Here is a 250,000-nt window from a genome sequence, read left to right as displayed (position 1 = left end):
ATGACCAACAAATCCTAAATCTGCCAGGGTATGTAAACTTATGAGCACAACTGTGTATATATATATATATATATATATATATATATATATATATATATATATATATATATATATATATACACTATATATATATATATATATATATATATATATATATATATATATATATATATATATATATATATATTGTGACAGGAAGTCAGGTAAATCTGTGGGTGTTGTCACAGACAGGAGATACATTTCCACCTGGTTTAGAAAATTCACCAATTACTATAGGGTGTCGGCTGCAGAGGTAGCCAGAAAGGTGTAAGGACTAGTGTTGAGCGAACACGGACTGTATTATTCGTGTTCGTACCGAATAATTGGATTTTTTGTACCCGAACACGGACACGGACACTTTACTGTATGTTCGGGTAAAAATCCGTGTTCGGTCGTTTTATTTCCGGGTTTTGCATGCTTTGGCGCTCTTTTCATGGCGGGCTTTCAACAGCCAATCAACAATCGTTTAACTGGTGTGCCTTAAGCCATCCCAGCCATGCCTGCAAATGTCTCAGTAGCTGTGATTGGCCGTCTGAAGCATGTGACCAAGTCTTTATAAGTTCGAGGCAGCCGCAGCGGCGTCATTATGCTGCTTAGATTCAGGGACAGAGCACACATCAACGTGCTGGCTGCTGATTAGGGAAAGATAGGCAGGAAAAAACCATTTGTGTCCGGATAGAATTGAGGGACAGGTCGGAGTGTTTAGGCAGGGCGAGTTGTAGGCATTTTAGGGATAGAGTCTGCTGAATTATAGGGTCAGTGTCTTCTACAAACTACAATCGATATTGCTGTGTGGGGGGTGGGGTCTGCACTCAATCCTGATCTACGATCTCTTCTCAATCCTGTTAGGGACAGAGTCTGCTGAATTTTAGGGAAACTGTGTTCTACAAACTACAATCGATATTGCTGTGTGGTGTGGGATTGGAGATAGGCAGGTGTCAGTGATCCACATCCATTTTTCTGTGTGTGAGCTGCAGTGAACACAATCTTTTTGGGCTGCAGTGAACACAATCTTTTTGGGCTGCAGTGAACACAATCTTTTTGGGCTGCAGTGAACACAATCTTTTTGGGCTGCAGTGAACACAATCTTTTTGGGCTGCAGTGAACACAATCTTTTTGGGGTGCAGTGAACAAAATCTTTTTGGGGTGCAGTGAACACAATCCTTTTTGGTGTGCAGTGAACACAATCTTTGTGGGGTGCAGTGAACAAAATCCTTTGTGGGGTGCAGTGAACACAATCTTTTTGGGGTGCAGTGAACAAAATCCTTTTTGGGGTGCAGTGAACAACATCCTTTTTGGGGTGCAGTGAACACAATCTTTTTGGGGTGCAGTGAACAAAATCCTTTGTGGGGTGCAGTGAACACAATCTTTTTGGGGTGCAGTGAACACAATCTTTTTGGGGTGGAGTGAACAACATCCTTTTTGGGGTGCAGTGAACAAAATCCTTTTTGGGGTGCAGTGAACAAAATCATTTTTGGGGTGCAGTGAACACAATCTTTTTGGGGTGCAGTGAACACAATCTTTGTGGGGTGCAGTGAACACAATCTTTTTGGGGTGGAGTGAACAACATCCTTTTTGGGGTGCAGTGAACAACATCCTTTTTGGGGTGCAGTGAACACAATCTTTTTGGGGTGCAGTGAACACAATCTTTGTGGGGTACAGTGAACAGAATCTTTGTGGGGTGCAGTGAACACAATCTTTGGGGGGTACAGTGAACACAATCTTTGTGAGGTGCAGTGAACACAATCTTTGTGGGGTGCAGTGAACACAATCATTGTGGGGTGCAGTGAACTCAATCTTTGTGGGGTACAGTGAACACAATCTCATACTTCTGAAGGTTTGAGGGTGCTGCCTGTTCCATACTCCCCCTACTCCTCATCTAGCCTTTTAGGGGTACAAACAATAGTAATTGGGGCCTAGTGTGGTTGTGTACGTGTGATATACATACACTTTTTTGGGATCATATTTTCTATTCCGCTATTTAATCAAAAACCTTTGGGGATCAGTTAAATTGGGGGATAGTCTGTGTTGGTACGTGTGAGAGAGATCCACCTTTCCAAGTTGTTGGGGTTCATCTCATACTTCTGAAGGTTTGAGGGTGCTGCCTGTTCCATACTCCCCCTACTCCTAGCCTTTTAGGGGTACAAACAATAGTAATTGGGGCCTAGTGTGGTTGTGTACGTGTGATATACATACACTTTTTTGGGATCATATTTTCTATTCCGCTATTTAATCAAAAACCTTTGGGGATCAGTTAAATTGGGGGATAGTCTGTGTTGGTACGTGTGAGAGAGATCCACCTTTCCAAGTTGTTGGGGTTCATCTCATACTTCTGAAGGTTTGAGGGTGCTGCCTGTTCCATACTCCCCCTACTCCTAGCCTTTTAGGGGTACAAACAATAGTAATTGGGGCCTAGTGTGGTTGTGTACGTGTGATATACATACACTTTTTTGGGATCATATTTTCTATTCCGCTATTTAATCAAAAACCTTTGGGGATCAGTTAAATTGGGGGATAGTCTGTGTTGGTACGTGTGAGAGAGATCCACCTTTCCAAGTTGTTGGGGTTCATCTCATACTTCTGAAGGTTTGAGGGTGCTGCCTGTTCCATACTCCCCCTACTCCTAGCCTTTTAGGGGTACAAACAATAGTAATTGGGGCCTAGTGTGGTTGTGTACGTGTGATATACATACACTTTTTTGGGATCATATTTTCTATTCCGCTATTTAATCAAAAACCTTTGGGGATCAGTTAAATTGGGGGATAGTCTGTGTTGGTACGTGTGAGAGAGATCCACCTTTCCAAGTTGTTGGGGTTCATCTCATACTTCTGAAGGTTTGAGGGTGCTGCCTGTTCCATACTCCCCCTACTCCTAGCCTTTTAGGGGTACAAACAATAGTAATTGGGGCCTAGTGTGGTTGTGTACGTGTGATATACATACACTTTTTTGGGATCATATTTTCTATTCCGCTATTTAATCAAAAACCTTTGGGGATCAGTTAAATTGGGGGATAGTCTGTGTTGGTACGTGTGAGAGAGATCCACCTTTCCAAGTTGTTGGGGTTCATCTCATACTTCTGAAGGTTTGAGGGTGCTGCCTGTTCCATACTCCCCCTACTCCTAGCCTTTTAGGGGTACAAACAATAGTAATTGGGGCCTAGTGTGGTTGTGTACGTGTGATATACATACACTTTTTTGGGATCATATTTTCTATTCCGCTATTTAATCAAAAACCTCTGGGGATCAGTTAAATTGGGGGATAGTCTGTGTTGGTACGTGTGAGAGAGATCCACCTTTCCAAGTTGTTGGGGTTCATCTCATACTTCTGAAGGTTTGAGGGTGCTGCCTGTTCCATACTCCCCCTACTCCTAGCCTTTTAGGGGTACAAACAATAGTAATTGGGGCCTAGTGTGGTTGTGTACGTGTGATATACATACACTTTTTTGGGATCATATTTTCTATTCCGCTATTTAATCAAAAACCTTTGGGGATCAGTTAAATTGGGGGATAGTCTGTGTTGGTACGTGTGAGAGAGATCCACCTTTCCAAGTTGTTGGGGTTCATCTCATACTTCTGAAGGTTTGAGGGTGCTGCCTGTTCCATACTCCCCCTACTCCTCATCTAGCCTTTTAGGGGTACAAACAATAGTAATTGGGGCCTAGTGTGGTTGTGTACGTGCGAGATACATACACTTTTTTTGATCATATTTCCTATTCCGCTATTCAATAAAAACCTTTGAGGATCAATTGAATTGCGGGATAGTCTGTGTCGGTACGTGTGAGAGAGATCCACCTTTCCAAGTTGTTGGGGTTCATCTCATACTTCTGAAGGTTTGAGGGTGCTGCCTGTTCCATACCCCCCCTACTCCTCATCTAGCCTTTTAGGGGTACAAACAATAGTAATTGGGGCCTAGTGTGGTTGTGTACGTGCGAGATACATACACTTTTTTTGATCATATTTCCTATTCCGCTATTCAATAAAAACCTTTGAGGATCAATTGAATTGCGGGATAGTCTGTGTCGGTACGTGTGAGAGAGATCCACCTTTCCAAGTTGTTGGGGTTCATCTCATACTTCTGAAGGTTTGAGGGTGCTGCCTGTTCCATACTCCCCCTACTCCTCATCTAGCCTTTTAGGGGTACAAACAATAGTAATTGGGGCCTAGTGTGGTTGTGTACGTGTGATATACATACACTTTTTTTGGATCATATTTTCTATTCCGCTATTCAATAAAAACCTTTCTAGGGCAAGATCTTAAATTACAGAAATATGAGGAGACCGTCAAATAAGGGCCGTGGCCTGGGTCGTGGTGCTGCTGGTAGAGCTCCTGTTGCAAGGAGAGGACATGGTCGATCTGTGCCAGCTACACGCACAAGTGAAACACCTTCCTCAAGTGTGAGTAGGCGACAGAACCTGCATCAGTATTTGGTAGGGCATCAAACGCCCCTAGAAGTGATGAGGCCAGAACAAGTTGAGGCGATAGTAGATTGGTTTGCTGCTGACAGTGCCTCCAGTTCCTTCACATTGTCTCCCACCCAGTCTACTGCAGAAAGGTCAGAGTTGGCACCTGCAGCCAATGTCCAACCGTCTTTCACCTCACCCCCTTGCAAATCAGGCCAGCAGTCTGAGCCCCAAGCCATACAGCAGTCTCTTATTCTTTTTGAGGACTCTGTCAGCAGGGTTTCCCAGGGCCATCCACCTAGCCCTGCCCCAGAAGTGGAAGAGATTGAGTGCAGCGATGCCCAACCACTTATTTCTCAAGATGAGTACATGCAAGGATCATCGCAGCACGTCTCCGATGATGACGAAACGCAGGTGCCAACTGCTGCGGCGTTCAGCATTGTGGAGACCGACAAGGAGGGCAGGGGTGAAGACTGGGTGGAAGATGATGTGGAGGACGATGAGGTCCTCGACCCCACATGGAATGAACGTCATGCAGGTGACCTGAGTAGTTTGGAGGAAGAGGCGGTGGTCGCACAGAGCCACCAGCACAGCAGAAGAGGGAGCAGGGTGCAGAAGCGGAGCGGCCGTGCCCTAGACACTACGCCCGCTACTGCCCAACGCAGCAAGGGAACGAGCGCACCAAAGTCAGCTCAAAGGAGTTCTCTAGCGTGGAAGTTCTTTAGAAAATGTGCTGATGACAGGACACGAGTGGTTTGCACCCTGTGCAATCAGAGCTTGAAGCGAGGCATGAACCTTCTCAACCTGAGCACAACCTGCATGATCAGGCATCTAAGTGCAAAGCACGAGCTGCAGTGGAGTACACACCTTCAAAACCAAGAAACGTCTCTGGCTCATCCTGCTTCCTCTTCTGCTGCAGTCTCGGCCGCTCCAGCCACATCTGTAGTGATACCGGCACCTGCCACCCCGCAAACAGACGATCTGTCAGCAACACCACCACCTGGGTCACCAACAACCATCTCCACAATGTCCCGTGGAAGCGTTCAGCTTTCCATCTCCCAAACACTTGAGAGGAAGAGGAAGTACCCCCTACCCACCCGCGATCCCTGGCCCTGAATGCCAGCATTTCAAAATTATTGGCCTTTGAAATGCTGTCATTCCGTCTGGTGGAGACGCACAGTTTTAAAAACCTTATGTCGGTGGCTGTCCCACAGTACGTCGTGCCCAGCCGCCACTACTTTTCCAGGCAAGCCATCCCTTCCCTGCACAACCAAGTGGGGGAAAATATCAGGTGTGCACTGCGCAACGCCATCTGTGCCAAGGTCCACCTAACTACGGATACGTGGACCAGTAAGCACGGTCAGGGGCGTTATATCTCCCTAACGGCACACTGGGTAAATGCAGTGGCGGATGGGCCTGAGGCGGATAGCAATTTGGCGCATGTCCTTCCACCACCGAGGATTGCAGGGCGCTTCAGTTTGCCTCCTGTTCGTAACTCCTCCTACTCCGCTTCCTCATCCTCTACCGCCTCCTCATCCGGACAGCGTAACACCTTCACCACCAACTTCAGCACGGCCAGGGGTAAACGACAGCAGGCAGTTTTACAACTTGCCTGTTTGGGGGACAAACCACACACCGCGCAGGAGTTGTGGAGGAGCATGGAACAGCAGACAAATTAGTGGTTGCTGCCAGCGAGCCTCAAGCCCGGCCTGGTGGTGTGTGATAACGGGCGAAATCTCATAGCAGCTCTGGGCCTAGCCGGTTTGACGCACATCCCTTGCCTGGCGCATGTGCTGAATTTGGTGGTGCAGAGGTTCCTTAAAAACTACCCCGATATGTCAGAGCTGCTGCAGAAAGTGCGGGCCGTTTGTGCGCACTTTCGGCGTTCTCACCCTGCTGCTGCTCGCCTGGCAGCGCTGCAGCGTAACTTCGGCCTTCCCGCTCACCGCCTCATATGTGACGTGCCCACAAGGTGGAACTCCACCTTGCACATGCTGGAAAGACTGTGCGAGCAGCAGCAGGCCATAGTGGAGTTTCAGCTGCAGCACGCACGCGTGAGTCGCTCTGCGGAACAGCACCACTTCACCACCAATAACTGGGCCTCCATGCGAGACCTGTGTGCCTTGTTGCGCTGTTTTGAGTACTCCACCAACATGGCCAGTGGCAATGACGCCGTTCTCAGCTTAACTATCCCACTTCTATGCCTCCTTGAAAAAACAATTCGGGCGATGATGGAAGAGGATGTGGCACAGGATGAGGAGGAGGAGGAGGATGAAGAGGTAACATTTCCAAGGCTTTCAGGGCAGTCATTCGCAAGGGGCTCCGAGGGTGGGTTCCTGCACACGCAAACGCCAGGGACGCAATTGTCCAGCAGGGGCACAGTTCTGGAGGATGAGGAGGATGAGGAGGAGGAGGAGCTGGAGGAGGAGATGGAACCATGTTCACAGCAGGGTGGCACCCAGGCCAGCTCATGGCCATCACTGGTGCGTGGCTGGGGGGATACAGAGGACACGGACGATACACCTCCCACAGAGGACAGCCTTTCGTCGCCTCTGGGCAGCCTGGCACACATGAGCGATTACATGCTGCAGTGTCTCCACAACGACCGCCGAGTTGCCCACATTCTAACTTGTGCTGATTACTGGGTGGCCACGCTGCTGGATCCCCGTTACAAGGACAACGTACCGTCCTTAATTCACTCACTGGAGCGCGATCGCAAGATGCGCGAGTACAAGCGCACGCTGGTAGACGCCATGCTGCTGGCATTCCCATCTGACAGCGGGGCCACAGTGGAAGCACAAGGCAGAGGAGGAGGAGGAGGAGGTCGCCAACGCAACCAGGGCACCGCCAGCACCTCAGAAGGCAGGGTTAGCATGGCCGAAATGTGGAAAAGCTTTGTCAGCACGCCACAACAAACAGCAGCACCAGCAGCTCAGATGGAACGTCTTAGCAGGAGGCAGCATTTTACCAACATGGTGGAGCAGTATGTGTGCACACGCCTACATGTAGTGAATGACGGGTCTGCCCCCTTCAACTTCTGGGTCTCCAAATTGGGCACATGGCCTGAGCTTGCCCTTTACGCCTTGGAGGTGCTGGCGTGCCCTGCAGCCAGTGTATTATCTGAACGGGTATTTAGCACGGCTGGGGGCGTTATAACAGACAAGCGCAGCCGCCTGTCCAGAGACAATGTGGACAAGCTCACGTTCATTAAAATGAACCAGGCATGGATCCCACGGGACTTTTCCGTACCTTATGCAGAATAGCAATGGATACCGACCTTACCCACCCATTGTTCCATTTTTGCTCTTTCTCACTCTTTTGGGGTGTACCCTCATTTAAAATTTTTGAAAAGAAGCAGTGTTGGCTACCTCGTCCTCCTCCTCAGGGCCAGATTAATGTAGGGGCTATTGGAGCTGCAGCTCCAGGCCCCTACCTTTTATATAGGCCCCGGGTTGGCCATATTCACTGTTACCGCTCTTCTGTCACTTGTAAACACAGAAGTCTGGCTTCTATGCTCGCTTCCCCAGGCAGCACCCTCAGAACCTCCCCACACAGCGTGAAGGCCGGACAAGGAGGGACAGTTGGCGATGCATGGATGTGTTTATGGGCTTCAGAGACAGCATCCCATGTTGAATTAGGCATGCATGGCTGCACCCTTCCTCCTCTGGGTGCATGGCAAGGCACGGCCCTTAAGGCCCTTCAAAATCCTCAGCACCAAGCCCATGATGCTGTTAATCCGGCCCTGGTCCTCCTCCACCGCCGCTTCCACCTACACCGCCCATAGGTGTGCGCAGCCTATTGCATTAAGGTGTGCACCCCAAAGTTGAAATACACATGCATGTGTTTGCCAGCAGGGAGAGTAATGTATCGGGGCCATGTACCTGTAGGCAAGGAGAAATAGAGCAGAGCAGGTCCCAGGGAGATCTTTCCCATCTCCTCACTGGCAATGCTATGTGCCCTAGGTGATTAGGGTGTGCCCAGGCACACCCAGCACACCCTGTGCGCACGCCTATGTCACCGCCACATCCACCACCACCTCAACCTCCCTCCTACTCCATATGGGCCTCGTCCTTCAGAGATGAAGAAGAACATTGTTTTATTTTTCTGTTTTTTTTTTGTTGTTTTAAGTTATTTCCCTATCCACATTTGTTTGCAGAGCACTTGCCATGCTCTTAATTACGTTTTGCTGCCATTTGCAGCACTCTAGCCCTTTCCTTTGGTGTTTTAGAGCCATTTTAGTGCCTTAAAGTTCGGGTCCCCATTGACTTCAATGGGGTTCGGTGTCCGGGAAAAGTTCGGTAAAAGTCCGGGACACGGACCCGGACTTTTTTTTAAAGTTCGGCCGAACCCGTCGAACACGGACATCTAGGTGTTCGCTCAACCCTAGTAAGGACGTTGAAAAGGCTTCAGTTGTTCAGGATGAGGCAATTAAGGCCTCTATAAGGCCCCTTTCACACATACAGTCCGTTCAGTTCATCAGTTCAGTCACGTCAAATGTATCAGTTTTTCATCCGTTTTTCATCAGTTTTTCATCCGTTTTTCGTCAGTTGTCATCAGTTTTTCATCCGTTTTTCGTCAGTTGTTATCCGTTTTTTATCCGTTTTTCATCAGTTGTTATCCGTTTTTCATCCGTTTTTCATCCGTTGTCGTCCGTTTTTCATCCGTTGTCATCAGTTGACATCAGTTTTTCATCCATTGTCATCAGTTGTCATCCGTTTTTCATCCGTTGTCATCCGTTTTTCGTCCGATCCGTTTTTTTGACGGATGAAAAATAGGGCATTCATCCGTTCAAAAAAACGGACATTGACGGAAGTGGATGAAAACGGATGTTAACTGATGATCATCAGTTGTCATCCGTTTTTACATAGAGATGCATTGATGTCCGTTTTTCATCCGTCAACGGATGGATGAAAAACGGACAAACGGACAGCATGTGTGAAAGAGGCCTAAGTTATCCAGAGGATGATTACTGATTGCTGCCTCCTGAAGCGATGTGCGCTGAGGAGGGCAGTCAGCTGAAGACTTCTCAAGGTGAGGTCATGGACTTTTTCTGTGTGAAAGGAAAACAAATGGACTATTGATTGTCTGCTGTATGACCAGCAGTGTCTGCCCAGCAGTAGGTTGGGACAGACTCCATAAGTAGGTTCCTGTGTGTGAAGGTAGACGCCCACAGTGGCCAGGGTTTATTTTATTTTATGTTTTATTTGTTTTATTATGTTTTATTTATTTATGTTCTCAATCTATATCTCCTCCCTGGGTCAGCTAATAGCCTCCCATGGCTTCCACTACCATTTCTATGCTGATGACACCCAAATCTACCTCTCTACCCCTCAGCTCACCCCATCAGTCTCCTCCCGCATCACTGATCTACTAACAGACATATCAGCCTGGATGTCTCACCACTTCCTCAAACTGAATCTATCTAAAACCGAGCTCATAATATTTCCTCCTCCACATGCCCCTTCCCCGGAATTCTCTGTCAAGATCAATGGAACAACTATCAGTCCTTCCACACATGCCAGGGTGCTAGGGGTAACCCTGGACTCTGCACTGTCCTTTCAGACTCACATCCAATCCCTGTCCAAATCACATCCAATCCCTGCCTTAACCTCCGCAACATCGCTAGAATACGGCTCTTTTTAACCAATGACACCACCAAGCTTTTAATTCACGCCCTGGTTATCTCTCGCCTCGACTATTGCAACTCCCTCCTCATCGGATTACCCTTACATAGATTATCCCCCCTTCAATCCATAATGAATGCTGCTGCAAGACTTATACACCTTAGCAACCGTTCAGTGTCCTCCATCCCTCTCTGCCAATCCCTTCATTGGCTTCCACTCACCCAACGAATAAAATTCAAAGTGCTAACAATAGTTTACAAAGCCATCCACAACTCTGCCCCCAGCTACATCACTAACCTGATCCCAAAATATCAACCAAGCCGCTCTCTTCGGTCCTCCCAAGACCTCCTGCTCTCTAGCTCCCTTGTCACCTCTTCCCATGCTCGCCCCCAGGATTTCTCCAGAGCTTCTCCCATTCTTTGGAACTCTCTACCCCAATCTGTCCGACTGTCCCCTAATCTATCCATCTTTAGACGATCCCTGAAAACCCTTCTCTTTAAAGAAGCCTACCCGGCTACTAACTAATAACACTGTTTCACTTGCACCATCAGCTCATCCCCCACAGCTATTGCCTTTTGTATCAATTGACCCTCCCTTTTAGATTGTAAGCTCTAACGAGCAGGGCCTTCTGATTCCTTTTGTTCCAAATTGTAGTGTAACTGTAATGTCTGCCTTCATTTTCTAAAGCGCTGCGCAAACTGTTGGCGCTATATAAATCCTGTATAATAATAATAATAATAATAATGTTTGTTTTGAATTATGCTGTTTTTGATGCTTGCACTTGTGTGAAGAAAATTGCAAGAATAAACCATAGACTGTTGTTTTCAACTACTCCTCGGCTATCTCTCTGTGTAACGAACCCCCCCAAGGGGTCACCCTCTCTCGCTACCGAGCTAACCCCTCACAATATATATATATATATATATATATATATATATATATATATATATATATATATATTCATATATAACTACAACCTGTACACAAATACAAGTTGTGCAACACCTGAGTACACATTGATAACATTATTCGTTACTCAAGTCAAGAGCAGTAGCATCTACCTCTAGAAACACAAACAGGCAATCATTCCCCTTAGCCCTTCCACTGCCATGGACGAATGTATTGAGCCAGTGGCAGCAGAGTAGATTTACTCAATAGACCTAGAATTATTGCTCAACATGGTGATATGTAACGTATAGCCCGTATTAGATCCCTGATGTCCCCCCTGCACTCCACTATTAGATCCCTGATGTCCCCCCTGCACTCCACTATTAGTCCCCTGATGTCTCCCCGGCATGCCACTATTACACTCCTGATGTCTCCCCTGCACTCCAATATTAGACCTCTGATGTCTCCCATTTTTCCTGCACTCCACTATTAGACGTTTGATGTCCCCCCTGCGATCCACTATTAGCCTTCTGATGTCTCCCCTGCACTCGACTATTAGCCCTCTGATGTATCCCCTGCACTCCACTATGAGACCTCTAGTGTCTCCCCTGCACTCCACTATGATAGATGTGATGTCTCCCCTGCACTCCACTATTAGATTTCTGATGTTTCCCCTGCACTCCACTATGAGACCTCTAGTGTCTCCCCTGCACTCCACTATGATAGCTCTGATGTCTCCCCTGCACTCCAATAATGAACCTCTGATGTCTTTCCTGCACTAGAAGACCTATGATGTCTCCCTTGCACTCCCCTATTAGACCCCTAATGTCCCCCCTGCACTTCACTAATAGACATCCGACCTCCTCTATTAGACCCCTGATGTCTCTCCTGCATTTCACTAATAGATATCTGACCTCATCTATTAGACCCCTGATGTCTCCCCTTCACTTCACTAATAGATATCTGACCTCATCTATTAGACCCCTGATGTCTCCCCTGCACTCATAGCTGTTACAGCAGACAAGGCATCACCCCCCAATCCCACCTGCAAGCCCAGGACCCACATGGTGGGTGTCACCCAGTAGAAGGGAGGGAGACCAGTGAACATCCATTAACTGATCTCCCCTACCTAGTAAAATCCCAGAGATGAAGTGGCATTAGGTCACTTCCTGGTTTAGCTGTCATTTTCCCCGGCTGCTGTGGTCAGGGAAAAAGCGAATGGATCACAAGCTGTACTGAATTAGCTTCAGTGGAGTGCAAGGAAGACATCAGGGGTCAAATAGACCCATAATGTCTCATTAAAGAGAGCCTGTCACAGTAAGCATGCTAGCACAATGGGGGCTATTGGTCCCCTATGTGATACCAATAAAGTATGTTGAAAATAATTACAGATAATCTTTCAACTCTTTTCTATTTCCCTCCCCTTCTTTTCCCCGTCTCCCCCCCCCCTTTTCTTTCTCTTTTTCCTTTTTTTTTTTTGGGGGGGGTTGATTTGTGTTATTTAGAAATAGGGATGATAGGGTGAGAAGAACACATCCGAAGTTAACTGTGTAATGAACAGACTGATAAAGGATTATATTTGAATATATGTTCTGTTGGTTGGATTTCAGTTGTACTGTCTCACCCAGAAATATTAATAAAAATGATATTTGAAAAAAAGAAAATAATTACAAGTAAACCGAAGCACTTAAACCACCCCCAAAATAACCTACATACAAAAACATAATTTGGGCTACACATGATACGTATCAGAATGCCAAGTGATAATTCTGAGCCCATCCATCAACCACTTGCCGACTGCTCACAGTATTTTTACTGCGGCAGTCAGCCCCTCACAGGCAGAGCAACGTAGATCTACGTCGCTAGCCTGTGAGGGTCTCAGGAGCGAGCGCGCCGCCGGGGACGCGCTCCTGCGCTGTCACGGACCCCCCCCCCCGCGCGCTTGTGACCGGCGGACCCGATCGTCCGCCGGTCACTCACGATCGTCGGTGGAGAGGGAGAACAGCAGGCGGCTAGTGTAAACAAGCCGCCTGTCATTCTCCCCGGTGTATGAATGATGATCATACGGTTCTACTATGTAGAACCGTTGATCACTGTTCATACATCTCAAGCCACAGCCAATCACAGTTAGAATCATGCCCCTAGGGACACACATAGCCCCTCCCTCTCAAAAAAAAGTTAACCCCTTCACTGCCAGTGTAATTTTACAGTAACAGTGCATATATATAGCACTGATTACTGTAGAAATGTCACTGGTAACCCAAAAAGTGTCAAAAATGTGAGTCAAGGGTCCGATCTGTCCGCCGCAATGTCGCAGTCCCACAAAAAAAAACGCAGATCGCCGCCATTACGCGTTAAAAAAAAAACAACAAAAATGACAAAAATCTTTCCCTTTGTTAGTAAACGCGATAACTTTTGCGCAAACCAATCAAAATACGCTTTTTGTGATTTTTTTTACCAAACATATGTAGCATAAAACAAATTGGCTGAAAATGTTAAAAAATTTTGATTTTTTTGGGGGAATTTTATATAAAAAAATGTGAAAAATATTGTTATTTTTGCAAAATTGACGCTCTTTTTTTGTTAATAGCGCATGATTAAAAAATTGCACAGGTGATCAAATACCGCCAAAAGAAAGCTCTGTTTGTGGGAAAAAAAGGACGCCAAATTCGTTTAGGTACAGCGTCGCACGACCGCGCAATTGTCCGTTAAAGTCACGCAGTGCCGAATCGCAAAATAGGCCCTGGTCAGGAAGGGGGTAAAATCTTCCGGGGTGTAAGTGGTTAACTGATGACCTGTAAAAGCTTTTATGTTGTGCAAGGCATTTTGATATTTGTATAACTCTTTCTAAAAGCCAACCACCACTTGTATCAGGACTGAGGGCTTCTGAGAGGAATATTAAATCAGGGTGCTGTAATAATTTCAGGAAGTTACGTACGGCACCCTGCCAGCCCTACCCAACAGCCATGATCTGGCTGAATTCTATAGCGAAGCACAGAGATACATTGATGACACCACTGAGCCATAAAAGAAGGTATGGAATGGAAAAAGAGAATGATTTTATGTAAATATGTCATTAGCATGTTATTATGGGGGGGGGGGGGGGGGACCGGGCAAAATATAAACAGACTAAACTTCAGATTTTGATGATAAAATTTACATCTACTTTAACCGCTTACTGACCATATAACTTACTTATACGGCGGCAAGGCGGCTCAACTGCGCCAGATCATTTCCAGCTATAAATTGCTGATTCCCGCCTTTACTAGTATATAAAAAAAATTCCAGTATATATCCCATAGTTTGTAGACACTATAACTTTTGGCAAAGCAATCGATATACGCTTATTGGGATTTTTTTTTTTTTTTACCAAAAATATGTAGCAGAATACATGTTGGCCTAAATTAATCAAGAAATTTGTTTTTTTTTTTTTTAATGGGTGTGTTTTATAGCAAGTAAAAAAAAAAATTTTTTATTTTTGTTTATAGCGCAAAAGGACATACAAAAGGACATACATTTTGTTTTGGTACAGTGTTGTAGGACCACGCAATTGTCAGTTAAAGTAATGCAGTGCCTTATCACAAAAAATGGCCTGGTCATGATGGGGGGTCTGATCCTTCAGAACGCATGAGCCAGTGATGTCATTGGCTGCATGTAATGTAAAATGGTGCCCATTTAGGAGATATTTACACTACCTATAGGTTAACCACTTTACCGCTGCTCAATAGAGCTCTACTGCGGCAAAGTGGCTCTTGTAGGTCTAATGACATAGACCTACGTCGCCAGACACTCCCCCTATCTCGGCGGCGCGTGCGCGCCACCGGAGGCTCGCTCCCGCTGTATTCAGTCACAGCGGGAGTCGGGCCAGGGGAGGAGCAGCGGCGGGGAATCGAGTGTGGAGATCCGCCCGCTTGTGGATCTCCTAAGTGACAGGCAGGGTCAGATTGCAGGGTTCAGCATAGCTGAACCTGCGATCTGTCCCTGTGTCACTCAGTCACCTCCCCCCACACACGTCAGTAAGCACCAGGCATACATTAACCCCTCCCTCTCCAATAAAATTAACCCCTTCCCTGCCAGTGTCATTTTTGCAGTAACAGTGCATATTTATAGCACTGATTACTGTAGTAATGTCACTGGTACCCCCAAAAGTGTCAAAAATGTCAGTCCGATCTGTCCGCCGCAATGTTGCAGTCCCGCAAAAAAAAACGCAGATCGCCGCCATTACGCATTAAAAAAAAAAAACACCAAAAATGACAGAAATCTTTCCCTTAGTTAGTAAACGCAATAACTTTTGCGCAAACCAATCAAAATACGCTTATTGCGATTTTGTTTTACCAAAAATATGTAGCAGAAAACAAATTGGCCTAAAATGATAAAAAATTTTGATTTTTAAATTTTTTTGGGGGGGAATTTCATATAAAAAAATGTGAAAAATATTGTTATTTTTTCAAAATTGTCGCTCTTTTTCTGTTTATAGCGCAAAAAGTAAAAATCACACAGGGGATCAAATACCACCAAAAGAAAGCTCTGTTTGTGGGGAAAAAAGGATGTAAATTTCGTACGGCGTTGTATGACCGTGCAATTGTCAGTTAAAGTCGCACAGTGCCGAATCGCAAAAAGTGGCCCAGACGTAAGACAGAAAAATCCTCCGGTGGTAAAGTGGTTAAAGAGGAAGTAAACTTTCTTTACTGACTTTTACCTATAGGTAGTGTAAATATCTCCTAAACGGGCACCATTTTACATTACATGCAGCCAATGACATCACTGGCTCATGCGTTCTGAAGGATCAGCCTCCCAAGCCATTCCCTAAGAGCCCTGTGCCATGAATGTGGCTCCCGAGCGCATGCGCAGGAGTGACATCATCGTAGCTCCTGCCACTCAAAGAGCAGGAACTCCATCAAGCCAGAAACAAGATGAGTAAAGATGGGAGCATTTGCAGCACTGACATCACGGCGCTGGAACAGCTTCATTTTAGGAAGGGGGAGAGATAAAGATACAGTCAATAAATCATCAGCAAAATAATTCATTATCTGGAAGTCCATTTACCAAGTCCTTGACTCAGAGGCATAACTAGAACCTTCAGGGCCCTGATGCAAGAAACCATGAAGGGCCCCCCAGACCCCTGGCCGGGGCCCTTACCTTCAAGCCCAGGGCTCTTCCCACTAATCCTGGGGCTCTTTACACTGGTTGCATGGCCTTTTATTACGGTCCCACAGCAGGATCCTTTCACAGGTTCTGCAGTGGGCCCCCTTCCTGCAATCTTGTGGGCCCCCTTCCTGCAATCTTGGGGCCTCCCCACAGTGGTGGAATGCCAGGGTCCGGTCGCAAGTGTGACCTTTGCGATCCTGGAAGTTCACCCACTGGTTTTCTACCGGGCCCCCTGGAGCATGGGGCCCGGTAGCGATTGCAACCCCTGCAACCCCTGTAGTTACGCCCTTGCCTTGACTTATGAAATCCCAAAGAACACACTCCGTAGTTGTCTCCTTTCATTTTAACCACTTGCCAACCGCCCGCTGCAGTTTTACTGCGGCAGGCTGGCTCGGCTGTGCAAACTGACGTAATACTACATCGGTCACCAGCGTGCTCCCACCCCCACCAGGCAGTGGGGATGCCGATGTATGGGGCCGGCAGCCGTGATTGCCACCGGCCAGGCGGCCACCCGCAATCGCTCCTCACTGAGAGAGAACACCAGTCAGTTGTTGTAAACACAGCAGACCGTTCTTCTCTCTGAAATGATCACAGAGCGCCTGTGATCCTTCTATATAGGAACACATGTCTCTATGGTCATTTCACAAGCCCACCCCCCCTCCCCCACAGTTAGTAAACACTCCCCTAGGCTCACATTTAACCCTTTGATCACCCCTAGGTTAACCCCTTCCCTGCCAGTGTCATTATTACAGTAACAGTGCATATTTTTAGGACTGATTACTGTAGTAATGTCACTGGTCCCCCCAAAAGGGTCAAAAATGTCAGTTAGGGGTCCAATCTGTCCGCCGCAATGTCGCAGTCCCGCTAAAAATCGCAGATCGCCGCAATTACTAGTAAAAAAATTAATAAATAAAAATGACATAAATCTTTCCCCTAGTTTGTAGAGGCGATAACTTTTGTGCAAACCAATCAAAATACACTTATTGGGATTGTTTTTTTACCACAAATATATAGCAGAATACAAATTGGCCTAAATGGATGAAAAAAAATAGATTTTTAAATTTTTTTTTGGAATGTTATATAGCAGAAAGTGAAAAATATTGTTTTTTTTTTTTTTCTGAATTGTCGCTCCTTTTTTGTTTAGAACGCAAAAAATAAAAATCGCACAGGTGATCAAATACCACCAAAAGAAAGCTCTATTTGTGGGGGGGGGGGGGGGGAGATATCAATTTTATTTGGGTACATCGTCTCATGACTGCGCAGTTGTCAGCTAAACGAATGCAGTGCCGAATCGCAAAAAAATGGCCTGGTCATTAAGGGGGAAAACCTTCCGGTCCAGAAGTGGTTGATGCATAGAATGCATTCAAGTGAAAAACCATGAGACTTTACAACCCCTTTAACCACTTCAATACCAGGCCCTTTCACCCCCTTCCTGCCCAGGCCAATTTTCAGCTTTCAGCGCTATCACACTTTGAATGACAATTGCTACACTGTACCCATATGAAATTTTTATCTTTTTCACACAAATAGCGCTTTTTTTAGTGGTATTTAATCACAGCTGGGTTTTTTTTATCTCTTACTAAAAATAAATAAATAAATAAATTTAAAAAAAGACAGAAAATTAAAAAAAAAAAAAAGTTTTCTTATTTTCTGTCAGTAAATTTAGAAAATAAGTAATTTTTCTCCTTCACTGATGTTCGCTGATGAGGCGGCACTGATGGGCACTGATAGGCACTGATGAGGTGGCACTTATGGGAACTGATGAGGTGGCACTGATGAGGAGGTACTAATATGCCGCACTGATGGGCACTGATAGGTGGCACTGATAGGCGGCTCTAATGAGCACTGATAGGTGCCACTGATGAGCACTGATAGGCGGGACTGATGGGCACTAATAGGTGGCACTGACGGGCGGCACTGATGGACACTGATGGGCAGCACAGATGAGCAGGCACTGACTGGCAGCACTATGGGCGCTGATGGTGTGCACTGTGGGCATTGATGGTGGGCAATGTGGGCGCTGATGGTGGGCAATGTGGGCACTGTTTTTTTTTTTTTTACTTTTCTGTAATCAGTATCAATTATTACCTTTCCTAGACTCCACTTTGAGGAGGAACCGCTGATCGGCTCTCCTCGCCACACACTCTGACAGTGTAAGGTGTGGAGAGACGATAAACAGCACTTCCTTGTTTACATGTGACCGGCTGTGATTGGACACAGCTGATCACATAGGTAAAGAGCCACATCATTGGCTCTTTACCAAGATTGGGGTCGCGCCGTGTCCTAGCAATACGGCGCGGCCACGATTGCTGCACTGCGTTCCCCCGCGGGCGCGCGAGAGAGGCCGATCTGGGGCGCCGTCAGATGACGGCATGCCAGAACGAGAGCCGCACCGATCCGCCGTCATTTGACGGTGGGGGGGCGGCAAGTGGTTAAGGTAAGTTTCACATAATGTGCTAGTATGCAATGCATGCTAGCACATTATGACTTTACCATGCAGAGGCAAACATAAAAAAAAAAAAAAAACATCCAGCAGTTTACAACCACTTTAAGTTAACAACATTATTGATCAATAAACCTCGATAAAGTCATACAGAAAGATAATATGTGACGCTTTTATTTAGGTTTCAGAATTCCTCTTTTGGAAATATTGATAAATCACATTCCATGTTCATAAATAACATAAAGTGTATAAAAACATCTAGTAGCACAATCAGCACCTATCTGGACGTGTAATAAAACTGGCGAGGTAAATAGTGTTTGATAGATGCGCAGAAGAGTCGCACACATCGGTCGGCGCGGGTAACACGCTGGGCAATGGACAGGGCCATACACATTGGATTTATACTGATCAGGTGGAAGGAGATGATGGGATTTCCTTGTTCTCAGGTTCTATCAGGTGCTCTCTATGTCTTCATTAGTCAGACTCCTGTAATGAATATAATGCACAGCTGGGGGGGGGGGGGGCGATCAGCACCTCACTTTATCTTCCTCTCTTCTCTCTGTAGGAATAAAATGAAAAAATGAGTTTACTTTCATAAATATTGGTATCCTCATACCCTATGGGGCTTATGGCTGCTCTCTCTGTAGCAGCTGGCAATCAACTGTGACTGTGTAAGAGATCTATTTAAAAAAAATATGGAAAATGTAAAACAAAATCGCATAGCCATTCATCCAGCGATCCTGCATGTACATTCATTCTGTGCAAGTTTGGCAATAATCAAATGTTTCTGTTGCTAGACACCAATAATGGGACTTATTTTATTTTTGCTGACACCAACTATGGTGCTTATTATCTCACTGACACCAATAATGGGACATCTTTTAATTCTATGCATGCCAAACATGGGGCTTATTATCTCACTGACACCAATAATGGGACATCATTTAATTCTATGCATGCCAAACATGGGGCTTATTATCTCACTCACACCAATGATGGCACTTCTTTTAATTCCACTGACGCCAACCATGGGAGTTAATATCTCACTGACACCAAAGAGGGGACTTCTTTTATTTTCACTGACACCAACAAAGAGGTTTATTATCTCATGGACACCAATGATGGGTCTTGTCTTCTTCTAATTTTACTGACGCCAATCATGGGGCTTATTATCTCACTGACACCAATGATGGGAGTTCTTTTAATTCCACCGACACCAACAATGGGGCTTATTATCTCACTGACACCAATGATAGGGCGTCTTTTAATTCCACCGACACCAACCATGGGGGTTGTTATCTCACTGACACTAATGATGGTTCTTCTTTAATTCCACTGATGCCAGTCATGGGGCTTATTATCTCACTAACACCAATGATGGGACTTCTTTTTAATTTCACTGACGCTAATCATGGGACTTATTATCTCACTGTCACCAATGATGGGACTTCTTTGATTTCCACGAATGCCAACCATGGGGCTTATCATCTCACTGATACCAATGATGGGACTTCTTTCAATTCCACTGACGCCAACAATGGGGCTCATTATCTCACTGACACCAATCATGGGACTTCTTTTAATTCCAAGACTATAATCCTTCCACTTTATAAAACTCTGGTCCGACCGCATCTGGAGTATTCTGTCCAGTTCTGGTCGCCAGTCCTCAGGCGGGATGTGTTGGAGCTGGAGAGAGTCCAGAGAAGGGCAACTAAACTGATTAGGGGATTGGAGGACCTTAATTATGAAGAGCGTCTGCAATCGCTCGATTTATTCTCCCTGGAGAAGAGACGCCTGAGGGGGGACATGATAGCAATTTATAAATATCTCAATGGGGATCTCAGCTTAGAAAAAAAGCTTTTCAGTCTAAAGGATTGCATGAGGACTCGAGGGCATACAATGCGATTAGAGGAGAAGCGATTGTGGAATTCTCTACCACAAGAGGTGGTTTCTGCTGGAAGTATGGTGGCTTTCAAAAGACTCTTAAGCCCCGTACACACGTACCGATGGTCGGCTTACAAATGTTCCTCTTTTCTCCCCGGGATGTCGGTGTCTGCTGAAAAGTGCAAAGACAGCACAAGGACAGCACAAGAATTTTGTCCGCCGACTGCAGAAGTGATGTCATGTAATGGTTAACTTTCCCTGTGTTTTCTATTTTCTGAGCATGCCCAGTCTTGCAAATCTGCGGTCTGTCGGCCGAATTGTGTACTGACAGGCGAACAATCGTCCGTTCTGGTGTCGGCATACAAATATTTTCATGTTTGCACGAAAGACTTTTGTCCGCGGATTGTGCGCAGACATCTGTCGGAGGCACCATACTAACACGCGTACAATCGGCAGATCCTTCGTCCACCGACGTTTGTATGCCGACGATCGGTACGTGTGTACGGGCCTTAAAGCCCCGTACACACACGCAGATCGTCGTCATACAAATGTTCGTCTTTTCTCCCCGGGATGTCGGTGTCTGTTGAAAAGACAGCACAAGGACAGCACAAGAATTTTGTCCGCAGACTTCAGCTGACTGCAGAAGTGATGTCATGTAATGGTTAACTTTCCCTGTGTTTTTCATTTTCTGAGCATGCCCAGTCTTGCAAATCTGCGGTCTGTCGGCTGATTTCTGTACTGACAGGCGAACAATCGTCCGTTCTGGTGTCTGCAGACAAAAATTGTCATGTTTGCAAGAAAGACTCTTGTCCGCGGATTGTGTGCAGACATCTGTCGGAGGCACCATACTAACACGCGTACAATCGGCAGATCTTTCGTCCGCCGACGTTTGTATGACGACGATCTGCGTGTGTGTATGGGGCTTAAGACGTACATCTCAAGGATCAGAACATTCAGGGGTATGTGAGATGATTACAGCTACACACACTACACAGGTTGAACTGGATGGACTATTGTCTTTATTCAACCTCACCTACTATGTAACTATGTAACCAACAATGGGGCTCATAATCTCACTGACACCAACGATGGGGCGTCTTTTAATTCTGCGGACGCCAACCATGGGGGTTATTATCTCACTGACACCAATGATGAAACTTCTTTAATTCCAATGATGCCAACCATGGTGCTTTTTAGCTTACTGATACCAATGATGGGACTTATTTTAATTCCACTGACGCCAGCCATGGGGCTCATTATCTCACTGACACCAATGAGGGGGCTTCTTTTATTTTTGCTGACACCAACAATTGGGCCTATTATCTCACTGAGACCAATGATAGGATTTCTTTTAATTCCACTGACAAAACTCATGGGGCTTATTATCTCACTGACACCAATGAGAGGACTTCTTTTAATTCCACTGATGCCAGCCCTGGGGCTCATTATCTCACTGACACCAATGTTGGGACTTTTTTTTATTTTAACTGACACCAACAATGGGGCTTATGATCTCACTGACATCAGTGATAGGACTTCTTTTAATTTCACTGATGCCAATCATGGGACTTATTATCTCACTGACAACAATTGATGAGACTTCTTTTAAATCCAATGACACTAAACATGGGGGTTATCTCACTGATACCAATGATGAGGCTTCTTTAAATTCCACTGACACCAACCATAGGGCTATTTATCTCACTGACACCAATGATGAGACTTATTTTATTCTCCCTGACACCAACAAAGGGGCTTATTATCTCACTGACACCAATGAGGTGGCTTCTTATATTTTTGCTGACACCAACAATGGGGCTTATTATCTCACTGACACCAATGATGAAACTTCTTTTATTCTCGCTGACACCAACAATGGGGCGTATTATCTCACTGACACCAATGATAACACTTTTTTTTAACTCCACCAACGCCAACCATGGGGCTTATTTTCTCATTGACGTCAATGATAGGACTTCTTTTAATTCCACTGCTTATTATGACACAAAAACTGGTCAGTGGAAAAAAGTTTGAGAAAGGCTCAACTATTTTCTCTAAAAATAGCAAAGCATAGAATAAAAGATAAGTCTTATGTCATGAAGCAACACCCAGTATTATTTTGGATGTTCTCCTGTGGCCTCTTTGCAACCACTTCCTATCTACATGTATTCCAGCGATGTCTGAATTGGGTTTCCTGTATATTCATATAAAATGGCCCAGGTGAATGGGGTAGCAATGCAGGAGCACAATTGGGAGACAGGACCAGAGTGTTGTCACCCTATAACAGGAAGTAACTGAACAAGGATCCTTACGGCAGGATCACCAAGGATTATTTTAAATAAAGTAACAGATTTTCATAGTTTGGAATTACATGAACATGTTAAAACTTCTATGAGATTGTAGAGATTGGGTGTACATCTACTAAGGAATAGAACTCATGTAGACGATGAGATATTTTCTTATTTTCTCCTGCATGCAACAGGGGTCAACTTTGAACACAGATTGGCCATTTATTCAGCACAGGTGAGTCAGCCGGGCCGTTGTTGTCCTGTAATCTCTCCTCCAGAATAAATCTTCACCAGCCCTGCAATCCAAACACTGGCAATCTAATCCTCCTGCCAGTGAGCAAACTGTGCACAAGATTATCTCAGTGTGCAGGTGTTGTACCTGCGTGTGGTGAGCACATAGAGCGATAACCCGTTCCGACAACCCTCCCTTCACACATAAATATTTTCCTTGTCGTCACACCCTGCTCGGGCTCCCCTTTCACCGTCTGCATTCCTGGGCACAATGGCAGCCCATTCTATAAGACAGGTATGGGGACTTTATCCTGGCTATGTCCAGGACTTTTACACCCTACTACTTTGTTAAAGTGTATGTCTGGGGAAAGACAAATATATATATATATATATATATCTATATATATATAGATGTATATAAATATAGATATATATCAATATATATCTATATATATATATACAGGGCTTTTTTTCAGAGAATAGATACAGGTACTCCCCTCTTCAGAGTCCCCCCTTGCCTCCACCCCCTACCCACCTCCGAGCGCTGTCCTTTGGTTCCACCCTCTACCCACCTCCCAATAACCCCCCACCCTGTCAGAGAATGCAGAACCAAGTATCATGTTGTGGTTCTAGGCAATTTGTATAGAATTTGTTAATAACTAGAAAATCAGTAAAAAAAGATCCCCTGGAATCAGCAACAATAGACCCCCCAACAATAGATCCCCCCATCAACAATATATCTTCTCCTGCAACTATAGAAAAAAACAGTAAAATAGATCCCCTGCAATCAGCAAAAATAGACCCCCAACAACAATAGACCCCCAGCAACACTAAATCCTCCCCTGCAACAATTGTTCCCCCTCCAATAAATCCCCCCCTGCAACGATCGCCCCCCCCCAATAAATCCTCCCCTGCAACAAAAGACCCCCCCTTACAACAATAGCCCACAGCAACAATAGTTCCCCCAAGCAACAATAAATCCTCCACTGTAAAAATAGCCCCCCCCCCCACAACAAAATGCCCTCCAGCAACAATAGATTCACCCCAGCAACAATAGATCCCCCGGCAGCCAGCATTGATAGGCCATTCAGCTCACCCCACTGACCCCAGCACCCCCTTTGCCATTGCATACATTCAGACTGGAGGTGCCGGAACTGCGTTCCCCCGCGTTCCCGCTGAAAAAAAGCCCTGTATATATATATATATATATATATATATATATATACAGTATCATATATATATATATACAGTATCTGACAAAAGTGAGTACACCCCTCACATTTTTGTAAATGTTTTATTATATCTTTTCATGTGACAACACTGAAGAAATGACGCTTTGCTACAATGTAAAGTAGTGAGTGTACAGCTTGTATAACAGTGTAAATTTGCTGTCCCTAAAAATAACTCAACACACAGCCATTAATGTCTAAACTGCTGGCAACAAAAGTGAGTACACTCCTAAGTGAAAATGTCCAAATTGGGCCCAATTAGCTATTTTCCCTCCCTGGTGTCATGTGACTTGTTAGTGTTACAAGGTTTCAGGTGTGAACAGGGAGCAGGTGTGTTAAATGTGGTGTTATCGCTCTCACTCTCTCATACTGGTCACTGGAAGTTCAACATGGTACCTCATGGTAAATAACTCTGAGGATCTGAAAAAAAAAATAGAGTTGTTGCTATACATAAAGATGGCCCCTAGGCTATAGGAAGATTGCCAAGACCCTGAAAATGAGCTGCAGCATGGTGGCCAAGACGATACAGGACAGGTTCCATTCGGAACAGGCCTCGCCATGATCGACCAAAGAAGTTGAGTACACGTGCTCAGCGTCATATCCAGAGGTTGTCTTGGGAAATAGATGTATGAGTGCTGCCAGCATTGCTGCAGAGGTTGAAGGGGTGGGGGGTCAGCCTGTCAGTGCTCAGACCACACGCTGCACACTGCATCAAATTGGTCTGCATGGCTGTGGTCCCAGAAGGAAGCCTCTTCTAAAGATGAAGCACAAGAAAGCCCACAAACAGTTTGCTGAAGACAAGCAGACTAAGGACATAGATTACTGGAACCATGTACTGTGGTCTGATGAGACCAAGATACATTTTTTTGGCTCCGATGGTGTCAAGCATGTGTTGCAGCAACTTGGTGAGGAGTACAAAGACAAGTGTGTCTTGCCTACAGTCAAGCATGGTGGTTAGAGTGTCATGGTCCTGGGCTGCATGAGTGCTGCGGGCACTGGGGAGCTACAGTTCATTGAGGGAACCATGAATGCCAACATGTACTGTGACATACTGAAGCAGAGCATGATCCCCTCCCTTCAGAGACTGGGCCACAGGGCAGTATTCCAACATAACGACCCCAAACACACATCCGTATTACCCCTGCCTTGCTAAAGAAGCTGGGGTAAAGGTGATGGACTAGCCATCCTGATGGACTAGCTCCATTCCTAAACCCTGGCTATTGAGCATCTGTGGGGCATCCTCAAATGGAAGGTGGAGGGTTCACTAGGTCTCTAACATCCACCAGCTCCGCAATGTCCTCATGGAGGAGTGGAAGAGGACTCCAGTGGCAACCTGTGAAGCTCTGGTGAACTCCGTGCCCAAAAGGGTTAAGGCAGTGCTGGAAAATAATGGTGGCCACACAAAATATTGGCATTTTGGGCCCAATTTGGACATTTTCACTTAGGGGTGTACTCACTTTTGTTGCCAGCGGTTTAGACATTAATGGCTGTGTGTTGAGTTATTTTGAGGGGACAGCAAATTTACACTGTTATACAAGCTGTACACTGTACATTGCTGTACATTGTAGCAAAGTGTCATTTCTTCAGTGTTGTCACATGAAAAGATATAATAAAATATTTACAAAAATGTGAGGGGTAAAAAAAAAAAAACGGGGGGTGAGGGGGGTACTCACTTTTGTGAGATACTGTATGTGTATATATATACAGTAAAACCTTGGTTTGAGAGTAACTTGGTTTAAGAGCGCTTTGCAAGACAAGCAAAAATTTCAAATAAATTTTGACTTGATATACAAGCGATGTCTTGATATACAAGTAGCCTCAAGTCACAGCTGAGTATAAAAGAGAAGAGAGGCGCCTCTAAATGTAGCACTATGGTTAAATTTAATGAAGGTACAACATTTAGCAACTCATATGGCTGATGATTGGAACAGGCACATCTAAGTATGCAGGCATCAGGGGTAAAGCTGTCCACATAGAACCATCCTCCGCACCGTCATCTACGTCATCCCTTCCATGCTACCCCTCGCTTTCAGATCGCTTTACTGCAGGGTGGTCTTCCCGGTCAGTATTACAGACTGGCAGCCGGCGGTGCAGAAGATGGTCTATGTGGACAGCTTTACCCCGGATGCCTGCATACTTAGATGTGCCTGTTTTATTCATCAACCATGTGAGTTGCTAAATGTTGTACCTTCATTAAATGGAACCATATTGCTACACTTAGAAGCGCCTCTCTTCTCTTTGATACCCTGTAGCTCCTGCTGGATTTTGCTTCCAATCCCCTTGTGGAAGCGGCTATTTGTGGATGGACATTTTATGGTTACACCACCTATCGCAATGCTATAATCTTTTTATATGGACTATAAATTGAAGGATTTATGAATAAATAGTTGCGAAACGAATCATCTGAGTTTCCATTATTTCTTATGGGGAAATTCGCTTTGATATAAGAGTGCTTTGGATTACAAGCATGCTTCCGGAACAAATTATGCTCGCAATCCAAGGTTTTACTGTATATATATATATATATAAATATATAATTATACACACACACACTATATTGTCAAAAGCATTGGCCTTTACGTGCACTTAAACTTTAATGGCATCCCAGTCTTAAGGCCTGTACACACGATAAGAAAATCTGAAGGGAAATTTCGTCCGACGACCTATCTGCCGATTTTCGGATTGTTAGTATGGTGCTTTCAACAGCCGACTCCGACTTTTTGGCCGACAAAATCCTGATGTGCAGGCTATAAAATTTTTGTCGTCCATCAAAACAACGTCCGAATTTAGTCTCATTAGTACAGATTTCGACGGAAAAAAGTCTGTAGGGTTCAATATTGAGTTGGCCCACCCCTTTGCAACTTTAACAGCTTCAACTCTTTTGGGAAGGCTGTCCACAAGGTTTAGGAGTGTGTCTATGGGAATGTTTGACCATTCTTTGACCAGAAACACATTTGTGAGGTCAGGCACTGATGTTGGATGAGAAGCCTTGGCTCGTAGTCCGCTCTAATTTATCACAAAGGTGTTTTTTTGGGTTGAGTTCAGGACTCTGTGAAGGCTGGTCAAGTTCCTCCACCCCAAACTCGCTCATCCATGTCTTTATGGACCTTGCTGTGACACATGGGAGGTCAGTTAGTCATAGCTCAAGGAACCAATAGCCACGTCTGGAGGAACAGTAGGGATCCACTGAATCATGGTTGAAAATGGCTGCCATAGATTGATGACCCAGTAAATAAAAACACAAGAAAAAATCCTTTTCAATCATTTAACCAACAATAGGTGCCATGGTGTACTGTGGGAAGGGTAAGTACCCCCTTGCCATCAGAAGCTGGTATTGCCTCCTGTAGCAGAAAGGACTTCTTGCAGGCTTTTTGTATAACTGCCCACCAGTCTTTGAGATTGGCTTAGTGCGATTGTTGACTATTTCTCATTAAGTAGATCTTTGTGGGTTTCCTGCACAAACTGCCCATTTTAAAAACCTCCAAAAAAATTGAATTAGGATTCAAATTAGGGCTTTGACTGGGACTGTCTGTACCCCTCACTTATTTTTGAGCCATTCCTTGGTGGATTTGTTAGTATGCTTCAGATTATTATCATGTTGCAACTTTTGTACAGGTAACCTCATATTCCCATCAAGAATGCTTTGATATGATGCAGAATGTATAGTTGACTCGATGACTTTGAGCTGCTCAGCTATCTTGCAGATTTGGGACAGCAAAGCAACCCATGCCATAACATTTTCACCACCATGCTTCATAGTTGATATGAGGATCTTCTCATGAAATGCAGTCCTCGGTTTGCGCTAAACATGTCTACTGTTACTCTAGCCAAGCAGCTATTTCTTTGATTCATTAGTTCATCGCAAATCAATGCAACAAAAACTTAATGGAGAACTCTTGCCAGGGCTGTATTTTCCAATGGGCATGCCCGGCTGCTGCCCAGAGGCCCCACTTGCCAAGGGGCCCCACATGGATGGTGGCAATTACTGTCCCTGGTGGTCTAGGGCCCCCCCGTTGTCCGCCGACCCGGGCCCCCCCCCCCTTGTTGTCCGCCGGTGGTAGCCGTGGCTCGAGTCTGCACTGCACAGACACTGGTTGCTAAGGCCAGCCCGATTGGCATCTAGCAACCAGTGACGTTAGCAGAGCACAGCGGAGGAGGATCCTCCTCCTCGTCGGCTCGTCCTCCTCTCCTCTCCATCTCCGCGCCTAGAAGACTGGCTCCGCCTCCGCCTCCACCCACCTTCTCCCATGTGCAGCCGTTGTGAAAGGTAAGGCAGCCAGCCCAGCTGCCAGGCTGCTTGATATGATATTCTTTCTTTTTTTTAACTCTCTCCAATCTCCATGGCATGATCGACACAAGAGACAACTACCTGTCCTGGAGGATATACCTTACTATATATTTGTCCCTTTAATATGTATATAGTAAGGTATATCCTCCAGGTAGTTGTCTCTTGTAGTATATATTGGTCCCTGTAATATGTATATAGTAAGGTATATACTCCAGGCAGTAGTTTTACTCTCTTGTAGTATAGTGTTCCCTGTAATGTGTATATAGTCTATATACATATTACAGGGAACACTATATACTACAAGAGAGTACAACTACTGCCTGGAGTATATACCTTACTATATACATATTACAGGGACCAATATATACTACAAGAGACAACTACCTGGAGGATATACCTTACTATATACATATTACATGGAACACTATATACTACAAGAGACTTTTGTAGTATATAGTGTTCCCTGTAATATGTATATAGTAAGGTATATCCTCCAGGTAGTTGTACTCTCTTGTAGTATATATTGGTCCCTGTAATATGTATATAGTAAGGTATATCCTCCAGGTAGTAGTTGTACTCTCTTGTAGTATATAGTGTTCCCTGTAATGTGTATTCTCGTGGGTGATTGTGTAGGCAGGGGGCCCCAGTGCACTGCATTGACCAGGGGCCTATAAGGCTCTTAAGATGGCACTGACTCTTGCTCTAATGTTCTTTTCTGGCAGACGTCCCATGCAGGTAAATTGGTGCAGTCTCTGACTGTAGATGCATGCATGTTGATGCCAACTGTTGGAAAAGTTACCTGCAGATCTGGCAATGATATTTTGGGTTCTAGTTATTGGGACATTTATTTTTTTGCGTCAAAGGTCAGCTCTTGGGTTGAAATTGCTGGGCTGGCCATTCCTGGACAAATTAACAGTGATCTGAAATCTATGACACTTGTAGATCATTTTCCTTAGGATCAATCATTTCAGCGGGATGACAGATTTCAAATAATTTAATCTTTTTAAATCCCTTGCCAGACTCATAGGGATGCACAACCTTCTCCTGAAAGTCTTAAGGTCCGTACAGACGTTTAGAAAATCGTCTGAAAAATACTGCGTTCGAAGCAATCTTAAAATAATCTCATCAGTAGTACAGAGCTTTCGAGAGGCCGATCACGATAGTTTATCTGATATTCGATACCAGATTGTACTATTTTCATTTAATCAGTACAGTTGTCGTTCGAATTTACGTTACGTTATTTGTTAGAAATTTTTATTCTGTCGTACGAGAATTTTCGTAACTTTAGTAAACTCTTTATTTTCGATATAAGACTATCATGCAAAAAAAAAAAAAAAACCTGACGATTATTCCTCTGATAATCTTATCGTGAGTACCAGGTATTAAAGAGCTCTATTGATCTAGGCATAATTACACCACATATGTCAATAGCAAAGAGAACATCAGACCCAAGATGTTTTAGGTTTATTTGTTACAGGTACTTATATTGCGCTGTCAAGTTACGCAGCATTTTACACATAGATATTGAACATTCCCATCAGTCCCTGCCCTCAAGAAGCTTACGATCTAAGATCCCTAACTTACATTCATACTAACACATACAGTGCCTTGAAAAAGTATTAATACCCCTTGAAATTTTCCAAAATTTGTCATGTTACAACCAAAACCATAAAAGCATTTTATTGGGATTTTATGTGATAGACCAACAAAAGTGGAACATAATTGTGAAGTGGAAGGAAAATGATAAAAGGTTTTCCTAATTTTGTTACAAGTAAATATGTGAAACTCGTGGCGTGCATTTGTATTCATCCCCCCCGAGTCAATACTTTGTAGAACCCCCTTTCACTGCAATTAGAGCTGCAAGTCTTTTTGGGGATGTCTCTACCAGGTTTACACATCTAGAGAGTGAAATGTTTGCCCAATCTTCTTTGCAAAATAGCTCAAACTCTGTCAGATTGTGAACGCTGATTTTCAAGTCTTGCCACAGATTCTCAATTTGATTTACGTCTGGACTTTGACTGGGCCATTCTAATACATGAATATTATTTTATCTAAATCCTTCCATTGTATCTCTGGCTGTATGTTTAGGGTCATTGTCCTGCTGGAAGTTAAACCTCCGCCCCAGTCTCAAGTCTTTTGCAGACTCTAACAGGTTTTCTTCTAAGATTGCCCTGTATTTGGCTCCATCCATCTTCCCATCAACTCTGACCAGCTTCCCTGTCCCTGATGAAGAAAAGCATCCCCACAACATGATGCTGCCACCACCATGTTTCACCGTGGGCATGGTGTGTTTAGGGTAATGTGCAGTGTTCATTTTCTGCCACAAATAGCGTTTTACTTTTAGACCAGAAAGTTCATTTTTGGACTCATCTGACCAGAGCTCCTTCTTCCACATGTTTGCTGTGTCCCCCACATGGCTTCTCGCAAACTGCAAATGGGACTTTAATGGGACTTTCTTTCAACAATGGCTGTCTTCTTGCCACTCTACCATAAAGGGCAGATTTGTGGACGTACGACTAATAGTGGTCCTGTGGAAAGATTCTCCCACCTGAGCTGTGGATCTCTGCAGCTCCTTCAGAGTTAGCATGGGTCTCTTGCTTTCTTCTTTGATTAATGCTCTCCTTGTCTGGCCTTTCAGTTTAGGTGGACGGCCATGTCTTGGTAGGTTTGCAGCTGTGCCATACAAATGCACGCCACACTTTTCAGATATTTATTTGTAAAAAATTTTGAAAACCATTTATCATTTTCCTTCCTTTTCACAATTATGTGCCACTTTGTGTTGGTCAATCACATAAAATCCCAATAAAATACATTTAGGTTTTTGGTTGTAACATGACAAAATGTGGAAAATTTCAAGGGGTATGAATACTTTTTCAAGGCACTATACTAGGGCCAATTTAGACAGGAGCCAGTTACCTACCAGTCTTTGGAGTGTGGGAAGAAATCCACTCAGGCACAGGGAGAACATGCAAAATCCCATCAGCCATGGTTGGGATTCGAACCAATGACCCTAGTGCTGCTAGGAGGAAGCGCTAGCCACTGTGCTGCCCACATTTAAATAAAAGACAGGCTCCACCCACATACCTCCTAAGGAGGTTCTATTCATTGGCACCTAATCTGGAACACCGAATTCTAATTTCATGTATTTGGTTGGTGGTTGGTGGGAAAGGGGGATTTATTTTGTTTGTGATAAAACTGCATTTTCATTCATTCAGATTATGAGAATGAAAACACAATGGGGGTTTCACACAACATTCACCCAGTATTCACAGATTTCCTAATTTAATCCAACTAGAAAAATCTATGAATCCTGGGTGAAACTTGTGAGCACACATTTATAAAATGACCCTCATGGCAATTTTATTTGTCATTTCTTCAAATCTATCTCCTTTATCGGTAGGCACTGTTTGGTAGAAGATCTAATGACTGTTCAAATACGTTATATAAGTAACAATTTCCATGGGGTATACCTAATTTTTCAGATGACTGTACACAAATACAGCATATTGTATATATAGTTTAGCTATACCTATTAAAAAGTTTAAGCACAAACCTTTTCAACTTAGATTTTTCCCCTCAATATCTACACCCAGTTTGTCACTTTTGTTATATTACTTTGGGTTGTCCCACTGTTGTCTGTGTAAAGCAGGGGTCTCCAAACTTTCTAAACAAAGGCCCAGTTTACTGTCCTTCTGACTTTAGGGGGGCCAGACTGTGGCCAGTAGGAGTGAACAATGCCTTATTTCTGGTATCAGAGAAAAAGTGTCCCATCGTTGGTATCAGTGGGAGGAATAGTGCCCCATCATTGGTATCAGTGGGAGGAATAGTGCCCCCTCATTGGTATCAGTGGGAGTAATAGTGCCCCATCATTGGTATCAGTGGGAGGAACGGTGCCCCATCATTGGTATCAGTGGGAGGAATAGTGCCCCATTGTTGGTGTCAGTGGTAGGAATAGTGCCCCATCATTGGTATCAGTGGGAGGAATAATGCCCCATTGTTGGTGTCAGTGGTAGGAATAGTTCCCCATTATTGGTATCAGTGGGAGGAATAATGCCCCATTGTTGGCGTCAGTGGTAGGAATAGTTCCCCATCATTGGTATCAGTGGGAGGAATGGTGCCCTATCATTGGTATCAGTGGGAGGAATAGTGCCCCATTGTTGGTGTCAGTGGTAGGAATAGTTCCCCATTATTGGTATCAGTGGGAGGAATAATGCCCCATTGTTGGCGTCAGTGGTAGGAATAGTTCCCCATCATTGGTATCAGTGGGAGGAATGGTGCCCCATCATTGGTATCAGTGGGAGGAATAGTGCCCCATTGTTGGTGTCAGTGGTAGGAATAGTTCCCCATTATTGGTATCAGTGGGAGGAATAGTGCCCCATTGTTGGCGTCAGTGATAGGAATAGTTCCCCATCATTGGTATCAGTAGTAGGAATAGTGCCCCATTGTTGGTGTCAGTGGTAGGAATAGTGCCCCATTGTTGGCGCCAGTGGAATGGAATAGTACCTCATCGTTGGTGTCAGTGAGCCCAAGGTAGAATATACATTGCATATGAAGTCAACAATGCTAGAAAATATCCTAGGGTAGATACCTCCATCTGAGTGTGTATCCAGTCCAGGAAGGATGTGATTCGGGTATACACTCCAGGTTTATATCTCACAGCACAGCCAACACCCCAGCTTGTTGTCCCCATCAACTTCCACACTTTCCTGTCTTCACATGCCAACGGGCCACCACTGTCCCCCTAAAGCAAAAAAGTGATAAGATGAGAGTAAATAGGTATGTCTTTTAACCACTTCCATACAGAGCAGTTACACCCCCTTCCTGCCCAGACCAATTTTCAGCTTTCAGCACTCTCACACTTTGAATGATAATTACTCAGTCATACAACGCTGTACCCAATCAAATTTTTTATCATTTTTTTCACACAAATAGAGCTTTCTTTTGGTAGTATTTAATCACCACTGGGTTTTTTATTTTTTTTGCGATATAAGTGAAAAAAGAGCGAAAATTTTGAAAAAAAAACACATTTTCTTTTAGTTTCTATTATAAAATTTTGCAAATAGGGATTTTTTTTTCATACATTTGGGCCAAAATTTATACTTCTATATATCTTTGGTAAAAATAACCCAAATTTAGTCCGTGTGAAAGTTATAGAATCTACAAGCTATGGTGCCAATCATTGAAAATTGATCACACCTGATGTACCGATGGCCTATCTCATTGCTTGAGGCCCTGAAATGTCAGGACAGTACAAATACCCCCCAAATGAACCCTTTTTGTTAAGTAGACATTCCAGAGTATTTAGTAAGAGGCATGTGAGTTTTTTGAAGTTGTAATTTTTTCCCACAATTCTTGGGAAAATGAAGAAATATTTTTTTTTTTTTTACACAAAATTGTCATAATTACAAGTTATTTCTCACACACAGTATATGCATACTTGCAATTACACCCTAAAATACATTCTGCTACTCCTCCTGAGTATGGCAATACCACATGTGTGAGACTTTTACACAGCCTGGCCACATACAGAGGCCCAACATGCAGGGAGCACCGTCAGGTGTTCTAGGAGCATAAATTACACATATACTGTAATTTCCTAACGACCTATCACACTTTTGAAGGCCCTGGAGCACCAGGACAATGCAATTACCCACAAAATGACCCCATATTGGAAAGCAAACACCCCAATGTATATTCTATGAGGCATAATGAGTCTTTTGAACGTGTCATTTTTTTCCACAAGTTTTTGGAAAATGTGGAAAGAAAATGAAAACGCATTTTTTTTTACACAAAGTTGTCAATTTATAAGATATTTCTAACACATAGCATGAACATAGCAAAAATGACACCCCAAAATACATTCTACTACTCCTCCTGAGTATAGCGATACCACATATGTGGGACTTTGTCACAGCATAGCCAAATACAGAGGCCCAACATGCAAGGAACACCGTCAGGTGTTCTAGGAGCATAAATTACACATATCATTTCATTACAACCAATCACACTTTTGAAGGCCTGGAAGCACCAGGACAATGGAAACCCCCACAAAATGACCCCATTTTGGAAAGCAAACACCCCAACACATAATCCAGGAGGCATGGGCTGCAAATAGGTACTCAGGTACACTGATCGGCTTCAGAAAGGTACTCAGGTACTCTGATGAGCTTCAGAGAGGTACTTGGGTATTCTGATGGGCTAGAGACAGGTACTCGGGTAATCTGATGGGGTGCAGATAGGTACTCGGGCACTCTGAGCCCATCAGAGTATCCGAGTACCTGTCACCAGAGTACCTGATGGGCTGGTGACAGGTACTTGGGTACTCCGATGACAGGTACTTGGGTACTCCGATGAGAGGTACTCGGTTACTCTGATGACAGGTACCCGAGTACCCAAGTACCTGTCATCAGAGTACCCAAGTACCTGTCATCAAAGTACCCGAGTACCTGTCACCAGCCCATCAGAGTACCCGAGTACCTGTCGTCAGAGTACCTGATGGGCTGGTGACAGGTACTCGGGTACTCTGATGGGCTGGTGACAGGTACTTTGATGGGGTAGTGACAGGTTCTCTTTATTGGGGGGGCAATCAGTGTGTATTGGGGTGCACTGTAATCGGTAGCTAGCTGTTACCACAATCTCCTCCTCACACAGGATCAGTGTGTGAGGAGGAGAACACGGTGACAGCTAGTTACCGTGTTCTCTGTTGACATTCTGTGACCGGCTGTGATTGACAGCCGGTCACGTGGTAAAAAGCCAATTTCATTGGCTCTTTACCTAGATCGGGGATGGGCTCTGTCCTAGGGACGAGCCTTGTCCCCGATCGCCGCGCTGCGCACCCCTGGGGGGCCCGCATTGAGGAGAGAACGAGCTGCTCGCGCTGGAGCCGCTCATGTGATCGGCTGTGATTGACACAGCCGATCACGTGGTAAACAGCCATTTTCATTGGCTGTTTACCTTGATCGGGGATGGGCTCAGTCCGAGGGACGAGCCTCATCCCAGATCGGCGCGCAGTAGCGGCGAGACTGGGCCACCGTCATATGACGTCGGCCCGGATCGAGGAGGACTTCCTGCCGCTGACATTTTTCAATGGCGCGGTATGGAAGTGGTTATCAAGCTGGTCTCTCTCTAAATTTAAAGTTGAAAATTTCAATAAACTTGCAATAAAGTCTTTATGGAACTAAAGTGGAACATTATCCTCTCAATCAGCATTGGCTATTTCTAATCCTTATGCTGCTAACATTAGTAAATAGATAGCAAGGCATATTATAATTCTTTGTTTTAAACTTATTTATTTTCAGTTCCTCCCTGGTTTCCAGGCCTAGGCCAAAATGATGAGGAACGTTTTCTCAGCTAATCACACTCTCCTGCCTGAGCTAAGGGCAGATGGATGCCAGGAAGTAAACGCTACATTAATCATCTGCCCTTACTCAGTATGGCCACAGCCAGAAATGCTAGGGGGGTGATTTCTCAGCAAAATAAAGTATGGAGACATGGATGGATGGAGGAGTTGTTTTTATTATTAAAAATTAACTAGCGTTTTTTGGTTTGTGAGGCTCACATACAGCATAGTTTAGCTTTAAGAAAAAAAACACTCCGTTTAAGTGAAGATGATATCCTGAGCCAGCACTTGATATAGTGTTTTACAGGACTTCAAAACATATCTAAAAATTAGGTGCATCTCATCAACCAATACCTAAAACTAATATGTGGATCCCAAATAATACATCAAAAACAGGTAAAAATCCAATATACAAAGTTCCCAAAAATAAAATCAGGTATATGTGCTATACAATAAACCACATTTCAGTGTGAATCAATACATGTAAAGTGCATAAAAACGTGGACTCCACTTCCTATATAATGTGAATCAGTGCACCAATATAAAGAAAAAGGTAACAAAATAAATATTCAAATTTGACAGTCATAAACGTGCAATAGTCAAAGTCCACTAATGCAACAGAAGTGATCAAAATATCATCTATCAGTAGCCTTTGTGCATAATATGTTCAAAGTACACAGAAATCCTCCAAAAACATGCTCTTCCCTTTATACCTGGTGACATACAAACTGCTCACTTTACATATAGGAGGTCTAGAAGTGCTTGTTTGGGTATGTGCATAACATCCCTCTGTAGGTAGGGACAGCCAGACTGAAGCAAACAAACAAAGGGTTAAACCCTCAATGTAACAAGGGCTCAAAGAAGCAAGAAAAAACACAAACAGTGCTCACTGCTGCCTCGGATGTAACAAGAGCTCAAAGAAGAAAGAAAAAACACAAATAGTGCTCACTGCTTCCCTTTATTAAAATGCCATAGCGCCATTAAAACTACTCATATTAAAATCAGATACCACATCAGTGTTAAAGCCACAGTGTATTTATCAAAATGATGCCACAACTGAATAATGCTCTGTAAGGAACATCAGTGGTTGCTTAAACCGATCGTGATATCGTTGTTGAGTTGACAAAAAAAAAAAAAAAAAAATGTGTCTAATGTCAAAGTCTCTAATAACATGCATTGATCTCTAACACAACAGTCTCTTGCAACATAGATCTTTCCCTAACATGACAGTTTTTCTTAACATGCTTCTTCTCAACATGACAATCTTCTGCAACTTACATTAACCTCTAAGGCCGTAGGCACACTGGGCATTTAGCCCCAATGCATGAGATCCCTGAGTTTGGGTAAAAGCATGAGGTACAAACGTACCATCTAGTCCTGCTACTGGCAGCATGTAAAACTCTGAGAGGCTGAAGGCTGCTACGGCTGGATAGGTTTGGACGGAGCCATGAAAAGAAGAGTGCAATGCCCAAACAGATTCCCTACGGAGGTGGACTGACAGTGCTCCTGCTCAGAGTGTCTTCCCAACACTGATGGAATATGGAGGTATAAGGTGAAAAGCCGGAAACTTGTCCTTCCGAAAATGTTACTTTATTACATCAAGTGGAGTGTACAAAGTACAGTGACTTACACATTTCCACAATGAGCCTTAGGCTGGGTTTACACTATTGTGATGACAGACATCGCATGTGATTCACACCGCATTGCTGTGCACAGGGGCAGACTGGCAACTTTCGGCCCAGGGGGCAATTAGAAACCAAAGGCCCATCGTGCAGCGACTCGGCCCCCCCTCCCACTCTCCCTATTCCCGGCCTCCTCTTGACTCCCATTCCAGGCTGAAGCTCGGCTCCAGGTACTCTCTACTCACTGGCCGAATCCGGGTTCCAGACTTGGCCAGCAGGGGGGCAGTTGGGGGGAGCTGGGAAAGCTCGGTGTGGGCTGCCTAGGGGAAGAGAGTCTCTAGTGGGGCATGGAACTGGCCTTTGCTCAGACACAGTTTACACCATCCATGCTGGGGGGAGGTCTGCGCTCTGTCCTTGTCTTCATCCCACACTCAGTAGGTCAGCAGTGGGGACTTTTTACTTCTCTTCACCAGGAATCCTATAGGCATGTCTGTGGCAGAAGTGGTGCAGCTTTTTTACGGAGCATCAGAGTGGCCTGGGGGGGGGGGCAATTGCCCCCCTGCCCAGTCCTCCCCTGGCTGTGCACATCACATGCAATGTCTGTGCGATGCAAATTCAACCATACAGTTTTTCGGACAGCATTCGAACCAAAATGGTGCAGAACCCTTTTTTGGTCCACACTGGAATTGGATCGCATTGGGTGTTCAGACCCATGTGATCCGATTCCCGTCCGATTTCACAGTTTGCATTGTGTTCTGCAAACCGATTTGGGGATGTCATTAACTTTATATTAACACCAGTGTAAACTGCCTGCGAGCCAGATTCCATGCTAGACCCGGCACAGGAATCGCAGAGGTTCCTGCATCGCATTAGTGTGAACCCAGCACAGTGAACTGTGCCATAATTAGGTGGAGGTATAAGGTGAAGAGTCGGCAACTCGTCCTTCCGAAAAAGTCACTTTATTACATTGAGTGGAGTGTATGAAGTACAGTGGCTTACATGTTTCGGCAATAAGCCTTAATCATGATTAAGGCTTATTGCCGAAACATGTTAGGTTAATTGGCTTCTGTATAAATTGGCCCTAGTGTGTAGCTTCTCTGCCTTTTGGCTATGATCAAGTGTAGTATCTGTTCTTATCAATGTCCAGTAGCGGTACTCTGCCATCATTCTACCCTTTTTGGCTGGGATGGCTGGTTAAATAGTATCCCTGCTGGTATGTTGGGGATCCTGAGAGATCTTTCTCGTGGGAAAAATTCTGAATCGAGTGCCCGCTGGGTAAGGTAAGGGTTGGTAGTACTTCCCTAAAGTGGAGGGTTCTAAGAGGCTCAATCGCTCCTGATCTGAACTGTGCTACCTTACCTGGCTGAGGGATGGGAAGGCAGAGGACTCATGGTGTAAAGCACCCCCCTGGGAGTGGCATCCCAGGGGTGTCGGAGTAACACCGTAAAACTACCTAATTATGGCACAATTTTTTTTCTGCGCTTGTTCCATGGGCTAGGCCTTTTGGCCGAGACTGAGGCAATTTTTGTTGCCAGGTGGCAAGGCCTAGCTTTTGAAAACATGGGGGAAGAAATTGGGACTTTAATTGAGGCAAAATGGCGTTGGAAGTTTAAACATGGTTAAAAACCATATGATAGCACATAAAAAGAAAACATATATCGATGGCAAGATTCATATGCACCACCACATGTATAACACCCAGCAGTACAATAGACAATCAAGGTAAAATAGTACATGGTATAAACATAGGGATACATGATTGAAGCCCATTAGGTAATCATAGGGAAACATAATTGAAGCCCATTTGGTAATAGCAGAAACATGACATATTACAAAGTTGACGTCTAGTGCTGTTTGTTCATGCATATCGCAGAGCATAGCAGTGTGCCATCGTGGTAGCAACTAGTTTTATGTGCTATCATTTAATAAACATATGGTTTTTAACCATGTTTAAGCTTCCAATGCCCTTTTGCCTCAATTAAAGTCCCAATTTCTTCCCCCATGTTTTCATATTGATCCAGGAATGGAGACTTCCTTACTATATGTCTCATTTAAAGTCCCAAACTTTTTGTCTCTTTCAAGGCCTAGCTTTTGTCTTGCACTTTGGCACCTTTTATTTTCTTTGATGTTTTGTTAGTGCACTTATTGTTGTGTCATCCTTCACTCAAGGATTGTAGGGTGTGGGTCTCTGGCCCACCCTGAAGTCTAGGGGAATAACGTGTAGGCAGAAGGTTCTTTCCTCCCCTGCTTTGGGAGATCTCACTTCTGGAGAGCCCCCCCACTCATTGGTTGGCCTTGGCTTATCACAAGGAGAAGGGTCTGTCGCACCTATTGTTTAGGTGGACCTGAGTGTGCCTTGGGGGGTCAGGGAAGGGACCATTATGCCCCTTTTGTGTGTGTGTGTGTGTGTGTGTTCACATGCATTTTTTTGGTTCATTTTGGTGTTTAAAACAAAAAATATGTGTACATATGTATTTATGATAGGAATCGTATATTTAAAGTGGAGTTCCACCCATTTTTGGAACTTTAGATCTATGTAATCCCCTTTAAAATGGCTTTTACCAATGGAAACTTTTTTTTTTTTTTTTTGCTAGTAAATACCTTAATTTCGGCTTTATTCCTCCTCTCCTCACTTCCTGGTCCGATCGGCGATGACGTCATTCGGCGATCCGCAGTGTCTGCTGGGATGTATTCTATTCCAGAAATCTCGCAGTAGCTGTATCTGTACTGAGCCGTGCCTGCCCCGCCTCCGCCCCGCCTCCTCTCATTGAGTTGCATTGTATGAATGTATTAAGGCTGTTCTCTGCCCCGCCTCCGCCCCGCCTCCTCTCATTGAGTTGCATTGTATGAATGTATTAAGGCTGTTCTCTGCCCCACCTCCACCCTGCCTCCTCTCATTGAGTTGTATTGCAATACAACTCAATGAGAGGAGGCGGGGCGGAGGCGGGGCAGGCACGGCTCAGTACAGATACAGCTACTGCGAGATTTCTGGAATAGAACACATCCCAGCAGACACTGCGGATTGCCGAATGACGTCATCGCCGATCGGACCAGGAAGTGAGGAGAGGAGGAATAAAGCCGAAATTAAGGTATTTACTAGCAAAAAAAAAAAGTTTCCATTGGTAAAAGCCGTTTTAAAGGTCATTACATAGATCTATGTATTCCAAACTATTAAAAATGGGTGGAACTCCGCTTTAAAGCTCCTCAAGGGCAGAGATTAATATGAATTTAAAGTATGTAAAGTGCTATGTAAATTGTCAGTGCTATGTACTGTAAATACCGGTAATAAATCTCAGCTTTGCACTGGTCTTTATACAATGTATATGTAAGCTGATTGATGCTCAGTGCTTTCTCTTTCTCTCTTTGCTATATGGGCCTGCTGCTGAGTGAAAAGGCAGAGTGCTGACAAAACACTAAAAAGGTACACATACTAACTGCTTGTTTTGGAGAGCCCATTAGGGGACACCCTGTTTGTCTGGAACCAGCTTAAGTTTAGTTAATGACTCAGACAAGGAGATTTTTGTTTTTATGCTATGGACTTGCTGTATAAAGCCCTCCTGCAATCAGCTGTGTTTGTTTACTGCCTTGTGGGACAAACCTGCCTGGATTTTTCCTGGATGTCCTTGTCTCATTAATGGCTTTCTGTTGGAGATACCAGTTGAGCCTGTCCACCTTACAACATACAGTGGGTATAGAAAATAATCCCCCCCCCCCCTTAAAATATTTAGATTTTGTTGCTTTGAAGCCTGAAATGAAGACAGACACAGTTTTTGTTTTATACAGCTGTATTTACTGGCAACTTATACCATTCAAGTGAAAGATATAACACCAGCATGTCAGAAATAAATAAATAAAAAAACAGAATCACTGAGTTGGAAAAAAGATCTCCCCCTTGGGTCAGTATTTTGTTGAACCACCTTATGTTTTAATTACAGCCTTTAGTCTGTGGGGAGATGTCTCTAATAGCTTTGCACATCTAGACTTTGCAATATTTGTCCACTCTTCTTTGCAGAACTGCTCAAGTTCAGTTAAATTTGATGGTGATTGTTTGTGGATTGCAGTCTTGAAGTCATTCCACAGATTTTCAATGGAGTTTAAGTCTGGGCTCTGACTAAGCCATGCAAGGATATTCACCTTTTTCTCCTTTAACCACAGTGTGGTCTATTTTGCTGTGTGCTTTGGGTCATTGTCATTTTGGAAGGTAACCCTTCTTCCCATTGACAACTTTCTGGCAGAGGGCAGCAGATTTTCCTCAAGAATGTGAAGAAATGTTGCCTCATCCATTTTTCCTTCTATCCTGACAAGTGCTCCAGTCCCTAACAGGATATTACCACCCCCATAACAGGATATTACCACCTCCATGCTTTACTGTAGGAATGGTGTTATTTAGATGGTGAACTGTATTGGATTTATCGCTTGGTATTGAGGCCAAATCATTCAAGTTTAGTCTTATTTGACCTTAACACCTTTTTCCAAGTGGCCTCAGAATTTTCAAGGTGCGTTTTGGCAAAGCTCAATCGTGACTGCATGTGACCTTTCATGAGGAGTGGCTTTTTTCTTGCAACCCTCCCATACAAACCACATTTGTGGAGAATTTGTGATATTGTTGTCACATGCACACAATGACCACTCATTGTCATCAATTCCTGCAACTGCTTTAGAGTTGCTTTAGGCCTCTTGATTGCCTCTCTGACCAGTTTCCTCCTGGCTTTTTCATCCAGTTTGGAGCGATGTCCTGATCCAGGGAGGGTTTCTGTTGTAAAAGCTTTTGAAATGTGTTTGTGTCCATCTCCTGCTTTGTGCCTGTCCACAACGTTATCCCAGAGATCTTTTGACAGTGCCTTGCCACCCATTGTTGATTGTTTGCTTTAAGTGCACTACCGGGGACTGAAATGCTCCAGGAAAGCTCTTTTCATGCTGAGCTAATCAAAATGAACACAGCTGATCACAGTTGAAAGTCAAATTGCTTTGTTTGCCATTGGGAAAGTAATTAGCTATATATGACTGAGTTCACAAGACATATTTTTAGGAGGGGGGGGGGTGACCCTTTTTCCAACTCAGTGATTCTGTTTTTGATAGGTTGGTGTTGTATCTTTCACTTGGATGTTAAAAGTTGCATACTGGATAAAACAAAAACTGTATCTGTCTTCATTTGAGGCTGCAAAGCAACAAAATCTGATTAATATAAGGGGAGGTGATTCTTTTTTATACCCGCTGTATATAAATATGGTACATATATATTATACAAATTTTTGTTACCAAGGTACTTCTGCGGTCCAGTGAGTGCTATTCAAATAGTACTGTAAGCTCAGGCTGATATGATAAGTCCCCACCACCCTCCCAGGGGTGGGTTCATGACAACCTTGGCCTTATTAAGGGAGGTGGGTCTAATGCCCTTCGTTTTCATTTAACCCCGAAGACTGGAAACCTCTAGTGGCATAGAGGACTTTTTTAGCGAGTGTAGGTAGTACAAGGTTTGCTTTTTTTATGTTTACTTTTTTCCTGGGATTTTCCTATAAGCACAGCTGGTGAGGCTGACTGATTGCGATGTTGAGCAAACTACTGACATTTGATAAGCAGGGTGGGTACAGTTATAAGACTTATCATTCTGTGTATAAGTAGCAATCTTACATCTTGAAAATAAATGATATGTACCTGGCATGTGTCAACTCCACCTTCCAGGAAGCCGGCGCACAGCATAGATGGTTTTATAACTCCCCCGTACATGTATTTTGTATTACACATTCTGTTTGATATGAGCGGGACCCCAGCATAATCCATTGTCTGTGATGTGTCACCTAGTTGGACAAAAAATGCATAATTTAAAATAATGATGTGTCACAAGCAAAATGAAAAAAACTTACTTTAAGCCCCCGTTCACATTAGAGCGACTCATCATGCGATTTGACAGGTCAAATCGCATTACAAGTCACAGCCTATTGCTGGCAATTGCTCTGTATCGGTGCAACGCAGACTTTGCGGTGCAGCACCAAATAGAAAAAGTAGTTTCTGCACTATTTTTGGTGATTTCGGGTGCGACTTGCATAGACATCTGTGCATGAAGCAGCACAGATGTCTTCCAAGTCGCATCCAAAGTCGCACTGATATGCGGCTTTACAATTGTGCGATTTTAGATGAAGTCGTGCAATTTCAAAACCGCAGTCAGTGTGAACGGGGGCTTAGAGGCTTTGTCGTCAGACCATTCATTTCAATGACAATCTTCCCAAAAGGTTATGTGTGCAATTAATATTTTTTTTATGCATGTTAATTACCTGGTGTGGTTATAAGTAAGCGATCTACAGCATCGTGAAACGCGTCAACCCGGCACATCTGTTTGTACACTGTCTGTCTACTTTATTTATGAGGAATAAAGAAACTTATTGATTTCATCATAATACCGTCAGTGCGGTCTCAAACTTGGATTTTTTCTACTCTTGGATGACGGATCTGACCTGCACCAGGGTTTGGAACATACACCTGAGCGGCTTTCCCTCATTGTTTCAAAGCCCTTGTGTAGACTGGTGCTGGGAGCCACTATCTTGGATGTGATATCAGCTGACTCAGAGCTGTCATTTAAGTGACACTCTATAGAAGCCATTTTCAACCTTTTGTACCCCGGAGGAACCCCTAAAATAATTTTCAAGTCTCAGGGAACCCTTTCTAAAACCAATTTTTTTGGCAGTCAGTGGGAAAAATGGCACTTATAATGGTGGCTCGTGAGTGGTGGTCCAGTAGCTACACGTACAGACAGCTAAACAGATCACTGGGTTCATGCAGCTGACTTTGCCAAGTGACATTGACCAAGGAACTATGTAATAGGTACAATCAGACAGTGATGTATTTAGGTTTTGTGCTGCCCTAGGCCTGACTAAGTTTGTGCACCTCCTAATTTAAATATGACCTAAAACCTTCCTGTAAAGGCCACACCCCTTCCTGTTTATGACCCGCCCTGTCATCTGTACACCACAGACCACAACCACAGTCTATCTGTGCCCAGCATAGCCTTATCAGTTTTCCATAAGTTCAGCCTCATCAGTGCCCATCAGTGCTGCCTCATTACTGCCCATCAGTGCAGCCTCATCAGAGCAGCATATCAGTGTGGCCTCATAAGTGCAGCATATCAGTGTGGCCTCATAAGTGCAGCATATCAGTGTGGCCTCATCAGTGCAGTATATCAGTGTGGCCTCATCAGTGGCCCTTAGTACAGCCCCATTAGTGGCCACCAGTGTAGCCTATCAGTGCCCATTAGTGCAGCCTATCATATCGGCAGGAAGCAGTATGACTGCTTTATGGGGGTGCCAGACTGATTTGCCTCCTGGACCCTGCCCTCTGGCCCAATTCGCCCCATAATACAGCACTAAAATAAAAGTGTAGCAAAAGCCAGGGGGGACCCCCTGTTTTTTTTTTTTTCATGCGGCGTGCAGCTTTTTTTTGCTGCCCCCCTGCAAAGTGCTGCCCTAGGCCTGGGCCTTGTGGGCCTAGGCCAAGATACAGCAATGCCATCAGACGAAGGTTTCATCGGCCACAATCCAAGAAACCCCTTGCAACCTCTGGAGGAACCCTAGTTGAGAATGGCTGCTTTTCCCATTCCCTCCTCCTCCAGCTGCTACATCAAAGGTTATGTAGGGAGAAGAGGGGAGCGGCAGAGGAGTTGGGTCAACACAGACAGTAACTAGGCCCTCCCTGAAGAGGAAAGGGCTAACACGTGCAAGGAGGGAGGGGGCTGTATTAGAGAATTTACTCTTCCAGGAGTAGTCAAAGGTTCGATCAAGTTCAAAGGCACAATACAAGGCAAGAAAAATATTTTTATAAACTAGAAAAATTCTGCCAGTAAGCATTTAAAACACTTGATTTTATGCTTCTATTTGCAATTTCTTGGTTGGTGACAGGCTCTATTTAAAGGGTTAGTCAACCCAAAAGGAATTTTTAGGTTAAAGATAGAGCCTGGTGAGCTGAGCCAGCCCCTCTTCTGTTATATGTCTTAGATACTCCACCAGCAAGATTCCGCTAACATAATTCTGGACTGCACGTATCACATCTATGCAATGTAGAGATTCCTCTTTGGGGTGTTTAGGATCAGGGTACAGACTGGGTAGGATGATGTCCTGATTAAGGTGAAAGGAGGAAACCACCTTAGGAAGGAAGATGGCCCAGGGTTTAAATACCACCTTGCCGTCATGAACAGCCATGAGAAAAACATTTTCATGGCTCAGGTCAGCCAAGGAAATATCCCAAATGGGCTCAATGGTGACTCCTGTAGAGCTGACAGGACCGAACTGAGATTCCAAGGTGAGACAGGTGAAAGGCAGCGATCTGAGGGCAGCACAGTGGTTAGCACTGCCACCTGGCAGCACTAGGGTTGTCAGTTCCGCACTACCTGCCTGGAGTCTGCATGTTCTCCCTGTGCCTGCATGCATTTCCTCTGGATACTCCAGTTACCTCCCACACCTAAAATAATTGCCTTCTGTCTAGACTGGCCCTAGTATGTGAATGTATGAGTGTGAGATAGGGACCTTGGATTGTAAGCCTTGAGGGCAGGGACTGATATGATTGTAGAATATATATGTAAAAGCACTGCTTAAGTCTCCATTCACACTGGTACGACTTGTCAGGCGACTTGGTCAGCCTGACAAGTCACGCACCGTCACGTCCCATAGTGTAGTACAGGACCGGTTCTAATAGGAGCGACACAAGTCGCTCCGACTTAGAAAAAGGGTCCTGTACTACTTCGGGGCGACCTGGAGCGACTTGCATAGACATTCATTTTATGAAGTCCGTGCAAGTCGTGCCGAATTCGCGGTGCACACGACTTCACAGGTCGCCCCCTAAGTCGGATCGCCGTAGTGTGAACCGAGTCTTAATCGTCGGTGCTATATAAACACCTGCAATAAATAAATAATAAATATTGTTTGCCACCCCTTGAACAAAGGCCTTTGCTAAAGAATGGGTGGCCAGTGGCATAGATGTGTGCAGCCTATTGCATTAGGGTGTGCACCCCCAAAGCTCAAACACCTGTGTGTGTGTGTATATATATATATATATATTCTCTGGGGCCGTGCACATACCCAACACGCCCACTCAAACTTTTTTGCAGTACTAGAAAAAGCAAGGAGGAGGCAGGGTCCATCTTGGGGATGTTACTGCAGTCCTCCTGAGAGCTGAAGGTGCCTGAAACTGCTGGGGGAGGAGGTAGGGGGATAAAATAATGTGCATATAATTCAAGACAGTTGGTAACACCCTGTGCACACACCTATGGCCAGTGGGCTCTGAAAGAGAATGGCCAATGCCAAAACTTGACCCTTTAGGGTGCCCAGGGCCTCTTCAGCCCAGATTAGAGAAAGGGCAGGATACATCCCATGGTGTATCATCTAGGATGAAATTTCCGTGCATTACATCATATAAATGAGTCTTCCAAGTGCGTTGATCGACATTGCAAGACGTCAAATTCCTTGCCTTAAGCACCGTAAGGATGACAGAGGCCCTGATCTTTCTGGACTTGGGTTTCAACAACCAAGCTGTTAAAGCCAACAGCCCTGAAGCAGGACGGTAGACCAGTCCTGGAGACATCCGGACTGGTCAGTCTGGAAGTGCAATGTTGTACAGCATGTATAACAAAGGCAGTTGTACTATGCAGTATACATATGCAAAACCATAACAAAAATGAAAAATTCACATTAAAGCGGAACTACGATGAGCACCACATGCTTTATTTTGCTGAGAAATCACTTTAAAAAACACCCCTAGCAATTCTGGCAGTGGCCATCTTGATTAAGGGCAGATGATTCATGAAGCATTTACTTCCTGGAATCCATCTGCCCTTAGTTCAGGCATGCAGGCAGGTGGGTGTGCTATACCTTGTAAATGTGACACAGTAGTACTTCACCTCTTCTGTATGCTAGGTGTAATTCTCAGTATCTGTTATTCTATATGTATGGACTCTGCACAGTACCACTTCTCTTGTACTGTAGTCTGAGTGTAATTCTCAGCATCCATTGTTAGTCTGTACATATGGGCTCTGCCACAGGCGCAGCTTAAAGCTTGTAAGCCACGAAGCAATAGTTGACCTGCATACCCTCCCAACTTTTTGAGATGTGAACGAGGGACACCTATTGGTAAAGTATGAAGGCATAGGACACACCCCCTGCCACGCCCTCTTAAAGGAGACCTAAACAAAAAATGATTAGTTAAACCCACAAGTGCTATTTTTTTTACCACTACTATTCCTTTGTACTGACTTTTGAAATTTACAAATGTAGCAATTTAAAAATTGGATGAAAGGTTCAAAGCCGGTTCACACTGAGGCGATCCGACTTGCCGGGGCGACCTGTGAAGTCGCGGTGCACCGCGACCTCGGAGCGACATGCACGGACTTCATATCATTGAAGTCAATGCAGGCCGCTCCAGGTCGCCCCAAAGTAGTACAGGACCCTTTTTCTAAGTCGGAGCGACTTGTGTCGCTCCTATTAGAACGGGTCCTGTGCTAATCTATGGCAGGCGACCCACGGCGACTCGCCTGACAAGTCGCCCCAGTGTGAACCGGCTCTTAGTTTCCGGAAACACTTTTTGAAAGATAGAAAATACATTTTATATACAAAATATATAGATCAGACCAAAATGAGGGACAAATGGGGAGGAAAGAGGGACAGAGGGACTTTGTTCCAAATCAAGGACAGTCCCTCATAAGGGACAGTTGGGAGCTATGGACCTGGGGCCCCCTACTACCACCCGCCACTGCGGGCCAAGATACTCCCATTGTGGGTCGAGATACTCCAAGTGGCTATTGAGAGGGAAATTCAAAAGATTTTGAAGAAACTGTTCACATTTTGATATACCTCTCCAATTCTTTTGAATACCCTGCAGCAGGGGTAGGCAACCTTTAAGAAGTGGAGATCTACCTGAACAACATGAAAGAGATCAAAGATCACTGGGGTTTAGCACTCTTTTTTCTTTTAAAGAAATTAACCAGCAAGGCCTAACTAAATAGCAAGGAAAACATAGAAAAATATAATAAAACAAAAGTCACTGTAAAAACATAAACTTAGCCTACCTTTAAAGTGGACAGTGTCAGTCAGTAGGGCAGTTTACAGTGTCTGTAGGGCAGTGGACGGTGTCAGAGTAGAGGACGGTGTCAATAGGGCAGTAGTCGGTGTCAGTAAAGCAGTGGCCATGTCAGTAGGGCAGAGATTGGTTTCAGTAGGGCAGTGTACATTGTCAGTCAGTATAGCATTTGGCATTATTATTAAAATTTGTCATTTTAAGTACACTCATGTTTTTATGTTTAGCATGTATAATTTTTATTGTTATGTATCCTATTGTATTTAATATGGTTTTAATTGGAGTGAGCAGTGTGCTGCCATCTTGTGTCCAGTTGTTGGTATGGCCGTGGTCCCATGTGACCAATAGTAAGAATCATTGATTATAAACAAGCAAAAAATTGGGGGAGCATAATGGGGTACTTTGACGCAGTGGTGGGCTTGAGCACGATATGGCCATATGGTGGGACTAAACCCCCATTTTTATTTATGGATGGTCTCCATATTTGATAGTCATTTCTTTTGCATGGTTGCGCTATTCTTTTTTAATATACATGTTGCTTGGTCCATAGCTGCACCGGCTTTAGATATACATGTTCAGGGTTTGCTCCCCCAATTTTTTGCTTGTTTATTATGTATTCAGTCTGACCAGACTTCTGTGGTTGAGCATCCCACCCCCCATACACACCTGTACTCTATCAGAGTCCACCATCAAGTAGATACAGGAGGAGTCCTTTGTAGTGCATTAGCACATCCATCCCAGCAAGGAGTGTTGTCTCCAAGGGTTAGAAAGGCTGGATTCACCCCTTTTCTATGGATAGTGTAGGACCCACTGATAATGGGGTACTTTGACGCAGTGGTGGGCTTGAGCACGATATGGCCATATGGTGGGACTAAACCCCCATTTTGTTTTATGGATTGTCTCCATATTTAATAGTCATTTCTTTTGCATGGTTGCGCTATTCTTTTTTAATATATAAGAATCATTGATTGATTCATGTTTTTTGCACTAATTAGGCATAATTTATTATAAAGTTGAATATAATTTAAATAGCCTTGATTCAAATGGAATCTGCAAAAAAGGTTGTTTTAAAATCTTTATTGCTTAGGCCAGCTTCCTAATTCTAATCCTGTTATATCCATTAACTCCTTGATAACTATATGTCTCCATAGTAACGGCAGAAGCCAGAGGTTGGGCTTGGATGGATTAGGAAGCATTATACACTCCGTCCCGCCTGTCCACTTCCTGTTAGAGGAGACGATCGTCTCCATGGCGATGGTGAACGCCGAAGGTAGGACGGGGGCGGAGCTTTGTAAGCATAAAGAGCCAGATCATGGACCTATCATTATCCCCGCTGAAGAAGTCCACGCCCACCTCGGACGTAACGCGTACAGGGGATTGGTCACATGATCCACAGCCGCAACAACCAGGAAGGAACTCGGCACAGCACTGCATGCTGCACGCTCTGCAATTTCTATATGATCTTATGCTCCGGATACCATGTAAGTGTGATTCCTGTTCATGCTAATAAATCTGGCAATATATACAGAGAGCACAAGATCCCTTTCTTTATTTCATATCTCGGGGGATGTATCCAGAAGTGTTGCTTACAACAGTCACATATTCTGCGGTGAAGGACTGCTTTGCTAATATCTGACGTTTGGGTGCTTGGAGCTGTGTTCCTTGATTATTGGAGAGATTTATGCGTTTTGAACCTGCAGGGTCGCGTTATTAAGGTGAGAGGCAGATAATGCTTGGTGGTGGGAAGCTGCGAGCACAGAAGTCACACTAATTGATGTTATTCACCAGACCACAAGTGGACTTTGCCTTTCTTCTTCCTTTGTTTTACATCACTTCAAGCTATGGACTGTCTCCCTTATTTATCATAACAATATAGTTGACTCTGCAATTTGGGTTATTATTTTATTTATCGTAAGAGTGTTTTAAGACTGCGCTGCACTATGTTTTATGTAGCATTGGGCATTGTCAGTTTGGCAGTTGACTTTGTCAATAGGCCAAAGGATGATGTCAGTAGAGCAGTGGATGGTGTCAGCAGGGCAGTGGATGGTGTCAGTCAGAAGAGCAGTGGACATTGGGGTTTATTTACTAAAGGCAAATTTATTGTGCACTACAAGTGCACTTGGAAATGCAGTCACTCTAGATCTGAGGGGGACATGCAAGGAAAATAGAAAACAGCATTTTTGCTTGTACATGATTGGATAATAGAAATCAGCAGAGCTTCCCCTCATTTCAGATCTTTCCCTCAGATCTACAGCGACTGCACTTCCAAGTGCACAGTGGATTTGCCTTTTGTAAATCAACCCCTTTGTCAGTTTGTCAGTGGACTTTGTCAATAGGGCAGAAGATAGGGTCAGTAGAGCAGTGGTTGGTGCCAGTAAAGCAGTGGACATGTCAGTAGGGCAGAGGTTGGTGTCAGTGGGGAAGTGTACAATGTCAGTCGTTACAGCATTGAGGAGTGTCAGTATGGCAGTGGACTTTGTCAATAGGCCAGTGGATGGTGTCAGAAGAGCAGTGGACATTATTAGTTTAGCAGTGAACTTTGTCAGTAGACCAGTGGATGGAATCAGTACTGCAGTGGACGGTGTCAGTAGGGCGGTGGACGGTGTCAATCAGAGGAGCAGTGGACATTGCCAGTTTGGCAGTTGACTTTGTCAGTAGACCAGTGGATGGAATCAGTACTGCAGTGGACGGTGTCAGTAGGGCAGTGCACATTCTCAGTCAGAAGAGCGGTGGACATTGTCAGTTTGGCAGTGGACTTTGTCAGTAGGGCAGAGGACAGGGTCAGTAGAGCAGTGGGTGGTGTCAGTAGGGCAGTGGATAATGTCAGGATCTTTTTATTTATTTATTTATTTTACCATTTTTATTTTATTTATTTTTTTACAATGTTTTTTGCCCTGTTGGGAGGCTTTGATGAAACATCAGGGGTCTAAACTATTGAGACAGAGAAAGTAGATTGAGAACTCATCCCTCAATCTTTATCTCAATCTTTATCTCTGCAGTCTCAGAGAATAAATGCACAGTAATAGCTCTGTACAGAGCTTCCCATTAATTCACAAACTGAAGCATAGTTATGAATAGACACAGGAGCGATCAGTACTGATTACTCACTATATTCATTCAGGAAAGGAAAGGATCGGTAAATTACACATTTACCGTCCCTTCCTCACTCTCCATCCTGAAACATCCCCTGCAGCAGACGGTGGCAGAGGAGAGGGGGAGCCGTAAGCATTGTGGGGGAGGGGGGGGGCACATGGGGGTCCTTGGCAGCAGGAAATAAGGAACCGATCCCATCCATTTTCCACTTGCATCCACTGAATGCTGGTGGGAGGAAGGGGAGGAAAAGCAGGCTTATAGCAGCACCAGGAGGAAAATGGAGGGGATAAGTTCCTGTATACGCCGCCCCTGCAGGGGCGACAGGATCATCATTGCAACCCCTAGAGCTACAGTAGTGGGCTCCACACAGTAGCACTTCTCTTGCCCTGTATGCTGGGTTTAATTCTCAGTATTCTGTATGTATGTGTTAGCGGGTGATGGCCTGTCTATTTATGGTGACAGCGGCAGCCGAGTACCCCAAATATTCCAGAAACAAAAAGAGTTAAGCTAAACACCCTGCTCCTGCGCTCAGAACCAGATCCTCAGGCTGTTTCAATCTTGGAACCCACACTTGGCATCCCAGATGGCTAAGCCTTGCTGCCCACTGCGACCGGGGTGGTCGAACACACTGTAAAAACAAACACAAAAAAGGGGCGCACCAGCCTAGCGCATTATCCTCAGCGGGCTTTATTAATAATAAAGGTTAAAATCAGCTACTCACAAACATGCGTGGTAGGACAGCATATCAGTTCCTAAAATCAGCTTCAAGAAAAGTCCAATGACTCCTGTAGACGGCCCGCTGAGGATAATGCGCTAGGCTGGTGCGCCCCTTTTTTGTGTTTGTTTTTTTTTTTTTTTTTGTGTTTGTTTTTACAGAGCACCCCAAATATAAAAGGCTAACCTTCTTGGGCATACTAGCCTTTGCTCTGTATTCTCCACTGTCTCTCTCTCCCTCAATGCATGGGTGGGGGCTGGTGCCTGAGTCATCTTCCTGCCCTCCTGGCTGTGCGGTTGTACCCCCTCACTCCCAGGGGTACCAGGACACTGGTCCAATTCTCCCAGGGATCGACAGCCAGGTGGCATCACTGTAACTGTACTCTCTCACTTGATCTGCTGCATTCTCTGAAGAACTCACTCAAAGGCCGCATGCAGATAAACTTTTTCTTTACTGAAGATTTGCAATATATAATAGTCAACACAGGCCTGGGGCCAAAGTTCCAGACACATTTGCTGTTGTGTGTCTCTCTGAGGCAGTCAGGCCCAGGTAAGGGGAACTCCCTTCAAGGGGAACCCAGGATAAAATACAGTTCTTAGGTGACCATTGTACTCATTGCTACCCTTCCCATGGCGAGGGTTCTTTCTACTCTAGCTAACTCCTTCCACCCTATGTATGAGATCCTGCCAGGGAGGAAGTGAACTTCTTGGAAGGAACATTCTTCTGAGGGGGCCAACTAGTGGGTCCCACCACTTGCCTACGGCATTACATATATATATACTGTATGTTGTGATTTGCAAGTGGTTTACCGGGATTATGGCTGACGATATCAGCCATTTGCCCAGTACCGTTTTTTTTCTGCAGGCGGCCCGCTTTCTCATGAGCTGCTGGAACAGTACCTGAAGTGGCAGGAGGGGATGAGGGAAGGAGGTTCTCACCCAAGATTTGATGCGATGAAGTTGTCCTATCCCCTTAGCATAAAAACACCCCCAAAAGCATAATGTTTCCATCTCCATGTTTGACTGTGGGGATGGTTTTCTTGGGATCATAGGCAGTTGATCCCAAAGAGCTAGATTTTGGTCTTATCTGACCACAACACTTTCACCCAGTGCTCCTCTGAATCAGTCAGATGTTCATTAGAAAACTTCAGACAGGCCTGTACATGTGCTTTCTTGAGCAGGGGGACCTTGCGGGTGCTGGAGGATTTCAGTCCTTCACGTCGTAGTGTGTTACCAATTGTTTTCTTGGTGACTATGGTCCCCGTTGCTTTAAGATCATTGACAAGATTCTCCTTTGTAGTTCTGGACTGATTCCTCACCGTTCTCATGATCATTGAAACACAACGGGGTGAGATTTTGCATGGAGCCCCAGCCCGAGGGAGATTGACAGTTATTTTTGTTTCTTCCATTTGCGAATAATCGCACCTACTGTTGTCACCCTCTCACCAAGCTACTTGGTGATGGTCTTGTAGCCCATTCCAGCCTTGTATAGGTCTACAATCTTGTCCCTGACATCCTTGGACAGCTCTTTGGTCTTGACCATGGTGGAGAGATTAGAAATTGATTGATTGCTTCTGTGGACAGGTATCTTTTATACAGGTAACAAGCTGAGATTAGAAGCACTCACTTTAAGAGAGTGCTCCTAATCTCAGCTCGTTACCTGTATAGAAGACACCTGGGAGCCAGAAATATTGCTGATTGATAGGGGATGAAATACTTATGTTACTCTTAAAAATGCAAATCAATTTATAACTTTTTTGAAATCCATTTTTCTGGATATTTTTGTTGTTATTCTGTCTCTGACTGTTGAAATAAACCTACCATTACAATTATAGACTGATCATTTCTTTGTCAGTGGGCAAACGTACAAAATCAGCAGGGGATCAAACACTTTTTTCCATCACTGTAGGCGATCAAAGAGTAGATACTCTTTGATTGCCTCTATAGTCTTGGAGGACCAAAGCGACGTCATGACTTCTGGTGTAGACAGAAAGTTAATTATTTTTTAGGTTTTTTTTATGTTTATAGTCAATAAAACATTCTTACAGTGTGCAGTGAAATCGGAGTAAGTGATTTTAGACCAGGAGAGAAGCCAGTACAACTGTGTAAGACTGAAAGGAAGGCTTTCGAGGCCAAACCAGGGCACTATAGTAAAATTCTGAAGAAGATAAAGACAATAAAAATCTCCTAGCACCTATGGGACCAGCAGACAACCTCACACATACCACAGAATCCATCGACTCAGGACCCCTGCGGAATCAGAACCTAATAGGGATGGATGGAGATAGCACGTGAACTGAGACAATCAATATTGGCGGTTACCATTTACCTACCCACCTCCTTTCACTTACATCATATTTATTTTAGATAAAGCGTGGCGGCCCTTTTTTTTTTCCATCTATACCTTTGTTATGATTTCCGTTGAATTCAAATACCTCGCTGCGTCAAGAGATGGAGCAGAACACCAACACAAATTATACATTTCTCTTTTTTTTTTTTTTCTTTCCACATTTCATCTCGAGTACTGAAACCTTTTTTTTTTTTTTCGCCCGTCTCGCTAACTTTGCCACCTGCTGCGATTCCATAGCTGCGGTGAATCGGTAATAATACAGCCGTTGCCATGGCAACCGTGCGTGATGCAATGAATTCGGCAGCGGGCATTAAGCAGAAGAATAAGCTGTTTCTTAATCCCTCATTTAAATATCTTTCACAAAGAGCTTGCCTGAGCCGATCTGCCATTTCAATTATAAAAGGAGGAAAAAAAAAGGTGAAAATATATTTTTAAAAAAGACTCGGGGAAAACAAACCAGGAATGCGAGGTGACAACACAGAGTCCGAGGCTTTTAAACACTTGATAAAACTATTATTACGTCTATTTACAGAAAAAAAAATAAAAGGATTTCAAACACGGTAAATCACACAAGGTCTATTGTGATAAGAAAACAGGATGATCTATTTAGAGGTACGGTCTCCTCGTAGGGGTGGAACGCAAAGGTGGTGATATGCAGAAAATAAGGTTACTTTGAAAGAGTCGGTAAACAGACTGTGGCTCGGGGATTAGAGAGACGTGGCAACAATAAAAAAAAATCATATTTGATGTAACTTTTTTTTCTCTCGATACCTTATTTGCTTCCCGCTTTCATGGCCATTTCAATGAGCGACGCCATCAAAAAATGAATTATTCCATATCCAGGGCTTGTATTTTAAATAATAATGGCAGTGTCTGCCTTAAAGTTGGCCTTTTAGTACTGCTACAATGAATACATTCATATACAGAAACATTATTTTTTACTAAAACTCCACATTTATCCTCAAAAGGTTGAGGCTCTGTGCAAGGCACTTGAATTCCTCCACACCAAACCCATCAAGCCATTGAGCTGGCATCATTGTGCATGGGGGGGGGGGGGGGATACTGGCTAGAAAAGAAAAGGGTCTTACCCAAACTGTTGCCATTGTTCTATGCCATAGGTGCTCAACCTGTGGCCCTCCAGCTGTTGCAGAACTACAGTGGGGATCGAAAGTTTGGGCACCCCAGGTATAAATTTGTATTAATGTGCATAAAGAAGCCAAGGAAAGATGGGAAAATCTCCAAAAGGCATCAAATTACAGATTAGACATTCTTATAATATGTCAACAAAAGTTAGATTTTATTTCCATCGTTTAAACTTTTAAAATTACAGAAAACATAAAAATGCTGTCTGCAAAAGTTTGGGCACCCTGCAGAATTTATAGCATGCACTGCCCCCTTTGCAAGGCTGAGACCTGCCAGTGTCATGGATTGTTCTCAATCATCGTCTGGGAAGACCAGGTGATGTCAATCTCAAAGGTTTTAAATGCCCAGACTCATCTGACCTTGCCCCAACAATCAGCACCATGGGATCTTCTAAGCAGTTATCTAGAAAACTGAAACTGAAAATAGTTGACGCTCACAAAGCTGGAGAAACCTATAAGAAGATAGCAAAGCATTTTTAGATGTCAATATCCTCTGTTCGGAATGTAATTAAGAAATGGCAGTCATCAGGAACAGTGGAAGTTAAAGCAAGATCTGGAAGACCAAGAAAAATATCAGACAGAACAGCTCGCAGGATTGTGAGAAAAACAATTCAAAACCCACGTTTGACTGCACAATCCCTCCAGAAAGATCTGGCAGACACTGGAGTTGTGGTACACTATTCCCCTATAAAGAGATACTTGTACAAATATGGTCTTCATGGAAGAGTCATCAGAAGAAAACCTCTTCTACGTCCTCACCACAAAAATCAGCGTTTGAACTTTGCAAATGAACATATAGACAAGCCTGATGCATTTTGGAAACAAGTTCTGTGGACCGATGAGGTTTAAATCAAACTTTTTGGCCGGAATGAGCAAAGGTACGTTTGGAGAAGAAGGGGCACAGAATTTAATGAAAAGAACCTCTGTCCAACTGTTAAGCATGGGGGTGGATCAATCATGCTTTGGGGTTGTATTGCAGCCAGTGGCACAGGGAACATCTCATGAGTAGAAGGAAAAATGGATTCAATAAAATTTCAGCAAATTTTGGGGGTAACTTGATGCCATCTGTGAAAAAGCTGAAGTTAAAGAGAGGATGGCTTCTACAAATGGATAATGGTCCTAAACACCCCTCAAAATCCACGGGGGATTACATCAAGAGGCGTAAACTGAAGGTTTTGCCATGGCCTTCACAATCTCCTGACCTCAACATAATTTAAAATCTAAGGATAGACCTTAAAAGAGCAGTGTGTGACAGACAGCCCAGAAATCTCAAAGAACTGGAAGACTTTTGTAAGGAAGAATGGGCAAAGATACCTCAAACAAGAATTGAAAGACTCTTGGCTGGCTACAAAAAGCATTTACAAGCTGTGATACTTGCCAAAGGGGGCAGTACAAGATATTAATTCTGCAGGGTGCCCAAACTTTTGCAGACGCCATTTTTTAGTTTTCTGTTATTTTGAAAGTGTAAATGATGAAAATAAAATCTAACTTTTGTTGACATATTATAAGAATATCTAATCTGTAATTTGATGCCTTTTGGAGATTTTTCCATCTTTCCTTGGCTTCTTTATGCAAATTAATACAAATTTTTACCTGGGGTGCCCAAACTTTTATCCCCACTGTACAAGTCCAATGACGCATTGACAGGCACTGACATGACTCTCAAAAGCAGAGGCATGACTCTCAAAGGCAGAGGCATGATGGTACTTGTAGTTCCACAACAGCTGGGGGGGGGCCATAGATTGAGCACCAGTGTTCTATGCCTTCTTGTCCTAGTGACAACTACACAGCCATTTTTTTTGCCCTGGTGACAAAAGGACCGGAAGTGAGGGGAAATCTTTCAATTGGAGTTTCAGACAAAAATAAACCTTACAGAATTTAAAACTCCAGAATTAAAAAAAAAAAAATGTTGGCTGGCATTAGTCATGATATGCTTGCCAGCAAATAATTAAAGTAACTCTCTTGTCTACTGTACTCTCCCACTGTCCAAGCCAGCAAACACTACTATAATACTGCAAAATCCATTGCTAACGTTTTTTTCAAAACCGATTCTTCCAAGATTGTTGATCTCCTGGGTGCCCACAGCTCTCATTGGTTCTTCCTTCTGACTCCACTCATTACATGGCACAGAGGGTAGCATAAGGAACCAGTGACCCCAGAAGATTAACATTCCTGTAAGTGTTTGCTTGCTTCTTTGCAGGTATGCCATTGTTATAGTTACTTAGGGGTCCATTTTTAAAAAGGGGCTAAGGCTATCACAATATATCCCTGTATAATGCCTAATATGTTAATTCCCTGTATTGTGTCTAATATCTTAATTTGCTATGATCCTTAGCTCTATCTAGTGGCCATAATGCAGTATTTTCTTGAAATACCTCAATAAAAAAATACCACTTTATGACCACTAGATGGAGCTGACCATTAATCAATAACATATTGAACAGAGTACGGGATTATCCGTTACAGCTGTGCCAATGCTTGATGTTAGAAAATGACACCACTCAATGGCTTCTTATACCACTTGGAGGGAACTGCAGCTAGAGTGTTCCTGCCTTTGAGTTCCTGTGATGACCATTACATTTGTGTCACAGACTTAATATTAGCTGTCTGATTTATTTTGTATAAAAGAGAATGCAAAAGAAGTGTGGAAATATCCAATAGTGAGTCAGAACAGGGTTGGATCTAGCCTATCTATACTTGGGGTGCAGTAAAAGAAAAAGTCAGGGGGTATCATGTCCGCACTGTGTGTGTCACTTACAACCTGTCACACAGTGTCACAACCTGGGAAACACTAGTAAGTAGTAGGCTTTCATTAGATTAGGGTGATTAAACAGAACCTGTACCCCCTTACAGATGTCCTTATCGGAGTCCCTTTTTACATCAGGAGTACTTATCAGAGTCCCCCATTACATCAGTTTCCCATCAGAGTGCCCCCTTACATCTGGGTCTCCATCAGAGTGCCCCCTTACATCCGGTGTCCCCATCAGAGTGCCCTCTTACATCAGGTGTCCCCATCAGAGTACCCCCTTACATAAGGTGTCCCCATCAGAGTGCCCCCTTTCATAAGGTGTCCCCATCAGATTACCCCTTACATAAGGTGTCCCCATCAGAGTGCCCCTACATCAGGTGTCCCCATCAGAGTGCCCCCTTACATCAGGTGTCCCCATCAGAGTGCCCTCTTACATCAGGTGTCCCCATCAGAGTGCCCCCTTACATAAGGTGTCCCCATCAGAGTGCCTCCTTACATCAGGTGTCCCCATCAGAGTGCCCTCTTACATCAGGTGTCCCCATCAGAGTGCCCCCTTACATAAGGTGTCCCCATCAGATTACCCCTTACATAAGGTGTCCCCATCAGAGTGCCCCTACATCAGGTGTCCCCATCAGAGTGCCTCTTTACTTCAGATTTCCTCATCAGAGTGACCCCTTATATCAGGTGTCCCCATCAGAGTGCCTCTTTACATCAGATTTCCTCATCAGAATGACCCCTTATATCAGGTGTCCCCATCAGAGTGCCTCTTTACATCAGATTTCCTCATCAGAGTGACCCCTTATATCAGATGTCCCCATCAGAGTAACCCTTACATATGATCAGTTATTCTCCTTTTCAAGTGTCCCCATCAGAGTGCCCCCTTACAACAGGTGTCCCCATCAGAGTGCCCTCTTACATCGGGTGTCCCCATCAAAGTGCCCCTTACATCAGGTGTCTCCATCAGCGTGCCATCCTACATCAGATGTCCCCATCAAAGTGCCCCTTACATCAGGTGTTTGCATCAGAGTGCTCCCCTACAACAGGTGTCTCCATCAAAGTGCCCCCTTACATCAGGTGTCCCTATCAGAGTGCCCCCTACAACAGATGTCCACATCAAAGTGCTCCCTTACAACAGGTGTCCCCATCAGAGTGCCCCCTTACATTGATTGTCCCCATCAGTTTGCTCTCTTACATCAACTGACTGCATCGTACTGGTTCATTGATCAGTGGATGCACGCTCAGACCTGGAGGGGCACAACTAAAATCTAGTGGTGCGCAGCCCAGCAACCCCCGAAATCTGGCCCTGGGCAGGAATGAGGAAAAAACTCACAGGTGGAGTGGAACTAAGTAATGATCTATGGCAAGAATATTTTACTGGAATCCCCAAATTATATAGGAAGTGATTGGCTGATGCAGTCTGCTTTAAAATAAGCTCTTATTGACCTCTGTAGCTGCAGGCACCATAGAATAATTCATTCTCAAAGTTCATAAAAGAAACAGTGAAATCTCTGCCCCCTTTCTTTCTTTGAAGTCATAAAGGCTGCTAAGTCACTGCTGGGAGGGGGGAAGCTGGGCTATGGAGAGAAAGTAAAACTGAGAAGCTTCTACTGCAAAACTTGAGGATAACATTTTCCAGAGCCCCTGCAGCTATAGAGATCAGTCAGGGCTCATTGCACACTCCCTGCACACTGATCAAGCTGCCATAGACAGCTGCCAGTCTCTAGTAATGACTGGGAGCCAGTAGGCAAGCTAATCACAGGGGTTCTGTGATCGGGCAGTCCGGGGGGTGTAAAGACCTAGTGAAAGGAACGCTGGAGCTGGAGGGTTATTAACGGGAATAATCTGTATTCCTTTTATTCACATCTTCTACTGAGATCTAAATTGCATTGGGTTTGCAATAGGGGCACAATGGGACCTTCTAGGTCAAAAGCAATATTCCCAATGCACACGTTTCTCGAAATAGCTGAAGAGCAAGTGGGTGCTGAAATGTCCACTGGCTGGGGGTCGGAATGTATCAGAGCAAGGAATAGGTCACCAGCACACCAAGTAAGTCCATTAAAAAGGGACCAAAGCTTTAATAAATGATCGCATCACAGCAGAAGATTGTGACGTTTCGGAGCTAGGCAGGATGCCTTCATCAGACATATCTTCTGTTGGGATGTGATCATTCAATAAAGCATTGGACCCTTTTTAAAGGAGTTCCTAGGTATGCTGGTGACATATTCCTCCAATCTAGGTCTTGTTGCTCTCCTCCATAACTCCTGTCTGCTGCATCTTGAGCCGCTTGTTAACCCCCCTTTCCAGTCTACTACACATACAGTATAAAGTGAGCGATGCGGTGTGCAGCTTTGCAGTCATCCTAAATATTTTTCTAATGTCCTTCATCAGGAACATGCTTTATTAGTACTTAAACACTGAATATGGAGAGAGGAGGGACCAAGGCACCACATCCCTGAATTACAATATCCAAAACCAGTCCCTTTTTCCTCTAGGTTAGGGACATTAAAGGTGCCAAATATAAACATGGACCCTTAAGTTAAAGTCCAACTCTGTGCAAAAAAAAAGAAAAGTTTTCCCATACAGTTGGGCTGTGCCTGCACTGCACGGGTCAACTGCTATTTTTTGTCTTTTGGAGACAGTTTTTGAGGATTCGAGAAAGCTCATACTCACCCGATTCCCCACTCCACAAGGAAATGGAGCTCCCCCACAATGCAGCGGTGGACTGTTCCTAATGTCCTCATGTCCAGATCAGGTCTATGGGCATAATGACGTCAGGGACAGTCCACTGCACAAAACCGCTTGACAGTGTGTGTTTGGGGTTGGGGGGGGGGGGGCAGGAGCCACAGGGGCTGGTCTTGTGCTGGGAAGATAGGAGGTGTAACACCCTCCTAGGTAGGTGCTAGGAAAAGTATATATGTGGCCCTGTCTGCTTATCAGGGGGGCCTGATCATTCAGTTAGGCTGTCATGTGCTTCTAGGTGTGGTCTGTTGAGTCTGGGGGGTCTCCCCACTGCATCCAATGAGGGATCTTGTTGGACAGTGGAGGAAACCTGGCCAATAGCACACCTGGGCTTATAGCTGTTTCAATGGGCGGAGGTTGCCGCAATGCACCCTGGGAGCAGATATAAGTCTGAGGGGAGCATGTGACAGGGTGTCTTTGGTGGGAAGCAGAGTCCCAGGAGGAGGCTAATGGCTGTCTCTCCTCCTGTCAGAGTAAGTGAGGGTATCCTGGGCGGTCGGCCTAGAGGACCGGAGGCTGAGCTGGGCTACAGGAAGGATCCAGAGTGCTGTGGACCAAGTGGAGCTGCTGGGCAGAAGTCAAAACTCAAACTGCCCAGGGGTCTGCCTGAGAGAGGGGACCACTCCAGAAGGTCAAAGGGATCCAGGAGCCAGCTAGACAGTAGTGGTGGCTTAGAAAGGGGGTGCCAGTATCTAAGCCCTGAAGATTAGAGTGAGAAAGGGGGCGCCGGTGCGGACCCTGAAGTGTTCAGCAGTGCAGCAGTGTATTCAAGTAGCTACCTCAGCAGGAGTGCTTAGGGGAGCTTGAAGAGGACTTCTTTAGTCAGAAAGCAGTCCCAAGTCAATTCAGCGTTAACAGGCATCCGGCCAGCGTTAACCAGCATCAAGTCAGCGTTGACAGGCATTCAGCCAGCATCAAGTTAGCGCCAAACAGCGATATTCAAGTGTCTCCGCCAAATGTGCCTAGTTTAGTTCCAGGAGTATCCTACTCATCCCTTCTCCCATCCAAGTTACCAAATAAATACAAAAAAACCCAAAGATATTGGACTGGTCATTGTCTCAGTGCTTACACTTGGAGAACATGCTTAAATGTGCTGTTGTTGCTAGCGGTAACCCAGGGGGACCCATATCCAGCAAAACGGCTGGGAGTTGTGCTACAGAGGTTTACATAAGTATATCTCTGTTTTCCAATCCCCTAGACCAGTGGTCTCCAAACTGTGGCCTGGGGCCGTATGTGACCCTTTGCTTGCCTTTATTTGGCCCAATTCCACCAACCGACACCAATGATGGCGCACAATTGCCCCTACCAACACTACCCCCCACTAACACCATCCTTGGAGCACTATTCTTCTCATTGATATCCCCAATGGGGGGGCTATTCCTCCCATTGAAAGCAATGATGGGGCACTGATGGGCATTTTCTACTCCTACTGGCCACAGTCTGGCCCCTCTAAAGCCTGAAGGACAGTAAACTGGCCCTTTGCTCAGAAAATTTGGAGACCTCTGCCCTAGACAGAAATGAGCAGTTGAACAGTGAAGTGCGGTTACAGCCCCATTGTAAGGGAAAACTTGTTTTTTGCCCAGGGCTTTAATCCAATTGTACTTTAGTCAATTGTGACAGTGCTAGGCTGTGCCACTGTGTTAGGAGTGTGGAGAATAGGGCACTCTGGATGACAAGGAGACTTTGACAAACAGTACATGACTGCCTCTTGAATTGTGATTAATGCACCACAGCAGCACTTCAGAAGAGAGAAGCACACTCTATAGGTAAAACAAAGAAGGAGGCGCTTCTAAGTGCAGTAATTAAAACACTTTAAAGTGGAGTTCCGGCCTCAGAATCGTTTTTTAGATATAAATACCCCCGGGACAGTCAGGGCTAGTGCATTTCAGAATGGATAGCCTCTGATCTGTCCCGGGTCGCACTTACCTTTTAGAAGAAATACTTACCTTGAAAATGTCTTGTCCAGAGCTGCCATCTCAGGTGTGGAAAGCTGAAGCCAGAGCGTCCTCTTCGGTGTCCTCTTCTGTGTCCTCTTCGGTCTCAGAACGCCCTGCATCAGCCCTGCTCGTCACTTCCGGTGCAGGCGCGTCATCCCTGCACAGCTTCTGGGCATGCCCAGAAGCTGTTTAGCAGGGAATGACGCGCCGGCACCGGAAGTGACTAGCACGGCCAGTGCAGGCGCATTGATTCCTGGGAGCCATGAGGTTCAGCTCCCAGGAGTCAATGCTAGCAGGAAGTGACGGCGCGGCTGCGGCCGCAGAGGGAGGAAGTGGAAGGAAGTTAAGAATATTTTCTTCAAAAACAAGGTGAGTAAACCAAAAAAAATCGTCATTATCCATTTCTTTTTCAGGTGACCTAGAGGAAGCCAATGGGCCAAAGTCAATTTTGAGGCCGGAACTCCGCTTTAATGACAAGGAAGGGTTAAAAACACTTACAAGATGGAGGTGAAAAACAGGCATACCAATGAATCCATACCATCCAGCGGGATGCCTCCTGGGAGTAGAGACAGCTGCAAGTGGAAGTTTCAGCCGACCAGCGGTGGGAAACCCTGTTTCTCTGATCCAGGATGGAGAGCCGTGCTCTCAGGAGCAGCATTGAATTCCGCAAACCAGAAGTGGAGTCAGAGTGGGCAGGACATGTTTTGGAGCATGCCAGGTCGCTCCTTCTTCAAACCAATGGTTGGTTTGGCATATTGGTTTGAAGAAGGAGCGACTGGGCATGCTCCGAAACATATTCCGCCCATTCTGACGCCACTTCCATGCTGGTCAGACAGCATGGCTCTCCATGTTGGATCAGAGACGCAGGGTTTCCCACTGCTGGTCGGCTGGAACTTCCACCTGCAGCTGTCTTTACTCCCAGGAGGCATCCAGCTGGATGTTATGGATTCATTGAGACGCCTATTTTTCACTTCCCTCTTGTAATTGTTTTTAACCCTTCCTTGTCATTAAAGTGTTTTTTTTACTTCACTTAGAAGCGCCTTCTTCTCTGCTTTGTGCCACTGTCTTAGAAGAAGGAAATGGCACACAGGGTTGCCACGATGATTGACGGGCTCCAGAATATCTGTTTTGAGTGGAAAAAACTGCTTTTTCAGTTTTCCCTGGGTTTTGTAACGTCCGTATTGGAGTCTGGAGTCCAGAGGCTTCAAAGAGTTTTGGGAGGGAAGAAGCCTCTACTCCTGTGTCCCGGTTTTACCAGAGACCAGCAGGCTGTCTGTGTGAAGATGTGCACACCCTTTACAGTCATGGGCCTGGCAATAGTTTACAGTTCACCTGGGAGACAGAAGGTTCCTGCCTGCGGCAGGGTGTGGGCCAGTTCAGCAGGGAGCTGCAAAAATGCAGAGCTGTGAGAGCTGAGACAGGAGTACAGAGCTCTATGTGAGCACATTGCTGCTGTGTCGTGGTCTGAGGGACCTTCCCAAAGACCCGAACGTGACGCCTGAGCAGCAGCTCTGCAAAGAGGAAGACAGAAGACCTAAGGACATTCTCTCTTGTGTTCTGAAATGATGGTGGAAACCCCTGAAAGGGAAACCGAGTTTTTCCTTAACCACTTGCCGACCGCTCACTGAGCTGGTACTGCGGCAAAGTGGCTCGTTCCCATCCAGCGACGTAGATATATACGTCGCTGGACTCCTCCCCTTGTGGGTGGCGCACGCGCGCCACCGGAGGCTCGCTCCCACTGTATTCAGTCACAGCGGGAGTCGGGCCAGGGGAGGAGCGGCGGTGATCACCGCCGCTCTTCCCCGATCGTCGGGGAATCGAGTTTGGAGATCCTCCCGCTTGTGTAAACAAAGTGGGCGGATCTCCTAAGTGACACACAGAGGCAGATTGCAGGGTTCAGCGTAGCTGAACCTGCGATCTGTCCCTGTGTCACTCAGTCACCTCCCCCAACACACGTTAGTAAGCCCCAGGCATACATTAACCCCTCCCTCTCCAATAAAATTAACCCCTTCCCTGCCAGTGTCATTTTTACAGTAACAGTGCAAATTTATAGCACTGATTACTGTAGTAATGTCACTGGTACACCAAAAAGTGTCAAAAATGTCAGTCAAGGTTCCGATCTGTCCGCCGCAATGTCGCAGTCCCGCAAAAAAAAATCGCAGATCGCCGCCATTACTCGTTAAAAAAAAAAACCACCAAAAATGACAGAAATCTTTCCCTTAGTTAGTAAACGCAATAACTTTTGCGCAAACCGATCAAAATACGCTTATTGTGATTTTTTTTACCAAACATAGGTAGCAGAAAACAAATTGGCCAAAAATTTTTAAAAAATTTGATTTTTACATTTTTGGGGGGGGGGGGGGGAATTTCATATAAAAAAAATTTGAAAAATATTGTTATTTTTTCAAAATTTGCGCTCTTTTTTTGTTTATAGCGCAAAAAGTAAAAATCGCAGAGGTGATCAAATACCACCAAAAGAAAGCTCTGTTTGTGGGAAAAAAAGGACGTAAATTTTGTTTGGGTACGGCGTCGCATGACCGCACAATTGTCAGCTAAAGTCGCACAGTGCCGAATCGCAAAAAGTGGCCTGGACGTAAGACAGCAAAATCCTCCGGTGGTAAAGTGGTTAAAAATAAAAGTGGGCCAACAAGCCCAAAACAATATTGTCTGGCTGAACTGAACAATTTGGAAAGCAATACACCTTGAGCAAAATCCCACAGGAATTTCACACAATATACAAAGAATTAGAAGACTTCCTCTCTACACCAAGAGGGGTACCTTATGCCTCGTTTCCACTGAGCGGAACGGTTCGGGTCGGTACAGTTTGGAAGGGTTAGAATGGTCCGGTCTATTCAGGTGAGCGTTTCCACTGCAAGTCGGGCCACCAGGGACCATGCGGGGTTTACACCAAATGAGGTGTTTGTTTTGCTCTTTCATTTGACGTGAGCATTGAAGTTTTCCTGTCCGCCAATCAGTGGAATCTATCGTGTGACGCCAGTAGCTCCGCCCTAACCGTACCGTACCATTTCCTAGGGCCCTACATCTGAAGCAGGACCAGGAATGGTGCGGTTTGGTTCAGTTGTATGGGCCACTTTCATAATGGAAACACTCAAATTAGCGTACCGTACCGAACTGACCCGAACCGATCCGCTCAGTGGAAACGAGGCATTAGTATTCCTTCAATAGTCTTCTACCAAAGGGTCTCTCCCCGCACATGAACTCCAACTGGTCTAAATGAAGGTAGGCCTTTCAAGATACCAGCTGGAGGTTGTTTCTGGGGATTTACCCACAGTACCTTTGAATAATGTAACACCTTAGAAGCAAGTAGGATCAGTTTTGGACATGCTTTATTAGTAAACAGGAAGTGGACAGAGGACTCCTTTCCCTGGCCCTCTTGTGTCCTGTGTAGAGTTAGCCACTTAAAGTACAGAGTCATAAACATCCTCCGGCCTGAGCAGAAAAACTATCCATCCGTTCCAGAGAAGAGGAAAGAAGCTGTCATTGCTCTTATCAAATCTTTCCTGATGATGGGGCACGTAGGTGGTAACATGGGGCAGCTTGTTTTTGTCATATGTATAAACTGACCCCTTAAGTGCCGGTTCACACTGAAGCGGCACGACTTTCGGGGCGACCTGTGAAGTCGCGTGCACCGCGACTTCGGCACGACTTGCATGGACTTCATAAAATGAATGTCTATGCAAGTCGCTCCAGGTCGCCCCGAAGTAGTACAGGAACCTTTTTCTAAGTCGGAGCGACTTGTGTCGCTCCTATTAGAACCGTTCCTGTACTATACTATGGGACGCGACGGTGCGCGACTTGTCAGGCTGACCAAGTCGCCTGACAAGTCGTACTAGTGTGAATGGAGGACACTTAGTGGTTTGTAATCTTATATTTACGTTCCCTCTAAGGCAGTGATGGCGAACCTTGGCACCCCAGATGTTTTGGAGCTACATTTCCCATGATGCTCATGAATTCTGCAGTGTAGTTGAGCTTTATGGGTAATGTAGTTCCAAAACATCTGGAGTGCCAAGGTTCGCCATCACTGCTCTAAGGGCACCATCCACATGGAGTGTTTACATTCTCTCCATATACTTGTGAATTTGCTCCCAATGCTCCAGTTTCCACCTACAATTATAAAACATATTGGCAGGATGAAACATGTGCAAAAGATTGGTACGGCGCTACCTCATAGGTGATAAAGTGCTCAATGTGCAATATAAATAAATAAATATATATATTAAAAAGTGCACTGATGTGTGAAATTGATATTGTGACCAAATATCAACTACCAAGAAATGTGCATAAACATATAAAAGTGCTGGTGCAAAATAAATCCAATTAAGGGATAACCAAATGTAAATAGAGAATTTTATTTTAAATAACAAATATAAGTGGTGAATTTTATCTTTTCAGATAACAAAAATAAAAAGTAAAGAGATAAAGAGTCTGTGTTATAGTATCCTTGGTGTCGCAACACCAGTGGAAGATATAATAGGTTCTTGTCTAGTGCAGAAAACAAAAACTTCCACCAAAATGAGCGGATAAATCAGTCAGTGAAAAATATAAAAGAAATTTTTCTTAGGTTGCAACCATCCGTGTATCCACTAGATGTCGCACCTCTCATACAACCTGTAATTGATGTATCCCGTGGGACAAGAATGCTGGGGGTCTCTCCGGTAAATTCCTCCCTTAAGAATCTCAAAGATAAGAAGGGGGAGAAGGAGGACCTCTTGGTAAGGAGACCGGGAAGCTTCCGCGTTCCACGGCCCTGTCTCCGACAACCGGAAGTGACGCAATGACGTAGTAACTCCACCCTACGCGTTTCGTCAGAGGACGTCTGCTGGAGTGGCAGGATGACTGGCTTCCAACCAAACTGGCCCTGCAGGGTGTTAGTGTGTATGGAACATTACATTGCGCGCTCCTTATGGACAGTGGCTGATACTGTATGAATGCTTCTGTGTTCTCTGTATAAAAATTTCACACAATAAAAATAAGGAAGGTTTAGTTTACCTCCATCTTCAGTGGCTCCCCAACCGGATATCCAGCAGATTTTACCCTCTGGGAAATTTTCTCCATAGTGTGGAAGACATATTGGTTGTACAAGACCTGGTGGTAAAAGAAATGTTTTGTGTATATATATATATATATATATATATTTATTTATTTTTTCCCCTATAGTTCAATTAATGAGGCCCAGCTCTCTTTTTTTAGTGTTCCGCCAGCAGTCAGCCTTTTCACTGAGCAGCAAACTCCCACAAGAAAGAAAGAGAGGTGGGCCTCATTACCAATACTAAATGAGCCCATGCTCCTTATGCTCCTTACAATCTATAAATACATATATGAACCTCCCTTGTATGTATAAATACAGTGTCTATATATATATATATAATCACCGACTACTTTTAGGTACACCTTGCTAGTACCGGGTTGGACCCCATTTTGCCTTCAGAATTGCCCTAATTCTTCGTGGCATAGATTTGTGTTGGAAACATTCCTCAGGGATTTCCATCTATCCATCTATGCTCCATAGTGACATGATAGCATCACGCAGTTGCTGCAGATTTGTTGGTTGCACATCCATGACACCAAAGGTGCTCTATGGGATGAGATCTGGTGAGTGTGGAGGCCATTGGAGGACAGTGACCTTGTCATGGTGAAGAAACCAGTGGTGACATGATTGGAGCTTTGTGACATGGTGCATTATCCTGCTGGAAGGAGCCATCAGGAGATGGGGACACTGTAGTCATAAAGGGATGGGCATGGTCAGCAACAATACTCAGGTAGGCCGTGGCGTTTAAATGATGCTCAATTGGTACTAAGGGGCCCAAAGTGTGCCAAGAAAATATCCCCCACACCATTACACCACCACCACTACCAGCCTGTTGATACAAGGCAGGATGGATCCATGCTTTCATGTTGTTTACGCCAAATTCTGATCCCACCATCTGAATGTTGCAGCTGAAATCAAGATTCACCATACCAGGCAACATTTTTCCAATCTTCTATTGTCCAATTTTTGCGAGCCTGGGCGAATTGTAGCCTCAATTTCCTCTTCTTAGCTGACAGGAGAGACCTTCTGCTGCTGTAGCCCATCTTCTTCAAGGTTTTATGTGTTGTGCGTTCAGAGATGGTATTCTACACACCTTGGTTGTAACGAGTTGTTATTTGAGTTACTGTTGCCTTTCTATCATCTGGAACCAGTCTGCCCGTTCTCCTCTGACTTCTGATATCAACAAGGCATTTTCCTCTATACAACTACTGCTCAGTGGATATTTTCTCTTTTTCAAGACCATTCTCTGTAAACACGAGAAATGGTTTTGTGTGAAAATCCCAGTAGATCAGCAGTTTTTGAAATTCTCAGACCAGCCCATCTGGCACCAACAACCATGTCATGTTACTTAAATCCTATGTGTATATATATATATATACTGTATAATTATAGACTGTACTATTTATATATTAATACAGTATCTCACAAAAGTGAGTACACCCCTCACATTTTTGTAAATATTTTATTATATCTTTTCATGTGACAACACTGAAGAAATGACACTTTGCTACAATATAAAGTAGTGAGTGTACAGCTTGTATAACAGTGTAAATTTGTTGTCCCCTCAAAATGACTCAACACACAGCCATTAATGTCTAAACCGCTGGCAACAAAAGTGAGTACACCCCTAAGTGAAAATGTCCAAATTGGGCCCAAAGTGTCAATATTTTGTGTGGCCACCATTATTTTCCAGCACTGCCTTAACCCTCTTGGGCATGGAGTTCACCAGAGCTTCACAGGTTGCCACTGGAGTCCTCTATGATGACATCACAGAGCTGGTGGATGTTAGAGACCTTGCGCTCCTCCACCTTCCGTTTGAGGATGCCCCACAGATGTTCAATAGGGTTTAGATCTGGAGACATTCATGGCCAGTCCATCACCTTTACCCTCAGCTTCTTTAGCAAGGCAGTGGTCATCTTGGAGGTGTGTTTGGGGTCCTTATCATGTTGGAATACTGCCCTGCGGCCCAGTCTCTGAAGGGAGGAGATTATGCTCTGCTTCAGTATGTCACAGTACATGTTGGCATTCATGGTTCCCTCAATGAAATGTAGCTTCCCAGCACTCATGCAGCCCCAGACCATGACACTCCCAACACCATGCTTGACTGTAGGCAAGACACACTTGTCTTTGTATTCCTCACCTGGTTGCTATGACACACGCTTGACACCATTTGAAATACGTTTATCTTAGTCTAATCAAACCACAGGACATTAATCCATGTCCTTAGTCTGCTTGTCTTCAGCAAACTGTTTGCGGGCTTTCTTGTGCATCATCTTTAGAAAAGGCTTCCTTCTGGGATGACAGCCATGCAGACCAATTTGATGCAGTGTGCGGCGTATGGTCTGAGCACTGACAGGCTGACCCCTCACCCCTTCAACCTCTGCAGCAATGCTGGCAGCACTCATACGTCTATTTCCCAAAGACAACCTCTGGATATGACGCTGAGCACGTGCACTCAACTTCTTTGGTTGACCATGGTGAGGCCTGTTCTGAGTGGAACCTGTCCTGTTAAACCGCTGTATGGTCTTGGCCACCGTGCTGCAGCTCAGTTTCAGAGTCTTGGCAATCTTCTCATAGCCTAGGCCATCTTAATGTAGAGCAACAATTCTTTTTTTCAGATCCTCAGAGAGTTCTTTGCCATGAGGTGCCATGTTGATCTTCCAGTGACCAGTATGAGAGAGTGAGAGCGATAACACCAAATTTAACACACCCGTTCCCCATTCCCACCTGAGACCTTGTAACACTAACGAGTCACATGACACCGGGGGAGGGAAGATGGCTAATTGGGCCCAATTCTGAAATGTTGCACTTAGGGATGTACTTACTTTTGTTGCCAGCGGTTTAGACATTAATGGCTGTGTGTTGAGTTATTTTGAGAGGACAGCAAATTTACACTGTTATACAAGCTGTACACTCACTACTTTACATTGTAGCAAAGTGTCATTTCTTCAGTGTTGTCACAAGAGAAGATATAATAAAATATTTACAAAAATGTGAGGGGTGTACTCACTTTTGTGAGATACTGTATAAATATATATATATATTGTGAGGGATTAGCTCGGTGGTAGGCGTAGATGACCCCTTGGGGGGTGCGTTTTCCCAGAGAGATAGCCGACAAGTGCTTGCAAACAACAGTTTGGTTTATTAATGGTGTTTTCTTCACCAGACTGCATGCAGCAAAAACATCCAAAATAAAATAAAACAGAAAATAAATCCTTGCCTCTGTGGGCGGCTACCTTCTCACTCTGGAACCTACCTAAGAGTCTGTCTCCAACCTACTGTTGGGCAGACTTTCTTGTCCTACAGCGGACACTCAATAGTCCATTTATAATCTCTTCACACAGCACAAATGTCCATTGAACATGTCCTTAACTCATCACAATGAGAATGTCTCTTGGCTTGCCTCTTCACATGGCAAACATTCCTTTATTTCTTTCACATAGAAATAGTTTGTTTTCTCACCTTTGAGACTTCTTCACACTTGGTTACCCTCCTTAGCGCACATCACTTCAGGGGGTCTTCTCCCATGCTCACCAGCTTGTCGGGAGGCACACATCTGACTGTCCTCCTTCTCCCAGCCCACATGGCTTCAGGAGACAGCTTCCGGAGGCAGCAGTCCTTCTCCCATGCCCACACGGCGTCGGGAGGCACACGTCTGTCTGCCCTCCTCTCCCAGCCCACACAGCGACAGGAGACAGCAATCCATTAGACTTCCTTTGGACAAATTATAGAGGCCTTCATTTCCTCACTCTGAACAGCTGAAGGCCTTTCAACTTCTTTACACCTTCCTGCTGCCTTTGGCAGCCGACACCCTATAGTAATTAGTGAACTTTCCAAACCAGGTGGGAATCTGTCTCCTCTCTGTGACTACATTCCCAGATTTACCTGACTTCCTGTCACAATATATATATATATATATATATATATATATATATATATATCATACAAAGCCTATGAAGAAACAGACTGATGAGGTCATCTTTTTGCTTTCTTTTCCTAGCAGCATGTTTCCTATGCATGCAGCACTTCCAAGTGCAAGGTCAAATCGCAGCCTATTGCCAGCACTGGAACTTCCCAGTTGGTGTGATGCCGACTTTGCAGCGCTGCACCGCTTTCCAAAATAGTTCCTGCACTACTTTTGGCAACTTCAGGGCGGACTTCAATAGACCCACACAGATGTCTTTCAAGTCGCCCCTGAAGTCGGACTGAAATGCGGCCTTGAAATCGTGCGAGTTCAGATGAAGTCACACAATTTTAAAACCACGTTCAATGTGAACGAGAGCAAAGGTAAACACTTCCTAAGGGAAATATATGGGCAGCTATTGCTGAACTACTCCTGAGAATACCGCCTGTCCGCTCTCATCCGATCCCATCCGATCCCCTGGACGGATGGAAAATAGGGTTTCCATCCATCCGGATTTCATGGACAGGATCAGATGCGGATGGCAGCGGGTGTCAGCAGATATGTCACCGCTGACATCCGCTGCTCCATAGGGCTGAATGGGGCATCTGATCAGATCCGCCTAAAAAACTGACAGGAGGATCTGATCGGAACGCCCATGTGAAAGAGCCCTGAGGCCCCTTTCACACATACGGTCCGTTCAGTTCATCAGTTCAGTCACGTCAAAATGTATCAGTTTTCCATCCGTTTTCATCCATTTTTCATCCGTTTTTAATCCGTTTTTCGTCAGTTGTTATCCATTTTTCATCACTTTTTATCTGTTTTTCATCCGTTGTCATCCGTTTTCATCCGCTGTCATCCGTTGTTATCCGTTTTTCGTCCGATCCATTTTTTTGACGGATGAAAAATAAGGCATTCATCCGCTCAAAAAAACGGACATTGACGGAAGCGGATGAAAACGGATGTTAACTGATGATCATCCATTGTCATCCGTTTTTACATAGAGATACATTGATGTCTGTTTTTCATCCGTCAACGGATGGATGAAAAACGGACAAACGGACAGCATGTGTGAAAGGGGCTTAACACAGATTTAGACAGATTTGTGAACAATATTTGGGAGAAATCGGCCTTTTGTGTACATAGAAAAAGTCTTAAATCTTTGCGTTCAGCTCATTAAAAATGGGGGCAAAAACAAAAGTGTTGCGTTTATAATTTTGTTCAGTGTAGATACATTTTGTTTCTAGTAGAAAGTAGCCTTCTGATTGGAGAGCTCTAGTTCTGAATCATCAGGGGTGTGTGTCAGACCTGTGCTGAGAGGCCGCTGCTTCCACACAGAGAGAAAAAGTCAGTTTCTGCAGCATACAGACAGGGGACAGGCTTTTCTACTCAGGCTGTGGCTCCTTTCCAAAGAAACCCAATGATATGGGTTTAACTTTAAACACCTTTTTTATATATAATGGATGCACCTGGAAGGTTTGCATTTTAATTAAACTGAAAGTTAATTTGAGATTTATAAAGGTATCCTGATTCCATAAATCAGAGAAACCCATCCGATTCCTCCTGCAAAGAAACCCAGCTGAGAGATTTGCCAGCCCAGCAGAACAGCTCTAAGACCACCAGTGCTGGAAAACGGCTTGATTTTGGCTGACCTGGGAAATCTATTGCTTTTACTGAGATCAGGCAACACCTGCGTAACAGCTCACATTGGTTACCGGTGGGCTGGGTTACCTTAACTAACCAGTGGTAGCTCAGAACCACTCAGCACAAATCAATACATTTAAAACATCAGAGCACACATGAGTATGACTTAAAATAGGATTTCAGCACAAGAATACTAAGCAGGTTGCTGGAACTGGCTGATAAATTGCACTACATAAAGTGCTCACAAGATGGCGATGTTTGTCATCAGTACTAGGCATACCAAAACAGTACTTGCAGATAGTAACTTCATTGCCAGGTGAACATTGTTATCATTAACTTGTATTTCATGTTGATCAGGCTTTTGAAATAGAATGGCAAGTAAATGAAAAAAATTCCTAAATATATCATAATTTCTTTTCTCTTTAAATGTATTACTAATAGCATTAGGTTTATTTATATATATGTATATATATATATATATATATATACACACACACACACGTGTGTGTCTTTTCAAGAGGAACATGGGGGAATGCAGTTCCGGAACCTCACTGACTGTATGTAACAGCAAGGGGTGCTGTGGTGTGCTGAAGGGTCTATTGATCCTGACTGTTGGGGCATCTATTATTGCATGGGGTGATCTATTGTTGAGAGAAGGCTCTATTGTTGCTAGGGGTCAATTGTTGCTGTGAGGGATCTACTGTTGATGGAGGGGTCTATTGTTGCTTGCTGCTGGAGTGTCTATTTATTCTGGGAGATCTTTTGTTGCTGGTGGGGTTCTACTGTTCCTGGGGTGGATCTATAGTTGCTAGGGGGTATTTTGTTGCAGGGGGGGTCTATTATTGCTGGGGGATCTGTTGATGCTGGGGGGATCTATTGTTGCTTGGGGGGCTGTTTGACTGCTTTTTTTATTAATAGTAACAAATTCTATACAAATTACTTAGCACCACAAAGTGATACTTGGTATTGCTTCCTCTAAAAGGGACAGTACTGGGAGGTGAGTGGAACCAAGTGATGGCGCTCGGGGGTGGGTAGGGGTGGAGACAAAGGGTGACTTGGAAGAGGCGAGTAGCTGCACCTATTCTCTGAGGAAAGAAGCCATATAAATATGTATTTAACCACTTTAAGACCGGAGGATTTGGCTGCTCAAAGACCAGGCCCTATTTTGCGATTCGGCACTGCGTGATTTTAACGGACAATTGCGCGGTCGTGCAACGCTGTACCCAAACAAAATTGATGTCCTTTTTTCCCACAAATAGAGCTTTCTTTTGGTGGTATTTGATCACCTGTGTGATTTTTATTTTTTGCGCTATAAACAAGAAAAAGAGCGACAATTTTGAAAAAAGAACAATATTTTTCACATTCTTCTATTATAAATTCTCAAAAAAAATGTAAAAATCAAAATTTATTAACATTTTAGGCCAATTTGTTTTCTGCTACATATTCTTGGTAAAAAAAAAAATCGCAATAACCGTTTTGATTGGTTTGCGCAAAAGTTATTGCGTTTACTAACTGCGGGAAAGATTTGTCATATTTATTGCTTTTTTTTACTAGTAATGGTGGCGATCTGCGATTTTTTGAGGGACTGCAACATTGTGGCGGACAGATCGGACCCCTAACCCTAACTGACATTTTTGACACTTTTGGGGGTACCAGTGACATTACTACAGTAATCAGCGCTAAAAATATGCACTGTTACTGTAAAAATGACACAGGCAGGGAAGGGGTTAACAGTATAGGTGATCAAGGGGTTAAATGTGTCCCTAGGGGCGTGATTCTAACTGTGGGGGGCGTGGCTTGTGCAATAATCACAGAGACATGCGATCCTATATAGCAGGATCACATGACATCTGTGATCACTTCAGGGAGAAGTATGGATGGCTGTGTTTACATCAGCCGTCCGTCCTTCTCTGTTAGCGGCGGGAGATCGCTAGTGGCTGGCAGCCATCAGAGCCGCCTGCCGCACGCACTAGCTTCCCCGCTGACGAGCGGAGGGTGGGAGCGCACCTCCGGTGGCGTGCAATCGCCCCCTAGCTCCTCCCAGGCGAGCGCCGTACATGTACGGGACTTTGCTTGGGAGAGCCAGACTGCTGCCGTACATCTGCGGCATGCGGTCAGCAAGTGGTTAATTGATTGATTGAATGAACCGTTGCTAAGGTTATTTTTCCATGCTATATAGAAGATACAGTAGGGTGGATATACAGTGCCTTGCGAAAGTATTCGGCCCCCTTGAACTTTTCGACCTTTTGCCACATAACGATATAAAACTGTAATTTTTTGTGAAGAATCAACAAGTGGGACACGATCATGAAGTGGAACGAAATTTATTGGATATTTCAAACTTTTTTAACAAAAATTGGGCGTGCAAAATTATTCAGCCCCCTTAAGTTAATACTTTGTAGCGCCACCTTTTGCTGCCATTACAGCTGTAAGTCGCTTGGGGTATGTCTCTATCAGTTTTACACTTTAAACGGACCTCTGAGACTATCACAGTGCAGGTGCATTTATATGGAGACTTGATTACACACAGGTGGATTCTATTTATCATCATTAGTTATTTAGGTCAACATTGGATCATTCAGAGATCCTCACTGAACTTCTGGAGAGAGTTTGCTGCACTGAAAGTAAAGGGGCTTAATAACTTTGCACGCCCAATTTTTCAGTTTTTTATTTGTTAACAAAGTTTGAAATATCCAATAAATTTCCATTCCACTTCATGATTGTGTCCCACTTGTTGTTGATTCTTCACAAAAAATTACAGTTTTATATCTTTATGTTTGAAGCCTGAAATGTGGCAAAAGGTTGAAAAGTTCAAGGGGGCCGAATACTTTCGCAAGGCACTGTACACATTTAAGGGTGTAAGGAAAACTAATATCTCAACTACCATTGCAATGACGAGAACTGAAGATGTTAAATTTCTATCCTGCATTTTACCTATACCCAGACTTTTTTTTTAATGCCGTTTCTGATTATAACCTAGAGAAAACCAGAGATGTATAGTAACTAAGTAGAACTACTTCACTACTGTACTTAAGTACCGAAAGGCGGTATCTGTACTTTCCTAGAGTAGAATTTTTTTCTCCTACTTCCACTTTTACTTCACTACATTTTTTCGATGATTTCAATACTTCTACTCTGATATTTTTTTTTTGTGCTGCATAGTTACTCGTTACAATTATAAAAATTACCACTGCCAGAACAGGAGATGGCAGGTTTCAGAAAGCTCAAAAAAATGTGTATAATGTCATGTGTACTTTTGACTTCTTTTGACTTCTTTCTTTAATAACTACATAACACAGTACTTGTACTTTTACTATCAGTACTTGAGTAGCAAACTTTTTAAAAAAAACTACTTGCAATACTTAAGTACAAAAAATGTTGAATACTTTAGTACTTCTACTCAAGTCACTTTTTGATCGAGCACTTGTACTTTTACTCAAGTATGGGTTTCGAGTGCTTTATACAACTCTGGAGAAAACCTGTATGTATTTTCTGCAGTCTACACTTTTACATATAGGACACAAAGGCGAAGATTTACTAAAATAGGTTCACACAGAGGTAAAGCTCTGCGTAGTAACCAATCAGCTTCAATCTTTGGCTTGTTCAATTAGGCTTTGATATAAAAACCTGGAAGCTGATTGGTTACTATGCACAGCGGCACCAGATTCTGTGTGCTCCAGTCTTAGTAAATCCCCCCAAACATTCCAATTCTTACCATTAAATGTAAATGGCGTTGCCAGTTTAATCAGAGCGATATCATTGGACATTGTGCTGGACTTGTACTTGCTGTGATAGATGATCTTTTCCACCAAAACAGAGTTGTTTGGAGGTTCTAAAGGTTGATTGATCAATCCCACCTGTACACTCCATGATTTTGGGAAATACAAACTATAGAGAGAAAAAAGAAAACAGAAACCTTATTATTCATTTCATCTAAACCAGAAACAACCATAAAATCTAGCCTATCCATTTACTAGGTTGCACTGATATCACCAAGAAGGCAATCTATCCATTCATTAAAAGCCAGCTGTGCTTCGAACTTAACCAGTGTAGCTGACAATCTGGAATCCGCACAGGTTGATGCATCAATGTTACTTTATATTGTAGAAATTGATTGATCACAGAAATAAGTTTACGGAAATGGCACCACATATGTTGCGGGTTACACACGTCATCAAGCAGAAAGGTAATGTCTGTCCACAAGGCACCTTTTCAATAGCAATACCGTCGATCCCCGAAAATCGCCTGGGTTACGTTCCTAGTGCTCCCGCGAATTGTGAAAAACCATAACTTTTGGATGTGGTCCAAAAAAATGCCTATTTTTATACTTTAAATCCTAAATATGCCCCCAAATTTGCTCCTAAAATACTTAAATTATTTTAAAAGCCAAACTCCAATGCCGATAAACCAAGCGAGCCTGCACCACATCCCTATTGCATATACAGGTTAAAAGAGAAATGGGTGTCACCCAGGCTAAGGACTCTCTATTGGCCCCAGTGAGCCCATGCACATATTGGGGATGACCCAAGAAATGGGACTTTAAAGGTGAGGTTCACTTGGTGTATATTAGATAAACAATAGTACAAAGCAGTAAGTAGATAAAATACAAAAAAGTTTATTGACACAAATTCATAATGAAATCGAACATCAATGCATGAGTATACAGTAATGCAACAAAAGAACCATATCTTGTAGTGATGGGGTCACATATGTCTGACATGTTTCGCCGTCATTGTATAGGCTTCCTCAGGGACATTTAGAGATTGGTGACCTCAAAATAGGTTCTAAATATAAATAACATGTTATAGGTCTTGAGACATTTTAGAAATCTGTATACACGTAGAGAATAATTGTGTTTGCTCACCAATTACTGTATCCGGGGCATCATAAACAAATCTGTCCTCAGGGGCAAGTGCTGTGTATCATACTCCCCTGTTGGATACACAGCACTTTCCCCTGAGGACAGATTTGTTTATGATGCCCCGGATACAGTAATTGGTGAGCAAACACAATTATTCTCTACGTGTATACAGATTTCTAAAATGTCTCGAGACTTATAACATGTTATTTATATTTAGAACCTATTTTGAGGTCACCAATCTCTAAATGTCCCTGAGGAAGCCTATACAATGACGGCGAAACATGTCGGACATATGTGACCCCATCACTACAAGATATGGTTCTTTTGTTGCATTACTGTATACTCATGCATTGATGTTTGATTTCATTATGAATTTGTGTCAATAAACTTTTTTGTATTTTATCTACTTACTGCTTTGTACTATTGTTTATCTAATATACACCAAGTGCACCTCACCTTTAAAGTCCCATTTCTTGGGTCGTCCCCAATATGTGCATGGGCCCACTGGGGCCAATAGAGAGTCCTTAGCCTGGGTGACACCCATTTCTCTTTTAACTTGCTCCTAAAACACTTTAATTTCATTTCAAACTCAGCCTAAAGTGGATGTAAACCCTCACATATACCCAGTGAAGTGAACAGCCTCAGATGATACACAGAGATGAGACCAATCTCCCTACATACGTTTTATTTGCATATCTGCTGTATTCCGCTTTCCACACTGTTTAGAAAGTGAACATTGTGTTAGAATGTTTTCTTTCTGTTTCAGCTGTGGGAGTTTAGTCTTGGCATACACTGTATGACAGCTGATTGGAGGAAAGCCCCCCCCCCCTCCCCACCACAAAGGCAGAGGAAAGAAGAAGCATGTAGAGCTGTGCATGTGAACAGACCAGCTCTCTGCTAATCTATCTCTATGTGCCCACCCCGACACAAATTTCCAGCTGCTTTTATCTCCTGTGTCGGAGAACTTGTCAGAAGTTATCATGCTGATAACAGAGGAACCGAGCAGCAGAAAGACACAGGACATAGGGCTTTGGAGAGGCATAAGTAAACACTATACAGTGGTGATCGAAAGTTTGGGCACCCCAGGTAAAAATTTGTATTAATGTGCATAAAGAAACCAAGGAAAGATGGAAAAATCTCCAAAAGGCATCAAATTACAGATTAGACATTCTTATAATATGTCAACGAAAGTTAGATTTTATTTCCATCATTGACACTTTCAAAATTACAGAAAACAAAAAAATGGCGTCTGCAAAGGTTTGGGCACCATGCAGAATTTATAGCATGCACTGCCCCCTTTGCAAGGCTGAGACCTGCCAGTGTCATGGATTGTTGTCAATCATCGTCTGGGAAGACCAGGTGATGTCAATCTCAAAGGTTTTAAATGCCCAGACTCATCTGACCTTGCCCCAACAATCAGCACCATGGGATCTTCTAAGCAGTTGTCTAGAAAACTGAAACTGAAAATAGTTGACGCTCACAAAGCTGGAGAAGGCTATAAGAAGATAGCAAAGCGTTTTCAGATGTCAATATCCTCTGTTCGGAATGTAATTAAGAAATGGCAGTCATCAGGAACAGTGGAAGTTAAAGCAAGATCTGGAAGACCAAGAAAAATATCAGACAGAACAGCTCGCAGGATTGTGAGAAAAACAATTCAAAACCCACGTTTGACTGCACGATCCCTCCAGAAAGATCTGGCAGACACTGGAGTTGTTACACTATTCCACTATAAAGAGATACTTGTACAAATATGGTCTTCATGGAAGAGTCATCAGAAGAAAACCTCTTCTACGTCCTCACCAAAAAAATCAGCGTTTGAACTTTGCAAATGAACATATAGACAAGCCTGATGCATTTTGGAAACAAGTTCTGTGGACCGATTGGTTAAAATTGAACTTTTTGGCCGGAATGAGCAAAGGTACGTTTGGAGAAGAAGGGGCACAGAATTTAATGAAAAGAACCTCTGTCCAACTGTTAAGCATGGGGGGGGGGGGATCAATCATGCTTTGGGGTTGTATTGCAGCCAGTGGCACAGGGAACATCTCACGAGTAGAAGGAAAAATGGATTCAATAAAATTTCAGCAAATTTTGGATGGTAACTTGATGCCATCTGTGAAAAAGCTGAAGTTAAAGAGAGGATGGCTTCTACAAATGGATAATGATCCTAAACACACCTCGAAATCCACGGGGGATTTCTTCAAGAGGCGTAAACTGAAGGTTTTGCCATGGCCTTCCCACAATCTCCTGACCTCAACATAATTGAAAATCTATGGATAGACCTTAAAAGAGCAGTGCGTGACAGACAGCCCAGAAATCTCAAAGAACTGGAATACTTTTGTTAGGAAGAATGGGCAAAGATACCTCAAACAAGAATTGAAAGACTCTTGGCTGGCTACAAGAAGTATTTACAAGCTGTGATACTTGCCAAAGGGGCAGTACAAGATATTAACTCTGCAGGGTGCCCAAACTTTTGCAGACACCATTTTTTTGTTTTCTGTTATTTTGAAAGTGTAAATGATGGAAATAAAATCTAACTTTTGTTGACATATTAAGAATGTCTAATCTGTAATCTGATGCCTTTTGGAGATTTTTCCATCTTTCCTTGGCTTCTTTATGCACATTAATACAAATTTTTACCTGGGGTGCCCAAACTTTCGATCACCACTGTAGATATATGTGCCCAGGTCAAATTTCATGAATGGTGTTTACATCCACTTTAATACACTGCTCAAAAACTTTTTAATCAGAGTATAGCATCAAGCCCGTTAAACTTCAGGGATATTGATCTGGTCAGTTAAGTAGCAGAGGGGGTTGTTAATCAGTTTCAGCTGCTTTGCCGTTAATGAAATTAATAATAGTTGCACTAGATAGGCAACAATGAGACGACCTCCAAAATAAGAATGGTTTCACCGGTGGAGGCCATTGACATTTTTTTCCCCACTCATCTTTTCTGACTGTTTTTCATTAGTTTTGCATTTGGCTAGGGTCAGTGTCACTAGTGATAGCATGAAGTGCAACTGAAACCTATAGGCCAGGGTTTCTCAACCAGGGTTCCGTGCAACCCTAGGGTTCCTCCTGAGGTTGCTAGGGGTTCCTTAAGCAATAGGCAATTTCTGCCTTTTAGATAAGTTTCCAATGACACCTTTGTTCCTTTTAGTTATCTGTAAGGGGTAATTCTTCCCAATGATAAGAGTAGGAGCATTCTTCCCACTGACTGTCACACTAATGTGTCAAAAGTTGTAGATTTTTAATTTTTAGCAGGGGTTCCCCGAGACCAGAAATTTATTTCAAGGGTTCCTCTGTGTTGAAAAGGTTGAGAAAGGCTGCTATAGAGGTTGCACAGGCAGTCCAACTTCTCCAGGATGGCATATCAATGCGTGACATTGCTAAAAGGTTTGTTGTGTCTTCCAGCACAGTCTCCAGAGCATGGAAGAGATTCTAGGAGAGCTGGACAGGGCTGTAGAAGGTCCTTAATACATCAGCAGGACCGGTATCTGCTCCTTTGTGCATAGAGGAACATGATGAGCACTGCCAGAGTCCTACAAAATGACCTCCAGCAGGCCACTGGTGTGAATGTCTCTGATCAAACAATCGAAAACAGATTTAATGAGGGCCCAACATCCTCTTGTTGGCCCTGTGCTCACTGCCCGGCACCGTGAAGCTCGATTGTCATTTGCCATTAAACACCAGTATCAGCAGGTCTGCCCCTGGCACCCTGTTCCTTTCACAGATGAGAGGAGGTTCACCCTGAGCACGTGACAGATGTGAAGGGGTCTGGAAAAGCCATGGACAACATTATGCTGCCTGTAACATCGTTTAGCATGACTGGTTTGGTGGTGGGTCAGTGATGGTCTGGGGAGGGATATCCATGGAGGGATGCACAGACCTCTACAGGCTAGACAATGGCACCCTGACTGCCATTAGGTAACAGGATGAAAACCTTGGACCCATTGTCAGATCCTACGCTGGTGCAGTGGGTCCTGGGTTCCACCTGGTGCACGACAATGCCTGGTCTCATGTGGCAAGGGTATGCAGCCGGTTCCTGGAGGATAAAGGAATTGATACCATTGAATGGCCCCCATGCTTGTTTGACCTAAATTTAATAGAATTCCTCTGGGACATTATGTTTTAGTCCATCCGACGGCGCCAGGTTGCACCTTAGACTATTCAGGAGCTCAGTGATGCCCTGGTCCAGATCTGGCAGGAAATACCCCAGGGCACCATTCGTCATCTCATTAGGAGCATGGTCCGACATTGTCAGGCATGCATACAAGCACGTGGGGGCCGTGCAAACTACTGAGTACCATTTTGAGTTCCTGCAATGAAATTTCAGCAAAATGCAATAGCCTACTGCATCATTTTTTTTTACTTTGATTTTCGGGGTGTCTTTAACCACCTCCCACCCGGGCCATTGTACATATACGGCCGGGTGGGAGTCTCGTCCTTCTGATCGGACGTTCCGGAACGTCCTTCAGAAGGAGAAAGATCGCGCCGCCGCGGACACGCGCAGCGGCGTGATCTCGATGTGCCTGCGTCCCTAGGACACCGAGCAACAAGACTCGGCAGGAGGGCCCTGTGATTGGCCCTCCTGATCACATGACGGCTGTGTCCAATCACAGCCGTCATGTAATGTCAATACAGCCGTTGTAACGGCTTCGATCTCTTCTCCTCCTGACAGATCCTGTCAGTGAGGAGAAGAGGAGAGGATCGATTCTGCAGCCGGGGTGATCAGTGAGTATTTCTAATTACTCACTGATCACAGGGGGGGTCTGTGCTGGTAATCAGATGATTGATTACCAGTGCAGCCCTGGGGGGAGGGGGTGCCACTAGAGCCACCAGGGATGCCCACCCATGACCACCAGGGATGCCCACCATGGCCACCAGGGATGGCAAACAGGGCTCAGAGAGCCTGCCAGTGGTGCCCCCCTATCAGTGCTGCCCACCAATGCCATCTATCAGTGCTGCCCACCAGTGCCCGTTATTGCCATCTATCAGTGCCGCCCACCAGTGCCCATTATTGCCCACCAGTGCTGCCTATCAGTGCCCATCAGTGCCGATCAGTGCCGCCCATCAGTGCCCATCAGTGCCGCCGATCAGTCCCCATCAGTGCTGCCTATCAGTACCTATCAGCGCTGCCTATCAGTGCCCACCAATGCTGCATATCAGTGCTATCTATCAGTGCCACATATCAGTGCCCATCAGTGCTGCATATCAGTGCTGCATATCAGTGCCCATCAGTGCTGCATATCAGTGCCACCCCATCAGTGCCACCCCATCAGTGCCACCCCATCAGTGTCTCCTTATCAGTGCCTGTCAGTGCGGCGTCATCAGTGCTCATCAGTGCAGGAAAAAACTTATCTATTTACAAAATTTTATAACCTAAACAAAAAAACTTTTTTTTTTTTTTCAAACTTTTCGGTATTTTTTTATTTGTGCACCAAAAAAGAAAAAACCTGGCGGTGATCAAATACCACCAAAAGAAAGCTCTATTTGTGGGGAAAAAATGACATAAATTTGGTTTAGGTACAGTGTTGCATGACCGCGCAATTGTCATTCAAAATGCAACAGCGCTAAAAGCTGAAAATTGGTCTGGGAAGGAAGGGGGTTTAAGTGCCCAGTATTGAGGTGGTTAAATTCAGCGCTCTGTAGGTTGATATTTTTCATTTTCATCAAACGATGTGGCATCCTTTCATGCAAGCGCGTTTTCTTTGGTATAAGTAGGGTAAGAATATACATGAATGACTGAGTCCACGAACTATGAACCATATACTTTGCAGAGGTCGACTGTATAACAGGAGCTTACTGACCATAGAATGGCTGAGGAGTACTTTCCTTGGAGGAGGTCTCCATATTATTGAGTGGCACAGAGATTCTTGTAGTTTATCAAGTTGATGAACAGTTTCAAAAAGCTGGTAAAAGTAAAGGTAAACCTTCTCATTTCCCCCCTCAGAAGGTAGCTCTCCCTAACACTGCTCCAATTCTCTCTCTAACCAGCAGGGCTTTAACCTGACCTATGCCCACACGAGGGTGAACCGATGATGCAGAAATAGCTATTCTGTGTCAAGATGGCCGACCCAAAGCTTCAGGATTTCTGCATCCAATAGGAGATGTCTGCCTCCCCAGGATGGTCACCTGGAACCCATAATAGAGGACAAATTAGTCCCCAATATTTCCTACCAGCCTAAAGAACAAGACAAGCTGAAGCCCAACACCAGCCTACACAGTGATATTGTAGCCTATCTAATAGAGACCACTAACCACACTGAAAATGCAGCCTAGCCGTTTACTAAAGACAAATAATATCACATATACAGTCAGGTCCATAAATATTGGGACATCGTCACAATTGTAATCATTTTGGCTCTATACACCACCACAATGGATTTGAAATGAAACAAACAAGATGTGCTTTAACTGCAGGCTTTCAGCTTTAATTTGAGTGTACATCCAAATCAGGTGAACGGTGTAGGAATTACAACAGTTTGTATATGGGCCTCCCACTTTATAAGGGACCAAAAGTAATGGGACAATTGGCTGCTCAGCTGTTCCATGGCCAGGTGTGTGTTATTCCCTCATTATCCCATTTACAAGGAGCAGATAAAAGGTCCAGAGTTCATTTCAAGTGTGCTGTTTGCATTTGGAACCTGTTGCTGTCAACTCTCAATATGAGATCCAAAGAGCTGTCACTATCAGTGAAGCAAGCCATCATTAGGCTGAAAAAACAAAACAAACCCATCAAAGAGATAGCAAAAACATTAGGTGTGGCCAAATCAACTGTTTGGAACATCCATAACCGGTTACTACCCACCCGCCGTCACGGCGGAGCGGTGTACCTATTATCCTGGGATGCTGTCATATGACGGCGCACCAGAACAGCCTCTCTCGCGCGCCCCCGGGGGTGAGCGGAGCAGCGATCGTGACCGCGACACGTTGCTAGGACACGGCGCGATCCGATCTCGGTAAAGAGTCAATGACATGACTCTTTACCCATGTGATCGGCTGTGTCCAATCACAGCCAGTCACATGTGTAGCGGGGTCTTCCATTATACAAGTTCTAAAAGACTGCTGCTTGACATTTGAGAGGAACTCGGCTCCATCTAGTGGCCAAAAGGACACATTGCAGCGGCTATGGAATTTCTTTTGATGTTATTTTCCTTTCAGGAAGTTGAGCAGTCTTCATCGCCCATAGTGCTTTGAGAGTACCAGGGTGCACTGCTGCACCGCACAGCCTTCTGGGGGAAGCTTTATAAAGGAAGGGAGGAGCCAGGCTCACTCTCTTGGGAAAGACACAGTGAGACAAGCAGGATGCCAGTGCTGTGGGCTGATGCTGTATGCTAGGCCGAAACTCCTGGGCCTTAAGTGACTAAGTTGCAGTGTTTCATCTCCAGTAGAGGATCCCTCCTGGAGGTCCCATCGATGTTCTACAGAGACCAGGCTCATCCACCCCAAATACCTAGCGCGGCTGGTGACAGAGGCCGGAGACTGAGACAGCAGCGGAGGCTTCCTGGGAGACAGTCCTGTTGGTGAGAGGGCACCTGCCCAAAAACTGACTCTATCTATCAAAGAAGTAACTTTAGTCAGGATTAGCCTTAGAGTAGTAGAAGGCAATATACCAGGTGGCCCAGTACATCTCTCACAGAAGTTTTACCGGCAATCCTGCACAGACAACCCGCGGTGATTACTAACTGTTTGCTGCCATTCTCTCTATTGATCACCCATCCTCAATGTGGATTACAAATTGCGAGTGCACCAACGTTGCTAGCGAAGATATAGAGAAGAAACAGCGGACTCAGATAGGTCTGACATTCTGATACTGTGTCTAACTGAATGCTGAGCCTTATCTCCAAAAGTATAATAGTGATTAAGATGGTGGTCCTATAGGCTCTGAGACATTTCCTGAAACAATTAATGTGCCCTTGAGGAGTGATATCACAGTATTTATCTTATCTTTGATTAATTAATTAGTATATCCTTTTACAAAGTCATATTTTACTGTATCGAAACTGTTTATTTGATTTACAGTAAATAACTTTCCTGTTTAAAAGCAAGCTTGTGTGTGGTCACCTTGTATTACCCAGAAGGACTGCAGCTGGAGAGAGGTAACAGGTCATTATTATTTATTGAAGTGTTATATTCCAATCTGTGTAGCCATTTGGTATTCCAGTCCTATTCTGGGTCAGTTGTGCCTAGGGAGGGTTCGAGCCAATTCTGTGGGTTGTTAGGCAGGACGTAGACCCAATAATCTAATCAGCAGCTCCTGCGGGGGTGGTGCTACACGTGGGGGCTCGTCCGGGATCATCTACAGTCCTGCAACACAACCCTCTCAGCCACAGAATCCCCCTCAACGCAGAAATGGATCCTACCGCTGCAGCCGAGTGGTGCAGGGAAGAGAATGTCGTAGTGGAAAATGGCCTGGTGGTTGAAATCAAGGGAGAGGTCTGGACTGAGGAAAAACTCCTCCCAGTTTTAAGGGCACTGTCCACAGACAGGAAATTCTGGGTGACTGACATAAAGACAGACACCACCGTTCCACACACGTATGCATTGTGTGAGTGGAGGAAGGGGGTCCCTGATTACTTTAAGGGAACCAGTGTAAAGACTACTGACCAAACAGAACTTTTCTTAATACATCCAGAAGTCCTTACTGAAGGTCCCTCATCCACCACTCCTGGGGGATCCAGCAAAGAAAAAGGTGTCCAAGAAGGGAGTCCAGAGTCACCACCTTTGTCTACCTTTAGCTCAGAACTGTGTGCTGTTCTCGGGGAAATCGTAGCAAAATGTAGTAAGGACTCCCCAAACTATCTGATGACTGAATATAGGAAGCTCAGGACATTCTCTGGGAAACAGCCTGTGCCTTCGACAGAAGATGGACTTAAAGAGTGGGTATTATCAGATCCCCATGCACTCTGAAGATCTGGAGGAGAAGTGGCAACTGTTCTTACCAGCTAAATACAGGGAGAGAGTTCTGGCTGCTCTTCATGATAATCATGGCCATCTGGGACCTGAAAGAACTTTTCAGCTTGTCAGAGACAGGTTCTACTGGCCCTGTATGAGGGCCGAAGTTGAAGGATACTGTCATTCTTGTGTCCGATGTATACAAAGGAAGACTCTGCCACGTCAAGCAGCCCCAATGGGCCATCTGCAAAGCCAGGGACCCATGGAACTGGTGTGCATTGATTTCCTTTGCCTAGAGCCTGATCTGAGTGGCCAAGGGAATGTCCTTGTGGTAACAGATCATTTTACCAGATACGCCCAAGCATTCCCAACAAGGGATCAGAAGGCCTCTACAGTAGCCAAAGTTCTTGTAGAAAAGTTCTTTGTACACTATGGGTTACCACAACGCCTCCATTCAGATCAGGGAAGAGACTTTGAAAGCAGACTGATCAAGAGACTGTTAGATCTGTTAGGCATCCAAAAGACTAGAACTACTCCCTACCATCCACAAGGGGATGCCCAGCCGGAACGATTTAACAGGACTCTTTTGGACATGTTGGGGACTTTAAGCTCAGAGAAGAAACAGCATTGGGGAAAACATGTAGCTGCCATTGTGCATGCCTACAACAGTACTGTCAGTGATGCTACTGGATATTCCCCTTATCGTCTAATGTTTGGACGAGAGGCTCGATTGCCAGTGGATTTGGCCTTTGGCATCTCGCCCGATCACACCTCTTCAGCATCGCACAAGGGATATGTGGACCGACTGCGGAAGAGTCTGAAATCGGCCTATGATAAAGCTCAGGCCACATCTGATCAACGTGGACTGAGGAATAAAAGGAATTTCGACTTAAAAGTTCGGATCCAAGACTTGCAACCAGGGGACAGGGTATTGTTGAGGAACTTGGGTGTCCCGGGAAAACACAAGTTGGCAGACCGCTGGAAGTCCCAACCTTATGTTATCTGCAAGCAACTACCAAACCTCCCTGTGTATCAAATTCGGCCTGAAGGAAGTGTGGGTCCATTGAAGACTTGGCATAGGAACCATTTACTGCCTCTCTCTGAAGCAGTTCGCATGCCTCCTGTCGTAGATTCGCCAGAGACCCCTTCGACCTCTCGCCTGTCCAGACCAGTCACCAGATCTCAGTCGACACTCCCAGATGTGAGGGAGGGAAATTCTCCATCTGAAGATCTGGAAGATGAAGAGGAGGTACCTGACTGGATGTGGTCGTCTCAGTTACCAGAACCCACACCTGCCTCCCTGTCTTCATCCGAATTGGCTGACAGAGGAACCCTTCGGGCGGAAGCCCCCGAATTCATACCTTTCCACATGCTTCCAGAAGAAGTAGTTGATGATGAAGATCCTGAGGAGGAGGTTGCACCTTTCTCTGAAGAAGAACTGACCGCTCTTGAAGCATCAGATTCCTGTGTGTTGGAACATGAGGAGGAGGACATTGAAGAATCCCCAGAAGTGGCTGGTCCTAGTACCTCTGAGATCGTGCATCCCAAAGAACAGAGGGAAAGAAGAGTCATTCACCCACCCAAAAGACTGACCTATGACCAATTGGGTGAATGCTCGGAAGAGGCTATCTTTACTTCCAAACGAACTCTTGATCAGCCTAGTTCTTCCACCGCAGATTTGGTGGAGGACAACCCTAGCTCACCCCCAGGCACATCTGTACAAGCCACTCAAGTGTCAGGGGTCTGTGAACAGAATTACCTTCCCTCCCCCGACAATTGGTGGGAGGTTCCTATGTCGAACCTGTGTTGTAATATGCAGTTGTTAAGTTTGAACTCTGCTTATGAAAAGGAAGATGATTCCCTGTTATGCATATGTTAATGTTTTTTTTTTTTGTGTACTGCCAACATATGCACTGGAGTACATGCTGTTGTCCTCTTTGGGGACCAAAGTTTCTCAAGTGGGGGGAGTGTGTAGCGGGGTCTTCCATTATACAAGTTCTAAAAGACTGCTGCTTGACATTTGAGAGGAACTCGGCTCCATCTAGTGGCCAAAAGGACACATTGCAGCGGCTATGGAATTTCTTTTGATGTTATTTTCCTTTCAGGAAGTTGAGCAGTCTTCATCGCCCATAGTGCTTTGAGAGTACCAGGGTGCACTGCTGCACCGCACAGCCTTCTGGGGGAAGCTTTATAAAGGAAGGGAGGAGCCAGGCTCACTCTCTTGGGAAAGACACAGTGAGACAAGCAGGATGCCAGTGCTGTGGGCTGATGCTGTATGCTAGGCCGAAACTCCTGGGCCTTAAGTGACTAAGTTGCAGTGTTTCATCTCCAGTAGAGGATCCCTCCTGGAGGTCCCATCGATGTTCTACAGAGACCAGGCTCATCCACCCCAAATACCTAGCGCGGCTGGTGACAGAGGCCGGAGACTGAGACAGCAGCGGAGGCTTCCTGGGAGACAGTCCTGTTGGTGAGAGGGCACCTGCCCAAAAACTGACTCTATCTATCAAAGAAGTAACTTTAGTCAGGATTAGCCTTAGAGTAGTAGAAGGCAATATACCAGGTGGCCCAGTACATCTCTCACAGAAGTTTTACCGGCAATCCTGCACAGACAACCCGCGGTGATTACTAACTGTTTGCTGCCATTCTCTCTATTGATCACCTATCCTCAATGTGGATTACAAATTGCGAGTGCACCAACGTTGCTAGCGAAGATATAGAGAAGAAACAGCGGACTCAGATAGGTCTGACATTCTGATACTGTGTCTAACTGAATGCTGAGCCTTATCTCCAAAAGTATAATAGTGATTAAGATGGTGGTCCTATAGGCTCTGAGACATTTCCTGAAACAATTAATGTGCCCTTGAGGAGTGATATCACAGTATTTATCTTATCTTTGATTAATTAATTAGTATATCCTTTTACAAAGTCATATTTTACTGTATCGAAACTGTTTATTTGATTTACAGTAAATAACTTTCCTGTTTAAAAGCAAGCTTGTGTGTGGTCACCTTGTATTACCCAGAAGGACTGCAGCTGGAGAGAGGTAACAGGTCATTATTATTTATTGAAGTGTTATATTCCAATCTGTGTAGCCATTTGGTATTCCAGTCCTATTCTGGGTCAGTTGTGCCTAGGGAGGGTTCGAGCCAATTCTGTGGGTTGTTAGGCAGGACGTAGACCCAATAATCTAATCAGCAGCTCCTGCGGGGGTGGTGCTACACATGTAAATGAGGAAGTGCCATTATTCGGCTCTCCTCGGGTCACACTCAGGGCCGGTGCTAGACTACGCCCTAGGCAAGACCAGCTACTTGCGCCCCCGCCCCCAAAACAATAAAATAAAAAGGGAAGGGGTTAAAAACTCCTCTATGTCATACCCAGTGACCCTGATCTTATGGCTCCTCTATGTTATGCTGTCATACCAAGTGACCCCCATATTCCTCCATGTCACACCTGGGGACCCTAATGTCCCTCTATGCCACACCAAGGGACCCCAATGATCCTCCATGTCACACCAGGGGCACCTGATGTTCCTCCATGTCATACCCAGAGACCCTGATGTTTTTCCATGCCACACCTGGGGACCCTGATGTCCCTCCATGTCACACCTGGGGACCTCAATCCCCCATGGCACACCCAGGGACCCCATTTCCTCATGGCACACCTGGTGACCCCGAAACCCTTTTAGACCCGGTGACGCCTATCCCCCATGGCACACCTGGTGACCCTGATTCCAGTGGCGGAGCCAGAGGGTTAGCTGGGGTGTCAATTGACACCCCAGAAAAAGTCCCTGCCACCCCTGTTGCCACCCCGATCCTGGCTGGCAGCGGAGGAATCACAGGCAGTGGTGGGATGGGATCAGCCGATCCCTCTAAGCTGGCGGCCAGGGTCAGGGAGCAGCAAAGCAGTGCGTCCCGAAGCCGAGCCCGCCCATTCTGTGACAATAGCGAATGAAAATTCGCTATTGTCACATGGATCCTCCTCCGGCCAATCAGGGAGCGGGTCCTCCCGCTTCCTGATTGGCCGAATGGCAAACGCCGTGCCATTGGTCGAGGAGGCGCCGGCGGGAGGACTGAGAAGATGCAGGGAGCCGCGGACCGTTGAGAAGCTGCTGTGATGACCGTCCGTCCGTGAGGTAAGTAAGCCGGTCTCACGGGGGGGGGGGACGCTGGCACTCTGCAATGATTGCGGGCAAATGCTGTGGCTGTCTCACTCTGCAATAATAATTGGGGGCATTGCTGTCTCACTGCAATAATAATTGGGGGCAAGGCTGTCGCACTCTGCAATAATCATTGGGGGCAAGGCTGTCTCACTGCAATAATAATTGGGGGCATTGCTGTCGCACTCTGCAATAATATTTGGGGGCAAGGCTGTCTCACTGCAATAATAATTGGGGGCAAGGCTGTCGCACTCTGCAATAATAATTGGGGGCATTGCTGTCTCACTGCAATAATAATTGGGGGCATTGCTGTCGCACTCTGCAATAATATTTGGGGGCATTGCTGTCGCACTCTGCAATAATAATTGGGGGCATTGCTGTCGCACTCTGCAATAATCATTGGGGGCATTGCTGTCTCACTGTAATAATCATTGGGGGCAAGGCTGTCTCACTGCAATAATCATTGGGGGCATTGCTGTCTCACTGTAATAATCATTGGGGGCAGGGCTGTCTCACTCTGCAATAATCATTGGGGGCAAGGCTGTCTCACTCTGCAATAATCATTGGGGGCATTGCTGTCTCACTGCAATAATCATTGGGGGCAATGCTGTCGCACTCTGCAATAATCATTGGGGGCATTGCTGTCTCACTGTAATAATCATTGGGGGCAAGGCTGTCTCACTCTGCAATAATCATTGGGGGCATTGCTGTCTCACTGCAATAATCATTGGGGGCAAGGCTGTCTCACTGCAATAATCATTGGGGGCAAGGCTGTCTCACTGCAATAATCATTGGGGGCATTGCTGTCTCACTGCAATAATCATTGGGGGCATTGCTGTCTCACTGCAATAATCATTGGGGGCATTGCTGTCTCACTGCAATAATCATTGGGGGCAAGGCTGTCTCACTGCAATAATCATTGGGGGCAAGGCTGTCGCACTCTGCAATAATCATTGGGGGCATTGCTGTCTCACTGCAATAATCATTGGGGGCATTGCTGTCTCACTGCAATAATCATTGGGGGCAAGGCTGTATCCTCTGATCACCACCACCTGTATCCTGTCTTTACTAGTAATGGCAGCGATCATTAGAGGGACTGCGACATTGCGGTGGACGAATCTGACACTAAATTACACTTTGTATATTGACCCCCCAAAATAATACCTAGCCACCCCTTTGCCACCCCTGTTTTAAAAGTCTAGCTCCGCCACTGCCTGATTCCCTTTCACACCAGGAAACCTCCATGTCACACCCAGGGACCCTGATCCCCTGTTCTGGGGACACTCATTGGGAGGTATGAAGAGAGAGGCACGCACTCTGCCCTCCTTCACCATGATCCTGCTGATTCCTTCTCCTAGGACGCTCCTCTTCTGGACCACAGTGCTCACCACAGCTCCAACCGGCTTCTGGTGAAGGGAGAAGCAGCAGTCAGAGAACTCCGCACATTCCTAATCCCCAACCTCCTCAGACCATTCCAGTGCCTCGTCGTTTCCAGTAAAGGTGTCGCCCTCCAGTGCCAAGCTTGGGGTCAGGTTCAGCTCTCCTCCGCACCCTGCTTAATACCGACCCAGGGAAATGAACGGCTGCCCACCAGCTCAGTGCAGAGAGTCACTTCCTGCCCAGGGCTTACATCACTCAGCTCCAGCCAAAGAGGATCATCATGCAGGCAGCACTCCTGTGGGCTCCCTTCCTGCATCTTGGCCCCCCCAACAGTGGTGGAAAGCCAGGGCCTGGTAGTTCAGCCACTGCCCCAAACACCTGGCATCTTCCTCTGTCCATTCTTCCTCCCCCACTGCCGCCCCCTCCCCTCAGCTCACAAGGATCATTCATGATGGACAGAGAGTGCCGACTCATGGCTGCGCCCCTAGGTTGCAATGCGCCCTAGGCGGCTGCCTAGTTTGCCTAGTGGAAGCACCGGCCCTGGTCACACTGTCAGTGTGTGAGGTGAGGAGAGCCGATCAGCAACTCTTCCTCATAGGGGACATAGGGAAATGTAATCAGGGCACTGATCACCAGTGCCCTGATTACACAAGTGTGAAATAAAGTGCCATAACTGCCCACCATCAGTGCCCACAGTGCCTGCAATCAGTGCCCACAATCAGTGCCCATAGTGCTGCCAGTCAGTGCCCATCAGTGTCTGCTCATCTAGGCACTGATGGGCACTGACTGGCAGCACTATGGGCAATGAGTTTGGGCACTGATGTGGCTGCCCATCAGTGTCAATCAGTGCCACCCGTCAGTGTCCATCAGTGCCGCCCGTCAGTGCCACCCGTCAGTGCCACCTCTCAGTGCCCATCAGTGCCACCTATCAGTGCTCATCAGTGCCGCCTATTAGTGCCACCTATCAGTGCTCATCAGTGCGGCATATTAGTTCCACCTCATCAGTGCCCATAAGTGCCACCTCAACAGTGCCCATCAGTGCAGCCTATCAGTTCCCTTCAGTGCCGCCTCATCAGTGCACATATGTGAAGGAGAAAAATGTATTTATTTTCAAAATTTACTCACAGAATATAAGAAAAACTTTTTTTTTTTCAAAATGTTCTGTCTTTTTTCTTTGTAAGAAATAAAAAATCCAGAGGTGATTAAATACCACCAAAAGAAAGCTCTATTTGTGTGAAAAAAATGATAAAAATTTCATATGGGTACAGTGTAGCATGACCGCGCAATTGTCATTCAAAGTGTGAGAGCGCTGAAAGCTGAAAATTTGCCTGGGGCAGGAAGGAGGTGAAAGTGCACTGTAGGCAAATGGTTAAAAAGAAAGAATGCAACGGTGAGCTCAGCAACACCAAAAGACCCGGAAGAACACGGAAAACAACTGTGGTGGATGACCGAAGAATTCTTTCCCTGGTGAAGAAAATACCCTTCACAACAGTTGGCCAGATCAAGAACACTCTCCAGGAGGTAGGTATATGTGTGTCAAAGTCAACAATCAAGAGAAGACTTCACCAGAGTGAATACAGAGGGTTCACCACAAGATGTAAACCATTGGTGAGCCTCAAAAACAGGAAGGCCAGATTAGAGTTTGCCAAACAACATCTAAAAAAGCCTTCACAGTTCTGGAATAACATCCTATGGACAGATGAGACCAAGATCAACTTGTACCAGAGTGATGGGAAGAGAAGAGCATGGAGAAGGAAAGGAACTGCTCATGATCCAAAGCATACCACCTCATCAGTGAAGCATGGTGGTGGTAGTGTCATGGCGTGGGCATGTATGGCTGCCAATGGAACTGGTTCTCTTGTATTTATTGATGATGTGACTGCTGACAACAGCAGCAGGATGAATTCTGAAGTGTTTCGGGCAATATTATCTGCTCATATTCAGCCAAATGCTTCAGAATTCAGTGGACAGGGATTCACAGTGCAGATGGACAATGACCCGAAGCATACTGCAAAAGCAACCAAAGAATTTTTTAAGGAAAAGAAGTGGAATGTTATGCAATGGCCAAGTCAATCACCTGACCTGAATCCGATTGAGCATGCATTTCACTTGCTGAAGACAAAACTGAAGGGAAAATGCCCCAAGAACAAGCAGGAACTGAAGACAGTTGCAGTAGAGGCCTGGCAGAGCATCACCAGGGATGAAACCCAGCGTCTGGTGATTTCTATGTGTTCCAGACTTCAGGCTGTAATTGACTGCAAAGGATTTGCAACCAAATATTAAAAAGGGAAAATTTGAAAATTTGATTTATGATTGCTAATCTGTCCCATTACTTTTGGTCCCTTAAAAAGAGAGGCACATATACAAACTGTTGTAACTCATACACCGTTCACCTGATTTGGATGTAAATACCCTCAAATTAAAGCTGAAAGTCTGCAGTTAAAGCACATCTTGTTTCATTTCAAATCCATTGTGGTGGTGTATAGAGCCAAAAAGATTTGATTTGTGTCGATGTCCCAATGTTTATGGACCTGACTGTATAATGTAGTTAATCCATTCATCAGTGACCACACTGAGAATGTAGCCGATCCATTTATTTGAGACCTGTGACCTCCCTGAGATTATAGCCTCTCCATTCAGCAGGGATGAGTGACCTCAACGAGAATGCATCCTATTTATTCAGTACAAACCGGTGACATCACTGAGAATGCAGCTTATCCATACATTAGCGACCAGTGACATCACTGAGAATGTAGCCTATCCATTCATTAGAGACCGGTGACATCACTGAGAATGCAGCCTATCCATTCACTAGAGACCGGTGACATCACTGAGAATGCAGCCTATCCAGTCACTAGAGACCGGTGACATCATTGAGAATGTAGCCTATCCCTTCACTAGAGACCAGTGACACCACTGAGAATGTAGCCTATCTATTCATTGGAGACCAGTGACATCACTGAGAATGTAGCCTATCCATTCACTAGAGAGCGGTGACATCACTGAGAATGCAGCCTATCTATTCTTTAGAGACCGGGGACATCACTGAGAATGCAGCCTATCCATTCACTAGAGACCAGTGACATCACTGAGAATGTAGCCTATCTATTCATTAGAGACTGGTGACATCACTGAGAATGTAGCCTATCCATTCACTAGAGACCAATGACTTCACTGAGAATGCAGCTTATCCATTCACTAGAGACCAGTGACATCACTGGGAATGCAGCCTATACATTCATTAGAGACCAGTGACATCACTGAGAATGCAGCCTATCTATTCATTAGAGACCAGTGACATCACTGAGAATGCAGCCTATCTATTCATTAGAGACCGGTGACATCACTGAGAATGCAGCCTATCTATTCATTAGAGACCGGTGACATCACTGAGAATGCAGCCTATCCATTCACTAGAGACCAGTGACATCACTGAGAATGTAGCCTATCTATTCATTAGAGACTGGTGACATCACTGAGAATGTAGCCTATCCATTCACTAGAGACCAGTGACTTCACTGAGAATGCAGCCTATCTTTTCACTAGAGACCGGTGACATCACTGAGAATGCAGCCTATCCATTCACTAGAGACCAGTGACATCACTGAGAATGCAGCCTATCCATTCACTAGAGACCGGTGACATCACTGAGAATGTAGCCTATCTATTCATTAAAGACCAGTGACATCACTAATAATGTAGCCTATCTATTCATTAGAGACTGGTGACATCACTGAGAATGCAGCCTATCCATTCACTAGAGACCAGTGACATCACTGAGAATGCAGCCTATCCATTCACTAGAGACCAGTGACATCACTGAGAATGCAGCCAATCCATTCACTAGAGACCGGTGACATCACTGAGAATGCAGCCTATCCATTCTCTAGAGACCGGTGACATCACTGAGAATGTAGCCTATCTATTCATTAGAGACTGGTGACATCACTGAGAATGTAGCCTATCCATTCACTAGAGACCAGTGACTTCACTGAGAATGCAGCCTATCTTTTCACTAGAGACCGGTGACATCACTGAGAATGCAGCCTATCCATTCACTAGAGACCAGTGACATCACTGAGAATGCAGCCAATCCATTCACTAGAGACCGGTGACATCACTGAGAATGCAGCCTATCCATTCTCTAGAGACCGGTGACATCACTGAGAATGCAGCCTATCCATTCACTAGAGACCGGTGACATCACTGAGAATGCAGCCTATCCATTCTCTAGAGACCGGTGACATCACAGAGAAAAGCAGATCTGTGTTGTGTATATATATATTACAAATTGCAAATAAAATATGTACTGTGTGTGTCTCATGTTTCTGCCTGTGCTAGTTTTAATACCGGAATACATGGAGTGTGTATCCTCCCCTCCTCCTCCTCCATCTTTCATTCTTGTTTCTGCTAGCTGCCATAATCCTCCCTCCAAGCCCATCACCCGCTTGCTTTCTCTGGACTTTGTTCACCTCTCTCTTCCCCGTACTTCTGCTCTCGCTCCACACTCACTGCATTTAGAAGTCTAAAAATAATAATAATCCTGGACGTTTTAATTGAAATGTCATCGGAGGATTATCTTTCATGGCAAACTCTACCGTGCGGAGAACTCACATAAGCTTTAACATTTTACTAGTAAAGGATTATTTCATTGCTTGGCCTTTAAAGCTCACATTTCAAGTAAAGAAAATGGTATTTTCCCTTAAGAAGTCGCAGGCTGACATTGAAGTGTGTGCAGATCTTAGTAAATTGATGGCTCTGCCTTGTTACTTGTTGTTTGAAGAGTAAATCCGCCAACAAGTAACATCAATCAGCTGCTAATTCTGCCTAGGAAACACTTGGCTGTGCTAAAGACAGAAGGTTTATGTAAGGAACCGCTGAGGACATTTTCCTCTCCATCTGAGTTCCTATAGGACCCAATTCACTCTTCCTTCATGTACTAAACACCACCAATGTTCCTCCTACACTTCCAGGGACCTAGAATAGAAGACCATGGAGAACACTGACTATGCAAGACTTCCAGCTGCCTCCTGCAAAGCTCCTATAGCCTGATCTATCTATCCAAACCTATGTACCCCCCCCCCCCCCCAACCTCTGAATCCTGAACTGTGTACCCCCTCTGACCTCTGAATCCGGAACTGTGTACCCCCTCTGACCTCTGAATCCGGAACTGTGTACCCCCTCTGACCTCTGAATCCAGAACTGTGTACCCCCCTGACCTCTGAATCCAGAATTGTGCCCCCCCCGACCTCTTAATCCAGAACTGTGTACCCTCCCCTGACCTCTGAATCCTGAACTGTGTACCCCCTCTGACCTCTGAATCCAGAGCTGTGTACCCCCTGACCTCTGAATCTGGAACTGTGTACCCCCCCTGACCTCTGAATCCAGAATTGTGCCCCCCCCCCCGACCTCTTAATCCAGAACTGTGTACCCTCCCCTGACCTCTGAATCCTGAACTGTGTACCCCCTCTGACCTCTGAATCCAGAGCTGTGTACCCCCTGACCTCTGAATCCAGAATTGTGTACCCCCGACCTCTGAATCTGGAACTGTGTACCCCCCCTGACCTTGGAATCCAGAGCTGTGTACCCCCCAACCTCTGAATCCAGAACTGTGTACCCCCCCCCGACCTCTGAATCCAGAACTGTGTACCCCCCTGACCTTGGAATCCAGAACTGTGTACCCCCTAACCTCTGAATCCAGAACTGTGTACCCCCCTGACCTCTGAATCCAGAAATGTGTACCCCCCTGGCCTCTGAATCCAGAAATGTGTACCCCCCTAACCTCTGAATCCAGAAATGTGTACCCCCCCCCCCCGACCTCTGAATCCAAAAATGTGTACCCCCACCTCTGAATCCAGAACTGTGTACCCCAATCTCTGAATCCAAACCTGTGTACCCTAACCTCTGAATCCAGAACTGTGTACCCCAATCTCTGAATCCAAACCTGTGTACCCTGACCTCTGAATCCAGAACTGTGTACTCTGACCTGTGTACCCTGACTTTTGAATCTAGAACTGTGTATCCTGATCTGTGTACCCTGACCTCTGAATCCAGAACTGTGTACCCTGACCTCTGAATATAGAACTGTGTATACTGATCTCTGAATCTAGAACTGTGTACCCTGACCTCTGAATCTAGAACTGTGTACCCTGACCTCTGATTTTAGAACTGTGTACCCTGACCTCTGAATCTAGAACTTTGTATCCTGACTTGTATATCTCTGATTTTGTGCGTAATGGTCAGTGTATCTTGAAGTTAGAACCACATACTTTGCCAGCTTTTTGTTGCCTAGTCCCAATTTTTTGAGACGTGTTGCTGCCATCAATTTAAAAAAACATTATTTTTTTCTTAAAATGGTACATTTTCTCAGTGCAAACATTTGATATGTTTTCTATTTTCTGTTGTGAATAAAATATAGGTTTGTGAAATCAGCAGATCATTTAATTATGTTTTTTATGTAGATTTTACACAGAGCCCAACTTTTTTGCTATTGGGGTTGAACGTCCTGATCTTTATATCCTGACCTATACAGTAGCTGCCAGCTTTGAGCATTGTATTCTGACTGCAGGGAAACCTCCCACTGGGTGTGCTGATGGGGGAATCAAGCAATTTTCTTTCTATTAACCTGTGATCGAAGGAAAGAAAATTGCAAAATCTATGGGCCTGTGTATCCTGATCTCCATATCCTGACCTGTGTATCCTGATCTCCATATCCTGACCTCCAAATCCTGGCCTGTGTATACTGATCTCCATATCCTGACCTGTGTATCCTGGTCTCTGTATCCTGATCTGTGTACCCTGATCTGTGTATCTTTACCTGTGTATCCTGATCTCCATATCCTGACCTCTGTATCCTAAATTTTGTATTCTGACCTGTGCATCCTGATCTCCATATACTGACCAGTGTATCCTGATCTCTGTATCCTGACCTGTATATTCTGACCTGTGCATCCTGACCTGTACATACTGGTGTCTGTATACTGACCTGTGTATCCTGATCACAAAGTACCAATGTACTCTGACCTGAGCAGCCTTACCATAGATGCCAACAGTCCCGATTTGCCCAGGACATTCCTGGAAATCAGACCAATGTCCAGGTCTGAGGATTTCCCGTAAAAATCCACCTCTGTCCCGGACATTGGGGCGGGGGCGTGGTACCGGTGTAGCATGAAGATCGGTACTCCTCTGCAGCACCTGCGCTGGTTTGAGGCACAACCACCTGAGCGCAGAGCTGCTGACAACAACAAGGGACACGGCGGACAGTGGGACAAAGCCTGCGGATGGGGAGCAGAGCGGAGAATGGCTCAATGTCTACATGTACCCCAAGCTATGTATCCTAATCTGTGTACCCGGACATGTATACCCTTACCTGTGTATCAAAACAAAGTGTTTTTACCCTGACCTGTGCATCCCAATCTGTAACCCTGACCAGTGTATCTTCACATTTAAAGTGGAAGTAAACCCTCCTATCGTTTTCAAGCTAGGAAGCTGCCATCTTGGCCTCTGTTTAATCTTCAACTGCCCTGATGCTGCATATGTGATCAGTTATGATACCAGCCATTGGATGGCTTGACAGTTTGGTTGAGAGCACAACCAATGGGAGTGTTAAATTTTCGGCACGTGCCGAAAATGTAACTGTTTTTTCAAACTGTTAAATTAATGGGTTTACTTCCTCTTTAAATACTGCATAGGGTGTTGTAAGTATTTTTAGCACAGAATTCTGCCCAGGAGTATTTATTCCCCCTTACAAGTCCTTTCCTAATTGAGAAAGGGTACCCTGTACACTTACTCATACACACAGTGAGCAGCAGTGACGATCCATTGTGCGCTGATCAGGGAGCCTCCACACAGGTGGATTCCTTGGAAGGTCAGACTTGCCTGCCAGGGCCATTGTCCCTCTGCTGAGATGTTTCCACCCACTATACGGGCCGAGGAAGAGTAGCTGGGCCGGTTACCACAGACTATGGGGAAGAACACAGAATCACGTCATTAGCAAAGTCCCATAAAAAGTATAGACGCATAATAAAACATGTCTGTATCTCTATGTTGAATAATTAATAATATCACCCCTGTGCTACACTCAGTACTACAGGTGCAATTCCACCACCTACTGGACTGGAACTCACCGCATGTTCTCAGTATGACCTTGTACCAGGGTATAAGTGCTCAGGAAAGAGAGTGACCATAGAGGGAAACAAATTTGATTCAATGGAAAAGAGATTATGAATAGGGATGAGCTCAGGCATGCTTGGATCCTATTCTGAACCCACCCGGGAGCTGTAAGCTGTCCTTGGCCAGTAATAAGCAGCCAGGGCATTCCTCGCCCGCAGCTGCACAGGGAATGCATTGGCCACTATGACTGATCAAGCAGAACCAGAGTGGGAGGGGCAGCACTAGAAGCCAATAAGGCTCTGCTACATGTGCATGTGTTGACAGAAAGTAGAGAGGGCAGAGTTGATGACAGGGGCGGCTGATGCTCCATGGGCCAGGGGGGGCAGCAGACAGACCACACCAAACCCCCGCCATGACCACACCAGCCCGTACACCATACACCCCCACCCCCCACCCCGGGTCGCCAGCTCACTCACCATGTGGAGGGCAGGCAGGCAGCAGGGGCAGCGGCGGCTTTCCTTCAGTCTCCTGAGTTTCCTCCTTCCTCCTCCTCCTTGGCCTATGGCATGGCTTCTCCTTTCGGCCAATCGGGAAACTGGTCTCCGGACCCGCTTCCTGATTGGCCAGGAGGATAATCCATGTGACAATAGTGAATATTAATTCGCTATTATCACACACCTGGGTGGGCTCAGGGTGCAGTGCTCTGTGCCCCGAGCCCACCCTTTTTGGAAGCCTATAAGAGCCTTTGGCTCTAATCGCGTGTTTAAAAAAATAAAAAAAAACCCCATTGGAATCCATGCGTCTGGCTCCCTGCATCTAGATTAAGGGGCTGGATGCATGGATGGGGGGCGACGCCCCTGTGCCCCCAATGGATGGGCCGCCACTAGTTAATGACCTATTAGTGTACTGCTGCTCATTCCTTGTCCAGTCAGCAGGCTGTGGGAGGGATGGGACAACACTGTTTTCCGTAACTGTAGCAGAGAAAGCGGTGTCACTCTGCTTTGAGGGTCATATGACAGATTAAGTGCAAACTTCTCCCTGATTGATGTTTTTATTTGTTTTATCAGCTGCCTCTGAATCTTAAACTAACAGCCCATTCAGACTGGCGCGACACGATTTTGGGGGGCGACCTGTACTTCGGCGCGACTTGCACGGACTTCATATAATTGAAGTCAATGCAAGTCACCTCCAGGTCGCCCCAAAGTAGTACAGGACCCTTTTTCTAAGTCGGAGTGACTTGTGTCGCTCCTATTAGAACAGGTCCTGTACTATTCAATGGCGAGCGACCAACCGCGACTTGCCAGGCAACCAAGTCGCCTGACAAGTCGCGCTAGTCTGAATGGACTCTTAAAGCTTTTGTAACCCTGAAAAATAAATGTTGGAACCTGTTACTTTAAAGCATGTTATACAGCAAAGTGCTCGTGCTGTGTAATTTGGCTCCCTGTATAACCTGAAATACCTGGCTAATCTTGCCTGGTTCGGCCCTCCCCTGTAAACTGACCACGGTTTATCATGGCTGCTGAGCCCTGATACTGTGGTCAGTTTACATGCCTCCGTCATCCGCAACTCTCCTCTGTCCTCCCTGCCTATCAGCTCTGTGTCAGAGCCCCCCCCCCCCCCCTCCTGCTGCTGAAATAACTGTGTAATGTACATGCAATCCTCTGTGATAGAAAACGCCCTATGCTGCAGTGTCTGTGCTTTGTAAAAAATATCCCTATTACTACCTAATTTCACAGCGCCACTTGGCGCTCACGTGAAACCTCGCTGCTCTTCTCCTCTCCCCCCTCCTCACAACTGTAATTAGCTGGAGATTCTCAGCCCCTCCCACTAGAGCTGTCATATCGGGAGAGGGAGAAGCCAGGAGTCACGTGAGTGCCGAGCGGTGCAGTGAAATAAGGTAGTAATGCCCATATTTTTTACAAAGCACAGACACTAGGGCAAAGGACGTGTTCTAACTGGGGGGATTGTGTGTACTTTACACAGTGGCTTAACAACCACTCTAATACTAGAGATGCACCAAAATTTCGGCCACTGAAACAAATCGGCCCAACAAAACGTGTTATCAGCATTTTGGCAATGAGAGAAAAAGGTACCTATAATGGCACCAAAAATGCAATGCGATTTTGCTGAGAATTTGCAGTGATTTTGCAGCAAATTCAGTTTGCTTATGGTGTGTGTTTCATAGGTCATGTGACTCAAAAACATAACGCAGGTGCATTATAAATGTATTCTTGCTGCATTTTCAATGCATTTCAAAGGGGAGGTGAATTTTTTGGTGTATTTTTTTTTTTACTGACCAGAAATGCAGCAAACAAGATTTTTAACACCCCAACAAAAGCACAATGAACCAGTGTGAAGACATACATAGAATTTAAAGGGATGCATTTTTTGAGCTTTTCTTGTGATAAAGGTGCCAAAAATGGGCAACAATGAATTCATGTGCCTTGAAATTAATGATATTAATTAAAGGATTTGTAAAGGCAGAAGGTGCATTCTATGCATTAAGATAAAAACAACCTTCTGTGTGCAGCAGCTCCCCTCAGCCCCCCTAATACTTACCTGAGCCCATCTTTATCCAGCGATGTTGCATGAGTGTTTCAGCTGCCCTCCTCTTTGGCAAAGACAGCAGCGAAGCGCTATTGGCTTCCGCTGCTGTCAATCAAAGTCAGGCAGCCAATCCGGAGAGAGAGGGGTCGTGGCTCCATGTCTGCATAGACACAGGGAGCTGTGGCCCGGCTTGTGTGCCCCCATAGCAAGCTGCTTGCTGTGGAGGCACTCGACACGAGGGAGGGGCCAGGAGAGCAGAGGAGGGACCTGAGAAGAGGAGGATCTGGGCTGCTCTGTGCAAAACCAACTGCACAGAGGAGGTACGTATAACATGTTTGTTATTTTATTTTTGTTTTTAAACAAGACTTTACCATCACTTTAAAAAGTCGAATATAATACAATTATATATAAAAGTTATAAATATTTTTTTAAAAACTGTCGTTTTCAGCCAAGTGCATCCTGCATTTTCAGTTTCGGCTTCGGCACCAAAATTTCCATCCGGTGCACCTCTACATAATAATAATCAGATCATCGCAGGTACTCACCAATACATTTTATGGTGGTGACATTACCCGAAGAGCAGTATTCTCTGGAAGGAAAAAAAAATGATAGCGAGTTTGTTATTTATTTTTATTGTAGCCAATTTCTACAGACAATCTGCACCTTCTAAAGCTAACAAGATTCACGACCCAACGGACCATTCAGCAATAAGGTCTCCAAAAAAATGCCAGTATATCTCGCAGATGGAAGAATCTATAGTTTCGGAAAGGGTTCTTTACTGTGACAGCAGTGAAATATAAAATCTCACACTTAGCTTTGTCAAACTGCTCATAAAGTCTTCCCTGATGTGACTATTCCAGATAGGAAGCAAAGTCAGGTCAGCACACCAACATCAACTCTGGAAGCTGTGCTTGCTCTGCTCTGTGTGGAGGCGGCCATCTTGGTAGAGGCAGGGCTTTGCTTCCTGATGTCAGAGCTTCCAGCAAGGAGAACAGTGAGCAGCACAATAGTGACATCTCCTGAGACTAGCAGGAGTGCATTTTTTCCAAAATAAATTGCATTTGAAAGACTGCTATGCAAATACAGTGCAAAATATTGCAACGACCACCATTTTATTCTCTAGGGTCTTTGCTAAAAGAATATTTATATTGTTTGAGGGGGTTCTAAGGAATTTTTTAGCAAAAAATATTGATTTGAACTTGTAAACAACCAATGTCAGAAATACGTCTAGTCTTGAAGTGGTTAATGAAGCCAGGCAATGTGAAAGAGGGTCATAATGCACCTGAGGTCTGATGTGTTTATTTTTTTTGGTATACTTTCTAATCTGGGGAACCCATTCTGGGTTTGTTTGTAGAGATGTAGACCTGTAAATTCCTTTTTTCTTTTTTTTTTTTTGTTGCTGCTGTGATCTGACTTTCTGTTAGCGGGTGGCTACGTTCGTTCTCCATGGCCCCGCTGTATGTAGGAATGTAGCCACCCTCTCTTACTCACACCTGAAGTGGGGTCAGCAACCGATAGATCGCGATGTACCAGTCGATCGCAGACATGTGACTGGTGGATCGCGGTCTGGGCTTTCTGACCCGCCATCCCAGAGTAGGGTGACCAGATTTTTTAAATGAAATCCGTGGACATTTTTTTTTTTTTTTTAATGGCAAATGACACAGGACTTCATAATACACAGAGCGCTGGGCACAGGACTACATAATAAACAGAGCGCTGGGCACAGGACTATATAATAAACAGAGCGCTGGGCACAGGACTACGTAATACACAGAGCGCTGGGCACAGGACTGCATAATACACAGAGCGCTGGGCACAGGACTGCATAATGCACAGAGCGCTGGGCACAGGACTGCATAATACACAGAGCCCTGAGCACAGGACTGCATAATACACAGAGCACTGGGCACAGGACTGCATAATGCACAGAGCGCTGGGCACAGGACTGCATAATACACAGAGCCCTGAGCACAGGACTGCATAATACACAGAGCACTGGGCACAGGACTGCATAATGCACAGAGCGCTGGGCACAGGACTACATAATACACAGAGCACTGGGCACAGGACTGCCTAATACAAAGAGCACTGGGCACAGGACTGCATAATGCATAGAGCGCTAAACACAGGACTGCATAGTACACAGAGCGCTGGGCACAGGACTACAAAATACACAGAGAGCGCTGAGCACAGGACTACATAATAAACAGAGCGCTGGACACAGGACTACATAATAAACAGAGCGCTGGGCACAGGGATGCATAATACACAGAGCACTGGGCACAGGGATACATAATACACAGAGCCCTGGGCACAGGACTACATAATACACAGAGCACTGGGCACAGGACTACATAATACACAGAGCGCTGGGCACAGGACTGCATAATACACGAAGTGCTGGGCACAGGACTGCATAATACACAGAGCATTGGGCACAGGACTGCATAATACATGGAGCGCTGGGCGCAGGACTACATAATATACAGGAAGGTGTTATCGTCCAGCAGGGGACGTCTGCATCTGAGCCACCAGGCTGCTTCTTGGCCAGCATGGGATGCCTGGTCTACATTATTCTAGCCCTGAAACTGGGGACAGACTTGGTCCAGGGACAGTGTCCTCAATCTGGGGGTTGTCCCCGGAAAACGGGGACTTCTTTTCACCTAGAGCATTAAAGTGCAATGCTGAGGGACTACTTGTAAAGTTGGAGGTGTAGTAGGGAGGAAGAGCCACAAAAGCCGATGTCTCCTTTGTAGTGCCGGCTCCTGTGCCATGCGGAGTGATACTAACTGCACTCCACCTCTTATCCCAGCTAGTGGTCTCAAGGATGGTCCCAGCACCAGGAAAGCAGACATCTTCAGGTCAGTGTGAAGCAATACAATAATAGTAAAGGGCTGCTTTCACACCGATGTGCTGCGGTTTGCCCACACCGTGGGTGCAGTGCAGTGTACCTGCAGCTTTCCTGCGGGGTTGCCATGCTTTGCCATAGATGTCTATTATATCCTACAAGTTTGGTGCACTTTCTGAATGCAGGAGTTTTGGTTTTCTTTCAGAAATTGCACTACAGCTGCAGGATATACTAGAAGTCTATGGCAAATAGCAGCTACCCAGGACAGTCGCAGATGCACTGCGCTGAACTCGCGGTGCAGGTAAACTGCAGCACCTTGCTTTGTGCACTGGTCCAAATCATTTGGTGGAGGGGGGATTATGGTGTGGGGTTGTATTTCAGGGGTTAGGCTTGGTCCCTTAGTTCCAGTGAAGGGAACTCTTAAGGCGTCAGCATACCAAGACATTTTGGACAATTTCATGCTCCCATCTTTGTGGGAAGAGTTTGGGGATGGCCCCTTCCTGTTCCAACATGACTGAGCACCAGTGCACAAAGCAAGGTCCATAAAGGCATGGATGAGCGAGTTTGGGGTGGAGGAACTTGACCGGCCTGCACAGAGTCCTGACCTCAACCCGATAGAACACCTTTGGGATATATAAAAGTGGAGACTGCGAGCCAGGCCTTCTTTCCAACATCAGTGCCTGACCTCACAAATGTGCCCATCAGTGCTCATCACTGCCTCTTTAATCAGTGCTCATCAGTGCTGCCAATCAGTGCCCATCACTGCCTCCTCATCAGTGCCCATCAATGCTGTCTATCAGTGCCCATCAGTGCCCATCACTGCCTCCTTATTAGTGCAGCCTATCAGTGCCCATCAGTGCCACCTATTAGTGCCCATCACTGCCCCCTATCAGTGCTGCCCATCAGTGCCACCTATCAGTGCCCATCAGTGCCACCTATCACTTGCCCCCTCATCCCAAAAAAATCCTGTAACTCAACAAACCAGTGGGACTCAACTTTTTGAGTGCAATTCAACCCCAATTATCAGTGCAGCTCCACCCGTGATAATTAGTGCGATTACTGCCTCCTCTTTAGTGCCCATCAGCATGGGCGTCCGCAGGTAGGGGCAAGGGGGGAAATGCCCCCCCCCCCCGGAATCTCAACTTCCCCCTTTCAAGTGATTGTTAAGCCACTTTATACCATCCTGTCTGGTCTGTTTAATAATCCTCTATGCCCCTGTGTCTGTGTTTTTAAAAAAAATAAGCCGTTCTTTACCAGTTTTTAGAGGGCTGAGCACCGCTCATGTGACCTGTCGGCTCTCTCCTCTCCCCGTCTGACAGCTACCTGCAGTGGGGGGGGGGGGGGCGAGGATTCCTCATTTATGTTTGTCAGGAGGGGAGGAGGAGAGGAGGAGGAGGGGAGGTGGAGAGGCTGAGAGGAGGAGGAGAGGTGGCGGGTCATGGGAGCGGCGAATTGCACTCTGAAAACTTGTAAAGAATGGCTTATTTTTATAAAACGCAGACACAGGGGCACACAGGTTTATTACACAGACTGTAGACAGGATATTAAACTTTAACCAAAACTGCAGCAGCAGACAAGCAGGGAGGGAGGGGGTAGAGAGGACAGAGGAGGACAGGAGAGCTGCGGATGACGGAGGCACGTAAACTGACCACAGTGTCAGGGCTCAGCAGCCATGGTATACCGTGGTCAGTTTACAGAGGGGAGGACATAGCCAGGCAGGATCAGCCAGGTATTTTAGGTGATAGAAGGGGCCAAATTACACAGCAAAGCACTGTGCTGTATCACATGCTTTAAGGGAACAAGGTACATTATTTTTTATTTATTTTATAGTAACAAATGCTTTAAAAATAAATGCTGCTGTTTGCTCTTTAAAAATAAATACTCAAAAAAGGTATAATAACTAAGCCCCTCCCCTTCATGACATTGTTGAAAAGGGTGGAGCATAGGTGACCTTAAAATGTTGCCCTCCCCTGAAAAAAGTTCTGCGGACTCCCATGGCCATCAGTTCTGCCTATCAGTGCCCATTAGTACCGCCTATCAGTGCCACCTGTCAGTGGAGCCTCATCAGTGCCCATTAGTGCCTCCTATCAGTGCCCATCAGTACTGCCTATCAGTGCCACCTATCAGTGGAGCCTCATCAGTGCCCATCTGTGCAGCCTATCAGTGTCTATCAGTGTTGCCGATCAGTGCTGCCTATCAGTTATCTGTGCCCATCAGTGCTGCTTATCAGTGCACATTAGTGCCTCCTATCAGTGCCCATCAGTACCGCCTATCAGTGCCACCTATCAGTGGAGCCTCATCAGTGCAGCGTATCAGTGTCTATCAGTGCTGCCTATCAGTTATATGTGCCCATCAGTGCTGCCTATCAGTGCCCATCACTGCCTTCTCATCAGTGCCGCCCATCAGAGCTTATCATTGCTGTCTATCAGTGCCCATCAGTGCAGCCTCCTTGGTGCCTTCTCATCAGTCCCCATCAGTTCTTCCTCATTAGAGCAAATCAGCGAATAAGAAAAATTATTTATTTGCAAAAAATGTTAAAAGAAACTAAGACAAATGTTTTATTTTTTCCAAACTTTTTGGTCTTTTTTCATTTTGCAAAAAATAAAAGCCCCCAGCGGTGATTAAATACCATCTAAAGAAAGCTCTACCTGTCTCAAAACAATGCTAAAAATGTCCTCATTTGTCCCCTCTGACTATGGGATCTTACCTTTGCTGGATGACGTGTTGCATTAGGGTTGGCTGGTCGGAAGAATCTGAAGATTTGGTGACTGACGCAAATTCTCTTCTGAACTGTTCTTCAACATAACGCAAGGGCGCGGAGGCGGAGCTCTCAAAACTGCAATTTCACGGGAATTTTATGACCGTAAATGAATGAATAAGAATAAACTGAGCAGAAATCAATGACGACTGAACATTTCATAAAACACCATGATTACTGTTATTATTATTACTAGGGATGCCCTGATACCAAAACCGATACCTTGCGGTGCGATTTGCATCCTTACAAAATAAATAGGCGCCAATCGCATTGTAAAGAATCGCATGCAATTTGAACAGGAATGTGGTACGATTCCTGTCCGAATCCCACACCGCTCCTGTGTGAACCCAGGCTGAAATCACTATGACAAATTTTGGTTTACACACAAACAGTGCAGGAAACCGCATGCAATTCAGACAGGAATCGCACCGCATTTCTGTTCAAATTGCATGCGATTCTTTGCAGTGTGATTTGCTCGCATTCATTTTGTATGGGCGCAAAACGCACCGAAAAATATAGGTATTGGCGAGTAATTAACAAAGTATCGGTACTTGCCGATAAAAAACAACTGAATTAGTGCAACTCTAATTATTATTATTTACAATATATTTATAGGGACATAATATTTGTCAACTCTACAGATTTCCCAGCAGTCCAAGTTGTGTTATTAGGGGGGCTGTCTGTAGAGAAGGGGGGTCATACAGTTCACCAATTAACCACTTAAGCCCCGGAAGATTTTACCCCCTTCCTGACCAGGGCCTATTTTGCGATTTGACACTGTGTGACTTTAACGGACAATTGCGCGGTCGTGCGATGCTGTACCCAAATGAAATTGATGTCCTTTTTTTCCCACAAATAGAGCTTTCTTTTGGTGGCGTTTGATCACCTGTGCGATTTTTTGATCATGCGCTATAAACAAAAAAAGAGCGACAATTTTGCAAAAATAGCAATATTTTTCACATTTTTTTTATATGAAATTCCCCCAAAAAAATGTAAAAATCAAAATGTTTTAACATTTTAGGCCAATTTGTTTTATGCTACATATGTTTGGTAAAAAAAAAATCGCAAAAAGCGTATTTTTAGTCGTGCGGCGGTCGGCAAGCGGTTAAGAGTCTGTACAGGAAGATGGCTGCATGTAGAGCTGCAGAGAGTCTTGTCTCTGTCAAACAGCTTTTTCTTCTCTTCATCTCTGCTGCTTGACCCCTAAAAGCTCAACTCCAGCCTTCAAATTCAGCTCATCTCTTGCTCTGCTCTCTCCTTCTATCCGCATGCTCCTAGTTAGTATATTCACTCTGATTGGCTCTTGGTGCTGCTTCTTCCTCTCTGTCTGAGCTCTGCTGTATACTGACTGCAAGTATAATTCAAGTCCTTACAGTGAAGTCGAACTTGAGCCTTCCCTTCTGTCTGGAACAGTTGTAAAAAAAAAAAAAAAACTTTATCAGTTTAGGCCAATTTGTATAGTTCATATTCCTATCGCACACCTTCCTGGTTTGTAGGCTCGTGTGTACTGGGTGCTGAAGCGATCACCAGTTGGCAACTGGATTGGTTACAGGTAGATACATATTCGCCAGCACACCAAGGAACTTGCAAAAGCAGTCCAAAAAACTTTATTCAAGATACGATCACATCAGAAAAATATAGTGCTACGTTTCGGAGCCGCGCAGGACCCCTTCGTCAGATGCCTGACGAAGGGGTCCTGCGCGGCTCCGAAACGTTGCACTATATTTTTCTGATGTGATCATATCTTGAATAAAGTTTTGTATGTTTTATTTTGTATGTTTTGTATGTATCTACCTAGGCCAATTTGTATTCTGCTACATTTTTTTGGTAAAAAAAAAATCCCAAAAAGCGTATTGTTATATGTTTGCGCAAAAGTTATAGCGTTTACAAACTATGGGATAGATTTTTGGACTTTTTATTTATTTATTTTTTATTAGTAATGGCGGCGATCTGCGATTTTTAGCGGGACTGTGACATTGCAGCGGACAGATCGGACCCCTAACTGACATTTTTGACACTTTTTGGGGACCAGTGACACTAATACAGTAATCAGTGCTAAATAATATGTACTGCTACTGTATAAATTACACTGGCAGGGAAGGGGTTAATACTGGGGTTGGTCAAAGGGGTTAAATGTATGCCTAAGTATGCTTACTGACTGTGTGGGGGGGGGGGGGGTTGGAGAGATCGGGGTTGTGGCTTAGCTGAAACTGCTGATCTGTCCCTGCCTGTCTGAGAGAAGATCCTCCTGCTTTGTTTACATAAGCAGGCGGGTCTTCTCTCGGTTTCTCGGACAATTGCGGGAGAGCAGCGGCAATCTGCGGTTTTTAGATTTTGCGCTATAACCAAAAAAAGAAGACCGCACCTGGTGCCACTACTGTCAGCTAAGAACAGGAAACTGAGGCTAAAATTGGCACAGGCTCATCAAAATAGGGCAATGGAAGATTGGAAAAGTGTTGCCTGGTCTGATGAGTCTTGATTTAAGCTGCGACATTCAGATGGTAGGATCAGAATTTGGTGTAAACAACATGAAAGCATGGATCCATCCTGCCTCGTATCAATGGTTCAGGCTGGTGGTGGTGGTGTAATGGTGTGAGGGATCTTTTCTTGGCACACTTTGGGCCCCTTAGTACCAATTTAGCATTGTTTAAACACCACAGCCTACCTGAGTATTGTTGCTGACCATGTCCATCCCTTTATGACTACAGTGTCCCCATCTTCTGATGGCTCCTTCCAGCAGGATAATGCACCATGTCACAAAGCTCCAATCATTTCACCACTGGTTTCTTCAACATGACAATGAGGTCACCGTACTCCAATGGCCTCCACGCTCACCACATCTCATCCAATAGAGCACTTTTGGGATGTGGTAGAACGGGAGATTGGCATCATGGAGGTGCAGCTGAGAAATCTGCAGCAACTGCGTGATGCTATGCTATGGGCCAAAATCTCTGTGGAATGTTTAATACTGTTAGTATACCGATTTTTGTGACTTTTACCTACAGGTAAGTCTATAATAAGGCTTACCTGTAGGTACAATTAATATCTTCTAAACCGGCACGGTTTAGGAGATATTTGCACTGCATGCAGCCGCTGACGCGAGCGGCGCATGCGCTCTGAAGGTCCGGCGGACCTTCAGATTTCCTTGCCGGGAAGTTGCCGTAAAGTTAATCCCCCACACGCATGAGCGGGATGACGTCATCGCGGCTCCAGCCACTCACAGCGCCGGAGCTGCCGAACCCGGAAGAGACGCCGAGGGATCATGTCCGCTCCCACAGCGGGGTCTGTGTCGGGGCTTCGTTCTAAGGTACGTTTTTCATAATGCATACTAGCTCATTATGCCTTTGTCTTGCAGGGTTTTTTTTTTTTTTTTTGTAGTATACTACCGCTTTAAATCTAAAATAAGGGCAGTTCTGAAGACAAAAGGGGGCCCAACCCAGTACTAGCAGGGTGTACCTAATAAAGTGGCTGGTAAGTGTAAAACACTTTACATATCCCCCATTCCTCTAATTGTCGTACAAGTTGAAGGATTACAAAGACTGGAAGCCACTTCTCCTCCCTTATCATGTCATAGCTGTCAATGAGCGCAGGCAGAAACTGACTCCCAATGATCTCGCAGATGACACAAAAGACAGATTATTCTGACTTGTCATTACTCAAGCTTCACAAACTGAGACCAAATTGGTAAAGAAATAGGACCCATCAATAATTCTGCTCCCAGCTTTTCCACCCACTTGTTCCCTTCTAAAGTTTTAAAAAGTCTTTGTCTTCTTGTCACCAGCTGTTCGAATGTCTGAAAGTTTGCCCCGGTGCAATGCATTAAAGGATGAGGAACATTTCTAGAAAGACAGAGAAATATTGGCGTTCCAACTAAACATATGAGAACTTATACTGTAAGAAGGACCATCACAAATGGGAAACTAAAGTCAACTTATGCCTCGTTTCCACTGAGCAGAACGGTTCGGGTCGGTACAGTTTGGAAGGGTTAAAATGGTCCGGCCTATTCAGGTGAGCGTTTCCACTGCAAGTCAGACCGCCAGGGGCCATGTGGGGTTTACATCAAATGCCTTTTGACGTGAGCATTGAGGTTTTCCTGTCCGCCAATCAGTGGAATGTATAGTGTGACGCCAGTAGCTTCGCCCCAACCGTACCGTACCATTTCCTATGGCCCTACATCTGAAGGAGGACCAGGAATGGTGCGGTTTGGTTCGGTTGTATGGGCCACTTTCATAATGGAAACACTCAAAATAGCGCACCGTACCGAACTGACCCGAACCGATCCACTCAGTGGAAACGAGGCATTAGAACATACAGGAATGTGAAAATAGGGTCAAAGTGGATTATCTCTTTCAAGAAGAATGCCAGGTTTGGATATTTTTACATAGTTACATTGGTCCAGATTGAACCAACTTAGCTATGCGCATACAGTACCTCCAAAAAAAAACAATTCTCAACCAAGGTTCCGTGTAACCTTAGGATTTCTCCAAAGGTGTTTATAGGGTTCCTTGAGTTGTAATTAATTGACCTCTCATCTGATAGTGCCTGCGTAGTTCTCGGGCCAACATCATTTTGCAGAACCAGTGGCATGACATCAATGATGGCATTCAAACTCAACATTTTGAGCATAAAATGAGGACTGTCACATAGGAGGGAAATTTTCAACTAAAGTCAACCTAGAACATACAAGAATGTGATTGGGGCAATGGGGTCAAGGTGGAATTATCCTTTTAAAGAAGAATTTGAGGTATGAATATTCTTACAGTGTTACGTTGGTCCAGATTAGACCAATATAGCTATGCATATACAGTACCCCCAAAACAGCAAATCTCAACCAGAGTTCCGTGTAACCTTAGGCTTCCTCCAAAGGGGTCTAGGGGTTCTTTGAGTTGTGATTAATTGACCTCCCATCAGATGGTGCCTATGTAGTTCCAGGGCCAACATCATTTGGCAGAGCCAGTGACATGACACCAATGGTCTTTTTTGCTCTTTTTAAGGGTGGCATTCTTCCTATAGGCCACCAATGTAAGAGGCATTTTCCCAATGACCTCAGGGAACCCCCTGAGACCTGAAAATTGTTCCTCTGGGGTAAAAAGATTTAAGCCCCGTACACACGCAACGATTATCGGCCGACCGATCGTCCGTCTTTTGTCCAGAGTGGTGTTTTGTTGGTTGGAATGTGCCTAGACTGCACACGAATTTTATCGTCCAACAAAAATCTACTTCAGAAGTGATGTCATGTGTTGGTTTGCTTTCTTTGTGTTCTTTCTTCTCTGAGCATGCCCAGACTTGCTCATCAGATTTTTCCCTGTCGAAATCTGTACTGACTGCACGAAAATCGGCTGTTATGTTGACGGCCAACAAAAATTTTATAGTCTGCACACCAGATTTTTTTCGGCCGAAAAGTCGGAGTTGGTTGTCGGAAGCATCATACTAACAAGCCGAAAATCGGCAGATCGGACGTTGGCCGAAAATTCCCTGCCAATTTTCGACACGTGTGTACGGGGCTTAAGGCTTCTCTTGAAGCTGGAAATCACTGTATTCAGCACCACTACTCCAATCATCTCCACTAGCTTCCAGGTCCGGTCCCCTGCCGAGCGGCTGCCCTGCTGCATTGTGATCCCAGGAGGTCGACTGCTGGGCACGATTGCCATTCAGATAATGCTTTTTATTTTCTCAATGAATCCAAAGCATTCTCTTATTGGACAAAGTGGACAGTGTGACGTCACCACCCCGCTTCTACAACTCATCCATCTTGTTAACCCACCATTGAAATAAACCATGCAGTGCAGTAAAAAACAATTCTTTACTAAACAATTCCTAATTACCTGGAAAACCCTAATTGCTTACATGTCAGATTCAAATACAATGCATTCCAGCTGTCGGAGCAGACTGTTTTCCAGGATCCGGCAATGTAGGCTTGCAGCACCCCGCTCCGTCCACTTAGTCTCACTAAAGCAAACACAAAAAGGGGTCTTTAGAGGGAAAATTAGGGCAGCTGTTGTGACAGAAGCATGGAGACCGCATTAGTGGTTCAAAATTTAAGCCATGTATGGCAGCCTTAAATATTCCCATCTTATGAAAGTTTCTATAGCTTTTAAAAATTCTCTACAGTCCGAGTATTCTCATCTTTTGAAAGTTTGAAGCCATGAGGAAGGAGGGCCTCTAAAACCCTAAAAATGTGTTGGCTTGTTAACCACTTAAGCCCCGGAAGATTTTACCCCCATTCCGACCAGGGGGTATTTTGCGATTCGGCACTGCGTGAATTTAACTCACAATTGCGCGGTCGTGCGACGCTGTACCTAAACGAATTTGACGTCCTTTTTTTCCCACAAACAGAGCTTTCTTTTGGTGGTATTTGATCACCTGTGCGATTTTTTGATCACGCGCTATAAACAAAAAAAGAGCGTCAATTTTGCAAAAATAGCAATATTTTTCACATTTTTTTATATGAAATTCCCCCCAAAAAAAATGTAAAAATCAAAATTTTTAAAAATTTTCAGCCAATTTGTTTTATGCTACCTATGTTTGGTAAAAAAAATCGCAAAAAGCGTATTTTGATTGGTTTGCGCAAAAGTTATCGCGTTTACTAACAAAGGGAAAGATTTTTGTCATTTTTGTTGTTTTTTTTTTTAACGCGTAATGGCGGCGATCTGCGATTTTTTTTGCGGTACTGCGACATTGCGGCGGACAGATCGGACCCTTGACTGACATTTTTGACACTTTTGGGGTTACCAGTGACATTTCTACAGTAATCAGTGCTATACATATGCACTGTTACTGTAAAAATACACTGGTAGTGAAGGGGTTAACTTTATTTGAGAGGGAAGGGCTGTGTGTGTCCCTAGGGGCGTGGTTTCTACTGTGATTGGCTGTGGCTCTAGCTGTAAGGACACTGATCAACGGATCTACATACCAGATCCGTTTTATCAGTGTCTTTGCAGCGAGGAGAATGACAGGCAGTTTGTTTACACAAGCTGCCTGACATTCTCCCTCTCCCCCCGCCGATCGCGAGTGACCGGCGGACATCGGGTCCGCTGGTCACACGCGCGGGGGGGTCCGTGACCACGCGGGAGCGGGAGCGCGCCCCCGGGGGCGCGCGCTCGCTCCCTAGACCCTCACAAGCAAGCAACGTAGCCCTACGTTAGTTTGCCTGTGAGGGGCTGACCGCCGACGTAGATAGTCGTGCGGCGGTCGGCAAGTGGTTAATGAACCTTTCTATTATTACATGAACTTTCCTACTTTGATTCGGACTTGGACTACCCCTAATCTGGATCTTTCTTCTTTCTTTATTATCTCTGTCATACAGTATATATACAGTGTGTATATATATATATATATATATATATATATATATATACAGTATGTAAAAAAAGTGAATACACCCCTCACATTTTTGCAAATATTTTATTATATCTTTTCTGTGACAACACTGAAGAAATTACCCTTTGCTACAATGTAAAGTAGTGAATGTACAGCTTGTATAACAGTGTCAATTTGCTGTCCCCTCAAAAAAAACTCAACGCACAGCCATTAATGTCTAAACGGCTGGCAACAAAAGTGAGTACACCCCTAAGTGAAAATGTCCAAATTGGGCCCAATTAGCCATTTTCCCTCCATTGTCATGTGACTCGTTAGTGTTACAAGGTCTCAAGTGTGACTGGGGAGCGGGTGTGTTAAATTTGCTGTTATCGCTCTCACTCTCTCATACTGGTCACTGGAAGTTCAACATGGCACCTCATGGCAAAGAACTCTCTGAGGATCTGAAAAAAAGAATTGTTGCTCTACATAAAGATGGCCTAGGCTATAAGAAGATTGCCAAGACCCTGAAACTGAGCTGCAGCACGGTAGCCAAGACCATACAGCGGTTTAACAGGACAGCTTCCACTCAGAACAGGCCTCACCATGGTTGACCAAAGAAGTTGAGTGCACGTGCTCAGCGTCATATCCAGAGGTTGTCTTTGGGAAATAGACGTATGAGTGCTGCCAGCATTGCTGCAGAGGTTGAAGGGGTGGGGGGGGGGTCAGCCTGTCAGTGCTGAGACCATACGCTGCACACTGCATAAAATTGGTCTGCATGGCTGTCATCCCAGAAGGAAGCCTCTTCTAAAGAAGATCCACAAGAAAGACGACAAAGAGTTTGCTGAAAACAAGCAGACTAAGGACATAGATTACTGGAACCATGTCCTGTGGTCTGATGAGACCAAGATAAACTTATTTGGTTCAGATGGTATCAAGCGTGTGTGGCGGCAACCAGGTAAGGAGTACAAAGACAAGTGTGTCTTGCCTAACATCAAGCATGGTGATGGGAGTATCATGGTCTGGGGCTGCATGAGTGCTGCCGGCACTGGGGAGCTACAGTTCATTGAGGGAATCATGAATGCCAACATGTACTGTGACATACTGAAACAGAGCATGATCCCCTCCCTTCAGAGACTGGGCCACAGGGCAGTATTCCAACATGTTAATGACTCCAAACACACCTCCAAGATGACCACTGCCTTGCTAAAGAAGCTGAGGGTAAAGGTGATGAACTGGCCAAGCATGTCTCCAGACCTTTAAGCATCTGTGGGGCATCCTCAAGCGGAAGGTGGAGGAGCGCAAGGTCTCTAACATCCACCAGCTCTATGATGTCGTAATGGAGGAGTGAAAGAGGACTCCTGTAGCTACCTGTGAAGCTCTGGGAAACTCCATGCACAAGAGCGTTAAGGCAGTGCTGGAAAATAATGGTGGCCACACAAAATATTGACACTTTGGGCCCATTTTGGACATTTTCACTCAGGGGTGTACTCACTTTTGTTGCCAGCAGTTTAGACATTAATGGCTGTGTATATATATATATATATATATATATATATATATATATACAGTATCTCAAAAAACATGGACCCCTAAGCTTCTACAGTATAATGCCTAAAAGTAGAACTATATGTAGCAGGTTTTCCAGGCATTGAGCCTGAGGTGGGTCTGCCATTGTTACCCGTTTACCTCTCCAGCCCATGTGAGCGGTGACCCAAGGTGTGAGCACTGAGACAATGACAATTCCAGCATCTTTGTTTGGTTGTTTGATTGTATTTTAAGGGATGGGAGAAGGGAATGAGTGGGATACTCCTCCGGCTCAACTAGGTACACTTTTGGGACTCTTTAGCAAAAATGTGCTTGTTAGCTCTGTCTTGATGCCAGCTGACGCTAGCCAACGCTTCCTGATGCTTGAAAGTAATGTAACACTGAAAACTGTGCTGGAACCTCGACTTTAGTCCAGAAGATCCAGGACTGTAGAACACTGCTCTGGCTTGAGGTAGCTCCTTGTGAATTCCTGTGCTGCTGCAACTCTCAACTGGTACAATCCACACTGTACACTGACTCTTCAAGGCCCAAACCACAGGTGCCCCCTTTGCACTTCAGGGTCCTCTGACTAGGCACCCCCTTTACAGCTAGCTCACACTTGGATCCTAGAACCTTCTCCAGAGTGGTCCCCTCTAACACTAGGCAGACCCCCAGGGGCAATCCTCAGTATTCACAACCTTTGTAGGCTTTTCTGGGACTGGACCCCTCTCTCTCTCCGCTGGTTCTCAGCACACCGGATCACCTTCAGCTCAACTCAGCACCCTCTGGATTCTCCGGCAGCACCCGAGACATCCCCTTCCTCTGACAGGATGGGAGACAGCCGTACTCTCCTTCCTGGGACTCTGCTTCCTGCCAAAGACCACGAGTCATCACTCCCCTCAAACTTATACCCACTCCCAGAATCCTCTACAGCAGAATCTGCCTTCTGGGGTAGTTACAAGCCTGAATGTGTCCCTGATTGGGTTTCCTCCACTGCCCTATGAGAAGCATCTCACAGAGCCAGTGGGGAGACTCCCCTCTCAGCAGACACACCTGGAAGCCATGACAACCTACCTGACAAAAAGGAATCATGGCTCTGCTGTTAGGCAGACAAAGCCCACTATATTTTATCTAGCACCTACCTGTAGGGTGCAACATATAGGCAAAACTTTTTTTTCATTTTGGATAGAGTTATAACTGGCAGATTTTTTTTTCTTTGCCTTCTGTGTCCCATTGCAGAGATTTCCCTTCACTTCCTGTCCCATAGTCGAACAGAAAGTGAAAGGAAATCTCTGCAAATTAAGGGAATTCCTTGGGGACCCCCCGGTCACCAGAACTAGTGTCCCCATTGGAAGATTTCCCCTCTATTATTTTTCTGGGGACACCAAAAATGTGGGATTTTCTTTTACTTTCACTTTCAATTGTAATAATAAACAGGACAAATTAGAGAGGGTGAATCTCCTTAACAGAGGCACAGACAGCAATAAAAACTGACGGTCGTTTCAATCCCTCTTCACTCTGTCCAAAACAAAACTCCCACCTATCTAGTCTCTAGCATTAGCACCTCCTGGGTTCCTAGGTCAATATAATAATGTGTTTTCCATTATAACTAAATTGAAATGGATCATCCATGCAAATAGAAGGCTCTGCTTGCTTAAAGCCCCCCATCCTCTAAATACAATAGGCTTAAAAGCCATATAAAATAAAGTTTTACCAAGGCTGGTTGCTTGAAAACACACAACAATGCAATAGGTTCCATTGCATTCTTGTGGCCGAAGTAGGACATGATGATGTTATCCACAAACTCTAGCAGTTGGGGCCAATGGGGTTTTTTTTTTGGTACAATCTTATTTTTGTTAAGCTTTTTTGTATTTTTTGGGTTAGGGTTTGTAAGTGCAACAGACCTTCCATTTTTGATGGGAAGTCCGCTTTTAGGGGGAAATATTCTTCTCATGCATTAGTCTTCATCCTGAGACCTCCACTACAAGGTAACACGTTGTTTAAATTTATGAATCTCATTCCATTTACCACATCTGAGTTCATCATCTCCATCCGGACAGTCGAAAACTCCATCACATCGCTTAGATTTCTGGATACACATGGAAGAGGATTGGCAGCGTATCTTTCCTGGGCAAGTGAAGTGAACTGGAAGAGAGGTGGAAAAAATTCAGTGTGCATTTCCTTCTGTTGGACCAGAAATGTATAACTTTATGGCTTTTATCGGGGGTACAAATGGAGCTTAATATCTTAAACTGGACTAACAAATGTCTGGACTGGACTATACCATGGCAGTGTAACCTACTAACATTTTGTCTAGACAAAACTTTTTTGGTATTGGATAGAACAGGGAATTGTCCGTGTTCTGTTCAGGAGACCTCCCTACTCTGAGGACACAATAGCAAATAAGAGGAACAGGTATCACCATTGGGAGATTTATCCTCTATGCCTCCTCTATTCCTGTTTCTGTGGGAACAGTAAAGTTTTGGATTTTCATCACTTCTATCTCTGTAACAACATTTATAAGGACAAACAGGGGCTCATTCACACAGTGAGCAGTAAAGAAGGCAGCTGGAGGGGGCGGAACCGGTGCCGGACATGTGAGGACGTGAGGGGAGAGGGCTCCGTCTAACAGCCTGATATACTGCCGTTATCCTGGGAGCAGAACGCTTGTTTTTACAACCGGGTGCTCGGGAGGACCTCGGGAACAGCAGCGGCGATCCCCCTGATGGTTAAGTACGGGAAGATGGCCCCCCCCCGGAAGACTTGCTCATTTTTCCTGGGGCTCCCAAGATGGCGCCGATGACCGGGCAGCAGCGGAGGCGCATGCCAGGGATCGTATAGTGCCTGAGCAGGATACTTGGGACCCCCCTGCAGCAAATCCTGTGACACCCAAGACAAAGCGAAAGTGGGGTGAGACACAGGGGGAGATCACTGGACAGGCTAGCCACTCAGGGGGTTGTGGAGTTTCCAGAGGCATCGGGGGCAGGGGAACCCTCACTTGCACAGATAATGGAGGCTATACACTTCTGCCAATCCTCCCTTACAGAGCACATTGACGGCCTTAAAATGGAATTCTCCTTTCTGAAACAAGATATGGCAAAAGTGAAGGAGCGGACACATGCTGCTGAATGGAGAATAAGTGATTTGGAGGACGTGGTTAGGCCTATGGAAATCACGGTCCAGGTAGCAAAAAAAGCAATCTCGGAACATACACTTAAGATGGCTGATATGGAAGATCGTATGCGCCGTAATAACATCAGATTTGTGGGATTCCCTAAGGGCGCGGAAGCTGGACATCCTGAGGATTTTTTTGGAGGGCTGGGTGAAGGCAAATATGGAGGTGGCTACCTTCACTCAATTGTTTGCCATCGAGAGGGTGCACAGAATACCTGCCAGGGCACCGCTGAGTGGAGCAATTCCCTGTCCTATGATTGCCAAGCTTGTGCACTTCTGTGATAGGGAGAACATTCTGAAAGCGGCAAGAACTGGCCCTGAGTTGGAATATAATGGCTATCGCATTTCCATCTACCCCGACTTTTTGGTGGCTACGCAGAAACAAAGGGCCAGGTTCCAGCAGGTGAAGAAACGTCTCAGAGAGGTCAACCTTGCATACAGTATGCTATATCCGGCCAAGCTGCGAGTGGTGGATAGAGGCAAAACCCATTTTTTTACAAACCCTACTGAGGTATGCACGTGGCTTGATGCTCGTGGCAGTCGCAATCATGGAGAGTCCACACGTCGATTCTGATGAGGTGCTGACAGTGTGCTGTTGCTGACCCAGGACGCAATCGAGTGTCTGCTCAAGACTATGGAACTGAACTACAGGTGGACGGTTGGACTTTGCTCCTCCCCTTTTTTATTTTTATTTTTTTGTCTCTCTGACTTCTTTTTTGCTCCCCCCTTCCCCCTTCCCCGTCCCCCCCTTTTCCCTCCCCCCCCCCTTTTTTTATTCCTTTTTTTTTTCTCCTCCCTTTTTGTTTTTTTGCTTTGCCTTCTTTTTCTAGCCTCTCTGGAGACTCAACCTGAGAATTGGAGAAGACCTCTCTGCTCTTCATTCTAACTGCAGGGGAAGGGGACTCTCTACTTTCCATCCTTTTCTCTTTTTCCGGAGGGACTGGGCCGCAGTCGGTAAAGCGGGCCAGGTTCGGGGGTGTCAATTTTGCTCCCCGTACCACAGTTTTAATTTGTTAATTGGTTTGGGGTATGAGGCACTTGGCATGTTGGAGCTGGGTGCAGGGAGGGGGTGGTTGGGGGAAAGTTTTGGGGTGTTTTTCCTGTTACAGGTGACCAGGAGACTTCTTTCTTTCATGGGGTGTGTGTTTCGGTTGGACAGTTGCAATGGCCCTATTGGGGCACCGCAATCATGCATAGGACTTGGGGGGGGGGTCCTGGAGCTTGGGATGAGGATCGGTGAACTACTGGTTATTAGCTTCATTCTTCCATATAGTGCACATGGGCTCTCAGAGATGGAAGAGCGTTTAAAAATGGTGTCCTGGAATGTCCGAGGACTGAATTCCAAATTTAAGCGTGCATTGATCTTTGATTATCTTAAGAAGCATAAACCTCATCTGATTCTGCTGCAGGAGACTCATTTGCAGGGCTCCAGGACTCTCTCCCTGAAAAGGGCTCATATTGTGGGGGGCGTATCACGCCACCTATTCCTCCTATGCCAGAGAGGTGTCTATTTTGGTCTCCAAGACCTTACCCATCTCTATACTAGCTGTTAAAACTGATGTGTTTGGGAGATATGTGATCTTGGTCATTAGGGTATGCACCAGGGTACTGACCGTGGTTAATGTCTATATACCCCCTCCTTTTTCGCTATCTCATCTAGATGACATTCTTAAGGCTACTCTTGAGATGGCGGAAGGGAGGATTTTTATTTTGGGGAACTTCAACGCGGTGGAGGACCCCTCGTTTGACAGGTTGAGCTAGGGGATCTCTCAAGAAATTTCGGAAGATATGGTATAGATGGGTTGATTCTACAGATACGTTAGTGGGAGAGACTGACGACTAGACTGGTGACGGTTTAACTGGCAGGGGGGGGGGGGGGGGGGGAGATCTTCAGGGTCCTTAATTGGTTGACTACCGAACACGCACCAAAAAAGGTACAGGGGGTGGGGTTTGCCTTCCCATGTCCCTCACCATTCTTCTCATTCTTATTTTTACTTGGGTGTTGAAAGGGGAAGTTGCTATACCTTGGTCACAACGGGGGGATTTGGGGCTTAGTTTAGCCTGGATTGCTTTCTCTTTCTTGTTACGGGAAGAGGAGAGGGAATACTTAGGTGTTTAGTTTCATTTACAAAAGAAAAAACATTTTCCTTGTCCAACTGAGTTTTACAACTACTGCACAATTGATAGGAGGTAATGTTGAGTTATATGCCTACTTCATGTTCCATTTTTCTGAACGGCTTGCATGTATCTCTGTACTCTATGTTGTGGAATGGGATGAATGTCATGTGCTTTGATATTACTTGTATGATTATGTTGGATAACAATAAAAATGTTTAAAAAAAAAGAAGGCAGCTGAGTCCAACTTTTACCACCTCCCAACCGCCCATCTAAACACAGAACTGCAGCCACTCAGGACTGTACACATGCCACGGCAGATACTCTTTGCTTCACAGCTGCAGGAAAAATGAAACAGCGTGCCACATTTGGCGACCAGTACCATCGCTGAACACGACCCATTTAAGTGACTGGTTGCACTGCAGTTGGGGCGCAGTAGGTCAGCATTTTTGAGAGTTAAAACAGGCGATGCAGAGATGCCTTTTCACTGCTTGACAAATGCCCTCTGAAAAGCAGTCCACTATAGAACGCTTTTCAGAGGGGTGGCAGTAATAGCCCCAACTGTAAATGAACTCATAGAGAAGGTAGATCTTCCCCGCTGTGATTCAAAAATCAATAAACACCTGGGGGGGGGGGTATTCTAACCTAACTGTGACCAAAACAAAACAAAAAATAGTTAGAAATACACATTAAAGAGGACCTTGCACTACAAACATCTATTTACACACATCCCCTCTTCCCTCATACAAAAAAAGTCAATAAATTGTACTGATGTAGCACCCTTTTAGGTGGGTGCTAGGCAAATTATAAAGGAGGCCCTGTCTGCTTATCAGAGGAGTCTAATTGTCCAGCTCCTAAACCTTCTGGACAGCCTTTCTAGAAGAGTTGAAGCTGTTATATCTGCAAAGGGTGGGCCAACTCAATACTGAACAGTGGCGGCCTGTCCATTAGGTGTGCAGGGGTGCCGCCCCTCTATCCATGCGCCGGTCCCCTAACCTGCATGCAGGGCACCGGATGCATTGATTCCAATGAGGGTTTTTTTTAGAGCCAGAGGCTCTAATAGGCTTCAAAAAAAGGGTGGGCTCAGGGCGCAGAGCACTGTGCCCTGAGCCCACCCAGTTGTGTGACAATAGTGAATGAATATTTGCTATTGCCACACTGATTCTCCTCCCGGCCAATCAGTAAGCGGGTCCTGAGACCTTTTTCCCAATTGGCCAAAGGAGAAGGCATCCTATTGGCAGAGGAGGGAGGAGATGGCTGCCGAGAGGGGACATGGAGGAGACTGAGGGGGAAGCCGTTGCCGCCTGAGTCCGGAGGAACAAGGTAAGTGAACTGGCGCAGGGGGGGGGGAGTATGGTGTGGACTGGACTCTGGAGTGAGGGGGGGGGGGGTCTGTGGCCAGGTCTGTCTGTCCCCCCCCCCCAACCGATGGAGCACCAGCCGTCATTGATACTGAACCCTATGGACTAAGACTGGGATGCCATTAAAGTTCATGTGTGTATAAAGGCAGGTGTCCCAATACTTTTGACCATATTGTGTAATTGTAAGTTAGCCCATTTAATTCCCCCAAATACCATATATGTTGATTTTCCCACACTAGTTTAGACAATCCAGAGCTATGGAGGAGCCAAGTGCCCTTTTCCCTCTTGAGAGGACTAAAGCGTTGTTTATGACACTTTTATAAAGCCCAATAAGCTGACTGCACTTGCTCCGATCTGAACTCTGCAGCTTGCAAAGGGACCCAGAGAAGATTAATGTGCGCCTAAATTGTACAGGGACCAGACGTGGCAACCGCTTAACGCTGACTATTTACCGAGTACAGAAAGTGCAGCAAAGTTATCCGCCATAATGAATGCCTACTGTCCAATTAAGCCATTAATACACAGATAAACAAGCTATCAAGCCATCGGCCATTCATTGCACCCGTCAGACGACGAAGGTGAGAAAGGTCAGTCTGCTCTGCTTAATGAAAAAGAGGACGCTAACTGTCTCTATTCTTCCTTTCAAGAGGATTGTAAAACATTTAATCCTTGACAATTTAATGGAGACACCACTAAATAATGGATAACACTCACCAATCAGGCCTGTAGCAATCGCCAGAGCAATAACGAGGACAGCGAAGAGGATGATAATGAGATATTTCACAGGGATAAGAGGATGGCACTTGGACGATTCGTCATTTTCCTTGTTTTCTGTAAAGAGATGAATGCAAAAATTACGAAGATGCAGGAGATGGAGTCACACGGCTTTGCTCGGTGTCTGGGCCATTTATACCTATGCATTTAGAAAAGGCATCTGTTTTAGCAGCATTTTCAATGATCGTATTTTGATGCCTCTTAATGCTTTTAAGAGGCTATTAGGTGTGATGCGGTTCAGCATGCTTTTGTGTCTTTTGATTATATGTCAGTTCACAACCTGGACATTTTTCAAAGCTCCCTCATTCAATTGAACTCGGCTATCAACCCATCCTATGCACCTACTTGAAGAATGCCAGACAATCTAACATGTTGGTTAGAGCAATCCTTTTTTTTATTTTTTTTTGTAAATTATTATTTTTTCCTAATATTTCAAGTTACAACACAATATAACGACAAAAGTACAAAGAGTACAAAAATACAAAAAGAAAACAACATACTAAAAGAAAAAAACATACCAAAAAGAAAATAATCCAAATTCCAGTGCAAAACCAGGCCACCATGGATCTATTTTCTACAACAGTAGAAAAACAAAACTACTCCCCCCATCCCCTCCCACTAATGCCACCCCAGGCAATACAGTGCCTCGAAAAAGTATTCGCCTCCCTCCCTCCCTCTGTCATCCCTCCCTCCCTCCGTCATCTCTCTCTCCCTCCCTCTGTCATCCCTCCCTCCCTCTGTCATCCCTCCTTCCCTCCGTCATCCCTCCCTCCCTCCGTCATCTCTCTCCCTCCCTCCCTCTGTCATCCCTCCCTCCCTCCGTCATCTCTCTCCCCCTCCCTCTGTCATCCCTCCTTCCCTCCGTCATCCCTCCCTCCCTCCGTCATCTCTCTCCCTCCCTCTGTCATCCCTCCCTCCCTCCGTCATCTCTCTCTCCCTCCCTCTGTCATCCCTCCCTCCCTCTGTCATCCCTCCCTCCCTCCGTCATCTCTCTCTCCCTCCCTCTGTCATCCCTCCCTCCCTCTGTCATCCCTCCCTCTGTCATCTCTCCCTCCCTCTGTCATCCCTCCCTCCCTCTGTCATCTCTCTCTCCCTCCCTCTGTCATCCCTCCCTCCCTCTGTCATCCCTCCGTCATCTCTCTCTCCCTCCCTCTGTCATCCCTCCCTCCCTCTGTCATCCCTCCATCCCTCCGTCATATCTCTCTCCCTCCCTCTGTCATCCCTCCCTCCCTCTGTCATCCCTCCATCCCTCTGTCATCCCTCCATCCCTCTGTCATCTCTCTCTCCCTCCCTCTGTCATCCCTACCTCCCTCCGTCATCCCTCCCTCCCTCCGTCATCTCTCTCTCCCTCCCTCCCTCTGTCACCCCTCCCTCCCTCTGTCATCCCTCCCTCCGTCATCCCTCCCTCCCTCCGTCATCTCTCTTTCCCTCCCTCCCTCCCTCTGTCATCGCTCCCTCCCTCCCTCTGTCATCCCTCCCTCCCTCCGTCATCTCTCTCTCCCTCCCTCTGTCATCCCTCCCTCTCTCTGTCATCCCTCCCTCCGTCATCTCTCTCTCCCTCCCTCTGTCATCCCTCCCTCCCTCCGTCATCTCTCTCTCCCTCGCTCTGTCATCCCTCCCTCCCTCTGTCATCCCTCCCTCCCTCCGTCATCTCTCTCTCCCTCCCTCTGTCATCCCTCCCTCCATCATCTCTCTCTCCCTCCCTCTGTCATCCCTCCCTCCCTCCCTCCATCATCTCTCTCTCCCTCCCTCTGTCATCCCTCCCTCCATCTGTCATCCCTCCCTCCGTCATCTCTCTCTCCCTCCCTCCCTCCCTCCAGTGCTCTCCACCTCCCTGGTTTTCCCTGCCCACCCCCCAAGTGCTACCTGTCCCCCCCCTCCAGTGCTCTCCACCTCCCTGGTTTTCCCTGCCCACCCCCCAAGTGCTCTCCACCCCCCTTTTTTTCCTGCCCACCCCCCAAGGACCTCCTGATATGTGCCCTCAGGACCCCCTGATATGTGCCCTCCCAACCCCCATAGCGTTTGCCCCCAGGACCCCCTGATATGTGCACTCCCAACCCCTATAGCTGTGGCTGTGTGTGAGAGAGGCAGAGGCTGGGCGGGACTGCCGTGTGTCTCATTGTAGAGGGGAGTTTGTGAGACTACAATATCCAGCATGTCTATGGAGGAGGAGCTCTCCCCCCCTTTCTCTTCTCCCTCCTTTTTCTTCTCTCCTCCCTCCCTTCCCATCCTTTACCCCCCTCTGTCCTCACTTCCTCTCTGTCCTCCCCCCTCTCTCCCCCCTTCCTCCCTCCCTCTGTCATCTCTCCCTCCCTCCGTCATCTCTCTCCCTCCCTCCCTCCCTCCCTCTGTCATCCCTCCCTCCCTCCGTCATCTCTCTCTCCCTCCCTCTGTCATCCCTCCCTCCCTCTGTCATCCCTCCTTCCCTCCGTCATCCCTCCCTCTCTCCGTCATCTCTCTCCCTCCCTCCCTCTGTCATCCCTCCCTCCCTCCGTCATCTCTCTCTCCCTCCCTCTGTCATCCCTCCCTCCCTCTGTCATCCCTCCTTCCCTCCGTCATCCCTCCCTCCCTCCGTCATCTCTCTCCCTCCCTCCCTCCCTCTGTCATCCCTCCCTCCCTCCGTCATCTCTCTCTCCCTCCCTCTGTCATCCCTCCCTCCCTCCGTCATCTCTCTCTCCCTCCCTCTGTCATCCCTCCCTCCCTCTGTCATCCCTCCCTCCCTCTGTCATCCCTCCCTCCCTCTGTCATCTCTCCCTCCCTCTGTCATCTCTCCCTCCCTCTGTCATCCCTCCCTCCCTCTGTCATCTCTCTCTCCCTCCCTCTGTCATCCCTCCCTCTGTCATCCCTCCCTCCCTCTGTCATCCCTCCGTCATCTCTCTCTCCCTCCCTCTGTCATCCCTCCCTCCCTCTGTCATCCCTCCGTCATCTCTCTCTCCCTCCCTCTGTCATCCCTCCCTCCCTCTGTCATCCCTCCATCCCTCTGTCATCCCTCCATCCCTCCGTCATCTCTCTCTCCCTCCCTCTGTCATCCCTCCCTCCCTCCGTCATCTCTCTCTCCCTCCCTCCCTCTGTCATCCCTCCCTCCGTCATCCCTCCCTCCCTCCGTCATCTCTCTCTCCCTCCCTCCCTCCCTTTGTCATCGCTCCCTCCCTCCCTCTGTCATCCCTCCCTCCCTCCGTCATCTCTCTCTCCCTCCTTCTGTCATCCCTCCCTCCCTCTGTCATCCCTCCCTCCCTGTCATCCCTCCCTCCCTCCCTCCGTCATCTCTCTCTCCCTCCCTCTGTCATCCCTCCCTCCGTCATCTCTCTCCCTCCCTCTGTCATCCCTCCCTCCCTCCCTCCGTCATCTCTCTCTCCCTCCCTCTGTCATCCCTCCCTCCCTCGGTCATCCCTCCCTCCGTCATCTCTCTCTCCCTCCCTCCCTCTGCATTGAAAGGGGTCACGCTGGTTATCCTGCATTAAAGGGGTCACGCTGGTTATTTTCCATTAAAGGGGTCACGCTGGCCATTCTGCATTAAAGGGGTCACGCTGGTCTCTCTGCATTGAAGGGGGGCACAGCATGCTGGTCTCTCTGCATTGATGGGGGGCACACTCTACCTTGATTACTGAAGGCCCCTTTCACACTTTTGTGACCTCAAAGTCACGCAATTTTTAACAGCGTTTTTTGCCGCAAAGCAATGCCTATTACATTTTTCTGTTTGCGCCCCCCCAAAAGGGGGCATTTGGGTTGGATGGAGCTGGGGTGGGCATATGGGGTGGATGGAGGTTGGATGGGTGTTTGGGATAGATAGTGCTAGGTGGGCATTTGTGGTGGATGGAGCTAGGGTGGGCATTTGAGGTGGATAGAGCTGCTGGGGGCATTTGGGGTGGATGGGGGGGGGGGTGTATGGAGCTGGGTGGGCATTTGGGGTGTATAGAGCTGGGGGGGTGGATGGTGCAGAGTCTGACCCCTGCATTCTGTACATTACATACTCCTGTCTCCTGCATTCTGTACATTACATACTCCTGTCTTCTGCATTCTGTACATTACATACTCCTGTCCCCTGCATTCTGTACATTACACACTCCTGCACTATATACACAATACTGTACATTATATACTTCTCACCAGTCTTCATTGTCCCAACAGTTGCTGGTTGCTATGCAGTCTCTGACTATTTTAATGAAGTTCTTCTTTAAGGTAGGCTGAGCAATCAAAGCATATTTTATGAGTACTAGGAAGTCTGGGTTTTGTTTACCCTATCCCTTAAGCCCCTCCCACTGCTAAGCAATTGGCCACACCCACAATTTGCCGCGGCGGTTTGGTTTCCCTTTCAGTGTCCCTCATTGCGAAGTTCAAAAGTTGGGAGGTATGCTTATGTCGATCTTTATCCGGATCCTGGGCCCATAACCTGTTGCACAGTGCGATCACTGGGTGCAGCGGAATCCATTCAGATCAGACATTGTGGAGTAAACAGGAACTGGCTTCTTTATTGGAACATAACACAGATATCAAAGATGTCACCTCATCATAATAAGAACAACAGAACAGGAAGAGATAACCAACAAGTACAGTACAGTGTAAAGGAAATGACAACACATCATAGAGAATGCATAGCATATCACTAAGCATTAGCGACATCTAGTGTCCTATTTATGAACTGCAATAGACTAAGCTTAAAGTTGTTGTATCTCCAACATACAACACTGTTACCAATAATCCATATAAACTGAATACAAAGATTTGAAGTAATGGTACAAAAATTCACACACTATATGTGCCAAACAAATCAGGCTGGGATAATGAAAAACTGAAGAAGACTGACAAGTTGAAAAGGGTCTCATCTGATGTATTTCAGAAATATTGGGTGTTGTTATACACTACAAATTATAGCATATGGAGATGCTTTATGAAATATTTTCTATGTATTACTATTTTAATGATTGATTCTCAATAAAGCTTTCTTATAAATTATATATATATATATATATATATATATATATATATATATATATTTAGTTCCTTTATCTCTTGGTACGGTACAGTCCCTCAATCCCTTTTCTTTGTCCCCTTTTTTACCCTCAACCAATATTGGAATGTGGTACCACCTTAGATTAATTGGTATTTAGGACCATTGGTTATCAATTTACCCTCCCATTCCATCCTCCTCCAACACTCATAGAAGCTGTACTACAGCTTCCAACAATTAAAAGTGCTCTATGAATGGAGGACAGGCAAATGAATGAAAGCTCCACTTCTTCCATTCACAAAGCACTTCTTTATTGATGGAAGTTATAGTACAGTGTCTATAAATGGAGGATGGGATGGGAGAGGAGGGGAAGGATATAGTCTGCACTTTTGACAATTGTCCATGACAGGTCCAGTGGCCCGTATTACCCCCTGCAGCCTCGTAAAAATACTGCTGCGGGGGTATGTGTGTGTGTGGGGGGACGGGGGGGAAGGGGGGCAGAGGACAGAAGATTTCCACCAAAAGAGTGGTCATCAGCACAAAGGACACTTTTTATTCAACGTAAGTGCTGTCCCTTGTGCTGGACCCTTCATTCATCCACCCATCCTCCATTCATAGTGTGCTTTGCATTTCGGAAAGCTATAGTACAGTTTCTATGAATGGAAGAGGGAGTGGAAAGGGTACTCATAGTCGGCACACTTGATACATCCTTTTTACAGGTCCGGAAAAATGACTTGTCCTTTGTGATGATTATAAAAAAAATAAACTTAAAGCGGAACTTAAGGGAGTAATACTTCCCAATGCTCCCTTGCCAGCGCCGCCATCTTCTCCTGTATGCCAGGTTTTGGCTATCTTCATTGGCTGACGCGGGATGACGGCACTCGTATGCATGCATGCCTTTTCTGCATCAAAATGCCTGCTTGCCTGCAATAAATTGCCTGCCTGTTAACATCGTATCATAGTGGAACTTTAGTGCCGCTTTAAGCTTTAAGCTGTAAGTCCAGTTTACTATTCAGTACATATTACCAATAAATATAAGCATGCATTGTGTGTGCCGCAGTTATCATAGTAATAATTAATGCGTTTAAAATTTGATTTTCTTTCCTTCCACCAATTGCTTGATTTCCCCATCAACACAGTCAGCATTGATGGGGGAATGCCTTCCACTGCACTATTGTGTTCTGCTGGCAGGGGTGGGCATAGGGAGTCTTCCTGGCCGGCACAACAAAATTATTACTGCTAGCGACTATAGTCTGCCTACAGTATTGTATGTAAAAATTTGACAGGCTGGTTCTGCCCAAGTCGATCAATGGATCAACTTGAGTACCATCAGCCGGTCCATAGATGGATCGAATCTCAGCCAGTCCCTGCAGAGCAGGCTGAATTTCGATCTTTGTATGGCCCTTAGAAGCACAACTACAAGTACAAACATTGAAAAAAATACAATTTAGGATGCACTATTGTTCACTGTCACGCTGGATGTTTAATGCTTCTAGATTAACACTCACTGTGGAAAAGTTTGCCAAACACTGCCTTAGACATACCTTGAACTAACAGCCTAACTGCCACCATTCTATGTCCTCAGCACACCACCTCAAGGACACTTCAAATTTGAGTACTAACAAAGTCCCCAGAGGACCAAGCCCCAGGACAATTTCAAATAATTAACATGACAGGGTGTCTATACCACCAGATGGGATGGCTTTTTATTAATGACCTTTTCTATGTATCATCTACACCAAACTTTCTAAACAAAGGGCCAGTTTACTGTCCTTCAGTCTTTTGGGGGCCGAACTGTGACCATTGTAAGTAGAAAATGCCCTAGGAGTAAACAATGCCCCATCATTGGGAGAAATAGTGCCCCATTGTTGGTACCAGGGTAAGGAATAGTGCCTCATCATTGGCATCAGTGGGAGCAATAGTGCCCCATTGTTGGTATCAGTGGGGGAATAGTCCTTTGTATCAATGGCAGGAATAGTGCCTCAAGGGCCGGATAGAGGCAAGCAAAGGGCCACAGTTTGAAGACCATTGATCTAGACCAGCTTTTATCAATCTTTTCACCCCAGAGAAACCCTTGAAAAAAGATCTCAGGGAGCCCCAAGGGTGACAAACGTGACTTGCTTCTTAGTTTGATTGCTCGCGCAGACGCTGCTGACGAGAAACTCTCCTAGCCCAGTGATTAATATCCCCAACCTAAATCCACTCAAAAAAGCCCTACTTTGAGTCAGTTAGGGTTTCCTATTTCAACTGAATCCCTGACGAAGAGGGAATCTTTTCTGACCCCCCCAGGCAAGTTGGTTGTTTTTAGCGTAAACCAGCAAATTGATTATTATTTGGTCTGCTGCTTCATTCATTGTTATGGCAATAACAAGGGAGGGGAAGGGAAATGGAACACCAGGAGATCAACTCAACAGCCCTGAGGGGTCCTAGGGCGTGAGGATGTGACAACAATTACTCAAAATAATCATACAGATACCGGACGGTATATGACCGGTGAGCCAAGCAACTGAGAACATGTAGAAAAAAGAAGAAAAAAGAAGTTGCATATAATGGCTCAAACAATGGTATAATGTAGATAAAAATAGGTACTTTAATGAAACATGATATAAAGGTGATGCAGACTGAAAATGCAATAGCAAAAATTCATAAGCTCATGGACACTAGATAAAACCAAAAAAGGATGGGTCCTTCATCTGAAGTCACGCTGGTGTCACCTCCGAAAGGCTCCACACTCCACCCAACCAACACACCAACCACATGAACAGCCCACCACCACGGCCCCTCTGCCCACTCTGCTTTGCTATCGGCTTGTTTGCTTTGACTGAACTAGGTGCCAGTTAAGGATTTCTACTTAAGAATTGTGCCTCAATACCAGAGTTAATAGATGTGTAGAAACTAAGCCCTTTATTGATCACAATAGGAGGGACATCAGCCCCAGGAGCTCCATATCCGGCCCCCAGCTTTGAAGCTTTAGTTTACAGATTTGTACAGCCTTGTTCCCAGCCCCTGGATCCACTCTACATATCCCTGTGGCCCTTCCTCCTTCTAAGAGTCTTCTATCAAGACCTTTTGGGACAGTTTACAGTCTATACCAGTCTCTGGAACTAGATTTGGGCAGAGGGGCCGGGGTGGTGGGCTGTTCAGGTGGTTGGTGTGTTGGTTGGGTGGAGGGTGGACCCTTTCGGAGGTGACACCAGCATGACTTCAAATGAAGGACCCATCCTTTCTTGGTTTTATCTAGTGTCCATGAGCTTATGAATTTTTGCTATTGCATTTTCAGTCTGCATTACCTTTATATCATGTTTCAATAAAGTACCTATTTTTATCTACATTATACCATTGTTTGAGCCATTATATGCAACTTCTTTTTTCTTGGTTCTCTTCTTTCATTGTTACCCCCCCACTGAGACTTACCTCCTGACTGTCCCTTATTTTGAAGGACAGTCCCTCTTTGGAAAACAAATCTCTGTCTCTCTTTTCTGCTCCGTTGTCCTTTTTGGTTTGATATATAAACCTCTGTGACAAATATACTATTTAACTTCCAAAAAGTATTATAGGTCATTAAACCTTTCATTCATTCTTTAAATTATTGCATTTTGTTAGTTTGTAAAGCCAGTAGAAATAAAAAGTGCTGATAAAATAAGTACTTGTGGATTTATTGAATTATTTTTTTACATCTGAACTCTTCACGGTCCGTGTAAACTTTTCTGACAGCCGCTAGTAAATTGTGCTGCTCTCTGCTCCCAAAAACACACTGGAATGATTTTACGGATAAGTGTGGTCCAGTCCAGCAGTAAACACAAATCAAAGTGTATCTATGGGTAAAAATTGGACAAAGCAATGATAATTGGGTAATTAGAGGCGTCCTTAGCACTTGTCAGATAATTGGCCCTCATGGGCTGCTCAAGGAGGACACTGGGATGATAGATCATTGAAGCTTTTAATAGAGACAATTAAAGTGTGCCTATTGATTGAACTGCTTATCCGGAATGTTGGGTTTCATTTAAATATAAAGCATCCTTGGTTATGTGGTTTAGGCAGTGTTTTATAAGGCTTCATGCACGTTGGTGATTAGCCCTGGTGCATGAGACTCTCCGGCATTCTGGTGTGGGTGCCTCATTGTTGGCAGCCTGTAAAAGTGTATGAGAGGCTGACAACAGCTGTAGCAGAATGGGGCTGGACGGTATTGAAAGAGGTATTTACATTTAGGGCAGTATGCGCCCAGGTCCACGGTCTCTCATAGCAACGGGAGCAGATCTGCACCACCGCGGCCCTCATCCTGTACATGGGTATGGGTATGGAAGAGGAAGAGTTAAGTGCACGCTTGGAGTCCACACTAGGGGCACAGCAGGACCCCATTGTGTTACTGGGAGTTCGGTAGCAGTGATAAGCTGGACAGATGGAGAGGGCATTGGCTCTGCGAGTCCCTCCTAAATGAACAGGTAATTGTGGTGATGCTTTGTACATCAAGAGATTTTACTAGACTTTTTTCACGTTTGATCATGTGTCTGGGTCGTGAGTGTGGCTCGAGTAAAGGTACCCCATGTGTAGTGCAGTAACCCTATACAAAGTGCCTAGCGTAGCCCAGAAGAACTCACCCTGGTGTAGGCCTCCCATGTGACCCTTGTTTGGCGCCAGTGCTTTAAGTGGCCCAAAAGAGGTGCCGGTACTCTATTATAGCCTATAAATTCCCCCCCACCCCATATCAGGGTCCCCACAGAGCACCCCCCCCTGGCCTGGGCTGGGATTCCGGAGCAGGGGGACTCACTGGTGGTGACTGGTCTGGCTCTGGAGTGGGAAATATTCTTGGGGGGGGCAAGTGAGGGCGCAGATGTCCAAAATGAGCGTACTGGTACGCTAAGGCGTATGGAGAGGTGGCGGTATGCTCAAGAGCCATATTTGGAAGTGGCGGTACTGAGTACCAGTGCATACCAGCCCACTTAAAGCACTGTTTAGCGCCCAACAAGGAGAGAAAAAACCTGGAGGATGTGACGACCACCACCACAACCCCTACCCTACTACATGCTGGCACTGGGGCTAGATGGTGCATCTGTAACTTCCACCCGCACCTACATGCCAGAGCCTCATTCACCAGGGATATTTGCTCGTTGTTGACAAACTTCAATGGAAAGCCGGAAATTGGAATGCTTTGCTATTGGTTGCAGCTCTGTTTCTAGCTGTTCATTGTGTAAGAGGTCCAACAGTGCAAGACCTTTGTTCGTGTCAAACAGACATTCCCATACAAGTCGGTGGGGGTGTAAAACCTGCTTGAAGCAGATCAGAAGTTGGTTAAATGCAGGTCAGAAGCAGGTCAACCGAGGGCCACGCACACTTGTTAATGCATTCTAAATGATCTTAGAAAGGTCTAAAATGAATGTCATCAACACAAGCTAAAAGCCCGTCTACACAGGCCCTAAGCAATGTTTTGAGGGGGTGGGGGAGCCTAGGGAAGAATGGAGCAAGAACCAAACAGAGCACCGGCTCCTTGAGGAAAACACATTTGTTTATTAAAGTGAATAAAAGGTTTAGTTTTAAAATATCCACAATTCGCCAGACACAGCACATACAACCGATCGCAATAAGTGGTATGTGGCGAGACTAACCCTTCTTTAGAGCCTAAAGGGTTATCTACAGGAATGATCTTAAAGTGGAGTTCCGGCCTCAAATACCTTTTTTAACTTAAAATACCCCTATAATACTAATCCATCGCCCTGTACAGAACCACTTTTCTCATACTTACAAGGTGTACGGTATTGGATTTTAGTCAAAATCGTACTTTTAAAAACGCTGTCTGGGCACTGCCATCTTGGATGTGGGCATCTGAAGCCTCAGTGTAATCTGCTGTGTCCTTCTTCCTGAGTGTTCTGGGAGTTCTTCCTGATTCCAGCCTCCTGGGAGTGATGACAAACAGCTCCCAGGATGCAATGCAAAGGTGGAAGTGATGTCGGTGGCCGCGGCCACAGAGGGGGGAGAAGGAGGAAGTACAATCAAAAATGCCCTGAAAATAAGGTAAGGGAACTCGGAAAAAATTGAAAACGCCCAATTGTGGATCAGCATAGCGAGCACTCCAGGAATCACTAAAGTTGCAAAATAGGCCGGAACTCCGCTTACCCACTTTACCCCCGCTCACATTGCTGCTACTGCGGCAATGTGGCTCGTTATCGTCCAGCGACGTAGACCTACGTCGCTGGACTCCTCCCCTTGTGGGTGGCGCGTGCGCGCCGCCGGTGGCTCGCTCCCGCTGTATTCAGTTACAGCGGGAGTCGGGCCAGGGGAGGAGCGGCGGTGATCACTGCCGCTCTTCCCCGATCGTCAGGGAACTTGTGTGGAAATCCGCCCGCTTGTGTAAACAAAGCGGGCGGATCTCCTAAGTGACAGGCAGGGTCAGATTGCAGGGTTCAGCATAGCTGAACCTGCGATCTGTCCCTGTGTCACTCAGTCACCTCCCCCCACACACGTCAGTAAGCACCAGGCATACATTAACCCCTCCCTCTCCAATTAAAATTAACCCCTTCCCTGCCAGTGTCATTTTTACAGTAACAGTGCATATGTATAGCACTGATTACTGTAGTAATGTCACTGGTACCCCCAAAAGTGTCAAAAATGTCAGTCAAGGGTCCGATCTGTCCGCCGCAATGTCACAGTCCTGCAAAAAAAATTGCAGATCGCCACCATTACTCGTTAAAAAAAAACACCAAAAATGACAGAAATCTTTCCCTTAGTAAACACAATAACTTTTGCGAAAACCAATCAAAATACGCTTATTGCGATTTTTTTTTTTTACCAAAAATATGTAGCAGAAAACAAATTGGCCTAAAATGATAAAAAAAAATTTGATTTCTACATTTTTTTTGGGGGGGGGATTTCAAATAAAAAAATGTGAAAAATATTGTTATTTTTTCAAAATTGTCGCTATTTTTTTGTTTATAGCGCAAAAAGTAAAAATCGCACAGGTGATCAAATACCACCAAAAGAAAGCTCTATTTGTGGGGAAAAAAGGACATGAATTTAATTTGGATACATCGTTGCACGACCGCGCAATTGTCTGTTAAAGTAACGCAGTGCCGAATTGCAAAATATGGCCTGATCTGGAATGGGGTAAAACCTTCCGGTCATAAAGCGGTTAAAAATACGCTCATTGAGAATTTTTTTGTCAAAGACATTTAGCTAAATACATTTTGGCCTAAATATATGACAAAAATGGAATATATTGGATATTTTTTAACTGTCAAAGTAGAAAAATATTGTTATTTATTCAAAATTGTCGCATTTTTTAATTAATATCGCAAAAAATGAAAATCGCACAGTTGATCAAATAAAGCCAAAAGAAAGCTCTGTTTGTGGGGAAAAAAAGGACGTAAATTTCGTTTGGGTACGACGTTGCATGACCGCGCAATTGTCCGTTAAATTCGCACAGTGCCGAATCGCAAAAAGTGGCCTGGACGTAAGACAGCAAAATCCTCCGGTGGTAAAGTGGTTAAAGGACACCCTCTCCCTAAGGTCATTCCCGTGGCCCACCTGATAGGCTCTGAAGAAGGAAATCTGGAACCAAATTTGCATTAGCCTTGCCACACTCCACTTGTCGCAGTTGGGTTTATAACACATGTGAGCTTGCGGTGTCTGTCAGACTTCACATAGGTTTAGGTGTTCTCAGGGGCGTAACTACAGGGGTTGCAGGGGTTGCGATTGCAACCGGGCCCCATGCTCCAGGGGGCCTGTGCGGCACGCCTGTACACTTGGATAGGAGGGGCGGTGGGGGCAGCATTCACCGTCCTCCTCTTTCCTCCTGTAGCTGCAGGATCAGTGGGAAGAGCCCCAGGCTTGAAGGGAAGGGCCCCAGCCAGGAGTCCAGGGGGCCCCTCATGGTTCCTTGCCCCGGGGCCCTGAAGGTTCTAGTTACGCCTCTGGGTGCTCTGTTTGGTTCTTGTCTTTTATACTCTTCAGACCTCCCTGTCTGTGTCACAAGCTTCCAACCCTCTAACAATTGTCTACTGAGACTGGTGACGTCTCCTGCGCTTTGGAAGCGTGTTAGGAAAGTATCACAGGGAAGGAAATGGAACGTTTGGACCTGGAGTTAAAGGAAACCAAATAGTCCTTTCATGGTAGGGACTAGGGAGAGATTTCTGTGGGTTAAAGAAAGTGTACCATTGATTGTTTGTCATTGTGAATGGTGGGCGTTTTCTTATAGAGGTTGTAAACCCAGTTAAAAAAAGAAGAAAAAAAAAAACCTGTAAGACAAAAGCATAACAAGCTAGTATGCATCACATACTAGTTCATTATGAAATACTTACCTTAGAATGAAGACTCTGCTTGCAAAACCAGATCGTCCAGATACCCCCGAACCGCTATGACCCACAGACACCGCAATGCTAGCATTAGGGCCAATACTTTTGTGAAGACCTGAGGGCACACCGCTGACATGGCCTACATCTTCCCCAGAGTTTTTTTTCCGGGTTTATGGGCTCCGGCGCTGTGATTGGCCGCAGCCGCGATGATATCACGCCCGTGCATGCGCCCGGGAGCTGCCTTTTACAGCACAGGCCCTGAAGAAACGGCACTGACAGCCATTCATTCAGAGCCCATGCGCCAATGACGTAATCCGTGCTGTATACAGTAAATATCTCTTAAACAGTGCTAGTTTAGGAGATAGTTAGTTACAGTAACTATAGGTAAGCCTATATCAACACACAAGGGGAGTTTACTTCCTCTTTAACCATTTGCAGACAAGCCGCGGTAGTTTTACTGCGGCAGGTCGGCTCCGTCCTGCGAAACAACGGTACCTGGGACCGTTAGTGGGAGCGTGCGCGTGCACCGGTTGACCACAAGGGGAGCCAATCAGCGGGTCCCACAGATGCAATTGCCGCTGGGCACCCGCGATCGCTCCCCGTGGAGACATAGCAGCGGTCTGCCGTTGTAAATACGGCAGACCACTGTTCTGTCAATAATGAACACAGGGATCCTGTGTTCCTCTTATTTAGGAACACAGGTCTCTGTGTTCATGCAGCAAGCCCCCCCCCCCACAGTTAGAAAGTACCCCCTAGGGACACATTTAACCCTTTGATCACCCCTGGTGTTAACCCCGTCTCTGCCAGTGTAATTAGTACAGTAACAGTGCATATTTTTAGCACTGATTACTGTAGTAATGTCACTGATCCCCCCCAAAAGTGTCAAAAATGTCAGTTAGGTGTCCGATTCCTTATGGAGTGGCCTAAGAACACAGCCATGAGTAAAAGTGGTACAAAAACATTCTCCGAGAGCAACTTCTCCCAACCATTCAAGAACTGTTTGATAAGGAACAATGTATTTTCCAGCATGAGGGAGCACCTTGCCAAGAGGCAAAAGTGATAGCTAAGTGGCTTGGAGAACAAAACATCAAAATTTGGGGTCCATGTCCAGGAAACCCCCTGTCTTATGCTGAGCATACCTGGACTTAATAATATAGAGGAGTGTCTACATAACTCTATCCATATATTGTGTACTTCTATTTGCCAGCAACCACACAAATCTAGCAAATCATATTCGGGGGAGAGTGGCCCCTTACCCATTGACCTTCGGAAGATTTACCCCCCTTCATCACCAGGCCACTTTTTGTGATACGGCACTGTTAATTTAACTGACAATTGCACGGTCGTGTGACGCTGTACCCAAATAAAATGTATGTCAATCTTTTCCCACAAATAGAGCTTTATTTTGGTGGTATTCATGGGCGTGCGCACAGGGTATGCCAGGTGTGCCTGGGCACACCCTAATCACCCCATGTGGTGCAGATTCCCCCTGTTTAGACCCCTGATATTTCCCCAAAGCTCCCTAACTAGGCTAACAACAACAAAAAAAATTGTAAAAAATAATAAAAAATAACAATAAAACTTCTGACACCGATCTCAAACCTACTGACACCATCAGTATATACACACGGATATGTGTTTGGGCTTTGGGGTGCACACCCTAATGCAATAGGCTGCGCACACCTATGGTGGTATTCGATCACCTCTGAGGTTTTTATTTTGTGCGCTATAAACTAATAAAGACTGACAATTTTGAAAAAAAAAAAAATATATATATATATATATATATATATATATATATTTTTTTTTTTTTTTTTACTTTTTGCTATAAAACACATCCAATAAAAAATTTAAAGAATCACATTTTTTCATAAATTTAGACCAATATGCATTCTGCTACATGTTATTGGTAAAAAGAAATCCCAATAAGTGTATATTGATTGGTTTATGCAAACGGCACAGCTTCTACAAACTATGGGATATACAGTATACTGGACTTTTTATTTATTTTAATACTAGTAATGGCAGCGATCAGCCACTTATAGAGGGACTAGGATATTGCGGCGGTCAATCTAACACTAAATTACACTTTGTGGGAACCAGTGACTCTAATACAGTGATCAGTGCTAAAAATATGCGCCGTCACTGTACTAATGACACTGGCTGGGAAGGGGTTAAACATCTAGGGTGAACTGTGTGCCTACCGGTTTTTGTGTTTACTATATATGCTGCTTTTACTAGGGGAAAAGACGGATTCTAGTCTCTGCTTTGCAGGAACACAGACATCCATCCCTTACCCCTGCCAGAATGGGCATATGCCTTGTTTACATAGGCAAATCCCCATTTTGTGTTGTTTACCGATGATCGGTGGGTGCCAGAGGACATAGAGTCCCCGGGACCCGCAGATCGGCTTCTGCTGCGCGCCCCCTGCAGACGAAAATGTGGGATCACGTGTATGTATGTATGTATGTATGTATGTATATATATATATATATATATATATATGATCTGGTGCACAGTTGTGGCCCTGTAGCAGTAAAACTGCTATAGGGCCGCCCCCAAGTGGTTAACCAGTAGAGACTATTTATTTTGCTATAAAGACCTAAGACTGCTCCATTCATTGTAGACAAATGCAAGCTTTGCTGAACGGTACCTGCGTGCTCCGGTGCTGTTTTCTTCAATAATTATTAAGAGGAGTCAGCCGGACAGATGGGGAGGGACACAGAAGTCAGCCGTTCTCTCTCCCTCTGGCAAAATTACAAGTTTAGGCAAATGAACATCTGCATATTCAAGCCCTCCAGATTACAGGACAATAAAACTCGGCAGCTGGAAAATTAATGGCAAGCAATTTAGGCCTAGCACTCAATTCCCTGAACCGAAATAAAAAACACGAGCTGTATTTATAGCCGTCGTGTTATCTCGCAGGACGGAGGAAGGATCGTTTCAACTCCTTCTTACTTAAGTAGTAAAGTATTTTGGGAGGAAGTTGTCAGAAAGTTCTGGGCTGCCGGCGTCTTTTATAGGCATTTAAAGAGGACCGGTCAACAACTGAGCTTATGAAAGAACCATGAAAGGCAACATTTGATGCACTCTCAGAAAACACACAGTCTAATAGAAGTCAATGGGAGTGCACTTCAAACCGCAGGTAATACACACCGGTGTGAACCCGCTCTAAATGGGCTGTTAGGGCTCATTTACAGTCATGCATTTTTGCTTAACCACTTGCAGACTGTTCACAGTAATCCAACTGCGGCAGTGCGGCCCCCCTGGGTCCAGCGACATAGACCTACGTCGATGGACTCCTAGTGGTCTCGGTGGCGCGCTCGCGCACCGCCGGAGGCTCGCTCCTGCTGTGTCTAAATGGGCCGGAGGAGGAGAGGTGGCGATCGCCGGCTCCCTTCCCCGATCATCGAGGAAAGTGTGAGAAGACCCGTCTGCTTATGTAAACAAAGCAGGCGGATCTTCTCAGTGACAGACAGGGAGAGATCACAGGATTCAGCATAGCTGAACCTGCGATCTTTGTCTGTGTCACAGAACCCCCTCCCCCCCACACACGTCAGTAAGCATGAGGCATACATTTAACTCTTTAATCACCCATAGGGTTAACCCCTACCCTGCCAGTGTCATTATTACAGTAACAGTGCATATTTATTATTATTATTATATAGTATTTATATAGCGCCGACAGTTTACGTAGCGCTTTACAATAGCAGTGATTACTGTAGTAATGTCACTGGTCCCCACAAAAGTGTCAAAAATGTCAGTTAGGGGTCCGATCTGTCCGCCGCAATGTCGCAGTCCCGCAAAAAATCGCAGATCACCGCTATTACTAGTAAAAAAAATAAATAAATAAAAATTACATGTCATTCCCGTAGTTAGTAAACACGATAACTTTTGCGCAAACCAATTAAAATCCGCTTCTTGCAATTTTTTTTTTACCAAAAATATGTAGCAGAAAACAAATTGGCCTAAAATGTTAAAAAATGTTATATAGCAGAATGTGAAAAATTGTTTTTTTTTTTTCAAAATTGTAGCTCTTTTTTTGTTTATAGCGCAAAAATTAAAAATCGCACAGGTGATCAAATACCACCAAAAGAAAGCTCTGTTTGATGGGAAAAAAGGACGTAAATTTTGTTTGGATACAGCATCGCACGTCCACGCAATTGTCCATTAAAGTAACGCAGTGCCAAATCGCAAAAGAGGGCCTGGTCAAGAAGGGGGTAAAATCTTCCGGTCCTAAAGTGGTTAAAGTGTAACTCCACTTGTTGAGAAAAAGAACCTTCCCCTCTGGGTGATCTCTGTACATTACAAAGATTCTAACAACCTTTATTGCAAATTCCTACCTTTTGTTATTCTGAAGAAATCACTGTTTGTTCCTCTGTGCCCCTGTGCTGAGTGAGTCTAATGGGAGTGGTTTCATAATTATCAATCAGCTGTGCAGCTGCAGAGCACTAATGAGAAAAACTTCTGGATCTGCATCTCTTTAAAAGTGTTCCTATTGGGAGGATCTCACCAAAAATGACATTTTTGTTGCAGGGGATGCCTAAAATCTGACTTGTATCTTAGTGCAGACTTCTGGGAAAATTGGTGAGCCAATCACACAAGAAGGAAATGATGTTTCTGGGGGTGTGGTCAGTATACATTCTGTGTACAGAACAGCTCCAGGCGGCCATATTGCATTGCATTTTCAGAAAATTACAGCAGCTGCAGATTGAAAAGTAAAGTTCATTTTTAATAACATTCAATTACTCTATGATTTGGGTCGCAATTGTATACGCTGTATTGTTTTTTCTTTATTAGCTGATTTTTTCCCCACGAAAATGGAGTTACCTTTAAAGAGTAACTAGGCACGTGATCTACCACTTCCGGGTAGGGGGAACGCACCTGCAACGTCGGTGACTTGGCTCTGCTGTGATAATACACAGCAGATGCCGATCAGCGGGTGCCGGCCAATGGATGACCGCCGATCGGGAAGACACACAGGACAGGGCTCTGCATAGGTAAACAAGGCAGAGCTCTGTATTATCAACAGGGAAGTAATGCATTTTGTTTCCTCGCAAAGCAGGGGGAAAAAAAAACATGACTTCATACAGTAAAAGCAGCACACAGTTTACACCAAAACACTAGTTAGGCACACATTTAAAACCTTTGATTGACCTAGATATTTAACCCCTTCCCAGCCAGTGTCATTAGTACAGTGCATATTTTTAGTACCAATCACTGTATTAGTGTCACTGGTTCCCAAAAAGCATCAGTTAGTGTCCGATTGACTGCTGCAATATGGCAGTCCCGCTATAAGTCGCTGATCACTGCCATTAGTAAAAAAAAAAAAAAAAAATGAAATGAAAAAAATAAAAAGAACAAAAATTTCAGTATATATACCATAGTTTGCAGACGCTATAACTTTTGCACAAACTAATCAATATAAGCTTATTGGGACTTTTTTTTACCAAAAACATGTAGAAGAATACATATTGGCCTAAATGTATTAAAACATTTGTTTTTTATACATTTTTTTTGAATGTTTATAGCAGAAAGTAAAAAAATTTTTTTTTTTTTTTATTCAAAACTGTCGGCCTTTTTTCTGTTTAACCACTTTACCACTAGAGCATTTTGCTGTCTTACGTCTGGGCCACTTTTTGCGATTTGGCGCTGTGCGACTTTAACGGACAATCGCGCGGTCGTGCGACGCTGTACCCAAATGAAATTAATGTCCTTTTTTTCCCACAAACAGAGCTTTATTTTGGTGGTATTTGATCACCTGTGAGATTTTTTTACTTTTTGCAATATAAACAAAAAAAAAGAGCGACAATTTTGAAAAAATAACAATATTTTTCAAATTTTTTTTATGAAATTCTCAAAAAAAAAAATGTAAAAATCAAAATTTTTTAACATTTTAGGCCAATTTGTTTTCTGCTACATATTTTTGGTAAAAAAAAATTGCAATAAACGTATTTTGATTGGTTTGCGCAAAAGTTATTGCGTTTAATGACTACGGGAAAGATTTATGTCATTTTTATTGTTTTTTTTTTTTAACTAGTAATGGCAGCGATCTGCAATTTTTTTTGCGGGATTGCGACATTGCAGCGGACAGATCGGACCCCTGACTAACATTTTTGACACTTTTGGGGGTACCAGTGACATTACTACAGTAATCAGTGCTATAAATATGCACTGTTACTGTAAAAATGGCACTGGCAGGGAAGGGGTTAACTTTATTAGTGATCAAGGGGTAAAGTGTGTCCCTAGGGGCGTGATTCTAACTGTCAAAGGGCGTGGCTTGTGATGTAACCACAGAGACATACGATCCTATATAGCAGGATCGTATGATCTCTGCAGTTACACAGGGGAGAATGACAGGCGGCTTTGTTTACATCAGCCGCCTGCCTTTCTCTCTCTCCAGCGGGAGATCGCGAGTGACCGGCGGACATCGGAGCCACCGGTCACTCGCGCGGGCATGTTAGTGAACAAGCGGGGGCGGGAGCGCCCCTCCGGCGGCTCACGCTCGCCCCCTAGAGGCTCGTGGGCGAGTGACGTAGCGATACGTCGCTTTGCCCAGGAGGTGCTGACCGCAGCAGTATATGTACTTCCGGCGGTCAGCAAGTGGTTAAAAGGCAAAAAAATAAAAAACGCAGAGGTGATCAAATACCACCAAAAGAAAGCTCTATTTGTGGGGGGGGGGGGGGAGACATCCGTTTTGTTTGGGTACAGCGCTGCATGACCCCGCAATTGTCAGGTAAAGTAACGCAGTGCTGTATCACAAAAAAATGGCCTGGTTATGAAGGGGGGTAAATCTTCCGAAGGTCAAGTGGTTAACGGATGTTAACCTTCTGCTGGTCTTGCTTGCTGCAACTTGGCATTGCATGCTATTGCTGAGTCTGTGATATACTAGGACCCCCAGATCCATTTTTATCCTGGATTCCCCCCTTAGCGAGTAACTTGCATGCATATGTTTGGCTCCCAAATGCATTGCTTTACATTTTCCTGCCATATATCTGCCCACCCCTCTATTTTATTGATGTCTTCATGTTATTTGCTATATCCTGTTATGAAGATATTGCTTAGCTTTGTGTCATCAGCAAACACTGAGATTGAACTATTTATTCTAACCTCTAAGGTCTGGTTCACATCACAAAAACGTATTACAGATCCGTGCTGGATGAGTTTCTGCAAGCGAGTTTTTAACAAATTTTTGCTCGTTCTGGTGAATTTTTGATGCTTTTCCAGATGCATTCCAGATACTATTTTTCCTTCTTTTTTTTCACTGTACTGGGATTCGATGCATTCTTGATGAGTTCCAGTGAAGGAAAAATGCAGCATGTTCTACTTTTATTTCTGGAACTGGAAAGCCCTGGAACTGACTGCATTGGTGTGAACTATGTCATTGGAAACCATATAACCTACTTTCCTTGTGTTTTTGATGCAGAAAAAAAAATGCACTGGGCTGCAGGTGGTGTGAACTGTCCCTAAATCATTTATAAGCAAGGCAAATAAAACTGGTTCCAAGACATTGCCCTGGGGTACCCCACTCACAACTTCAGACCATTCAGAAAATATGCCATTAATCGCTAGCCTCTAGATGATCTCCTGAAACCAGTTTCCTATCCAGGTACACACCATGTCATCAATGCCAAAAGACCTTAATGTGTAAATCAGTGGCAGGACTACCAGTGTCGCAAAAGTCACACTGGGCCCTGGTGATCTGCCACCGTGGGGGCCCAAGATGACAGGAAGGGGCCCACTGCAGAACATGGGCTCGGTTCACACTGCTGTGACCCCCAAAGTTGTGCAACTTGCTTGCATTTTTCTTGTGACTTGATTTAACATTGCAGTCTTTGGCACTCAAATTGCACCAAAGTCGGAGAAAAGTAGTCAAGTCGCTGCGACTTGACTAACATTGATTAACCACTTTACCACTAGAGCATTTTGCTGTCTTACGTCTGGGCCACTTTTTGCGATTCGGCGCTGTGCAACTTTAACTGACAATTGCACGGTCATGCGATGCCGTACCCAAACAAAATTTATGTCCTTTTTTTCCCACAAACAGAGCTTTCTTTTGGTGGTGTTTGAAAACCTGTGCGATTTTTACTTTTTGCGCTATAAACAAAAAAAGAGCGTTTATTTTGAAAAAATAACAATATTTTTAACATTTTTTTTATATGAAATTCCCCCCAAAAAAGATGTAAAAACCATTTTTTTTCTACATTTTTGGCCAATTTGTTTTCTGCTACCCATGTTTGGTAAAAAAAATCGCAATAAGCGTATTTTGATTGGTTTGCGCAAAAGTTATTGCGTTTACTAACTAAGGGAAAGATTTATGTCATTTTTGGTGGTTTTTTTTAACGCGTAATGGCGGCGATCTGCGTTTTTTTTTGCGGGACTGCGACATTGCGGCGGACAGATCGGACCCTTGACTGACATTTTTGACACTTTTGGGGGTACCAGTGACATTACTGCAGTAATCAGTGCTATAAATATGCACTGTTACTGTAATAATGATACTGGCAGGGAAGGGGTTAATTTTATTGGAGAGGGAGGGGTTAATGTATGCCTGGTGCTTACTGACATGTGTGGGGGGGAGGTGACTGAGTGAGCCAGGGACAGATCGCAGGTTGAGCTATGCTGAACACTCCGATCTGTCACTCCCTGTCACCTAGGAGATCCGCCCGCTCTGTTTACACAGGCGGGCGGATCTCCAAACTGGATTCCCCGACGATCGGGGCAGAGCAGCGGCGATCGCCGCTGCTCCTCCCCTGGCCCGACTCCCGCTGTGAATGAAAACAGCGGGAAAGCGCCTCCGGCGGGGCGCGAGCGCCGCCTACAGGGGAGGAGTCTAGCGACGTAGGTCTACGTCGCTAGACGATAACGAGCCACTGGTAAAAAGTGCAAGTGATGTTGGGACCGGCGCTACCACATAAATATTATGTCTGTGCAATTCCATAAACTATATAATTCATATAAAAGTGCATATAGTGCTTAAACCAAAGTGCTGCGTGCTATAAAACTTCCAATATATTCGCATGGGCTGTGCTCAGTGTACCATATAAAAACACATGTGTACATATAAAGTGCTGAGTGCTATTGATAACCACGTGTGTGATTGCGTGCTATAACAAAGTTTGGCGCCAGTGGGTGTACCACCGATTGCACCGTTGCTTACCGCACTCTTAAGAAGGTGGCTCAGCACTCCCTGGTCACTAGAACAGAAAATAAGCCTCCATTGCGTAGTATATCCTTGTTAGGGTGAAACAACGTAGCATCCACTCACATTTAGGGAGTTCACTATCAGCTTGAGGTGTTCGCCGGGTCGCTTCCGCGTTCCACCAGCTCAAACCACCGTTCCCGGAAGTGACGTACTGACGTACGCAAACCACGCCCTATGCGTTTCGTCATACGACGTCATCTGGACGCCATGCTGCTAGGCAGGTGCTAGGCAAATGTATAGTGGGCCTTGTCTGCCTAACAGCAGGGCCATGATTTCTTTCTGCCAGGGTGTCATGGCTTCCAGGTGTGCCTCCCGAGAGGGGAGTCTCCCCACTGGTTGCTGTGAGAGGCTTCTCATAGGGCAGTGGAGGAAACCCAATCAGGGGACACATTCAGGCTTTTAACTACCCCAGAAGGCAGATTATGCCGCAAGGGATTTTAGGAGTGGGTATAAGTTTGAGGGAAGTGCGTTACTCAGTGTCTTTGGTGGGAGCAGAGTCCCAGGAGGGAGAGTACGGCTGTCTCTCCTCCTGTCTGAGGAAGTTGGATGTCTCTGGGTGCCACCTGAGAATCCAGAGAGTGCTGAGTTGAGCTGAGGGGGATCCGATGTGCCGAGAACCAGCGGAGAGCGAGAGGGGTCCAGTCCCAGGAAAGCCTACACAGCTTGTGAGTACTGAGGATTTACCCTGGGGGTCTGCCTAAAGTGTTAGAGGGGACCACTCCGGAGAAGATTCTAGGATCCATATATCAGCTAGCTGTAAAGGGGGTACCTAGGTTGGGGACCCTGAAGTGACAGAGGGGGTACCTAGTTAGGGGACCCTGAAGAGTTAAAGGGGGCACCTGCAGTTTGGGCCCCGAAGAGACAGTGTATTGGTTGAGAGTTGCAGCCATACAGGAATTCACAACAATCTACCTCAAGTAAGTGCAAGGCTGGAGGAAGAAGTCAGTGACTTTGCAGTGCAGCAGCGTCAGAAGCTCATTATTCTATAGACCTGGATCTTCTGGACTCAAAGTCAAGGATTCAGCACTTCCTTCAAGTTACAGTGTGTTCTAAGCATCAGTGAGTGTTGGCTAGCGTCGGCTGGCGTCAAGACAGCGTTAACAGCCATTTTCTGAGAAAGTCCCAAGTTGTACTGTAGTGGTGTGCCCCTTTATCCAGATGCAGGTGCAAGTCCCTTTAACTCGATTCCCCACAATCCTCTGGGCTCCCAGCATCCCCTGAGTTCCAGGACACGCCCAGGGAGTAAAAATGCCAGCTCCGCCCAGCTTCCTGTGCTCAGAGAGATCCTGCCTGATGGGACAGCAGTGACTGGGCAAGTGAGCTGTCCCCAGGTGCTGGGTCCTTATCTGCCAAGTCTGGTGTGCGGGCCTCCAGCAGTGAGCACAAGAGCACGCAGCATCTATCCAAGCCCCAGTCACTGGAGAGGACTCTGTTACAGTCCATGTGGAGAAGATGTCCAAGCAGTGGGTTGGTCCTATCTACGGCCCCAGAGCCTCCTGACTGAAGTCAGCATCAGCAGCGCCTGTGTGAAGTCTGTGCCAGCAGGAAATCCCCTCAGCTCACAGTCTGCTGAATGAACGATCAATCTCTTGGAACACGTGAGAATCTTCAGTTCTTTATCCTATCAGTAAACTGAACTCAGAACACTCTGCTGCCATCTAGTGGCCATTACTAGAACTGCAATAGAATTGTTTTCACATGTTTTATGAATGTTTCTCCCTTCCTCATATTGCTGTTTTGTACTGCAAACCACTGTTCACATGATCTCCTGTGTAATCTACATTCCACATTGTTAAGTAAAGTAGAAATTGCACATCACCACTGGTCTGATCATTTGGCTGATACCGTTACATAACAGTACTTAGTTGAGCCTAAAGGAGTATCCCACTCATTCCCTTCTCCCATCCCCTTAAATACAATAAAACAATAAAACAAAGATGCCAGAGTTGTCAATGTCTCAGTTCTCACACCCAGGGTCGCAGCTCACAAGGGCTGGAGAGGTAACCGGTAACAATGGCAGACCCACATCAGGCTCAATGCCTGGAAAACCTGCTACATGTACTTTCTAGTTTTAGTAAATCAACCCCATAGTGTTTCTACATTGCAGATTTAACCAAAAAAGTTCCTGGAGTTCTACTTTAAATTAAAGGTTCAATTCAGCTTTAACCTCTTTAGTGTTGGGCATGCCGGATTTGTTTTGTCCTGGATCCACTTTTGTTTTAGACAAAAAAAATGGAAGTAGGAGAATGCAATATCTATGGGACTTCCTCTTAGAAACCCTTATGTGTCACAAGTCATATGATAAATTGTGGCAATGTAAACCAGGGGTTATAAAGGGCCCCATGACGAAAATAAAGGGCCCCAGGACCAGAGGCAAAGGCCTCAGAACTAATGAAAAGAGCCCTGGGACTGATGGAAAGAGCCCTGGGGCCGATGGAAAAGGCCCCAGGGACTGATGGAAAAGGCCCCGGTGGTCAGATTCATGGTTTCTTGCATCGGTGCCCTGAAGGTTCTAGTTACACCTCTGGTGTATATTTGATTTTCCTGGTTATTAAAGACATATTGTTTTTTAGGGACAAATCAACAATCATTTTTGACCACATCAATTAGAAAAATTGAAGGCAAAGGGTTTTTTCTTTTTTTTTTATCTGAATGAATGAAATTCTGTTAACGTGGTTCTGGGTGAAGAAGAATCGTACTTCAAGCTGGCTACACACTAGAAGAATGCTTGTATAAATATCCTTATAAAAATTTGCATGAAAATTCTTAGTACATTCTATGACTTGACGAACGTCATTCGAAAGTACTTCACAATTTTGTTTGCTTTTAACATTTGGTTTTTGGAACAAACATAATTTCCCATATTCACTGTTAGAAATTTGTTTGCTGGAGAAACATTTGCCATCCTGCTCCTTTGTCTTTTCTCGTTACTGAAGTTAAGATCGAACATCAATTTGGACCCACTACTGTAATGATTACAAAATCGAATGAATGTTCTTAAAAGGAAACTTTCAAACTACATTCTACTAGTCTATGGCCAGATTTAAAGTTCCATACACATCAACAGACTTATAGGGCTTGATTTACTAAGACTGGATAGTGCAAAACCTGGTGCATCTCTACATAGAAACCAATCAGCTTCCAGATTTTAAAGCTTAAAGCGGAGTTCCGGGCACAAAATCGTTCTTTTTTTTTGTGCCCGTCTGCTTCTTCCCCTTAACCTGAAACAGAATTGGATAGTTAGATTTTTTTTTTTTTATTCACTCACCTTGTAATTGAAGATCGAAGATACTCACCTAGTCTTCACTTCCTCCCTCAGCGCCGCGGCTCACCCGTCACTTCCTGGCTTGCACTGATTCCTGGAAGCTGAACGTCATCGCTCCCAGGAATCAATGCGACGGCACCGGCCCCGCTCGTCACTTCCGGGCGACGCCGCATTCCCCTACTAAACAGCTTCTGGGCATGCCCAGAAGCTGTGGAGGAATGCGGCGCCGCACCGGAAGTGACGAGAGGGGCCGGTGCAGGCGCATTCTGGGACAAGAAGACGCGGAAGAAGACACAGAAGAGGACCGCGCTGGCTTCAGCTGCCTACAAGAGAGATGGAAACGCTGTGGAAGAAATTTTATAAGTAAGTATTTCTTCTAAAAGGTAAGTGCGAACCGGGACCGATCAGAGGCTAGCCATTGTGGAATGTGCTAGCCCTGACTGTCCCGGGGGTATGTTCAGTGAAAAATTACTTCTGTGCCCGGAACTCCGCTTTAACTGAATAAGCTGAAGTTAGAAGCTGATTGGCTTAATTAACATCGTTAAATACACTAGTGTCGCCCTACTTAAAAAGCCAGTTGAAAATGTCCCTAAACATATCCAGACATTAATATATTTTATGTTCCTGGCAGGCAAAATTGCCATTGCGTCAGCGTAGAAAAGTCCTGTTATAGACATAGCACTGATGAAACGTAAACTTATGTGGATCACGCTGAATGAAAAAATAGTAAACGTTCTACGTGACAAACAAACCTCTATTCGAGAAAATATGGTCCCCTTGGCTAACATACCTACAGGTCCTTGATACATAGAGTTGGTTACATGGATGACCAATGGAAGATTCCTAGATGGATTCACCATTCCCTTTTCTTTATTTCCCTTTTTCTTTCACCTCTTTACTTATGCCAATCTTGGTACTGTGCCCCTATGGACCTTTCACTTCTCTTTTCCCTTTTTCACCCAGACACTCCTGGGTGTACTGTTGGATGTAGGTTCCCCTATAAGCGACACTTGTAAAGCTTGATTGTTGATAGAGCCTTACTTATTCTACAACATGGGTAAGAGGCTCCACTGCCACCCAGGCCGACCTATTGTAGTTTTATTTTGGTAAGGTTGTGTATCTGTGATTGCGTTGTTTAGCATACCCACAATGCACTAGGTGGCTGGTTGGATGGTATTCAGGAAGTTCGAATGTTCTACTAGTAGTTTAAAATTAGTTACTGTCCTGACTTATATACTAGTTTTAGTGTGTGGGGACCCTCATATCAGACCTAACCTGTGTGTTACGGTCTTCAATAATCTCTATTAACCTCCCTGGCGGTATGATTCTTTCGGATTTTAGGTGCTGAAAGCGGTACCATTATTTTGCATGTAATTCTTAAGAATGAGCAGCCCAAACCAAACATTTACATATGATTTTTTTTTTTTCAGTGCGTTCTTCTTTATAACATCTCGGGTATGATAAAGTTTGAAACACAAAATCATAAATTATAATATAATAAAAAACTATAAATAAGTTAAAGTATGCATGTATGTATGTATACATATATATATATATATATATATATATATATATACTGTATATATATATATATACTGTATATATATATATATATATATATATATATATATATATATATATATATACATACACGTATGTATATATATATATATATATATACTGTATATACATACATACATACATACGTATATATATATATATATATATATATATATACACATAAAAAGTACAGTAAAACTGCAGGAAAGGGCACTGGGGGCAAACTAATGTAAATTTATTTTATTTTGAATTGTATCAGTCTGTTTGGTGTGTTTTACATTTGAATTTGCTGCCGGTTCCACCCCTTTGCGAACGTCACGTCGCAGGAGACGGAAGCCGGGGGACACAGAGCATCGGAAGGAAGATCCGCCGCCACACACCGCTGGATCCAGCAATCTTCCTAGCGGTACCCCACGTGTGGCTCGGGGTTACCGCTTTTGGCACTGAAATTTAACCCCAAGCCACACTCGGGATTACCGCTAGGAAGGTTAAATCCCACATTTGTATGTTTCCTATGTTACATGCTCAGATGGTGTGAGGATTGCTCGCTGCTCTACCTCTAATCTTTTATTCCTAGGTTACTAAAACATTTGATAAAAAAACGATTAAAACAGAAGCTGATTGGCTACCATGCACAGCTGCGCCAGATTTTGTGCTCTCCGGTTTTAGTAAATCAACCCCATAGTTTTTCTACATTCCAGATTTAACAAGAAAAGTTCCTGAAGTTCTACTTTACATTAAAGGTTCAATTGAGCTTTAACCTCTTTAGTTTTGGGCATACCAGATTTGTTTTGTCCTGGATCCACTTTTGTTTTAGACAAGAAAAATCGGAAGTAGGAGAAGGCAATATCTACAACCGGGACTTCCTCTTCCGACACGGACACAATTTCCAGGCTGCCTGTTGAAGGGGATTCTTCAGGAGCCTGAAAAGAAGAAGAGGACATGGAAGAAAAAGTGGACGAACCAGAGTATTCCTTGCTGAATCACCATCCTTACTGACCTGCAAACCAAAGTGCTTTTGGGGTTCTGTCATAGCCAGAGGGACAGCTGTGAAGAATAGAAGATACAGAGTTGTAAATGGCAGAGAGACAGTTGTAAAGGGGAACGAGATAGTTGTGGAAGATATAGGGACAGTAGTAGGAGACTGAGGGAGAGATTTAGAGGCCAGAGAGAGCTCTGAAGGACAAAGGGACAACAGCACAGGATAAAGAAACAGTTTCAGTTATGAAAGTTGAAGAAACGGCATTGAAGGATAGAGCAAAAATTGTGGAAGATAAAGGGAGAGTCATAGAGGATAATTAAACCAATGTAGAGAACAGAGGGAAAATTGTGTGCAGTAAAAGAACAGCACTAGGGGATAGAAGGAGAGTTGCGAAGAGTAAATGGGAAAAAAAGAGAGGGGGTTTAGAGGGTAGAGGGACAGTTGGGTAGACTGACTGCTGTAGAGCAGGGGTCTCCAAACTTTTTAAAGAAAGAGCCAGTTAACTATCCTTGAGACTTTAGGGGGGGGGGGGGGCGGTATGTTCCCAGTGGAAGTAAACAAGGCCTGATCTTTGGTATTAGAGGGAGAAACAGGTGGTGTCAGTGGGAAGAATAGTGCCCCATTTTTGTTATCAGTGGAAGGAATTTTTCCCCGTCGGTGTTATTGGAAGGAATAGTGCCCTGTTGTTGGTTTCAGTGGCAGGAATAATCCCTCAAGGGCTGGATAAAGACAAGCAAGGGGCTGCATCCGGCCCCAGGGCCACGTTTGGAGACCACTAGAGAGTAGAGGGAATCTTTTGGACGGTATAAAAAGGGTTTTAGGGAATACAAGGAGATTTTGTGAGGGTATAGGGAAAGTTGTGCAAGGTAAAGAGACAGCTGTGAAAAGTAGAGGGAAAGTTGCATAGGCATGGCGGTACTGGAAAAAGGGTCAGTTGTGAAGGGCAGTGAGATAGTTGTGGAGGACAAGGGGTCAGTTGTCGAGGGCAGTGAGATAGTTGTGGAGGATGGAGGGTTAGTGAGGTTAGTTGTGGAGAATAGGGGGTGAGTCATTTAGGGCAGGGGGGCAGTTTTGGAGTATAGAGGGGTCAGTTGTGGAGAGATACGGGAAAGTTGTTGAGGACAGGGATTGAGTTATGAAAGGCAGATGGACAATTGTGAAGGAGAGAGCATCAGTTGTGGAGGGCAGAGTGAAAGTTTTGAGGGACAGGGATGAGTTATGGAGGGCAGAGGGACAGTTGTAGGAGATAGAGAATCAGTTGTGGTGAGCAGAGAGACAGTTGTGAAGGACAAGGGGGAATTACGGAGAGCAGAGGAACAGTTGTGGAGTATCAGGAGTCCGTTGTGGAGGACAGAGGTTGAGTTGTGGAGGATAGAAGATCAGTTTGTAAGGGCAGAGAAACAGTTGTGAAGGATGGAGGGGGAGCTATGGAGAGCAGAGGGACAATTGTAGAGAATCAGTTGTGGAGAGCAGAGGGATAGTTGTGAAAGACAGGGGTGAGTTATGGAGTGCAAAGGGATAGTTGTGGAGTATCAGGAATCTGCTGTGGAGGACAGGGGGTGAGTTATGGGCAGAGGGTAAGCTGTGAAGGACAGGGGTGAATTTTGCAGTTGTAGAGTATCGGGAATCTGTTGTGAAGGACAGGGGGTGAGTTGTAGAGGACAGATGATCAGTTGTTGAGGGTAGAGGGACAGTTGTGAAGGATGGGATGAGAGCTATGGAAGGCAGAGGGACTATTGTAGAGGATCAATGATAAATTGTGGAGTGCAGAAGGACTGTTGTTAAGGATAAGGGGGTGAGTTATGGGAGACAGAGGGACAGTTGTGAAGGATAGAATATCAGTTTGTAAGGTGGAGGGACAGCTGTGAAGGATAGAAGGTGAGCTATGGAGGGCAGAGGGACAATTGTAGAGTGTCAGGAATCTGTTGTGGAGGACAGAGGGTGAGTTGTAGAAGATAGAGGATCAGTTGTGGAGGGCAGAGGGACAGTTGTGAAAGATTAGGAATAAGTTGTAGAGTGCAGAGAGACAGTTGTGGAGGATAAGGGGGCGAGTTATGGAGGGCAGAGGGACAGTTGTAGAATATCTGGAATCTGTTGTAGAGGGCAGGGGGTGAGCTGTAGAGGCCAGAGGATCAGTTGTTGAGCATAGAGGGACAGTTGTGAAGGATGGGGTGTGAGCTATGGAGGGCAAAGCGACAATTGTAGAGGATCGAGGATAAGTTGTGGAGTGCAGAGGGACTGTTGTTAAGGATAAGGGGGTAAGTTATGGGAGACAGAGGGACATTAGTGGAGGATAGAGGATCAGTTCTTAAGGGCAGAGGGATACTGTGTTTCCCCAAAAATAAGCCTGGGTCTTATATTCATTTTGGCACCAAAAGACACAGTAGGGCTTATCTCCCTCCCTACCTGTCAGGAATCCCATGTGTGAACCTAGTTTAGTGTTTCTAAAATCCTAGAATCCACTTTATTAGTGTTTTATATAATGTCCAGTGTGTTTTTCTGTAATAGAATAGTGCGAAATACCTTCGGTAGCTAATCTCGCCCTCTGCTCTCTTTCTCCTCTCATAGCTGTCAGAGGGGGATTTCAGCCCCTCCCCTCTGCAGTGTTCACAGCGGGTTACAGAAGCACCGAGTATTAGATTAGAATTGTGTGAAATACCTTCGGTACAGCGCCGCTCGGCGCTCAGCTGATTTCCGGCTGCTGTCCTTCTCTTCTTCCCCGCTGACAGCTGGGGGTCACGGAAGCGCTGAGCGGCGCTGTACCGAAGGTATTTCACACAATCCTAATCTAATACTCTGTGCTTCTGTGACCCGCTCTGAACACTGCAGAGGGGAGGGGCTAAGATCCCCCTCTGACAGCTATGAGAGGAGAAGGACAGCAGAGCGGGGAATCAGCTGAGCGCCGAGCGGCACTATACGTAAGTATTAACTAAGGTATTTCACACTATTCTATTACAGAAACACACACTGGACATTATATAAAACACTAATAAAGTGGATTCTAGGATTTTAGAAACACTAAACTAGGGCCTATTTTCGGAGTAGGGCTTATATTGCAGCCCTCCCCGAAAATAACAGTAGGTCTTATTTTCAGTGTAGGTCTTATTTTCGGGGGAAACACGGTAGTTGTGAAAGGTGGAGGGTGAGCTATGGAGGGCAGAGGGACAATTGTAGAATGTCAGTTGTGGAGAGCAGAGGGACAGTTGTGAAGGACAGGGGTGAGGTATGAAGGGCAGAGGGACAGTTGTGGAGTGTCAGGAATCTGTTGTGGAGAACAGGGGGTGAGTGTCAAGGCCTTAACTTGCCCTCCTGTTGGCAGCCATCTTGGACATGTGCAGACTTCTGCCTGTTATAAACTTTGATTGCATCATCACTTGTCTGCTGCATGGGTGTCGCACAGTGATGATGCTGCACACCTGATAATATCAATCACCAGATGGGTTGCAGTCCTTGCCCTTGCGTTTGTGCTCCAAGGAGCACCACTGCTAGCAGTCTTCTGTTCTCCGTGTTCCTCCATATCTGACCAGGCTTGGCTGACGACTCTCCTGGCTCTCGACCCCGCATCGGCAGATGACCCAGCATCGGCAGACTACCCGGTTCTAGAATCGGCCAAGGCTTGGATGACTATACGCTTCTGGACTCGACCCCGGCTTGGATGACTACCCACTTCTGGACTTGACCCTGGCTTGGATGACCACCTGCTTCTTGACTTGACCCCGGCTGTTCCTGATCTCGCTCCTTTCTCTTGCTGTGCGTTTATTATTGTTTGCTCCAATAAACTGCCTTATTTTAACTGCATCTCTGTGTGGTCTGGTTTCATGGCACCCTGACGGTGAGTTTTGGAGGATAAAAGATCAGTTGTGGAGGGCAGAGGGACAGTTGTGAAGGATTGAGGATAAGTTGTAGAGTGCAGAGGGACAGTTGTGGAGGATAAGGGGATGAGTTATGGAGGGCAGAGGGACAGTTGTGGAGGATAAGGGGATGAGTTATGGAGGGCAGAGGGACAGTTGTGAAGGATAGAGAGTCCTATACTTCACAACTGTCTCTATGCTCTATGGCAAGCATAGAGACACTTGTGAAGAACAGGGATCAGTTGTTGAGGATAGAGGGACAGTTGTGAAGGATGGAGGGTGAAATATTGAGGGAAGAGGTACGATTGCAGAGGATGGAGAATCAGTTTTGGTGAGCAGAGAGACATTTGTGAAGGACGGGGGTGAATTATGGAGGGCAGAGGGATAGTTGTGGAGTATGAGGAATCTGTTGCGGAGGACAGGGGCCACAGGGGGTGAGTTGTGGAGGATAGATGATCAGTTGTAGAGGGCAGGGGGACAGTTGTGAAGGATAGAGGATCACTTGCGGAGAGCAGAGGGACAGTTGTGAAGGACAGGGGTGAGTTAAGGAGGGCAGAGGGACAGTTTTGGACAGTGCTTTAAGTGGGCCGGTATGCACTGGTACTCAGTACCGCCACTTCCAAATATGGCTCTTGAGCATACCGCCACCTCTCCGTGCGCCTTAGCGTACCAGTACACTCATTTTGGACATCTGCGCCCTCAATTGCCCCCAGATCCAGACCAGTCACCACCAGTGATTCCCCCTGCTCCGGAGTCCCAACCCAGGCCAGGGGGGGTGCTCTGTGAGGACCCTGATGTGCGGAGAGGGCAAAAAAATGTATAGGCTATAATAGAGTACCGGCACCTCTTTTGGGCCACTTAAAGCACTGGTTTTGGAGTACCAGAAATCTGTTGTGGAGGACAGGGGGTGAGTTGTGGAGGACAAAGAATCAGTCGTTGAGGGTGGAAGGACAGTTGTAAAGGATGGAGGTTGAAATATGGAGGGCAGAGGAACAATTGTAGAGGATCAAGGATAAGTTGTGGGTGCAGAGAGACACTTGTGAAGGATAAGGGGGTGAGTTATGGAGAGCAAAGGGACAGTTGTGGAGTATCAGGAGTCTATTGTGGAGGATAGAGGATCAGTTGTCGAGGGCAGATAGGCAGTTGTAAAGGATAGTGTATGAGCTAAGGAGGGCAGAGGGACAATTGTAGAGGAAAGAGGATCAGTTGTCGAGGGCAGATAGGCAGTTGTGAAGGATAGTGTATGAGCTAAGGAGGGCAGAGGGACAATTGTAGAGGAAAGAGGATCAGTTGTCGAGGGCAGATAGGCAGTTGTGAAGGATAGTGTATGAGCTAAGGAGGGCAGAGGGACAGTTGTGGAGTATCCACAACTGTGGGGGTATGTTGTGGAAGGCAGAGGAACAGCTGTGGCGTATAGAGGGTGAGTTGTGGAGGGCAGAGGAACAGGTGTGCCAAATAAAGGGACAGTTGTAGAGGGTAGGGGGGAAATTGTGGAGGATATAAAAACAGCTGTGATGTAGGATAGAGGCACAGAACAATCGGGGCCAATTTAGGGGCTTTTTGGAAACCATGTCACTTGTAGACAGAGATCCAAATGTGAACAGCTTACACTCTGCTCTACAATATAAAGTTCTTATTTTCAAATGCTAACTATGAAGTATATTAGTTCATGACAACCAATTTGAATTCACTCTGCTGAACTTAGACCTGTTCCTTTTTACTTCATTTAAGCATCTGCAATTAAAATATATGTAAAGCCATTTTTGTACATTTTGGATAGAGTGGGGGAGGATTAAAGTCACTGTCAATTTTTGTTTTTCTCAGTAGTAAGAGAGAGGATATCTTTCCAACGGGAGGGAAATCAGCTCTTGGACAGCTATCACTGGAAGAAGTGTCCTCATTGGACGATTTCCCCACTATTTCGATTGTGGTGGCAACTCTGAATTGTGGATTTACATTCACTAACAGTTCACAGACAGCAATAAACGCCAGGTTCTAACCCCTCACCACTCCATCCAAATTTTTAAAGTTTAGCCTTTGACTATACTTTAACCGGTTGCTGACCGCCGCAAGTACATATACTGCGGCGGTCAGCCCCGGCCAGGAAAAGTGACGTATGGGTACGTCACTAGCCTGGGAGCCAATAGCGGGCGGGCGGGCGCGCGCCCCCAGAGGCGCGCTCTCGGCCCGGCTCGTTCCCTAGCAAGTCTGCGCGTGTGACCGGCGGACCCGATGTCCGCCGGTCACTCGCGATTGTCCGCCGTGAAGGGAGAAAGGCAGGCGGCTATTGTAAACAAAGCCGCCTGTCAGTCTCCCCTGTGTAAAAGCACTGATCTAACGGTCCTGCTATGTAGGACCGTTAATCTGTGCTGTTACACACACAGCCACATCCCTGCACAGTTAGAAGCACGCCCCTAGGGACACACTTAACCCCTCCTTCCTCAATAAAGTTAACCCTGCCAGTGTCATTATTACAGTAACAGTGCATATGTATATCACTGATTACTGTAGTAATGTCACTGGTAACCCCAAAAGTGTCAAAAATGTCAGTCAAGGGTCCGATCTGTCCGCCGCAATGTCGCAGTCCCGCAAAACAAAATCGCAGATCGCCGCCATTACTCGTAAAAAAAAAACAACAAAAATCTTTCCCTTCGTTAGTAAACGCAATAACTTTTGCGCAAACCAATCAAAATACGCTTATTGTGATTTTTTTTACCAAACATATGTAGCAGAAAACAAATTGGCCAAAAATGTTAAAAAATTTTGATTTTTACATTTTTTTTTTTTGAGAATTTCATATAAAAGAATTTGAAAATATTGTTACTTTTTCAAAATTGTTGCTCTTTTTTTGTTTATAGCGCAAAAAATAAAAATCGCACAGGTGATCAAATACCACCAAAAGAAAGCTCTGTTTGTGGGGAAAAAAAGGACATCAATTTCATTTGGGTAAAGCGTCGCACGGCCGCACAATTGTCCGTTAAAGTCACGCAGTGCCGAATCGCAAAATAGGCCCTGGTCAGGAAGGGGGTAAAATCTTCCGGGGCTTACGTGGTTAAAAATAGCGATTTTTTTATTGAATTAGACTACGTGTGTCTTCTCAAAGAACACATATTATTACCTTAACGTGAGTGATCTTCTATAACAAATTAGGCACATATTTAAAAAAAGAAAAAAGCATGCACACTATTAAAATAAGGAATCAGCCCCAGGAGCACACACTCATGGCTAATTTTCTTGCAATCTCCACCAATTTCCACCGGAAATAATGGAACAAACCAAGGCAACCCACCAATATTTCTGCCGTATACATTTATAAATTGTTGGTGGTTGGTTTCCTTGACCTGTTTGATCATTTTTGCAAATAAAAGCTGGTTAAAAGTAACTGAAATTGCTAGAAAAGGGCCATGTGTTTGGCCACACACAAGAACACACTGTTATATACCGTTATAAGGGACTCTTACCTTCTCTTCAGTGGCCATGGTTGGTGTTTGCTGTATGCCGTCTTTTCATCATTAAGGAGAATGCCACGTCTGGCCGGTCTGCTGTGTATCGGCTCCGTCTGACCACCTGTGCAGTGGAGGATGATTGGAAGGGATACATTGTAACTGAGACCCTACACTGTCATCCGATAGCCAGGGGCGTCTCTATGGTGACCAGGGAGGCAAAAATCAGTTACCCTATTGATCAGGACACAGTGATGATTAGAAGGGTAATGACAACCTACAGGCGGGAGAGAAAGAGAGAAGTTAAAGTACAGAAAAATTGATGTTAATGTAAAGTAACAAAAGTAATCTGCTGATAAAGGTCCATTTAGCTGATTAGAAGGTTTCCACTGGTCAATGCTTTGAGATCATGCAAAAAAGATACATTATAACAATAAAGATGACTTAAAGCGTAACTCCACTTTTCTTGAGCGAAAAACATTCCCCTCTGGGTGATCTCTGTACATTAGAAGGATTTTAACAACCTTTGTTGCAGATTCCTATCTTTTGTTATTCTGAAGAAATCATTGTTTGTTCCTCTGTGCTGAGTGGGTTTACTGGGGGTGGTTTCATAATTATCTATCAGCTGTGCACCTGCAGGGCTCTAATGAGGAAAGCTGCGGGGCCTGCATCCCTTTAGACGTGTTCCTATTGGAAATATCTCACCAAAAATTACATTTTTGTTGCAGGGGATGCCAGAAATCTGACTTGTATCTTAGTGCAGACTTCTGGGAAAATTGGTGAGCCAATCACACAAGCAGGAAATGATGTTTCTGGGGGTGTGGTCAGTTTACATTCTGTGTACAGAACAGCTCCAGGCGGCCATATTGCATTTTCAGAAAATTACAACTGCAGATTGAAAAGGAAAGGTAATTTTTAATAACATTCAATTACAATATGATTTGTGTCGCTATATTGTTTTTTTTTCTTTATTTCTTTCTTTCTTTATTTATTTAAGGTACTTATATAGCGCTGTCAATTTACGTAGCGCTTTACATATACATTGTACATTCACATCAGTCCCTGCCCTCAAGGAGCTTACAATCTAAGGTTTGTTATGTTTTTTACCCTTTAACCGCTTAACGACCACCCGCCGCAGTTATACTGCGGCAGGCAGCCGCTCCTGGGCAAATCGCCGTACATGTACGGCGCTCGCTCTCAGGAGGCTAGGGGGCGAGCGTGCGCTGCTGCCGGGGCGCTCTCACTCCCACTCGTCAGTGGGAACTCCTATGCACGGGGCAGGTGGTTCTGATTGCCGCCTGACAGCCGCGATCGTTCCCCGCTGAGAGAGAAGAACGGTCAGCTGTTGTAAACACAGCAGACCGTTCTTCTCCCTGGAATGACCATAGAGCCCATGTGATCCTTCTATATAGGATCACAGGTCTCTATGGTCATTTCAGAAGCCACCCCCTCCCCCACAGTTAGAATCACTCCCCTAGGCTCACATTTAACCCCTTGATCACCCATAATGTTAACCCCTTCCGTGCCAGTGTCATTATTACAGTAACAGTGCATATTTTTAGCACTGATTACTGTAGTAATGTCACTGGTATCCCCAAAAGTGTAAAAAATGTCAGTCAGGGGTCCGATCTGTCTGCCGCAATGTCGCAGTCCCGCTAAAAATCACGGATCGCTGCCATTACTAGTAAAAAAAAAAACAATAAAAATGACATAAATCTTTTCTGTAGTTAGTAGACGCGATAACTTTTGCACAAACCAATCAAAATACGTTTATTGCAACTTTTTTCTACCAAAAATATGTAGCAGTAAACACATTGGCCTAAAATGTTAAAAAATTTAATTTTGAAATTTTTTTTTTTTGAAGAATGTCATATAGCAGAATGTGAAAAATATATATTTTTTTTCCAGAATTGTCACTCTTTTTTTGTTTATAGCGCAAAAAATAAAAATCGCACAGGTGATCAAATACCACCAAAAGAAAGTTCTATTTGTGGGAAAGAAAGGACATCAATTTAATTTGGGAACAGCGTCGCACGACCGCGCAATTGTCCCTTAAAGTAACGCAGTGCTGAATCGCAAAATAGGGCCTGGTCAGGAAGGGGGCAAATCCTTCTGGTCATTAAAGGGAGCTAGTCAGGATAAAAATGCTGGAGCTGCCAGTGCTGACTTGTTTTTTATTGTTTAATCTTCTTTTATTGTTGTGGAGCTTATCAAAAAGTATACTCCAATTCAAAAAGAAACATAAAGTATACATACAGATTAGGATTTCCAAAAATTGTCAGTTCAAAGCCATTATACAGTCAGGTCCATAAATATTAGGACATCGACACAATTCTAATCTTTTTGGCTCTATACACCACCACAATGGATTTGAAATGAAACAAACAAGATGTGCTTTAACTGCAGACTTTCAGCTTTAATTTGAGGGTATTTACATCCAAATTAGGTGAAAGGTGTAGGAATTACAACAGTTTGTATATGTGCCTCACACTTTTTAAGGGACCAAAAGTAATGGGACAGATTAACAATCATAAATCAAACTTTCACTTTTTAATACTTGGTTGCAAATCCTTTGCAGTCAATTACAGCCTGAAGTCTGGAATGCATAGACATCACCAGACGCTGGGTTTCATCCCTGGTGATGCTCTGCCAGGCCTTTACTGCAACTGTCTTCAGTTCCTGCTTGTTCTTGGGGCATTCTCCCTTCAATTTTGTCTCCAGCAAGTGAAATGCATGCCCAATCGGATTCAGGTCAGGTGATTGACTTGGCCATTGCATAACATTCCACTTCCTTACCTTAAAAAACTCTTTGGTTGCTTTCGCAGTATGCTTCGGCCCATTGTCCATCTGCACTGCGAAGCGCCGTCCAATGAGTTCTGAAGCATTTGGCTGAATATGAGCAGATAATATTGCCCGAAACACTTCAGAATTCATCCTGCTGCTTTTGTCAGCAGTCACATCATCAATAAATACAAGAGAACCAGTTCCATTGGCAGCCATGCATGCCCACGCCATGACACTACCACCACCATGCTTCACTGATGAGGTGGTATGCTTTGGATCATGAGCAGTTCCTTTCCTTCTCCATACTCTTCTCTTCCCATCACTCTGGTACAAGTTGATCTTGGTCTCATCTGTCCATAGGATGTTGTTCCAGAACTGTGAAGGCTTTTTTAGATGTTGTTTGGCAAACTCTAATCTGGCCTTCCTGTTTTTGGGGCTCACCAATGGTTTACATCTTGTGGTGAACCCTCTGTATTCACTCTGATGAAGTCTTCACTTGATTGTTGACTTTGACACACATACACCTACCTCCTGGGAAGTGTTCTTGATCTGGTCAACTGTTGTGAAGGGTGTTTTCTTCACCAGGGAAAGAATTCTTCGGTCATCCACCACAGTTGTTTTCCGTGGTCTTCTGGGTCTTTTGGTGTTGCTGAGCTCACCGTTGCATTCTTTCGTTTTAAGGATGTTCCAAACAGTTGATTTGGCCACACCTAATGTTTTTGCTATCTCTCTGATGGGTTTGTTTTGTTTGTTTTTCAGCCTAATGATGGCTTGCTTCACTGATAGTGACAGTTCTTTGGATCTCATATTGAGAGTTGACAGCAACAGATTCCAAATGCAAAGAGCACACATGAAATTAACTTTGGACCTTTTATCTGCTCCTTTTAAATGGGATAATGAGTGAATAGCACACACCTGGCCATGAAACAGCTGAACAGCCAATTGTCCCATTACTTTTGGTCCCTTAAAAAGTGGGAGGCACATTTACAAACTGTTGTTTTTTATTTCAAATCCATTGTGGTGGTGTATAGAGCCAAAAAGATTAGAATTGTGTTGATGTCCCAATATTTATGGACCTGACTGTATGTACCAAAAGTAATGGGACAATTGGCTGCTCAGCTGTTCCATGGCCAGGTGTGTGTTATTCCCTCATTATCCCATTTACAAGGAGCAGATAAAAGGTCCAGAGTTAATTTCAAGAGTTCTATTCGCATTTGGAATCTGTTGCCGTTAACTCTCAATATGAGATCCAAAGAGCTGTCACTATCAGTGAAGCAAGCCATCATTAGGCTGAAAAAACAAAACAAACCCATCAGAAAGATAGAAAAAACATTAGGCGTGGCCATATCAACTGTTTGGAACATCCTTAAAAAGAAAGAACGCACCGGTGAGCTCAGCAACACCAAAAGACCCGGAAGAACACGGAAAACAACTGTGGTGGATGACCGAAGAATTCTTTCCCTGGTGAAGAAAACACCCTTCACAACAGTTGGCCAGATCAAGAACACTCTCCAGGAGGTAGGTGTATGTGTGTCAAAGTCAACAATCAAGAGAAGACTTCACCAGAGTGAATACAGAGGGTTCACCACAAGATGTAAACCATTGGTGAGCCTCAAAAACAGGAAGGCCAGATTCGAGTTTGCCGAACAACATCTAAAAAAACCTTCACAGTTCTGGAACAACATCCTATGGACAGATGAGACCAAGATCAACTTGTACCAGAGTGATGGGAAGAGAAGAATATGGAGAAGGAAAGGAACTGCTCATGATCCAAAGCATACCACCTCATCAGTGAAGCATGGTGGTGGTAGTGTCATGGCGTGGGCATGTATGGCTGCCAATGGAACTGGTTATCTTGTATTTATTGATGATGTGACTGCTGACAAAAGCAGCGGGATGAATTCTGAAGTGTTTCGGGCAATATTATCTGCTCATATTCAGCCAAATGCTTCAGAACTCATTGGACGGCGCTTCACAGTGCAGATGGACAAAGACCCGAAGCATACTGCGAAAGCAACCAAAGAGTTTTTTAAGGGAAAGAAGTGGAATGTTATGCAATGGCCAAGTCAATCACCTGACCCGAATCCGATTGAGCATGCATTTCACTTGCTGAAGACAAAACTGAAGGGAAAATGCCCCAAGAACAAGCAGGAACTGAAGACAGTTGCAGTAGAGGCCTGGCAGAGCATCACCAGGGATGAAACCCAGCGTCTGGTGATGTCTATGCGTTCCAGACTTCAGGCTGTAATTGACTGCAAAGGATTTGCAACCAAGTATTAAAAAGGGAAAGTTTGATTTATGATTGTTAATCTGTACCATTACTTTTGGTCCCTTAAAAAGTGGGAGGCACATATACAAATTGTTGAAATTCCTACACCGTTCACCTGATTTGGATGTAAATACCCTCAAATTAAAGCTGAAAGTCTGCAGTTAAAGCACATCTTGTTTGTTTCATTTCAAATCCATTGTGGTGGTGTATAGAGCCAAAAAGACTAGAATTGTGTCAATGTCCCAATATTTATGGACCTGATTGTAGGTAGGCAACATATATAGTGAAGAAGAAGGTGCAAAGCCTTCAAAGCATACTGAAATAATCGGTAGTAGAACCAACTACTGATGGGCTCAGGCGTGTTCGGATCGTAGTCCCAACCCACCTGAGCAATGCCACCAGGAAGCCTACATTGCACACCGCCAATCATAGGCCGTGGTAGTTCAGCGCTGTGGTAGTTCATTGAGAACTACAAGCCAACAGCCGCAAAGGGTGTCGGGATTTGTAGTTCAGTCATACACAGAGTTTTGCCATGTGTTTGTGCTAAAAACGGGTGGAACATATAACAAGTTCCCAAAGGTGAGCTTATCCTTTAACCACTTCAGCTCCGGGAGGTTTTACCCCCCCTTCATTACCAGGCCATTTTTTTGGGATACGGCACTGCGTTACTTTACCTGACAATTGCACAGTCCTGGGACGCTGTAACCAAATAAAATGTATGTCATTTTTTTCCCCACAAATAGAGCTTTCTTTTGGTGGTATTTGATCACCTCTGCGGTTTTGATTTTTTGTGCTATAAACAAAAAAAGAGCAACAATTTTGAAAAAAAAAAAAACACCAATATTTTTTACTTTCTGCTATAAAACACATCCAATAAAAAATGTAAAAAATCGAATTTCTTCATCAGTTTGGGCCAATATGTATTTTGCTACATGTTTTAAAAAAAAAAAAAAGTCCCAATAAGCGTATATTGATTGGTTTGCGCAAAAGTTATAATGTCTACAAACTATAGAATATATTTATTTAATTTTTTTTTTTTTTTACTAGCAATGGCAGCAATCAGCGACCTTTAGTCATTGCGGCGGACAGATCTGACAGTGACACTTTTTGGGGACCATTGACACCAACACAATGATCAGTGCTAAGAAAATGAACTGTCCCTTTATTAATGACTCCGGCAGGGAGGGGGTTAACATAAGGGGCAATCAGAGGGCTAAATGCGTTCCCTGGGAGTGCTTCCTAACTGTGTGGGGGAGGTGCTTTGACTGGGGGAAGACAGAGATCCGTGTTCCATGTGCAAATGCATGCCCCAGACATGGAAAACGAAATTACATACAGGTATGTGATTACGCACTGAAGGGCCACCCTGCCGCAGTATATGTATGTGGGGCGGTCCGGAAGCGATCAAACAATATTTGCTTAACCACTTGCCAACCTGGCTTTTTTGGCATTTTTTGTTTACAAGTTTAAATCCGTATTTTTTGCTAGAAAGTTACTTATAACTTTGCAATTTTTATGTCACACAGTATTAGCGCAGCGGTTTTGCAAACGCAATTTTCTTGGAAAAAATATATTTTAATAAATTTAAAGAAACAAAACACAATAGTTACCCTATTTGTTTGTAAACTGTGAAAGATAATGTTACACCGAGTAAATAGGTACCTAACATGTCACACTTTAAAATTGCGCACGCTCGTGGAATGGTGACAAACTATGGTATCTCCATAGACGACACATTAAACATCGTTACCTGTTTAGAGTTACAGAAGAGGTTTTGCACTGAATTATTGCTGTTGCTCTAACGTTCAGGGCAATACCTCACATGTGTGGTTTGAATACTGTTTACATATGCGTGCGTGACTTATGTATACGTTAGGTTAGGCCCTGTTTACACCTGTGCGTTTTTCAGCCCCGAAAACACTCATCTCTGAAGTCTCAAAACGCCCAACAAGCAAAATCCCATTTAGTTCAATGGCCCCTGTTCACATATGAGCGTTCTGTCACCTGAAACAAAACTCCTGAAGATCAAAAAAGTACACAAGCTTCTTTTTTGGAAGATCAAAAGCGTTTTTGTTAGATGTCAATGCCTTCCTTCAAACACCTGCAAAAAACGCCTAAAAAAAAAAAACGTATGAAAAACGCCTGCAAAAAAAGCCTGAAAAACGCCTGAAAAAAACACCTGAAAACGATATGCTCAGGTGTGAATGGAGCCTAAAAGTCAGGACTCTGTGCAGGCCAGTCAAGTTCCTCCACTCCAGTCAAAAAAGTCAAGGAGTTTCCAGTTACTACTTACCAATCAGCCTGCGACCAACCGAAATAACATGTCTAACAGTATGTGTTAAACACTGGGGTTTGGTTGCACACATTTGCAAATCCATGCGTAAGCTGCATGCTCTGACAAGGCACCCAGATATCTGCAGACCCTAACTCTACCTTTAAAGAGTCTCCACAATGGGAGCACATGTATTCTGATGTATAGATGGAGGACAGGTGACTGGGGGGAGCCCACCCCTCCTTAACCACTTAAGCCCCGGAGGATTTTCCTGCTCAAAGACCAGGGCCTATTTTGCGATTCGTCACTGCGTGACTTTAACGGACAATTGCGCGGTCGTGTGACGCTGTACCCAAATTAAATTGACGTCCTTTTATTCCACAAACAGAGCTTTCTTTTGGTGGTATTTGAACACCTGTGCGATTTTTATTTTTTGCGCTATAAAAATAAAAAGAGCGACAATTTTGAAAAAATAACAATATTTTTCACATTTTTTTTATATGAAATTCCCCAAAAAAAATTTAAAAATCTAAATTTTTTAACATTTTAGGCCAACTTGTTTTCTGCTACATATTTTTGGTAAAAAAAAGTTATTGCGTTTACTAACTACGGGAAAGATTTAGGTAATTTTTATTGTTTTATTTTTTAACTAGTAATGGCGGCGATCTGCAATTTTTTTTGCGGGACTTTGACATTGCGGCAGACAGATCGGACCCCTGACTAACATTTTTGATACTTTTGGGGGTACCAGTGACATTACTACGGTAATCAGTGCTATAAATATGCACTGTTACTGTAAAAAATGACACTGGCAGGGAAGGGGTTAACATTATTAGTGATCAAAGTGTGTCCCTAGGGGCGTGATTCTAACTGTAAAGGGGCGTGGCCTGTGATGTAACCACAGAGACATACGATCCTACATAGCAGGATCGTTTGATCTCTGCAGTTACACAGGGAGAATGACAGGAGGCTTTGTTTACATCAGCCATCTGCCTTTCTCCCTCTCCAGCGGGAGATCGCGAGTGGCCAGCCGACGTTGGAGCTGCCGATCACTTGCGCGGGGATGGCCGTGAACGACCGGGGGCGGGAGCGCGCCTCCTGCGGCGCGCTCTCGCCCCCTGCAGGCTCCTGGGTGAGCGACGTAGTACTACGTCGCTTTGCCCAGGAGGGGCTGACTGCCGCAGTAAATATACTGTGGGCGGTCGGCAAGTGGTTAAAGGTGCAGGAACGCACTGAACACCCAGCACACTGCACAATGGCAGCAAAGGTGTCAGTGTGCGTTGCCCAACCAATATAACAACAATACAAAAAGTGGAACTCTGTGCAGGCCAGTCTATTTTCTCCACCCCAAACTCGCTCATCTATGTCTTTATGGACCTTGCTTTGTGCACTGGTGTGCAGTCATGTTGGAACAGGAAGGGGCCATCCCCAAACTCTTCCCACAAATTTGGGAGCATGAAATTGTCCAAAATGTATTTGTATGCTGACACCTAAAGAGTTCCCTTCACTGGAACTAAGGGGCCAAGCCCAACCCCTGAAAAACAACCCCACACCATAATCCCCCCTCCACCAAATGATTTGGACCAGTGCACAAAGCAAGGTTCATCAAGATATGGATGAGCGAGTTTGGGGTGGAGGAACTTGACTGGTCTGCACAGAGTCCTGACCTCAACCTGATAGAAGACCTTTGGGATGAATTAGAGTGGAGACTGCGAGCCAGGCCTTCTCAACCTCACAAATGCACTTCTGGAAGAATGGTCAAACATTCCCATAGACACACTCCTAAACCTTGTGGACAGCCTTCCCAGAAGAGTTGAAGATGTTATAGCTGCAAAGGGTGGGTCAACTCAATATTGAACCCTACGGACTAAGACTAGGATGCCATTAACCACTTCAATACCGGGCACTTTCACCCCCTTCCTGCCCAGGCCAATTTTCCCCTTTTAGCGCTGTTGCATTTTGAATGACAATTGTGCAGTCATGCAACACTGTACCTACACCAAATTTATGTCATTTTCCCCCCACAAATTGAGCTTTCTTTTGGTGGTATTTGATCACCTCTGGGTTTTTTCCTTTTTGCTAAACAAATAAAAAAAGACCGAAAAGTTTGAAAAAAAAAAAAAAGTTTTTTTGTTTATGTTATACAATTTTGTAAATAAGTTTTTTCCTGCACTGAAGATGAGCACTGATGAGACTGCCCTGACAGGCACTGATGGGGTGGCACTGATGGGGTGGCACTGATGGAGTGGCACTGATGGGGTGGCACTGATAGGCGGCACTGATAGGCACTGATATGTGGCACTGATAAGTAGCACTGATATGCAGCATTGGTGGGCACTGATAGGCGGCACTGCTGGGCACTGATAGGCAGCATTGATAGGCACTGATAGGTGGCACTGATGGGCACTAATGGGCACTGAAAGGCGGCACTGGTGGGCACTGATGGGCACTGATATGCGGCACTGATCGGCACTGACTGGCGGCACTGATGGGCACTAATGGGCACTGATAGGCGGCATTGGTGGGCAATAATGGGCACTGGTGGGCGACACTGATAGATGGCAATGATGGGCACTGGTGGGCGACACTGATAGATGGCAATAATGGGCACTGGTGGGCGACACTGATAGATGGCAATGATGGGCACTGGTGGGCAGCACTGATAGGGAGGGCACTGGCGGGCAGCACTGATGGGGAGGGCAATGGGGGGCTCCCTGAGCCATGATTGCTATCCCTGGTGGCCATAGTGGGCATCCCTGGGGTCATAGGTGGGCATCCCTGGGGTCATGGGTGGGCATCCCTGGTGGTTCTAGTGGCACCCCCCCCCCCGAGGGTCTGCACTGGTAATCAATGATCTGATTACCAGTGCTGACCCCCCCCCCCCCCCTGTCAGGGGAGCCGCCAATCGGCGCTCCTTTAATAAACAAGCAAAAAATTGGGGGAGCAAGCCCTGAACATGTATATCTAAAGCCGGTGCAGCTATGGACCAAGCAACATGTATATTAAAAAAGAATAGCGCAACCATGCAAAAGAAATGACTATTAAATATGGAGACAATCCATAAATAAAAATGGGGGTTTAGTCCCACCATATGGCCATATCGTGCTCAAGCCCACCACTGCGATCGGCGCTCCTTTACTCGTGCCTGTCAGACACAAACTAAGGAAAGCCGATCAACGGCTCTTTCTGTTTACTATGTGACCAGCCGTGATTGGACACAGCTGGTCACATGGTAAAGAGCCTACGTCAGTAGGCTCTTTACCGAGATCGGAGATGCAGGGAGTCAGACTGACTCCTCGCATCACCGATCGCCGCTCTGCGCGCCGTCATATGACGTCCGGTCAGGATAATACAACCACATTCCCGCCGTCATTCTGCTATAGGGCGGGCGGGAAGTGGTTAAAGTTCATGTGTGTGTAAAGGCAGGCGTCCCAATACTTTTGGTAATTTAGTGTATCTTCAGCCATAATCCCGGTACACCACTTGCAAACCACAACATATACGTATTGCAGTCAGCAAGTGGTTAACATGGAATTCAGCTTTCACAACATTGATCTGACTTCAGCTAGAATTGAAGTAATCTCAGTTCCTTTCTGGAGCAATAACTGCATAATATAAGGGATGACTTTGCAGCAGCGCCTTTTTATAAACGTCTAGCAGAGCCATAAGTGTCTGCGGCATATTGTTATTACATCAGGTGAGGGATGGTGGTGAACTCGACAATCCTCAGCAGAGAGTGAATGTCACTGAAAACAGAACGCTTCCACTATCGCAGACCAAAATGCTGCTGAAATATTAATAGGTTTTAGCAGAGCAGACCTGCCGCACAGCACACACCTCCAGTAATGTGATCCACTATGTGAAACCCAGTCCCGGTGAACCCTGGCATTGCCGGGAAGACAGTCTAATTAAATTGTAGCTTTCATTGAAATGGATCTTTCAGTAACTTTACAAGTCTTCATGAATACGTTCCTGGTATGTCACAATATACAGCAAGGGTATTATATATCACTAGAAAAGTGCCACCTTTTATTACTGAAAAGGCTTCCTTGATCTCCAGTTCAGTGACTTTACCTAAGCTGAGATGATGTCATCACTCGGTGTTCTGCCCAAAACTCCAACTTGCCGAGAACTCCAATCACGTCACTTCCGGTGACACTCCGGTGACGCTATAATGAGTGGACATTGTTAGTCCGCCGTTAGTAACCAAAAACAGAGCCGTCTCCAAGGCGGTGACAACTAGCGGGCGGACTAACAATGTCCACTCATTATACAGTATGTCATAAAAGTGAGTACACCCCTCACATTTTTGTAAATATTTTATTATATCTTTTCATGTGACAACACTGAAGAAATGACACTTTGATACAATGTAATGTAGTGAGTGTATAGCTTGTATAACAGTGTAAATTTGCTGTCCCCTCAAAATAACTCAGCACACAGCCATTAATGTCTAAACCGCTAGCAACAAAAGTGAGTACACCCCTAAGTGAAAATGTCCAAATTGGGCCCAATTAGCCATTTTCCCTCCCCGGTGTCATGTGACTCGTTAGTGTTACAAGGTCTCAGGTGTGAATGGGGAGCAGGTGTGTTAAATTTGGTGTTATCGCTCTCACTCTCTCATACTGGTTACTGGAAGTTCAACATGGCACCTCATGGAAAAGAAATCTCTGAGGATCTGAAAAAAGAATGTTTGCTCTACATAAAGATGGCCTAGGCTATAAGAAGATTGCCAGGACCCTAAAACTGAGCTGCAGCATGGTGGCCAAGACCATACAGCGGTTTAACAGGACAGGTTCCACTCAGAACAGGCCTAGCCATGGTCGACCAAAGAAGATGAGTGCACGTGCTCAGTGTCATATCCAGAGGTTGTTTTTGGAAAATAGACGTATAAGTACTGCCAGCATTGCTGCAGAGGTTGAAGGGGTGGGGGGTCAGTCTGTCAGTTCTCAGACCATACGCCGCACCCTTCATCAAATTGGTCTGCATTGTTGTCGTTGCAGAAGGAATTCACTTCTAAAGATGATGCACAAGAAAGCCTGCAAACAGTTTGCTGAAGACAAGCAGACTAAAGACATGGGTTACTGGAACCATGTCCTGTGGTCTGATGAGACCAAGATAAACTTATTTGATTCAGATGGTGTCAAGCGTGTGTGGAGGCAACCAAGGTGAGGAGTACAAAGACAAGTGTGTGTTGCCTACAGTCAAGCATGATGGTGGGAGTGTCATGGTCTGGGGCTGCATGATCTGGGTAGATCAGAGCTCCCGTGCTGGACTACTATAAATACCTGCTAACTCCCCAATACCCACACCCACTTAAACTATATACAAAACACACTACTCAACTTGGAGTAAAAATGGCCGACATGGCCTTTTATTAAATAACAAATATAAAATACTGAAATAACAATATAATAATAATAACAATAACCCAGATCTATGTTTGCGGTCCTTGACAGTACCATGTAAAAACCAACTTCTGTGTCTGGGTCACCATTTGGCTTAGTCACTTCCCCAGCCGCTAAGCACCGCCTCGGGGACTAACACAGCCGACCCAGACACCCCACCTGTACAATTTAGAGGACGCTATACCTCGGATGGGTCCCCACCATTTTTCCCAAAAACCAGTTTGCTGAACCCCTGTCAAGGACCCCAAACCGCCAACTTTAGCAGCAAATTTATAACATACCCCCAAAAGCAAAAACCCTACTGACAAACCAAAAGGGGCGGGAGGGAGGGACTTTTCTTCCACGCTTTCTCCTTCAAGATTGACCTGATCCCTCCTACCCTGGACCTATATTTCAACCTCTCCACCCCCTGCCTGGACAACTGACCAATAAGGTAAGTGCCCCCTTTTAGCCCACCTACTTTTGTCCCCCACTTGACCTTTACTGCACGATTCCCTTTCTCACCCATTCATGTATGCCCTATGCCTAGTCCTTTCTCTCCTGTCGCCGGGCATGTCTTGAGAGCTGCCGGCACTGGGGAGCTACAGTTCATTGAGGGAACCATGAATGCCAACATGTACTGTGACATACTGAAGCAGAGCATGATCCCCTCCCTTCGGAGACTGGGCCGCAGGGCAGTATTCCAACATAATGACCCCAAACACACCTCCAAGACGACCACTTCCTTGCTAAGGAAGCTGAGGGTAAAGGTAATGGACTGGCCAAGCATTTCTCCAGACCTAAACCCTATTGAGCATCTGTGGGGCATCCTCAAACGGAAGGTGGAGGAGCGCAAGGTCTCTAACATCCACCAGCTCTGTGATGTCATCATGGAGGAGTGGAAGAGGACTCCAGTGGCAACCTGTGAAGCTCTGGTGAACTCCATGCCCAAGAGGGTTAAGGCAGTGCTGGAAAATAATGGTGGCCACACAAAATATTGACACTTTGGGCCTAATTTGGAAATTTTGACTTAGGGGTGTACTCACTTTTGTTGCCAGCGGTTTAGACATTAATGGCTGTGTGTTGGGTTATTTTGAGGGGACAGCAAATTTACACTGGTAGTGCCGGTTCACTCTACCACGGCACGACTTCAGGGGCGACCTGTAAAGTCGCGTGCACCGCGACTTCGGTGCGACTTGCACGGACTTCACCTAATGGAAGTCAATGCAAGTCGCTCCGATGTTGCCCCCAAGTAGTACAGGAACTATTTTCTAAGTCGGAGCGACTTGAGTCGCTCCTATTAGAAAGGTTCCCGTAGCACACAATGGACCGTGACTTGTCAGGCTGACCAGTCGCCTGACAAGTCGCGGTAGTGTGAACCGACACTGTTATACAAGCTGTACACTCGCTACTTTACATTGTAGCAAAGTGTCATTTCTTCAGTGATGTCACATGAAAAGATATCATAAAATATTTACAAAAATGTGAGGGGTGTACTCACTTCTGTGAGATACTGTAGCGACAGTGTTAATTTAGTCGACAAAAATGTTTTCATCTACTAAATTAACAACATTATATTTTTTTTATTTTATTTACTTTATTTTAGACTAAAATACGACTAAAACTAAAACAATTCAAATGACTAAAATATGACTAAAACTATAATAGCATTTTAGTAAAAAAACTAAAATATGACTAAAAGTATAATGGCGTTTTAGTCAATAGACTATAACTAAAACTAAATCCAAATTTGCTGCAAAAATTACCACTGTATAGCATGTACCGGACTGTATAGGTTGCCGGTTTTCTGTGAAAATACCAAGTTGTTGAAATCTCCAATTATTCCTGGTGTACAGTCACCAGAATTAACGTAGTTGGAGTTCTGGGCAAGTTAGAGTTTTCGGCAGAACGTCACCAGACATTCCCCTCTCTCACAGCGGGAGTCGTGCCAGGGGAGGAGCGGCGGTGATCGCCGCTGCTCTTCCCCGATCGTCGGGGAATCGAGTGTGGAGATCCGCCTGCTTGTGTAAACAAAGCGGGCGGATCTCCTAAGTGACAGGCAGGGTCAGATTGCAGGGTTCAGCATAGCTGAACATGCGATCTGTCCCTGTGTCACTCAGTCACCTCCCCCCACACATGTCAGTAAGCACCAGGCATACATTAACCCCTTGATCACCAATAAAAATTAACCCCTTCCCCGCCAGTGTCATTTTTACAGTAACAGTGCATATATATATATAGCACTAATTACTGCAGTAATGTCACTGGTACCCCCAAAAGTGTAAAAAATGTCAGTCAAGGGTCCGATCTGTCCACCGCAATGTCGCAGTCCCGCAAAAAAAATCGCAGATCGCCGCCATTACTCGTTAAAAAAAAAACACCAAAAATGACATAAATCTTTCCCTTTGTTAGTAAACGCGATAACTTTTGCGTAAACCAATCAAAATACGCTTTTCGCGTTTTTTTTTTTACCAAACATATGTAGCATAAAACAAATTAGCCGAAAATGTTAAAAAAGTTAGATTTTTACATTTTTTTTTGGGGGGGAATATCATATAAAATAATGTGAAAAATATTGTTATTTTTGCAAAATTGACCCTCTTTTTTTTTGTTTATAGCACATGATCAAAAAATCGCACAGGTGATCAAATACCACCAAAAGAAAGCTCTGTTTGTGGGAAAAAAAGGACATCAAATTAGTTTAGGTACAGCGTCGCACGACCGCGCAATTGTCCGTTAAAGTCACGCAGTAAAAAATCGCAAAAAAAACCTTGGTCAGGAAGGGGGTAAAATCTTCCGGGGCTTAAGTGGTTAAATAATGAATGCGGTATTTTTTTGATTGTTCTTTAACCACTTAACCCCCGGAGGGTTTTACCCCCTTAATGACCAGGCCATTTTTTTGCGATTCAGCACTGTGTTAATTTAACTGACAATTGCGCGGTCGTGCGACGCTGTACCAAATAAAACTGATGTCCTTTTTTTTCCCCACAAATAGAGCTTTTCTTTTTGGTGGTATTTGATCACCTGTGCGAGCAACAATTTTTGGAAAAAAAAAACTATATTTTTTACTTTCTGCTATTAAACACAGCCAATAAAAAAATGTAAAAAATCAAATGTTTTCATCAATTCAGGCCAATATATATTCTGCTACATATTTTTGGTAAAAAAAAAAAAACATCCCAATAAGTGTATATTGATTGATTTGCGCAAACGTTATAAAGTCTACAAACTATGGGATATATGCTGGATATTTTATTTTTTTATTAATTTTACTAGTAACCTTACGGCAAAACTGCGATATTGCGGCGGGCATTTGGACACTGACTGACACTTTTGACAATTTTTGGAAACCAGACTAATGTACTAATGACACTGGCTGCGAAGGAGTTAAACATTTAGGGCAAGCTAAGGGTTAAATGTGTGCCTAGCCAATGTTTTGGTGTACTGTGTTAGGTGCTTTTACTAGGGGAAGTAATGGATTATATTCCCTGCTTTGCAGGGAAAGAAAATCTATTACTTCCCTGCTAACAGGGCAGGGCTCTGTCCTGAGTAAATTCATGATGATTGCTGAATGTTGGCGAGGATCAGTGATTTTTAGCGGGACTGCGACATTGCGGTGGACAAATCTGACATCTAACTGACACTTTTGACACTTTTTGGGGACCAGTGACATTAATACAGGCAATCAGTGCTAAAAAAAAAAAAAAAAAACACTGTACTAATAGCACCGTCAAGGAAGGGGTTAACATCAGGGTAATCAAAGGGTTAAGTGTGTCCCTAGGGGGTGCTTACTAACTGTGGGGGGTTGCTCTGATTGGAGAAAGATAGAGATCCAGTTTCCTGCATAGTAGGAACACACAATCTCCATCTTGTCCCCTTGCAGAACGGCGATCTGCGTTGTTTACATAGGGAGATCACCATTCTGCCTCTACCGGGGATGATCGCGGGAGAGGCCGGCCGACATCAGGTCCCCCGGACTCGTTGATTGACATCCCGGCTTCCCAATCACGGTACGATTGCGCCTCCAGCAGGACAATGGCACCATCTAGTGGCTATTGAAGGAAACAACGTACAGGTACGTCATTTCACGCAATAGCGCCACTTTGCCGCAGTATATACACAGCGGCTGGTTGGAAAGTGGTTGAGTTAATTTCCTTATAATATTTTACTTTTTAACATGTTTGATTTTTTTTTCTTTTGAAAAAACTTTTTTTAATCTAACTTTTTTTTTTTTTTTTTTTTACAGTAATCTGTATTTGAAGGCAGAACTACCTTCTCAAATGAATGTCTTCTGATGTTTGGTAATCCAGGCTCCTTTACTAAATCCACCATGCCATACAATCATAAAAATGTGTTTTTTTTGTAAATATATGGCCTACTAGAGCTGTTGAAAATGCTCTTTTCTATGTTTTTGGCCCAATTCTGTGCTGCTGCCTATGTTTATATTGTGGAACGAAAACTGGACTATATTTTTTTTAATATTTTTTTTTGAACATTTGTATTTATTTTTTCATGTTCCTATTCAAGTTTAACTTGTTGTAATGATTTATATAACCAAAAGTATTACAGTGGCCACTTCAAGAGGTCCCATTTGCTTTAAAAAAAAAAATGTATTTTTTTTTTAATTATTTATTTATTTTTTAAGTTTTTGATGTTAAATTTCAGCCGATGTTTGCATTTAATTTGCACTGCATCTCATGCCTTTTGGAATTAATTAAAAAAAGAAATAAATACTTGTGTATTCGTGATGTATAATGCCACATTTTTGTGTGTCCACTGCTGGTGGAATAGCGTCAACTTTCTGTGGGTCCTCTGTGGGTGGAATTAGACCCCTCTCTGAGGGTAGTATTGCACCCCTTTCTGTGGGTCCTCTGTGGGTGGAATTAGACCCCTCTCTGGGGGTAGTATTGCACCCCTTTCTGTGGGTCCTCTGTAGGTGGAATTAGACCCCTCTCTGAGGGTAGTATTGCACCCCTTTCTGTGGGTCCTCTGTGGGTGGAAATAGACCCCTCTCTTGGAGTAGTATTGCACCACTTCCTATGGGTCCTCTGTGGGTGGAATTAGACCCCTCTCTGAGGGTAGTATTGCACCCCTTTCTGTGGGTCCTCTGTGGGTGGAATTAGACCCCTCTCTGGGGGTAGTATTGCACCCCTTTCTGTGGGTCCTCTGTAGGTGGAATTAGACCCCTCTCTGAGGGTAGTATTGCACCCCTTTCTGTGGATCCTCTGTGGATGGAATTAGACCCCTCTCTGAGGGTAGTATTGCACCCCTTTCTGTGGGTCCTCTGTGGGTGGAATTAGACCCCTCTCTGAGGGTAGTATTGCACCCCTTTCTGTGGGTCCTCTGTGGGTGGAATTAGACCCCTCTCTGTGGGTAGTATTGCACCCCTTTCTGTGGGTCCTCTGTGGGTGGAATTAGACCCCTCTCTGAGGGTAGTATTGCACCCCTTTCTGTGGGTCCTCTGTGGGTGGAATTAGACCCCTCTCTGAGGGTAGTATTGCACCCCTTTCTGTGGGTCCTCTGTGGGTGGAATTAGACCCCTCTCTGAGGGTAGTATTGCACCCCTTTCTGTGGGTCCTCTGTGGGTAGAATTAGACCCCTCTCTGGGGGTAGTATTGCACCACTTCCTGTGGGTCCTCTGTGGGTGGAATTAGACCCCTCTCTGGGGGTGGTATTGCACCCCTTTCTGTGGGTCCTCTGTGGGTGGAATTAGACCCCTCTTTGGGGGTAGTATTGCACCACTTCCTGTGGGTCCTCTGTGGGTGGAATTAGACCCCTCTCTGGGGGTAGTATTGCACCACTTTCTGTGGGTCCTCTGGCAGTAGAATTAGATCCCTCTCTGAGGGTAGTATTGCACCCCTTTCTGTGGGTCCTCTGTGGGTGGAATTAGACCCCTCCCTGTGGGTAGTATTGCACCCCTTTCTGTGGGTCCTCTCTAGGTGGAATTAGACCCCTCTCTGAGGGTAGTATTGCACCCCTTTCTGTGGGTCCTCTGTGGGTGGAATTAGACCCCTCTCTGGGGGTAGTATTGCACCCCTTTCTGTGGGTCCTCTGTGGGTGGAATTAGACCCCTCTCTGTGGGTAGTATTGGACCCCTTTCTGTGGGTCCTCTGTAGGTGGAATTAGACCCCTCTCTGAGGGTAGTATTGCACCCCTTTCTGTGGGTCCTCTGTGGGTGGAATTAGACCCCTCTCTGAGGGTAGTATTGCACCCCTTTCTGTGGATGGAATAATACCCCTACCTGTGGGTCATCTGTGGGTTGAATTAGGCTCTTGGTGGGTGGAATGCCCCTTTCTGAGGGTTGGAATAAGCCCCTCTTTCTGATACCACACCGGTTCTCGCCACCAAAAACGTGGTGTTAAATATCTCACCTTTTTTTAGTTCCAGTTTCGTTTGTGAATTGGAGTTAAAAGATTAACGCACGATTTTTTGCGATAGTTTTTTTTTTCCGTTGTTTACCGCAAAATCTTTATTTCTTTAATGAATTGGACATTCTTTACCGCAAGCGATAATTTATGCAAATTAGTAACATGATACCCTTACCGCATGTGGTAAAGCTTAGTGAATTGACCCCATGGTTTTCTTGCAGATGTTGATTATGAGCCTGAAATTTGCCCTCTCTCCTGATGAATTGAACTTTGTTTCACGAAACGCATTGAGAAGAATCTAACAGTGTGTGATTCTTGCCACACACTTTTGCTGGTATGTCTAATGCAATGTATTAGAGTGTATATAAATACTGTACATATAAAAAAAAGGTTTTCTACTGTCTATATTTTTATACCATATATAGAATGTGGACAATAAATGTTGTAAAATGTTTTATATAGTTGTTTGAATAATTGTCATTCCTTGGCTTGACCCCTCAAAAGTCCCATGGGCATTTGTTCTATTTTTAGAAAATGTTGATTTTGAGACTGGGTCTTGCCTACATCTGCGCACTTAAAGTTTTACTAAACAATAAAATCAGTCTGTATATGCAGTAAAGCATGCTTGTTATACTCACTGTGGAACCTAAAGGGTTTATCATGTGCATTGTGTATAAAGGCTGTTAGATCCTGTCTTCTCTGATCCTCCCCTTCTTCCAGTATCTCCAACTTATCTCCGGATTTTAGAGAAGCTAGGGGACAAGCTGCACATACTCAGTTTAGTGTGCATTGCTAGAGAGTTTTTTTTTTTCTCTTGGCAGAGTGCATGTGACCAATCACCACTGTCCAGACAGAGGGTCATAGGACAGCTCAGTGCAGTATGAAAACTCCAACTACAAACATCCCCAGGAACTGATAGAAGTCACAAGACTGCTATATACTGCTGATGAGAAAAGGTACATAACGTGAAACTTACCTAAGACCGAAGCCCTTCCAGCAGTGCGCTGTCACCACTGACAGGTCTTCTATCTTCACCTGGTCTTCCATCTTCACCCAGTCTTCCATCTTCACCCAGTCTTCCATCTTCACCCAGTCTTCCATCTTCACCCAATCTTCAATCTTCACACGGTCTTCCATCTTCACCTGGTCTTCCATCTTCACCCAGTCTTCCATCTTCACCCGGTCTTCCATTAACTCCCACTCTTCCATCTTCTCCCGGTCTTCCATCTTCACCCGGTCTTCCATTTTCACCCAGTCTTCCATCTTCACCTGGTCTTCCATCTTCACCCATTTGTCCATCTTCACCCAGTCTTCCATCTTCACCCGGTCTTCCATCCTCACCCGGTCTTCCATCTTCACCCGGTCTTCCATCTTCACCCGGTCTTCCATCTTCACCCAGTCTTCCATCTTCACCCAGTCTTCCATCTTCACCCGGTCTTCCATCTTCACCCGGTCTTCCATTTTCACCCAGTCTTCCATCTTCACCCAGTCTTCCTCGGAATCGGACCAAAATTAGGGGGGCATGAACAAACATGTAAGGGATCAGCTTCCTCAGTCCACTTAGGGGGCGATTCCAAATAAACACTCCCTTCCAGGGAAACTTGTTATTAAATCATGATTGCACCTGTGCACGCTGCAGCTTTCCGCCACTAATATATTTTATGTTCCTGGCAGCCCAGTGGTGGACCTAACGTTGATGAAACGTAAACTCTTGTGAATCATGGTCAACAAGAAGATGCTTAGCATCTTACGTAATACCTCTACCAGGTTTGGGCGAATCTTGAGCCCATGGATTAGTTACTTACAGACTCCATCTTTATAATAAATGTATTTTTGCTGGGGTGGGAGGGCCTGGTGTGTGGGCGGATTGTGTCTCTCTTTGCCCTTTCTTTCTAATGCCCTTTTCCCCCATTCTATTCCTCTCTCCTCACTTTGCCCTTTGATAGACCTCTTATGATTTCAGGAGGGGCGTGTTAATTTTGTGTCTGGTATCTACTGAAACAAATTGGAGCAGATATTAGGCATTAGTATACTTGAGCTGCTCCCTTGGGGTTAGCGTACACACTCCTTTCTCCTGTTTTTTTATTTTCTCTGGTGTCTTCCTTTCAAAGGTAACTTTGCCCTTTGGGTTTACTGCACCTACTGTATACATTCTTAATGCATGCTCCTTTTATCTGTGTCTTGCCTGGATTGCGAGCTCCAATTGCATTTACAATCAAGGAAAATACAAAAAAAGAAATACCGCGCTACTGCAAAAACAAAAAACAAAGTGAGCTGCAACTATTTTGTGAGATATACACAAAACAAAAATACAGTAGATATAAGTTACGCTAATAGTGGATATCCATAAAAATAATTGATATCAAAAGCAGTCCATAAGTGATATTATAAGGAATCCTTGATGTGATAAACACAGCTATCCGTCACCATAGATAGGCTCAAATAACACCACCACCTCCACCACCAAAGGCTGAAATGGTCTCTTACCAGCTCTTATTGACCCCGTTTCAAGAGATCAATGATGCTTGTGGCTTAATTGCCTATAAAAACGAAAGTAAGCCAAACCATGCCTCCACTTAGATTACCAGGGATGCAATAGCCTAATATTGTTAAAAAATAGCAAATTCAAACAAGTAGTGGCAAGCTAAAAAGTATAAACATTTTGACCTCCATATTCCAATGCCTGAATTTAAATAAAAATTAAAGGGACATCTCTAATAGATCCTCTTTCTTGGTTAGCCCGCAAATATAGATATTTGTACACGACACCCAAACAAACCATTATGGGACTCAGTGTTACTATCGCGTGAATGGCTCCCACAGAACATGTTCAGAATGATGAACAACTACCCTTATTTTAATATATAATTCTCCGTAACAATATATTATTCTCCAAAGTTCACAGGAAACTTCATAAATTGGTACAAAGGGGTTACCATATCAGCAAAAATGTAATTAAATAAACCACCATCCAGTCCAGTCATTAGATCGCCATCCAATGACAAAAAATGTAATTGCTTCGAACACGCAACTCAAAGCATAATAAAAAATGTTTTTGAATCATAAAAATATAAAAAATAAAATAAGAGGAATAAAAATATATACAGTATATACAGTAAAAAGTATTAACCCCGCTGTTTATAGATGACAAATATCAGGCTCAAATAATAATGTAAATGCATTTATTACTAAATGAATTCATTCCTATTCTTCATTCCCTCCAGGGGCAGACTGAGACTCAGATCAAGGTTTACAACTGCCAAGATACACACATTTTAAAAACTTATTGCCAACAAATTCCAAATGCAGGTTAGGAGTTATTAATAAATGCATTCACAGTTACATCCACATTTAGACCATGCAGAACATAAGATTGTATCCTATGTATCCAAGCCATTTCTAATTTTGAAATCTCCTTAACTAGAGAACTACTACTCCAATATAGTATGTGTAGGATCCCTATTGTGTACAGCTGCATAGTGTTTTGATACTGAATAATTTTTAAAGCCCTTTCTGATATTACTAATATGTTCATTCAGCCTCAACCGTAAGGCTTGTTTAGTCCTGCCCATATACTGGAGCCCACACGGGCACTGTAACAAATACACTACCCGGTAAAAGAACATTTTATAAATGGTTCTATCTCAAACGTACATGAAGTACTCCTAGAGACAAAACTAATGGTTCTCCTGTTTTTACATCTGTTTAGGCCACACACCTGACACTTTCTACATTGGTAATACCCCATAAGATTCTGAAAAAAAATTAAATTTCTAATAGGTGGGTTATGAACATTGGGAGCTCTTTTATCTCTCAAAGAGAGGGCACCCTCATTAGTGAATACTAATGTGTAAATGTGATAGTGGTGCGCTATTCATTTGTAGGTGCTATGTAAATATCCGTCTTATAAATTAAATATAATTCTAATACATAGAAGTGTCTATTCTTAACAGTAAACTAAAACTGACACCATAAATAATAATTATTTAAATAAATAGTGATGACTTATAATTAAGTTTTTGTCTTAATGCATGTAGTGCTTCTTCATTAACCACTTGCCAACCACATATTGTATATATACGGCGGCAGAGTGGCTCTCCCAGGCAAAACCATTTAGAGGTACGTCATTGGCCTGAAAGGAGCTAGGGGGCGAGCGCGCACCGCCGGCACGCTCCCGCGCTCAATTGCCGTCTGACACCCTCGATCTCTCCCCGCTAAGAGAGAAGGATGGTTGGCTGATGTAAACACAGCCGACCGTCCTCCTCCCTGCAATGATCACAGAGACTATGTGATCCTGCTATATAGGATCGCATGTCTCTGTGATCATTTCACAAGCCCAACCCCCCCACAGTTAGAATCACTCCCCTAGGCTTACATTAAACCCCTTGATCCCAACAGGGTTAACCCCTTCCCTGCCGATAGCATTATTACAGTAACAGTGCATATTTTTCGCACTGATTACTGTAGTAATGTTGCTGGTACCCCCAAAAGTGTCAAAAATGTCAGTTAGGGGTCCGATCTGTCCGCCGCAGTGTCGCAGTCCCGCAAAAATCACAGATCGCCGCCATTACTAGTAAAAAAAAAAAAACAATAAAAACGACATAAATCTTTCCCGTAGTTAGTAGACACGATAACTTTTGCGCAAACCAATCAAAATACGCTTATTGCGATTTTTTTTTTTTTTTTACCAAAAATATGTAGCAGAAAACAAATTGACCTAAAATGTTAAAAAATGTTGATTTTTAATTTTTTTTTTTTTTTTGGAATGTTATATAGCAAAAAATGAAAAATATTGGTTTTTTTTTTTCAAAATTGTAGCTCTTATTTTGTTTATAGCGCAAAAAATAAAAATTGCATAGGCGATCAAATACCACCAAAAGAAAGCTCTATTTGTGGGAAAAAAAGGGTGTCAATTTTATTTGGGTACAGCGTCGCTCGAACGATAAATTAATGCAGTGCCGAATCGCAAAATAGGGCCTGGTCATTAAGGGGGAAAATACTCCGGTCCAGAACTGGTTAAGACCACATACAATTGAGTGACTGTTGCAACAAGGTGCTTCTTCATTCAAACAAATAATAAGTGCTTAGTGCAAAATCCTTCCACCTGCTAAGGAACCTTAGTGTGCAGTGAGCGGCGAGCGCTCACCTGTGGCACAAAGGGTTACTGCAAAAAAGAAGTCAATATTCCCCCACCTAAGGGACTCATCAGCTTTCACTAAAATCCTCCTCTTGTTTCAGTGGACCATCTCCACGGTTATGCAAATGAAAAAGGAAATTCCATAGTGCATTTAGCATAATAGTGATCCAGAAGACTCATATTTATGATGTGCAAAACAGGCGTTGATAATGCAATCTATGCTATCCTGTTCAAATCTGCCGCAATGGAGTCACTGACTCCTCCAAATACTACTGAATACTACTTGTGGTTTGGTGGGCAGAATTGACTTCAAAACTCCATCATTGCCCAACAAGTGTCAATGTTTCTGTATGATACATTTCACATTTTGGTGCTGAACAGAAAATGTTGTAATGAATGGAAGAAAAGGAGCATCCATAATGTTACTACTACTACTTTTAGTCTTTTCCTTCAACAAATAATTTCTGTCTAATTCCATAACTTGACTGATAGTGCTCTGGAGTGATTCTAAGCAATATCCTTTTCTTCAAATCTACCGGTCAGGACAGCAGCCTACCTGTTAAAGTCCTCTACCTCAGTGCAATTGCATCTCAGACTCATATATTGACTCTTTGGCACTGACCTTACCCATGACTCATGATGACAACTCCCCTGGGGAAATATGAATTTCTATCAGTGGATTTGAAAAAGGCTGAAGTGACAAATCTATTGTCTTTAACTGTGATCTTGAGATCTAAAAATCTAATTTCCCCCAAACTCGCCTCATAGTTTAAATGTATCCCCCTATCATTAATGTTCAGATACTGTCAGGGGTGTCGTGGCCTGACAAGAAGGATTTCTCATCGGAAGAAGAGCCAGGAACCAGGTACAATCCCAGGACGGGGATGCTGAAAGGACACTTAGCTGGACATAGGTTCACCAGAGGCGCTGATTCTAAGTGCTAGCCGGTATTCACCAGGGCCCCTGACAGTGGGATGGATTTGGCTGCGTGCTAACACCAGGTCACGGTTCTCCAGATTCCCTAGCCAGGCCAAGACCGGGTCCAGATCCAATAGCCGATAGCGGAAAAGCAGATTGGGATAAGGCAGAAGAGTATTCGAGACAAACCAGGGTCAGGACGGGCAGCAGGTAATCAAGGTCAGAGGCAAGTTGGGTCAGATAATCAGGAACAGCAGGTAAATTCAGGTACAGGAGACAGGAAAGCTGAAGATCACACAGCAAAGACTCAGTGTGACCACTGCCCTTAAATAGGCCATTTGGCGCCAATGGTGATTGCGTGCGCATGCTCGTTCGTGCGAACGGAAGATAGCCTCAAACTATTCTATGGTAGCCTCTAACTATTCAAGGCGCATCTGTGTACGCGCATGCACATAGGCGTTCACCGGTTTGCGGCGCCAGTGTGCCTGTGCATAATAGTGAATCCCTGACAGATACTCCATAAATGTTTGTAAATCAATACCACTACCATCCCATAGGAGGAGGATGTCATCTATGTATCTAGCCCATAAAACTACCTGAGGTCTTCTCTGGGCATAGAGGACATCCTCCTCCCACTTGGCCATAAATAACTTTGTCAGACTAGGGGCATATTTAGCCCCCATGGCTACTCCTCTGTCCTGCCGGTAAAATTGATCTCCAAACAAAAAATAATTATGCGTTGCCACAAACTCCAGTAATACCATAATGAAATCCAACTGTTTTTTAGGTAGACCTGAATCTCTGTCTAAGTAAAATATCACCGCTGCCACAGCTAATCACAACATAACAAACTGAATGAATCAGTTTAATTTAGTAAAATGCTTGTTTATAGCAATGAAATTCACTGCTATAAGCAAACATAATGTGTTGGAAAAAAAAATCCTGATCACTTCCCCCGAGTAGTACAATGTTACTATGGTAACATCATATTGCTCTGATCAGAGTGCATTAAAAGATATCATAAAAAAATTAAAAAAAATGCAATAAAAAATAAAAAAAATAAAATAAATTGAAAGAAAATATTAAAACATTTTTGTTTTTTTCGTACTGTCACCAGTCAGTGTCCCTGATCACCACCGCACCAGTTATAAGATGATGATGTACTGCATTTGTGACAGTATATAAAACAAAAATTGTGAACTGATTTTTATTTTTATTTCTTCATTTTCCCCCAAAAAATATGACAAAAAATACATCTTAAGAAAACTTGCAATGTCTCTTACCAAGAACCTTGGACTGTCTACTTTCCAAAAAATGGGTCATTTGGGGGGTATTTGTACTGTCCTGACATTTTTATGCCCCGAGAAATGAGATGGGCCTTCAGTACATCAGGGCTGATCAGTTTTCAGATACAGTATATACTATAGTTTGTGGACTTTGTAACTTTCCTATAGACTAAATAATATTCACGGATTTGGGTTATTTTCACCAAAGAAATGTAGCAGAATACATTTTGGTCTAAATTTACGGAGAACAAATATTTATTTGCAATATTTTATAACAGAAATGAAAAAAAAATGTTTTTTATTTTTCAAGATTTTCAGTCTTTTTTAGTTTATATAGCAAAAAATAAAAAACCCAGTGTTAATTAAATACTACAACAAAAAAAGCTCTAGCTGTGTGAATAACATGATAAAAATTTAGTTTGGGTACAGTGTTGCGTGACTGCGCAATTGTCGTTCAAAATGCAACATCGAAAGCTGAAAATTGGTCTAGGAAGAAGGGGGTAAAAGTGCCCTGTATTGAAGTGGTTAAGCACCCATGTCAGTGCTACATGGTTTGCCTTATCCCTGTAACTGCTACATCTGCAGGACAGCTTGTTCGGTTATAAAATAACAGTCTTATTGGCAGGATCACCAGGTGAAAATAAAGAAAACCTAGAGAAGAAAACTATCACAGCGATCACATCTAAGAATTGGTCAGCTGCAATATAATGTTTGCTTTTCGGTTTAACGTGTTTGTTACCCCAACATTTCATATTCCTGATATGTGCCTGCTGTACCATCTACTTGTATGAAAAAGTATCCCGTTCTCTTCGTATGGACTCCTTTGTGTGAAATCCCTGGTGTTCCTGCCAGCCCCTCTGCTTTACTTTTAAAAACTGGCCACACTAAGCAGGAGAACACACCATGGTAAGTTCTGTAGCTATACTAGCCTACTCTCCTCCAATATTCAGACTTGTCCTGACATGTCTCCCCTACACAGGCATTCACTGGGAAGCTCAGTGTACTGTTGCATCTCCTCCTCTCAGATCTAATGCAGCTGAGAACAGGGAGAATATGATTACTTATAAAAAAGGAAAAAAAGGTATTTAGAATGTTTTAATAACCATTTTTGAGACCAGGGCCCGGCAAATTCTTCCTAAACCTTCTAGCCCCAACAATAAAAAATAAAGTATGAGAATGTAAAACATGTATTGCAATGCTGGACTCTGGATGGGGCTGGGTGTGAAGAGAATGGGGGTTAGTGGAGTGGGTTCGAGGATTCTGTGGTAGACTTGGTGGCTCTGTAGGGGATGAGGTTCCTGAAGGCACTATGGGAGATTGGAGAACACTGTGGGATGCTGGTGGAGGTTGTGGGCACTGTGGATGGAGGCTCTGTCTGCAGCAGTCAGCTGGGCACTGTGGAGGCTGAGGTCCTTCTCAGGGTACTGCAGGCCACTATGGGAGGTTGGGAGGGGGGGGGGGTGGCACTGTGGGATCTGGAAGGCACTATGTGAAGTTAAGGATTCTGCAGTTGGCTGGAGGTCCAGAAGAAGGAAGCCTATGGCCTGGCAGTTAACCACCACCCGAAGGTTTAAAAACCACTATTCTAAAAAAGGTGGAGAGTCCAGTCTGCATAATGTACAGTATACTGTTCAAGGTATGCAGATAAAGAGATATTCCAGCCCTTTTTTATAAACTGCGTTGATGTTAGAAACAAATTGTACTGTCCTGACTACATCCATGTGCCCAGGATATTTTAAGTATTAAAAGTATTTCCTTGGCGAGAAATCACTTTATAAAAAAAAAAATGAAGGACTGCTGTGAATAGATCGCCCATCTGACATGACTCTAAGGGAGGTCAAGTAATAATTGTTGACTCAACAAAGAATGCAAGAACAGATTGTATTGAACATCAGCCTATACACAATGTTCCAACAGAGCGCCTTCTGCATGTATACATGTCTAATGTATAATAGAAAACGTTTGCAAGGTCCCTCTTCACCAAGGACGCCTGCTGAGAAGCAGCAACAAAACAGGAAAACAAATTAGCTGAGAATAATGCGCGGGTTGGGTAATCGGATGTGATCACCTTGATCAACAATGCAACAGTCTAAGTGAATGGCGAGGAGGCAGAGCAATGAACCCCATTGAACGCAGAACATAAATCAAGGTTAAAGTGGTATTTCAGGCAAGAGAATCAATGTCTTTCACGATACAATAAAGTCCTTCGACATTCCAAAGCAAGAGATTATGATACGGTCCTTGCTGAATCCTTGCTGAATCCTTGAAAAACTCGAACTTATTGAACAAGTTAAACCAAACAAAGAAGGTTGTGCAGAAGTGAAGTTTATCATTGTTTGACCCAGATAAGACTTTTTTAACCTGACCAGACCTTATGAGAACCAGCAATGATGACTTCTGTCAGGACGGCATCAGGAGAAGACCTGCATGTGCACCAGTACACAGAGGAAGGGTAATTTCCAGCCGGTTACATGTACCAACATAAATGCCTCATTCCAATCTTGGTGCAAGAGAGAGCCTATTTAAGGAACAGTGCTAAGTCAAGAAGGTGCTGGATGGTCTTCAACTGTTCTCTGCGACTTGAACCGCGAGCCTGTTTCTGAGATCTGATTTTGTCAGGGTGCCAGGAAACCAGACCACATGAAGATGCAAGTAAAATAAAGCAGTTTATTAGGGCAACAACAATAAACACGCAGCAAGAGTGAGGAGCGAAATCAGGAACAGCCAGGGTCAAGTCATCCAAGCCGGGATCGAGTCTAGAAATGGGTAGTCATCCAAGCCGGGGTCGAGTCTAGAAACAGGTAGTCATCCAAGCCTGGGTTGAGTCCAGTAGCCGGTAGTCTGCCGATGCCGGATCGTCTACCGATGCGGGGGTCGCCTGCCGATCCGGGATCGAGAGCCAGGAAAGTCGTCAGCCAAGCCAGGTCATGCACAGAGGAACACGGAGAACAGAAGACTGCTAGCAGTGATGCACCTTGGAGCACAAACACAAGAACAAGAACTGCAAGCTATCAGGTGATATACTGTATATAGACAGGTGTGCAACTTCATCACTGCGCAATGCCCAGACAGCAGACAAGTGATGATGCAAACAGAGTTTGTAAGAGACAGCAGTTTGCACATGTCCTGCCAACAGGAAGCCAAAGTAAGACTTTGACAGCTTTTTCCATTGATGACCAAACTTGACCTTGAACCTTGACTATTTCCTGAACATAACTTGTCTCTGCTTATTCCCAAGTTGACCCCAGCTAGTTCCTGACCACAACTTGCCTCTAATAATTCCCAGTTAGACCTCAGCTAGCTGCTTGCTACAACATGACTTTGATTTGCAGTTTGACTTTGGCTAATTCCTGATCACAGCTTGCCCCTGCTGATTCCCACCAAGACCTTGGCTAGTTTCTGACTACAATTTGTCTCTGCTGATTCCCAGTTAGACCTCTGCTAGCTAATGACTACAACTTTTCTCATGACTGGTCTCTGCTGATTCCAGGTTAAACCTTGGCTAGTTTCTATCCTTGGCTTGTCACTGCTAACTCCTAGTTTGACCTCAGCAAGTTCCAGACCACAACGTGTCTCTGCTAATTCCCAGTTTGACCTTGACTAGTTGCTGATCACAATTAGTCTCTACCTATTCCCAGTTTGATCTCGGCCAGCTCCTGACTAAACCTAGTTTCTGATGATTTTTGGTTTTGCCTCGGCTAGTTCCTGACTATGGATCATTTCTGCTGATTCCCGGTTTGACCTCAGCTAGTTCCTGACCACAGCTTATCTGCTGAATCCTGGACAGACCTCAGCTAGCTCCTGACTACAGCTAGTCTCTGCTGATTCCCGGTTTGACCTCGGCTAGTTCCTGACCATGGCTTGTCTCTGCTGATTCCCAGCTTGACCTCAGCAAATTCCAGACCACAATGTGTCTCTACTGATTCCCAGTTTGACCTTGACTAGTTCCTAACCCCAATTAGTCTCTACTGATTCCCAGTTTGACCTCTACCAGCTCCTGACTAAAACTAGTCTCTGCTGATTCCTGGTTTGACCTCAGTTTGTTCTGTACCATGGTTAATTTCCGTTGATTTCCGGTTTGACCTCACCTAGTTCCTGACCATGGCTTGTCTCTGCTGATTCCCAGCTTGAGCTCAGCAAATTCCAGACCACAATGTGTCTCTACTGATTCCCAGTTTGACCTCGACTAGTTCCTAACCCCAATTAGTCTCTACTGATTCCCAGTTTGACCTCTACCAGCTCCTGACTAAAACTAGTCTCTGCTGATTCCTGGTTTGACCGCAGTTTGTTCTGTACCATGGTTAATTTCTGCTGATTTCCGGTTTGACCTTAGCTAGTTCCTGACCATGGCTTGTCTCTGCTGAATCCCAATAAGACCTCAGATAGCTCCTTACTCCAGCTATTCTCTGCTGATTCCCAGTTTGACCTCGACTAGCTGATTCCCAGTTTCACTATGGCTTGTCTCCGCTGAATCCCAATCAGACCTCAGATAGCTCCTGACTCCAGCTAGTCTCTGCTGATTCCCAGTTTGACCTCGGCTAGCTCCTGACCACGGCTTGTCTCTGCTGAATCCCAGTCAGACCTCAGATAGCTCCTTACTCCAGCTAAGCTCCTGACTCCAGCTTGTCTCTGCGGATTCCCGGTTTGAGCTCGGCAAGTTCCAGACCACAATGTGTCTCTGCTGATTCCCAGTTTGACCTTGGCTAATTCCCGACCTCAGCTTGTCTCTTGACCATTATCCTGCTAACTTCCCGGTGTGTCCTCAGCCTGCCTCCTGACTACAATTCTGTCTTCCGCCCTGCCTGCTATCTGCCTTCTCAGTTACAGACCTCAACCTGTCTTGGACTATGATTCAGCCTGATGGGTGCTCCAGTGTTCCTGCCAGCTGCTGCTCTAGTCTTTTCCTCGTAGCACCCTCACTTAGATCTTTGCTCAGACTGTAGTCAGCTCTGGGCAAAGATCTAGGCAGGCAGCAAGCAAGAGAGGAGTCAAGTCAGTATGGGTCAGCAATGGTCAGGCAATCTAACTGGCAAGTATTATAGCTCTTTGCATAAATGTACCTGGATAGGACACAGCATGAGCCCCTTCAAAGTCTACTGATTAAATACCATTACTAATCAGTTTGCAGGGGTACTCAGACAGGAACTGTTACACCCTCACCATCTCAGGCTAGGGATACAGGAATGTGACAACCTGGTAGGTATTCTCAATGTTGGACTTCCAGAAGAGTAAATGAACAGAGCTTCTCACAGTGTGCATTAGAAGCTGCAACAAGTGAGATAAAGCCTGCCTCATTTCCAGGCTGATGGACATCTAGCATCAACTAGTCCTTTCCTACCCTGTCTGTCCCTGGTCCACCCCCTTCATTCACTGGATTCTGCCTGAAGTTCTGCAGGCTCAGTATCACAGAAGTGATGTTCAGCTTCCCTGTGTCCCCTCCTATCAGCCACGATCTCCCTGCATTGCCTAGATAAACACAGAGTCCTACTGATGACATCACTGGGTGTAAAATACGATATGGAATAAAAACACAAAATGTTTTATTTAAGAATTCCATTAGCATGTTCCATTTTAATTCTGAGCTCTTTTAGCTAATCTGAGCTATAAGAAAATGTTAAATTTTTTTCTTTAGCTTGATTTTGGTAATTTGACATATTGGCCATCTTTCATGTTTAAATGTCATACTTTATCTCAGATGTGCTTGGTGCATTCCCTTATAGTTACATAGTTAATCTGATTGAACAAAGACAGAAGTCCATCCAGTTCAACCAACAGAGAAAAAAAAAAGAAAACCAACACACCCAAATAGAAAACCTCCATTTACACAATCCTATACCCACGGTTGATCCAGAGGAAGGCAAAAAATTCCCAATAAAGCATGACCCAATTAGCTCCAGCAGGGGAAAAAAAATCCTTCCTGATCCCCCAATAAGCAATCAGATATTCCCTGGATCAACTTTACCTATAAATGTTAGCATCCAGTTATAATATGTGTATTTAGGCAAGAATCCAGACCTTTTTTAACCATTTGCAGACTGCACTATAGCCGAACGACAGCTACAGTGCAGACGGCTAGTTCTGGGAGGCCATCATATGACAGCCCTCCGTGATCATGCCTGCAGCTGGGCACGGGCAGCGCGTTCTGTGATCTCAGTGTCCAGAAGACACTGCTGATCACAGATCGGGGTAAAGAGCCAATCAGCGGCTCTTTACCATGTGATCACCTGTGTCCAATCACAGCTGATCATGTATGTAAATTGAAGCCAGTTATCAGCATTCCTTTCCTCATCTTGACATGCATGAGGAGAAGAGAAAAGAGCCGATAACCAGCTTCTCTAAAAGCGACAACTACACTGATAATTAGGGCACTGATTATCAGTGTCCTGATTATCAGTGCAGTCCAAACGGTGCCCTCCAGTGCTGCCAATATGTGCCCTCCAGTGCTGCCAATATGTGCCCACCAGTGCTACCAATTAGTGCCCACCAGTGCTGCCAATATGTGCCCGATAATGCTGTCAATCAGTGCCTCCTCATTAGTGTCACCTATCAGTGCCACCTACCAATGCCCATTAGCAGTGCCGGGACAAGGTCATCCAGCGCCCAAGGCAAATATGCCAAACTGCGCCCCTCCTTTATATTAAAACAATGAAAAATGGGCGCTGGTAGTGGTGTGGGCTTGTGAGATATATATTGTGATAGTGAATAAAATATATATTCAATGTGAGTAAAGGTCTAATATGTATGATGTCATTATTAGTAAATTATGACCAGTGTATAAATAAAAGTGGACCTTCAATAAATTATAATATCTTATTGTGCTAATAATATCAACCCAATAAATTATCACAAAAAAAATGAAAATTTTGTGACTTTTGGTGATAACTAAAATAATACACATGTGTGACACTTGTGATTACTTGGTAAAACTGGATTTTCGTAAAACGCATATGATTGACAATAAAATCCGTCATTTATCAAATTATTCGTGCAACTGGTGAAATAGTCCGTGCTTATTAGATAAATGAAATCTTCAAAGTGCTTTGTGCTCTAATTTGTCCTCTTGATAAAAGTAAGCAATATTTGCTTCTTACCAGATGGCCTTAGGTCGCAAGGACCTAAATCGCTTTTGATCCCTTTACAGGATGGATCAATCCTCCACCGAACTCATCAACTCCTGATAGGTGGCTGGTTTTCCAATGTGGATCAGGACCAGTGTTGGGGGTAACGAGTTACAAAGTAACGGATTACAGTAACTACATTACTTTTTTTGGTAACGAAGTAATGTAACTAGTTACAATACTAATATTGGTAACTACACTACTTTACTAGGCTATAGGAGGTAACTACACTACTTTACTAGGCTATAGGAGGTAACTACACTACTTTACTAGGCTATAGGAACGCGCTTTCCTGCGTTAGCCAAGCCGTGCGATACAATCGTTATTTTGAAGAATAGAGAGGGATGAAGTTTATGACTTTTTGTTGAACTTTATGTTTTATTCTGTTTTTTTTTCAGGTTTTGTTCTCATGTTTCCCAAAGCCTGTGTTTATACAATAAACTCTATGCAGAAAGAGTGTCATGTATCTTCTTCTACACGGTCAATTAAGAAAGAGGAAGGTAAAGTAATAAGTAGTGAAGTTACTTTTCAAATGCAGTAACTAGTAAAGTAATCTTGTTACAATTTACAGAAGTAACTAGTAAATAGTTACATTTTTTGAGTAACAACCCCAACACTGATCAGGACCATAGGCTATAGGTCTCAAGCGGATGTATATAGAAAGAAATATAGTGGGGAAGCCAAAGTATTGTGTGATACCGTTTTTTTATTAAAGTAAAGAATAAAAGATAAAAAATGGCTGCTTACAATAGGTAGTGCCTATCCTGGCACTGGGTGAAAGCGCTGTTTGTTTTGGGGTCTGTGAAGGTAAAAATCCTGGTGCTCTGTGTTGTACAGAGTCTCCTACACAGCCCTACACAGCCCTAGTAGCGTGGCGTGCGCTCCAGACAGGGCGGAAGTGACGTCGCTGTCTCTCTCAGTTTCCTGGTTACAGAAGACCACAATGCATTTCACGGCAATATCGCGTCATCAGGAAGTCTGCTGCGTCCCGGAGCTGACAGCTATTTGTGGGGCTTACTCATCGGTCATTGGTGGGATGATCAGCAGATCCACCCCCTATTTAACTCTTTGATTGTATGCCATTCATAGCGAAAGTACTTAATTTACCCCGATGTCTGTCAGTAACGATTATGGCACATATTATTTGGTAACAGTAATGTATATCTTGCTGGAATTTGTTTATCAGTATTTAAAAGGAAAAATGTCTAAAAATTCTAAGTTTAAAAACCAAAGCGATGTATTGTATAGACATCGGTTCATGTATGGGCAATTATTGTCTGCCTAAAATATTTAGTAAATAACCACTATAATAATTTCTGGTGTATGTTACTAATAAGAGGGTCTCTTTCACAAATCCTCAGTTAACAGACAGCGCCAACACTTACAAAGATAAACATTCTTCCAATCCATTGTACTCTTAAAGACCGTACATTTTGTTAAAATCACTAAAATGGATAATACATATAGAGACATATGAATATAATAACAATAAAATGTTATAAAATATAAATGCATATAAAAAATCTTTTATGTAAAATATATTTATATAAATAGTGTTTATATAGATATTGTGTATATATAGTGGTCTATGGGTTACTTTATTAACTCCCTCTAGTGGTTGTGGCTGGATATTGTCATCAGGAGATATAGTTGAAATCCTGAACCCAGACTATTGGATCCTCTGATTTTTTATATGATAGCTTGGTGGTAAAAAATATATAATGAATGTTTTATGGTGAGGATCAAGATGTTTGATACTTGATGATACTTGATCCTGATCCACATTGGAAAACCAGCCACCTATCAGGAGTTGATGAGTTCGGTGGAGGATTGATCCATCCTGTAAAAGGATCAAAAGCGATTTAGGTCCTTGCGACCTAAGGCCATCTGGTAAGAAGCAAATATTGCTTACTTTTATCAAGAGCACAAATTGGAGCACAAAGCACTTTGAAGATTTCACTTATCTTATTAGCACGGACTATTTCACCAGTTGCACGAATAATTTTATAAATTACGTATTTTATTGTCAATCATATGCATTTTATGAAAATCCAGTTTTAACAAGTAATCACAAGTGTCACACATGTGTATTATTTTATTTATCACCAAAAGTCACAAAATTTTCATTTTTTTGCGATAATTTATTGGGTTGATATTATTAGCACAATAAGATATTATAATTTATTTAAGGTCTACTTTTATTTATACACTGGTCATAATTTACTGGTAATGACATTATACATATTAGACCTTTACTCACATTGTATATATATTTTATCCACTATCACAATATATATCTCACAAGCCCACACCACTACCAGCGACCATTTTTCATTGTTTTAATATTTAGGATTTATATGGTATTGCACCATTAAAATAAAAAGGGCAGCAGTTATCTATATTCTACACAGGGTCAGACACCAAAACCAGGCGCCTTCACCTTGAAAATTAACTGCGCCCCCTCGTTACCTCAGGTTTAGGGTCAGGGTACCCCCATCCCTGCAATAACCCACTGCGCCCAGGGCAGCCTCCCTTCTGCCCACCCCTTGTCCCGTCCCTGCCCATTAGTACCACTTACCAGTGCCCATCAGTGCCACCTATAATTGCTGCCCATCAGTGCCACCTATAATGGCTGCCCATCAGTGCAGCCTCTTCAGTGCCCATCAGTGCAGCCTCATCGTGCAGCCTCATCAGTGCACATCAGTGAAGGGGAAAAATTACCTGTTTCCAATATTTTATAATAAACTATAAAAAGCTTTTTTTTTTTTTCAAAATTCTTTGCAATTTTTCGTTTATTTAGCAAAAAATGCAGTGGTGAATAAATACCACCAAAAGAAAGCTCCAGCTGTGTGGAAAAAAAATTATAAAATTGAGTTTGTGTACAGTGTTGCATGACCGCGCAATTGTCATTCAAATTTGGCCTTAGGAGGAAAGGGGTAAAAGTGCCCAGTAGGCAAGTGGTTAAAGCAATCTAGTGAGCTGGCCAGAACCAGCTATTGAGAGAGTCTATTCCACATTTTCACAGCTCTTACTGTGAAGAAGCCTTTCTGTATTTGGAGATTAAATCTCTTTTCCTCTAGATGTAAAGAGTGCCCCCTTGTCCTCTGTCATTTCCTTAAAGTGAATAACTCAACACCAAGTTCACTATATGGACCCCTTATGTATTTATCAGCCGAATAAATAAATAGTGTAGTGCAAATTTTAGAACACACACAATACATATTTATAAAAATATTCAAAAATGTATCCAATAGTGCTATAATTGTCCATAAATGTCCAGAATACCTCAAGTTGTCACAATCACATCTCTAGATTCTAAATATGTCATTCTTCAAGAAGTGAAATAAACACTCAAGTGTCTTCCTATACTAATCAAAATTCATTCTTATCCTCTACTGGGTGGAAAACCTGCTCCCCTCCAGAATAAGGGAAAAACTCCTGTACCATGTAACATCCAGAATCACTTCTCCTCCCCTTGCTTAAGCTGGCAGCCCAATCAGAAGCCCAATTAGAGGGCGCAACGCATCCAGGGAGGAGCTGAGCATGTGACATCACGCTGTTCTCGGTGCCGAGTCAGTGGATGACATTTTCTTTGAAGCGTGTGAATAAAGCATTTTAGAAGTGTACATACCCTATGGGGTTGATTTACTTAACCTCCCTGGCGGTATGATTCTTTCCAATTTTAGGTGAAAGCGGTACCATTATTTTGCATGAAATTCTTAAGGACGAGCAGCCCAAACCAACTATTTACATATGATTTTTCTTTTTTACTGTGCATTCTTCTTTATAACATCTTGGGTATGATAAAGTTTGAAACACAAAATCATAAATTATAATATAATAAATAACTATAAATAAGTTAAATTATATATATATATATATACGGTGCCTTGCGAAAGTATTCGGCCCCCTTGAACTTTTCAACCTTTTGCCACATTTCAGGCTTCAAACATAAAGATATAAAACTGTCATTTTTTTGTGAAGAATCAACAAGTGGGATACAATCATGAAGTGGAACGAAATTTATTGGATATTTCAAACTTTTTTAAGAAATAAAAAACTGAAAAATTGGGCGTGCAAAATTATTCAGCCCACTTAAGTTAATACTTTGTAGCGCCACCTTTTGCTGCGATTACAGCTGTAAGTCGCTTGGGGTATGTCTCTATCAGTTTTGCACATCGAGAGACTGAAATTTTTGCCCATTCCTCCTTGTAAAACAGCTCGAGCTCAGTGAGGTTGGATGGAGAGCGTTTGTGAACAGCAGTTTTCAGTTCTTTCCACAGATTCTCGATTGGATTCAGGTCTGGACTTTGACTTGGCCATTCTAACACCTGGATATGTTTATTTGTGAACCATTCCATTGTAGATTTTGCTTTATGTTTTGGATCATTGTCTTGTTGGAAGACAAATCTCTGTCCCAGTCTCAGGTCTTTTGCAGACTCCATCAGGTTTTCTTCCAGAATGGTCCTGTATTTGGCTCCATCCATCTTCCCATCAATTTTAACCATCTTCCCTGTCCCTGCTGAAGAAAAGCAGGCCGAAACCATGATGCTGCCACCACCATGTTTGACAGTGGGGATGGTGTGTTCAGGGTGATGAGCTGTGTTGCTTTTACACCAAACATAAAGTTTTGCATTGTTTCCAAAAAGTTTGATTTTGGTTTCATCTGACCAGAGCACCTTCTTCCACATGTTTGGTGTCTCCCAGGTGGCTTGTGGCAAACTTTAAACGACACTTTTTATGGATATCTTTAAGAAATGGCTTTCTTCTTGCCACTCTTCCATAAAGGCCAGATTTGTGCAGTATACGACTGATTGTTGTCCTATGGACAGAGTCTCCCACCTCAGCTGTAGATCTCTGCAGTTCATCCAGAGTGATCATGGGCCTCTTGGCTGCATCTCTGATCAGTCTTCTCCTTGTATGAGCTGAAAGTTTAGAGGGACGGCCAGGTCTTCGTAGATTTGCAGTGGTCTGATACTCCTTCCATTTCAATATTATCGCTTGCACAGTGCTCCTTGGGATGTTTAAAGCTTGGGAAATATTTTTGTATCCAAATCCGGCTTTAAAACTTCTCCACAACAGTATCTCGGACCTGCCTGGTGTGTTCCTTGTTCTTCATGATGCTCTCTGCACTTTAAACGGACCTCTGAGACTATCACAGTGCAGGTGAATTTATACGGAGACTCGATTACACACAGGTGGATTCTATTTATCATCATTAGTCATTTAGGTCAATATTGGATCATTCAGAGATCCTCACTGAACTTCTGGAGAGAGTTTGCTGCACTGAAAGTAAAGGGGCTGAATAATTTTGCACGCCCAATTTTTTAGTTTTTTATTTAACAAAGTTTGAAATATCCAATAAATTTCATTCCACTTCATGATTGTGTCCCACTTGTTGTTGATTCTTCAAAAAAAAATTACAGTTTTATATCTTTATGTTTAAAGCCTGAATTGTGGCAAAAGTTTGCAAAGTTCAAGGGGGCCGAATACTTTCGCAAGGCACTGTATCCTTTGTAGAGTCTCACTGCAGCCACCTGTTTCCAGTGGAAACTGAAAACCGGTGGGATTTGCCCCCATAACGTGGCAGGATTTTCTCTCATTTTGTATCAAACCTTTGCAACAAAAAGTCTGGAGTTCCCCTTTAAGGGAAAGTGGTTCTCTTAACTTACTATGATTAGAAAAGGAAAATAAATAATTCCATTTTTTTTTTTTTAATTTAAGACAGAAAAATGATTATTATTTTATTATAGAGATATATATTTTATTATACAGTAGCTCCCCAGTGGTGGCAGCACTCATGCTTTCCCAGACCATGACACTTCCACCACCATGCTTGACTGTAGGCAAGACACACTTGTCTTTGTACTCCTCATCTGGTTGCTGCCACACACGCTTGACACCATCTGAACCAAATAAGTTTATCTTGGTCTTACCAGACCACAGGACATGGTTCCAGTAATCCATGTCCTTAGTCTGCTTGTCTTCAGCAAACTGTTTGCGGGCTTTCTTCTGCATCATCTTTGGAAGAGGCTTCTGGGATGACAGCCATGCAGACCAATATGATGCAGTGTGCGGCGTATGGTCTGAGCACTGACAGGCTGACCCCCCACCCCTTCAACCTCTGCAGCAATGCTGGCAGCACTCATACATCTATTTCCCAAAGACAACCTCTGCATATGACGCTGAGCATGTGCACTCAACCTCTTTGGTAGACCATAGCGAGGCCTGTTCTGAGTGGAACCTGTCCTGTTAAACCACTGTATGGCCTTGGCCACCATGCTGCAGCTCAGTTTCAGGGTCTTGGCAATCTTCTTATAGCCTAGGCCGACTTTATGTAGAGCAAAAATTATTTTTTTCAGATCTTTTTTCAGATCCTCAGAGAGTTCTTTGCCATGAGGTGCCATGTTGAACTTCCAGTGACCAGTACGAGAAAATGAGACAGGGTTCGCATGGTCATGAAAAACCTGGAAGAGTTATTACATTTTAAAATGGCAATTTCCAGGCCTGGATAAGTTTTGGAAAATAATTTAACCCACAAAGTTTTGGAAAAGTCATGGAAATTCGAGAGAAAGGAACCAATCTACTGTAGCAGATGTAAATAATTTTATTGACACATATTAAGAAATTACATGGAGGTGTAAGCGTCTATCTTCATAGCTCGGCGTCCTTCCGGGTCCGCCTTGTGTTTCCGTCCCTGAGGCTGGTAAGCAGCCGGGAGATGACACTAGGGGAGACTCAGTCAGATCGAAGCAGCGGTGAACCGCATACCTCACTGGAGGGCCGCACGAACGTGATGACGCGGGGGGGAGGGTGGTAACCGGTTCCGGAGCATGCGTGAACCGCTCCTTGAAGGGGGGGAATAGAGGAGAAGAAGCTTTCTTAGCTAAGCATACTCAACTGCATGCATGCCTGAGCTAAAGCCAGATGGGTTTCAGGAAGTAGAGTAAATGCTACATGAATCGTTTGCCCTTACTCAAAATGGCCACTGCCAGAAATGCTAGGGGGTTGTTTTTCAAAGTGATTTCTCAACAAAAAAACAACAACAGAGATATGGATAAATGGGGGAGTCTGCTTTAATATTAAGCAGTGTTTTTGGTTTGTGGTGCTCAGATTTCCCTTTTTTTGTTTAGCTACATCCGTGTGTCCCCATCAGTCCCGAAATTCAAAGATTACTTAAAGCACATGAAGTTTTGTAAGTCTGGTTGTGTCTCGGCAGTGTGCATGCATTGTTTTATGTAGAGTGACAGGTTAGTGTTTTCTGTCACCGGCGTGACATCCTAACCTTACGCGTAGGCAATTAGAGAACATTGTGCAACGTTGTCAGAGAGCGTCTGTAGGTAAGAAGAGAGTGTCACATTGTCATCATGATTACCTAGAGTTCAGCTGATGTCACCGCATCTTCTCCTTTACACAATTCTATAGATTTACCTTACATGAACCCATTCTCATTCCATTTTTTGGACCTTGATCAGAATTAGAAGAAGTATTAGATAGTAGCAATAACCTACAAAACCATCCAAAACTCAGCCCCCCATCACTAACCTAGTCTAAAAATACCAACCTAATCCTCCTCTCCCTTCCTCCCAAGACCTCCTCCTAGGGCTGCTGTTAGAAATCGCAGGGCTCCGTACAGACTACCTGGCAGGGCCCCCCCACCAAGAAAATATTAAAGATATATTTAGCTAAAATTACAACAAAATCACTATTAGCAGACACAAATATAGCATAACTCACATAATTCCTGCTAAATCTTAAAAAAAAAAAAAACAATGTTAAATAAAAATGAAGATGAGATGAGAAAAATATACAGGCTGCGCAGTTGGAGCTCAGTGATCAGAGAGACAGAGAGAAGCAAAGTTACAAATAAACTCCTGAGTAGAGATAACATTAGAGCCAGTGCTGGGAGGGGGGCCGCACAGGGAGGGGGATTAGTGAGGGACAACTGTCTCTTTCTCAGCAGATTCAGGTGCTGGAGGAAGATTTCTGTATTTGTTGTCCATCACTAATCCCCCTCTCTGTGTGGGCCCCCCTGTGTGCTCCGGCCCCCTACAAGAGGGCTGGTGGTCACCCCCTATCAGCGGCCCTGCCTCCTCCTCCCTAGTTCCCTTGTCTCCTCCTCCCATGCTCACCTCCAGCAATTCTCCAGAGCCTCTCCCATCCGCTGGAGCTCTCTACCCTAATATGTCCGACTATCTCCTACTCTGTCCACTTTCAGATGATCCCTGAAAACTCGTCTCTTCAGAGAAGCCTATCTGGCCCCCACCTAACAACTGCACATTTATTTTCTCCATCAGCCCATCTCCCAAAATGATGAACAGGGCTTTTTTTTTTTTTTTTTTAGAGAATAGGTGTGGGTACTTTCTCCTTCCATGTCACCCCATGTCTCTGCCCCCTAACCACCTCCCAGGCCAGTACCACCCCTTTCAGAACCTAGTATCATTTTGTGGTAATTTTTATGGAATTGGCAAATGATTACAAGAAAGGCATTAAAATAGATCTCCTGCAGCCAGCAACAATAGATCCACCCCCCTCCCCGGTTACAATAGACCCCCAGCAACAATAGGCCCTCCAGCAACAATAGACCCCACCAGCAACAATAGGCCCCCAACAACAATTGGCCCTCCAGCCACAATAGACCCACCCAGCAACAATAGACTCTCCAGCAACAATAGACCCCCCTGAGCAACAATAGGCCCCCAACAGCAATAGACACCCAGCAACAATAGGCCCTCCACAGCTGTGCGACTCAGTGTTGTGCGCCTGACCGGGCTGTGCGACTCAGTGTTGTGCGTCTGACCGGGCTGTGGGACTGAGTGTTGTGCGACTGACCGGGCTGTGAGATTGTGAGTGTTGTGCAACTGAGTGTCAAGTGAGTGAAGCGGAATACCAGAGGGTGAGAAGGTAGCGTTAGGAAGCCAGGAAATAGCCACATAGGATAGACTTAAATCGCTGAATCCCCATTAGATTAGATAGTAGGTACAATGCCCGGCGGGTGTGGAGATGCGATTCGGTGTACATCTTGTAATATGTATGCGTTCCTCAGACATGCGATCGAGGGCGAATACAGATGCGCAAAATGTAAGCACATTGCTTCCCTGGAAGCTCAGGTCCTGAATCTAGGGAAGCAGCTGGCAACACTGAGACGAATGTCCATACCGGAGGAGAGCCAGGATCGTACCAGTCAGGTGCAGACAGGGGTCTGCACAGAGGTGGGCAGAGTATCGGAGGTGCAGGCATCAGAGCAGAGTAGAGGGGTGACAGTTAGGAGGGGTAGAAGGGGACAAGGCAAGGAGGCTGATCCTGGGCTGGAACACCCCAATAGATACGCCCCGTTGTGTGATGTTGGGGAAACCAGTCAGGGACCAGCATTGCTGGAGCAGAGCGACGCCCCTAGCTGCCAGGGGAAGAACTCCTCCAGTGAGGCCGGGAGAAAGGGAAAGGAAAGACAGGTGCTGGTGGTAGGGGACTCAATTATTAGAAGGACAGATAGTGTAATCTGTGACAAAGACCGTGTTTGCCGGGCGCTCGGGTTCGGCACATCGCGGATCGGGTGGACAGATTACTGGGTGGGGCTGGGGAAGACCCAGCTGTCATGGTATACATGGGTACCAATGACATAGGCAGAGGAAGATGGAGAGTCCTAAACGATTTCAGGGACTTAGGCGCTAAGTTGAGGACTAAGACCTCCAAGGTAGTATTTTTCGAAATACTACCTGTACCTCGAGCCACACCAGAGAGGCAGCGGGAGATTAGGGAAGTTAACGAGTGGCTGAGGAGCTGGTGTAGTAAGGAGGGTTTCGGGTTCCTGGAGAACTGGGCCGACTTCTCAGTCGGTCACCAGCTCTTTGGTAGGGACGGATTGCACCTAAATGGGGTGGGTGCAGCTGTACTGGGTGAGAGGATGGCCAAAAAGTTAGAGGGGCTTTTAAACTAGGGAATGGGGGGGAGGGTACAGATGTAGAATTAGCCAGTGGAAAGCAAGTCTCAGAGGGCAGAAATGGGGGCATTTGCGGTAGGGTGTTCGGAGCTCCTAAACCCAGGGTGGGTACGGGGAAAAATCAAGAGAGCAGCCTAATAACAACAAATGAGGATAAATGTAACCGATCAAAATTACGAGGTTTGTATACCAATGCCAGAAGCCTGGCCAACAAGATGGGAGAACTGGAGCTGCTGATGTTTGAGGGGGACTTAGATTTTGTGGGGATAACTGAGACTTGGTTTGACAGCTCTCATGACTGGATGGCGACCATTCAGGGGTATTCCCTTTATCGCAGGGATAGAGAGGGTAAAAAAGGGGGAGGGGTATGTCTGTATATTAAGAACAGTATACAGGTAAATATGAGGGATGATATTAATAATGGAGCTAAGGACGAGGCAGAATCCCTATGGGTAGAGCTTCAAAGGGAAGGCACGGTGGGGAAGGTAATATTGGGCGTATGCTATAGGCCCCCCAACCAGAGTGAGGCGGACCTCATATTACAGATAGGATTGGCAGCAAGGATGGGAAATGTCATTATAATGGGGAACTTTAATTATCCGGATATAGACTGGGCAGAAGGAACCGCACACTCAGCCAAGGCTCGGCAGTTCCTAAATGTTTTGCAGGACAATTTCATGGGTCAGATGGTGAATGCACCGACAAGAAACAATGCGGTACTTGACCTACTGATTACCAACAATACAGACCTGCTCACGGATATAGAAATACAGGATAACTTAGGGAGCAGTGACCATAGGTCAATAAGTTTCAGTATTAATTACAGTAATAGGAAACACAAGGGTAATATAAGGACACTGAATTTCAAAAGAGCCAATTTCCCTAAACTGCGCTCGCTGCTAGAAAATATCAAATGGGATAGAACCCTGGGAACAAAGAACACGGAGGAAAAATGGGAGTGCTTCAAGAGCATACTTAACAAAGGGGTGGGCCAGTGCATTCCAAAGGGAAATAAATTTAAAAGAGCAAAACTAAACCCTGGGTGGCTAAACTCCAACATAAAAATGTATATTAGAGCTAAAGAAAAGGCCTTCAAAAAATACAAGACTGAGGGGTCATTGGCAGCATTTAAGCATTACAAAGAGTGTAATAAGAAATGTAAAGACGAAATCAGGGCGGCTAAAATAGAACACAAGAGACATATAGCGGAGGAGAGTAAAAAGAACCCCAAGAAATTCTTTAAGTATATAAACAGTAAGAAAGCGAGGCCAGAACACATTGGCCCCATAAAAGATGATAAAGGAAAAATGGCCACTGAGGACAGAGAAAAGGCGGAAGTGTTAAATAATTTCTTTTCTTCAGTCTTCACAAAGGAATCGGGGGGCTACACGAACCTTGCTTGTAAGGCCGAACTAAATAATACACCTCAGGAAGTGCCGCCATGGCTAACAGAGGATAGACTTAGAGCTAAACTAGAGAAACTTAACATAAATAAATCCCCGGGACCGGATGGCTTGCACCCGAGGGTTCTTAATGAGCTCAGCCAGGCGATTGCCAGACCATTATTCTTGATCTTTAAGGATAGTTTACAGACGGGTATGGTGCCAGCTGATTGGAAAAAAGCCAACGTGGTACCAATATTTAAAAAGGGGCCGAGATATATCCCGGGTAACTATAGGCCGGTCAGCCTAACATCAGTAGTCTGCAAAATTTTGGAGGGGATGTTAAGGGACCACATACAAGACTTTAGTAATGAAAACGGTATTATAAGTAGTAATCAGCATGGATTCATGAAAAATCGTTTGTGCCAAACCAATCTATTAACCTTCTACGATGAAGTGAGCTGCCACCTAGATAAAGGTAAGCCTGTGGATGTGGTGTATCTGGACTTTGCAAAGGCCTTTGACACCGTTTCCCACAAACGCTTACTGTACAAACTAAGGAAGGTAGGTATGGACCATAAGGTGAGTACCTGGATAGAGAACTGGCTCCAGGGGAGAGTACAGAGGGTGATGATTAATGGGGAGTACGCTGATTGAGCGGGTGTGGAAAGTGGGGTCCCCCAGGGTTCTGTCCTGGGACCAATCCTGTTTAATTTATTCATAAATGATCTGGAGGAGGGGATATCTAGTACAATCTCAGTATTTGCTGATGATACTAAATTAGGCATACCAATATCTTCTATGCAGGATGTGGAAACCTTGCAAGCGGACCTGAACAAAATAACGGGGTGGGCAACTACATGGCAGATGAGGTTTAATGTTGATAAATGTAAAGTAATGCACTTGGGGGCCAAAAACCAGAAAGCAAGCTACTCACTAGGGGGGGAACCTCTGGGTGAGTCTAGGATGGAAAAGGACTTGGGGGTACTGGTAGACAACAGGCTTGGAAGTGGCATGCAATGCCAAGCCGCCGCAAGCAAAGCCAACAGAATACTGGGATGTATAAAAAAGGGGATTCACTCCAGAAATAAAGAGATTATTCTCCCACTCTACAAGACTCTGGTCCGGCCACATCTGGAGTATGCTGTCCAGTTCTGGGCACCGGTCCTCAGGAAGGATGTGCTGGAACTGGAGAAAGTCCAGAGAAGGGCAACAAAAATAATTAGGGGAATGGAAGACATCAGCTATGAGGAAAGACTACAAGCACTGAACTTATTCTCTCTGGAGAAGAGACGATTGAGGAGGGATATGATATCAATGTACAAATACTGTACTGGTGACCCTAGCATAAGGAACAAACTATTCAGAGAAAGGAGATACAATAAGACACGTGGCCACTCACTAAAACTTGAGGAAAGGCGGTTTAACCTTAAAGTGCGTAAGGAGTTCTTCACTGTAAGAGCGGTAAGGATGTGGAACTCTCTTCCACAAGCAGTCGTATCAGCAGGGAGCATTGATATTTTCAAAAAACTATTAGATGGACACCTTAATGACCACAACATACAGGGGTATACAATGTACGGTTAAAAGCAAACACACACACACACATCATAGGTTGAACTGGATGGACTGATGTCTTTTTTCAACCTCACTAACTATGTAACTATGTAACTATGTAACAGCAATAGACACCCAGCAACAATCTATTATGATATCAATGTACAAATACTGTACTGGCGACCCTAGCATAAGGAACAAACTTTTCAGAGAAAGGGAATACAATAAGACACGTGGCCACTCACTAAAACTGGAGGAAAAACAGTTTAACCTTAAAGTACGTAAGGGGTTCTTTACTGTCAGAGCGGTAAGGATGTGGAATTCTCTTCCACAAACCGTCGTATCAGCAGGGAGCATCGATAGTTTCAAAAACCTATTAGATGGGCACCTTAAAGACCACAACATACAGAGGTATACAATGTACAACATACAGGGGTATACAATGTATGGTTAACAGCAAACACACACACATCATAGGTTGAACTGGATGGACTGATGTCTTTTTTCAACCTCACTAACTATATAACTATGTAACAATAGGCCCCCAACAGCAATAGACACCCAGCAACAATAGGCCCCCAACAACAATAGGCCCTTCAGCAACAATAGACCCCCCCCCAACAACAATAGGCCACCCAGCAGCAATACACCCCCCCAGCAACAATAGGCCCTCAACAACCATATGCCCTCCAGCAACAATAGACCCCCCAGCAACAATAGGCCCCCAACAACCATATGCCCTCAGCAATAATAGATCCCCCCAGCAACCATATGCCCTCAGAAACAATAGATCCCCCCAGCAACAATAGGCCCTCCAGCAACAATAGATCCACCCCAGCAACAATAGACCCTGTCAGCAAAAATAGATCTCCCAACAGTCATCATCAATAGATTAAATAAATGGCAACTGCCCCAGCCTATAGCTGGCCTTAACAGCAAGGAGCACGTCAAGGGGTGACGCAAGTCAAAGAACAACAAAGAAAAATTCCCAGCTCACTTACCAGCCAGCCTGCAATAAACTATTTGTTTTGTCTAACAATTAAAAAAAAAAAAAAAAATATATATATATATATATATATATATATATATATATAGTATGTGTGTGTGTATAGAGTTAGGACTGCAGATAATACTGGGGTGCCGTGAAGTGGCTCTTCAGCTAACACATGTACAGCAAAGGGCTATGCATGTCAAAGAACAACAAAGAAAAATTCCCAGCTCACTTACCAGCCAGCCTGCAACAAATCCCTCCTGTCTCGGTGGAAGTCCGCTCGAACAAAACGCGCCAGAGAGGAGGCGCGCCGTCACTAACTACATCCGCGGTCCGCACTGCAGGCGGCCACGGATCTACAGGGTTCCAGCAAGCTTATTATATCGTCTTAAAGCAGAGTTCCGGGCACAAAAACATTTTTTCAATGAACATACCCCCGGGACAGTCAGGGCTAGCACATTCCACAATGGATAGCCTCTGATCTGTCCCGGTTCCCACTTACCTGCAAGAAGAAATACTCACTTTTAAATTTTCTTCTACAGCGTTGCCATTTCTGTTGTGGGCACCTGAAGCCAGCGCGATCCTCTTCTGCGTCCTCTTCCTTGTCTTCTTCTCCCAGAATGCGCCTGCACCGGCCCCTCTCGTCACTTCCGGTGCGGCGCCGCATTCCTACACAGCTTCTGGGCATGCCCAGAAGCTGTTTAACAGGGAATGCGGCGTCGCACCAGAACTGACGTCAGGGCCGGTGCCGTCGCATTGATTCCTGGGAGCGATGACGTTCAGCTCCCAGGAATCTTTGCAAACCGGAAGTGACGGCGCGGGCCGCGGCCACAGAGGAAAGAAGTGGAAAATAGGTGAGTATTTCTTTCTACAAATACAAGGTGAGTAAAAAAAACAAAAAAACCCTAACTATCCAATTCCTTTTCAGGTGAAGAAGAGCCAGCGGATGGACACAAAATCGATTAGGTCGATTTTGTGCCCGGAACTCTGCTTTAACTGTAAGTGCATCTTTGAGTATCAGCAATAAAAGTTATAAGGATAATGCACTATTTGTCCCCCCCTTGTTTATTTTTGGGAAATCACCTGTGTACACCTGGATGAAGTTTCACTTCCAAGGGACAACAGGGAGCCGCAAGCTTGGGGGGACGGTCATTACAATTGGGCTGAAAGATATCCAGAAGTTATCCATACACCTTAAGTTTTATGTCATCTGGTAAGAGTCTTATCTACTCTCAAACCGGCCACGAGGTGGGCAGAGCTGGGCTATCTATATCACTGCACGCATCTTTTCGTTTGGAGATATATTGCACCTTATTTTTCACCCATCTGGTAAGGGGAATACCTGCACTTTAAACAAGCACCTTGAAACACCTTTCCCTCATTTGTTTTCATTGAAATCACTTGTTTGGTATTGGGATCTCTTCATTCAAGGACTTATGTGAACTGTTACATATATGGACCTTTTATGAATTTTATGGACTTTTATGTTTTAGATCTCATCCTATTTATTTATGATATTGGTGTCACTATTGTTTACATATTTATGTTTATAAGTTTCACAGAATTAGCGCACTACACATTTTAATCATTTGTACACTTAATTATCCTCACTGGGTAATCGGGTTTTAGTTGCAGCTTTTTTAATTGATTCATTTATCAGCACTCCCTTTACATATACCAAAAAAATATATATAATGTTTGGGAGTTTTAAGTAGTTTTCTAGCAAAAAAATACTGATTTTAACTTGTAAACAAAAAGTGTCAAAAATAGGCTTGGGGCTAAAGTGGTTAAGTGGGTAAAATTTTGTATATTTCCCCTCCCCCATTCATGCAAGGTTTAAGGCTGATCTCCTCGGTGTACCTTGTGTATTGCTTCCAGATCCAGCGTAAAACTTTTTCCCTATGCAGGAGCTTCCTGTAATATAAACAGCTTTTAAAGTGATCGAGCAGCTTTACAGCCACAGGATCACTTTTAAAGGGCCTGGAAGGGGGTCTCCTCCTCCCACCGCCACCCGCTACTGTACCCGGACTCTCCTATTCCACCGCGGGGATCGCACCACACACGTGTGAGATATTGTCGCAAACAACAGAGTGAGAGCAATCATTTTAATGCCAGAGATAATATTTACTGCAATTCCAATTTGACAACCTGCAAAGGCTTTTAAAATTCAACTACAGAGATTTTTAGGAATTGTAGTTTGTCCCTATTTTCCAGGTGTCTGAAATTTTACATCTTGACATGTGAGGTATCTATTCACTAAGGCTCCGTTCATATCGAGGCGTCCCGGATCTCGGGCTTCGTTCACATCGAGGCGTCCCGGATCTCGGGCTTCATTCACATCGAGGCGTCCCGGATCTCGGGCTTCATTCACATCGAGGCGTCCCGGATCTCGGGCTTCATTCACATCGAGGCGTCCCGGATCTCGGGCTTCATTCACATCGAGGCGTCCCGGATCTCGGGCTTCGTGTACATCGAGGCTTCCCGGATCTCGGGCTTCGTTCACATCGAGGCGTCCCGGATCTCGGGCTTTGTTCACATCAAGGCTTCCCAGATCTCGGGCTTCGTTCACATCGAGGCTTCCCGGATCTCGGGCTTCGTTCACATCGAGGCGTCCCGGATCTCGGGCTTCGTTCACATCAAGGCTTCCCAGATCTCGGGCTTCGTTCACATCGAGGCTTCCCAGATCTCGGGCTCCGTTCACATCGAGGCTTCCCGGATCTCGGGCTTCATTCACATCAAGGCGTCCCAGATCTCGGGCTTCGTTCACATCGAGGCTTCCCGGATCTCGGGCTATCGTTCACATCGAGGCGTCCTGGATCTCGGGCTTTGTTCACATCGAAGATCCCGGATCTCGGGCTCCGTTCACATCTAGAGGTCCCGGATCTTGGGTTCTCTTCACATCTAGGGGTCCCAGATCTCGGGTTCTCTTCACATCTAGAGGTCCCGGATCGTGGGCAGAATCGGCACGATTTTGCCCACGACCCAGGATTATGGCAAATCGCGGGACGCCATCACTTCCAATGGCACCCCGATGGCGGCGTAATTTTGCCACGATTGTCACCTGATGAATCGCGGTAATATCGCACAAACAGAATCACGGGATCCCTGTCGCCTAAAGAACTTCTTTCGGGCGACAGCCCCCCCCCCCCCCCCCTGATTACGTTTGCACAATTTTACCGCGGTCCGTCGGGTGACAATTGCGGAGAAATCGCGCTGTGATCGGGGTGTCATTGGAAGTGATAGGGATCGCATGGTCTCCCCGCGATTTGCCGTGATTATGGGTTGTGGGCAGAATTGCGCCATTTCTGCCCGAGATCCAGGACCCCTAGATGTGAACAGAGCCTTAGTGAATAGATACCTCCCATGTCAAGATTGTATGTGAAAAATGTCCAAATTGGTCTGGACCCATTGTGGTTATAAAAAGACTCCATCCCTGAAATATTTACTTCCTGCAACCCCTTTTCCATGCCGCAATCTTTAGACACCCCGCACAGGTGGCAGAGACCTAAGGCATGTTTGTCCAGTTATTGCCATGCATGGGCTCAGATGCCGCTGGGTTCTGGTATCTAGGACCTTGCAAAGGCAGCGGCATGTGCGTGCATGCGCAATGTGCTGCAGGTCCCCAATAGAGGAATCTTGTGGCGCCCCTGAGAAAAGCACTGCCTCCTTCGGTGCCAATCCCAGGAGGCATCGGGGACATCATTTTCACCTGGGCAAGAAATCCGTAAGTGCTGAAGCGTGAGTCCAAGTCCATGAATGCTGCACCATGTAACATACTTGCCAACTGTCCTGTTTTTGAAGTGGTTAAACTTCAGATTATTTGGGGAAAAAAAAATACTTCAGATTAGGACCTGTTCACACCAAAACGTGGTGCTCGGAAAGGTGAGCTTCATGACTGTTTCACGCACCGCAGCTGAACCCCCTGTTCTTACGATCTGCATTCAGGTACTAATGTATTGTTAGTGGCACAGCATGCTTGGGGGCACCAAATCGCATGGTACTGCATCCCACTGGGGGATTGAACAGGTGTGACCCGGCTTTTAAATCTGACAAACATGTATTTGTATCTTTTTTTTCTAATGTATTTAGACAGATGGATCCCTTGTAAAGAAGACATGTATCCTTGGAAGAACTATGACACAGTATTTTCTTTGGAAAAAAAAAGTCTCACCACTAGAGGGCGCCATGCGCAATCTTCTTCCCCCAACACACAAAACAACATGGATTAGCATTACAATAGGCGCAGAAGAAATGGATTCTGATTTGCAACCAGCGAGAACATGAAGGCGGCCTAGACTGAACAGGCAATTATGTATGATGTGGGCTGACATGTTGCAGACCCCTGTGATTGCTTATTTCTGAATAACAAAAAAAGTAAGAACATGGGCAGAGCCGCCAAGAGATTTAGCATTTCAAATGTGTATATTTATTATCCGGCCGCTCATTTTCCGTGTCAATTTTTTTTATCCCTTGAACGTGAAGTAAAAGCTAAGCCATGTTGAAGTCCTGGAATTCTGTTTTATCAGCACCAGATAGGACAACTGAGAGATACACTATATTGTCAAAAGTATTGGGACGCCTGCCTTTACACACACATAAACTTTAATGGCATCCCAGTCTTAGTCCGTAGGGTTCAATATGGAGTTGGTCCACCCTTTGCAGCTATAACAGCTTCAACTCTTCTGGGAAGGCTGTCCACAAGGTTTAGGAGTGTGTCTATGGGAATGTTTGACTATTCTTCCAGAAGCACATTTGTGAGGTCAGGCACTGATGTTGGATGAGAAGGCCTGGCTCGCAGTCTCTGCTTTAATTCATCCCAAAGGTGTTCTATCGGGTTGAGTTCAGGACAAGTCAAGTTCCTCCACCCCAAACTCACTCATCCATGTCTTTATAGACCTTGCTTTGTGCACTGGTCCAAATCATTTGGTGGAGGGGGATTATGGTGTGGGGTTGTTTTCCAGGGGTTGGGTTTGGCCCCTTAGTTCCAGTGAAGGGAACTCTTAAGACGTCAGCATACCAAGACATTTTGGACAATTTCATACTCCCAACTTTGTGGGAAGAGTTTGGGGATGGCCCCTTCCTGTTCCAACATGACTGCGCACCAGTGCACAAAGCAAGGTCCATAAAGACATGGATGAGCGAGTTTGGAGTGGGGGATCTTGACTGGCCTGCACAGAGTATGCTGACACCTTAAGAGTTCCCTTCACTGGAACTAAGGGGCCAAGCCCAACCCCTGAAAAACAACCCCACATCATAATCCCCCTTCACCAAATGATTTGGACCAGTACACAAAGCAAGGTCCATAAAGACACAGATGAGCGAGTTTGGGGTGGAGGAACTTGACTGGCCTGCACAGAGTCCTGACCTCAAACTGATAGAACACCTTTGGGATGAATTAGAGCAGACTGCGAGCCAGGCCTTCTCCTCCAACATCAGTGCCTGACCTCACAAATGTGCTTCTGGAAGAATGGTCAAACATTCCCATAGACACACTCCTAAACCTTGTGGACAGCCTTCCCAGAAGAGTTGAAGCTGTTATAGCTGCAAAGGGTGGGCCAACTCAATATTGAACCCTACAGACTTATGCCCCATACACACGTGCAGATTATCTGAAGACTTTTGTCTGCAGACTTACCAAAACCATATAATATGAGGTCAAACCTAAACACTTTCAATTTGTATGCAATCCGGCAGGCCCTTGCACTACATATAAAAGGTAAATCTGAAGACAAAAGTCTTCAGATAATCTGCACGTGTGTACGGGGCATAAGACTGGGATGCCATTAAAGTTCATGTGTTTGTAAAGGCAGGCGTCCCAATATTTTTGACAATATAGTGTAGGAAGGTTTGTTTCAGAAGGCCAACCAGATTTCTGATAACTCCAGGCAGCTCGGATCAAGCTGAACTCTGAGATAAGCAAATATTGTCTAAATGGTATAGGCATGTGTATTCTTAGTCTAGTTCTAAAAATTTGTTGGACGAATGTCACAAGCATGCACACAGTCATCACAAATTCTGACCATATGTTAATGTCCTGTGATCATTGGCTCCATCTAGTGGCCATAATGCTTTTTTTTCCTGAAATACCTCAATCAGGAGAATACTGCATTATTGCCACTAGATGGCGCTGATGATCATAGGAAATAAGCATATTGCACAAAATATGATTTGAATTCATGGTGGCTGGGCGAATGCAATGACTTTAAATAAACACACCCCTTGCTTTGTAATTTTTTTCCAGATCTGTGCAGTAATCCAGTGTGACGACAATCTGTGTGGAAGTTCGGGCACCTCTCCTTCCCCCTGCAGCCTTCTGGGACACATCACAGGTCCCATAAGACTGCGGGACCACTCAATAAGCACAGCATACCTTGTGCATGCGCAGTAGGAAACTGGCTGTTTCCTCCAACTTAAGATGCCAGAACCTGCACCCAAAGCTGATTAAAGAAATGGCTCAGATGAGGACATCTCTGGATCCATTGACAGTATTTGTTGCTGCTGACTTTTAATTTTGTTGGGGGGACTGGTGCTCCTCTTTAAAGAGGTGAGGGTTAGGGGTTCCAGATACCGTAGCAGATCACTTACAGACCCTCCAAATCAAGATCAATGTCCAGCTTCGCAGTGTCAGAAGCTTGAGACCAACCCAGCAACACTGTAAATTCCCAAATTTCGGGGCGTCCTCCAAGTGAGTCACCAGGCCCCTCTGAGATGGCAGCCTTCATTGTGGCTCTCTCCAGCAAAGGGGTCTGTCCTCTGTCTCCTCCTTGGAACAGCTTTCTCCAGACCAGGCAGGACAGCGTCAGGACTAGTTCAGCACAGGTTAGGTCCCCAACCAGGCCTCAGCCCAGGGGAAGAGAGAGAGCACATGGTCTGTCCCCAATATTTATATCCTCCCCCAGCATGCACCAGTGCCATAAACCTCCTACTGGATTGGCTGAGGGAAAATATAAAGATTCATAACTTAGTTTTGTTTTTCCCATACTGTGACGCCTGATATCAGTGACATCTACTGGTGACAGTGAGAAATTACAAGCCATCATAAAGTGTTACTAAACCCAGAAGCCTGCAGCCACTATATCTGGTCTCCCACACTACACAGAACATGGAAATTTATTTATTTTAGTAAAAAAAAACTGCTAAATACCTTTTCTCATCAGCAGTATATAGCAGTCTTGTGACTTCTATCAGTGTCTGGTTAAAGCTTGTAGGAGGAGTTTTCATTCTCCTCTGACTGTCCTATGAGGCAGCAGGGCACCTGGTCCTCTGCCTGAACAGTGCTGATCGGCTCTGTGCTGATCACATACACCTCCCAAGAAAAAAAATACACAAAAAACTAAGCATGTGCAGAGTGACTCCAAGACTATGTTCTATAAGAAGATGGATTGGGGATTGTGAAAGAAGGGGAGGATCAGAGAAGACAGCCTTTTTACACATAGGCTCCACAGTGAGTAAAACAAGCATGCTTTACTGCATATACAGACTGATTTTACTGTTGTGGGTTCAGTAACACTTTAAGTTTAGGGAAAAACCAAGTGAAAAACTTTACAATCAGTCTGAGCTAAATGCATCCCTCCCCAAAAACTGAATTGACACAATAGCCCCTGTTTAGGACAAGAGGGACTACACTAAAAAGAGAGAGGCTGGATTGCTAATTGCAATTTAAAAATATATATATTTTTTACTATCCAATATCTAATAAAAAATGTAAATAAAATCTAATTTCTTCATCAATTTAGGCCAATATGTATTCTGCTACACATTTTTTGAGGGAAAAATCTCAATAAGCGTATATTGATTGGTTTGCGCGAAAGGTATAAAAAAGCTAAATACATCCCACCCAAAAAACTAAATTGACATAATAGCCCCTTTTTAGGACAAAGGGGGGCTACACTAGAAAGAGAGGGAATCAGAGGCTCAAATAGGGTGGATTGCTAATAAAGACTAACAATTTAAAAAATATTTATTTTTTTCTTTTTTACTTTATGCTATAAAAAATATCCAATAAAAAAATGTAAAAAAAATCAAATTTCTTCATCATTTTGGGGCAATATGTATTCTGCTACATATTTTTGGTAAAAAAAAATCTAAATAAGGGTATATTGATTGGTTTGTGCAAAAGTTATAAAAAAAGCGAAATACATCCCACCCAAAAACTAAATTGACATAATAGCCCCTGTTTAGGACAAAGGGGGGCTACACTTGAAAGAGAAAAGATCAAGGTTTGAATAGGGTGGATTGCCAATAAAGACTAACAATTAAATAAAAATAATAATAATATTTTTTAATTTATGCTATAAAAAATATCCAATAAAAAATGTAAAAAATCAAATTCCTTCATCAATTAAGGCCAATATGTATTCTGCTACATATTTTTGGTAATAATAAAAAAATCGAAATAAGGGTATATTGATTGGTTTGCGCAAAAGTTATACAAAAGCGAAATACATCCCAACCAAAAACTAAATTGACATAATAGCCCCTGTTTAGGACAAGAGGGGCTACGTTAGAAAGAGAGGAGATAAGAGGCTTGAATAGAGTGGACTGCCGATAAAGACTAACAATTAAAAAATATATATATATTTTTTTACTTTATGCTAATAAAAAAAAACAATAAAAAAATGTAAAAAATCAATTTTTTCTTAAATAAAGGTCAATATGTATTCTGCTACATATTTTTGGTAAAAAAAAAAATCAAAATAAGTGCATATTAATTGGTTTTCGCAAAGGGTATAAAAAAAGCTAAATACATCCCACCCAAAAACTAAATTGACATAAATATATATATATATATATATATTTATATATATATATATATATATATATATATATATATATATATATATACAGTGGGTACGGAAAGTATTCAGACCCCCTTAAATTTTTCACTCTTTGTTATATTGCAGCCATTTGCTAAAATCATTTAAGTTCATTCTTCTTCCTCATGAATGTACACATAGCACCCCATACTGACAGAAAAACACAGAATTTTGACATTGTTGCAGATTTATTAAAAAAGAAAAACTGAAATATCACATGGTCCTAAGTATTCAGACCCTTTGCTGTGACACTCATATATTTAACTCAGGTGCTTTCCATTTCTTCTGATCATCCTTGAGATGGTTCTACACATTCATTTGAGTCCAGCTGTGTTTGATTATACTGATTGGACTTGATTAGGAAAGCCACACACCTGTCTATATAAGACCTTCCAGATCACAATGCATGTCAGAGCAAATGAGAATCATGAGGTCAAAGGAACTGCCTGAAGAGCTCAGAGACAGAATTGTGGCAAGGCACAGATCTGGCCAAGGTTACAAAAAGATTTCTGCTGCACTTAAGGTTCCTAAGAGCACAGTGGCCTCCATAATCCTCAAATGGAAGACGTTTGGGACGACCAGAACCCTTCCTAGAGCTGGCCGTCCGGCCAAACTGAGCTATCGGGGGAGAAGAGCCTTGGTGAGAGAGGTAAAGAAGAACCCAAAGATCACTGTGGCTGAGCTCCAGAGATGCAGTCAGGAGATGGGAGAAAGTTGTAGAAAGTCAACCATCACTGCAGCCCTCCACCAGTCGGGGCTTTATGGCAGAGTGGCCCGACGGAAGCCTCTCCTCAGTGTAAGACACATGAAAGCCCGCAAGGAGTTTGCTAAAAAACACCTGAAAGACTCCAAGATGGTGAGAAATAAGATTCTCTGGTCTGATGAGACCAAAATAGAACTTTTTGGCCTTAATTCTAAGCGGTATGTGTGGAGAAAACCAGGCACTGCTCATCACCTGTCCAATACAGTCCCAACAGTGAAGCATGGTGGTGGCAGCATCATGCTGTAGGGGTGTTTTTCAGCTGCAGGGACAGGACGACTGGTTGCAATTGAGGGAAAGATGAATGCGGCCAAGTACAGGGATATCCTGGACAAAAACCTTCTCCAGAGTGCTCTGGACCTCAGACTGGGCCGAAGGTTTACCTTCCAACAAGACAATGACCCTAAGCACACAGCTAAAATAACGAAGGAGTGGCTTCACAACAACTCCGTGACTGTTCTTGAATGGCCCAGCCAGAGCCCTGACTTAAACCCAATTGAGCATCTCTGGAGAGACCTAAAAATGGCTGTCCACCAACGTTTACCATCCAATCTGACAGAACTGGAGAGGATCTGCAAGGAGGAATGGCAGAGGATCCCCAAATCCAGGTGTGAAAGACTTGTTGCATCTTTCCCAAAAAGACTCCTGGCTGTATTAGATCAAAAGGGGGCTTCTACTAAATACTGAGCAAAGGGTCTGAATACTTAGGACCATGTGATATTTCAGTTTTTCTTTTTTAATAAATCTGCAACAATGTCAACAATTCTGTGTTTTTCTGTCAGTATGGGGTGCTATGTGTACATTCATGAGGAAGAAGAATGAACTTAAATGATTTTAGCAAATGGCTGCAATATAACAAAGAGTGAAAAATTTAAGGGGGTCTGAATACTTTCCGTACCCACTGTATATATATATTTTTTTTTTTACTTTATGCTAACAAAAAATAATCAATAAAAAATCAAATTTCTTCATCAATTAGGGCCAATATATATTCTGCTACATATTTTTTGGGGGAAAAAATCCCAATAAGCGTATATTGATTGGTTTGCGCAAAAGGTATAAAAAAGCTAAATACATAGACAATTGAAACATAAAATCTCTTGGATCATGGTCCATGAAAAGATTGCAGGGATCATTAATGATCGAAGTAAGCTATTTGACCAGACTTGGGAGCCTTGGATGGACTTTATACATGTACCTTTGTCCATGACCCCAGGGGCGGTAGAACCGCGGGACTTGTCTCCTATTACACCAACCTCCTCTCTAACCTAACCTACTGTAGGTCTCCTTATGTGTTTTTTTGGATCTTTATTTCTTCTGACTTTCATCTTCTTTTCTCCTTCCTCTTCTTCTCTTCTTGAACCCTTTGTTGTCCTCTTTTGATACCCAGTATAGTGTCTTTGGTGATGTGATATCAATGGTAACCAATGATACTCAGGAATACTTTTTGAATGCCTTATTATGCAACACGTCCTGTAACAGTACAGACTGAGACCCGCAATCTACGCTCCCATGCATTTTTGGGATACGGTTGGTGGTCCGCAAAAATTGTTGATGATTGTGTGAGCAACAACAGGACTGGGTTATAATGTCAACAATGGCACCAACATCCCAAAAAGTTGAAAAACAAAGGTAAGAGTAGATGTGGGACTTTAAAGATGCTAATATCTACCAAATAATGAACTCTGACATATACAAAGAGTTAAAATATCTCATATTTATTACACAAAAGAGATAGAAAAAGTATACACTTCTTTTATGATAGTGTTTTTTCAGTGTATAACATTTAATCAATTGTGTGCATATATATTTTTGGTTTGGAGAGTTGGAAGATATTGCACATTTCCTGAAGAAGCCTATACTGGCGAAACATGTCAAAATAAGAGCGCATACATTTTTCCAAACAACTTTCCAGCTCTAGAATGTTGTACTGCGACGCAATGATGAGTTTTTGAGTTTAGAGAAGTGTATACATTTTCTATCTGTTTTGTGTAATTAATTTGAGATATTTTAAGTCTTTGTAAATGTCAGAGTTCATCATTTGGTAGATATTAGCACCTTTAACCACTTCTGGACCCGAAGGATTTGCCCCCTTAATGCCCAGGCCATTTTTTGCGATTCGGCACTGCGTAACTTTAACGAACAATTGGGCAGTTGTGCGACGCCGTACCCAAATAAAATTGATGTCCTTTTGTTCCCACAAACAGAGCTTTCTTTTGGTGGTATTTGATCACCTCTGTGGTTTTTATTTTTTGTGCTATAAACAAAAAAAAATAAAAAGCAACAATTCTGAAGAAAAAAAAATATATTTTTCACATTCTACTATATAACAAAAAAAAAATGTAAAAATCTAAATTTTTTAACATTTTAGGCCAATTTCTTTTCTGCTATATATTTATTTAAAAAAAAATTGCAATAAGCGTATTTTGATTGGTTTGCGCAACAGTTATCGCGTCTACTAACTACGGGAATAATTTATCTCATTTTTATTTTATTTTTATTTTTTTTTTACTAGTAAAGATGGCGATCTGCGATTTTTAGCGGGACTGCAACATTGCGGCAGACAAATCGGACCCCTAACTGACATTTTTGACACTTTTGGTTTTGGGGGGACCAGTGACATTACTACAGTAATCATTTTTTAAAGAATTATTGCTAGAGATGAAGTAAAAAGCACCACATCCCTTTGATTAAAGTAACTACAATGGAGGGGGGCAAAGTGGGACTTTAACGGTGCAAAATGATGGAGAAAAATCTGAATTCTCAAAAATTGTACATTTTATTACACATAGAAAGTGAGGACAAGACAATACATCAATATAAAATGATAAAATCAAAGAATGCACTCGAAAATATCAACTCTACATGTTTCGCCATCTTCATAATAGCTACAGTAATCAGTGCTAAAAATATGCTCTGTTACTGTAATAATGACACTGGCAGGGAAGGGGATAACACAGTGAGTGATTAGGGATTAAATGTAAGCCTAGGTGAGTGTTTTCTAACTGTATGGGGGAGGGGCTTGTGAAATTATCACAGAGACCTGTGATCCTATACAGAAGGATCACAGGCACTCTGTGATCATTCCAGGGAGAACGGTCAGCTGTGTTTACAACAGCCGACCGTCCTTCTCTCTCAGCGGGGAGCGATCGCGGGTGGCTGGTGGAAATCGGAGCCACCTGCCCCATGCATCCGAGTCCCTGCTGCCGAGTAGGGGCGGGAGCATGCCCCCTAGCTGCAGGCGCACGACCGTCGAAGGGTTACATCGGTTCGCGCCGGAGGGCCAGCCTGCCGCAGTAAAACTGCGGTGGGCGGTCCTTAAGAGATTAAAGTCCCACATCTCCTCTTACCTTTGTTCTTGGTATTCAGTTTAGGTTTGCTATCATTTGCCAATATTGTTATAATCACAACTTTTTGTTTCGGGAACTTTATCATGTGTGTTGCTCTTGACAATGTGTTATTGTTGCCATGTGGCAGTTTTTTTTTTATATGCTTGCATAAATAAAACATTTTGAACGTAAAAAAAAAGCTTTATACATCCCACCCAAAAACGAAATTGACATAATAGCCCCTGTTTAGGACAAAGGGAGGCTACACTAGAAAGAGAGGAGAACAGAGGCTCGAATAGGGTGGATTGCTAATAAAGAGCAGAACAATTCACAAGATATGATGATATTTCTCACACGCCAACAATAAATCTGAATTCCTGGTTGGATCTTAGAGCACTTAGAACACATGTGTCAAACACAAGGCCCGCGGGCCGAATCCAGCCCTCCCGGCCATTTTCAATGTGGCCCTCGCACCTCTCCTGCAGCTGCGGCGCCTCCCCTTTCTCTGCCTCCACCTTGTTTTAGCAGTCGGCAGCTGAAAGGAGGACAGAACTCCTCTTTCAAATCCTGCGCCTCTCTGTGCAGCTGCAGCACCTCCTTCATCTGTGCTTCCCCTGGTCTCAGCATTCAGCTGACTCTAGCCCTCCTCTTTCTGCCTCCCAGCTCTGCCCCAGCTCCTTCCCAGCAGAAGCACAAGATAAGGGGGATGCACTGTGATGTAAGGGAGGGTGGGGGACTCTTGACTTCTGATAGTGGGGGGGGGGGCGCTTGACATCTAATGTAAAGAGCGATGGGGTGCTCCTGGTCAAACAGATACAACCGGCCCTTTGAGGTCAATCATAATGCTGATGCGACCCACACTGAAATTAAGTTTGACTTAGAACATCCAATGCTACGAGACGGAGTTGGACAGCTGGAAAACAATGAGAAATAAGTCCGATTCACCTTATATCCGCTCGCTGCATATATACTGCGGAAGGCTGGCTCGGCTGTGCGAATCGCCGCACCGGGAGCACTCCTGGGGGCGGGGATGCCGATCCACAGGACCGGCGGCACCGCTGAGGGAGAACGGGCAGTCAGCTGTTGTAAACACATCTGACCATTGTTCTCTCTGCAATGATCACAGAGTGCCTGTGATCCTTCTACATAGGGCCACAGATCTCTATGGTCATTTCACAAGTCCCTCCCCCATACAGTTAGAAAACACCCCCCTAGGGTGATGACGAACCTTGGCACCCCCACTACATATCTTTTGATGCTCAACTACACTGCAGAGTGCATGAGCATCATGGGAAATGTAGTTCCAAAACATCTGGGGTGCCAAGGTTCACCATCACTGGTCTAGGGACACAGTTAACCCTTTGATCACCCTGGGTTAATCCCCTTCCCTGCCAGTGTCATTATTACAGTAACAGTGCATATTATTAGCACTGATTACTGTAGTAATGTCAATGGTCCCCCCAAAAATGTCAGTTAGGGGTCCGATCTGTCCGCTGCAATGTCGCAGTCCTGCTAAAAATCGCTGATCGCTGCCATTACTAGTAAAATAAATTAAAAATAAAAATGACATAAATCTTTCCCATAGTTTGTAGACGCGATAACTTTTGCGCAAACCAATCAAAATACGCTTATTGGGATTTTTTTTTTTTTACCAAAAATATGTAGCAGAATACAAATTGGCCTAAAAGGATGAAAAAAATTGATTTTTACTTTTTTATTTGTTGAGAATGTTATAAAGCAGAAAGTGCAAAATATTGTTTTTTTTTTTTTTCAGAATTGATGCTCTTTATTTTTTTGTTTATAGCGCAATTAATAAAAATCGCACAGGTAATCAAATACCACCAAAAGAAAGCTCTATTTGTGGGAAAAAAGGACATCAATTTTATTTAGGTACAGCGTCGCACGACCGCGCAATTGTCCGTTAAAGTAACGCAGTGCCAAATCGCAAAAAATGGCCTGGTCATTAATGGGGAAAACCTTCCGGTCCAGAAATGGGTAATAACCTATCGAAGTTAAAGTTTGGATCTTTTTATACTATTTGACAGCTATGCTATGAACCGGAGTTCCCCTTTAAGCTCACTAAGGAAAGGAGCTCGGTGTCTCCCCTAGGAGATCACATGACATTCCGTAGACGTTGAGTGTTCTTCGAGACGGACGTTCCGCTTGGCTGATTTCTCTCCTGCATTGATTTTCCTGCTATCGGGATGAAATCTGCGGTGGGGTTTTCTGGCGGACCGGGAGCGCTATTTTTAGGCGCGCAGTTTGGGAGGCTGTAGAAGATGATGTACAGCGGCTCTGCTAGGAAAACAAAGTGGTAATTAAATCTTGCGGTTGTGGCCGTCTACAGGAAGCCACAAGGACAGCTGCACTTTCAGGATGACATTCGGTGACTCCGTCTTTTCCCCCAAATCACAGCCATAGCCGTAAGCCGTGGGGCCCGGTGTTGATTGTAGAGCTGGACTCCAGGCAGATATAAAAGACACATATTATACAGATCTATATTCATTAATACATCATTAACGTGAACTAAAAATATAACAAAAGTGACAATGTATCAAAAAGTCAGTGATGAAAATGTGAGTCTTCAACAGTGCAGATCCAGGTTATAATTATTAGTAGTATAGGAAAAGCGTGAGTAAATCAGCCCACCAACATCTAGGAGGCTTACCAGAAATGGTGGACCCAGTTTGGCATATGCCTAATGGGTCAATACGGGCAGTTGTGTATCCACACCAGGTACTGTATATATAGGGAAAGAAGGTTGAGACCGATATGTAGCATGACTTTCCACTGTACTAGAGATTAGGGATCGACCGATATCGGTTTTTCGTTGCCGATACCGATACTTTGGCCATTGCATATCGGTATTGGCCGATATGGGCCGATATTCTGCACATTCAATCACACATCCAATGCAGAGTGACCAGTGCCCCCATCAATGCAGAGTGACCAGTGCCCCCATCAATGCAGAGTGACCAGTGCCCCCATCCAATGCAGAGTGACCAGTGCCCCTATCCAATGCAGAGTGACCAGTGCCTCCATCAATGCAGAGTGACCAGTGCCCCCATCCAATGCAGAGTGACCAGTGCCCCCATCAATGCAGAGTGACCAGTGCCCCCATCAATGCAGAGTGACAAGGGCCCTCAACAATTCAGAGTGACCAGTGCCCCCAACAATGCAGAGTGACCAGTGCCCCCAACAATGCAGAGTGACCAGTGCCCCCAACAATTCAGAGTGACCAGTGCCCCCATCCAATGCAGAGTGACCAGTGCCCCATCCAATGCAGAGTGACCAGTGCCCCCATCAATGCAGAGTGACCAGTGCCCCCATCCAATGCAGAGTGACCAGTGCCCCCATCAATGCAGAGTGACCAGTGCCCCCATCAATGCAGAGTGAGAAGGGCCCTCAACAATTCAGAGTGACCAGTGCCCCCAACAATGCAGAGTGACCAGTGCCCCCAACAATGCAGAGTGACCAGTGCCCCCATCCAATGCAGAGTGACCAGTGCCCCCATCCAATGCAGAGTGACCAGTGCATGGGGATTAGAGCTCCGCCTGATTTCACATAGAGCAGGGTTCTTCTTCTTACCCGACGCAGGCGCTCTCGTACGAAGTCCCACTCCTGGACCGCCTCCTATGATAGACGTCACCAGTGTGCTGTCTATCATAGGTAGAAGCCGCCTCTTTGTGTAATCAGGCGGCGCTCTAATCCCCATACTCCCCTTCCTCTCCGGAAGTAGCCCTACCCTAAAATATCGGTCATATCGGCCAAGTTTGTGGTTGATACAGATACTTTAAAAAAAAGTGAATATCGGCCGCCGTTTATCGTCCAAACCGATAATCGGTCAATGCCAACTAGAGATATTATGAAAAAATCCAACATCAAAAGGAAAAGGCAATCCACGAATGACACATGGGTATATTGTAACGGAACTGCAAACCACACTGTACTTGTGGACTTCCGTCAGTATACAGCTTCCTCCCAGCCGTGAACATAAATATCAGATTTTCCAGCCGCCCCATACAATGCTAGCCGACAACTTAGCTTGTACTGGAATCTCCTCTTTATTGAACAGTTTCACACTCAATTTATACACACATGAGCACATCCCCCTCCTGATCAAATTACCCCATTAGGTCAGGGGTTGCCCGATTACATTATCATATGCAGATGAAATTGTATACAGATATAGAATTACCCTGAACTAATTTTCTAGCCATCTGGACAGAAACAATATGTTAGTTCATTAACAATTAGGAATGGGACAGACAGGCTTAACAGAATACACATCCCACCTCAATACACAGACAATTGAAAAAGCCTGTCTCTATCATTGAAGTACAATACATATAAGCATAAGTGTAAATACAGACTCCATTTGAAGCAATCCAAGCCGTATTCTCAGTGTCCATTAAGTATCTGTCTTTCACTCCCAGTGACAGTGAGTACCGTCACATATATCTTCTGCAGTTAACTCAATTGTTGAATATCCAGGGAGAAAACAAAAAGAGCCTCCACATAGTGTAAAACCGTAGATACAAGTTGTTATTATAGCATTAAAAACACTTACAATATAGCAGATAAAATCAGGCCTTCAAATAGTAATCTTGATAAAAAGAAGATTGTAACCGCGCTAAAGGTGACAGGTAGTGAGCTGCGACTTCAAGTGTGACCACACCCCTAAAAATTATGTATTGTATAAGTCGCGCTAAATTGAAAAAACAAACAAATAAATGTCCAACTGTTTAAAGTCCCAAATATCATAAGGTGACTAGTGTTGTATGAAAATCTTGTGCTGCTTCTAAAAGATCCCGTAGGAATTGTGCTTACCAGAACGGCAATTTTAAATTGCAGAATTCATGTGATGAGATGAGTTCACGTGCCCAGGTGATCCAATGGAATTCTAGCGCAAGGAACTCCCGATATTGTGGTCGTGTATCATGTGGAGGAAAAATAGTAATCCATAGCGTGATACCGTACAAAAATATCAATATTATAACTGTGTAGGACTACAAGTACTGTGAATCCTTCACCAATTGTGCAGCCGCTTACCAAATAACTAGTAAAGGGCATGTGATCAAATTAGAAGAAAAAAGGACCGCCACCAAACGTAGAGCCTCTTACCAGATAGATCTGTATAGGTATATTCTATCCAAGTATAGGAAAGGTGAACCACCACCAGACATAAGGCCTCTTACCAGATGGAAATGAAAAGTCAGCAGAACATTGAATCCACATGCACCAATATCAGCAAGCCCCCCAAGAGCGTATAAAGCCTCTTACCAGACCATAAGAAAAATGCTTGATAACACTTGGTATATTTTCCCAATGGAGAGGTAACCTCAGGGTCCCAATGACAATCCGGGCAAATCACTGATAAATACCACGATGTACCGCTTATTGTGCCAGATCATATTGGAAAGTTAGCAGCTGTGGTAAGCACAATTCCTACGGGATCTTTTGGAAGCAGCACAAAATAGTAATCTTGTAGAGATCATCATGGAAAGCAATGGCTTAGAAAGCTGTAACCAACGCGTTTCGTGTAATGAGACACCATCTGGGGTGTCTCATTAGATGAAACGTGTTGGTTCCAGCTATTTCTAAGCCATGGTGTATAATAAACACCTTGTATCTATGGCTTATAATTCATTAAAGTGTATTTTTTCCCCAAAAATTGCATTTAAAAAATCACTGCGCAAATACTGTGTGACATAAAAAATGCAACGATCGCCATTGTGTTCCCTAGGGTCTATGCTAAAGGAGAAAATATATAATGTTAAAAAAAAATGTGTAATGTTTGGGGATTCTAAGTAATTTTCTATCAAAAAATACTGATTTAAACTTGTAAACAAAAAATGCCAGAAAAAAAAACTGGTCTTCAAGTGTTAAAAAAATATATATTTATTATATATAACTGTATTATATTCCAATTTATTATTATTATTAGGAATTGAAATGAATATGAATTTATTTTCAGCCATCATCAACACCTTTTCGGCCGATAGGCTGCTTTTACACTAACCAGTTTTTGAAGCGCTTTTGCCCTTTCAATGCAGAGTGACCAGCGTGCCCCCTTTCAATGCAGAGTGACCAGCGTGCCCCCTTTCAAAGCAGAGAGACCAGCGTTCCCCCTTTCAATGCAGAGTGACCAGCGTGCCCCTTTCAATGCAGAGTGACCAGCATGCCCCCCTTTCAATGCAGAGCGACCAGCGTGCCCCCTTTCAATGCAGAGTGACCAGCGTGCCCCCTTTCAATGCAGAGTGACCAGCGTGCCCCCTTTCAATGCAGAGAGACCAGCGTGCCCCCTTTCAATGCAGAGTGACCAGCGCGCCCCTTTCAATGCAGAGTGACCAGCGTGCCGCCTTTCAATGCAGAGTGACCAGCGTGCCCCCTTTCGATGCAGAGTGAGCAGCGTGCCCCCTTCAATGCAGAGTGCCCATCATGCCCCCTTCAATGCAGAGTGACCAGCGTGCCCCCTTTCAATGCAGAGTGACCAGCGTGCCCCCTTTCAATGCAGAGTGACCAGTGTGCCCCCTTTCAATGCAGAGTGACCAGCGTGCTGTGTCCCCTTTCAATGCAGAGTGACCAGCGTGCCGTGTCCCCTTTCAATGCAGAGTGACCAGCATGCCCCCTTTCAATGCAGAGTGACCAGCGTGCCCCCTTTCAATGCAGAGTGACCAGTGTGCCCCCTTTCAATGCAGAGTGACCAGCGTGCTGTGCCACCTTTCAATGCAGAGTGAGCAGTGTGCCCCCTTCAAATGCAGAGTGAGCAGCGTGCCCCCTTCAATGCAGAGTGCCCATCATGCCCCCTTCAATGCAGAGTGACCAGCGTGCCCCCTTTCAATGCAGAGTGACCAGCGTGCCCCCTTTCAATGCAGAGTGACCAGTGTGCCCCCTTTCAATGCAGAGTGACCAGCGTGCTGTGTCCCCTTTCAATGCAGAGTGACCAGCGTGCCGTGTCCCCTTTCAATGCAGAGTGACCAGCATGCCCCCTTTCAATGCAGAGTGACCAGCGTGCCCCCTTTCAATGCAGAGTGACCAGTGTGCCCCCTTTTAATGCAGAGTGACCAGCGTGCTGTGCCACCTTTCAATGCAGAGAGACCAGCATTCCCCCTTTCCATGCAGAGGGACCAGCGTGCCCCCTTTCAATGCAGAGAGACCAGCGTGCCCCCTTTCAATGCAGAGTGACCAGCGTGCCCCCTTTCAATGCAGAGTGACCAGCGTGCCCCCTTTCAATGCAGAGTGACCAGCGTGCCCCTTTCAATGCAGAGTGACCAGCGTGCCCCCTTTCAATGCAGAGTGACTAGTGTGCCCCCTTTCAATGCAGAGTGACCAGCGTGCCCCCTTTAATGCAGAGTGACCAGCGTGCCCCCTTTAATGCAGAGTGACCAGCGTGCCCCCTTTCAATGCAGAGTGACCAGCGTGCCCCCTTCAATGCAGAGTGACCATCGTGCCCCTTTAATGCAGAGTGACCATCGTGTCCCCTTCAATGCAGAGTGACCATCGTGCCCCCTTCAATGCATAGTGACCATCATGCCCCCTTCAGTGCAGAGTGACCAGCGTGCCTTCTTTTCAATACAGAGTGACCAGTGTGCCCCCTTTCAATGCAGAGTGACCAGCGTGCCCCCTTTCAATGCAGAGTGACCAGCGTGCCCCCTTTCAATGCAGAGTGACCAGCGTGCCCCCTTTCAATGCAGAGTGACCAGTGTGCCCCCTTTCAATGCAGAGTGACCAGCGTGCTGTGCCCCCTTTCAATGCAGAGAGACCAGCATGCCCCCTTTCAATGCAGAATGACCAGTGTACCCCCTTTCAATGAAGAGTGACCAGCGTGCCCCCTTTCAATGCAGAGTGACCAGCATGCCCCTTTCAATGCAGAGTGACCAGCGTGCCCCCTTTCAATGCAGAGTGACCAGCGTGCCCCCTTTCAATGCAGAGAGACCAGTGCCCTTACCTGCAGCGGGAGCTTCTACTCTCCCCCGCGTCTCCTCGAGTCCTCCCTGCCTCCTCCTCGGCCAATGGCATGGGTTTGCCTTTTGGCCAATCGGGAAGCGGGTCTCAGACCCGCTTCCTGATTGGCCAGGAGGAGGATCCATGTGACAATAGTGAATTTTCATTCTCTATTGTCACACAAATGGGTGGGCTAGGGCGCAGGGCTCTGCGCCCCGGGTCCACCCTTTTCTGAAGCCTATTAGAGCCTCTGGCTTTAATCAGGTGATTCAGAAAAAAAAACCCCCATTGAACTATATGCGTCCGGCGCCCCGCATGTAGATTAGGGGGCCGGATGCATGGATAGGGGGGGGCGGCGTCCCTGCGCCCCCAACGCACCAGCCGCCACTTGTCTCAAGAACGTGCAATTGTCAGTTAAAGTAATGCAGTACCGTATCGCAAAAAATGGCCTGGTCATTAAGGGGTAAAACCTTCTGGTCCTTAAGTGGGTTAATGTTTGTGATTTAAACACAGATATGAAGCCCTGAAGAAGCAGTTCATCCCGCGAAACATGTTGGCGATTTTTGTGTAATTCAATCAGCTGTTACATGATGTATGTTACTTTATGATCTCTATTTGTATGACACATACCTATGTGAGTCGTTTTAATATATAGCATATGGAGATTTTTAATCCTTTTGTACTCTGATATCTCGAACAGTATGTATTAAATAAAAATATGTCTTTTTAAGCTTATATAAGACTTATGTGTGTGATATGCTATGGTATACCATTTGGAACCACCATCTAAAAAGCCCACCTACTTTTTTCTCCCTCTATTTCATCGTTTCTGTTATAAAATTTTGCAAAGAAATAATCTTTCTTCATAAGTTTAGGCCAAAATGTATTCTGCTACATTTCATTGGGGAAAACCCAAAAGGGGAGGTTCCGCTTTAATGACTCGTTCCCCGTTCCTTTTGCACAATTGGCACTTTTGAGTTTTGAGGATCAGGGGGTGGGGGGCAGGTGCTCGATTTTGACAGGTACCTGCAGGGAGCACCGTCAGGTGCTCTAGAGACATAAAATTACAAATCTAATTGCCTGACTACCCATTACACTTTTGTGAGGCACTGTAGGGCACTGATAAGCACTGTAGTGGCACTGATGTGGCATGGATAAGCACTAATGTGGCACGGATGAGCCCTGATTTGACATGTATGTGGCACAGATGAGCACTGATGTGTTACGGATGAGCACTGATGTGGCATGGATGTGGCACAGATGAGCACTGATGTTGAATGAATGTGGCACGGATGAGGTTTAATGGGGCATGGATGTGGCACGGCTGTGGCATGGATGAGGCACGGATGAGCACTGATGTGGCATGGATGAGCACTGATGTGGCAGAGATGAGCGCTGATGTGGCATGGATAAGCATTGATGTGGCACGGATAAGCACTGATGTGGCACGGATAAGCACTGATGTGGCATGGATGTGGCAAAGATAAGCACTGATGTGGCATGGATGTAGCACGGATTTGCACTGATGTGGCAAGGATGTGGCATGGATGTGGCACAGATGAGCACTGATGTGGCAGGGATGAGCACTGATGTGGAACGGATGAGCACTGATGTGGAACAGATGTGTAGCACGGAGGAGCACTGATGTGGCATGGATGTGGCATGGTTGAGAACTTATTTGGCACGTATAACCATTAATGTGGCACAGATGAGCACTGATGTGGCACGGATGAGCACTGATGTGGCATGGGTGGGCACGGATGAGGCATAGATGTGGCACGGATGGGCATGAATTAGGCACAGATGGGCATGAATGAGGCACAGATCGACATGATTGAGGTACAGATAAGGCACAGATGGGCATGATGGAGGCACAGATTGGCATTAATGAGGCATGATTGAGGCACGGATGAGACAGATAGGCATTATTGAGGCACGGATGGGCATGATTGAGGCACAGATGGGCATGATTGAGGCTCAGATTGGCATGAATGAGGCACAATTGAGGCACGGATGGGCATGATTGAGACACGGATGAGGCACAGATGGGCATTATTGAGGCACGGATTGAGGCACAGATGGGCATGATTGAGGCTCAGATTGGCATGAATGAGGTATCATTGAGGCACAGAGGGGCATGATTGAGGCACGAAAGAGGCAAGGATGAGGAGTGCTGCAGTCTCCCCCCTCTCCTCGCACGCTGTACCGATCGCTGTGTACAGCGTGCGAGGAAAGGAGAGAGCTGAACCGGACATGCGCCGGTTTGTTGACAACTGATCGCTCCCTCATTAGACAGAGCGATCACGTGGTAAAGGGCCGCTGTCATTGGCCCTTTACCACGATCTGTGGTGCGCCGGTCCGGTGATACTCCTCGAAATTAGCAATGTACTTCCTTTGCCTAAGCACTGATGTGCCTTGGAACTCATAGCAGTATATCTGCAGTGTAAGATCATCCAAGGCAGTGCTGCCTCTGACTGCTAGTCTCAGGAGATTTGGAGTGAGATTTGGTGATGTTACTCCTGTTCTGCTCACTGTTCTCCTTGCTGGAAAGGAAGCTGTACCTGGGAACCTGAAGTGCACGGATCTCCCTGCTCCTGCTTCATCTATTCTGTGGATCTGTGCTTCCTCCACCTCTACAAATACCCCACCAGGAGGGCAGCTCTGGGATAAAGAAGCAAAGCCCTGCTCTTCTACCAAGATGGCCGCCCCTACACAGAGACACAGTGCAGAACAATCATTGCAAGTCATTAAAGGCCTGTATTGACCTGGCTTAAAGAAGAACTATAGGCAAAACTTTTTTTCATTTTGGATAGAGTAAGGGAGGGTTATAACCCCTGTCAGATTTTCTTTTCTGTGTGCCATTGTGGAGATTTCCCTTCACTTCCTGTCCCACAGCCAAACAGGAAGTGAGGGGAAATCCCTACAAATAAACCACTTCCTATCTAGTGATGTATCTGTACCTCGCTGGGCTTTCGGTGGCTATACGGAGATGATGCCTGCAGCTGGAGACATGACCCCTATTGTTTATTAGAGCCGGCGGTTGGCTCTATTGTAATGGCAATTGGAGCAGCCCACCAGCCGCTTGATTGCCATTACAAGCATCGCTTGCGCACAAAAGCGAACTCTTAGGTTCCACACGCACACAAACAGCGATCGACACACACATGTGAGATATCACTGCGAACGTCAGGTCATGGGCAGTTATTCTAGCACTAGACCTCCTGTGTAAATCTAAAGTGGTAACCTGTAAAGGCTTTCAAATCGTCTCCTATGGATAGTAAAATTTACATTGTTTATCGCTGTTGGAAGCGTGTGCAATTTTAGAGCGTGACATGTTTGGTATCTATTTACTCAGGAATTCCTTGGGGACCCCAAGGTCACCTGAACTAGTGTCCCCATCAGAAGATTTCCCCTCTATGGCTTTTCTGGGGACAACCCAGATTTTGGAATTTACTTCAACTTTCACTTTCATTGATAATGGTAAACAGGAGATATGGAGGAGGAATCTCCCTAAAGGGGGCATAGACAGCAATAAAAACATGACAGGGGTTCTAATTCCTCTCCAATCTATGCAAAACTATCTGCCATTAGTCAATGACATCCATTTGAGATGCTTCTGAGATCACATGCCTGACGAAGGGGTCCTGCGTGGCTCCGAAACGTTGCACTGTTTTTTTGATGTGATCCTTTTTGCAATAAAGCTTTTGGACTGCTTTTGCAAGATCCATGGTGTGCTGGCAAATATGTATCTATTTTTATTGACAAACTCTCCTGCCTATTTGCAGTCTTCTCTTAAATGTACATTGAACTGTACATTTAGGCATTTTTTGCAGTTTGTCTGCTGACCTGAAGATGGCACTGTGCTGCTTCTTCAGGCTGGCAGGAAACCATTTGGGACTAATTTGTCCCCTAACATGGGCTCCAGGTGGCCATCTTGGGAAGGCCAGAATCTCCTATTGAATGCTGAAATCTTGGAAAATATGGGTAGCCATCTTGACACAGAAGCGCATAGAAGCATGCGTCTGCAGTGTGGGTTTAAGTCAGGGATGGAGCCCGTTGTTACGGACACTGGCTACAGGAACCTTTTCTCCTCACATTCACCCTGTTATTTGTTATTGCTATATTTCTTTTTTTTTTTTTTTGTTACATTTTTGAGGGATTGTTTCTTGTATTTGCCCTAAAGACTATTCCTGGCCTGTTTGATTCTGAACATGTTCATTGAAAGAGCTGGTCACATTGGCCTCTGTTCCATGTTCTTCAATGTAGGAGATGGACAGTCTGTTACTGGTGGTCTCCTGCTATTGTCTGTGTATTGTACTTCATGAACTCAATGACAGCAAGTCTGCTAGTTAATTAGCTCAAGTTAATTAAATCACTGTCATCTATTAGTTGCTAGTGGGAAAGTAGAATACTGTTTGTGTTGGTTGTTCCTTAGATATGTCAATTATATTTCTGAACACGATTTCATCTGCATAGGATAATGTAATCAGGCACCTGACCTGGTGGGGTATATATTCAGTGTGAGTTTGTTCAATAAATGTTCCAGATCAAATACAAGCTCATACAACCTCGGTGCTCATCCGGCTCATCCATGCCACATCAGTGCTCATCCATGCCACATTCGTGCCACGTCAGTGATCATTCGTGCCCCATCCATGCCACATCAGTGCGCATCCGTGCCACACCCATACCACATCAGTGCTCATCCATGCCACATCAATGCTCATCCATGCCACGTCAGTGCTCGTCTGTGCCACATCCATGCCATGTCAGTGCTAATCCATGCCACATCAGTGCTCATCTGTGCCACATGCATGCTACGACAATGCTCATCCGTACCACATCAGTGCCACTATAGTGCTTATCAGTGCCCTTCAGTGCCTCACAAAATTGTAATGGGAAGTCAGGAAATGATGGTGCTCCCTGAATGTTGGGCCTCTGTATGTGGCCAGGCTGTGTAAAAGTCTCACACTTGCAGGATCACCATACTCAGGAGGAGTAGCAGAATGTATTTTGGGGTGTCATTTTTGCTATGTACATGCTATGTGTTAGAAATATCTTATAAATGGACAAAAAACTCCTCCCAGATTATGTGTTGGGGCTGTTTTGCTTTCCAAAATGGGGTCATTTTGTGGGTGTTTCCATTGTCCTGGTGCTCCAGGGCCTTCAAAAGTGTGATAGGTTGTCAGGAAATGATATGTTGTCAGGAAATTAGATGTGTAATTTATGCTCCTAGAACGACTGGAGGTGCTCCTGGCATGTTGGGCCCCTGTACGTTGCCAGGCTGTGGAAAAGTCCCACACATGTGGTATCGCCATACTCAGGAGGAGTAGCAGAATGTATTTTGGGGTGTAGTTGCAAGTATGCCTATACAGTGTGTGAGAAATAACTCGGTAATATGAAAATTTTGTGAAAAAAAATCTTCATTTTGCAAAGAATTGTGGGAAAAAATTACAACTTAAAAAAACTCACCATGCCTCTTACTAAATACCTTGGAATGTCTACTTTCCAAGAAGGGGTAATTTGGGGAGTATTTGTACTGTCCTGGCATGTTAGGGCCTCAAGAAATAAGATAGGCCATCAGTACATCAGGTGTGATCAATTTTCAATGATTGCCACAATAGCTTGTAGACTCTATAACCTACACAAAGACCAAATATACACTGATATGGTTTTTGTTTTACCAAAGATATGTAGCAGTATAACTTTTGGCCAAAATTTATGAAGAAAAATTACTAATTTTGCAAAATTTTAAAACCGAAAGGAAGAAAAGTGCATTTTTTTACTATTTGTGTGAAAAAAAAATGATAAATATTTTATATAGGTACAGTGTTGCATTACTGAGTAATTGTCATTCAAAATGTGAGAGCTCTGAAAGCTGAAAATTGGTCAGGTTTCAAAGGGGTTTAGGTGCCCAGTGGATAAGTGGTTAGATACCAATATAGGTTAGCTCCTCCCACTTTTTTTAACCCTTCTAAAAGCCAGCAGCGTTTTTGCAGAAAAAACGCCTGAAGCTTGCAAAAGTGTCTAACAATTTTACAAACATTTGGGTGCGGTTTCAGGCGTCAGGCGCTTGGGCAATAATTAATTTTATCGGCCTGGCCATTGAAATGAATTAACACTCAAGCACTAAAAGGGCCTAGCGTTAACACATGTTTGGAATGCGTTTACAAGTGTCAAGCGTTTTTTTCCGCCCCGCTGCTCCTGAACGCACTGGCAGTGGGTTCTTTTTTTCCTGCCTCTAAACTCTCCTGCCACTAAATGCTGCTAAACGCCTATGTATGCATGGACCTATAGACTAACATGGAAGGAGTTTAGAGGCAGGAAAAAAAAAAAATAAATAAGTAGTAAGAGGGTGGGGTTTTTTTAAGCTCCCAAGGACACAAAATCTGTAAAATTACAAGTTTTTATTTTAGAGCAAAAAATTAAAAAAAAATATATAAATTTAAAACAACCAGTATAGTCTGATACAGAGTTCTTCAAGTTACTTGTACTTTGTATCAGAATTATATTGGTCATTTTAATAATGTATGTTTTTAATGTTTTGCTCTAAAGCAGTGGTCTCATAACTGTAGCCCGAGGGCCAGATGCGGCCCTTTGCTTGCTTTTATCTGGCCCTTGGGGCATTATTCCCCCCACCCCAAGACTAATGAAGGTGCACACCTCCTCCCACTAATACCAATGACGGGGCTCAATTTTTTCCCAATGAGACTAACAATAGGGCCCAATAAAGCCCAATGATGGGTGTACTATTCCTCTCTATGAGTCCAACAATGGAGCCCAATGACGCCAGGGATGGGGCACAATTTCTCCCAATGAGACAAACAATTGGACCCAATGACACCAATGATAGGGCACAATTTCTCTTACTAATATCAATGATGGGGGGGAGAGCAATTTCTATCAATGACACCATCAATGGGACCCAATGACACCCACTGATGGGGCATTATTTCTCCCAATGAGACCAACAATGGGGCCCAATGATACAGCGATATTCCTCCTAATTAGACCAACAATGGGGCCCAGTGACACCAATGATGGGGCACAATTTCTCCCAATGACAAACAATTGGGCCCAAAGACACCAATGATGGGGCACAATTCCTCCCACTTATATCACTTATAGGGCACAATTTCTACCAATGAGACCAACAATGGGACCCAATGACACCCAATGATGAGGCACTATTCTTCCCAATGACACCAACAATGGGGCCCAATGACACCCAATGATAGGGCACTATTCCTCCCAATGAGACCAACAATGAGGCCCAATGACACCCAATGATGGGGCACTATTCCTCCCAATGAGACCAACAATGAGGCCCAATGACACCAATGATGGGGCACAATTTCTCTCAATGACACAAACAATTGGGCACCTTGCGTGCTTTTATCCGGCCCTTCAGGCATTATTCCCCTCCTGAAACCAATGACCTCCTCCCACTAACACCAATGATGGGGCCCAATTACTTCCACTAATATCAATGATGGGGCACAATTTCTACCAATGAAACCCACAATGGGACACAATAACACCCAATGATGGGGCACTATTCCTCTCAATGAGACCAACAATGGGGCCCAGTGACACCAGGGATGGAGCACAATGTCTCCCAATGACACAAACAATTGGGCCCATTGACACCAATGATAGGGCACAATTTATCTTACTAATATCAATGATGGGGCACAATTTCTACCAATGACACCAACAATAGGACCCAATGACACCCAGTGATGGGGCACTATTCCTCCCAATAAGACTAACTATGGGGCTCAATGATGGAGCACAATTCCTCTCAATGAGACCAACAATGGGGCCCAGTAACACCTATGATGGGGCACAATTTCTCCCAATGACAAACAATTGGGCACAATTCCTCCCACTAATATCAATTATGGGGCACAATTTCTACCAATGAGACCAACAATGGGGCCCAATGACACCCAATGATGGGGCACTAGTCTTCCCAATGAGACCAACAATGGGGCCCAATGACACCCAAAGATGGGGCACTAGTCTTCCCAATGAGACCAACAATGGGGCCCAATGACACCCAATGATGGGGCACTATTCTTCAGAATGAGACCAACAATGGGGCCCAATGACACCCAATGATGGGGCACTATTCCTCCCAATGAGACCAACAATGAGGCCCACCAATGATGGGGCACAATTTCTCTCAATGACGCAAACAATTGGGCCCAATGACACAAACAATTGGGTGGAATAACAACAATTATGGGGCACAATTCCTTCCTCCCACTAATATCAATGGTGGGGCACAATTTCTCCCAATGACACCACCAACAATGGGACCCAATGACACCCAATGATGGGGCACTATTTCTCCCAATGAGACTAACAATGCGGCCCAATGACACTAATGATGGGGCACAATTTCTTCCAATGACAAAAACAATTGGGCCCAATGACACCAATGATGGGACACAATTATTCCCAGTGATGCCAACAATGTTGCCCAATTCCCCCAACTGACACCAATGATGTGGCTCTAAAAAAAAGTAACGGAATTATTTTTTTTGCCCACTGACATCAGGACGTTTTCTACTCCCAATAGTCACAATCTGCCCCCCCATAAAGTCTGAAGGCCCTTTGTTTAGAAAGTTTGGAGACCCCTGCTCTAAAATAAAATCATTTTATGGATTATGTGTCCTTGGGTGCATAAAAAATCCCATCTCCTTACTACGAGTTTGTTCTCCTTTATAAGGGATATGGCACCCTAGTTACTTGTATTAGCCTGGATCTATTGTATATTACAAATTGTAGATTACACAGGCTTCACCTTTTAACTCCCAGCAGACGAATTGGGGAGGGAGGGTTACGTGAACTGAGCCCTGTTCTTAGGTTCACTTAACCTTTTAAGCCCCGGAAGATTTTACCCCCTTCCTGACCAGGGTTTTTTTTGCGATTTTTTACTGCGTGACTTTAACGGACAATTGCGCGGTCGTGCGACGCTGTACCTAAACGAATTTCACGTCCTTTTTTTCCCACAAACAGAGCTTTCTTTTGGTGGTATTTGATCACCTGTGCGATTTTTTGATCATGCGCTATAAACAAAAAAAGAGCGTAATTTTTGCAAAAATAACAATATTTTACTTTTTTTTATATATGAAATTCCCCTCCCCCAAAAAAATGGAAAAATCTAAATTTTTTAACATTTTCGGCCAAATTGTTTTATGCTACCTATGTTTGGTAAAAAAAAATCGCAAAAAGCGTATTTTGATTGGTTTGCGCAAAAGTTATTGCGTTTACTAACAAAGGGAAAGATTTTTGTCATTTTTGGTGGTTTTTTTTAACGAGTAATGGCGGCGATCTGCGATTTTTTTGCGTTACTGCGACATTGCGGCGGACAGATCGGACCCTTGACTGACATTTTTGACACTTTTGGGGGTACCAGTGACATTACTGCAGTAATCAGTGCTATATATATATACTGTTACTGCAAAAATGACACTGGCAGGGAAGGGGTTAACTGTATTGGACAGGGAGGGGTTAAGTGTGTCCTAGGGGCGTGCTTCTAACTGTAGTGGGACATGGCTATTGGTGTAAAAACAAAGATCAATGGTTCTACATAGTAGAACCGTCTGATCTTCATTTTTACACAGGGGAGAATGACAGGCGGCTTGTTTACATAAGCCGCTCTGCCTTTCTCCCGCTGTACTGACGATCAGCGAGTGACCGGCATACATCGGGTCCGCCGGTCACACGCCCACACTCCTCCCTGAACGAGCCGAGGTGGGCACGCACCTCAGCGAGCGCGCGCTCGCCCGCTATTGGCTCCGATTCCAGTGACAGGCGAGTGACGTAGATCTACGTCACTCTGCCTGGCCGGGGCTGACTGTCGCAGTAAATATACTGTGCGCAGTCGGCAACCGGTTAAGGGACGGTCCCAGAGAACAAGGGAAACCAGTCTGAGAACTGATAATACTTCCAAGAAGGTTCACTCAGCTCCCAGCCAACGTACGTATATAAACGTCCTTGGGAAGTGGTAGTGATATCAGGATCATGGCTGCAGCCGGTATCATTCTTTTTAGCAGTCGATTCTGCACAAGGTAAAAGTGATCCAAGTGGCTATAAAGCCACCTGATCCCTTTTACAGGATGCCTTTCCTGGGTTCTCCTATCCACTAGGGAGCCCAGGACCAATGCAACCGGTCACATCAATGCACTGCGAAGAGTGGAAGGGATGGAGGTTCTTCGTTATGTCAGAAACTGGGAGCAATGAGGATTTTGTCACTTCAAAATGCCGTTAACGACTTGTAAAGCAGATCGCTCAAAGCAATCTTTTTGGCTGCTATGGAGGCCAGTGGATAATTCTGGAGTCTAAAAACCCCAGATCAATCCATAAAGAGGACCTGTGCAGCCCATGCTATCACAAGGGAGATTGTTCATCTCTTGTGACAGCAATAAAGTTTAAAAAAAAGGTTTAATACTTCCCCATCCCCCTGTGCTCACGCATAGATGCGATTGTGCACATACAGTATCCCACAAAAGTGAGTACACCCCTCACATTTTTGTAAATATTTTATTATATCTTTTCATATAGCAACACTGAAGAAATGACACTTTGCTACAATGTAAAGTAGTGAGTGTACAGCTTGTATAACCGTGTAAATTTGCTGTCCCCTCAAAATAACTCAACACACAGCCATTAATGTCTAAACCGCTGGCAACAAAAGTGAGTACATCCCTAAGTGAAAATGTCCAAATTGGGCCCAATGTGTCAATATTTTGTGTGGCCACCATTATTTTCCAGCACTGCCTTAACCCTCTTGGGCATGGAGTTCACCAGAGCTTCACAGGTTGCCACTGGAGTCCTCTTCCCCTCCTCCATGATGACATCACAGAGCTGGTGGATGTTAGAGACTTTGCGCTCCTCCGCATTCTGTTTGAGGATGCCCCACAGATGCTCAATAGGGTTTAGGTCTGGAGACATGCTTGGCCAGTCCATCACCTTTACCCTCAGCTTCTTTAGCAAGGCAGTGGTCCTCTTGAAGGTGTGTTTGGGGTCGTTATCATGTTGGAATACTGCCCTGCGGCCCAGTCTGCGAAGGGAGGGTATCATGCTTCAGTATGTCACAGTACATGTTGGCATTCATGGTTCCCTCAATGTACTGTAGCTCCCCAGTGCCGGCAGCACTCATGCAGCCCCAGACCATGAACTCCCACCACCATGCTTGACTGTAGGCATGACACACTTGTCTTTGTACTCCTCACCTGGTTGCCACCACACAGGCTTGACACCAACTGAATCAAATTAGTTTATCTTGGTCTCATCAGACCACAGGACATGGCTCCAGTAATCCATATCCTTAGTCTGCTTGTCTTCAACAAACTGTTTGCAGGCTTTCTTATGCATCATCTTTAGAAGAGGCTTCCTTCTGGGACGGCAGCCATGCAGACCAATTTGATGCAGTGTGCGGCGTATGGTCTGAGCACTGACAGGCTGACCCCCCCACCCCTTCAACCTCTGCAGCAATGCTGGCAGCACTCATACGTCTATTTCCCAAAGACAACCTCTGGATAGGACGCTGAGCCCGTGCACTCAACTTCTTTGGTTGACCATGGCTAGGCCTGTTCTGAGTGTAAGCTGTCCTGTTAAACCACTGTATGGTCTTGACCACCGTGCTGCAGCTCAGTTTCAGGGTCTTGGCAATCTTCTTATAGAGTTAGGCTTTAAACTTCTTTTTTTTTTGCTTGTTAACTGCAGTTTAACAATAAGTAGCCTGTACATCTTGTGTCGGAGAAGAGGTACTGCAGGGAACAGCTCCGGGTTGGAAGCAAATATTGCAGCAAAAGCTGATTTTTTTTGTTTTGTTTTTTATTTTTCTCACTAAGAAAATATGTTGGCACAACGTTGGGCTTTAAACTGATTTTTTTTTTTTTTACTTGTTAACTGCAGTTTAACAATGAAAAATCTGCAAATTTTGTGTCAGAGAAGAGGTACTGCAGGACAGCTCTGGGTTGGAGGTGAGAATTGAAGCAGAGGCTGATTTTTGTTTTTTTATTTCTCGTTAAGAAAATATTTTGGCACAGAGTTGGGCTTTAAACTTATTTTTTGTACCTTGTTTTTAACCTGTTAACAGCAGTTTAGCAATTAATAATGTGTACATCTTGTGTCAGAGAAGAGGTACTGCAGGGGACAGCTCCGGGTTGGAGGTGAGTATTAATGCAGAGGCTGATTTTTTTTTTTTCTTGTTAAGAAAATATTTTAGCACAGAGGAGTGCTTTAAACTGATTTTTTTTAACTTGTTTTTCAGTTAACTGCAGTTTAATTGTGACAGAAGGTTCTCTTTAAAGAGAACCTGTCACCAACCTAAAAATTATAAATCTGCACAAAAAATGGGTAACAGGACTTTCTGCAGTTTCTCCTCTGTCTTCCGGGCACTGAGCATCTCCAACCTAAAAGACTAGCGACATCTTGTGTCAAAGAAAAGGTACTGCAGGGGACAGCTCTGGGTTGGAGGTGAGTATTGTAGGAGAAGCTGATTTATTTATTTTTTTCCTCATTAAGAAAATATTTTGCCCCAAAGTTGGGCTTACTGATTTTTTTCCTTTTTTTTTTTTTTACCGCAGCTTATCAATGAAAAATCTGTACATTTTGTGTCAGAGAAGAGGTACTGCAGAGAACAGCTCCGGGCTGGAGGTGAGTTAGAAGCAGAGGCTGATTTTTGTTTTTTTATTTCTGGTTACGAAAAAAATTTGGCACAGAGTTGGGCTTTAAACAGATTTTTTTGTACCTTGTTTTTAACCTGTTAACAGCAGTTTAGCAATTATTAATATGTACATCTTGTCTCAGAGAAGAGGTTCTGCAGGGGACAGCTCCGGGTTGGAGGTAAGAATTGTAGGAGAAGCTGATTTTTTTTTCTCATAATATTTATATCTTGTGTCAGAGAAGAGGTACTGCAAGGGACAGCTCCGGGTTGGAGGTGAGTATTGTAGGAGAAGCTGATTTTTTTTTTCTCATAATATGTACATTTTGTGTCAGAGAAGAGGTACTGCAGAGAACAGCTCTGGGTTGAAGGTGAGTATTAAAGCAGAGGCTGATTTTTGTTTTTTTATTTAATAATTATTTATTAAATTTTGGCACAGAGTTGGGCTTTAAACTGATTTTTTTATACCGCTCCGGGTTGGAGGTGAGTATTGTAGGAGAAGCTAATTTCTTTTTTCATAATATGTACATCTTGTGTCAGAGAAGAGGTACTGCAGGGGACAGCTCCGGGTTGGAGGTGAGTATTGTAGGAGAAGCTGATTTTTTTTTTCATAATATGTACATCTTGTGTCAGAGAAGAGGTACTGCAGGGGACAGCTCCGGGTTGGAGGTGAGTATTGTAGGAGAAGCTGATTTTTTTTTTTCATAATATGTACATCTTGTGTCAGAGAAGAGGTACTGCAGGGGACAGCTCCGGGTTGGAGGTGAGTATTGTAGCAGAGGCTGATTTTTGTTTTTCTCATTAAGAAAATATTTTTCCACAGAGTTGGGCTTTAAACTGATTTTTTTTGTTTTCTTTTCTTTTCTTGTTAACCGCAGCTCGGCAGTGAATGATCTGTACATCTACGTGACAAGCTGCAACACGTTAGCACCACAGCAAATCACAAACCATGTTTAATTTTTTTCTCCTATCAATTCCAAGTTTTAGCAAGCGTGCGATGTTGTAGCTGCAGAGACAGCGAATGGGTCCCATAACTGTCCACCCCGTAGCCTGACACCGGAGCCTCCATCCTGCTCCCTGTTGGATTCTGTCACTCATTGGGTGGACAGGTGCTGCCACACAAGCCAGTGTCCTGACCTGCAATCGTCAGCACCCATGCACACTGCAGGGACAGAGCCATCTGGCTGAAATATCGGGATCACCGGCAAGGCTCTGCTTGAGCTGTTTTCTTTATGGTGTGGATGACATGGACAGCCATGTGTGCAGACCATAAAGGTAAACCGAGTGTGACTTTAGCACAGCTGCAGTCCTTCCTGGATATCACACGACAAACAATCTTCAAATCTTTGCATGTCTTCATCACCAAATCTGCGCCCATTCCATTCAGGGGTGACAATGCTGCTCCTACACAAACACTATGGCGGTGTTGGCCATTAGACTGAGGACATCTAGTGGCAGAAAAAAAGTACTGCCTGGGAAGTCTCTGGATTGAAGGTGATTATTGCAACAAAAGTTGTTTTTTGTTATTTTTGTCTTTTATTGGGCTATTCATTTTTATTTTGTCTTTTTTTTATTTTTTACTAGAGCTTTGGTTGAAAGTGTATAAGAAAAAATTTAAGAAAAGAACTATCACGGAACTTTGTTAAATATTTTTATATTTTTGATATTCACTTATATATTAATTTTGCAATACAAGATGGACTTGAATTAATTTATGTATGGACTTGTATAAATTTGGATATTGGATTGGCACATAATTTGCACATTTGCACATACATTTGTGAATTTACATATTTTATATTTATTTTAATATAATTGCACAGTTTTATGTTTTATAATCTCAGCAAGCGCGGTAGATAGCCCTATTTTTAGGACTATTTTTTTCACAGTGTAACCCAAGATTAAAAGAATAAAATATAATAAATAATAATATAATAGAATAAAAAATAATGTATAAGCTTACATCAGGTTAGCTGAGCTCCTAATTTAAATAGGGAGGATATCAGGTAGAAACAAAAGTAGAGGTAGCCTGCAAAAAAAGTATTCCCACACAGGAGCTAACCTGATATAAGTTTATATACCCTTTTGTTATTTTGCCTTTTATTGGGCTATTCATTTTTTTCTTGTTATTTTTGGCTGGAGTTTTGGTTTACAGTTTATGTAAACCCAAAATAAAAAAAAAAGGGTATATAAACTTATATTAGATTAGCTCCAGTGTGGGAATACTTTTTTGCAGGCTTCCTCTACTTCTGTTTCTACCTGCTATCCTCCCTACTTAGGAGCTCAGCTAACCTGATGTAAGTGCATACATCCTTTTTTTATTTATTTATTTTTTTTTAATTTTGGGTTTATATACAGTTTAAACCAAAACTCAAAAATAACAAGATAAAAATGAATAGCCTATTAAAAGGCAAAAATACCAAAAACAACTTTTGTTGCAATAATCGCCTTCAATCCAGAGATTTTCCCATGCAGTACTTTTTTCCTCCACTAGATGTCCTCAGTCTGATGGCTGACATCATTCAACTCACTTCCTCTGAGCACTCTGTCAGGCTTCTACTGCATGTTACTTGTCCAGACATGAACTCATTGGCTCCTTTTGCTGCTTCTCACACTGCAGCCCTACTGTACAGGGGATTTAGGAGGCTGATTTTCAGGTCAAACTCAGGTACCTTCACTTCTTGTGTTTAAGAAATACATGCAACAATGTATTAATGATTGCAGAGCTGCATTCATTTATGTCTTTAACCAGTTCCCGACTGCCCGCCGCACATTTACTGCAGCAGGCTGCGCTCTCCTAGCCCTACGTTGGTTGCATGCATGGCGCTGGGGGGTGAGCGCACGCCGCCGCCAGCACGCTCTCGCCCCCACTAGGCAGCGAAGATGCCGATCCACGAGACCGGCGGCCACGATTGCCGCCGGGCACCCACGATCGCTCCCCGCTGAGAGAGAACAACGGCAGTGGTGTAGCGTGGGTTGTCAGCACCCGGGGCAAGGCAAGTAATTTGCGCCCCCTAACCCGCGGGATTTTAGCACTCGAGTCTCTTCCACTAGATTAGTTAAAGAAACCCTTACCCCCTAAGCACATGTATTGTTTGTTATAAAAACAAACATTGCCCCCTTTCAATGTAGAGAGACCAGCATGCCCCCTTTCAATGCAGAATAACCAGCATGCCCCCTTTCAATGCAGAATGACCAGCGTGCCCCCTTTCAATGCAGAATGACCAGCGTGCCCCCTTTCAATGCAGAATGACCAGCGTGCCCCCTTTCAATGCAGAATGACCAGCATTCCCCCTTTCAATGCAGAATGTCCAGCATGCCCCTTTCAATGCAGAGAGACCAGCGTGCCCCCTTTCAATGCAGAATTACTAGTGTGCCCCCCTTCAATTTATAGAGAGATCATCGTGCCCCCTTTCAATGCAGATGGACCAGCATGCCCCCTTCAATGCAGAGAGACTTACCTGCAGCGGCGGCTTTTCCTCAGTTCCCCGGCATCTCCGAGTCCTCCCGCCTCCTCCTCGGGCCAATGGCATGCGATTGCCTTTCGGCCAATCAGGAAGCAGGTCTCGGACCCGCTTCCTGATTGGCCAGGAGGAGGATCCATGTGACAATAGCGAATTTTCATTCGCTATTGTCACACAATGGGTGGGCTTGGGGCGCACTGCTCTGCGCCCCGGGTCCACCCTTTTTTGAAGCCTATTAGAGCCTCTGGCTCTAATCAGGTGATTAGAAAAAAAAAACCCACTCTGTGACAGCGCTAGGCTGCTGACTCACTCGCTGCTTAACTGACTGAGCAGTGAAGAGAGGCGGCATAGGCGGGGCTTGGCTTGCAACGCCACCCCACCCTACATCAATGGACAGGTGAGGCACAGTCCAGCCCCGACCCGCCATTTTCAGCCATAGGGCGGCTGCGCTGGACATCTCCCAGCCTAAAGATGGAGGCAGCCGCAGACAGTGTGTGAACTGTGTATGTCAGAGTCAGACAGACAGAGTGACACTGCGGATGCGCCCCCCCAGATGTTGCGCCCGGTGCGGCTGGCCCCCCCTGCACCCCCCACGCTACGCCACTGAACAACGGTCACATGTTGTAAACACAGTTCTTCTCTCTGAAATTATCACAGCGCGCCTGTGATCCTTCTATATAGGATCACAGGTCTCTATGGTCATTTGACAAGCCCATCCCCCATACAGTTAGAAAACACTCCCCTAGGCTCACACTTAACCCTTTGATCACCCCTGGATTAACCCCTTCCCTGCCAGTGTTATTAGTACAGTAAGGGCTCTTTCACACGGACGTTCCGTATGTCCGTAAATCACCCCATCCGTTTGCGGGTGATATACGGACATAATGCATGTCAATGGGATTGTGGATGTCAGCGGATGACCATCCGCTGACATCCGATTTGCGTCCTTTCAGTTCTGTTCCGTTTTTTGGAACGGAAGAGAACCCTATTTTTCTTCCGTTTAAAAATGGATGCAAAATCGGATGTCAGCGGTGTCATCCACTGACATCCGCAATGCCCATAGACATACATTATGTCCGTATATCATCCGCAAACGGATGGGATGATATGCGGACATACGGAGCGGATGACACCAGTGTCATCCGTGTCCGTGAAAAAAAAAAAAGTGCCGGAGCGGATCGCAATACGGTCCGCTCCGTGTGAAAGAGCCCTAGCAGTGCGTATTTTTTGCACTGATTACTGTAGTAATGTCACTGGTCCCCCCAAAAGTGTCAAAAATGTCAGTTAGGGGTCCGATCTGTCCGCCGCAATGTCGCAGTCCTGCTAAAAATCGCAGATCACCTCCATTTACCAGTAAAATATAAATAAATAAATAAAAATGACATAAATCTTTCCCCTAGTTTGTAGATGCGATAACTTTTGCGCAAACCGATAAAAATACGCTTATTGGGATTTTTATTACCAAAAATATGTAGCAGAAAACAAATTGGCCCAATAGGATGAAAATTTTTTATTTTTACATTTTTTTTGGGAATGTTATATAGCAGAATGTGAAAAAATATTGTTTTTTTTTTTGTTTTCAGAATTGCCGCTATTTTTTTATTTATAGCGCAAAAAATAAAAATCGCAGAGGTGATCAAATACCACCAAAAGACAGCTCTGTTTGTGGGGAAAAAAAAGACATCAACGTTATTTCGGCACAGTGTCACACGACCGCGCAATTGTCCGTTAAAGTAACGCAGTGCCGAATCGCAAAAAATGGCCTGGTCATTAATTATTATTATTATACAGGATTTATATAGCGCCAACAGTTTGCGCAGCGCTTTACAATATAAGGGAAGACAATACAGTTACAATACAATTCAAAACAAGAGGAACTAGAGGGCCCTGCTTGTTAGAGCTTGCAATCTAAGAGGACAAATCCTTCTGGTCCAGAACTGGTTAATATCTGTCTAAAGGTAAAACTCTCCCTTGTAGCTGGGCTGCCCCCACACTGCAAGGGTTAAATGCTGCTAAGCACCTATGTGACGGACGTCCTGCATGGACCCTGCATTGTACTTAATGACGTCAGAGGGCATGTGACCGCTGGAGCGTAGGTGAGGAAAGACTGCAAGCGCTGATCTAGCAGCATGGAGGGAACCTGCAGGAGCAGGGGATCGAGTAGGTAAAAGTGTTTTTATTTACAATTATTTACCCCTTGCAGTGCAGGGGGGGGGGGCAGCAGCCTCACTGCAAGGGAGACTTTTAGTTTTTTTCCAAAGTTGAATGTGAAGGCAATATAAATCATTGATTTAATATTGCATTTGGCCACTAGATGGAGATAGGTAACATAGAAATGTATAATAGTACTTAGCTCCATCTAGTGGGCAAGTGCAGTATTTTCAGGATTAAATCGATGATTTACATTTGAACAACACAGATTAAAGCCTGCTTACATTATTTTTTTCTTTTTTTGCCCCATTTACACAAAACATATGTACAATTACTAGGCGACTGTCTATGCAAATTCTTTATAAACCAATCCCAAAGAGAGACAAAAGACTTTGTCCGGCAGAAAGCTCCTACTGCTGTCAATCAAAGCCAGGGAGTCAATGGGGAGAGAGCGGGGGACAAGCCACGGCTGTATGTGTCTTATGGATGCAGAGAGCAGGGCTTGGCAGTGAGCATGCACCAGTGCCTCCATAGCAAGCAGCTTGCTATTGGGGGCACTGGTCAAGGAGAGGAGCCAGGAGCACTGGTGGGGGACCCCAGAAAAGGAGGATCAGGGCTGCTCTGTGCAAAACCATTACACAGAGCAGATAAGTATAACATGCTATGAGTGAAGCTACGGCCGAAACGCGTTCGAATTTGTCAATTAGTAACTGCTGGAAGAGCGGCTGTATTTTAGCCAATCAGGAGGGAGAGTACCGGACGGCCGAGGGACTCATGGACATCGTTGGATAGAAAGGGGGCTCAGGTATGTATTAGGGGGGCTGCTACACACTGAAGGATTTTTATCTTAAAGCGGTGTTCTGCCCCCTCCCCCTCCTAAAATTAAAAGTCAGTAGCCACACATACTGTAGCTGCTGACTTTTATTATTAGAACACTTACCTGTCCTGGAGTCCAGCGATGTCGCCACCCAGTACCAGGACAAGGTCATCCAGCGCCCAGGGCAAGGATGCCAAACTGTGCTCCCCCCCCCTCCCTTAGGGTTAGGGTCAAGGCGCCCCCCCCTCCCCCATCCCTGCAATAAACCATTGCGCCCAGGGCAACCGTCCCTCCTCCCCCCCCCTTGTCCCAGCCCTGTCGGCGCCGCACTTCCATCTGATGCTACCGCCGCCATTGGCGGTAAGGGAACCTGGCAGTGAAGCCTTGCGGCTTTACGGCAGGGCTCCAACTGCGCATGCGCGAAGCGCGCTGCGCTTGGTTCTGGCCTACAAGCAGAGGATGGAGGGTGCCGAATTTCTGACGTACCTCGAGGTCTGACGGAAGTGGGGACAGGGTACCTTCCAAAAACAGGTACCCGCTCTCTCCCGAAAGGTGCCAAATGTGGCACCGGAGACAGATAAGCGGAAGTTCCACTTTTGAGTGGAACTCCGCTTTAATGCATAGAAAAACCTTCTTGACTTTACAACTCCTCTAAGACTCTTCTAACACCGGAGATCGATAAAAGGGAACTCCCGGCTTATTTCACCCCCCCCCCCAAAAACGTGTGTTAAAAAAAAGCACACACACAGGGGTCGCCGGCCTCTGCGGAAAGTGTTAAAAAAAAGAACTTCGTTAACCTGGTGGCGTGTTAATAAAAAAAAAAGAAAAATTCCAGAGCCAGACTGTGTTATGCAGAGCGGCGACAGGCAGGAGGAGGCAGAGCCGAGGCGGCGCGTTTCCTTTTCACGAAAAAAAAAAAATTTGGATAATTAGGCATTAGAAGCCCTTGATCATAACAATGCGCTCGCCAAAAGCACCTCTCTCCTGCCATTTTGCTGGGATAAAGGCGAGAGTCACCCAACCCCCCCCCCCCACCACCACCACCACCACCACCATCCCCCACGGCTATGGCTCCAGCCAGTGCGTGTGTGTGCGCACACGCGTGTGTACGTGTGCGTGTGTGTGTGTCCCACTCCTGTTCAGCACCAAGCACTGATATTGCTTGCATTGTAGCTTGCTCTGCCTGTCTGTCACTGGAGTTTTTAGTTTGCATTTGGAAGAAAGAGGAGGTGGAGGAGAAAAAGGAGGAGGAGGGGGGGGGGGGAGAGGAGGTGGAAGGAGGAAGGAGAAGGAAAAAAAAAAAAGAGGGGGAGGGAGAAAATGTCTTGTTTGTGGCTTGTCAGCAATTGCTTGAGACAAGCTTCTATGTGTGAAAGCTACTTGGCATGAATGCCTGGGCTGTACCAAGTCTCCCAGCGGCCAGAGGGGGAGTCACAAGAAGCGCAGATCACAACACAGGCAGACAATAGGCCCCTGAAGGGTCCCC

The 250,000-nt window shown here is 44.6% G+C and overlaps 2 protein-coding genes across 4 annotated transcripts in view; one reads left to right on the top strand and one right to left on the bottom strand.

The window, feature by feature from the left end:
• Nucleotides 1-19,055: 19,055 nt before the first annotated feature.
• TMPRSS3 (transmembrane serine protease 3) lies at nucleotides 19,056-153,896 on the bottom strand (the record flags this gene model as incomplete). The annotated part of the gene is given in 13 exon segments (XM_082245783.1): nucleotides 19,056-19,100; nucleotides 33,050-33,202; nucleotides 43,078-43,220; nucleotides 68,212-68,307; nucleotides 77,512-77,684; nucleotides 100,878-101,049; nucleotides 104,293-104,336; nucleotides 109,303-109,431; nucleotides 115,179-115,302; nucleotides 120,205-120,321; nucleotides 125,541-125,657; nucleotides 153,645-153,804; nucleotides 153,807-153,896. Coding segments are annotated over 13 exon segments (1,542 nt in total). The 3' UTR covers nucleotides 19,056-19,076.
• Nucleotides 153,897-249,896: 96,000 nt separating this feature from the next.
• BCL9 (BCL9 transcription coactivator) overlaps nucleotides 249,897-250,000 on the top strand; it is a gene marked incomplete at its 5' end in the record, with an annotated part of 467,860 nt that continues 467,756 nt past the window's right edge. For 2 of the 3 annotated variants that reach the window (XM_082245780.1, XM_082245779.1), the window contains one exon: nucleotides 249,899-250,000. This exon is cut by the window's right edge and continues 140 nt beyond it. The other variant, XM_082245782.1, reaches the window with a different exon arrangement.

Source organism: Pelophylax lessonae, assembly GCF_965119305.1.
Source record: "Pelophylax lessonae genome assembly, chromosome: 2".
Lineage (NCBI taxonomy): Eukaryota > Metazoa > Chordata > Amphibia > Anura > Ranidae > Pelophylax > Pelophylax lessonae.
This window is presented reverse-complemented; position numbering and strand designations above follow the sequence as displayed.